This window comes from Euleptes europaea, chromosome 8 (assembly GCF_029931775.1).
Source record: "Euleptes europaea isolate rEulEur1 chromosome 8, rEulEur1.hap1, whole genome shotgun sequence".
NCBI lineage: Eukaryota > Metazoa > Chordata > Lepidosauria > Squamata > Sphaerodactylidae > Euleptes > Euleptes europaea.
In genome coordinates this window covers 58,922,507-59,152,786 of record NC_079319.1, presented here as the reverse complement: position 1 = coordinate 59,152,786, position 230,280 = coordinate 58,922,507, and the positions used below count along the sequence as shown (strand labels likewise).

Below are 230,280 nucleotides of genomic sequence, written 5' to 3'. Positions count from 1 at the left end.
AGGGTCATCTAGTCTAACCCCCTGCACAATGCAGAAAATTCACAACTACCTCCCCCCACACACACCCCAGTGATGCCTACTCCAAGATGCCTCCCTCTCATGATCTGCCTAAGGTCATAGAATCAGCATTGCTGACAGATGGCCATCTAGCCTCTGCTACATGCAACAGAATTGTGATCCTCCAATACCTGATTGCATACTGGCCTAGTCGTTACATGTTTTCCCCTCCTATGACTTTTGCATCAGGCTTCTTTAATGTTTAGGTCTTTTGATTGTGTGTAACCCCTAGGGGGTTTTGGCTTAATAAAAATCAAGCTAAACTCTTCCTCATAAATTGTTTATTGTCCATCATCATAATTACAGAATCTTAATTATCCCAACTAATTATCTGGCTATTCTGATGAGCATATTTCTGCAAGTAGAAAGAACATGTTTTGAGTGTACATGCCTCTGAGACAGCCTATTACATTAAGTTTGTTTTTCACTTTGATTAATGGATCAGGCAATCACGGGAGAGCAAGGGTACATCAATATAAAATGGGATTTTTAAAAAATCAGAAGATTGAGATTTTTGTTGGGGGAACTAGTAGTTTTTTCAAAGACAATTATAGTATATCTTTAGTATGTCTTGAGATGTGATGTGCTAAAGAGGACAAACCAATAGATAATGCAGGATCTGCCCATCACAATACAAGAAGAGAAACATCCAGAGAATGAGAAACCAATAGTTAATTATTTTAATTATTGATGACCACCATTCTCTGGTGACTTGTATATAATTCATTTTAAGACATTGTATAGTACATCCAAACAATAATATAAATGCCTTAGTAACTCCTTCCACTACTATGAAGTAAGGATCAGATTTAGAACAAGAACAAAATAAGGAAGAATGGGTAAAATCAAGAGAACTTATCTTTCAAACTCGCTATATGCTCAAACATGAAAGAAACCAGGAAGAAAGTAACCTGAACTGGACCAAATCCAGCTCAGAGCCAGTGTGCTGCAGTGCTTATTCTAAAGGCCAAACTAGTTTATATTGCATCCCGGAGTTCACCACAGGGGAGTAGGGTGCCATTTTAGAGCTTGTTTTGTATCTTTTGAAAATGCCACAGGGATCTAATTCTGCTGGGGACCATGAAGCAGGCGGATTTGAGGCTCCCCCATGCCATTTTCAAAAACCAGTACTGTTTGTCTAAGTAGTCCCTAGTGGCACTAATGTGCATGTGCAGTTTTGCAAAAAAAAAAAAAAAAACCCAATCTCAATCTGTTGCAGCTGTTTGGTAGCTGAGTGATCAGCTGACCTTTGTACATGGAAAATTTCCACTATTGAACACAGTGATGGCAAAATCGGCAGCGGCCCTAGGGAGACATACTCACATATTGGTGCAGCTCAGGCTTCAGAGATATTATGGAACCCACCTGGAGCTGAATGACAGAGGCAACCGGGGAGCAGGGAGCATGCATCACCTCCCCTGCTGTTCCAAGCTGCCTTGGATCTGATCTGGGAGGCAATGGCGAGTTCAAGTCCCACCTTCTGCCTTTAGCCGGGTAGTTATGAAAAATATACAGCACGAAGGCTCAAATTAAGCACCAGAAAATTTGTTCTAAATTTACTAACGGTCAACTTCCGGTAGGGCTGCTGAGCGAAGCACTGTGTCCCCCCGGAGGCTCCCGGTGGGGGAACCAAGAAACGTCTTAAATAGGGGTGTCAACCCCCCCCCCCGATTCCTAAATAGTGGAACGGGTGTCAGGGAATCTCCTGCTGCCTATGAAGAGCGGTTTGACTCCTGAACTCTCTTAAGACTCCGGAGATTCAGAAGCAGTCCCGCCGGCTTGAGGGGTTTTACTTCGCCGCAGACGTCTTTGGAATTAGGCTTCGCTCTCCCCTATCTACTACCATCTAAGCAACTATACAGAAGTAAGAATACCTACTCTCCTAAAATCTGAGTAAGTTTAAAAGAACTCTTTTGTTTTACCTGGATTTGGAAGTCCCGGGAGATTGCTAAACACATCTGTCAAATCCATATCTCCCCACCCATAGAAAACTGGACACAGCCGGTATGTACAGAACTGCCTTTTTGTTTAGACTATTTGTCAGCTAAGTATATTGTGTGCTAAGGCATGAAGTTAATGCCTTCATTGTTAATTTCCTTTTCCCGTTGGGAATGTATGTGTTTATTTCTTTAATTTACTCTTGACCATTAGTAAATTCAGAACAATTGTTCTGGTGCTTAATTTGAGCCTTCGTGCTGTATATTTTTCATAGCTGTGACTACTTTCAGCACAGGTTTTCGTTTAGGGTTTTGTCAGGTAGTAGCTTCTGATAATTTGGCATACCCAATAACCACTTGGGTCTCTTGTTCAGTGAACCAGTGCTGGTCTGAAAATTCAGGTGATCAGCCAGTGTGGTGCAGCGGTTAGGAGCGGTGGACTTTAATCTGGTGAACCAGGTTGGATTCCCACTCCTACACATGAAGCCTGCTGGGCGACCTTGGGTTAGTCACAGTTCTCTCAGCCCCACCTACTTTACTTTAATGATACTTTTCATATGGCCAGCCCTGAACACTGAGATCAAAAATTAAAGACAAAAGAAAAAGAACTATCTAGATAATCCATAAAAAAATTAGGATTTTTTAATCTTGATTGACTGGGGGAAAAACTTGGCAACTGTCAATGCAGTATTAAAATCCACCCCTGCTAAAAGAACCCTCAAATTATCTAATTCACAGATTCCCAAATAAAAGGCTTTATCCATCTGTCTCTAACTTCACTGAGCAGGTCACAGCTAAACAAGGAATGCTGCAGTGTCTCTATTTGGCCAGAACCACACCGACATACTCTCTCGCAATATAGTACCCTATTTAAACGACCCATTAACTCCCCTGATGGAATGGCATTCAGTCTAGCCAACATAAATAATTGTATTGTGGGATTGTCAGAAAATCAAAATGCATCGGGTGGGATTGTGGCAAGTTTAGACCTAGGTATAGAGGTGAACATACTCTATGTGCTCTTATTGTAGTACTTCTAAAATCCCGTTTTTGCAAGCAGCTCAGGATTGAGGAAAAAGCTGCCGATGACCTGTGACCCTTTAGGTCAGAGAGATTCCTAAACACTGCATACGACATTCAATCAATGTACTCCACGAGTTCTGATAAGAATCAGCTTGGTCAGCCTCACCTACCTCACAATGTGTCTGTTGTGGGGAGAGGAAGGGAAGGAGATTGTAAGCCGGTTTGATTCTCCTTAAAAGGTAGAGAAAGTTGGCATATAAAAACCAACTCGTCATCTTCTTCTATTTATTGAGATATTTACACCCCACTTTTCTGCCCAATTGTGACCCAGAGTGGCTAATGACATCATTCTCATCACCTCCATTTTATTCTCACAACTAGCCTGTAAGGTAGGTGAAGTTGAGGAAGGGTGACTGGCCCACAGCAGAGTAGGGGTTCAAACCTGGGTCTCCCAGATCCTAGTCCGACACTCTAACCACTACACAACACTGGTTCTCAAGCAAGCTTTTTGGCTGATGAAATATCTCTGATCCACTCCAACTTAGACACAGCAGTTCCAATACTTGAGGTGTCAGAAGCATTCTCTTGTCAATATTGTTTCTGATAGTTTCAGATCGTTTTTCCTGACCACTACAGGTCGTGCAGGCCACCGCTTGCAAAACAGAACATTGACCTGTCAAGATAAGATTTTATTAGGGGGAATCCAAGGGTTTATTATTGGTTGATGCTCTAATTATGAACTGTAAGCCACTTTGAGAAGCCCCATGGCGCAAAGTGGTAAGCTGCAGTACTGCAGTCCAAGCTCTGCTCACGACCTGAGTTCAATCCCAATGGAAGTCAGTTTCAGGTAGCCGGCTCAAGGTTGACTTAGCCTTCCATCCTTCCGAGGTTGGTAAAATGAGTACCCAGCTTGCTGGGGGTAAAGGGAAGATGACGGGAAGGCACTGGCAAACCACCCCACAAACAAGGTCTGCCTAGAAAAAGCCAGGATGTGACGTCACCCCATGGGTCAAGAATGACCCGGTGCTTGCACTGGGGACCTGTACCTGTAAGCTATGGGAAAAGGCAGGATATAAATAGTTTAATAAATAAAGGCTCCTCTGATCAGTATTAATCCATCTTTGGGGAGAAGAATTTTCCTACGCCTCTCAAGGGCAGCAGCTATTTCGAAGAGCTTTCCCTGGCAAAGGCTCATTTGATCAACAACAAAACTGTGTCAAACATAAGTGATCTTATGTGGGTGTGTGTGTGGGGGGGGGGTAGCAGAGCAACAACAGGCAAACCCAAATGACACCTGTGCCCTTGATCAATTTCATCCAAGGCTTTATGGGACAGACACAGCATAAGTCATGCTGGTGAAGGATTTCTGATTATCGCTTGGCCAGGATGTTAATTGTGCCAGATCTATCAGGAGGCTTTGACACTTCAGACCACTTCGTTTTATTACTTCATCTAGCAAAGGGATGGGGGTTACAAGCCCTGCAGACCAAATTGCATTATTTTGAATCCGGGAGGCTTTCCGTCTGCTTCTGGGTCATTCCAAGATACTGGATAAACCCCTTCCTGCCCTGGGGGCCATATCTCTGAAGAACCACATCTCCTGGCACAATACTGTACAATCCACTCACCCTTTTTTCTCAGACCCAACATCATGAATAGTCTCAGCTGGCCTCAATCAGAAAGCAAGCTCTTGGCAGCTGCCCATCCCAACCTGATATGGTTTGCCACTCCTCTTTCCTGCTGGCTGTTCAGAACTTCAGTCTTTCCCAGGGTTTTCAGCTGAAATGATTACTGGACTGATACATTTTATATTCTGCTTGATAACTGTTAAGACTGGCAACACAAACAAACTAATGTTGGCAGATAGCTGAAGTTATAGTATGGGTGAATTTTTTGAAGGTGATTTATAGGCGGTTTTAAAATCTAAACACTTATGTTTCCCAAATCGCTTGATCTTTTGTCTCGGTTTTTAATCTCTTCTTGTTAGTCACACAGAGCCCATTGGAAGGAGAGAATATGAATGTTTTAAACAAATTTTTTAGAAACACACGACACATTGGGAGTGACCCCTTGTTAACAACAGCATTAAACAGTTAGTGAGGTTGACACATCAATCGGTAAATAGGTTTGTAACAAGATTTTGACTAAAACCACCCAGCTCAGTCAGCAACCCAGTTAAACGAAAGAGTTTGGATTACAAATTATTCAGTCACACTTAACATCAGTGTGCCAAAATCAGATAATTCTGCTGGACTAATTTTCTTTGTCATCATTGAGGAACGCAATGGAATGATAATTCGTGAGCTCAGTAGAACAGCAGGACCTGTTTATTCAAAGCGCCCGGGCCTTCGGACTCTCACTTCATCCATGCTGAGTCACGGTGGAAGCTGTCCCTGATCCTCGGCCTATGATACATTTCAAGAATGGAAACACTTATTGACCACATATTAAAGCTGCATGTGCGCGCATCCACACACACCATCAGCTCAAGTAACACCCTTTCAGCAACGAGAAGGGGGGTGGAATCAGTTTCTTTTTTTCCGACTAAGAGATTCCTGCTGTGCCAGGTTAAATGTAGGTCAAGCTGTCTGAGCCCATGTCTGTGGCACACTCCACGCTAGATTAAATTGGGATTTTCCACTTACACAACTGTCAATCTCTGTAATATCGGCAAAAGTTAAATTAATCAGGAATGAGCCGAAGCCGGTTCTCAAGGGGGGGGGGGGCTTCTCCAGCTCTGAGGTACTGCTCAGGCATGTAGTGTGTGTGGGGGAAGATATGGTTGCTGTCACTAAGATATTGCTCTGTTGTGGCTCTTTGCCTCCTAGTCTGAATCTCTCTCTTACTGAGGGGAAGAAGGGGGGGGGGGCAATGCAGGGCAATATGACAAAGTAAGGCAGCAAGTACACAGGCTCCGAGGCTGATCTTGTTAAAATTCTAATACTGCCCAGAATGTGAAGGATCGCTCCGCATTTGGTTAGAGAGCCACACTAGAGCTGAGGGGTCCCATGAACCATACTGGGTGACCTTGGCCCAGTCATTCTCTCTCCGTCTAACCTACCATAAAAAACTGTTGGGAATCCTGTATGCTGCCCTCAGCTCCTTGGAGGATGGGCTGGATGAACGTTTACTAGACAGAAGCCGTACCTTGGGTCTTAACCCCGTCTTTCATTTCCGCAGCACCAGCATCTTGCAGTGAGCAGAAAGTACCCAGGACCTCATAATCCATTTGGTTTCTTTTCTTTTTTTTTTGCATGGAGGGCCCCACAAGTGCCCAAGGATGTCCAGACACAACTGGATTCCTCCACAAAAGTACTGGGGGGTGCTGCATTCTTCAAATAGTAATCTGCTGGCTGCCCTGGCCCCTGCCTGGTGAAATAGCCTCTCAAGTGAGACCAGGGCCCTGTGGGCGGGCAGGATACAAGAGCAACAAATAAATAACCAAATAACTAAATAAAAGTTGTGTTTGGACACTGAGGGAGTGACAGAAGTGACACGACCATGATATAGTTAGTTAGACAAATACTTAAACACTACAAGAGGTTTTACCGTCTATCATGGTAGAATTTGGAGGCAGAATTTCACAGCTTTTTGCTATTCAACTATAACCAGAAACCGCTATTTATTTCCAACCCAACGAAAACCTAAGAGTAGCGATGAACCCAGCAGCATGTCAACCACTTTTTATTTCTGCCCAGCAGTCTAGTGCATGCATCAAGGAGTCCACAGTTGGGATGCCCTCAAGGGCAGACTACATTATGAGATTACCAGCAGATGAATGAGCTCTCTGAACACTTACCAAGAACAAATAAATGAGCTCCATGGAGCAGCACTGGTGATTGGAGACATTTCTGAACAGGACATGAATGCTGTGTTCAACACATGACACATAAGTTAAATGAATAAAATATACCATGTTTGGAACTTGAGTATGCACAACCACTGCTGCATCGCTCGGCATGTCAAACTAGTCCCTGAGCCCAAAATTCTTCATGGTTTTTATCCTGTCAAACCATACCTTCCAGTGAGCAGTGCTTGCAACTCACTTGTTCATAGCTGCTACTAGACCTAAGACCGCTGCATATATTAAACCGCCTTACACTGAGTCAAATCATGCCTCTATCAAGGTCAGTATTGTCTACTGGGTGTGGCAGCAGATCTCTGGGGTCTCATGTCTTTCATATCACCTACAACTTGATTGTTTTTAATTGTTATGCCAGGGATTAAATCTGGGACCTTCTGCATCCAAAGCAGATGCTCTACCACTGTGCTACTCCGAATGTGTATTCTGAACTATTGCTGTTATGGTCCCAGGAAGGACTTGCCCAGTGTGGCTACTGCACATGAATCTCTTCACTCTCTGGTCATCAGGAAACACTCTTCTCTGAGTGTTTTGTATTTTTGGTACGTGAGTATTGTGTGGGACAATGAAGACCCTCCAGATAGTCACCCAGGTGAGGGGGCTGCATTAAAAAGTTAGATCAGGTGGGATTGCTTCTCCATCTTCCATAAGTGAGGATACACCAAAGTCAACAAACAACGTCTATGTTAATTACTGCACTACTATCTAGGATCAGGGCTGAGAATGTGTGACTGGCCCAGGGTCACCCAGCAAGCTTCCTTGGCGCAAATGGGGATTTGAACCTGGATTTCCCAGGTCCTAGTCCCGACACCTTAACTTATACACCACGCTGGCTCTCTTAGGCAAGCTAGCATAACTATTTCCCACTGCACAAAATTCATGGTTGTATTATTGAACCTGCTGTATGATGCACCATGGAAATGATGACACTGAGGTGGTGTGGTGTTCTAGAATATGGCTCAGGCCAACTCAGGGCCTCTACTCAGTCACTGCAGTCCTTCCAAGACTTTCAGAACCTACCCCATTTACAGTAAATAGCCCTCTACCAGGTAGAGTGAACTGGAAAACATGCTGAGGTTTGTGGACGGAAGGTGTTAGTAAAATTAATTTAGTAGAAATCTGCTGTTACCATTTAAAAAAGCAGATTTCAACCAGCTAGAGATTATGCTAAGCACATATCTTCTGACAACATGATTTTTGAGCCAGGTGAAGATTGTGCATTAGGGCTATGAAGGAGAAACCCCACCCTTCCAAATCTCTACTACAATTTTATCCCACCTTTCCTGCAAGGCACTCGGGATGTAAGTTTTATCCCTCTTCCACTTTATCCTCACAACCTAGCAGTTAGGTTGATAAACAGTGTCACCCAATGAGCTCATGGCTAAAGATTTTAACATGGGTCCCCTGAATTTTAACATGGGTCCAACCACTGTACCACAATGGTTCTGAAGCGCCATTGATGAGGTCAGCAGAGAAAGGTGGGGTCAGCAGCAAGACACCCTTTCCATCTTGCCTGAAGTCTACTCCAGCTGAGAGCCATTTGCCACCAGATTCCATTTGCCAAAGATGGAACCCATCAAAGGCCCAAGCAGTCATTGTGCTGAATCCATCTCAGCTGAGAATCACCTTCCTAACAAACACTTGTGGTAATTTATGCTATTTTACTGTGTGTGTTGGGGGTATTCCTTGAGCCAATGCAAGAGTTAATTGGGGAGGGGCTATGGCTCAGTGGTAGAGCATCTGCTTGGCATGCAGAAGGTCCCAGGTTCAATCCCCAACATCTCCAGTTAAAAGGACTAGGCAAGTAGGTGATGTGAAAGACCTCTACCTGAGACCCCGGAGAGCCGCTGCCGGACTGAGAAGACAATACTGACTTTAATGGACCAAGGGTCTGATTTAGTATAAGGCAGCTTCATGTGTTCAATTTGGGCTGAAAAACAGGAAAGAGACAAAAAAAATAGCTCTAGGGCCAGTCAGCAGCCATATTTGCATGCCACATTGTAAAGGATAACTTGGCTAATAACCATAATGCTTGAAATTATAATCAGCAGAGCCAGAATCTCTTAGAAGTAGCAGACTGTAAAAAATAAAAATAGGTCCCATTAAGAGATGTGCAAATGGGGTCACTTCAGAAGATTTTTTAACTGCACATTTCAATTAGAGCTCATTCAAAGTACAACAGATCAAAACTGTGATAATGAAAAAGAAGTCTCATTAATATTTTCGTCTAAGCAGCAAAGTCTCATTAGAAACAGAGCTTTAGTTAGAAAAGGCTCCAGAATGTTAAAAATATGACATTTAATGAGAATCCATACGCTTAGGGTGAAACCTGAATATTTTACCTCACAACAGCAGACAGGGGGAATAATCATCCATCTGGAAAGCTCCTGCTGAGATGAGGTACCTTGCCTGTAGTCAGTCCACAGGCAACACCATCAAGCAGATGTCATATAACACAAATAAATATAATTACAATAAAAAGTAGATTACAGAAAAGATCTAAGCATTCTCAGGAAATGAAGTTTTGCATTTGGCTGGCACTTCTGAGATTTGGGACCAGGATTAAACACACATACACACAGAGTGAGAGGGTACACGACTGAGCTGTTACCCTCTTTTAGAAGAATTCACAAAACAAAAGCTGCAAACTAAAAATCTTTTTCAAACCTCTCAAAATTGGTGCTGTGAGATACACCCTGGAGATAAAAACAATTAAGTTTTTGAGTAAAGGGAAGAAACCTCACACACACAGTTTTAACACATAAGATACATTCCCCACTATTTCTCTAACATATTCCTGCAACTCCATTCACCTATTCTTTTGTAAAGGGCATTTGATGATTTCAGCACATTTTCCCCATCTGGACTCAGAGACCTTTCCCCTCATACTGGGGGCTGAACCAACCATAGCACAAACAAGTCCACTGCCTGGCCCTCCACCAATATGCCCGTTAACTTCAGGCACTGCTGCTGATTAGCTAGTCCTTTAGCCCCAGGAGCCCCGTGGGGTAAGCTGCAGTACTGCAGTCCAAGCTCTGCTCATGACCTGAGTTCGATCCTGACGGAGGTCGGTTTCAGGTAGCCAGCTCAAGGTTGACTCAGCCTTCCATCCTTCCAAGGTCGGTAAAATGAGTACCCAGCTTACTGGGGGTAAAGGGAAGATGACTGGGGAAGGCACTGGCAAACCACCCCGCAAACATAGTCTGCCTAGAAAATGTTGGGATGTGACGTCACCCCATGGGTCAGGAATGACCTGGTGCTTGCACAGGGGACCTTTACCTTTACTTAGCCCCAGCACTCCCTAAGGCAGAGTCAAGAAAAAGCTCCATTAGCATTAGATAGTTCATAGAGGTTATTTCCTAGGTTGCAGCACCAAAATTACTTCTGTGGGACAGCTTGTATTGGATCTTGGCACATACCACTCAGGCTTGTGCAGGATGGCAAGTTTAGAACACAGACCAGAGGGAAAAAATCTGAACGAGAGACAAATTTATTTATTGGTTTTTAATAGTTTTGTCCTGTGGTTTGACCACAGCTTCTTAAGAACAAGCATAAAATCTGTAGTTAAAACTAACAACAGCACTTAGAGCAACATTTTCCTTTAAAAGTATTGCAATAACAGACCTTAGGTCTAAAAACTAGAACATCACCATTTGCTCAGTTAAAAGGAGGCAGATACATAACTGTCAAAATCTTGTTCTGCATATAACCAGAAGTTACATTAGAAATAAAGCAGAAAATTGATTAGGTTGAAGGGGGAACAAAAAGTTGCTTAAAGCAAGCTAGGTTCATTGTAGCTTCACATGAACTATCAAGAAGTTCCAATAAAACATGATTCTTTCCTTTTTACTTTCAAATAATAATAAAAATAATAAAATAATACTTAGCATGTATATAGCACTTTCAGTGCTCAAAGCGCTTCACATACATTACCTTGTAACCCTTACAACAGCCCTGTAAGGTAGGCAAGTATTATCCCAATGGCCTGCCTAAGCCCACCTAGTAAATTTGTCTTGGCGGAGGCAAGATTTGAACTGGGGACCTCCCAGATCACAGTTCTTTCTCTCAGCCACTGCATTATATCAACTGCTAGCTTAAAACCAAACAAACAAAAAATAAAATGATTAAATATTGTGGATAGTGCTTTTTTTAATAACTTGAAACAAAATGAACAAAAGAATCAGACACATATACAAGAAGGACATATGACCCAGTGTGGAAAGCAATAGATCATACTCATCTTTTACTGTATAATATGCATCATATGCTGCAAAATTAACACGAAACAAAAAAAATGGTCAATGTAGCAGAAGCAAGGCATGAATCCAATGATAAATTGAATAACTAATAACCAAGTCTGGATACAGACCATCATGGAATTATCTGCAAGTAAGTTCCTTATGAAAATGCATGAAGATCAGTTTCTCTGGCAACGCGCACAGCAAATAAAGCAAGAATTACCTGAATAAAGTAAAACATGTTTAATTTTATTTTTGTGCTAAGAACATGCCTAGAGTGCTGATCATTGCTGATGAAAGGGTTTGGTGTGTGTGTTGTTGTTTTTTAAGTCTGTTCTGAAGTTCAAGATGCATTCTAATAATTGGGGAGGAAACATGAATACAGAGCTCCATATCTACTTTGGAGGTTCTATCATACCTTTCATCACTGCAGCTTCAAAGCCGAATGGTAATTTAAAAAAAAAAAAAAAAAAGGAGGCAGCATCTTGTTTGGTCCACTGGATGTGTAACGTTTATTATTGCAATCAGCCACTCACATTCTAGATCCCCCCCCTCCCCGGCACATGGTTCACTAACATGCTAGATTTCTTCTCCTCAGGAATACATCGTCACTGTACAGTGCAAATAGGGCAGAGGTCAGCACAGCAGAATTCTAAATACTCTAATACGCTGTGTGCCCAAACCAGATTAACAACTATTGGACTACCTATATATCATTGCATGAGTGTGGGGATGGAAGAAGACAAGAATCTGTAAGAATATGCAAAGGCCCAAACAGTGCAATGGGAGGGGGGGGGGTTAGAGGCAGAACAGGATATAAGTAGGCATTTCTTAGAAAGATATTAACATGCCAAACTGCAGGTCAATTGAGAAATTATAAGCTAAGCTATTAAGAGCTGAGCCCAGAATACTCTTGACTACATGTGTAAGCTTTTCCATTAGTGGGCCCGGATTAGCCAGCCATTAATTTGTGTTACACGGTTGCAGGAGTGAGGGAGAAGAGCGGGTGATGAGGACGATTACAATGGCTGTTGCCTGCAGAAGCCCCTCTTACCAACTCAAGGTGGGAGAAATATGGGCCAGTTACAACAAATGTATCATTCAGTCCTGCAAAGGAGTTCCCTGTTCCAGTATTTAAGATTGTTCTGAGTCAGATTGTGAATTCTTGAGTCGCACCAAGGAACGAGCCCTAAAAATAATAGCGTCGCCGTGTTTTATTTGGCTTCCACACTGAAAAATTTGCGCTGTTTTTCTGAGGTATTTGTTTTGCCTAACAAGTCTAAGCTCTAGAAAGAGGGCACAGTGTGGACAGATGGTGAACTCGTTCTGCCAAGACAACCTTGCTGTGGACAGCACCTGTCACACAGAAGGATATTTTCTTTCCTCATCTGTTTTCTGCAAACTAAGCCCCCTTATAAAAATCTGAAAAAACCCCAAAGCAAAATATTACATTGCTGCTCACTAAACCTTTGCAATACTTCAGGTTTTTTCTACCAGCTGTGATGACACCTTCCTGGGCCAGGAAAAAGAACATCTTGGGGAAGGACAGCTTGAAGAACTGTCACCTGCATCCTTCAAAAGTCACTACAGCTTCAAACGGTACCGAGATCAATCTGCTATGGGCACCAAGGGCCCAGTTGCTAACTCAGAAAGGCAACTTTAATCACACAGAAAATAGGAAGGAGGAGTTGGTAAGCCCCATCCAGGTGGCGACGCTTATGAACTAAACCAAAAGTGCATGAAGCTAGTACAAAGATCAGTGCATTGCTCTGAGGCATCGTAGTATTGCTCAAACCTGTCCCACATTTGCTGTTGCCTGCACTGTGACTAGATGGGAAAAAGAGAGTCTACCATATGTGAAGGAAATGCATGCACCCCCTAGACCCACCTAGGACTTCATGCTTTTTAAAAAAAAAAACCTCAACAATCTGTTTTATTTCATACGGGTGGGCTTGGAAGCCAGATCCCACTTCAACCAAATCTTATTTAAGCATTGGCATGTTAAATGTGCCCTGACCTGGATATCCCAGGCTAGCCTGACCTCGTCAGATCTCAGAAGCTAAGCAGGGTCGACCCTGGCAAATATTTGGATGTGAGACCTCCAAGGAATACTAGAGTTGTAACATGGAGGCAGGCAATGGCAAACCACCTCTGTATGCCTCTTGCTTTGAAAACCCCACCAGGGGTCGCCATAAGTCAGATGTGACTTTACAGCCCCCCCAAAATGCAAATATATGTAGGTTATATGTTTGGCCGACCTCTATGTTGACATGAATAATAATGAATAGTTGAAGGGGGAAGTGACCACCACTGGTCCAATTTCATAACAATAAAGCAACAAATAAAAGCAGCAGCTAGCAACAACGTTAAAGCTGATATTTTTTTAATCTTTAAAGGAGACACACACACAAACGCGCGCACACAATATTCCCCACAGTGAAAATGCATCAGACAACCAGTTGCAACCAATGAGCGAATCAAAAGTGGTTTGTTCAAGCTTTCCTGGTTTCGCCTTATAGTATATTGATATTTCATAGGAAAATAAAAATACATCGATGTCGTGCCATTTGTATGCAAATTCCGTTACAAAAGAAGGACAAAGCACGCAAGTAGGCATTCACAAGTTCTATGCCATGTGTGTCAGAACAGTTATCCTCTATACATTATGTTACATTATTAACAATGGTTTTGTATCCGTTCTACCCACTGGGTAGGATATGTGCATAATATATTCAAGTTATATACAGCACCTTACATATCAAAAATCAGAAGAGACAGACCGAAGAGACTGAAAAAAGCACCGTTTTAAGTGAGGCACAATGAAGGTGGGAGCATAAGGCCCGATTCCAAGAGCCATTCCAGTCAGCGGGAGTCTTTCCACTGACTTTAATGGGTTTTGAAGGACCAAGGCCAGCATGCGCAGGGGGCGGAGTTCCTATTTGCACAGGACCTGAACACGAGGCACCTTAGTTGCTTCTAAACTACAGACATGCAGATCTCCTCTAAATTATATCTTACTTAATAGTTCTACAATGAGAGATGAGAGGAACATCAACTAAGGAAAAGAATGAGAAGGCAGAAAGATACAAAAAAATAAGAATATGGTCTCACAAAAACCAAACACATGCAACATTCTTTTTTAAAAAGCAGCAACACAGCCACTAATATCTCACTCCTACATAAACTTAAATGGAAAGATGTCCCCACTGATTTCCAATGGAACTTGTTTCTAAGCAAGAAAGCATAGAATTGCAACCTAAATACAAGTGGTTAAAAACCTACTTGGTGGGACTGGAACAAAGGTCTCTCTCTCCTCCAACCCAACGGACCAGGTTGCAGTGTTACAGGTTTACAGAGATATATCAGCCTTCCCTTTTTGCTTCTCATATACAAGAAACAGAAATAAGAGGATTTATACAAGAAACAGAAATAAGAGGATTTAAACAAAGTCTTAGGGCTTCCTATTTGTAGCTTTAACATTTTGTATTGGTGGTGGATAGCAGGTAAAGAATTGCACAGAGCATCAATATTTTCAGAATTTATGTTAAAGGACAATTGACTGCCCACTTACAGAGGCATAACATCAGCGGTCAATAAATCACTGTTACGGTGACATCACTAGTTAGATCAGTGCCAAGCATATGCATTTCTTCAGATGGCAGATGATCCTTGCCGTGCTTTTAAAAGCATGTCAACGTTGTGTGGGCGGGGGCAGACTGATTCAGTGTACAAACGCACCCCCACTAGACCTTCCTGTGAATACATGAGGCTGCTCTATATCCAAGACCATCTTGTTCAGCATTGTCTGCTTCAACAGGCAACGGCTCTCCAGGTAGAGAAAGGTCTTTCCCAGGATCTGCTACCTGAGATCCTTTAACTGGAGATAGCAGGGACTGAACCAAGGACCTTCTCCACGCAAAGCAGGTGCTCCTCCACCGAGCCGTGGCATCTTCCCTACACGGGCATGTCCTAATGATACAACTGTCATTGTATCTTATTGCTCCTCATGTCTCACTTGAAACTACAGGGACAACCCAAATTATAAGCATCGTCACTGTACAAGTCACACAGGACTAGTTTCCTAGCTTGGTCCCCATGTGGAGAGTATTTGCCTGATACAGTAAAAGGTGGAGATCCATGGCAGCACACAGGCTGTAACCATAACTAGGAGCATGACACACAGAGAGATAACTACGCCTACTACACTAATATATGCATGAACGTGTCCATAATCATTGAAGAAACTCTCTCTTTAGGAACATTTATAGCAAAAGCAATGGTATTAGGAAGAGAGTTCTCCAATGGCATCACTGATTGCTTTCCAAAATCAAGGAAACAAACCCTCATCTCATACTCTGCCTTACCCTGTATCAAGTATCACACAGTATCTTCCAATCTAACTCTAGACACAAGGTAGCACCAGAAAGCTTTCTACTGCCTGCCCCAGGGATTCTACCAATACATAACTGGATAAAGTGTCCTTTGTGAGAGGGGGACCTCAGCCTCCTTTGCTGTATTTAAGACCTGGGCACAAATCAGCTGTCTGTTTTCCAGCTCTACTCAGAGAGGTGCACATGCCAAGTCCCCTTTCCTTAAGGAGCCACACCTCAGATGTTTGAAAATGACGAAGATTTAAAAGGGTATTTTAAAAAACATGCAAATCGCAAGCAGCAAGAGAGGTATGCCAGAACTTAATTAACTAGGAGGCCACGGCTAATCTATTGCAAACATGAGCTAAAGTACATCCACAGACAAAGATGAGCATGTCTGGGTACGTATCAAAACAGTCTGCTTGAGGAAGCTCGCTTCTGAAGGTTCAAAAGCACGCTTCATTACTTGGCCATTTTTGTGCCAACCAAAGGGAACTTTGGAGAGGGTGCACGATTTTAACACCTCCCAAAGAAGAGTTTTTGCATTCTTGTATCCTTAACACAAGGAAGAAGAAATTAAAGAAGCAGTAGATACATTTAAAGAAAAAGTAATTTTAATTTCCCATCTCTCCAATGGTCCAAATACCTGCTATATTCTCTGAGGCAAGCCTTCAGCTATGAAATGCAGAATGACCTCAAATCTAGAAATAAACAAATACTATTAGTTGGCTTCATCAAATAAGTCCTTAAACTATCTCTAGAAGAAAAAAAAGTCATGAAAATTTGAATACATTAGGCAATAAATGTAGCTACACAAGTGCACACCATACTGAAGTACGAGATAAAAATTCCATTGGCTATACTGGATTATCTTGTGGAACAAGTACATTAGAACATACCTCAAAGTATTTGTGTGCACGGCACATAATTTTGAGAGAGAAATGTTGCTGAAAACCAGTTTGGATATTTTAACTTCAATGTTTCAAGTTTTCCCCTTAATTATTCTTCTCCACAATGCCTATATAAAATAGTAGGGTTTGCTTCTACAAGAGTCCCCTGAATAAGACAAAAAACAACAACCCCCAAGCTAGAAACTTTTTGTTCCTTAAGAACTAGGCTACTAAACAGTTCAAAGCAGAACACATGATACATCAGCTCACAAATGGCAAGTTTAGCGCAGTGGCTGGTTCTGGAGTTGTCTTTGTTTTTGCATTTTCATTTCAAAGTGAAAAAAATCTCACTGTTCTTTTTGATTAGAAGTTGGACCACAGAAAATACTACAGCTATGGAAGTTTAAGTAGTAATCAAGAGAGTGGCTCTCTGATTTAGTCTGTAGGTGGAGAAACAACGGAGAGAGATGACTGCAAAAGAATCTGGATTCCCTGGATTACATAGTACACCAAAAAATGGACAAAAGAACAAATGATGGTGTGGCAATAGAGTATGTTCAGGGTGGCAGAGGCCTAGGAGTATGCATGGCCAGGATCATGCTTCTGTGCGGGGTGTGTGTGTGTGTGTGAATGGTATCTCCTATGGAACCCAGGCACAATCTTCTAGCCCTCACAACCATATGAAAGTAGAAGAGGAGATTCTATATAACATTATAAAAACCAGGATGGAGCAATCAAGGACAACTTCACCCAGCAAAAGGTGCAAGTTATCTGTATCCAGACAACTGCTTCCTGCAGTTGATTAAACATTAATGGTATTTATCCAGCTCGCTTTTTCACTTCATCTTACTTAATTCCTCTCCTTACTGCTAGCCATCCCTCAGGGCTTCCGTCCACACTGATCCCATCATTCCCAGCGTATATGTTTTGGTACGTACCCCATCCTCCCTTTTTCACCAGTATAAAAGCTGGTTGCATCCAACTCTGCCTTAAGGCAGAGGTACCAACTAGCTCGGGCGGTTTGCAATAAATATGAAAAGCATCACCTGTGCAGATACTCCAGACCTTCTGGTTGACATTTGGACTAGCAGGGATCAGATAGAGGACAGACCTGCGGTTGTCAATGAGTGATATACCCTTGACAAACATCTCCCCCTCTCCCTGCTCCCACTCTGGAACTACCCTTACACCCTTCACAGTAACTATCCTTCTATTCTAAACATTTTTTTATACACATGGTACACAAAACCTCTTTCTTCTGGAAAAAAAAACACATTTCAAATGCTGCGAAGTAAAAAGTCATGCAGATGAATCCAAGGAGTTATGTAAACATGCTTAGTTTTCATTCCCACCATAGAAATTCAGTGTTCTACGTACAAAGTTTCAGTCCCCTAGGGCATGAATGCCAATTGATTTTTTTCCTATTATGCCAGGCTGTCGCACATTCACAAGCATACTACATGACAAGGGAGAGCAGGATGCAAAATAATCTTCCTCTCTATGCTATTTATTCCATTTAAAAACTTTAAAAGATAAACAAATACAGTATAAATCAGTGATGCTTTTACATCTAAAAGAGCTATTACCGATTAATAACTAATTGGACCTTATCTTAAGAGGTTTTTTGAACCTAGGGCTTGAAAAGATGGATGAAACAGTTTACCTTGTGTGTGTTTTTTAATTCATCAGATTGGATTCTACTAGCTTCTCCACTGGTGCAAGAGAAAGGAAGGGCCAGGAATTGTGAAATCTGCATAAACATAAAGCCATTTGGGAATGGGGGCTACCGTGAGGAGAAAACGCAACTCCTTCTTCCTTCTTGTACCAGTAAAAAAGCTGGTAAGACCCAATACGTTTACAGAGAAATCCTACACAGTTGCACGCTGTTAATAGACTTAGGGCCAAACTAAACATGGCTGTGTTGTATCCGTTTCAGGGATGCAGCCGCCATTTTAAAAAATGCCTTAGGAGGGACCTTAAAAGGCACGGGGGGTGGGTGGACAAGAATGCTTTGTCCTACTGTACTGCAGGCCTGATCAGGATTGGTCCCTCAAGGCATTTTTAAACCACCCTTAGGCTTTAAAAGGGCAGCGGCATCCCCATGGTGGACCTAAGGACATCATCAGATCTAGTTTAGCCCTAGGTTTGCTATGTTAGTCGCTCCCTACGCTGCACACATGCACATACACACAGAGAGAGAAAACAGCTTTTTAAATTGTTTAAAATACTTAGAAAGTCACACTGTGCCTTTGTAAAGATGATTCATGTAGATGGAGATTAGGAAAGATACTCAAATCAATCCCAAAACTTAGGCAAAAAAGTCAATTCTCAAACTTCATAAACTCTGTGCCCTCGGTCAACACTGCACATTCTTCTCCAACTATATGACTCAGAGCTCCCCCAAAATGTGGTATGTAATTGTAGTGTACAAGTAGGGTTGTCAGCCTCCAGGTGGTGGCTGGAGATCTCCCGCTATTACAACTCATCTCCAGGCAACAGAAACAATTCACCTGGAGAAAATGGCTGCTTTGGAAGGTGGACTCTATGGCATTAAGCCCCAGTGAAGTCCCTCCCCTCCCCAAACCCTCCCCTCCTCAGGTACCCCCCCCCTCCAAATCTCCAGGTGTTTTCCAACCCAGAGCTGGCAACCATGTGTACGAGGCATAAGGGAGAAGGGTGGATATCAAACATGCAAATGCACTAAAAGAACATGCGCACAGCTTCATCTCACTCACAGAATTTGAGATACAGGTTTGATGTAACCTTTCAGTATCTAATATATACGTAAGTCTGACAAAGTAAATCACTTTCACTGATACCATCTTGTAAAGCCAAACCATTTTGAAGAGTGGCAGAGTTATCCAAAGCAGAGTTACATCCTTCTAAGGCCACTGACTTTGATGGACTTAGAAGAGTATCTCTCTACTTAAGGTTGCAGTGTAATTGTGTGACTTAACACCATTTAAAGCTAATTTCTTAAATTAGTCTGTAAGTCTCAGCTCTGCATATTGCAAGGAAGAGCTTTGAAGATGGCGCTAGACTTTTTCTACAGTTCTCATCTAGAAACATGGCACAACCTTAACCATATTTACCTTCCTTGAAGAGAAGGCCCTTCATAACAGATAGACAGCCATCTCCCACACCTCACCATTTTAAAATTAATACAAGTGTATTCTCTTTCCGTAAGCAATGAAAAGGAGAGATAGCACTACAACACAGAGATAACTAATTTCCGAGACCAATCATACAAAGAGACACAGTACAACATCAGAACTACTACTATTTTGTGAGAGCTAAGAAGAAAAAAATGTTACTGGGTCCGTAGTGTGTACAAGCCTAATTGAAAGACCAACAGACAAAATGTACCAAATGTTTCCTTTAGATGTTCTGCAACAGAATATTAAAGTTCTGGGGGCTTAAACCCACACACAAATGGAAAGACAATAATGGATCATCTTCAAATCCAACATACTCCTAATATCCGAAATCAGCCGCGCAGGTAACAGCTACCAATCCATAAAATATTTACTAGCCTACTAGTTTGTCAGAGGGTGACTTGTAGAGTCTTCTCCTATAAAACAAATGAGCTCACACTTCAATAACACTGTTAAGTGGAAAGGGTTTATTTACATAATTTGCCCATTTTAGATTACCAGACACAGAAATTCAGATTTTCATAGCACTTCATCTGGATCCTAAAAACTAATTTCATATTGAAACTCACTCACGGTACCCTGTCTGCCTGAAAGCAAGACTGGTGTCCCCCCCTCCCAGATGTGCCATCAAGAAAAAGATGGGTATTTTTAAATCTATGTACAAGTTACAGGTAGGTATGCTTTTTAAAAAATGTGTATAGAACCTTTTAGAGGAGGTTGTTTTATATTCAAGGTCATCTTTCTTTCAGGTAAACATGGTATTTTCTCTGTATAAATTAGAAAAAAGAAAAATAACAGTCACCCCATATCACAGCAGGAATTGTCAAGGAGGAAAAAGAATCTTGTATTAAAGCATCCCATAACGAATCCCTGACCTTTTAAAAAAAAATCTGCCACATTAAATACTTACAGGGGTCCCCACCAATGGTGTATAAAGGAGCACGTGCAAATCAACTCTCTTCCAGTTCAATCCATGCTCATCCTAGCTATTGAGCAACAATTGTTATCAGGCAAAATCTGGGATGATGCTGTAACCATAAAGAGTTTCTGGAAGATGAGAGCAAAGGACAGCAGGAATAATAATTCTCTGAATACTTAGAAGCTAGAAAGACAAACACTGTTCCAGTAAGGCCCAGGGGGGTACTATTTAAGAGTGCTCACAGTTATGCTGGAGATTATGCAAGTATAAATGAAAGGGGGAGGGGGAAATAGAGTGCACAACTGCGGTATTTATAATACTTAGATGCAGAAGACAAATGGCCACTCGTGCAGGTACACAGGAGCTTCATTGCTCGTTCATCAACAGTCCAGAGCCATACAAAATAGAAGAACAAAATGAATAGAACCCTTGAATAAAAAGAGGGCAATCTGGATATCAAGATAGGTATGTCAGTCAGTGGGAAATAGTTATGCAAGGTTTGGCTTAAAGGGAAAGCACACGAGCTTTTGGGAGAGGGAACTTCCATGGGAAAATCTTGGATTTGACATGATAAAAATATCTACAGTTGACCGGGTAGTACCTAGTCTGATAAACAGATCCAATGACTTACTGCTTCACTTCAAAGGCCTTGTAGTTTGAATAGTTAACCAATTAACACAACAGGGCACTCGTCCTACCGACACAAAATGATTCAACATGTTTTAGGCATTATGGCCACTCAACTGAATTCATTCATATATATCCAAGATGCAATTTTTAAGTACATATCCCATCTCTGACCATTTCATTCTGAGATGTTCCTCTCAGAAAGATCAAATGAGGCAGGTGTTGAAGAATACCCAAGAGTTTTCTCTCACTAAACACAGATCTTGTGGGCATTATTAAATGGACACTACCAAATCACCTGAATACTCTGGCTTCCATTGAAAGGTGCAGTGTGCGTGAGACACAAAAAAGTCATGATACTGGAGGTGAGATAGCCAATTCACAGAATTAAAGCTACCATGAGATATTTACAGTTATGTGACAAACAGAAGATATTAAAAGAACACAGGGATACTACGTAAGCCAGGAGAGCAGCTTGTAAATTGGAGCTAGTTCAGAACAATATGCAAGTTAAGTTCTGTCCAGCTACAAACAAGGTCCTTCTGTTTTTAGAATAATTATTTAAGTGTTCCTCCAGCTCACTGTAGAGTTCATGAGCCACTTAAGGCTTATGAAAGCATTTTGACAAAAGGACAACAAAAGCAAAACACACCACACATGTAGTTTTGGCATTAAAACTCTGCATAGATCAGAGATTCAGTTCAGCAATCAGGCTTCAGTCTAAGTTACTTTAATATGTGGAAGTCCTACAGAGCTCCAAGCTTCAGCAAACAGAACAAGCGCTACAGTACAGTACATTTGTATAGTGCAGTTGGTGTACTTGTCACTGTTTTGATTAGCAAAATGCTATGATTAAGACCGTAGAAAAGGGAGACTCCTAAAAGAAACCCCTACTATGCAACTACAATTCTCTGTGGAATATCAAAATTAAGACTCTAGAGATTCTCTGCTGTCTTTTAAAGTCCATTGACTAATTGCATTTTAGGTGCCTGTTGTGCTTTTAGCATGCTCTTGATTTCACAACCACTCTCCTTCAAATTGCCTTCCAAATGTTTGCATTCGCTGCAATACAGATAGCAAGCACTGAAATTAATGGCCAGTGATCCTCAAATGTCATACTACAGAACAAATTCACTGGGATTTTGTAGGACTACAACATGTTGAAATCACAGCCTAAAAGCAAGCCAATATGAAATAAGATAGTGCCCGATTCCAAAACATTTACATGATTGCTTGCTGATTTTGATAACAACCAATTCAGGTCAATGCATAAAGATAGGGCTATGCCAATTCCAACCTGATCAACTGATTTTCCCAGACAATTCACAGTAATATTCTAATAGTACAGGCTCCATAGAGCCCATTAGCAATGTCTACCCAGTTGAAGAAACAACGTAAAATGAAGAGAGGACTTGAAGAGATCCATCCACTTGAGCGATAGATCCTCAGCACTAAGAGACAAGCAATTCTATAAAAGCACAACAGAAGTGTTAATTTAACAGGAAAAACCCACCTTGCATTTTAATACCATTTATTGTAGGATGTAATGTGACTGAATATATTATGGGCTACAGTGGAGATAAAAATCTGCTGACACGGCATTGTTAAAAAAAGAGAAAGGAAACAAGCAGTAGAAGTTTGTTATAATTACAAAAAAAGTAAATGTGTCCAGCATTTCCATTTGCTTCTACTTAAACAAATGGCTTATAGCTAAAACCACCTGAAGGAGGTGAACTTCCATAATATCACATTTCCTTTCTTCCAGCCATAACTCCAATCCATCTTGCTGACGCACTACTAGTTGAATGAAAATTATTGCAAAGGTAACATGTTAAAGTCCTTTGACATTTACTTAATTTTTATGTAAAATAGTAGATATTAGATTAAATTCAATAGTCTCATACTGATGAGTATTAATAGAGGGCTGGGCAAAGTCCTGAAGAGGGTTGCTCAGGAATCGTCATTCCACAGGTGAAAAGACAACATATAGAAGAACTTAATGTTAAACAGCTCCCTCATATATATATTTTTAAAACATTAAAAGATAGTGCAAATTTAACACACTTATATCACAACACAAATTAACTCCTTGAATTCATCTAGTTTTTGTGGGTTTTTAAAACTTTATACCTTGGCACACAAAACAGAAATGCTGAATCATAAAAAATTCCACACTCACGGATGGGGAAGGGAAAGCAAACTGGCCAATTTTGCCCCCATTTAGCTAGTAACGCTTTCTTGCCTTCTTTCAGCCATTTGCGTAATATAAAACAGGCTGTACAAGCCATATTTCTGTGCTAAGTTACCTCTTAGAATTAAATAATTCAAATAGTTTATTAAAAAAAATATATTTTCCCAAAAACACTGTTTGTGGCCAAACTGAATGGAAGGTTGCAATTATTTTAAACCACTTTTCATGCAATTCTCCCGACAGGAATCAGAAACTAAAAACAGTTTTGAACGTTTGGTTTTACTAAACTGTATTACATGAAACTTAACAATATTGTGCACAGGAGCACTGGAAATTCCATCATGCTCCCATTTGATTCTCCCGTCTCTCTTCAAGTGCACATAGAAAAGAAACCTAGACAAGGTTTCCTGGTTTCCTGTCTTTGCCTTTAACAGGGACTATTGTGCTCTCTGAATTGTTCTGCTGAGACTGAAGTCTGCTTCCCCTCTGCGACGAAGGAGGCGCATTGCTTTGCTGGTGATGGAAAAAAGAGGAACCGGGATAATGCCCCATGACCTCACTGTAAGTCGGGGGTGGTCCTTCCATCCTTCCATTACTGCTATAATTGGTTGCACTTATGCCCGAATTGCTGCTTGGTGGGCAGGGGCCCCCATTGTACATTGAAATGTCTATCAAGTCGCTGTCAAATATAGTCCGATTGGGTGGTGCCCTGACAGATTCTCGGTTGAGTTCCATCTGTTGCTCTGGGTCCCGAAGCTGCAGCATGCATGGCCCTTGGTATGGCGGTGGCTCTTCACCATCAGAGAGGGAGATGGTAGGAGGCAGATCAATCTCATGCTGCATGTATGGATAAGTTGGCTGGAAGCGACTGAAATGTTCCCTCTGCATAAAGGATGGAGCAGTAAACCTGTCTCTGGACCGTGGGGCGTACATGATCTGTAATGTGAAGGAGAAACTATTATTTCACCCATAAAGTCTAACCTAAGCAAGTTAATATGTGGAACAAAGGTAATCCACAGAGCAACACAAAAACATGCACCCTGATAATAAATACAGGCAGCAGTGTCTTGGAGTAGTTTTTTTTTTTTTTTAAGGAAAATGTTCTTAAGAGGCACTGCATAACCTAATCCAGTGGTGGGGAACGTCAGGCCCGGGGGCCGTATAAGGCCTGCGAAATCATTTTGTTTGGCCCTTTGTGGGTCCTGGCAGATCTCTAGCTCAGAAGGATCTAAGACTAGTGATCCACCCCCTCCCACGGACAGCAATAGCCTCTGTTCAAGGCGGATGTTTGTTTTGCTGAGAAAAGGAACCTTCTTTCCCCCTTGCAGAAGAGTCATTAGCTATGGAGCTGCTAGGACCGCCCAAGAAACTGTGTTAACCCTTTCCCACCTGGGCAGTGGAGAAACATGGCAGACACTTGGAGCCGTCTCCAGTCGTGCCTCTTGGCTAAATTTTTGACCGAATATAGCAGGCTAATTTTAAAGTTGATAATTTTGTGTGGCCCACGAATGATGTTAAAAATATCCAAATGGCCCTTGGCAGAAAAAAGGTTCCCCACCCCTGACCTAATCATTTAAAGCAAGAGCAGGAGAGTTATAGTGACAGAACAAATTAAGCAGAGGAAGAATCTTAGAAGAACCACTGGCTTTTCTTTCAACAAATGAATTATAATCGAAAACATAAAAAATACCAACCTTGCTTAATCATTAAAGATGCCTTTTACATCCTTATTTTTAAAAAAACCAAATCAAATGAATTTCAGAACAGTAGGAAATTTCTAGCCCCCCAAACATGATCTGTTAAATAATCTTTCTCAGAACCACCCAATAACAAAAACACAAAAAGATCCTGGACTCAGTACACCAGGGAGACTTCTCAATTCCCACTACAATATACTGTCATTTGCACAGCAGGAGTTTTTTTAAAAAAACCATTCCCAAAGATCCCACTGATTATTTTAACATTCAGTTCAGGTAAAGACATATTTGAAGATACTTTCTGTCAATTTCATTTATCGAAGCTACAGCCCCATTTGTCAATGAACAACAGCATGAGAGCCAGCATGGGCCAGTCACACACTCTCAGCTCCACCTACTTCACGAGGTGTCTGTTGTGGGGAGCGGAAGGGAAGGTGACGGTAAGCCGGTTTTAGTCTTCCTTAAGTGGTGGAGAAAGTCGGCATACAAAAACCAACCTTCATGTTCATGAGGGGCACGTTATGCTATATGAACAGGCCACTGGAAATGTGAGTGAAAACTTACCTCTGAAGCTCCTGGACGTGTAGAAGAGCGGTCTGAAGGCCACAAACACCCTTCCTAATACAGGAGATAAAATGAGAAAATGTTTAATTTCTGAACAAGGATTGCGAGAGGTTAGTTTTCTAGATGTATAGCCGGTGTTCATATTCACTATTCCAGTTCATTATTGCTCTAGCATTAATTAACTGATTGATTAATTAAGGTTATTTCTATGCCGCCTCCTAGCATCTATGCACTATTTGTAATCTGGCATTCAGGAGGTATTTTGTACTACTTTAATTGCTACCATGCTAGCTGTACTGATTTGAATCCCATTTAAATCAATGGGCCTCATCTAGTAAGTAAGTGTGTTTAGGACTGGGCCTGCCATATGTTGCTATCATGCCTCCTCTTTATTCATTTTTTTCTTCTCCCACCTTCTCTGCCCCATTTTGATGCCAGAACCAGCTCCTTTCTGCATGCCACACCAGGCCAGTGTACAAGGTTTTTGGCCATTACCAGGACAGAAACAATGGCCTTTCCCATTAATCTGGCCATCAAACTTCCCCACACAACTATATGCAGCAGAAAATGTTTCTTAGAACTGCCATCCTAATAATCTAATCAAAGTTTGAATTGACCTCCAAATTGCCATTCTCCGATCAGGCCAAGGCCTTTTATTCATGGCTGTTTCTCTCGCAGTCACCCTCTGACAACTTCAGGTCTTTGTCTTGATTATGCATTCCGTTTCCTACCATCAGAGGCTGCCTCCCTCTCCCCCTGCATTTCCCTGTGTTTTGACCGCGTTTTCAGATTTGAAAGTGTGGGGGGGGGGAGGTGACCTCTGACAGTCGGAAACTGCATGCATAATCAAAACCAAGTTGACTCAAAGTCGGAGGGGTGACCACGAGGGAAACAGCCATGCATAAAAGGCCGAAGACTACCCCAGTCCATCACCTCCCCAACATAATACTTCCTCTCTTTTAGACTATTTGGAATTACTCTCCCATTACTGTATTATTTTGTCTTCTTGAGTGTGCCAATTCCTCAATCCAGATAGCTTATATTCTAATAGCGAAGTCAGCAAATCTTTGCATACTTAAATCTGGTGACTAGAACTGTAAACGGGCAAGACGGATCTTTTACAAACCTGAAAAGGGCCCCAGGTTTGCAGAAAAATCTGAAATCTAAATTTAAAAATTGGGGAGTTTTAAAAAGCTGAAAATAATAAAAGGAGTGCCTGTAGCTTTAAGCAACAGATTTGCTCAGTGGCCGTTGCTAGGCAACCACAGCATTCCAAGGTTTGGTTCAGTCAGTAAAAACAAGGGGGGGAGCCCTTTCCAGGCTTATGAAGGAGGGCACCTTTGGGTCAGGCCTGGCTAGGGTTGCCAGCTCCAGGTTGGGAAATTCCTGGAGATTCGGTGGTGAAGTCTGAGAAGGGCAGGGTTTGGGGAGGGAAGTGGCCCCAGCAGGATATAATGCCATAGAGCCCACCCTCCAAAGCAGCCATTTTCTCCAGGGAGACAGACCTCTGTCATATGGAGTTCAGTTGTGATTCTGGGAGATCTCCAGGTCCCACCTGGAGGTTGGTAAACCTAGGCCTGCCGGCAACCTCTGGGTGACTTGATGCCACCTAATTAGCATGACTCAACTAGGCTAATGTTCAACAGCAGCCACTCTATGAAAGCCAGCGTGGTGAAGCAGTTAGAGTTTCAGAGCAGTATCTGTGAGAGCCAGGTTCGAATCCCCTTTTTGCTGTGTAAGCCCACTGGGTGGCTATGGACCAGTCACATACTTTTGACCTAACTTACCTCACAGGGTTGTTGTGTGGATAAAGAGGAGGAGAGGAGACTAATGTAAGCTGCTTTGGTCCACACTGTGGAGAAAGACTGTGGTGTTCCATAATAGCAGCTGCAGTGGGGGGGATGAGATGGAAAGCTTAAGACAGAGGGGCAGAAAAGGTAGGTTGGCTGTTGGGTGGGAAGGACATTGTGTTGCCAGCTCCAGGTTGGGCAATTCCTGGAGATTTGAGGGTTGGAGCCTGGGGAGGGTGCAGTTTGAGGAGGGGAGGGACCTCAGAAAGGTATACCATAGACTCTGCCCTCCAAAGCAGCCATTTCATCCAGAGGAACTGGCATTGCCATCCTCCAGGTGATGGCTGGAGATCACCCAGCATTACAACTGTTCTCCAGAGACAGAGATCAGTTCCCCTGGAGAAAATGGCTGTTTTGTAGGGTGGACTCTATAGCATTATACCCTGCTGAGGTTGCTTCACTCTTCAAAGGCTCTATCCCCCCAAATCTCCAGGAATTTTCCAACCTGGAGCTGGCAACACTAAGGGGAAATGATCTCTGTAGTTAGGAGATCTGTTGTGATTTCAGGAGAGCCACTGCTGCTGTGGAGGGTGGGGGGAGGAAGCAGGTGGTAGGCCCGGATGACAATGGGGGGGGTCAGAAAGAGAGAAAAAGAGTGATGGGATGGAAAGAGAGTGATGGGTGTGGGGGGGGCAGAAAGAAAAAGTGATAGGCATGGAAGTGAGTAAGAAAGGGGGTGGCAGGAGGGAGAAGGAATTAAAGATTTAGAGTAGGGGGAGTGGGGAAGCAGCAAATGCGGGGGTGATGTGATAGCTGCTCCTGCACTTGTCTATTAATTCCCCTGAACACTCTATCCTATTTCATTCTATTCAGATTCTCCATGTTCATCCCAAGTTTACAGGGGCGCCTCCCCATTTACTGTCATTGAATTGGTCAGTCCAGATTTGGTTGTTCCTTAAGACAAGTAAAAAAACATAAAACAGAAGCTCTCAGGAAAGACAGATGGTAGAACTAAGCGTTCCCCCTCTTACGCTCAGGCTATTTAGTAGGTCCTATTCATGGTAACATGTATCTAATGTACATGCATCGTCCTTCCCGATAAGACATTATGCAACATATACACTTTATTCCATGGAATTTATTTTCAAGTATGAAGGACATTGCAGTCCAAACCAGTTCAATCCTAAAGCATCAAGTACAAACTGTGGGCTGTGCTGCTAGACTACGTTACACACTCTCAAAAAATGTCCTCACTTATAAGCCAGTCTGTCACTTGTCAAAGAGAACATTTAGGAGTTGTTTCTTTATTCTTACCTACTTCTAAAAGTACTCAAACTAAAAGGCTTTTGAAAGCACTAGAAGATGGTTTGTAAAACTAGCAGTTGCAGGTTTTAATCTGATGGCAAGCATATGAAAACTGCATACAATATACCAGCTGTCAAGCAAAAGGGCTTTTTGATCTAGTTTCCGTGGAAACTCAAAACTGCTTCAATAAAAATCAGCTATGATAAAGATTGTATTGTATTGTAGTCCTTTCTCTCTATAACCCTCTGCCCCCTTGTTTCTCTCTCTCGATCATTATTTCTACTATACTATTCTCTGCTTTATTTTTAACGATCAACCAATCAAGTAATATGAGAATACAAAACCCTTTAACCATTTGAATTTTAAACCATGGAGACTACGTCCCTAAAAGGAAACTACATCTTGAGCATTCTTTATATCACAAAGGATACAGGAGGCGTTCATTTGAGATTATCCCAAATTAACATTTTCACTTTGGGTTGGTTTACATAGGCAGGGAATCCCAGGGCCAGACATATGATTGCTCATTATCCAAGATCTGTCCAAGGTCACGGTCACTGCTTCTACCTAAGATCCTAGAAATGATAAATAATTATCCCTAGGTAAAATGAACTCCTTGCTAGAGATTTTTTTTCCTGGGGGGGGGGTTCCAGGGGGGAGAAACAGAAGAGAGGCAATGGTGTTTCGCCACATGCCCATGGTCCTGGAAAAGGGGAAATCAGGTGATCCATGCTACTGCTGCTAATAGTGACATTTCCTAACAGTTAGTAGATGATCAAAAATGTGTGGTTAATACAGACTAAAACTGAAGAAGTGAGCTGTGGCTCATGAAAGCTCATACCCTGCCAGAAAATATTGTTGTTAGTCTTTAAGGACTCTTGCTCTTTTCTACTAATGTTAATCACACAGTTTTAGTCTGTATAAGTAGTATCTGCTCACAGAGGACAAAAATTCCCTTCCTGCATGGCCTTCATTGAACTTAAAGACCTAATACAAATGTTTTTTAAAACTGACAAGGGGAGGAGCTGTAGCTCAGGGGTAGAACATCTGCTTGGCATGCAGAAGGTCCCAGGTTCAATCCCCAGCATCTCCAGTTAAAGGGACTAGGCAGGTAGGTGATGTATATGTCTCTGCCTGAGACCCTGGAGAGCCCCTGCTGGTCTGAGTAGACAATATTGACCTTGATGGACCCAAGGGTCTGGGGGTTACCACACTTGTATTCCCAGCGATGTATTAAGAGTTTGAAAATGTTATAAAAAATACTGTTTGCACTTTGTTTGGCCCCTGTAGCTGTGAAGACGTCTTCCAACCATTTATAAGCCGTGGTATCCAAAACCCCTTTTAAAGCGATGTTTTTTATAACATTTTCAAACCCTTAATACATCGCTGGGAATACAAAGTGCGGTAACCCCCTCTGATTCAGTATAAGCTAGCTTCATGTTTTCATGTGACTGCATGTTTAACACATGCACATCAGCACAAAGGCAGTTTAAGGGTCACGTATGAAAGCAATCATACCACTTTCTTCAATATCAAAGAAAAGACATTTTTACAGATTCATAACCTGTTCAAAAGACAAGAAGAAGCAATCTTGCAGAAATGCTTCAGGCACAGGAAAGGAAGCAAGAAGCCACAAGGTTGCAAAGTTCTCCTTTATCTCAAAAGATCATGTGGAAAATAACTCCACTGACAGAACACAATTTGGCAATGGTGTGTTATGTTTTCATTACAAAAAACATGTAAAGGAAAAACCCTCCCTTTTTTGCTAAAAGAAAACACCAGCTATCTCTCTCCTCTGTTTTCTTAATAAGTCCCATTCCATTCACAATTAAAGAGGTTTGTCTTTTTTTAAATGTTGTCTCTAGGTGGCAGTAAAAGGTCAGACATATTTGATTCTGGGGAAAGTGATAAGTATTGCCCCTGCATTCCAGTTTTGTGCTTTCCTCCTTGTTATGTTCCAGTTCTCCTTTTCAGGTGGGAAGAGAGAGCAGGACTGACCAATCTATTCTTTAATTATATCAAAAAATCCCCCTTCACAGAGTAATACAAGCAACAATATGGTGCAAACACTGCTAAAAAGAGAACGGCTATTTTTCCAACTGTGCTCATGCACCCCTTAAAGTCATACCTGACAAAATAATGCAGTTGCTCAGAAAGATAAGGAATGCCTAGTACAAAAGATATAGTGTTAAGCCAGTGGAAACAAATAGAAAGCCTTTTTTCTGACAGTTTTTCCGCTTATTTGATGATCACTTGGTTTTAAAGCTTTTACGTGTTTAACCCGCCTGCATTTTATCTTACTGAGTAGACAAAGGACAAATATTCACCTTACACCATAAAAAAAGCAAGAGTAATTATTAAAACAAACACTTTAAGGCACACCTTAAATCCATCTGACATTCCAAATACATACTATCACTGTAAAATGTGTAATTTTATTTGCATTTATAGTTACTAAGCGCAACCGGACAAAGAAAACTTTTCAAAGTCAGCCTTCCTTGCAAACAATTCCACAAAGGTCACTAGCCCACAATATTTTTCCCTCATCTGCCAGCCCACATTCACAGCTTTATAGGTGAAACAGAAACAACTCTCCTCCGGTTTATGAAAGCTTCTATGCTAATCCAGTGAGAGCCAATGAGTTGGAGTGATTAGCACGCTGGAAGGACTTGGGGAGACCTGGGTTTAAATCCCTGCTTGCCATGAAAATTACTGGGTGACCTTTGGCCAGTTGACTTTCCTCACAGAGTTACTGTGAGGACAGAAAGGGAAGCAGGGAAAATCTAGTGTGATCCCTGAGCTCTTCAGAAAAAGAGAAGGACAAACATGCACTGAATAAATAATCACCTGGAATAGTTCTCACTCACTGTGAAGATGACAAAAGATTGCAGATAGCCACAAGAGACTTTCCCATGAGCTACTGTGCAATGCGTCAAGATTTTAGAGAGAACAGTGCTTTTATCAGAACACGAAAATTCCCCAAAATATTTTTTTCTGGAATATTACCGGGGGGGGGGGGGGAGAGAGAATAGAAAACAGAGCTGACAAGCTGGGGGCTGTAAAATGTCTGCCAGTTTTCTTAAATAACTACACTGCTATAAAACAGTGTAAAGTTGTGTTTTAACTGTGGGCTGTGAATCACTACCAGATGGTACTCAAGATTCAGGCTCTGAGCCTTCCCCGCACCCAGCAGTGGGAAAAAGAAAAGTGTGTGTGGGGAAGATGCCACATTCCCGCCTCAGCCAGCCAGCCACCATGGTGTAGTGGTTAAGAGCGGTGGACTCTGATCTGATGAACTGGATTTGTTTCCCCCACTCCTACACATGAAGCCAGCTGGGTGACCTTGGGCTAGTCACACTCTCTCAGCCTCACCTACCTCACAGGGTGTCTGTTATGGGGAGGGGGAAGGGAAGCTGATTGTAAGCAGGTTTGATTCTTCCTTAAGTGGTAGAGAAAGTCAGCATACAAAAACCTCCTCCTCCTCTTCATTCTTTTATTCCCAGAGGCTTAGCTCACTCCCAGTCAGCCAGTGGTGAAAGAGGTATGCCTATACTGTCCTGCTGATGGCCAGCCTCAAGCCATGCCCCCGCTTGAGGTGCTGCCAATCTGCGAGGGCTCACCTTCCTCCAGCAGGCAATGGCATGGAACACAATAAGCTTAGTCTCCTGATATCGCCTCCTGGACCCTTGCCAGTGGAAGCTGGGCACAAGCCAAGCCCCAGGCTGAGGCTCTAAAGTGGAGTGTTCAAAAGGCAGAGTAAGTTCAGAAGAAATAAGAGCCGAACAGTACTTTACAAAGCTATCACAGTTGTCATAGGTACATCGGTGATGACAACAGCAAACCCTTAAACTACACCCAACAGACATACCCACTACGTCACCCATAACGGTTTGAGAAGCACTGGATTAATGTGTGTAGAAAGGAAGCACACTCATGTTACCTCCAAACTCGTCAGGAAATTTCATTATTTGTTATAGCACTTTAAAAAGGAACAGGCAATATAACAATCACCTAAATGTAGTGTTTCACCTAAACTTCAAATTTTGCATCACCAAACTAACCTCTGTAGATCTTATTTTTAAATGGCCATTTCCCTGTTTGGATCTGGTAGGTTATTTGTTATCCTGGATCGGTTGTTTCCATAAACTTTAAAAATAAAGCCGCGCTTCTGCCACTGTTTTCCTGCACTGGGCTGTAGCATTTCTTGCAAAGTCGGGAGCACCAAAAATAAAAGGGAATCCAATACCGATTGTACTGCACTTTAGTTATTTCCTCTTGGGCTAAGACACCGTACTGGCAGTTTCAGGAGATTCAGCATCACATTTATCCACTTCCTTAGATTAGCTATCAGGAAAAAAGCATTTATATTATGCTAATTACACTTTTTGTAATCCGTTAACAGATTTAAACACTGTGCTTCACAAAAAGTATCACCGAAGGCCATGATGGAGAACTGCTTAAACAATACAGGTGCTCTGTTCTCCTACAGCATAACCTCTATTATTCTAAGCCTCTCACATTCCTGTCTACCTAAGCTCATGGCACACTTCCATCCACAGGGCAGACAAAACAGTGATTTAGTTACTTCAGGAATGGTTGGGTTTGGCAGATGCTGAAAGCAGTAACCAAAATTTGCAGCTACAAAGCACAAGACCCGCCCCCCCCCCCAATTTTTTTTACAAGAGGTAACGCTGTACAGAAATCTTTGGAGTAGCTGTACGAAGCCGCTGGCAAAGCAGGCATTTGTGTATCTTTCTGTCTCAGTAATGGAGCATATATGGGGGGCATTTGCAGGCATAGAAGAGGGGATGCAATAATTTCCCTCCCAATGGATTCCCTTGTAGGTAGGTAGAGGCACTGTTCTTCCTGGCCTGTAACATTTCAGACTCCAGATGGGGAATCGCTCATTTGAATCTTTCCTCTTACAGGCAGAGGGACTGGCTATGGTATTTCTTTAAAAAAGGATAGCTTTCGATGTGAAGGGATTTTTTTTTTTTGTATAGAACTCAAACCCCATAGCTGCAGGCTGAAATGGAGCATGCCAACAGAAACTGGACCTGTTTCTTCTATATTCAAATACATTTTAAGTGTTTCCAACCCGACTGTCTGTTTCTTCCACGTGCAAGCTAGCTGTTTTGCACAAGACAAAGCAACCATACTTTGATCTTCATCCACCTCCCACCCCAGGACAAAGAGGATACCACTGAAGCAGAAGGAAATTTCTTTGAGTGCTCCTTTTCATAGATAGATGCAAACCAGGTAAAAGGTATATTCAGGAGTAATTATAAGCAGGTTTGTGTGTGTAAAGTGCCTTCAAGTCGCAGCCGACTTATGGCGACCCCTTTTTTGGGGTTGTCATGGCAAGACTAACAGAGGTGGTTTTCCAGTGCTTCCTCTGCACAGCAACCGTGGTATTCCTTGGTGGTCTCCCATCCAAATACTAACCAGGGCTGACCCTGCTTAGCTTCTGAGATCTGACGAGATCAGGCTAGCCTGGGCCATCCAGGTCACGGCATAAGCAGGTCTACTTCTGAGTTATTCAACTAAGCTTATTCCCAGGAAGGTGTCCTTAGGACTGTGGCCTTTGACAGGCATAACTGAAGGGTAACTAACTTGCTGTCATATAAGAAATAACAGTTGCTTTCACAAAGATATCACTTCCTCTCTTTGTATGGTGACAGGGTTCAAACTGGTTCAAGAGCAGCTTGTGTCTTCCCATTGTAGACAGTGATGTATTTTGCAACTAAACAAACAAGAATTATATTGGTAAACCAGGACTGATGGAGCAACCCAAAGTCATTTGATGGGGAAAATGCAAAGCAGAACATAACAAAGATTCCATTACAGACAAACAAGAATGATAACATAAAACATGCAGAGCAGAGGGGTAGAGAAAGAATGGAGGGAAATTCTGATTTTACTCATTCATACATGTATACTAAAATCATTATCAAGACAGAAGGAGGCCATTGTTTTCTTTCAATTATTTTAAATCACACAAATGTTTCGTTCAACTGCAAGACTCCATTGTCATGAAGCAAAAGTGACAGGCCTTTCCTTTAGGCATTATTAGTCAGCAAACATTCTAATTCTGGTATCAGGATATGCTTACACCATAATTACTCTTCCCAACAACTGAGTACTCGGTCATCAACACCAATTAAAAGAATCCAACAGGCCTTCTCAGTTCTTTCTCTTTTCAAAAAAGGACAAAGCCAAATGAAATTAGATTTTAAATGAAGGTTGTTGTTGTTTTGTTTAAAAAAAGACACCTTATTTTACAGTTTATTTTTGGTGGAACTTGATTTGTCTTATGCTTTCACTTCAAACAATACAAAGCACTAGCCATTTGAAGTTTATGATTCAGTGTCCAGGCCTTAGACCTAAAGCAGGAAACAGACAGCTAGTCAACATGCACTTGATCACTCCCATTGTCACTAATGATGGCCCCATAATTAGCCTACCTGAACTAGAAGAGCCAAAAACATGCCCAAATAAAAGCTGTGACCCACAACATCTCCAGTGTTTACCATGGAGAGTTGTTCAGTACTTTACAAAGCTATCACATTTGTCATAGATACATCAGTGATGACTACAGAAAACCCTTAAAGCACACCCAACAGGCATACCCACTACATCACCCATGTATGTGTGCCCAGGAACCCCTGTTCAAGCAGAAAAACCAGGCATATGTATACAGGTGCTTGTATATTTGCCCCAAGAAAATAATATTTATGGGGGGGGGGGGAGAAGTGAACCTAGGAAGTTTTTAAAACCCATTATTTGATTTCCTTAACTAAGAGGTGAAGCACTTAATATATATTTTTCATTTGGCATTGACAATGGCAAGACGGCCAACAAGAAATAGCAAGACGGTTGTATTTTTCCCTTCCTTCTTATAGTTAGCTTAATATTTGCATAGATGACCTTCATAGGCCAATTCATAGCACCAGACTTAGGTCAGAATTTGTTTCCAACTGGTCTTATTTGTGGGAAATGGATCACAACATTCATTTTTCACCAGCAGAAGCTTTTACACATTACAGCACCAAGCAAAGTTTTAAGAATTCCAACAAAAGCCTAACAATTCTGAGAAACTGCCCAGATTCAGCAACAAACAGAAAGCAACTATTCAGAATCTTTTACAAGAGAAATAGCTATTAAAACTCTTGAAATTAAGAAAGCACTTGCTACCAAAAGAAATGTAAACACATTGTTCATATCTGCCTTTCCAAGTGAGACTCAAGGCAAATTACACTGTGTTAAGTCAATACGATTAAAAGGATGGGGCATCCAATAAAGCAATAGGGTTTAGATTGCAGAAATCTAAAACAAAAACAAAAAACCAGACCTGAAAGTAAGCTGAAACAAAACATAAGCATTTAAACAAGATGCATTAAAAGATACAGAAATTACACAGTAGGAGCACACGTACAATAAATGACAGCACATACTATACACAGTAGTATAATCTACAGCCCCTATCACTTTACTAAAGCATCTTTCTGAATTCATTACAGTACAGCCCTATTACCTGTATAAAAAACTCTCCTGAATAATTCAGTTTTGCATAGCGTGCAGCAAGCCAAGAAGGTGGGAGCCTTCCAAACCTCAACAGGTAGACCATTCCATAGGGTGGGGGGGGGGCACAAGAGAGAACGCACATGTACCAGCAGTTGTTGATGTTGCCCATTTGCAGGAGGGTACCTGCAGAAGAGCCCCATGGCGCAGAGGGGTAAGCTGCAGTTCTGTAGTCCAAGCTCTGCTCATGAGCAGAGTTCGATCCCAATGGAAGTCGGCTTCAGGTAGCCGGCTCAAGGTCGACTCAGCCTTCCATCCTTCCGAGGTCGGTAAAGTGAGTACCCAGCTTGCTGGGGGTAAAGGGAAGATGACTGGGGAAGGCACTGGCAAACCACCCCGTAAAACAAAGTCTGCATAGTAAACGTCGGGATGCGACGTCACCCCATGGGTCAAGAATGACCCGGTGCTTGCACAGGGGACCTTTACCTTTCACCTGCAGAAGGCCCTGCTCAGATGAACAAAGTCATGCTACAGCATAAGGACAGAGGCAGTTCTGCAAATATCAGGAACCAAGGACATGAAGGGCTTTCTATATGATAGCCAATATCTTGAACTGAGCATGGTATATGATGGGAAGCCAAGGGAGTGACAGCAGAATGGAAGTCATATGCCTGCTCCACCTAGCTCCTGATAAAAACTGATCTGGGGCATTTTGCACCAACTGGAGTCCCTGAGTTGACTTTGAGGGTAGGCCTAAGTAAAGTGCACTACAGTAGTCTAGTCTAGATGAAGAAGTGGCTTCGGGTGGCCAGATCAGCCCTGTTGGAAGAAAGCATTTTTACACTATAACCCCTAGACTTTTTACTGAAGGGTCAGCTGAACCCCATCAAAAGCGGGAAGCACAACATCCTTCAAGATCTCTGCCTTTCCAAACAGCATCACTTCTGGATTTAAATATGGGGAGCTCCACTATCATCTGTCTCTGATCAATAAATGGATGCATCCATTACAATAGCCATATAATGGATGCCATGTGGTATAATAGATAACGTTTTGGAATAGGGAAACTGAGGTACTAATCCCCAATTGGCCAAAATGTTTATAGGCTGACCTTGTACATTGTTGCAGTCTGACCTACCTCACAGGGTTATTAAAAGAATGAACCAAAGTGCCCACACTCCTTAGAAAAAAAGCAGGATACAAATACAACTAACACTTTTTTTATTCAGAATTTCAGTCACAGCTGTAAGAGAAGCTCTCTTGTACCTTACATGAGACAACCGGGTCCTTAAAAATAGCCATGCAGATACAGTTTAAAACTGTGCTGCCTTTAAAATAAGAGCAACGCTACAAAAATAAAATGCCTCATATTTCTGGCACAGCTGCCTGGAAGAAAAATGCAAAATAGTGATATGTTTTGCTGGGCCAACTCCATGAGCAAGGAGCAGAGACTCGATTAAAGCGGTCATATTTTGGTCCAACAGAAGTCACGAGCACAGAACTTTAACCCTCTTGCTCTCTGAGACCAACCGTTTACCCATAAGCAATTGTAAGCAGGATCGCCACAACAGACCAACATGCATTAAGACAACGCAGATAAGGTGAACAGGGTTTCAACTCACTGGTTGCAATGATTCCTCTTGCCTCCTATTTTGGCTCTGCCGACTGATGAAGGATTGTGTTGATGCTTTGTAATGGTTCAACAAGCAGATGATCACCACTACCATAACAGTTATCACCACGATTATGATGATGATCTGAACGAACTCTAGTTCCGCTGGGGGAGGGGGGGGAAGAAAGGAAGAAAACGTCACTCAGGAATCAGGTCAAAAGAAAGAAGGGCTGCATCATAGTGGGGGGGGGAAACAGAGAGGAAACCTCGAACCACCACAAATATGATTTTGCATGTAAAATGCTCAATACATTACAAAAACTTGCATCATAAACTAGTAATTACAAATTTCTATGGAACAAAGAATGTTATCCCCCTAATGTAATAGATGAGGATTGCTTTTTAAAAGAAGTTAGAACATACTGGACAGGGGATCAATAAACAACTATTTTTGGACACCCGTTTCAGGTTTTATCCTTTTGTCCAACACCCGCCCCCACAAGCATGAAAAAGACATGAAACTTACAAGCAGTCATCACTACAAACAGAGGAGACCAAATGACGGTGCTCCCCATTTGACCATCCACCCCCTGAATCTATAAAAGGCTGTTCCTCTATTCTCAAGGTTTTAACCAGAACATTATAAAATTCAACCCAGACGTCATTTACCAGACACCATTTTACCAAACCTATACCTTGTATTATGGAGAACGAAACAATCAAACATCTAGCAATAAATCAAGTTGTGCTGTTTTAAAACACTTGAGATATCGTATGTCTACCTTCAGTAAGTCACCTTAGAAAGTATCCAGTTAACACACTGGAAAGGAAGCTAACATTAACACCCTCTGTGGAAACAGTCCTCAAGAGTAATGAAATTGCTAGCCTGACCTGGATGGCCCAGGCTAGCCCAATCTTGTAAGATCTTGGAAGCTAAGCAGGGTCAGCCCTGGTTAGTATTTGGTGGGAGACCACCAAGGAAGTCCGGGGTCACCACAAAGAGGCAGGCAACAGCAAACCACCTCTGAACATCTTTTGCCTTGAAAACTCTGCAGGGTCACTGTAAGTAGTCTGAGACTTGATGGCACTTTCCACCACCAATGAAAGTGATGAAATAGTATCTCTAAGATATCCTCCTATTATTTCAACTGGATCAAACATTTTGTACTACGAAAGGGAGGAAGAAAACTGGGCTAGAATAGATATATGGTGGATGGGTGGCCACTCCTATCTTGTCATGTCAACATGCTGTACGGTGTTGGCTGGAAGCCTTGCATAAGGCAAAGAGATGGGCACTTTCTCCACAGGAGTTCAACCACAGCAGGGGTCATGAATGGTTGCTACCTCCTCTACAGCATATAAAGCATCAACACAACCCTAATCTTACAAGTACAGGAAGCTGCATTATGATGCTTATAACTATGTTAGACTAATTGTTTTAAGCAACAGGATGCAAAAATTATGAAGTAGTCTTTCAAAATACCACCACAGTGGATTTTTTGCTACTACCACCCCCCCACAGTGAAAGTACAACATAACAGAAAAATATATAGGGGGACATAATGACCAGAAGGTTTCCTTTGAGGAAAAGAGAATCCTGACTATGCAAAACTCCCTTAAAGGCAAAGGGGGGGGGGGGAATAAGGACTGCATTTGCAGAAATGATAGTTTCCTTAGGGGTTGTTGTTATTTGCCATAAAACCATGGAGATGAGACTCACTGTGGTTTTACAAAGTCACGATGCCCATAAAGTGTCTTAAAGATTCAAGAAAATGCCCCAGGGTACTGCAAATGTTTTCCTTTTGGAAGACATGATAATTGCTTTACACGCCTCAGATTCAATTAATGCATCAATTAAAATTACGGCACTTTGGGACAAACTTGTCACATCATTAATCTTGAAGGATCACACCTTTAGCCATTCAAATTAGAAGAAAAATACATCAATGACAGAACAAGGCACAAGTATGAGCAAGGAGGAGAAAACACTTTTCCCCCATTCAATTTTTCCTATGTAGCGCATAGAAACCAAACTTGAAATATGTATGGTAACTATTTTGGGTTTTAGTGGCTCACATTTTGGCATTTTTTGAGCAAAGCATGCCTCTGGTTCTTCTTACTGAATACACTTAGATAGTAATGGCAAACAACTACCGTAAATGTAGAATATGTTCATCAAATATCTGACTTTTCAATTAACAAAAAATCTCTCATAAAGTGTACTATAATATACAAAGAATGGCTGGCATATGGGTATCGTCAGCATTACAGCAGCAGGAGGAAAAGGGGAAAATAAGACTGCAACAATTCAGCTAGTTTTAAAAACAGGTAAGTTTAACATATAAAAATATTCTGACTCATTCTCTCAAAATGTCGCCTGAACTGGGGTGCAGAGTTTAAGCAGAATAAAATAAACATATATATTATTCCATAGTATTCTATTTCCAACTAGTTTGCAAACCAACCAACATTTTTTTAAAAAACCAGTTTCCTCCTCACTACAGGTACTGAAAATGTGCTAGTTGGTTAGTGGCAGAATAAAATAGTTTCAGGACAGACATGCGTTACCACACACTGCTACTTCTCTGAATAGACAAGATTGCACAGATGACCATATAATTTTACTGCAGACCACAAAAGTTATTTGCAGAGTGGGAGATTAAAGAGACTCCTCGATATGCATCTGCAGTACATATTGTTTTTTTTCCCTACTTTTGTAGCTGCGTCTTCACTATCACCATCATTGGCCAAGTACAAATGCTATAATGCGGCCAGTCACACACACTTACAGCTCTCACTAGGAACACCAAACTCAAAATCGAAGTGTTAGTATTTCTTCTACTGTCAAGTAGTGACCACAGGGTACAGAGCAAACCCTTTGTATCTGTGCCTTATGATTTTCTTGAGTTTAAAAAGCACAGTTTCTCAACTGCAGGACACCACAATGCCAATTATTTTACACATCAATAACACAACTATATATTTGGTCTGAACGTATTTTATTATTGCATCCGTTAAGCAGCAGTTGTGAAAAAGCAATGTGCAAAATAACTAACACAGATTTAAGCTTTCCTAGAATAGTGGCTAGAAGGGCATGTTGCTTTGGTTCTGCATCTGCCAAAAACATCACCTTCTAAGTTTAATCAAGGACCCCACACATTGGTACCAAAGGATCGTTTTTCTTTTTCAGCAGATAGATAACTCTCTGTTTGCAAAGTATTAAATAGCCTGGAGGGAGGTTAAAAATGTATTGTACACAGTTTCCAAAGTCACAACTTAAGTCACAGTATTGTTTGTCACTCTGTGCTGCCTTCACACATTCTCTTGCACCACCTTGCCTCTACAACAGGTGAGAAATCACTTACGTTCCAAAAACCCAGCACTGGGTACATTTCTATTAGGTATTGGAAGAGGATTTTTACGCAAAGGCATTCACCTGCACTTTACACAATCACATAAATACTTAAGCAGTCCCCTCCTTTGTGACTTTCCCTTAGCGCACACCTTCATAAAGTCTACAATCCTTATAACGGCAAAATAATACTGCAGAAGAATAAGGTTCACAGTACTAATGAAGGCATATTAGTCCACTGATTCATTACAACTGAAATTTAAATTTTTTTTTTAAGTATTTAGTACACAGAGAAAAATTAAAAGCACCAAAGTATTTCATTACTTTGTGGGTTAACCATCTGATGTGGGTTAACCATCACTTGTTATTATAACATACAATCACATATCTCCATCCTTACAACCATGTAAGAAAAGAAAAATATGGGTACTCATGTCTACCACATCCTTTCACCCTATTCAGTCTGGAATAAATATCACCCCCTAGCTCTGACCTCAGCTTTAATAACACAGACATATTCTCCACCCACATTCAGGGACTGAAGAGGAAGGGAAGGAAATCCATCCTTTTATAGCTCTTCCACTGTCCTGAGAGTTAAGTATGATAAGGCAACTGAAGTCACCAAAAGAACTCCCCAGCGTTAAGAGATCTTGACCATGCATCTTACCCTGAACTCTGACCAAAGGGCACTTCATTAAAAATATATATTTCAGAGAAAGAGAACCCTAAAATCTCTGAACAAAGAATTCTTCACTAAAAATAATATATATTGCAGAGAAAGAGAGAGAACCCTACACTCTCTGACCAAACAATATTTCACTAAAAATAATATATACTGCAGAGAGAGAGAACCCTAAACTCTCTGACCAAATAGCACTTCCCTAAAATTAATTTATATTTGAGGTGCGTGGGAGAAAGAGAAAATTAGTCAAAAATAACGGCAACTAAAAAAAAAAAGAAATTTAAAAAGAGGTTATACATGCAAGAAGACGTGGATAAATGAATGGGGGGGGGGCGTAGATACCTCTTTCCAAGACCAGGTCTTTCAACTGAGCATCCTTCAGGGTTGTGGTGCTGTTAAGCCGGTCACTGGACATACTCGTCTCCTGCCCTGGGAAAGGAGGCCCGGAGCGCGCAGGGCATCACCAGGCTGCCCCGCGCAGCCGCCGCCGCCGCCGCCGGGCAACGTCCCCAGGCAGCCTCCGCTCGCCAAGGCGCGTCCGGCGCGGGCTGCCCGGCCTCGGCCTCGCCCAAAGGGGGGCGGGGGGCGACGGGCCCCCGCCGCTACCAGACACAACAGCGTCGCCGCGCCGGCTCGACCTGCCAGCGGAGGCGGCCGGGTCCCGGGCACGGCAGGCAAGCGGCGCCGCGGGAAGGAGCCGGCGGCGGCGGGCGAGGCAGAGACTCCCGGAGGCCTCGCATGTTGCCCCTCCTGGCCGAGGAGGGCCGCAGAGCCTCCCCTCCCCCTCACGCGCGCCTAACTGTGACCCAGGCGGCCTCGCCTAGCCAACCAACGGAAAACCAACGGCCATGTGAGGGGGGGGGGGAGAGGATAAAAAATGAAACGTTACCCAAAACAAAACAAAACACCCCTCACTGTTCCTATTCTTTTAAACATAGATACGTTTAAAAAGAGAGAGAGAGAAATTTGAAGTGGGAAACAAAGCCGGGGGAGGCGCCGCTCTTACCCACTTCCCGCACGCAACTGCCCGGCCGCCGCCGCCGCTCCGCTCTTTAAACCCGGCCCCGTCGACACCTCGGCGGCTTCTGATCCTTCCGCATTTCTGGCTTCCAGCGCGACGTGCGTCACTCCGCGCCCCAAACGCCGCCGCCTCGGTCAGGAGGCGCGGGTCCCGCCCACTCCGCCCCCACGTCCCCGGCGATTGGGTGCTGCCCGCACGTGCTCCTTCCCCCCCCCCGATAGGGCGAAGCTGCGCGCGCGCGGCTCCGTCCCCGCCCCGCCCCCGACGGCCCGCCCTGTGCCACGGAAAGGCCGCCAGGGACCTCCCTCGTCCCTCTCGGCTTCTCCTCCCCCTCCCCGGCGGCCCCGCCCCCCGGCCAGAAGCCGCCTGCGGAGGGTGGAAAAGAGGGTTGCGGGGCGGCGCTCCGGGGACCCCCTGTCCGCCCAGTCAGCTGGAGGGGGAGAAGTGCCATGGTATTGGTAGGGTTGCCAACCTCCAGGTCATAATTCAGTCAATGCATTTACCTGGGTTGAATAAAGACCTTGAATTCATGGCTCATGGCCAACGCTGATTTCTCCACACCCATCTCTCCCCTGGACATCACAGACTCTTCTGCAGACCACACCTCATCCCATCACGCCTGCTATTCACATTGACATAGTGTTAACATTTGCATACTCGTGCTTGTCTGAATTCACTCTCCTCTACTTAAAGACAGATGGATTCACATTCTAGCTGTATCTGAAGAAGTGAGCTGTGGCTCACGAAAGCTCATACCCTGCCAGAAAATATTGTTGTTAGTCTTTAAGGTGCTCCTGGACTCTTGCCCTTTTCTACTACTGCAGACAGACTAACACGGCGACCCACTGTGAATTAAAGGCAGATGGATTCACATTCTAGCTGTATCTGAAGGAAGTGAGCTGTGGCTCACGAAAGCTCATACCCTGCCAGAAAATATTTTTGTTAAGTCTTTAAGGTGCTACTGGACTCTTGCCCTTTTCTACTACTCCAGGTAATAGTAGAAGATCTCCTGCTATTTACAACCGGAGCCGGTGCTGCCATTAGGCGAACTTGCCCTTTTTGATTAGGCGAACTAGGCGGTCGCCTAGGGCGCAGACCTCAGAGGGGCGCAGAACTGGCCTCAGAGGCACCGTTTTAAACAGATTAGTTTCTTGGAAAAAATGCAACTGACAATTTATATATATTTTTTTATTTTAAGACAAGCACCACAACTGTGCTATGGAATATAATCCATTATGACATCCTATAAAAAGTTTTGTGCTTTTATTTTTTCTACATCTGTTTTTGAAAATTGGTTAGCAGTGTGGGGGGGCACAAGTAGTTAGCCTTGCCTAGGGCGCAAAAATGACTGGCACTGGCCCTGATTACAACTGATCTCCAGCCGATACAGATCAGTTCACCTGGAGAAAAATGGTGGCTTTGGCAATTGGACTCTATGGTATTGAAGTCCCTCCCCTCCCCAAACCCCACCCTAATCAGGCTCCGCCCCAAAAGCCTCCCACCGGTGGCGAAGAGGAACCTAGCAACCTGATTAGGTTGGGGTTTGGGGAGGGACCTCAATGCCATAGAGTCCAATTGCCAAAGTGGCCATTTTCGCCAGGTGAACCAATGTCTTATTGGCTGGAGATCAGTTGTAATAGCAGATCTCCAGCTAATACCTGGAGGTTGGCAACCCTATATGGTATATTTATTTGGCAGTGGGATTTACTTCAGTGGGTCTACCCACTGTAGATAGAAAAAGAAAGAACATAAGGATGGCCATGCTGGATCAGAACAAGGCCCATCAAGTACCGCATTCTGTTCAAACAGTGGCCAACCAGGTGCCTCTAGGAAGCCCACACCAAGATGACTCCAGCGGTATTATCCTGCATGAGTTCCCAAGCACCTAATATAATAGGCATGCTCCTCTGATCCTGGAGAGAATAGAATAGATATGCATCATGAAACCAGGTGCATAAACTTTCTCTTCATGTTTCCCTTGTGCTTTTCCCTTCCACCTAGGCAGAACTTCCTCACACAACACTTTATTTTATTAAATTCATTGCTACAAAAAAATGTAGGCCTGTCCACTGGCTTAGACTGCTTTAAAAAGGGACTAGACATTCAAGGAGGCTAACAGTGTGATTCTAAAAACATTTAGCTGGGAGTAAGCTCCACCAGCCCTGACCTGGATGGCCCAGCCTAGCCTGATCTTGTCAGATCTCAGAAGCTAAGCAGGGTCAGCCCTGGTTAGTATTTGGATGGGAGACCACCAAGGAATACCAGGGTTGCTGTGCAGAGGAAGGCACTGGCAAACCACCTGTTAGTCTCTTGCCATGAAAACCCCAAAAGGGGTCACCATAAGTCAGCTGCGACTTGACAGCACTTTACACACATGCAAGCGCCGCCAAATAAACCTGTAGAAAAGAGCAAGAGTCCAGTAGCACCTTAAAGACTAACAAAATTTCTGGCAGGGAGCCACACCTCACTTCTGAAGAAGTGAGCTGTGGCTCAAGAAAGCTCATACCCTGCCAGAAATTTTATTAGTCTTTAAAGTGCAACTGGACTCTTGTTCTTTTCTACTGCTACAGACAAAACCTAAGAAAAAATGTATTTTATTTATTCCATTTTAATCTTGCCCAGCAGCCCTGCCACCAAGGATATTAGGATTCACTCAATTGTTCTCCATTCCCCCTTAATTAACCCTGCAAGGTTGTGTGCTTTGAACCCCAATCCCCCAAATCCAGAGTTACCACTATTTATAAAAATAAGCCCAAACTTATTTTGCGGCACCTGTGGTTTTTATCATTTTGAATTGTACTTTATTTTAGTTTTAATGCAATTAGGTGTGAGAAAGTAAACAGATGGCACCAGCTTGAAGATTAGAAATAGAAGCCAAAAGAAATAAGTTTGGAAGATTAATTCAAAACAGAAGTGGAGTATTGAGACTTTTATATTCACTCACTCTTACAGCCCGTTTCTGAAGGGGGGATGGATGTGCAGCAGCCGGGAGCAATGCAAGTTGAGGGAACGTTCCTGGGGTGAAAGGGGTTAGGATGCTGCCTTAAGGCTGCTGTGCCCCCCAAGATCGCCTCCCAGGACACCTGCGTGGGGACATATGTGCTGGAACGCTGCATGGCATCCCGGGGCCAGCGTGAACGACCCCCAGGATAACTGGGCACTTATGCCAGTGCGGGGTCACAGCGGCTCCTGTGCCGATTCTGGGGGGGGGGGCCTTCAGGATTGCGCTATTTAAGCTTGCTTCGTTTCACATTATTAGTAACTTGTTTGAAAATTAGCCTGAATTATATAATCTTTCAAAGGCTTGATGAAATCTCCCCTAAAATCTCGTTTCATAGATAAACACAGCTGTGCTTCATCCACACAATCCATGTGGTCCACCCACAGTCCATTAAGTGCCTTGTTTGTATGGCGGATTCTGTTTATGCTTTGGAGGGATTAATTATAATGGAACCCAGAACAGAGCCACTTCTATAGCCAGTTGGATTCTGACATGAATGTGTCCAAAAGTGTCTTGTAAAGCAGCAGGCCCTGAATAGTAACTTTGAGGCGGTTTTTAGACTCAGACTGCTACCTTTATGGCACATTCAACACATTGTATACATCAGAAAATCAGCAGGTCAGGTTAAATTTAGATTTGGGAGGAATCTTACTTCAAGCCACTGTCTGGTTGTAAAGCAGTTTAAACACTGGCAGTTCCAACTGTTTAAATTAAGACAGAGGTCTATAAAATTATGCATGGTATGGAGAGAGTGCATAGGGAGAAGCTTTTCTCCCTCTCTCATAATACCAGAACGTGGGATCATCTGCTAAAGGTGGAGGATGAGAGTTTCAAAAAGGATAAAAGGAAGTATTTCGTCACACAACATGTAGTTAAATTGTGGAACGCCCTGCCCCAGGATGTGGTGATGGCTGCCAACTTGGAAAGCTTTAAGAGGGGAGTGGACAGGTTCATGGAGGATAGGGCTATCCATGGCTACTAGTCAAAATGAATACTATTCATGATGCATACCTATTCTTTACAGTCTCAGAGGAGCATGCCTATTATATTAGGTGCTGTGGAGCACAGACAAGATAATGCTGCTGCAGTCGTCTTGTTTGTGGGCTTCCTAGAGGCACCTGGTTGGCCACTGTGTGACCACACTGATGGGCCTTGGTCTGATCCAGCATGGCTTTTATGTTCTTAAGACCATAAGCAGACACTGCCTGTTCCTTGTCAAACTTTCCTTCACAACTATAAGGGATAGTAACTTTTTATTAAAAGGGGGTGGACTAAACATAAAGTGAAAAGTAAAGTTTTGTGCTTTTTTAATTTCATGTCTTCTAGACCTTATATTGTACAGCAGAAGGATACACAGAATGCGTTCTCAGAAATGGATTGAACAAAGAGAGCACTATAAATTCTAAGATTGGGCTTCACTTAACAGTTTGCACCCGTGCTGAGATATAAGCAATTTCCCATTGCAAATGAAAACAGCAATGAGAGAGAGAAGGGACACAAAAGGCTACTATAAATCTTCACTGCACAAATTAGTTGAGGTCTCTTCCAACAAGGAGAATATCCCTAAAGGGATAAAGTGTCTGGGTCATTGAGAATCAAAATTTTGTGCAGGGACTCATAATGTTCAACACTGGTATAGAGTGACTGCCTATTAATTCAATCACTGGCTAATTTGATTCTATTACAACCTCAGGAATCAAATAATTCTTACTGAAAATGGCACAACTTATTTCTGCCTTTTACAGTGATGGTGTTTCTTTGCTTTTGAACAATTTAGTGAGATGTCATATTATTTGGCTATAGGAAAGCTGGCATTGAATTAATAGGAAAAGCCACCCAATTATACAACAAGAAGGATCGAACCAAACCCGTTCTCTTAAATCGGGCAGGCGCCTCTAATATGAAACAAACCTACTCTCGGTTTCCGGCAGACTATAGTCTTTATGATGGCGTTTCAACTGGAGCATGGATGTGCATTAACTTGTAGAGGAGCATGCCTTGGCACAGGGGAGCTGAGCATCCACGTATATCATATCACACTGTGATTCTATGATCTCACAAACTGTAAACATCTAGCTGGGTGGTACTATTTCAGACTGCACATTAAGAGCACCTCCATATGCAAAAAATCCTTAAAAATCTAGTAAATTAGGAAGAGGCTAGGCTTATAACTCTTTCCCATGATTTCTAGTGTTTTTTTGTTTTTTTTGGGGGGGGGGTAGAGGAGCATTCAATTCTAATACCATGTTTCATCTCCCCAATGAGCACCCAAACTGGCTTACAACATTGATCTCCCCTCCTCCATTTTATTCTCAGAACAACCATCCTGTGAAGGTTACGATGAGAGAGAGTGACTGACCAAAGGTCACCCAGAGAACTTCTATACAGAGGAGGGATTTGAACCTGGGTCTCCCAGATCCTAGTCTGACACATTGAATACTACACCAGGCTGGCTACTTCCTCAGTGAGAACCAGACTAATGAAATAATGGTTTGTGAGACTGTCAACAACAGTCTCACACCAGTCCGTTCTGGGTTTTGTTTTTGTTTTTTGCAGTCAATTATACGCTGCTTTTAATTTTGGCCCCTAGTTGATTGCAAAAGAGCCCCGTGGCGCAAAGTGGTAAGCTGCAGTACTGCAGTCCAAACTCTGCTCACTACCTGAGTTCGATCCCAACGGAAGTTGGTTTCAGGTAGCCAGCTCAAGGTTGACTCAGCCTTCCATCCTTCCGAGGTTGGTGAAATGAGTACCCAGTTTGCTGGGGGTAAAGGGAAGATGACTGTTTAAGGGGTGGTTTGCCAGTGCCTTCCCCAAAGTCTGCCTAGTAAACTTTGGGATGTGACGTCACCCCATGGGTCAGGAATGACCAGGTGCTTGCACAGGGGACCTTTACCTTTTTAGTTTATTGCAAATCAAGAACAAGTTCTAATCCTCCAGTTCCATTCACAAAGAGAGGACATTGCTTAGGATTTCTTCAATTACTATCATGATGGCAGATTCAACCTCACGTTTTTCTCCACTCCACTCAAACAGGAGTTTAAAAAGATGCATCAGAGAAATGCATTAAAAACCTGTGAACTCACTTCATCTATTATCCTTACATGGAAATAACACAGCTGAAAGTGAAAGAGCTCATGACAGAATTAGTGGGGGTGCCAGTATCTCTGCATATGCAAATACTTTATGTCTCCTGACAAAAACTAAAAGCCATGTTGTTGAAATACATGTCGCTAAACAAGCCATTAACAGCATTTTACACACAAAAGGAAGAATTCACTAAACTGCGTCCCTTTGGGGCCACAGCTCAACTCATGCCAGGTAGATTATTCACTTGCCTAAACTTGAATTGCCAGCAAGCCATCTGGCAGTCAACTGAAAGAGACAGACAGTGACAGGAAGGAGACTATTAAGGAACTATTGCTGCTATGTGTTTATAAGTTGATCTGGTGTTATCTGCTTGGAGTGTCCTTGGGATCCTACAATGCCAGCCAACATCACATCAGATTTTGTGAATTTACTCTCATAGTACAGTCCATGAAGACACTATGGAAGTCTGATGCTGTATTAATACAATAGCTTTTCAAGAGTTGCAGATAGAAGTTTAGAGAGATAATTGCCTACCAGTGTACATGTTAATTCGGTCTCTCCCCTCCACCCAGGTCAAAATGGGTTTCTGTTACCTTTAAACAGCACTGAGGAGGAGGAAGAGAAGAGTTGGTTTTTATATGCCGACTTTCTCTACCACTTAAGGAAGAATCAAACTGGCTTATAATCACTTTCCCTTCCCTTCCCCACAACAGACACCCTGTGAGGTAGGTCGGGCTGAGAGAGTATGACTACCCCAAGGTCACCAAGCTGGAGCGAGGGAACAAATCCAGTTCACCAGATTAGCCTCTGCTGCTCATGTGTAGGACTGGGGAATCAAACCCAGTTCTCCAAATCAGACTCCACTGCTCCAAACCACCACTCTTAACCACTACACCACACTGGCTCTCCAAATGCTGAAGTAGCTCCCAGTGCAGCAACCATATTATTTTTATACATATTTGCATGTTTGGTGTGACTATCATGGACAGCTACTGGACATAACACAGTTCCCCATACTAGAGCACTTTTGGAACTACTGGGTTTGTTTTTCAAGTACATGAAAAAATATAAGCATTCACCTGAGCATTTAAAAAATGTACACAGGTAACACTGCCAGACAATTCCTATTAATGCCTTTGTCTTTGCTGCTAAAAGTGAAATTCACAAGACCCGAAGATGCCTGTGACCCAGTTGACGTTGGCTTGGCTGAGTCCATTCAGTGTAAGGAGAGGGCAATTGACCTGGACCCTTCTTGTAACACCCCTTCTAATTCAACTCTGAGTTATACAGTTACCATGGAGTCTATTTTCAGTGTCCTAGGCCCTTCGTTGTTGTTTTTTTTTGAAGAAGCTGACTCATTGGTAGCATACCACTTCATACTGCAATTATCCTATCTTGTTAGGAAAGTAGGAAACACCTGCAGTTTTTAAAAACTTCCCTGAACTTTACCACAATTACAGCTCAGACATTTCATCGCTTTGTGTGCCAACTAAAAACCACACCACAACGAACACTTCCTGACTCACTCAGATACACAAAGCAAGTTCAACGATTACAGACAGCATTCAGCCATTCCTCATTTGGTTTGCACCATAAAGAAGAAGTAAGAATGCACTCAAGCTTTGGTTTCTGAGACTGTCTGTGGTCATTTATGTAGGGGAACTTTGTTGCCGTTTACTAGGAGAGGGTGGGTCAGCTCTTAAAGGGACTGCTCACTGTCTGTGCGTGTGCTTTTGCAAAGCTGGGTATTCCTCCCCTCCTTTCTTCAACAGCTCCCTGCAAGGAGCTGCCTTTCAGCCTCTCTTTGGTTGGTGTCTTCCTGCACATTTCATGAAGGTTTCGCTCCCTCTTTTGTGCTTCACTTTGAGAGAAGGGGTTGGATGGGAGGGACAGACATGTGGGAGGGAGAAGCCAGAATGGGCGTGAGGAGAGAAACCCCAAAGTTAAGATTATGCATGGAAATGGCGGGGATTTGCCTCGCTCTTGCCTCGAAGCAGAATTTAAATTTGTTACAAAAAGCATCCTAGAACTGTGGGGAAAGAACGAGGCGGGAGCAAAGTGACTTCCAAAGGTTGGTAAAATCATGAATAATGCAAAAAAAGCCTCGAAGCAGTCCAGCAGGGATCACAAGCTAAAACCCCCCTGCATAAATAGCCTGTGTGTGTGTGACCCAAATAAACATAAGGTTGGATCCTGCCATTTTTTTTAAATCCATGCAGCTCCCAGGATCCCCAACATTACCTTTTGGGTAGTCCAAGGGACCCTTCTGCACCCTCCGAAAAGCTGGTTGGGATCCAACCCATATACTTAACAGATATTTGAAAGAAGACTATTCTTTTAGTCTAATCCCAGACATGTTTCCTCAGAAGTAAGTCATAATATGTTAAACTTACTATTCAGTAAGTGTGTCTAAAATTTCAATAAACAGTATTCTAAGTAAGGTGGGATTAGAATAAATATTAATTCTAAAATAAAATGGCCAGAGAATAAAAAGGGAACTTGAAGGTAGTGCAGGAAAAAAATATTCTGCAAAATACTGAAAATGTGCAGGATGTGAGGTGGAAATGAAGGAGGGGTCTGAATTTGACCCAAAAAGAAAGAAGATTTCAGCAGAGGTGCCAAGTTTAGAAACTCTCCAGATGATTCTGGGACACCTGCAGGAAAAGATGAACACATGAAACTGTCTGATACAGAATCTGCACATCAGTCCATTAAGGTCAGTATTGTCTACTCAGTCTGGCAGCAGCTCTCCAAGATCTCAGGTAAAGGTCTTTTCACATCACCTACAGCCCATTCATTTTAACTGGAGATGCCAAGGGGATTGAACCTGGAACCTTCTGTATGCAAAGCAGATGTTCTACCACTGAGTCACGGCCCTCCCCCAAAGGAGACGAAATGGGAGACTGTAAATAGCCAAGGTGATGGAAACAGTCAGCATACAAAAGACCTGATCTGGATGCCATTTAAGCGAACAGCAAAACTACAGCTGCTTTCTATAAGAGAAAGAAGCGGAGGCCCCAGGGCAGGTACAATAGGAGTGCCATTCTGTTTCAGAAGCAAGAATGTAATTTGGTTTGAAATCACATCAGATATTTGGGATTGAAAGCACATGTTTATTAAAAATGATACTTTCAGATGACAAATTCTATTTCTGGCATTGCGCTGTGTCTTTCAGCTCTATAAGGAATAAATAGTCCAGCAATCTCCTAGAACAATTGCCTTGTTAAACAGATCCCATTATAACCCTGTTCTAACACTTGCAACATTAAAGAATATACTTTCCCAAGGCTGGCTTCTATGTCAAAACAACATTTTGGAAAGCTTTGTGAGAAAGAATTTCCACTGGTTTTACTTAACGGGAGAATGGGGGGAAAAACCCCAACAATCTTTAAAACAATCTACTCTAATCACTTGACAAAAATTAAAAGAATTTAAACTTGGCAAGACCATAATCCTTAGTAAAAAGTACTATTTTTTCCAGGGTTAATAAATCTCCAAGGGGTTCCTCCATTTTTGGCTCCAAAAGGTTGGTATGGGCCCAAGGCGATATACTGCTCAGGAAAGACTGTCAAAAAGTGAGCGCAACGCTAGCAGTCCACTGCTGCTTAACAAACAAAAACTTCTTATAGAAAGAGCCACCACACTGGTGAGTTGTATACTTTAGACGAGCACATTTTCCAGTAGGACATTTTCAAGGGTAGCCCCGAGTAGAGTGCATGTCCTCTTTGGAGGTCCACAGGCAGTCTGATACAGCTTTGGTATAGAAATTCTTGCCTAGGAGAGTTATTTGAAAAAGATAAATTGTCCCCTCACTGATTTATCTGTTATGGCATTTACAGTACAATACTGGACCACCAGGGTCGTGACATGGAGGCAGAATATGGCCAACCACATTGGAAAGTCTCTTGCCTTGAAAACCCCATGGGGTCTCCATAAGTCAGCTGTGGCTTGACGGCACACACACACTATTCTTTTCAGTGGGCTGAGACTGGAGTCACTTAAGAAGAACATAAGAACATAAGAAAAGCCCTGCTGGATCAGACCAAGGCCCATCAAGTCCAGCAGTCTGTTCACACAGTGGCCAACCAGGTGCCTCTAGGAAGCCCCCAAACGACAACTGCAGCAGCATTGTCCTGCCTATGTTCCAAAGCACTTAACATAATAGGCATGCTCCTCTGAGACTGTAAAGAATAGGTATGCATCATGACTAGTATCAATTTTAACTAGTAGCCAAGAATACCCCTTTCCTCCATGAACATGTCCATTCCCCTCTTAAAGCCTTCCAAGTTGGCAGCCATCATCACATTTTGGGGCAGGGAGTTCCACAATTTAACTATATGTTTGAAAAAATACTTCCTTTTATCTGTTTTGAATCTCTCACCCTCCAGCTTCAGCAGATGACTCCGTGTTCTAGTATTATGGGAAAGGGACAAAAGCTTTTCCCTGTCCACTCTCTCCAAACCATGCATAATTTTATAGACCTCTATCATGTCTCCCCTCAGCCACCTTCTTTCCAAGCTAAACAGCTCTAAGCATTTTAACCGCTCCTCATAGGGCAGTTGCTCTAGTCCCCTGATCATTTTGGTTGCTCTTTTCTGCACCTGTAATTCTGCAGTTTTGCACTGCTATGTATAGCTACTTTATGTAATGTATGTTACCAACTATAAGCAGGGATTTAAAACAATGTTGGATAGATAGGTAATCTTCAACATGAAATCCTTCAAGGATTCATTCTTCTACACAAGTAAGCATCTTGCCTTTGCTAAATTTTGGAGGGCTGACAGACTTCCAAAGGCCTTATTTCTGTTCCTCAAGTTTTGAGTTTTGCTGCAGGTCCATGTTCCCTATTGTCTATTTTTAATTTTTTTTATGAATAATGTAATATAAAATAGGCAGTAATCCATCTGCCTTTTCTTCCAATTTTCCAAGCACCTCCCAAGAAATGCACCGCTAATGTCAGAGGCAGAATGAAGCAGAGATGGTAGCAATTTGTCACAAATTACTCTATATCCATCTATCCAGGCATCTATAAAGCATCCAATCACTTTCATGTTGAGGCTCAGCTAAGATAAAATGATGCTATTAGGCATGTAAATAATGGTGTTCTGTCAGAAGGGCCTGACTGACATTAACAAATGATTTCACAAAACACCCTCACAAAAAAACTCTGGGTTTCAAAAAATAGTGCAACTACTTCTGTTTTAAAAATGGGAGGGGTTGGATGTGTTGGATGAGGAGGACCAGTGACAAGGTATGGTACAAGTGTAAAAACAAATTAAAAACAAATATATGGAAGGGGAAGACTGCTTATTTTCCCATGTCCAGAAAGGGAACTTTCAAAAGTTTATGGAACTGACCCATCTTGCAGCATTCCCCATTGTGATGTTACGTAACACAGCAACAAAACAAAAAAAAGGTTCATGGGTGACTCATTCATGTGTTGTTCACTAGACACTGAAACTTCCCAAATCACCTGCACGGTGAGAATGTTTCCCCCCCCCCCTTTTAGGGGTTTCACAGATAAAGGGGCCAAAAGCAAACTGCAATTCTGAACTACTCCAGCTTCATTTCACCTGCTCTATTACCATCAGTCTCTCCTCTTTCTGTCATAAATCACTGTCAACTCCTGGCCTCTCTACACCCCTGCTTTGAAGCAGTCTATAAGCCCTCAAAATAGGGACTAAGTAACTTCTGTATTCTGTACAGCCCCTGGCGTACCACCAATGGTAAGTATGTGTTAAGCAGTAAGAGTAGACCCTCATGTATTTATTGCTGATCACTCCCACCACAACATTTCGACCTTTCCCAGGCCGGAATTAAACCACTAGGCACTGGCACTGCAGAATATTGAGACAAAAATGGTTCATATCACCATGACTGAGAAATCTTTGAGATTCTGAAAACCTTGCACTGTGCAACCAAGCATCCTTTATTATGTGAGAACAAAGGCCTCCTTAAGAACCTACCTCTGGCACTGAAAAGGGGTACAAAAAAACATTATATATTTATTTCTCCATTGTCACTTACCAGTATGCGTAAGTACCATTTGTTGAAAACATTAATGAAGAAAGGAACATAGACTCATAGAATCATAGAGTTGGAAGGGACCACCAGGGTCATCTAGTCCAACCCCCTGCACAATGCAGGAAATTCCAAACTACCCCCCACACCCCCAGTGACCCGTACTCCATGCCCAGAAGATGGCCAAGGTGCCCTCCCTCTCATGTTCGGCCTAAGGTCATAGAATCAGCATTGCTGACACTTGGCCATCTAGCATCTGCTTAAAAACCTCCAGGGAAGGAGAGCTTACCACCTCCCGAGGAAGCCTGTTCCACTGAGGAACCAGTCTAACATATGAGAAGATGTCACGTGTTCTCACCCCCTCATGTCCACCATGCTTTTCCCGCAGCATTTGAAGGAGATACTTGGGTGTGAAAACTTTAGAGAAAAAACACTGGGAAATAGGAGCCAATCCTACAGCACAGGAGCATGTTTCCTGTCCTGTTTGCGTACCCGCATACCACCTGCCAACATCAAAAAGAAAGTAGGTCAGTATACCATGGACATGAGGATGTTTCACAGTGCCATAATGCGTGAAGCCTCCTTCTCCAAAGGTACAGCGTCTCTGCCATCTCCAAAGCTCTGTGCAGATGACTAAACGTAGGGATAGTGGGCGAAGTGGATTTGTGCCTGCTGGCCGCACTCCCAACATCTAAGGGTTCAGAGCCTGCGTGTGCGTAGTCTGAATGCCCACAGGCTCCCCCAATGCAATCCGGACCCCGCTTTTTGAAAGGGTAGAGATCTGTGCATACAGAGCCTGTGTGAGTTTCATTGGTAGGGTTGCCAGCTCCGGGTTGGGAAATACCTGGAGATTTTTGGGGCACAGCCTGAGGAGGGCGGGGTTTCGGGAGGAGAGAGACTTCAATGCCATTGAGTCTAATTGCCAAAGCAGCCATTTTCTCCAGGTGAACTGATCTCTATTGGCTGGAGATCAGTTGTAATAGCAGGAGATCTCCTGCTAGTACCTGGTTGGCAACCCTATTCATTGGTCTCCAGCATTTCGCTGTTTATTTACCTACTTTCAGCTGTTTATTCACCAAGAGCAGCAAAACGAGGAGCGCGAGCCATGTTGCTAAACTAGCATGGTCCAATGCTAAAAAACAGAGCCATCGTCATTCTTTTTATGGAATGCAACAAAAGGAGGGGGGGAACAACCCTAACAAGGCTGTTCGGTCAGAAACAGTAAAAACCCTACCTCTTCAGCATTTGCTTCTCCTTTGTCTGAAGCAATGAAAATTTAATCTTAAAAGCCTTTTCCAGGGCCATCTTATTTAAAAAATTGGTGCAGGGGGGGATGTGACCACTAGTTATTTGTCGCTAAAGGTAAACAAATCTACGCAGCTTACCTGGTATGCTCAGGAATAAAGGAAGCTGGTAAAAGCCTTATTCCTGATGCATTAGAAATTAGTCTCTGCTCAAGGATGGCTGATGCACTGGCTAGACAGGTAGATATGAGGTGCTCAGGCTGTCTGGATGCTATGAAAATCACATTGTATGCATTTGACCATTGTCAGTGGGACAAGACAAGTACCAAGCTCATTGGTATTCCGAGCCCGGAAGAAGACGTTACGTGCATTAGCTTTTTTGTTGTTGTTGTTGTTGAAAGGCTGCCATATTTGTCAGTTCAGACGTATGTTCAGATAAGCTCTTTTCCTGTGATCTAATATTTCACCAGGCAATGGGACCAAAGGATAAGGAGCACCTAATAACCAATGTGGGCAGGAAATCTTCAGTGCTGTCAGGCTCAAAATACCCCCAGACAAGATGAAGTTTGCAGCAGGCAGCCTTTTCATTCAGAAGAGCACGTTCAATTAATCACTTCATTGGGAAGAAACGTTTCTGAAGGAGGGACTGAGCTACCGGGAGTTACGGAGAACCAGGAAATGGTCTGCATAACATTCTGAATAAGACTCTGCCCAAAGTTTTGACCCCAGTGGGTCTCCAGATGGTATGATAGGCAGCACACAGTTGCAAATTAAAAGCCTGGTCAAAGAGGACTAAAAAGAGGCAAATAGATAGACCCTGAGAGCAACAGGAAATCAGAGTAGCAGAGCGAACACAAAGTCCTGTGTCTGGATCCAGTTTAGAAGAAGAAGAGTAGGTTTTGATTAGCCAACTTTGTCTACCACTTAAGGGAGACTCAAACCAGCTTACAATCACCTTCCCTTCCCCTCCCCACAACAGACACTCTGTGAGGTAGGTGAGTCTGAGAGAGCTCTAACAGAGCTGTAACTTGCCCAAGGTCACCCAGCTGGCTTCGTGTGTAGGAATGGGGAAACAAATCCAGGTCACCAGATTAGCCTCTGCTGTTCATGTGGAGGACTGGGGAATCAAACCCGGTTCTCCAGATCAGACTCCACAGCTCCAAACCACCACTCTTAACCACTACACCATGCTGGCTCTTGTGCTTGTTAGCTGCAAAGGAAAACAAAACTTTCCTGTATATTGCCACGGTGGTCCAGTTTGGTTGTAATGCCAAGCCATTGCTTGGTGTAACATCAGCCAGCCTTGGGCTCCCTCCATCACCAGATTTACAGTGCACTGCCAGGGATGCATCTGATTCTGGCAATTGTCAAGCCACAGCCATGGAAAATAAAGCAACCATATTCATTACATGTGATCCAATCCAGCCATTTAGTACATGTTTCTGTGAACAACTAGTTAGTTTGAAAAATACATCTTGCTCTTTTAGGGAGCAACTCTGACAGTGTTTGAGCATCACCAACTCATGTGCATCACAAACACAAGTGCGAGTAATTCCTGTGGTCATACTAATGGAGACTTCTGAGGGGAAGGGCTGTGGCTCAGTGGCAGAGCATCTGCTTGGCATGCAGAAGGTCCCAGGTTCAATCCCTGGCATCTCCAGTTAAAGGGACTAGGCAAGTAGGTGATGCGAAAGACCTCTGCCTGAGACCCCAGAGAGCCACTGCCAGTCTGAGTAGACAATACTGACTTTGATGGACCAAGGGTCTGGTTCAGCATAAGGCAGCTTCATGTGTTCATGTGAATTGCTGTCAGCAGCAGCCACATCAATGCATACCCAATGGCAACTTCCAAGCTGACCAAACTGTCTTGTGTAAGCTAGTCCTAAGAATGCCATACTCTAATCACTGAAGTCAACATGTTTCCTACTGCACATTACCCTGAAGAAGTGTACAATGCACGACTAAGGAGGAGGGGACTAGGGTACAAATGTTCAGGGACTATGGTCACTCTGGAATCCCAGGGAGCCTCAAAGACTGGCAAACTGCAGGAAAATCTGTGTGCAGAATTCTGAACTGCAAGGCAAAAGCCTAGACACATTTGCCTCAACTACTGATTTGTTGCAGCACAGAAACACAAAGCACTGAGAGAATTCAGGAACACTTTAGGTAATTTAGCCCTTCCTAATTTGTTGGCATAAAATGTAAATCCAATAAAAGATAACAATTTATTTCCGTCCACTGCCCTATGTCATAGTTATTCACACATCAATATAGCACAAAAACGAAAGCCTATAATTTTAGGCTTCCCGCTGTGTACAACTTTCCAAGACCCTCTTTACCTTTTACTTTCCAAACAACTTTTTCTCTAAGCAAAGCATTCATTTCCATACCCCTTTGCCCTTTCTTCACATGCAACAATTAATAGAAGAACTATATATTCATATGAAATAATCAACTACTCTGCTAACTTCTTCCCACAGGCAATGGCGTGAACCAATTAGATCATGGAACAAAATACAAAACAAAATCCTTCCAGTATTTTACTTGGCTCTGGAAAATGGAAGAACCCACCCATTTCATTGCATAATGAATCTCCTAAATCCCAAAAGAGCCTGGAGTGCAGTAGAAGAGCAACTCTACAGTAGATTGTTGGACTATAAGCCCTCTTAAATGTTGAAGAATGCAGGCATTCATGCCCATTCCTCACTTATGCATGTTTCTATGCCCTTGAAAAAGCCAAATTAGCACTGTCAGTTCTGGGACTGACTTTAGTCAACATATGAACAGCAAGAAAGAAGGATGGGTTAGTCAATGTTTATACCTAAAACTACTCCAGTCCTATACACGTTCATTGGAATGTATGCCTAGAGCCCGTGTGCATACCGACACACATGCATGTGATTAGGAACCCTGATGTTTTCCAGCGTTTTCAAATCAATAAAATATACATGTCCTCCCTCCCACAATTCCAATGGATAATCTCCTGAAAACATTAATTACAATTGCCCTAACTCTCCCGCCCTGACCTAGCCACAATGATCCATGTGACGGTCACCTCTAGGCTAGACGACTGTAACTCGCTCTACGTAGGGCTGCCCTCGAGACTGATTTGGCGGCTCCAACTGGTACAGAATGCAGCAGCGAGACTCCTTACAGGGGTCTCGCCCCGAGAACATATTAAGCCAGTGCTCTGCCAACTGCACGTTCTCCAGCTGGAGTATCGGATCAGGTTCAAGGTGCTGGTTTTCACCTTTAAAGCCTTACACGGCCTGAGACCTTTGTATCTTTGGGACTGCCTGTCCCCCGAAGATCTCTATGATCATCTGACAACAACTTACTGGTGGTCCCTGGACCTAAGAGTGTGCGGCTGTCCTCGACGAGAGCCAGGGCCTTTTCCAGGGTTGCCAACTGCCAGGTAGTAGCAGGAGATCTCCTGCTAATTCAACTGATCTCCAGCCGATACAGATCAGATCACCTGGAGGAAAATGGCCGCTTTGGCAATTGGACTCGATGGCATTGAAGTCCCTCCCCTCCCCAAATCCCGCCCTCTTCAGGCTCTGCCCCCAAAATCTCTCACCGGTTGCGAAGGAGGACCTGGCAACCCTAGCCTTTTTGGCCCTGACTCCGGCCTGGTGGAATGCTGTGCCTGGTGACATCAGGGCCCTGAGGGACATGTACAAGAATTATACATGTATTCACTATAATTTGTAAACAGGGCTCCTGTCATTCTTTATACGCCACTCAAAGGCACAGAGAATTCCTGCCGAGGGTCACATAACTTTGCTGCTTAGGACTGATCCCCTGAAGAAGACTTTAATTAGGAAAAAAAACCAGTATGACCATATTAGATGACCAACAGGCAAAGGCATCAGGGCATAGGGCTCCATGAAAACACACACGTTTTCACACTCAAGCATAACCTACAGTGGTGCTTTCTAAATCTCTACAGCAGCTGATAATCCAGTGGGTTTGGCAAATTATCATTTTAATGTTATGTAATGCTAAAACCAGAATTGTATGGACTGTGGTCCTGCCCTCCAGCTTGTGCTCGGAATGCATCTCAATCCCTAGCAAGCATAACAACATTTTGTTTAAAACAAGAATAGAATTGCAAGAGTTTGGAAACCAAACAGCCAGCTGTCACTATTCCTGATTTAAAATGTTTATTTTATATATGCAAAGGCCCACCTTTCTCCCAGCACCATGCCATTTCTTTATATTACACGACAAAAAGAAAACAAAGAAGCAATAGTTTCATGGTGTTTGTTAAAACCTCAGCCCCAAGATTTGTGCAATCTCAAGCAAAAGCTTCCATACACATCTATGAAAAGAAGAGAAAATCTGGGAACATCTAAGTGTTTCATGTATGGACTATATAAGACATGACCTTTCATTTGACTATATAATGTATTTACAAGAGCAGTTTGGGAAAAGAAAGCAGACTTACCCTGCTTGAGTTATTGTGTGGGGTGGGGGGGGGTTACTGAAGGGGGCACGATTTGGTTAACCACAGAAATGTCTCCTTGTGAACCGTTTCCAAGCATTCCATTCTCTAATGAAACAACTGGAGCAGAATGCCTCCTTGCTAATGGTATATTTCAGTCATTAAAAATGTGCATTTGTGATTTTGAAACAGCTTGAGGCAAGACACAGAGAAGCATTGCTCTAGCTTCCATTTAAGTTTTCTAGTGCAGACTCTGAGCCATATTCAGTCGAAGCAATGTTATCAGTTGCTGGAAATACTGAAAATGGTTCATGCAACCCAAATGTCAGGGTGCGGCTGTGTGCAAAATTAAGATAGGTTCCTACTTGCTGGTGGTGAGCACCTATGCAAAAATGTGGGAAAAGGTAACGCAATTTAAGGAAAACCAAATTCTGTGACCTGTATAGATGGTGCCAATTAAGCAGTTTTGTATACACAGAGCCCAAACAAGGGGAATACATACACTTTATTAGGTTCTAGGAGGCTCTCTAACCAGTAGGGTTGTCAACCTCCAGGTACTAGCTGGAAATCTCCCACTATTTCAACTGATCTCCAGCCAATAGAGATGGCATTGGACTCTATGGCATTGAACTCTATGGCATTGAAGTCTCTATGGACTCTATGGCATTGAAGCCCCTCCCCTCTCAAACCCCACCCTACTTGGGCTCCGCCCCAAAAACCTCCTGCCGGTGGCGAAGAGGGACCTGGCAACCCTACTGGCCAGAGTTGCAAAGTCATTTGCAGAGTTACACCTTTCTCACCCCACTGGCTTCAAAGGACTTAGAAAGGTGTAATTCTATTTAGGGTGGGCATGGTGTGAATCTAACAGATTGTGGCAGAAACTGTGATGGGTCGGGGCCTGCTTTGTCTGATGCTAGTCCCCAAAGGCTTCTATCTCAATAAATGTAAGTATTTAAGGTACCACCAGACTTTGCTGTAATGGACGGCATTACTATTCCACTCGAATTTGTCAAAACAGAATTACACCCAGTGCATAGGGTTGCCAACCTCCAGGTAGTAGCTGGAGATCTCCTGCTATTACAACTTATCTCCAGCCGATAGAGATCAGTTCCCTTGGAGAAAATGGCTGCTTTGGCAATTGGACTCAATGGCATTGAAGTCCCCCTTCCCCAAACCCCACCCACCTCAGGCTCCGCCCCAAAAACCTCCTGCCAGTGGCAAAGAGGGTCCCTGACAACCCTACCAGTGCACCATGAGACAACACCATCACATAGATTATATATGCATATATAAAGAAAAAATATGTATATAATATATGGGGGGCATCATTTTGTACTTCTGTCCCCCCTTCAAAAAAAATGTAGATCTGACCCTGCCTCAAAAGCAGTCATTTTTCCTAGGAAAACTGATGTTCATCATCTGCAGAGGAATTGTAATAGCTGGAGATCTTCAGGTGCCACCTGGAGGTTGGCAACCCTATCTATAATCCTCAAGATTACAAATACCAGTTTGTTTACTTGCCCAGCACAATGGAAATATCCTGCCAGCATTCCTAAGTTGCTTGTGCATACGTTTTAGTACCACAAAAGCCTATTTGTAAATGTAAATCATTACAACATAATGGGTGATTGATTGGCAGTTGCATTAGCAAAACTACCTTTCCCCCGCCTGTTCAGCAAAAGCAAAAAGTTTAAGAAATAAAACAAGAGTACAGTCACATTTCTTGAATACTTATTGCCAGAAGGGGGATAAAACCAAAGAATTATAATGCTTCGTCTTTGCTTTCATTTTACAAAGTCAATTTGTTGCCAGCAAATGCTTGAAAAAAAGTTATCATACTTTGCTCCTTTTATCTCCTCACTGTTTTTAAAGTTCCACATGTTTCAAACCAATATTGTGCCTTTGAACGTTTTAAATGCTAAAACAGGCTTATCCCTTACCTGTAAAAATCTCCTCCAGATTCCTGTACCCCACCCCCCCTTATCCTTTCCATGGAAAAGGCTTTTATTGAACACCCTAGTCAGCTCCATCATTATTTACATTCTGTCAAATCACCTTTCAAATGAATGTTGAATGCAGCACCAGAGAGACACCTAATATTGTTCACACAGTCAGCTAAAGTCTTTTCTTTTTGTTCTGTTTCTACAATTTAGTAACTTCCAAATGAGTTCCTGCAAAGTTCATTTGGAAGGCGTGATCTAGTTTCACAGCAAAACTGGCCTGAATTGCCAAGAAGATTTCTTAAGGACGTTAAATTCCAAAAAGAAGCGTTTTTTAGCGCTGTAAATCCAACTAATTAAAATAAAACTAAGCAACATTAAATCAACTTAAAAATCAAGATGGAAATCAGCCTGTACCGGACATCTGCCACACCAAAAGACGGCATTCACCTTTTGTTTCCACACAATCTAAACCAAAGTTATAGTAGCATTCATTTTGAATGCTGGTGTGAATTATGCCTATACTCTTATTCTTCCGAGTTGATAGGGTTGCCAACTTCAGGTAGGGAAATTCCTGGAGATTTGGGGGTGGGCCTGCAGAGGGAAGGCAGCTTAGTATGAATATGATACCATAGAGCTCACACTCTAAAGCAGCCATTTTCTCCAGGAGAATGGATTTCTGTGGTCTGGAGATCCGTTGTAATTCCAGGAAATCGCCAGTATCCACCTGGAGGTTAGCAACTTGGGTTGCCAGCTCCAATATGGGAACTGCCTGGAGATTTTGGGGGTGGAGCCTGAGGAGGGTGGGGTTTGGGGAGGGGAGGGATTTCAATGGGGTATAATGTCATAGAATCCACCTTTCAAAGGGGTCATTTTCTCCAGGTGAACTGCACTCAGTCACCTGGAGATCAGTTGTAATCCTCCAGCTACCACCTCGAGGTTGGCAACTCTATTTTATACTCAACTCATCAGTAGTATTTCACTAATTCCCAAAGAGGAAATGTTTTCTGGTTTATTTCCTGGTCTTTACATCTCTGTTCATCAGCAATCTATGTACCAACCATTCTAAAAATGGGACAATTCTGCCTGCAAGCAACATAAACCATTTGGTGCTGCCCCTTTTGTATCATTCTAACTTAGATTTAGTCTCACTCATTTAGGATGACAAGCAACTTCCAAACTGCATGCACAGATATCATCATACAGTATATGATCAGCAAAAGTACAGGTAGGCCAGCAAAAAAAGGAAAGAACTTCACAGTACTTTCCCACCTTCATAACAGATTTGAGTTTCCTTCCTATTTCCCCACAGAGTATTCCCAAGGGTATTTCTCTAGAGTATTGGGAATTCATCTGAACAAACCTGTAACGGGTTAACAGGAATGGCAAGGTCTTTGAAGATATGCTACCTTATTCTCCCTACATTTCATTCTTGTTTGCTTGAACTACATACTGCTTGTAAACGGTGAGAAAGCCACAAGGGACCAGTGAACCGTCTGTCTTACCACGCTTGTTGTGGAAAGACTTCATTATAATTTGCATTGGTAACTTGGGATGAATGTCACTAGTTATAAATACTCAGATTTTTGTGCACGAGCATTCATAAAAACACAGAAAGCAGAATTATAAATGATTTATTAAGTCTATCCCAGTGCCTGTACAAAGCCATTCTCCCCTTTAGATTCCCACACTATGCTTAACGAGGGAGGGGGAGACAAGCAAGGAATGACAAATTATATGTGGGACTCAAATAGAAAGATCAAAACATTTGCAGCACCATATTCTAAAGCAGAATGCAAGACTTGTTATTTCTAGCCCATTCTGAATTATAAAGAATTAGAGCAAGTGCTTTTTTCATTAAACAGTTTCTAGTCCTCACGCATCCCGATATAACACATGCAAAATTGGCTTGCCGTTTGCCTGGCCACAGTACAAAAACCCCTCCCAGCCTTAGCTCCAATCCCCACCCTCAAGAAATTGAGAAAAAAATGGCCTCCATAGAGATGCTGTAAAATTTTCCCTAGGTCTCTGTTGTATCTACCATGGAGATTACAGGAAATCCCTACAGTGTCACCTGGAAATAACATCACATCCTCCCCAATCTCCACCCTGCCCAGGCACAGCCCTCAAAATCTCCTGGCATTTGCTGAAATAGTGCCAGAAACCCGAATGTAGGGTTGAAATATGACTGTTCCCCCACTGCCTTCTGTTTCACCCCTAAGACTCAACATGGTTTCGTATACTGACTAAGTTTGTGGCTAATCACACCTCTCCAAATCACTATATTCACTTCCACCAGGATACCCATAGTTCAGATGATTGTAAGCCAGTTTGATTCTTCCTTAAGTGGTTGAGAAAGTTGGCATATAAAAATCAACTCTTCTTCTTCTTCTTCATAAGCTTCCATGACTTAGAGATCACTACATCAGAATCACAGGGTATACACGACAGAAATATAAGGGTTAGGGGTGTTCCAAAGAAGAAAGATCCAGCCCAAAGAGCAATCAGCTCATTCAGGGTGGGTGTGTGACACTCATTTCATTTTGCATTGAGGTTTAAACATTTTACTTATCTAATAACAGTTGGGAGTGTCTCTCACACACTCCGAATGAATTGATTACTCTTTGGGCTGGATCTCATTTTGAACCAACTTTTCTTTGTAAACACTCCCTCTGCTGTGTGTATATAATTCAGCCTGATGGATGAACACACTATGCACATCTGAGGGAATGAGCTCCGACTCATGAAAGCTTAAACGGCAATAAATTTTGTTAGTCTTTAAGGTGCCACTGGGCTCCTATTCATTCTGCTGCTACAGAACAACATGGCTACCAATCTGGAATGATCATAAAGTGCCAGGGGAATCATTCACTCGAAACATTACTGGAATATAATTTGAAGAATACTATCAGCCCCATTACGGATACCATGGACTGCCAAAAAAACAAATCAGTGGGTTATAGATCAAATCAAGCCTGAACTGACCCTAGAAGCTAAAATGACTAAACTGAGGCTATAGTATTTTCCTTTCCTTTCCTTTTATCCCTTAGAAGCTCGTTGATCCATTGATCTTGAGCAGCATATATCTAGTGTTTGAGGGATATAAAGACAAACAAATCTTGCCACTGGCAAAGTAGCCTTGGGATCCCTATTGCTTAGTAGAAAAGGCATTATGTTAGACACAGAGGCATTAGATTTGTATGTTAAAAGGGGGGAGATATAATGTGATGGAAGTTCCTCGTAAAAGCGGCATTCCAAAAGTGCATGAGCTAGTGAATCGACAGAGCCAGAAGAGCAAGGACAGGTCCTGTCTGGATATGGTATATTCAAAATTCTGACTTGCATAACCATAGAAGGGTTAGCATTCAATCTAGCTAAACAGAAGGCTTTAGAAAGACGAGGAGTTGTCAAATAATACGTATAAGCAGGCAAACCACGTGGTGGTGGTATTCCGAAGAACTGGGATGAACAAACGTGGCGAGCACGAAAAGTAGTGCTGTGCTATCGTATTTTGGTCACATTATGAGAAGGCTTGAGTCACTAGAAAAGACAGTCATGCGAGGAGAAGTTGAGGGCAGCAGGAAAAGAGGAAGACCCAACAGGAGATGGACTGACTCAATAAAGGAAGCCACAGCCCTCAATTTGCAAGACCTGAGCAAGGCTGTCAAAGATAGGACATTTTGGAGGACACTGATTCATAGGGTCGCCATGAGTCGGAAGCGACTTGACGGCACTTACACACACACACACACATCAGCCCCATCCTAAAATGCTGGTGCTGGCACCCTATGCCCGTTCTGCAAAGGGGAAACATGGGGGGGGGGGAGATTCCTCAACCAGGTGCACATAGCATAGAAACTGATCTTAAAGACTGCATTTTGATAAACCGGTATAGCAACCAGAACCGTTTGAAAGCAATCGTCTGATTCATTAGCAAAACAACTTGAATGCACACAGCTTGAATTCCTGATGGCTGGACCTGGGTCACAGTGTGTGAAAACTAACAGAAGGAACAAGTCACGTGTTTCAACACTTGCTTCCAGAAAGTGATGTGCCTTGAAGCTTAGAGAATTTGCTATATGCTACACATTGGGAAGCAAAATGTCCATCTGCTAGAATTCTCTGGACAAGTTGAAGGATGTGATCATTTAATACTCGTCTCTCTTTTTGGTAGCTTACACTGCTGTCATGAAATGCTGCTCTGGATCTTAGCTAAGATTCCACAACGGATGCAAACCATCGCCAGGGCCTTCACAGGAGCCACAATGGTTAGCCTCACACTGGAGAATGTCACAGAATGAAATGCAGTGGGACCACTAGCCCTAAAACCCTGCTCATCTTGTCTGGATAAACTGTAAACTGTACACAATTCTTGTTCAGTGCATTGCATACAAACATGAAATTATAATTAATTGTACCATTCACGCTACATGTAACAGTATTGCTGCATTAAGGTATCATGCACAAACCACAAGATGTTTGTGACAAGAATGAGGCTAAAATCCTCTGCTTCTTATGGTTAAGAGCGGTGATTTGGAGCAGTGGACTCTGATCTGGAGAACCGGGTTTGATCCCCAGCTCCTCTACATGAACAGTTGAGGCTAATCTGGTGAACTGGATTTGTTTCCCCGCTCCTACACGTGAAGCCAACTGGGTGACCTTGGGCTAGTCACACTCTCTCAGCCCCACCTACCTCAGGGTGTCTGTTGTGGGGGGGAGGGAAGGGGATTGTAAGCCGGTTTGATTCTCAAGTGATAAAGTCAGCATATAAAAACCAACTCTTCTTCTTCTTCTCCTCCTCCTCCTCCTCTCACTCCACACCTTGTTGAGACTGAGGGCTTCCCAATTCAAGAAGTCTTCTATTTATCTACAGTTTACCGTGATGCTCACATTTGAGTTCTTTTTTTTCCGTTTTGTGTTTGCCTAAATCCATGGTTTAATCCTGGCTTAGAATTCTAGTCCATCCCATCCCTAAACCAAGGTAGGGGAGACAGCAGGGTTTGCAGACAGCCCCACGGATAGGGAGGTATGCACCTGTCCTGATGCTGGTGCGTGGTGGCATGCTGGCTTTGGATGAGCACCCTGAGGCATCATTTAATAGGGTGAAGGGGAAAACCTCAGAACAGAACCCCAGGCTATGGTGCCTTCAAGGAGCTGGGACAGCAGCCCCATGGCAGGTTCCATTAGCCTTGACCCGAAGACCTTGTAGTTTGGGGGACAGGATACGGCACACCTCCATCGAACACTAGCAAATGCTTGAAATGTTTGGCAAGGAGAAGCCAGGGCTGTGCTCCGTCTGGCAGCCTCGGGCTCAGAGCCCTGGTGGTGTTGCTCAGAAAATCAGGCGTGCGCAGACAGAGAGGGCCTGAATCTTCTGCATCCCATCAAGAGGCCATACTGCAAAACAGGAATGTCCAGTCCAGTCCACAGCAAAAAGAGCACCTGTATGCAAACGAGCATTTAGGCGTAACGGACAGACTCTCTGTTCGACTGGGGTTTTCAAAAATCTGCCAGTTAATTCACTGAAGGGTAAGGCCCCAGGACCTGCTGTCCCCCACTGCTCCAAGAAAAAAAGCAGTTTTGTGTACTTGCAGGAAGTTGATACAGGAAGTGACAAAGGGTAGCTCTAGGAATTGTCAGAAACTCTATGGCTTTAGTCTATGGATTCACCTTGTCACATCCTCTATCATCTTCTGGTAAGTACACACGTAGGGTTGTCAGCTACAGGTTGGGAAATACCTGCAGATTTTGGGGGAGGAGCCTGAAGAGGGCAGGGCTTGAGAAGGAGAGGGACTTCAATGCCATAGAGTCCAATTGCCAAAGCAGCCATTTTCTCCAGGGGAATTGATCGCTGGAGATCAGTTGTAATAGCAGGAGATCTCCAGCTAGTATGTCTGGCCAAGAAGAAAAGTCTTCGAAAAGTTGGAATGGTTAAGAATTCCAGATAATCTGGGAGCACTGGAAAAGTTGGGGTGCTCTGTCCCCAGAAGGACGGTGCGCATTTCCTTCTGGAATCACCACATAGTTCAAGATGGTCCCTTCGTTCTAAGAAGGGAATGTCTCATGTACCCTTGGCAGCCGCAGATACCGACTGGATGCAAATTAATAAATGTTGACCCTTACTAATCCCAACCAATGGTGTTGGCTCCCGATATTACGCATCTGCCTGCAATCCTGGCTTGTATACAAGACAGAAATTTCAATTTGTTTAAGTGCCCGGATCCAGACAGCAGAAGAAACTGTAGTCAGATTGGACACTTCCTAAACCAGGATTTCCTCTTAAACCAGAATTTCTTCCATTTCAGCTTGGAGCACAAGGGGCATGTGACAACTCTTCAGGTCACAAGGAAAACCGAGTCATCTGTTTGTCAAACCATGAAAATTCCTGCGGCTCAATTTGGTAAGCAGTTGGCACAAGAACAAAAGCTGTGAAGATGAATTCCAAGAATGAAATGAAACAATGGTATCAGATAAGAGCGCTGAACTGAAGCTTTCTCCAACATGCGGTTTTATACATAGGGTTGCCAACCTCCAGGTAACAGCTGGGGATCTCTTGGAATTACAACTGATCTCCAGATGACAAAGACCAGTTCCCTAAAGAAAATGACAGGTTTGGAGGGTGAACTATACACCATTATACCCTGCTAGGCTCCCATTCTTGCCCAAACCTCACCATCCACAGGCTCTTCCCCCAAAATCTCCAGGTATTTCCAAGGGGGAGTTGGCAACCTTACTCATACTGCTGATTGTGGAGATATATACCGATTCCCTCCCTTCCCCTCACGTATGAATTTGCCTAGCTATAACGAAGGCAAGGAAATAAATGGTTAGGGTTGCCAGGTCCCTCTTCGCCACTGGTGGGAGATTTTGGGGGGGGAGCCTGAGGAGGGTGGGGTTTGGGGAGGGGAGGGACTTCAATGCCATAGAGTCCAATTGCCAAAGCGGCCATTTTCTCCAGGGGAACTGATCTCTATCAGCTGGAGATCAGTTGTAATAGCAGGAGATCTCCATCTAGTACCTGGAGATTGGCAACCCTACAAATGGTGCAGAGGGAAAAATTAGGAAAAAGAATCTGAAAGATTTCCCCTGACAAAGCTGTACGTGAAATGTGTTGGGGTTATAGCATTCATTAAAGAATTTGTTTCTCTCTGCACCATTTGTTTCCTTGCCTTCGTTTTGCCTTGGTGCAGCCCCTTTCTTTTCTTCTGTCCTTGCTATAAGACAACACATTAAACATTCAATAAACCCCTTCATACCTTTCCTCCTCATCTCCAGAATTTAGGAGGGTCTGCAGCTATATTTATGTGATGGCCTACTTACGGCCTTATATAAAGTTCCTCACATGCAAGAATGCATGCATAAGGAGAGAGAGGAATGAAGCAATAAACACAGCACCCAATATTCATCTAAAAGCCTCTGCTTTCCAAGACTGCTATTTTTTTAGTAGCTTAAAATTTCAGACACAGACCACAGCACACACACACCCCATTTTCAGTCATATGCCACACAAAGGATTGGGTCAGAGCTCCCCCCCCCTTCACTTCTGCCCTCACCTTTCCCCATCATCTCTCGCCTACTGACAGACAAATCTCAGACAAAGCCTGAAAAATTAAAGCTCTCTCAAGACATGTCTAGACTTCAGTTGTGCAAGGCAAGGCATTTTTGAACTCGCCAACCTTTAAAGGGAGGAGAACGGCTCAGACAGACTCTACTGACCCACCAGCGGCTAATGCCTGAACACCTTAAAATGCAAATAGCTTTTAATCTCATTAAATGTGACGCATGTCAGAAGGGGGGGAAGGAGAGATGAAAGCGAAAGAAGACAAAAGATAAAATGCGGGCAGGCTTTCTTAACTAGCCAAAACTAACCTATAATATTTATGCAGTTCTTAGTTACTGCTTTTGGTGTGGGAGAAATCCAGGAAGGTAGATGTGATACCCTATATCAGGGTATCATTAAAAAGCACTATGATGTTGTTAGGCAAATTCACTAAAACCGTGACTAATAAGAAAGCTAATATATGACAGATGACTAATATTGCTCCCCCTCTCCCAAACAGCGAAGCGGTGTATATAAGCACAAAATGTAGGCCAAAATCATTTCGTGACTTCAAATGTTGCTGAAATATTCCACAGCTACTTCTCAAAAGTCCACTTGAAAGAGAAAGTGTTTGTTTGTTCCCATGCACTTCAGTTCCAGGAATACATTCTCACTGCAGCCCTCTTAAAATCTGCATCAGCTGTGTGAATGATAGGGTTGCCATTCTCCAGGTGGGGCCTAGAGATTTCCCAGAATTACAATTGATCTCCAGACTACAGTCCCTCTGGAGAAAATGGTTGCTTTGGAGGGTGGGCTGTATGGCATTATAGCCCCTGAGGCCCTTCTAAACCCTGCCCTACCCAGGCTCCACCCCCACAGTTTCCAGGAATTTCCCAAGCTGGAGTTGTCGACCCAAATTAATGATCCAGAAGTTTCTTAGCAGCAGATGCCATCCTGCTTGTCTAAGGAAAATTCCTACTTCAACTATCCTATGCTATCCACCAGGGAAACTCATCTAGGCTGACTCAACTGCATAAGCTACCGATAGCTCAGATGTCAGTATTTTTAGGGGCACCAATAAAGACACATGTGATCCAATGTACATCCAGAATTCATGTCAATTTCGTAGAGGGGCACAATTTGAGTTGCTGCCCAGCATCCTCTTGTGTGCTGCTTATGGTCCACTTCTTAAGGCACCAATAGGGTTGCCAGGTCCCTCTTCACCACTGGTGGGAGGTTTTTGGGGTGGAGCCTGAGGAAGGCAGGGTTTGGGGAGGGGAGGGGCTTCAATGCCATAAGCGGCCATTTTCTCAGGTGGAACTGATCTCTATCGGCTGGAGATCAGTTGTGATAGCAGGAGATCTCCAGCTAGTATCTGGAGGTTGGCAACCCTAGGCCCCAAAGCACTTCCAGCTAGCCTCAAGTCTTAGAGTTTGGAACTGTTTTGTATAGAGATTCTGTTGCTGAAAACAACTGGTGACACCCAGCCCTGAAAGTCATCTCCTCTCCCTCCATTTGGTTGGCCAAATGAACATACTCGCAAATGCTTCCATCACAAGTCCACAGCATATAAGTTACTTTTCCATTACCATATGCCCAAGGGAACCCAAATTTATAGATTACAACTGGGTGACTTACCTATCCTTTCTCTGGCATCATGAATACATGTACTGTGTGTAACAAAAGTAAACCATCAAAAAGGAAATCAATAATAAACTGATTTATGAGTTTTAAATAAGTCAGTACTTACTGGAGATACCAAGGTAATATATGTCTAAGAAACAGACAAATGGAGAGACTGGTTATGAAAGCTTCTGCTGTATTAATATAAATGCCTTTCAGCTCTACACAAAGGAAAGGGTGTTTTTTTTATGCATTAGTTGTTTCTTATGATGAACTGCTCTTCGTACAAAGCATCATCTCATTGTTTACAATAATGTTAAAGACAGAAACAAGCTATTTTGTCACCGGTTTTGAGCTTTTTCCGTATGGCAACAATTCTCCACAGTGAAAAGGACGACAGACTTGTTTCTATTTAAAAAATGGCCGTGCCCATGAATCACCATGGGCGCCCTTTTCTGGCAACGGGGCAGGCTCCAGAGGAAAGGTGAGCTCCACGGGGGCGTTTCCTCCTTGTCCCCTTTGCATGGCTGGGCGTTCCCTGCCCGCCCTCTCTAACTTGCAGCCTATTGCTGTGTTCAGGGAGGGCAAAATAATGTGCCAGCTTCCAGGGCTGATGATGCCACTTGGAACCACTTGTATGCCACTCCGGTTGGGGTCAATTTATCGATCTGTCAATCTATCGGATGGCAGGGTGGTAAGCTGATGTATGGATCTGCTCCCTATGCCTCACCAATGCTCCATCTGTTGTAATCAATAAAGCTGTGTCCTTTGTTAACCCAATAAATAATTGTCTGTGTATTTATTGACCTCCTTTCTGACGGGGCCGCTTTGCCCATGGGGCCGCAATGAAAGCTAGGATATTTTCAGGTTGGAGCCTCAGGAGGGTGAGGTTCGAGGAGGGGAGGAACTTCAGTGGGGCAAAATGCCATAGAGCCCACCTTCCAAAGCAGCCATTTTCTCCAGGTGATTTGATCTCTGTCGCCTGGAGATCAGTTGCCATCCCAGGAGATCTCCAGCCACCACCTCCAGCCACATGGACTTCCTCCATGCAATGGACACAGTCTAACCCCCCTTCACTCGATATAAGTTATTCATACTCAGAAGCATGAGTAACTTGTATAGAGAAGGAGGGCTGGAAGGGAATATGGGAGGTGTGCACAAAAAATCTGCCAGTGTTTTTACTTGTACATGAGTCTCTGTGCACACATTGACAGAGATGAGGGAACAGGACCCTGCAGTCATCCATGTGCAAACAATGTGCCTATGGTGAACAAGCTCATACTCATATGCTTTTGCAGATGATCCACTCTCTGAATAAAAATACCAGCCATTCCCAGACTATGCAATGAAGATGACACAGTTTTTGTGCTTTTTTACTGCTACTCCAAGTGAATCTTGTGCAACACAGCTCTTGCTTTGACCCACTAGCATATTTTATATTTCTTGCATAAGATGGCTTAAGTTTTTAGTTTTTGTTTGTGTGTTTGCAAAAGAAAAAAAAGGCTATATACTTACTATCCATGGAATTGGAAATAAATTTCCTTGGAAGTAATTTCTGTTGCAGCTTCTGTTTCAGTACTTCTGCCATTAATGACACCAATACCTGGAACAGCCCTTATTAGATGAACATCAGAAATGCTGAAGCCACAACTGGATCTTCAGTGTTGTGAGACAACACTACAAGATGGCAAGAATGCAATTCACAACATCTGCAAATATGTTTGAAATGTGGTCAGAACCAAGAGCTACAGCCTCACCACATATCACTCTGTGAGTCTTCACCACTATAATATTAGCCATCCTTCTGAATTGACCCCATGTGGATGGCAAGATCAGCTAAGCAGAGGTGAAGCAGCAGTAGTGAACTTCTCAAATCACAACAACTGCTCAATAATACACAATTCTGGACTTATCCATTAGGGTTGCCAGCTCCAAGTTGGGAAATACCTGGAGATTTTGGGGGTGGAGCCTGAGGAGGGCAGGGTTTGGAGAGGGAAGGGACTTCAATGCCATAGAGTCCAATTGCCAAAGCGGCCATTTTCTCCAGGGGAACTGATCTCTGCCGCCTGGAGATCAGTTGTAAAAGCGGGAGATCTTCAGCCACCACCTGGAGGTTGGCAACCCTATTAACCATAAAAATACTTATTAATAAGCGAAACTACAGGTTCCAGGGAAAATTCAGGGCGAAAACGCATGGTCGCCTTAGCCTCCTTTATTTCCTGTTTCAGCCAGGATTCAGCCAGGATAGAACGCATGTTCAGCAAAAACGCATGCGTTCGATCCTGGCTGAATACTGGCTGAAACAGGGAATAAAGGAGGCTAAAGCGACCATGCGTTTTCGCACTCAGAGACCAAAGGCACGCTTATCTATGCACGTCATTGCTTCAGGGCTGGCTCCTCCAGAGTACCTCAGCTGAATTGCTGCAAAACTGAAAGCAGACAATACGCTGTGTCACCTTGTTCTAACTGCCAACTACCACAAAGCACCTGCAAATGCTGCAGCAAGACGAAATAGCTATTTCCATTGAACCATGACTGTGTGGCTTACTCATATTTGTTTCATTCTGCATAGAAGGCGAAATACCAACAACTACAAGTGGTATGGAGTTTTTTATCACCCCACCCTTTCCCAATAAGCCAGACAAATGGATTGCAAAATCAGAGGATTTTCCAGTTAAACTGGACTCTGGATAGGAAATAGTCATTTTACCTTGATGGTAATTATGTTTCTTATAGTCTGTCCTGAAATTCAGAATGAATTCCACAGAATTTCACGTATGATTTGCATAAAGGCTGTTAAAATGTTAATGCTCAAAAGGGTAGATAAAGCCTTTCAAATATGTCTACTGTGATTAATGCAATTACTTGTTTTTCCACCCAAAGGCTTTCTGCCTAGGTAACATTTTGGGTTACATTTAGGAGCCTCGTGGCGCAGAGTAGTAAACTGCAGTACTGCGGTCCAAGCTCTGCTCACGACCTGCGTTCGATCCTGATGGAAGTTGGTTTCAGGTAGCTGGCTCAAGGTTGACTCAGCCTTCCATCCTTCTGAGGTCAGTAAAATGAGTACCCAGCTTGCTGGGGGTAAAGGGAAGATGACTGGGGAAGGCACTGGCAAACCACCCCTTAAACATAGTCTACCTAGTAAATGTCAGGATGTGACATCACCCCATGGGTCAGGAATGACCCGGTGCTTGCACAGGGGACCTTTACCTTTACCTTACCTAACATTTTGGGTTAGTTCCTAGTACAGTATATGATGTTGTGTTCTCTGAATGGTGGAAAGAATTTTACAAAATCTACTGTGGTGTGGTGCACTTTGAATCAAATTGGTTTGGCATTGCCATATTTTAGATCCAAAAATCTTTTCTATATAGCTTGTATATACAATATGTTCATAAATCTCGGGCCATCCCAGTGTTTGACTTCTACATCTCTGCAGTCTACACATTCAATATTAATATAACTACTCCTAGAATTTTCTGTCACCTCATACTGCCTTCACACCTATTGTATTTGGCTTCTCAGCAAAGTGACATTCCAGATTCCCTCTCATTTATTGGAACTAAGTCTTGCTTGAGAGTGGCAAAATCCTATTCATTTTTTTTTATTTTTACAAAACGAGGATCAAGCACCAACTTGAAGGTGTGAGCTTATGCGCCAGTATCTCATTCCATCATCTCTTTTTGGCACAGCCGTGCCAGTTTTTTTTTTTAATGCAGCAAACCAGACAGAAATGCCTCATAACCCTCCTATTCCTTTGGGGAATATCTCCATGGTACTTACTTTTCCATTCACGTCAAGCAACCAGTCTCTGCAATCCATACTTAGCTAGAGTTTCATCCCACACTTAGCTTCACTCATTCACACAGCTAGGAGGGAGGACAGTTCTGCAATCTGGTTTGGTGGATTCTGTGTGTCAGGTGTGTCCCAGGGAATAGCGGGGGGGGGGTGTTACTTGCTTTTTTTCTGGGGTCGCTTGTAACTCCAGATGTCCCACACTGTGCTCTTGGTCATTCCTGATATATGCCTAATTTCCTTGCCAAATTTGTGCCACTGACAGACAGAACTCACTTTGGGAACACCTTCCTAAGTTGCAAGTTGTTTTCTCTTTTGCTATTTGTTCACCTAAAACTTGTACCTCCAGAACAATCCTGATTCCTTTTCTCCCGCTACATTTCCTTCCTTTCCTGCTTATGCCGTGTCCGGTTGTCCTCCATCTCCTCATTTAATTGTTCCCATTTTTGAAGGATGTTCTGTACAATTCCTATTAAAAGTTGTTGTTTTTAAAGGGAGGCTTCCACTTGCTCAATGCCCAGGTTTTCTAATGACCAGAAGTATGCAAAGTTGTTATTGACTAAGGACAGGTTTCACGGAAGAGTTCTTTTCAATAGGGGGAAAGGAAAGATTCAAAGCGAGGGCTTGTTCAACGCCACCACTATTTGTGACCAGGGCTAGTGCCTTGGAAGGAGGCAATGGCTACGATTTCCCAGACTACATCTGCCCTGTTTGGAGTGGTCAAACTACCTTGAGCTAGCCTTCTTCAAAATACGATCATCATAATACAGAGTACAAATATCCCAAAAAACCTGCCATCTGGGAGAGTAAACGTTTGGAGCCCAAATGTATCTTCTCAAACAGACTGCACAGTCTGGCAGCAATATCCATTAACATGCTGACAATGTTATATAACTTTTATATGACACGGGCTTTTAATTGATAAATATCTCACAATTATCAAATGACATTAATTTATTTATGAGCAGGGCTAATTGACATCACCACTAAATAATATTAATTTAATCTTTCATCAGAGTGGAATCTGCACCTAATAATACAAACCACAGCAATAGTACTATGCAAAATAAAAAATTTCCAATCCACTTTCTAATCTATCAGCAATAACTATAATTAATTATACTATTACTATACATTTGCCCCATGTGGTCAATGTAATATTATCCAAAGCTGTTTTCCTTGTTTGCCACATGTGAACACATGAACACATGAAGCTGCCTTATACTGAATCAGACCCTTGGTCCATCAAAGTCAGTATTGTCGACTCAGACTGGCAGTGGCTCTCCAGGGTCTCAGGCAGAGAGAGGTCTTTCATATCACCTACGTGCCTAGTCCCTTAGAACATAACATAAGAACATAAGAAAGGCCCTACTGGATCAGACCAAGGCCCATCAAGTCCAGCAGTCTGTTCACACAGTGGCCAACCAGGGGCCTCTAGGAAGCCCACAAGCAAGACGACTGCAGCAGAATTATCCTGCCTGTGTTCCACAGCACCTAATATAATAGCCATGCTCATCTGATCCTGGAGAGAATCGGTATGCATCATGACTAGTAGCCATTTCTACTAGTAGCCATGAATAGCCCTCTCCTCCATGAACACGTCCACTCCCCTCTTAAAGCCTTCCAAGTTGGCAGCCATCACCACATCCTGGGGCAGGGAGTTCCACAATCGTGTTGTGTGAAAAAATACTTCCTTTTATCTGTTTTGAATCTGTCACCCTCCAATTTCAACAGATGACCTCGTGTTCTAGTATTAGAATTGGAGAACTCCTTGAACTGGAGATGCCAGGGATTGAACCTGGGACCTTCTGCATGCCAAGCAGATGCTCTATAAACGGAGTAGTTTTATATGCTACTTCCATAATTCACAGAATCAAAGATTCTCACACTGAACATCATGTCTACACATAAAAATAATAAAATAAAATGAAGAAAAAGAAAGGCCAAATTGGTGAACAGCGGTACCAATCATGAAGCTTATTACTTCCAAAATAAAACCTCTCGCCAGCTGGCAGTTCCAAAACACAGTCACATCATGTACTTCAAAGGACACTTTCCTAGGAGTAAGACCCATTAAATAGACCTGAGTAGGACTCCTGAGTAGACCAGTTTAGGATTGCTCTTTAAAAGTCACTGTATATTTTGAAAAAAACACACACATATTGTGAGAACGCAAGCCACACTCTGAGTGCAAGTTTTAGACTTAAGAGAAAAGTGAACTGCTGACATTTCCATACAGGAATTTCAAATACAAATACGTAATAGCGTTCCAGTTGCTGACCTTTGTAATCTGTACACTTCCAGTGTTTCCAACTAAAACAAAATGATACCCAGTGGAAAAGTCTTCAGCTTTCATGATCTCTATATACAAAATGGTTCTATCCAAGGAGAGGCACCGAAATGGAAAACATACACTTTCTTTCCCCCACCCTTCCCTTGAGAATCACAAAATATGCAATTCAGGCAAGCACAGATGTTTAATAAGAAATCTTTATGATCGTTGCTCCTTGCAGGCTGCTCTCTCTCTCTCTCTCTCTCAAGGGGGCACATAAGCAAGCGTCTGCATGAGCTGGAACTCCCATTTTATTCAGTTAACAAAAACACGGAGAGAAGAATGAGCCTCTCATTGCAGCTAGGTCAGCCTATACCAGGCAACTTTATATCTGGCATAACCCCAAACCCCACCCGATGCCAATATCATGACCGAACTACTACAAGCAAGGGGTTATTGCTCAGTGACAGTAAATTATAGCAACAGGCTGTTGTGACTGCGAATGTGCAATCCTGCTTTGTCCCACACCACCTGGACAAGCGCTGGAATTAGAAGAGGTTCTGCTCTCAAACTGGCACCAGCTGAGTGACTGATGCAGCCTAGAATTTATTGCTACTCAACTTCAGCAGCTTACAATGACCTCTCTCAGAGCTGGGCATCACATGGGTTGAACTGTCTCTGCCTGAGATCATCACAGCTGATGTGTTCCGTTCTCAGAAATGCATCCTTGTTTCATGAACTGTTGTTGTTAGCGGGTATATTCCCTGCTTCCCACTGAAAAACTGACATGCAAAACAGGCAGTATTTATTTTTACATTTTAGGATAAAGGACATTTGAGGGGGGGAATTACACAAATACAATTCATTCTCTGTTATCCAATCTTCAGATTATCTGAAACAGTTTGTAATCCAGATTGACTATGTTCTCCCAAGACCCTTTGTAGTTCATATTCCATAGAACCTTACATGGATAAGGATTATCTAGTTATCTGAGTTTACAACTGGCCAAAGCTACTGATTTCAAAATCTTTTGGTGACCTCTTTAAGTGGTTGAGACCATGCCTCTTAAAGGATTCGTTGCCACTTCCAAAACAGAGGTATACTTGCTCCAGTCCTGTAACACACAAACTCCACACCATCAGTTGGCACACAAACCATATAGTGTTTTCCTAAATCCCAGGATGTGTTCTCCCATGAGGTCTGGTCGCATGCTCAGTACCAGCTATACACAGCTTAATTCCTAAAACAAACATAAGAAAAGCCATGCTGGATCAGGCCAAGGCCCATCAAATCCAGAAGTCTGTTCACACAGTGGCCAACCAGGGGCCTCTAGGAAGCCCCCAAACAAGACGACTGCGGCAGCACCATCCTGCCTGTGTTCCACAGCACCTAATATAATAGGCCTGCTCCTCTGATACTGGAGATTAGGTATGCATCATGACTAGTATCCATTTTGACTAGTAGCCATGATTAGCCCTCTCCTCCATGAGCACCCTGCTCTAACTCATGGGAGAAACAGGCACCATATGGGTATTTTTTTATCCCCACTCAGGCCTTAAAATCACCCCGGGGAGGTATTTATAATTACTGAAATAGCACATGGGAGGGAAATTAACCTCCCCTTCCACAGCATCACTGTCTCACCCCATATCCACATCTGCACTTTGGAGGTCCCCATTGTCATGTGTGGTTTGATCTTTAGTGCTGAAAGGGGCACTGTGCATGCGAAGAGGCACGTATTATTTCTATTAGTATGACTTTCTCCATTTTACCAACCACAACATTCAAAAGAGGCTCCTGGATCGACATTGGCTCATATTAAAAACCAGAGCTGTACTATCTCTGGTTTCCTGACAGGCCTTCAGGAAGAACAACAGCATGTCCAGAGAGACCAGCCTCCATAGTCCCCCTCCCCTCTCCCCAGTCCTTGTTATTCCTTCCGAAGAGCTTTCTCCTTTCCACCGTCATGAGGAGACCAGATCTGTTTTTGTAGAACTCCAATTTCAGATTTGGGATGTCTCCGTGACCTGCTGGCTGACCGGGGGCTTTTATTCCCACTAGTTCTCAGATAAGAGGGACAACTCTCCAAAATTGAGAAGTCAAAACAAAACTCAATTAAAAAAAAAATTGGTTCCCTCAAGAGAAGCGGAAGGGGAATCAGGACTAAGTAGCAACATTTCAGAAGCATGACCACTCCGACAAACTGTTCTGAACGAACTGAAATTAATAATTAATAATCACACTGACTTTTTATAGAGGTTGCCACATCCTGGAGTAACAGCCCTTCAACATCAGTAGGGTTGCCAACCTCCAGGTACTAGCTGGAGATCTCCTGCTATTGCAGCTGATCTGCAGCCGATAGACATCAGTTCACCTGGAGAAAATGGCTGCTTTGGCAATTAGACTCCATGGCATTGAAGTCCCTTCTCTCCCCAAACCCCGCCCTCCTCAGGCTTCGCCCCAAAAACCTCCCACAAGTGGCGAAGAGGGACCTGGCAACCCTAAACACGAGGCAGCCATACAGCAAAGGGAAAAGAAGTGAAATCGGAAGCACTTTTTCAATAGTGAACTAAACAACAGGCTTGCTCAACAAAAGAAAAATGTAACATTTTCTTTCACGGTGGCTCAATGCGATTCAGTACCTCTGGCTTCACTCTCCATCACTATCCAAATAATCGAGATACAAGGAGCAATGTCAGGTTTCAGAAGCCAACCAGCATGCTTTTTGGCTCTCTTTTTGAGCTTCTCTCCCCTTTCCCCACACACAAGCATTTCCCCCATACTCCAGACCATGCATAAGGCAGAAAGCAAGGGGTGGGGAGGTACGAGGAGAATGAGACGTTACAAAAAAGACAGTACTGACAGAACAAGCAATGTATTCGAAATAATAAACCCAGCTAGGATACTGTAAAAGAGAATCTGAACTATGCTAGCCCCCCTGTTGTCTCAGCAGAGTCTTGGAGGGCTGCCACTGTAATGAAAGTAATAAGATGTTCTAGGCAGTGTGCCTCTGCTCGGGAAAGGGAGGGAGAAGGGATTAGATAAAAGAACCAGAAGGACACAGATGTGATGAATGTGCTATCAGGATGGGTTCCAAGCCGCTCCAGCTGCAAAATATTCCCCTGCGCTTAAAACATTTGAACACTAACTTTTGTCTGGGATTGGAAGACCCAGCGAGCAAAGAGAAGAGCTGAGAATCGTTATAATTTTTCTCACGCTGTGTTCTCATATTTTAGAGGAGGGAGGAGGAGTTGGGTTAGAAACTTTAAAAACACAAGGCAGGAGTGCCTGTTTATTCAAGTGTGTGGTTGTCAGGGTTTTTTTAAAATAGAAATCCTTGTGACACAAGCTTTTTGACTTTTATTTAAATCCTGTAATTTATTTGGAGGGGGGTTATATTAAGGAGAATACATAAAAGGGTCAGCTAACATGTTGCATTAAAGATCCATGGTCAGATCTCCTGATATGCACTTTAACGAAAAAAGAAAGCACGAGAAGGGCAGGGAGATTTGGCTTAGGGCCGTGGCACCAGGACGAGGAGGGACGGAATCCTTTCCCCTGTGCTGTCTCTCCAACAGAAATTGCCCCCACCCTCCCATGCACAGTAATAGCAGGAGGGGATTTTTGGCAGGGAAACAACAGTGTTTTCCCTCCTGCGAAGCAGCCCTTATATAAACCAATATACACAGATGCTGCATAAGATCCAATCACTGATCTCCAAAGTAGTGTGTAGTGTGTCCATTAATTAAGACTGGTTCACAGATACACATGTCACTCTAGTTTTCTTAACTTGATTACTCAACCCTTGAGCCCCGTTCAAAAGTTACAGTAAACACATGTACAATCTGTGCAGCATACCCTTTATTCTTTCCATGTGAACTAATTCTCCTATTACATTCAGTGCATGTACAGGAGAACATATGGTTTAAACTCCACGTTGATCCAAGTCCTGGGCCCCAGTTTCATTTTGAACACGTGTTGCCAACTTCTTACAAATAGATGTACATGTGAGGCATACATGCATTCACTGCAACACAGAATCATAGAATCATAGAGTTGGAAGGGGCCATATGGGCCATCTAGTCCCACCCCTGCTCAACGCAGGATCAGCCTAGAGCATCCCTGACAAGTGCTTGTCCAGCCTCTGCTTAAAGACCGCCAGTGAAGGGGAGCTCACCACCTCTCTAGGTAGCTGATTCACTGTTGAACAACTCTTACTGTAGGTCTCACCCTAAATCTGTCAACTTTCAGATTGTTAATAACATCACTTAGCATCTACTGGCTAGATCTTCGGCCGGAGGGGGAAAGGCTCTTGACTAGTACATTGTTAAATCCACACAGATAGCGCTGGCTTTTTAAACCATGTTTTCCTTTTTGCCTTGCATGAAGATAAAAAATATGATTTACCAGAAAGAGATCACAACAGAAAGTACTGCCCTGGATGAGAAAGTACACTTTGAACTTCACAGCAGTCTTAAAATAGACTGAAAAGAGGAAGCAGGCGGGGTGAGTTCCTTTCTACTTACAAAGAACCACACCAGCCAATATAGATCCTGACATGGAGTGCAGCAATTGGCAAAAGCCCTCCCCTCTTTTCCCAGTCTGGTCTATTTTAAGATCACAGCACAGGAAACTTGGCAGCAAATGTTTCCGAAAGTTGCCCCTGTCACTTCCACAAATTCAAATCGTTTTTAATGGCACAGCTCACAGCACAAACCATTTTGAGGGGTCAGGGTTGGAAAGATTACTTAGTTATGCTGTTTGAGAAATATTACACAGTTGCGATGAACCCTCCAAACTAGAAATAGTTACCATCAGTGTAGTGTGTACTGCAAGGGGGGGGAGAACCCCAGAGAACCTTTCAAATAAGTTTCACAACACTTTTTTTAAAGTTCATTTAAGAGCTTGTAAACTTTGAAATGCAAGTTATCTTAAACTTTGAAATGGAAGTTATCTTACGAGCTTCTATGTGGAGACCATGGCTCACAAGTGGGGATTGAAAAATTCCTAAAACCAGCCCAAGGGTATCATTCAACCTTCTGAGAGGTCCAACTGCACTTGAATTGTTGGTACTATTACATCAGTATTAGTCATTCCTTTTCCTTATGAAAACGAAGAGTTGGTTTTTAAAAGCTGACTTTTTCTACCACTTAAGGAAGAATCAAACTGCTTACAATCTCCTTTCCTTCCCCTCCCCACAATGGACACCCTGTGAGGTAGGGGGGACTGAGAGAGCTCTAAGTGACTAGCCCAACGTCACCCAGCTGGCTTCATGTGGAGGAGTGGGGAAACCAACCCGCTTCACCAGATTAGCGTCTGCTGCTCATGTGGAGGAGTGGGGAATCAAACCCACTCCTAACCCCCGCTCTTAACCACTAGAGCACACTGAAAAACAGCTGTGCCACTAAAAGGACCTTACTTAGGGCAAGGCTGAGGGTGGAGCCAGTAATAGCCCCTCAGTAGCATCCAATGGCCCATTTATTGACTGAAGAGGTGAGAGCAATAGTAGTCCCCATGTCACTATTTTTTGGAAACAAGGGTCTTGTGTGGCAAGTAGGTCAAAGTGAAGTGTCTCTGCCTCAGCTGAATAATGCTTTAGGTAACACAATACCTTTACCATTTTTACCTGGTAAAGCTCCCAAATAAAGCCCACAGTGATGGGGATATTTGATTTGGGGGTTCTTTTCCTCCCTGGTTTTGCTTTGTCACCATGGACAATAAATTTTGCTTCACAAATCACAGGTCTGTTCAATAAAGTCATTTTCTTCTTTGAAACAAGGAGCGCATTTCATTCTCAATGTATACTTGCTTGTGTATAACAGGACAGATTTACATAAGGCAGTCATTAGTCAGCAGCGTTGTCAGCTTGAAGTTGTGTGTGAAATTGAGAGAGGCAGTTCCTCCTACACACCTCAAAAAGGTGTGAGGAATCTAGCTTCAGAATTGTTTTTCTTGGTAGCAAAATGTTGCTGTCAGAACAGCTAAAAAAGAATGCATTAAAAAAAAAACCTCCATAAGAGAACAACAAGGTTGCACAGTTCAGCTCTTAAATGTCAGAAGGAAATTAGAGACAAAATTAGGGGGGCAGAAATACAGCCACCGTCACACGGGCCTTCCCTGGATATGCATTTCTCAGAATGTTTAATGGTAGCATTAAATACAATTTCTCAATTATCATCCTTCCACCTAATAGCTTTCATGTGGCACCTCTGAGCACAGCATTCTTACTAAGCAAATCACTTTCACCCTAACTCATTACAAAGGGGGGGGGGATAATCTGTTCATATCATTACCAAAAGATCAACAATGCAACTTCCTGTAACTAAGGAAGAAATGGTACGTCAGTGCTGACGTGGCAGTTTGCATTGTTCAAAGCATATTCTTAGCGAAAAGGTCACACTCAATGACAACACTCCATGACAAAATCATAAGTGTGGAGTGTTGGCAACCCTATTAGTAGGGTTGCCAACTGCCAGGTAGTAGCATGAGATCTCCTGCTAATTCAACTGATCTCCAGCCAATAAAGATCAGATCACCTGGAGAAAAATGGCTGCTTTGGCAATTGAACTCTATGGCATTGAAGTCCCTCCCCTCCCCAAACCCCGCCCTCTTCAGGCTCCACCCCCAAAATCTCCCGCCGGTTGAGAAGAAGGACCTGGCAACCCTACCTATTAGTACGAAAAGTATGAAGAGTGTGGTGGGAAAGATATACAGTCCTGATATGCTTTTGCATGGCCCTCAACCATGAGAATCTTAACAGCTCCAGGGTTTGCTTTGTAAAAGAAAGGCCTCAGGGTTGAAATTTTCAAGGGCTGGCGTTTTAAAAATCTGAAATGGACAGGAAACAAAGACAAGATTATAAGAGCGTAAACACGGAAATACAGGATGAAGTAAATCACATTGGAACACAGTGTTTGATATTCTGAAGGAATTAGGCTGAGAAAAAATTAGGGGAGCACTGCTGGCACTCATGTGCCTTGATTGTGCTGTGTTCAAAAGCTGATAAAGAGTTTTACAAGTGCAATCCTATGCAGGTCTATTCAGAAGTCTATTCAATGGGGCTAACTTCCAGGAATGTGTTCTTAGCATTCCAGTTAGGGTTGGCAGGTTGCTCTTTGCCACCAGTGGGAGGTTTTTGGGGTGGAGCCTGAGGAGGGTGGGGTTTGGGGAGGGGAGGGACTTCAATGCCATAGAGTCCAATTGCCAAAGCAGCCATTTTCTCCAGGGGAACTGATCACTGGAGATCAGTTGAAATAGTAGATCTCCTGCCACCACCTGGAGGTTGGCAACCCTAATTCCAGTGTTACTCTAGTAAAATGTGATGAAAGCTGTGATCCAAAGGCTGTGTGTGATACGTGCACTGCATTACCCCCCAACTATCCTCCTTTCCACAGCATGGCTTCATTACCCCCCAACTATCCTCCTTTCCACAGCATGGCTTCTGAAATTCCCCTCCTGAATGTCAGGGGTGAGAATTAAATGGAAAATTATGGAAAACTCTCCCCCTATATGCAAGCGGACATACAAATTGCACATACCTGGAGCACTGTGGATCGTAGGAGAAAGACTATTTTGCCTTGCAAACCTTCTTTGCAACCAAAAATGTGTGTATAAGTAATAGCGGCTGCAAGACACATAAAATGAAAAGAACAAATGTCCAAACAATCTGGATAACACAAGTGTGTGCATTCGTTTAGTCTCCAGGCAGCCAATTCTAATGCATTCATTGGTTCTCTACTCACTACTAGGGAAGGAATCTCCAAAGCCAGTGGAAAAGCAATTGCAGAAGAGGAAAATAATCTGGGCTAAAATTCCACACAAAGGCTGGAGTCTGCAATCTGCATTAAACAATGCAAATGAAAGCGCTACTGCACATTTTTGTTGCTTTAACATCATTTTGGCCATTCCTGTTCTAGATGTCTTTGTCTATACATGTTGCCCAGGACACAGTGCCTGTCTTCCCAGGGCAGAGCACAATCAGTGCTCCGTGAGGAATTAATCTGCCTACCCCATGCAGTTGTTCAAAAATACCAGGATGGGAGCGATGTTGCACTTGCCAAAGAAGCATTCTGTCCAAACCTAGAGATACCCACAGAACAAACAGATTCTGCACACCAAGGATGGGAAGCAGAGATGAGTGCACACAAGAGAGAAAGGGAAGGCAAGGGACAGCAATATTATTATCCTGTCCTTCCTTCAAGGAGATCAGAGCAGTGGCAACAGTCCCCCATCTTATTTCTTACTGCACCCCTGCGAGGTAAGTTAAGCAGAGAGACAGTCACAGACCCAAAGCCACTCATCAAGTTTAATGGCAGAATGGGGATTCAAACCTCCTGTCCAAATTCACTAATCCCTACACCTCACAGGTAGGGTTGCCAACCTCCCAGGGGTGGCTGGAGATCTCCCGGGATTGCAATTGAACTCCAGGCAACAGAGATCAATTCACCTGGAGAAAATGGTTGCTTTGGAAGGTGGACTCTATAACATTATACCTAGGGTTGCCAGGTCCCTCTTTGCCACCGGCGGGAGGTTTTTGGGGTGGAACTTGATGAGGTTGGGGTTTGGGGAGGGGAGGGACTTCAATGCCATACAGTCCAATTGCCAAAGCGGCCATTTTTCTCCAGGTGATCTGATCTCTATTGGCTGGAGATCAGTTGTTATAGCAGGAGAGCTCCAGCTAGTAGCTGGAGGTCAGCAACTAGGGTTGCCAACTGCCAGGTAGCAGCAGGAGATCTCCTGCTAATTCAACTGATCTCCAGCCGATAGAGATCAGATCACCTGGAGAAAAATGGCCGCTTTGGCAATTGGACTGTATGGCATTGAAGTCCCTCCCCTCCCCAAACCCCAACCTCATCAGGCTCCACCCCAAAAATCTCCCACCGGTGGCGAAGAGGGACCTGGCAACCCTATTGGCAACCCTAATTATACCCCATTGAAATCCCTCCCTTCTTCAAACCCCGCCCTCCTCAGCCTCCACCTCCAAATGCTCCGTGTATTTCCCAACCCGGATCTGGCAACCCTACTCACAGATGCCCTTTAAATGTTTTTTCCAACTGCAAGGGCACCACTGATCCTTAAGAGGATCTCATTCAACTAGAAGATTTGCCTAAGCGATTCAAGCACTTGGCCAGAGTCAACTGTGTGGGTCTTTCCCATAGATCCAGCACCTATGCAGGAAGCCAGTTTCTCGGGAAAGACTCGTGCAATTGGTCCTACACTTGTGGTTGGCTCACTTAAATGAAGCCCCCCTGCTACATGAGGTTCCCTTCATAGTTATGGACCTGGGATAAAGTTTAGGGAGTGGGAAATCTTGTTTCCCAAAAGCAGTTTTCAGGATAAAGGTTGAGCCTGTTTTCAGTGCCACTCTAACCCAATCTTAACATCAAGAGCAAAATGGTTAGAATTCATAAATTTCCAGAAATGCTTAATTTCCAACTAATTTTTTTTCCAGTTGAGACCATTTTAGAGGATAGCCAAAGCCGTCAGGAACGTTTGTGACTTTGATGAAAGTAGAGAAAATTAAACTTCTGACATAGCTTTCCCTCTCCCCGCCCCAATTACTGGTTGGAACCATATAACAGAACACAATTTATCTAGCAAAATCTATGTGTTACCTCCAAAGGTGCCTTTCCACTCCCAGAAGGCATCTTCTTCCACTCACAGAAGGACACCTTTGGATCCAGCCCCCGTACATATATTTATCTACAGCATCTGTTAAGTTGCTGAAATGTCTTCCAACAGAGGAGCAATATTTAATGCACGAGCAATGAAACCAATAATCACTTCTTGTGCTATATATTAAACTAGCACATTTTAACCACAGGACCCAGCCCTCTTAAATCTTTATAATGGCTTAAGGCTTTCAGTTTCCTTCCACCATAACGACACCTACTGGCGACAGAGAGCTAAGGCATTGCAACCCTTGGTCAACACAAGAGGTCTATCTAGATTGCCCTTGGTTCAGCTCCCATTTCTTTTTCTGTAAGCATTACATCTGGCCTGAATAAAGATAGGCACTTCGTGACGCGAAACCAAAACTTGGTGATGGTTGTTAAGGGAGTGACAACAGTCCAGTCAACAGAGCGACTCATGTACAGGGAAGTTTGATTCAGCTGATTTTTTTAGATGCCCTATTATGTCAGCAATCAGTGCTAGCAACAGAATACCGATGTCGCTAGAGCCTTGTAAATACGCAGATGGCCAAGATGTTACAGACTTCTTTGAAACAGTCTGAGCACAATGCCGGAATTCAAAGCCTGGTTCATAATAAACCGGTGGAGTTATGTTGTTTTAAGGCTATTTTTAGTGCCAAAATACAAAGCAAAGGGGTTTCACTCTGAACAAGATGTCCTAACCGCTGAATCCTAAATGAATAGAATAACAGTTACAGATAAAATCCAGTTCAGCAATTTTACACTTTCAGGTCACCCTAAGAGAGTAAAATGTTTTCCTACTGGTTTCTGCCACTTTTGATGACATTTAGGATTTAATCTGGATTAATGTTTTCTTTCTTGCTACAGGTGTTAAATTAGCATAGTAAAGCTAGGAACGTTGTGAATTACTGCTCTACTGAATGGTCAGCTGTGCTCCTCTTGTATATATCTGAGGTTTACACAGAAAGATTACAAACTATATTTTTGTGGCCTTTTGGAGTCACTATTTACTATTTTTTCTCTTCGTCCATATACGTCAGGGGTCACCAACAGGAACCACAACACCCACCCATAACGTTCCCGGTGTCTTTAGAAAGTGGGTGGGGCCAGATGGGGCTATTGCCTTGGTGAACTGATTGGCTGAGCAGATTATTTAAAATGTTGCTTTGGGAGCAGCTGCCACTACAGCACAAGGATTTTCACTGAGGGACTGAAGGTAAGCTTTGTGTATAAGCAAGAAAATATTTTAAAACAGTATGTTCATTTTAAAAGGCATCTTGTACAAAGCTTCTGCCTGAACCTTTGAAGCGTTACTATTAGAGTTATGTATAACTTCACTCCCTGACATTCTGTAGTTGGCCCCATCTCCTAAGGGGGGCATTTTGTGGTTTGCTCCACCTTCTGCAACAGCAATTTTGTGATTGTGCCCATCACCATGCCAGAATTCCAAAGGCTCGAAAGGTTGGGGACCCTACTGTATGTTGTGTATATGTGTAAGTATAATCTGCAAGCTGAGAATATCATATGTGATTAAAGCGGCTAGTCCATGAAAGTTTATGCTACAATAAATCTATTAATCTTTTAGGTGCCACAAAACTTTTGTTTTTGCTGTAATTGGGTAGCATGGCTACCAATCTGTAATCGGACACATATCCATCCAGTTTTCTTTCCTCACCTTTCCCCCTTATATTCCTGCCCCATATGCAACTGCCATAGTAGTAACTCTAGTAGATAACAAGCCATTTTGCTTTGTTTGGAGAAAAGAAGCAACTGAGTAATGGTTACCTATCAGCTGGAATGGTTAAGGACCATGTCTTGTATTCACCTACTGTAGACGATGCAAAATCAGAGTAAAAAAAAAACAACTAAGTAAGAATGTGGTAGAAACAGAACATAGGTAGGGATGTCAGGTCCCCATTCTCCACCGGTGGGAGGTTTTTTTGGGTGAAGCCTAAGGAGGGAAGGGTTTGTGGAGAGGATGGACTACAATGCCATAGAGTCCAACTGCCCAAGTGGCCATTTTCTCCAGGTGAACTGATCTCTATTAGCTGGAGATCAGTTGTAGTAGTGGGAGATCTCCAGCTATTACCTGGAGGTTGGCAACCCTAAAAATAGGCAATAAAGAGGGCAAAAGTAGGAGTGGCTAGCAGATTGTTGCTTAATAACTTTGGGGGGGGGGGGAGGCTGACCATTATATCAAATGTAACATGTAACCATTCGAACAAAATAAAGCTATAGAAGTGCAGCCCAGAAAAACCAAATCAAAGTGAGGCTTTCTCAGACAACTACTGGCAAGCGGAAAGTAATGGATTTCGGCATTCTATACATTCGGTCCATTTGGAACAGGATTATGTGTAGGTGGGAGATGAACAGAAACTGTCCAATGGAGTTGAGCAGGAGGACTTTAGTTGGCATTTATTCTGCTATGTTTGTCACATTGCATTTCATTTTTAGCATCAGTTACTGAGATATGTAAGAGATCCAAAGTCACGGACATCCAAAACATTTAACATTTCTTTCCAACAAATGAAAAGGCAAAACCAGCAGAACAGCTTGAAGTATAAAAGCAGTAACTTTATCAAAGACTCAGAAATGCTGAGGGATTCATCTCACTATGATCGAGAGAGCTCCCTCTCTTTTCAACAGCTTCATATGATAATGTTGTAGATAGGTAGTTGTAGTGACCCCAAAGTGAGATCCAGCTGGATTTAGCAGAGAACCCTCTTCAGGTATTAGATTATGCCCCCTTTCACATCTTCATTTTAACCTGCTTGTTATCTGTTGCTGCTCCGAGTCCATGTAAAGCAATGTGTGGACAGAGGTGTCAAACAGCAGTTACATCCATTTATAAACTGTATCTGAAGTGCTCTGGGCATTTCAAAATGTGCCACCCTCCCCCCCCCCAATTTCCAGTGCACTCCATTCCATTTTTTTAACAGTTCTAACTTTTATAAAATACTGATAAATCAAGCAGGTGAATAGATCTCTATTGGCTGGAGATCAGTTGTAATAACAGGAGATCTCCTGCCACCACCTGGAGGTTGGCAACCCTAATTCCAGTGTTAATCTAGTAAAATGTGAAAATGAAAGCTGTGATCCAAAGGGCCATGTGTGGTACGTGCATTGTATCCCCCCCAGCTATCCTCCTTTCCACAGCATGATGTCTGGAGATCAGTTGTAATAGCAGGAGATCTCCAGCTAGTACCTGGAGGTTGGCAACCCTAGCTCAACCCCACTTTGGAAGCAGGATACAAGCAGCTTTGTGTGAAAAGGTTTAAAAAATCCCTTCACAACGGGGGAGTCAAAATGGTTGTGTCTGAAATGGCCCACTAAAAAAAATCTGTTAGCAGCTGGCAGCAAAAATGGTTTACAAAGGCCATGTGAAAGGGCCCTATGTAAATGGTGTGGGCTGGGTCTACTAGGCGAGTCCAGCTGACCAACAGCAAAGATCAGTTTCAGAGGCACACCCCAAAACAGTATAAAAACAATGGCAACTGGGTACTACTGACTTTCTTCACCAGGCATGTTGCAGAGGGAAGAATGGGCCCTTCCAGTCGTCGCGCAGAACTATGTGAGAAGATGAAGTTGACATAATGCCAGGGCTGTCTTTTTCATTACATCCTGGGGAGGAAAAAGATTCTCTAGTTACAAATCCTTTTTCCCTGCTTTGTCCAATAGGGAATCCGAAATTCTCCCCTCTTTCCTTTTATCCGTGCCAGAATGCTAAACTGCTACTCAAAATGGGAGAAGGATTGCCATTTCCTATATGTACAGAATGGAGAGACATTGCAAAACATATGGAACTAAAAACGTGAATCGTATCAGTTGTCCAGGTCTTTTTTCTATAACAAACTTAATATTATTATCTTATTCAAATCACAATATCACTTATAGAAGAGTGAGAAATTATATTGTTTTCTGAGACAATAAATTTCAGGAGCCGGGCAAAACATCAGGATTTTTTTAAAAAATACGTACATGACTGCTACAAAATATCTGCTTTCAAGGGGTTTTGCATTCTTATCAAATGCCGAACCAAGTCTAGACCAGGCAGAGGATAACCACCCCCTAACCTCCCCATGGACACTTAGAAAGACAAGATGGAAGGAGAATCGTTTCTGACAGAAATCAAATCCTTGTTACTACACTTCTGGGAAAACTAAAGACAAGGAGGAGAAGAAATAAGGCAGAAGGGAAAGGGAATTAAATTGTTCTTTGGAGCTCATTCAATAGAATACCTTATCAAAGGGCTGGAAAAGAAACACATCTTTCAAGACAAATGGAAGAGTGCACATACCCTTAAAAAGTGCTCTCCTATTCATTGTACACATTGCCAGGACGACACAGGAAAACCCAAGTGGTAAAGATGTTATATTTAAAGGGAAACAAGTGAGGATGCAACACATTTTGACAAACAAAATTATTCTGTTTCAAAGACTATATATAGCTATTTCAATGTCCAGCTTCTTTGCAATGATGTTACACTGACAAACATGACACACAATTCAGAAGTATATTTTCACACTCCAGGAAGGTGATACCATTATGCTACTTCTGAGCAACTTCTGAGCAAGGCTGTCAAAGATAGGACATTTTTGAGGACTTTCATTCATAGGGTCGCCATGAGTCGGAAGCGACTTAACAGCACTTAACACACACACTTCTGAAAAATGTATTAATCCATCAATCCAGAAGATATTAAGCATGCCAATACAGAAATGCGGGTGCTAGATCTGGCGACAGTTTAAAAGTGGCAGTATATATCCAGTGCTTAGAATGAAGCACAGATACATGCAAAGGAAAATGCTATGTTAAAAGCATTTGTCCTTAGAGCTCTGTTGGTTTCCTTTCACCATTTAATGATGTGCTTTTTGTGTTGGTTTTAATTGTTTTTAAGATGTTATTTGTGTATGCACTCTGCATCTAGGAGCTGGGGTACAAAAATGAAGTTCTTCTATCTGCTAAAGCTCTTTCATTTAGTTTAATGAAAAAAGGCAATTCTGTAATTCAAGGGGGCAGGACTTTCAATGAAACAGAATGAAAAATCTTTCTTATGGGGAGGCTGTTTGACCCATTAGAGAGCACACAATGCTCTGGGACAGTAGTCAGTAATTCTTTGTAGCGGTTGCAGGATTTTTCAGGATGCTCTTTGCATATCTGAGTCTGCTTTCTGATTTCATCACTGGAATAAATCTTTCAGCAATATTTACAACACTATCTTAAGCTCTTTAACATCACCAGATATATATGAAATATAACTAAGAGGTTAAAATATAATTTCCCACTCTACATGATGGCAAGTAATTGATAAAGCTGAACAAAGCAAATATTAAGATTTTTCCTAGGACAAAAAATTATCCTAGTTGACAGTCCTCACTCACCCTTTCAACTTTTTCAGCTTGGATTTCCTATCCTAGATAGATTCTTGATATTTACACCTCAATCCTAAATATTTGTACTGTATGTGCAGCACTGGGAGAGCATCCATTCAAGCCTGTCATATCGTGTAACATCATGCTCTGTAATACTGCCATGGAATAGCTATGCCAGCGTGGTGTAGTGGTTACCAGCTGTGGTTTGGAGCGGTAGACTCTGATCTGGAGAACTGGGTTTGATTCCCCATTCCTCCATATGAGTGGCGGAGGCTAATCTAGTGGACTGGATCTGTTTCCCCACTCCTCCACACAAAGCCAGCTGGGTGACCTTGACCAAGTTACAGCTCTGTTAGAGCTCTCTCAGCTCCACCTATCTCACAGGATGTCTGTTGTGGGGAGGGGAAGGGAAGGTGATTGTAAGCCAGTTTGAGTCTCCCTTAAGTGGTAGAGAAAGTCGGCATATAAAAACCTCCTCCTCCTCCTCCTCCTTTTTCTTCTACCAGTATTACCATCCTAGGTCTTTCTTTACTGGTATAAGAAATCTTAGGTTCAAGCTAACAATTCAATGCAATCAGATTTAGTTATTTAACAGAAGTTAGATTCCATCACAGGCTGTCAGTAAAACCATTTCAACAAAGTTAATTTACTGAATTTCTCCATGCAACTAAATGCAATCATATTGCTTCCAACCTTGTAATAGGGGTAAAGACAAGTACCAGAGTAAATGAGACACGTATGTAATAGTTAAAGTTCTATTTATTCCTATTCACTGTATGTTAGCAGCCTTGGTAGCCCTGATGAAAGGCAGGATATAAATTTTGTAAATAACATAAATAATAATAAATCACTAAAATTAAAATCTCATTATTCCCAACAATTTAAATATCAAAACACATAACATGTATGGATATTTGTATCAGTCACTTTACCACAAGACAAACCTGCATAAAAATATCACCCTTTTCACTTTGAGAAAGTAAATGATTCTTTCTCACTCCTGCATACATACAAAATGTGTAGTTAGTTGGGTTGCCAACCTCCAGGTACTAGCTGGAGATCTCCTGCTATTACAACTGCTCTCCAACCAATAGAGATCAGTTTACCTGGAGAAAATGGCCGCTTTGGCAATTGGACTCTATGGCATTGAAGTCCCTCTCCTCCCCAAACTTCACCCTCCTCAGGCTCCAACCCCAAAACCTCCCACTGGTGGCGAAAAGGGACCTAGCAACCCTAAAAGTTAGCTGACGGCAGCAATCCTAAAAACACTTTCCTGAGTGTGAACCTCTTTGAATAAAATGGGACTGATGTCTAAGTACACCTGTTTAGGATTGCCCTCCAAGAAGCTATTCCATGTTTTGTGTAATGCCACTCCTTGTGAAACCGTTTCCTTCTAGCGCAGTCCTATACATTTTTACTTGAACTTAAGTCGCTTTGAGTTCAATGGGACTTAACTTTCTAATAAATGTGCACAGGATTGCAGCCTTGCTCAGTCAGCAATATCGTCTTCAACAGAAAACCAGAGCATTCACAGCGTTTATGATACTGGGTCAAAACAGCAATCCCAATGGATATTTTGCTCCTTTATCCCTCAAAAGTCAATAAGTGTTCCAGGTAATAATCATGATATTATGTTTCAAAAGTGATTTATTTGAGAGCTTTAGTTAGGATTTGTGTGGTCCTGATATCCCTTAACATCTCACCTCACGTCTTTAGATGTCTGTCTTTCACTCTCACTGAGTGGCATGTCTAGACATCCAAATCAAGGACTGACCAATAATCAACTGAACAAATCTGATCCCTCTGCTTACAAGGTCAACATCTCTCTGTCTCTCTCTCTCTCTCTCTCTCTCTCTCTCTGTCTCTCTCTCTCTCTCTGTCTCTCTCTCTCTCTCTCTCTCTCACACACACACACACACACACACCACATCCAACCTGCACTAAGCAGGAGACATTTATTTGTGCACAAAAATATTGATGTTGCTAAGTGATACACAGTCAGTAGCTAGCAGACTGTTTGTTCTGTCTCATCTCCTCATCACCCATGCAACAGCGTTGTGGGGCTGTACAGGTTGCTAGGCTGAAAGAGGGCCCAATTTCTGAACATTACAAAGCTACCTGCTTATTTCACAGTTCTTCCAGAATGTTCTGAGTAAGTCTGAACAGAGAGAAAAAAATGCATTAAGGACCCAAGAGCCCTGACCTGAAACATAGAAATCAATAAACGCAACAAAATATCCATTAAAATACAGCTTGTTACATATAATATGATAAACAATACAGCGTTTCAATCCCAGTCATCAAAAATCAACCAGAGTAATCAGAATTCTTCACAGGTTTCCTCGGAGGCAGCACCGATGTTAAAAGTTAAAAAAAAATGGTGTGCTAATGGTATAAAGCAAAACAGGGTTGTTGTTTTTTAAAAAATTGCTAATTGGTGTGTTTACTTTACATTAACAGCTCAGTGCTAAACATTTGCACTATCATATCATTTGCACTATTATGTCATTTTGTAATTCACTAGCTATGCTCTAGTGAATTCTAGTTAGCTGTGGCTATAATTCTGCCAAACTACCGGATAGGTTTAACTCCAGAGTGGCTGCAGAGGAAAGGAATACGGCAAAAAGTATTCACTTAGGCAAACACTGAATACAATGCCAAATCTAATGAAAACTGAATTCCTACAAGCAGACCCCGCATTAAAATATTCCCACCTCATCCCAAGCCTATCATCTATTTATGTATAACTTTGTGCCTCAGAAAGAGTTCTAATTATATTTTAATAGAGCTCCTGCCGTACAGGAAACACATTCTTACTGTGGAATTTTACACCTAGCTTTATGCCATATGGGCATTTTGTAACAGCCTAACTTTTTTTCCCAAACCAAGTCCATTTAAGCAAAGTTGATCAGCCAAAACATTTAGAATACTGGGAGAGCTCCATTTGTGTTACCATTTCTCACCAGAAGAAACCCAAATAATCTATATCAGAACTTGTTCTGCATTTCATTTCCATGACTGTCCTTTTCAGATGTTATATCCATGCATAATGGGAGCCTCCCGCCAGACATAAAAACCTCACGGTACAAGCAATGTCCATGCTTTCTTAACAGGGAAGATGTGCATGCACATACAGCTTTGCTATGTGCAAACTGACCACTGGGAATTTCAGAATTCCAGTGAACACACATAAAAGCTGGACACACATTCCCTCTGCTCAGATAGCATGGTCATCACTCGTGTTGGGAGCACTGTGGATACTTACATTATGCATAGGTGCTGGACTCCTGGGTGCACTTGGATGAAACATCTGAAAAGGACCAAAGGAAAGGACACCAAGGACTGATCCAACACAGGAGCTGCTTTGGAGATGAAAAGCACTAGTCCTAAATATTAAGTTCCAGCAACCACCATCAATTAATTGGAAGATCAGTCTGTTAATGACTATCTGATACCCTATAAAGCACGGGTGGGGAATGTCAGACCCGGGGGCCATTTAAGGCTCTCGAAATCATTTGGTCTGCCCCTTCAAGGGTCCTGGCAGATCTCTAGCTCAGAAGGATCTAAGACTGGTGATCCGCCCCCTCCTGCGGACAAGAATAGCCTCTATTCAAAGCACATGCGAGTTTGATTTGCCAAGAAAAGAGACCTTTCCCCCCGCTTGCAGAAGAGTCATTGAGCTATGGAGCTGCTAGGACCGCCCAAGAAACTGTGTTAACCCTTTCCCACCTGGGCCATGGAGAAACATATTCCCTCTGTACTACAAGCGGGCTGGGGGCGGAAGTGGCGACAATGGAGGGGTTAAAGGGAGCAGGGCCAGAATGCGCGGGGGGGGGGGCGAGTTCTTAGCCAGTGTGTCCTCATTTCATCCTTGCAGGCAGAGGTAGCAGGAGCCGGCTGTAGAATCTGGCCCCGACCATGCGGAGCAGGAGCAACTCCGACGTGTGGCTGGACAGCTACGCCCAGCTGGTGCAACAGACCATCCTGTGCCTCCAGGTGGGTGAGTGCGCCACCAGTTGTATGCCTACCTGCTTGCCCACACAGGGGGGGTCATCTGGGGCAGCTGCATGCTTGGGGCTTGGTCGACTAATTTTTAAGTTGATAATTTTGTATGGCCTGCGAATGATGTTATAAATATCCAAATGGCCCTTGGCGGAAAAAAGGTTCCCCACCCCTGCTATAAAGGATGAGAGAAAAACAGCTGCCCTCCTCATTCTTTGCTTTAATCCACTTTTGTTCCTGCCTTGTTCATATCTTGAACCTGCACTTATCGAATCATCATCTGCTGCCCTTGCCTGAAATTTGTTCTTGCTGCAACCTCTGGATTTGCTGTGTGTAATAAATGGATAAAAACATGCATTCCTGAGCATTGGCTTGAGCTGTCATTTAAGATTCATGTTTACCTTCCTATTCGTCAAGTCTTGCAAATATTCTGACAAAGCATATGGAGCATATAATTCTGTCTCCTTTCCTTCTAGGGTAAGGAATGACAACTTACTGCACACGGCCAAGAGAAATACTGAATGAACCGGCGAGCACTATTTGCACATCAATTTCAGCCATGATGGTTAGAAGAAGATTAGGATTCCAACAAGCACCAGGAGGAGCCTGCAAAAATCTATCCCATGAGATGACTTTCTGCTTCTGGCATACACTTGCAAAAAGCCAGATGCAATACAGGACAGAGTTCTTTTAATAGCTGTGGGATGCAGTCTACTGGATGGAGTGCTTTACACAACAGAGACAATTTCAAATCTTGCACTAGTTCTCTTAATCACTATAATCCCTTATTTCCAGGGAAATGAGTAGGGTTGCCAGGTCCCTCTTCGCCACCGGCAGGAGGTTTTTCGGGCAGAGCCTGAGGAGGGCGGGGTTTGGTGAGGGGAGGGACTTAAGTGGTATAGAGTCCAATTGCCAAAGCCATTTTCTCCTGGTGAACTGATCTCTATCGGCTGGAGATCAGTTGTAGTAGCAGGAGATCTCCAGATAGTACCTGGAAGTTGGCAACCCTACAAATTAATATACTGCACACAAATTGCACTCTTAGTTCTCCAGTGAAAAATATGGATCTGGAATCACGGTTTAGCCATTTATATATACATCTCCTCCTTGGGAGGAAAGGTGGGATACGCATGATTTAAAATATGTAAATATTTTTTTAAAAAAACCACCTGAAGGGGAAAAAATGCTTGCAATTCCAGGTTTGAGTCTATGGAAAGTTTTTCAAGATTGTGAAAAGCTAGCTATAAAACTACTGCAAGATTAGTCATCCCAGATATGATGGCTTCCCAAAAATAACTGAAGGTAAGGAAAGCATGCAATGGAATCTGGCAGCATTCCTTTAGATTCACATTTCCTTAGCAGCTTTAAATAATGAGCTGAAATTGAATAAAGGCAGCATACGAATGACATGTACAGCACCAATCAAATTGTAACTTCCATTGAGGACAGAGAAATACTGAAGAGCCTTAAAGACATTATCAATAAATGTCAGGCAGCATAATGAGATTTGCTGCAGCTATTTTATCTTAACTGATTATATGTTTAAATGATCTGATATGGTTCTTACTGCTAACAGATGCAGTTTTTTTATATTTATGCACTGAAATTTCAATTAAAACAACTACAGACACTTCAAGAGAGATTGTTACATACTTCTAATGCATTACCATGGGGCCGGAACATGCCATCATGAAAAGGGACTGGAATACCAATACACACTTTCAGTATTTAAATTATTTACAGGCCGCTCTTCCTGCACACAAAGCAGCTCACAAAATACTTGGTACAACACGAGAAAATCAAAACAATAAAGCTAAAGTAAGAACTAGAACAGCAATGGGCATTCATTAAATTATCACATCACAGAAGCCACTAAATTAACGTTGCAGCACACAAATAACTGCCAGCCATCCAAAACTGGATAATTTTACAACCCTAATGGATGGCAACGCCCTGACCTGGATGGCCCAGGCTAGCCTGATCTCGTCAGATCTCAGAAGCTAAGCAGGGTCAGCCCTGGATGGAAGACCACCAAGGAATACCAGGGTTGCTGTGCAGAGGAAGGCACTGGCAAACCACCTCCGTTAGTCTCTTGCCATGAAAACCCCAAAAGGGGTCGCCATAAGTTGGGTGCGACTTGACGGCACTTTACACACACACATGGATGGCAAAAGAGAACAGCAATGTCTGATTTTACTTGTGAGATTCTTCACGGCACTGGGGCCACTGCTGTGAAGGCTCTGCTCCCCACCATTGATTATTTCATGGAAGGAAGGCATAAAGAGGAAGACTTGATCACAGATGGAGAAAAAAGATCATGCAGGGAGAGGTGGTCCCTAAATCATACCCATCATCACAAAAACAGTCTCACATAAAATGCAACTACAGAGATCATAAAGGCATGGACAAGAGTAAAAAGACCCATTTTGCTCAGTAAAAAACAGAACCTACACAAGGAGCACACCTGATAAACACCCGATGTCTGTCATTTATTCCTATCTTTCTGACTTAAAACAACAACAGCAGCAGCAATTATTTATCCATAACAGAAGCCTTGGGGGTAGATTTCAGTGAGCACACATGACGCTCTAAACCCAGGTGTGTGTGGGTAACAGTTATAGTAATGGTGGAGTAGAGTAAGTCAGCACGTGGGAGTAGAGTCTGCCAGGTGGCATAGACTCCCAGAGCAATTCTGCCCCATACCTCCTTTCTACAGCACTGCAATGGCAGCTATAATTAGGCCCAATCAGACAAAAAAGGGGGGACTGAGTTCTTTAAAGGAAAGGCACAAACAAGGCTTCTATTGGTGCACTCCAGACATGGTTGAAGGACAATGGAATGGGTCCTGCAAACCACCAGCACAAGCAGTTTGTGAATGGAGATGTCCCTACTTTCCCTTTCCCCCAGCAACTCTCCAAGACCCTGAAATGCCAGTACTGAGGGTTGGTGGAGTCTCATGGAGAAAATCCCAGTGCAATGCGGGGGGTGGGGGTGGGCAGGTGAAGGTGCAAGCACATTTTACAAGCAGACAACAATTTCTCCGTGTCACTGACTGGGAAAGAAAACATTATTCCTTTTGCTTCCTAGCAGGCATGGAGCTTGGGCAAGGAGTGCCTGGGGTTGGGGGGAGGGAGAGAGGGAGGGTTGTGCCACGCGCCCTCCCTCTCCTTGCACCCAGGGCAAGTGCCCCTGCCAGACCCTCCCCTCAAGATTCGGCCCTGCTTCCTAGTGCACCTTCTGAAACCCGCCTGAATAGTGTGTTACAGCCAAAATCTTTTAAAAGAATGCTTATTTATCTTGTTTTTTATTATATTATTATTATCATTACCCTCATTAGTAGAAGGGATAACCTCACTTTTGGAGAAAGTGAGCTCTGAAATGGGCCTGGGGAAAAGTCACAGTGGATTTCTCTATACAGTGACGACAAAATAAAACCTTGGATTGCTTTAAAATACCTCATTCCCTTCCCCAGTCCAAACCAGCTGGGAATGAGAGCTGTTCAAGAACACAGCCCTCATGCTGGCAATCTCTTTGGGCGGAAACACATGGTCGCTTTAGCCTCCTTTATTCCCTGTTTCAGCCAGGATTCAGCCAGGATCGAACACATGTTCGGCAAAACGCATGTGTTCGATCCTGGCTGAATCCTGGCTGAAACAGGGAATAAAGGAGGCTAAAGCGACCATGCGTTTTTGCCCTTTGCTTCCCAAAGGAAAAAGCAAAGCAAAAAAGGGTTACATTTTTATTTGGTATTATTACTATAATAAAAAACAAAAGCCATGCAAAATACCAACAAAATAACACAACACAGGGTACAAGCTTTCAAGTTCTCCACACCTCATCAAGTTGTATGGTATAGTGGTTAGAGAGTCAGACCAGGATCTAGGAGACCAAAGTTTGAATCCGTACTCAGCCATGGGAATATGCTGGGTGACTTAAACTAGTCACCTACACTCTCAGCCTAACTTACCTCACAGTGCTGTTGTGAGGGTAAAATGGAGGCGATAATGTTGTAAATGGCTTTGGGTCCCATTGGGGAGAAAGGGGGCATAAATGAAGTAAATAAATAAATAAAAAACGAAACATTACCCCTAGCTTCCATCTGGGCAGAGCCTTATAATAAAATGAAGGGAAAAGAAATGCCAATGTGAAATGGTACAAGATACAAAACATAAGACAGGAGATTTCCTTTCTTTTCAGGTGTCTAATCTCCTGGGAGCTCACAATTTCCTGCCAGGTCCTCTTGTTAGAAATGCCATCACTGTAGGGTACAAGTTAGGAAGCAACAGTAAGAGGACCATGAATTAGGAGAGTTTAATTTTGTGTTAAGTTTTGTAAAATACACAGTAAATTGTCAAAATAACTATTATTAATGCTCACTGTGGTGATTTTAATGAGAATGTCTTTCTTCTCGTTGTTTGTAGGATATGAGAAGGTAATCGGAGAACCCCATGGTAGAATTATAGGTACTGATACATACTTAGACTGAAAACAGCTGAGAAAGAGCATTCTACTTAAGGCTAGTTGATGCATTCATACCAGAGGCAAGATTCAAATCAGAGATTTCCTGATTCGTACCTCATTCTATTTGCCACTTCACTACACAGCCCTATATTACAATGGCATATGTTTATGTCCATGTGGTAGCCGTCAAAATAAAGTTAGATGAACATCATGGAAAAAGAGACTCAGCTACCTAAATAATCAATGTATATTTGCCTAGCATCTTTATGTATCTCTTTATATCTTACTGAAAACTACAAATGAATGAATTCACAATGTATTCAATAAGCAGCATTTATAATAAACATTAAAAAGTAAACAGGTGCACTGACCTCTTGGGCTAAAGATTCATTTGGGAGAATGTGATTAAACCAAATGTCAGCTATAATTTGCTAAACAGTTTATGCTTTCTCTTATCCAGAGACCTCACATTTGGAAGCAGGGGTTCTATTTCATGTGAGGTGTCATATTTCATGCTTCATTTATTGTTTCTGGATCTACCACAGAAAGCTCAGTTAGAAAAGCCATCTACTATGTTTTTCTTTTTAAATTCCAGAAAGGTTGTGCCCTGCTCCTCCACAGCACAAGTAAGACATCTCCATTTCTTAAACGACGGAGAGGACTCCCGAGACTTTCTCTTTCCAATTAAATTTCTACACTTACCACAGTGCAACTATAGATTCAAGGGTTATGCAAATGTAGGTTGCTAAGGGGAAAGGACGCTAATGCTGCTTCAAAGCAGTCGTCTATACAAATCTTTAACACCAATCCACAGTTGAAGAGGTATCCTGACTAAAATTAAAGTGGTCACTTAACGATACATGGTTTTGTGTGCTCTACCAAAACACAGGCATGGATGTGCCCTTTCCATATGTTACAGTGAATGCATGAACATCCTGTCTGTGCATGTGTACACCTGTCTGAAGGAAACAGCCAACACACGTTCACTTTACAAATAAACAGGGGCCAATACCTGGATCTGTGTGGGGTTTGTATCATATGTTCTGTTGTATATGCATTGAACATTACATGAGAATCACACAACGCACACACAAAGAAAAATCAAGTGTACGCTGTACAAGGATTGTATGTGTGTTCGCTGTAACTTGTCATCAGGCTTCACCCAGTTCAACAAACCAGATTTCCTGTCTTAAATACATAACTGGTAACACCACATGGAGAATATCATGATCTCTAGCTATAGTACACTATGCATTCATAGAGATTATAATTCATAGAAATTATTTTCCCCACTAGGGTTTTATCTCTGAGAATGTCAGGTTGCTGGACTCAAGAGGGTTTTCGTAGGCTCAAAGTCTGACTGATAACTGTGGTTGAGTCATAAAAGACAGGGCCCTTCCTTGAGAATACAGCGTGGTACTCTTCTCTGAGTCAACAAAACTGTTCATTCTGCAAGTGTCATTCGGCAATGAACCTTATTTTTGTCTGCAGCACACTTAGGGATGCCAGGCTGCCAGCTGGCCATCCCCAAGAGTTTTCTGGGTGACGCACAGGCTGGAAACAATGTGAGGTGATGAATGACACATTTGCCTGAAAACACAGATGTGACACAAGTGTATTGGGCGATACTCTGGTTATCCTCAAAAACTCCGTCACCCAATGCACTTACATCACATCCAAGTTTTAGGGCGGATGTGATGTCACATATTGCCAGATGCTATTACCACCCTAAGCCTTTTCTCCTGACGCTCAGAGAAGCAATGTTCCAACCACCAGGAGGCCTCCTGCTATAAGCAGGCAAATGGTCTCCCTAGATACAGTGCACAAACTGGTGGATGGATGGTTTTGTCTTGCAGCCACGGATTAGTTCTTTCTAATTCTACAATTCTGTAAAAATATATGGTTTTCAAATGGTTAAACCAAAACTACTCCCTGTTTCAGGAAGTGCCAAATCAAGCTCCTTTGATTTGTTCTTTCTTTCATTTAATTTTTTCTCATTCCTCCTCAGTCCCATTTGCCATCATTTGACCCTTCTGCCATAGCCAAATCTGATTGGTTGTAACTTTATTTATTGATATCTGATGACATCAAGACATCAACTGTAGTATCATGACATCATTCTTTCCCCTGCGTGATCCCTAATTGAATGGAATTGTCCATGTGACAGATTCTAACCAAAGGAAAAGCAGGAGCCACAAAAGAAATATGGCACCAAAGCAGCAGCAATTAAAGTAACAAGGATGCTGGGAGGAAAAACCTACAAAAATTAATATTCTTCTTTTTTCTGGACTTTTTTTGTTGAATTTACTAAATTTGACCCCCCCCCCCAACACAAAACTACATATATTCAAATCAGTCCTATTTTTTCTGTCCATAGAAGTTTCTTGTTACTTCACAGAATTCAAAAATCACTAAAAGAAATCACTTCTTACATCAAGTCCTCTTCCATTTTAAAAATACCAATCCTCTGAGACTGATTATCTATATTTCACACGAGTCATTAAAACTATATATATATATATTGTAGCTAGCAATGTGTCCTGGGTGTCACTCAAACTGCCTTAACTGCTCTTCATAATTCTCTTCATACAAGAGTATATAACTGTTTCCGCAAACGGCACAGATAGATATACTTTAATTTCAACCAGAAGCCATTTAAGGCAGACTAATAAATAATCACAGACAAGTGTCCTGTTGAACTCTTAAAAAAAGACTGTAAATATATTTAACAACTTGCTGGATTAACATAACCAGCTTTCAACCAGGATTGAATGCCTTTCAAAAAGGGCGTTAGTTATGAGTCTAATTGAAGAGAATATAGGTTTCGGAAGACAGTTTTAAAATGCCTGTTTGTCTCTGGGGGAAAACCAGGTATACCCCTGTGTTTATTACATCTCTCAGATTAATTTAACTTTCTACCAATACAAGTAATTAACTACCTTTGAATCAATAGAGTAATCACTCTGATTCATGTCATATTCATTTAGTTTAAAATTAAACTTCTCCAAATTCTGGGACATGTAAAACTAGCAATAAAGTACTGTCACGAAACAATTGCTTCTGTCTGGACTATACATCTTCTGAAGTACCACCCTAAAATATTGGAATAATGTCTAATATAACGCTTCAGGTGCACAAGGTGGATAGATTTGCAGCTTTCTGTGAATCAAGACAATAAAGTCGGAACACCAAAAAGGATGAGGCCATTTTGAAAACAAATAAATTATCACACTGAAAAATAGGTGGCTTGCCCATGGAACTTCTTCTTCTTCTTCTTCTTCTTCTTCTTCTTCTTCTTCTTCTTCTTCTTCTTCTTCTTCTCCCCATCCCGTCTTGATCGCTCTCTGCACCTCTCCTCCTCCCTTTGCCTCCTGCCTCTATCGCTCTCTGCAGCTTTCCTCCTCTACTTCAGGTAGGGTTGCCAACCTCCAGGTACTAGCTGGAGATCTCCTGCTATTACAACTGATCTCCAGCCGATAGAGATCAGTTAATCTGGAGAAAACAGCCACTTTGGCAATTGGACTCTATGGCATTGAAGTCCCTCCCCTCCCCAAACCCTGCCCTCCTCATGCTCTGCCCCCAAAACCTTCCACCAGTGGCGAAGAGGGACCTGGCAACCCTAAGCATCATGCTGACAATGCTAACAGCACACCTACCGCTAAACTTGAAATTTCAGTCCTACTAGACATTATTCTACCCAGATGTTGTGTGTGTGTGAAGTGCCGTCAAGTCGCAGCCGACTTATGGCAACCCCTTTTGGGGTTTTCATGGCAAGAGACTAACAGAGGTGGTTGGCCAGTGCCTTCCTCTGCACAGCAACCCTAGTATTCCTTGGTGGTCTTCCATCCAAATACTAACCAGAACTGACCCTGCTTAGCTTCTGAGATCTGACAAGTTCAGGCTAGCCTGGGCCACCTAGTATTTATCCTCTTTTGTGCTTTTCCTAGTTGCCATTGCATTGCTTATAAGTCAGAAAACATCGTGACATTTACAAGTGAAATTCTTACAATGCTTCGTTTAATTTTTTTAACAATTTCAATTTCAGGCACATGAACCTTACTTTGCAGATATGGTAAGGCTGCAATCCTATACAAGCTTACCTGAGAATTAGCCCCACTGAACATAGGGTGACTTTTTTTTTGCTAAAACCACGTAGTACTGCACTGTTAATAAAGTCACTCAACCACTCAGCCACTGGGAAAAGTGAGAATAAGACTTGCTTCAGATATAACCATGGTTTTATTAAACTACGGTTAACACAGCTATCTGCATGCAGAATGGTCTATTAACCATGGTAAGTGAGGGTCAGTCCAACCAGGATCTGAAATCATGGTATGCAGGGACTAACTACATGATACATAGACCCCGAGTCAGGCCCAGGACCACTTTTTTTAAAAAAATTTATTAACCTTTTGAAAATTATAAACATTTAACATACACATACTAATTCGCATACAGATTGGGCTTCTTCCAGGGAAATCAATTAACACTTTTAAATAATACCATGATTAGTCATTGCCTAACATACATGCTTAGTAATACTAATTAATACATCGCTTTTCTCTTATTTATACTCGATGTAAGCGTTCTATTCTACTAGTCTTCTAATTATTTCAAATTCCAAATTCCAAAACTTTGATTTCTAACATTATAAACTATATCTAATACTTCTATTTTACTATCATTTCATCTCTTATTTTAACTCTCTATATATTCTCTGCACATTTATTGTCTGTTCCTTTGAATCTTCATTTACTTTTTAGCCCTATAGATCTCTTATCCTATACTTTGCAGTTAGCATACTCAAAATAACATTTCCATTTCTTTTGAAATTCTTCCATTGTTTTTCCTTTCAGCATGCTGGTTAATTTGGCCATCACCACATATTCTTCCATTTTCTGTTACCATGATGTCACCATGATGATACTCAGAGGTGCACTTGTGAGATCCCTGCCGGGAATTAAATTCCCAGGTATGTGGGCCACATTGAGATCGGGTTTGCAACTTGCATACGGAAGGCAACTACGACTCCTGCCCCCATGCTATTTTTCCAACCTGAAATAACAACAGGAGAGCATTTTGCCCTGTTGGGGAAACCATGTACCCCATCAATACTTGCAAAGCTGTAATAGGGCAAACAGTGCCCACTAGGGGTGATTCAAGTCTGGAAAATGGCTCAAGGAGGAAAGCTGAAGCCCTTTCTCCTCACATGCCGTGCTTCCAATCCAAATCGGGTACACACACCTGGGAATTGACTTCCCAAATAGGAACTCACAAGTGCAAATAGAATGTGTGGACTCAGGGAGGACCCAGGGAAATTTGTAAACCATAGTTAGGCCCTTTTGGCCTCTTTGTTTCACATAATGTACAAACATAGGCATCCTGGATTGTTCCCAGCACAGTTTTTGCATGTTCTTGCAAGGAAAGTGGCATATGTCAAGGTAAACAAGGAACTGAATGATAAACCACAGTTTCATGTTATGTTTGAACCAAGGCTGAGTTTCAACACTTTGTTGACATACTGCAATCCTACAAATAATTACTTGGAAGTACCGTATATACTCGTGTATAAGCCGAGTTTTTCAGCCCAAAAAAAGGGCTGAAAAAGCCGGCCTCGGCTTATACACGGGTCAATACGGTAGAAGGGGGAAGGAGGGAGGAGGGAGGAGGGAGGGGGGAACTTACCTCTGCTGCCGAGCCACCGCCATTTTCTCCCGCCGGGAGGGGCCCTGGGCAGCCTCTCTGCAGCCACAGAGACTGCCCTGGCCCCCCCGGCCCCCGCCGCCATTTTCTCCCGCCGGGAGGGGCCCTGGGCAGCCTCTCTGCAGCCGCAGAGACTGCCCTGGCCCCCCCGGCCCCCGCCGCCATTTTCTCCCGCCGGGAGGGGCCCTGGGCAGCCTCTCTGCAGCCGCAGAGAGGCTGCCTTGGCCCCCCCCTCCGGCCCCCGCCACCATTTTCCCCGGCCGGGAGGGGCCCTGGGCAGCCTCTCTGCAGCCGCAGAGAGGCTGCCTTGCCCCCCCCTCCAGCCCCCGCCGCCATTTTCCCCGGCCGGGAGGGGCCCTGGGCAGCCTCTCTGCAGCCGCAGAGAGGCTGCCTTGGCCCCCCCGGCCCCCGCCGCCATTTTCCCCGGCCGGGAGGGGCCCTGGGCAGCCTCTCTGCAGCCGCAGAGAGGCTGCCTTGCCCCCCCCCTCCAGCCCCCGCCGCCATTTTCCCCGGCCGGGAGGGGCCCTGGGCAGCCTCTCTGCAGCTGCAGGGAAGCTGCCCTGCCCCCCCGGCCCCCGCCACCATTTTCTCCCGCCGGGAGGGGCCCTGGGGAGCCTCTCTGCAGTCGCAGAGAGGCTTCCCCGGCCCTCCCGGCCCCCGCCGCATTTTCCCCGCCGGGAGGGGCCATGGGAGGCCCCTGCCCGTCGCGCCGCTACCGCCCACGCGCCTGGGCGCCTTCCTCCGGCCGGCAGCGGCCTGGAGGGGCCTCCTGCCAGCCCAAGAAGGACGCGCCGCTGCCGCTTCGCCGCCTCTCCAGGTAAGGAGTGGGTTCAGGGTCTTTTCCCCCTCCCCCCTTGGATGGGACTGGGGTCGGGGTGGGTCGGGAGGGCCTGGGAGGCGGCGGGAGGGCGACCTGGGGCAGGGACCCTGCGCTCTAAAATGGCGGCCGCCATTTTAGAGCGCAGCATTGGGGTAAAGGAAATTTCTTATTGCCCCTCGGCTTATACGCGGGTCAATAAGAAATTCCCTTTTCTGGCCTCTAATTTGGGGGGTCGGCTTATACTCGGGTCGGCTTATACCCGAGTATATACGGTAAGCTCCGTTGACCTCAATGCCACTTCTGATTAAGCCTCTATATAACCAGGCAGAACATTGGAAAGATGGTTGTAACTTTCAGGATTTTAAATGAGTTTTTAGCGAGTAACATATTAAACTGGGTTAGGAGTCGGCCTAGAGCACCCATTTAGAAAGGACAGCCTCCACCACCAAAATCTGGAAAATAAATTCATATCTATTCATGCACATAATGTGTGTGTTATCACACCCCAGACAATAAGACGGCTTCATTTAAACAATCAAATGGGTTTAAGGAATAAAAACCACGCATAGGAAAATATTGGTCAACAGACGTGAACAGAGTTTGGAAAACTGTAACTCTCTCGACTTGATATATTGAAAGGAAATGGGGGGATTAAAGAAGAAGGCAAACTGAGATCTCTTGAAAAATGTGCTGCAAACTCTGAATAAAGACTTGCCTGAAAAGAGAATCATTGACCAAAAAAAAAAAAAAAATGTTGACAGTGGGCGATGAGGGGGGAAGGGAGAGTACAAGTCACTGAAATATTTTTTAGAAAGTCTTGCTAGACATATTATGAAATTATGAAATTAAATATGAACTGCCTAGAAGTAATGCTTGATTACCAATTGACATCTCAGTATGAATAACAGCAGATAGACATTACATAAAACACAGAACTATCAGGGCTGCCTTTCATGTCTACTGCACATCAGCTCCAACCCTTCATGAACACTGTGAGTCTATAGATCATCCAACCATTCAACAATTCCCACTACCGCTTCAGGAGTGGAGTCTCTGGTTTTAACCTGAGCAGCACAAATTGAGTTTAAGTGGGTATGTTAAAATTAAGCACACATGTTGATTTTGCTGTAGAAGAAGTCAAAGCATTCAGAACTGTTCAATCTCAAATCACTGTAGGGAATCCATTGAGGAATTCATGGTTATTTTATTTAGCATGCTAAATAAAGCTGGTTGGACATCAGAGATGTGCATCAATCCCAAACTGCCTGGCTCTGTATGGATGGGTTATTCTGACCATCATAGTGTTGATTCAGAGGTCCTTATAGTGTTGATTCAGAAGTTAAAACAATACCAAACACACACTACAAATGCAGAAAAAAGAACTGGGACAAAACATTCACTCTCAGTCCACAAGAGCTTAAAGGGTTCCGGACAGGGTTACAACCGCTGCATCTTTGAATGAGCAATATATTATTTTAGGCATACCTATATGAAGCAGTATTTGAGAGTTCCAAAACAAGAGAGGGAGGCCCACAAGACTTGTGGAGGAGGAATATCCCATCTCCCCCCATCATCAAGTTCAGCGTGGCTCCAGGCCCCACCACCCACCTCTGAGGGCAGCAGTGTCTGGGAGCCACTCAAAGCCTGGAGCAGCTCCAGGCAATCACTGCCGGGCCAAATCGGGGGGGGGGGTCCCCCAAGTAAGCAGGAAATCTGTTTAGTGTCAGTTTAGGATTCAGTGGGGGGAAATCTCCACAGGAGATCAACAATTGCCTATACCATTTGTTTTCACACTGCTCTTCCTCCAAGGGAGCTCAAGGGTCCTCCCCTCCATCTTACCATCACAACAATCCTGTGAGGTAGGTTAGGCTAAGAATAAATCACCAGGCCAAGGTTACACAATGAACTTCATGGAAGAGTAGAGAACTGAACGTGGATCACTGCAGACCTGGTCCATCACTCTAACCATGACATTGTATTGTTTCAACTATCAGGGGCAAGAAGAGGAGAAACAATCAGGAGAAGTTCAGACTGTGGTGGATAGCTCAATGATGTCAACTGTGTGTGCAAGGGCATGAGATCATCAGAAAAGGGACTGAACAAATAAAATGGCTGATACCATAATGGCTCTGTATAAACCTAAGGTTTATACCTGATCTCATTTGGTCTAAGCAGGACCAGCCCTAATTAGTACTTGGACAGGAGACCACCAAGGAAGTTTACAGTTGCAATGCCAAACCACTTCTGATCATCTCTTGGCTTGAAAATCCTAGGGGGTCACCATAAATTGGCTGCAACTCGAGGGCAGTTTCAACCACCAAGGTGTGGCCTCATATGTAATAACTGGGGTACAGTTCTGGTTGCTCCATTTCAAAAAAGAGTGCAGAAAAAGACAACTCAAAAAGACAACAGGAACCGAACCTTCTCTCCTAAGTATTTACAAAAGGTTTACACAGTTGTTAAAGGTGGGGAGAAAATTGCACAGGCAATATTTTCTCCCTTTGTTGTAGGGTTTGAACCCCAAACCCCTGGACCCCTGGCGAGCTGGCAGACCACCGCCAGAAGCACAAGGCTTTGCCCTGGCGAGCTGGCAAACCACCGCCATAGCGCAACCAATTCCCACACTTTGTCACAGTACAGAAACTCTGGGTTACGCAGTGATTAACCACGAGCAAATTCAGGACAGCCAAAAGTACTTAACACAACTCTTATGCAATTTACAGAGTTCACTGCTCAAGTTGTGCGCTGACCACCGGCTTAAAGTGTATTGAAATAATATTAGACAAAGTCATAAATTATAGGAATAACCTTGGCTATCAGCAGCCATAGCAAAATGGACCCTCAGTGTTCAGAAGCTATGTATTCGCGACCATTTGCAGGGGGCCAAGCAATGAGATCAGGCTATTGTCTTCATGACCTGAATGTAGGCTTCCCAGAAGTATCCAGCTGGCTACCATGAAATACACAGGATGCTGGGCTAGAGAGATACTACATCTGATCCAACAAGGCTCGTGATATTCTAATGGTCAGCAAAAATTAGGAATGACCCTGGGAAGATAGGACATTCCTGGCACCAACAGATTTATAATTGGGACACATTCTGCCAACAAGCTCATCAGGGTCCAATCGAACCATTAAGAAGAAGAGTTGGTTTTTATATGCTGACTTTCTATGCCACATAAGGAGGAATCAAACCGGCTTACAATCACCTTCCCTTCCCCTCCCCAAACAGGCACCCTGTGAGATGGGCAGAGAGAGTGACTGGCCCAAGGTCACCCAGCTGGCTTCGTGTGTAGGAGTGGGGAACAAATCCAGTTCACCAGATTAGCCTCTGCTGCTCATGTGGAGGAGTGGGGAATAAAGCCCGTTTCTCCAGATCAGAATCCGCCACTCCAAACCACCGCTCTTAAGCTCTACACCACGCTGACTCTAACTAACTAAAGACAGAGCATTCCCATCTGGTACTATATAACTAACAGGTACCACCAACTTTAGCCAACTGGAACAGCCCACTGACTGGGAACTAACATCAAGAAGCTATTGGTGCTCAATACTCCAATAGGAAAACGGCAGCAAGACCCGGACACATTTCTTTTAAAATCTTGTTTCATGTGCTAATTGATTCTAGAGCAGTAGTCACGTTAGTCTTTAAGGTGCTGCTAGATTTGTTTGTTTTTTTAAATGACAGAGGGATTCTAAATCCCTTCCAATCTTCATTCTTGCTTACCCTCCCTTTCCAGAGGACATCTTTCCTTCTAACTTGACTTCAGCACAAGTCACCTCTAAAGAAGTGAATCTATTCACAATAAATCCCTTTTGCGAGGTAAACCCATAGTTTGTAGATGTAAAGTGCAGAAACATACTGCTTGTGACGCATTAATAACTTAAAAACATTCCAAATTAAATTTGATCCTTGTGAAAAGCCAAACTGTATAAAATATTACTAAAAGCAAACAGGTGGTAAACTTATTCATAGCTATGAAGTAAAACAGGAGAAATAGAATCTAAATTTGGTTCGGGGTGGTAGAATCATGTGGCTACTTATTGATATTCAGACACAGATACATATAGCCATGAGAACACTTCTGCACAGCTTCCAAATTTACTATTCTGGGTAATATTCTCTTTCCTCCCTAAAAATTGTTTGCTTGAGAGCCTTCGTGAACGCTCTTACCAGCTGGGTCTTGTCTTTATTGTTCTGTTTTTGTAATTTTGTAAGTGTTAAATTATATTTGCATTGAGCATTTATATAATTGTGTTCAAATTTTATTGTACTTTGCTTGAGCAATGAGAAAGCCAGGCCATTTTATAAAGAAATTACAAATTCATGGGCGTTTAATTTTGTTGTTGTTGCAGCCTGTGTACAAGCTCTGATAGGTACGATACTCACTTTTCATAGTTATAATACTTTGAAGAATCAAAATTATGTCTGTTTTCCTAATATCGTCCTCGGGGATGTGTAGCTTTAAAAAAGGACAGACTTTCCCCCCACACCTCAATGATTAAGATTAAAGAATTAGTAACCAGTAACATCGGCCCCGGCGCTGGAACACCCTAGGAACGCCTCCCGGGGTGCCGTTACACCCGGGAATGCCTCCTGGGTTGTCACCAGCAGGAGGCTCCGGCGGCGGCAGGGGCCTGAACGCCACCATTGGGGCCACCAACGCCAGCGTGTGCCTTCCGGGCGCTGGTGGTATGGGCCCTTGCGCTGGTGTGCGCCGTTGCCACCCTTCTGAGGGCTTTCGGCACGGCCGATGGCGCATTTCAGGAATGCTCTGAAAGTAGTGTATTGATAGACAGCTGAATAGGCATTTGTTTTTCTTTTTATTTCTTGTAAGCTTGAATTGACAAATTTAAAATGAATCTCCTGGAAGTTGGATTATATTGTATGTATGGGAATGATTTAGTTTGTTATGTGTGTTTCTGTCTTTTTTGAAACTTCAATAAAAATTTATACAAAAAAAATTATCTGTTTATTGTATATTGATTTATTGGAAAGATATCTATGGTATATCAGAGGGGGGTTGTTTAAAAATATGTTTTAATCTTTTCTCTAACAGCCAACAAAGAAAAAATGTTTTTTAAAAAGAAAGAAAATGTTTAGGAGCCTGAATGATACTGTATGCCAAAAATTATTCCACAGCATCTGAATTATTCCCTATTTTAGTTGCCAGATAGTTTTCACTGCAGCTCATTTTTTACAGTGGCCTCCGTTGATCTGATTTTCTTTCTTTTTCATTAACAGTTACAAAATACAAAAGGATGTGTTGTTTGCCAATAATATGTATAACTTCCCCCTCTAATGCAAGCGCATTATGCACTGTACCTGTGTTGTCATGCATCATGTCAATATCTGATGGGGGTGGGGAGGATAGTTGGAAATTTCACTCCTCTACAACTTTTCATTCACTCTTTGCTTCTGGCTGTCAGCTCTGCTCCGACTGCTCGGCTCATTAATATTATACTTCACAAGGCAACATAAAAAGATTTCCTCATAAAAGCATGTATTATTTACTTCAGCTTTGTGATCTTGACTATGAAAGAGCCATACTTCCTAGAGGTTTTTTTTGGGGAAGTACTAACTCATCATTTTTGGCTGTCAGTGCCTCAAAACACATGGTGCCATTTTTTTCACGTTTGATTGGACAACCTCCCTGAAAATAAAGCAGAATGCCCAAGCACACTTTCAGTAGTCACATACAAAAAATGCAGCTGTTGCTGTTTCATTGTAGAATTCATCCCGAACTGCACGAAGAATGAACCAGAAAGAATTGGGATCTGTAGGTGATTCTTTCCCAAAGGTCACTGCAGCTGCAGTTCAGGCACCTGGCCAGAACGTCACCGCTACAGGAGACTGCTGAGAAGAGGCAAGAATGTTCTTGGAATCTTTCTTAAGGCTCAAAAACGACTTTTCTTTTCCAAATCAAATCTCCTTCATCTTCATCACTTCAGTATCGTCAAACTTCAGGCTCTCAAAAAGAAATTCCAGTCTTGCTAGTTGACAGCAGACCAGACATTTTGCTGCTGAAAGCTGGAACAGGATTTAAGAGATCACAATAGTTCTACTAGCATCCTTGAGATAGCACATTATCACTTGCCATTTTGGAAGATTAGCAGGGTCGTTCGCCTCTAATACGCCCTGATTCTAGTCTTCATATTACAGACTAAGACCTCACTGTTTAGTACTTTGGCACTGACTAGTTTAATAAATATCCAGACCAAAACTCAGCAAAAAACAAAAACAGAAAACAGCCAACAATATTTAGGAGCATAGAAATTTTTTTTGAGAGACACTTCACTTTCCACCATGTAGCTTCTCCTTTCTGTGGCTTCCATCTCCCATACAGCTAGAACATAACAGTTAGGGAGCACCTGATGCCCCTTCAACATTCTTGATAATATGCATGTGCAGACACAATCCTGGACTGAATAGCAAACCACTTAGAGCCGTATGGATGCCATCCTCACATAGGAAGATCAGGATATGTATGTACAAATACACACACACATACACACATATATATCTCTTGTATCATAGCACGGTACCTCTGTCTTCAACACACAAGATTAGGAACAAAGAACATTCGATAGGAACAGCATTTGGTAGACTGCTATTTCTTTTAACCTTTTGCACTTGATAACTTATCCAAACTGCAAAATATCTTACATCGTAACACCTTTATTCTCTAATATATAAAAAAAGAAGTCCTACCGCCTGCTTACAAAGAAGGCCTCAGAATTCTACTAAAATCTTTAAAGTGGCTAAGTAGCCATTAAGGTAAATGCAGAAATACACTCACAAAGATATTTTACGTATTTCTACCGAGTTCACTTTTTAATACGACTATAAAAAAACCACAGGAAATTAAATCACCAGAATCCTATACTGGAAAAACATTTAGGTCATGACAGAAGCTTGCAAAAGCAAGACGCTTCAAAGTTAATGTTGAAATTCTTTCCTCAACTTACATCACTGTGATTAGTATTTATAATATATATATTGGAGAGGGGGAATCTATTTGCCAAATCATAACACAACCCTAAACACCAAAATCCAGAATTAAATTGAAAGAAATCCAAACATTCAAAAGCTCAGAAACACATAGTGAAGGGAATCAAAATAGTCTTAGTTTTCCATGGAAACCAAGGAACTCTATGAATAAGAAAAAAAATCGACTAAATCAATGTATGTAATTCTCAATGTGGCCAAATATGTGTATACTTAAATCCAGAGAGGAAAGCCATGAACAGACAAGGCAGTTCTTTCTACAAGCCTAAAAACTGCCCCAGGGTTTAAAATAACAACAACCCTGAAATCTAAAAAAGTAAATGCATTGGGGTAAACCACCCAATGAGCCCCGTGGCGCAGAGTGTTAAGCTGCAGTACTGCAGTCAAAAGCTCTGCTCTCACGACCTGAGTTCGATCCCAACGGAAGTTGGTTTCAGGTAGCCAGCTCAAGGATGACTCAGCCTTCCATCCTTCCGAGGTCGGTGAAATTAGTACCCAGCGTGCTGGGGGTAAAGGGAAGATGACTGGGGAAGGCACTGGCAAACCACCCCGTAAACAAAGTCTGCCTTGGAAACGTCGGGATGTGACGTCACCCCATGGGTCAGGAATGACCCGGTGCTTGCACAGGGGACCTTTACCTTTACTATTAACCACCCATAATAGAAGTGGCACCTGTAGCTTTAAGAAACTGTTGCTTTCAATGCCTATTGCTAGGCAACCACAAATGTACTGCCAGCCTTCAAGCCTAAAAACCACCCCAGGGTTTAAAATAACAACAACCCTGAAATCTAAAAAAGTAAATGCATTGGGGTATTAACCACCCATAATAGAAGTGGCACCTGTAGCTTTAAGAAACTGTTGCTTTCAATGCCTATTGCTAGGCAACCACAAACGTACTGCCAGCCTTCAAGCCTCTTAGCAAGAAAAGTTCCATTTTCCAGTTCAGTTCAAGGTTTCCTACTGATGTACCTTTGTGGTTTCAATAAAGGTATCAGCTGGCTTGGCCACCCCGGATCTCCCCCTCTTCAGGATTGTGCTCAAAAGGAGGCAATAAATTAAAATGGTCATCTTTATCCCATTATATTTCTTAATTGGGGGGGGGGTGTCTTCCAGGACCTTTTACTTCCACCAAAGTAATAGTATTAACCCTTCAAAGACAATTAAGTTTGCCCCGTGGAGCAAAGTGGTAAGCTGCAGTACTGCAGTCCAAACTCTGCTCACTACCTGAGTTCGATCCCGACGGAAGTTGGTTTCAGGTAGCCGGCTCAAGGTTGACTCAGCCTTCCATCCTTCCGAGGTTGGTAAAATGAGTACCCAGCTTGCTGGGGATAAAGGGAAGATGACTGGGGAAGGCACTGGCAAACCACCCCATAAACAAAGTCTGCCTTGTAAACATTGGGATGTGGCGTCACCCCATGAGTCAGGAATGACCCGGTGCTTGCACAGGGGACCTTTACCTTTTTACTAACATACTTGCTTGTGCAAAGGATGGAGCACCATCAATGATTGGTCGCTACCATGGGTGTTTTGCTTACTTGAAAAAAGCAGTGCCAAATATCTTTACCATTCACTGTGTCATTCACTGCCACCATCTGGTAGCAAAATACCTCAGTGATCGCCTGCACAAGTCATTACACTGTCATTACTGCAATGAATAAAATTAAAGCCCATGCTCGCAATGATTTTGAACATTTGCTGCTTCATACTGGTGCATTGGCTATCAAAAGGCAACGGTGTGAGAAGCTCTCTGGATGACCTTGGACCAGTCACTGTCTCTCACTCTAACCAACCTCAAAGGGTTGTCGTCAGGACAAAATGGAAAAGGAAAAAATGCAGTTATCAGCTGCTTTGGGTCCCCATTGGGGATAAAATCAGGGTATAAATATCTAAATAAAAATAAGTTATCAGAAAGGTAAAGAGCATATTAAATGTTTTCTTTTAAACCTAATTGCTGATTTCCACCCCTCATCTAAACCAAAGCTTCTTAAACTGTGGGTCGCGACTCCATATGGGGTCACATAACTGAATGTGGGAGTTGTGAAATTTCTTTTAAAAATTAAAATAAAATTCTTTATGATTTCTGTTTGATTTGTATACCTATTTTATATACCTATATACCTGGGGCCGCATAAAAATTTCTCGGGCGAAAAGGGGTCGCGAGTGGAAAAGGTTTAAGAAGCCCTGACCTAAACTACCTTTCCAACACTTTGGTGTTAAATAAAGTTAGAACTATAGGACTTTTTTTACTATTAGAACTTGGGTGACAGCTAGTATAGAGACTCTATATAATCACGTTGATTAAGGGAAGACTTCCCCTGCCTAAACTGCACCTCATTTGGATCAACCCTGAATCACAGTGGCAGTCAGTAGCACCGCTGAAACAATAAAAGGACCCTTTACCCTTTAATGGGTGTTAGAGTCTGAAACCTCATCCAAGATGATTCAGTGCCTTAGTGTCTTTGGTTTACCCTGTGTAATATTATGGCCATCTGACATTCCTTTTAAGGATGTTCATATAAATTTTTAAATCCTAACTTAAAACAAATCTAGTCTGGACTGGAACATCAATAATAAAAGTAACCCTGCATTTTTATTACTCCGGCTGCTTTAAACATCAACTCTTATTATACTTATTTTAGCTTAACTGCTTCACTCTCTGACACCTCAGCACTGGGTGACTGAGAAAGCTTTCCCCCACTCCCCTTTTCAGCTTTGCACATCAAAGTGTAAATTAAACACTGTTAAGTTTCTCCTGCTTCCCTGGTTTTAGATACTTTTAGAAAGAAACCCAAGGAAAATTAGGAAATCCTGCACTACAGTCAAGAAATGCAAGCTATAGGGTTTACTATAATCTACTGTGGTGTTCACACTAGAGCATTTACCTCATGAAAACAGCAGGGAGTGTTGACATGATCTGAAATTCACTGCACAATAGTAGCAGTTTTTGTAATGTGATGATCTAAGTCAAGATGTTTAAAGGGATGCCTTCTCCCATATGAACCTCTCTGAACCTTCAGCGTGCAGCGGCAGTGAGAAAGGCAAACTCAATGTTGGGGGATTATTAGGAACAGGACTGTAATACCCACGTAAAGATATATGGTGTTGCCTCATTTGGAATACTGCTGCATACAGTTCTGATCGCTGTACCTCAAAAATACATTGCAAAGCTGGAAAGAGCAGAAGAAAGCACAAACAAGATAATTAAGGAGTTGAAACACCTTTCCTACGAGGGAAGGATAAAGAGTTGGGGGCTTTACAGAAAAAAAGAAGATTAAGGGGAAGCAAGACAGATGATTATAAAATTATACATGGACTGGAGAAGGCAGATAGAAGACTTTTTGTGCTCTCCCATAATATCAGAACTCAAGGCCACCTAATTATGTTGATGGGCAAAAGATTCAGGATGGACAGATGGAGAAGTGCTTATGAGAGACTCCACTGTCCCTTGGGTAGGCTTCCCACCTACTGTGATTTCTCCAGACAAAAGGGGGAAAAAGAGGAAGCCTCACTCTGGCCTCAACATTGGGACAGAGGATGTTCTGGCACCCTTGTCCTGGTCCTCCCTCCCTTCTGCTTGCTCTGGCCTTCTCTCTCTCCTGGGAGATCAGTCCGTTCCTCCCTCCCTAAGTGTAGTGCCTTCCCTTCTATGGGATTCCCTCGCCCCTCCTTCACCTGGCCTGTATCCAGTCCACTTCCACCTACTCCACCAGGGAAGAAGAAGAAGAAGAGTAAGAAGAAGAGTGGGTTTTTATATGCCGACTTTCTCTACCACTTAAGGAAGAATCAAACCGGCTTACAATAACCTTTCCTTCCCCTCCCCACAACAGACACCCTGTGAGGTAGGTGAGGCTGAGAGAGTGTGACTAGCCCAAAATCACCCAGCTGGCTTTGTGTGTAGCAGTGGGAAATCAAATCCAGTTCACTAGATTAACCTCAGTCATTCATATGGAGGAGTGGGGAATCAAACCCGGTTCTCCAGATCAGAGTCCACTGCTCCAAACCACCGCTCTTAACCACTACACCACACTGGCTATAGGGAGGCTATGAAAGGACAGGGAAGCCTTCCCTGACTCTTCCCCTCCCCTGCTGCCTGTCTTTCTGCCCTGCTCCTTCCCCTGGCTGCTCAGGGCTGCCTTTTAGCCTCTCCCAACCTGACCTTCCCCAAGTCCCACCTTGCCTTCTGACCAGACCCCTCCCCGTTGCTGCCTGGCTTCTGGCCTTGTTGGCTGTGTCAGAGCAATCTGCCTGAGTCCCAGACGCTTCCCTCTCCCAGCCTTCCTTGCATGGCAGAGTCAGGCCCATGGCCATCCTCCGCTCAGGCAGTCGGGGCAGGGTCTATTTGGGACTGGGGGTCAGCTCCCAACATGTTTAATGAACAAGTAAATAAGTTGTGGAATTCACTGCCAGTGGACATACTGATGGCCATGAGCAAAGATGACTTTAAAAGTGGATTAGACAGATTCAGTGAGACTACAAACCCTGGTTAATAAAAGGAACTGTAGCATCCTTATATCAGATGAGGGTATAGAGGATATTTATTAACTATTCAGATGACCCACACAACAAACAGTTTATTAACATCTCCCAAAAGCCTCCTCGAAGAAGGCTACACACAGATTCGGAAAGCAGCCCACAGCTGTCTGCCCAGAAAACACTTGGATGATAAACAGTGCTAGAAAGCAACATCAGGGGAAGGCCTTGGCCTCTGTGTTCTGTTTGTTAGCCCTCCAGGGCAACTGGTTGGCTGCTCTGTGAAACAGGATTCTAGACAAAATGGATGACTGGTCTGATCCAGCAGTTGTCTTCTTATGTTCTTACAATAAAGCTATCTTGGTGTATGTAAACTGCCGTCAAGTCATAGCCAACTGATGGTGACCCCAGCAAGAGGTTTTCAAGGTAAGTGAAAAGCAGCGGTGGTTTGCTGTTGCCTTCCAAGTACCAATCCCGCTTAGCTTCTGAGATCTGACAACATCGGACCATATCACACCGTCTTACCTCACCTGTTTGTCTTTAGGGTGTCAAAAAACTCCTTATTTTTGGTATCACGGACTAACACAGCTGTGTATGTGTTAAGTGCCATCAAGCAGCTTCTGACTTATGGAGACTCTATGAATCAATGGCCTCCAAAATGTCCTATCGTTAACAGCCTTGCTCAGGTCTTGCAAACTGAGGGCCGTGGCTTCCTTTAACGGGTCAATCCATCTCATGTTGGGCCTTCTTCTTTTTCTGCGTTATTGTCTTTTTCAGTTACTCTTGTCTTCTCATAATGTCACCAAAGTTCGATAGCCTCAGTTTGGTTATTTTAGCTTATAGGGAGAATTCAGGCTTGGTTTGATCTAAAGCCCATTTATTTGACTTTTTGGCAGTCCAGAGTGTCCATAAAACTCTCCTCCAGCACCACATTTCAAAGGTCTTGACTTTCTTCCTGTCAACTTTCTTCATTGTCCAACTTTCACACCCATACATAGAAATGGGAAATACTATAGTATATTTATATTTTATTTTATATTTTATTCAATTTATGCCCCACCTTCCCACAACACAAGTCAGGCTCAGGACAGCTTCCAACAACAATCACACACTAATATAATTTTACATCAAGTATCACAGATTCATAATAAAATTCATGATGAGTAGATAAAACAGATTCCCATGAAATCATACAATTACATTCCATTATCTCTTGACCCCCCAATAATTATATTCAGATATGTTTGGAGGAGGGATAAAAGTGAGGGACCCAGGGAGAACGAGGAGGAGAAATGAGGGGAAAAAGGAGGGAGGGCAGCTTAGAAGTATAGAACATCGTTGTCCCCAACCATAGGCCTGGTAGGACATCTCCATCTTACAGGCCCTGCAGAACTGAGCTAGGTCCTTAGGGCCGGGTCTCACTAGACAGAGAGTTCCACCAGGCCAGGACCAGAGCGTTTTATGATTTCGAGTTTACCTTGATTCATATTTCTCACATTCCATGTTCCTGTTATTTGTGTCGAACAGCTTTGGACTTTTCTTTTGCATCCATTCACATCAACTACTCAACATCCTTTTGGCTTTAACCCAGTTGCATAATTAAGAATAGTGCTACTCATACTTGTCCTCTCTCTTCCCCACTGGCTGACTGAGTGCTATCCAACCTGGGGTCTTGTCTTCCAGGTCTATCTCTTTTTTAGTTTTGGATGGACTCATGGGGTTTTCAAGGTATGTGTTGATCAGAAGGGGGTTACCACTCCCTTCTTCTATGCAGTATTAACCAGGGTTAGCTGAAGGGGCACTGATCCTCTGCCAGTGTCATTTTCCACTACTGCTGCTTCCCAGTAGCTTACCCTTCAAGGATTCTTCCACCCCATCACCACTGGAACGGTCTGTTTTCTTCTGCTGATATGGCAGTTGATTCCTGAAGGGGGTGTATGCATCTTAGCCCGATGTCTCAGCTGTGACCATTCCACCTTGATTGACTCTGCTAGGAGCTTAGCCTCATCTGAGAGCCTGGACTCATTATGGCATTGTTCTCAGCTTCTCTGACACACACAAACCCCCTCACCATATTAAGGTGTGCGTCCAGCTACCCTACTGGAAGTAATAGGGAAAATGGGATATAAATATTTTAGATATAGAAATGTAAATGTGCTTTCTTTTCCTCTCTGAACAAAAGAAAAATATACCAGAGACATCCTCAAGCACTGATGAAGAGATTAAAAGGATCTTATGAGGGAGTCCTTTGCTTCCAGAACATTCCAACGTCTGCCATTGTAATATGGATATTCACTTAGCAGTCAGCATATCAAGTACAGCAGCTTCATCTTAATCTGTAAAATGTTACACAATATTTCTCTGATCTCTGGAGATGCTAAGGGGCAGAGCTTTTAACAGTTCTGCTCCACAACGTTAATTCCATTCTTTCTATTCAGAGGCAGAGACGGAGAAGGTACCTATTTGATATTACTTTTAATTATATTTGAATTGGTAAGTCCCCTTAGACATTTGTGAAGATCTACTGTCCATAAATATTTTATCATCCTACCAAGCAGTATTCACAGAAAAAAATTAAGAGCCATGTTTTTCAAACAAGAAATTATTCTCAAGTAAACCCTTTTTATGCATGCACTGGTTAATAGAGTACCTACCCAGCCAATGCAAATGTGAAAGCAATAACTTCCTCAACAATGTAATCTTTGCTGCAAAGCCTGAAGAAGAGCCTCATGTGTTAGGTCCTTAACTCTTGTATACACCGATCAATTAGCATATCCTGCATGGTAAATGCATGTCCCAAGAACCACAGAAGGCATTGGCAGTAATTATAAATACTGTAATGCATGAATGTTTGCATGACCAAAATACTCCCATCATCAATAATAAGATAATGTTTAGATTGGCAATGTAAGGGTCTTTCCAGTAGGCTTCTTCCAAAGGTATAATGATTTAGCACTAGTACTGCTTTATTAATTTAACCAAGTAATTATTATAAAAGTTCCCTTCCACAGGAGTCTTTCCATAAATAGCATCTTTTTCCTAACATGCACTTCTACATAAAATGTATAGTTCTAAATCAGATTTGTGAAACTGTGGATCAATCATCAAAGAAATAAGGAAAGATGGAAAACAAATGTCTTCATTCAACAAACAGTGCAAAATATGTTCTTTTTTGTTCTCATTCTATTGTAACCTCCAAAGTATTGGTGTCTGAATTGGCGGCAACTGAGATGGAAAGAGATCTTGGGGTTGTAGTGAATAACTATTAAAATGTTGACTCAGTGTGTGGTAGAGGTAAAAGGAGGGGGGACTCCATGTTGAGGATTAGTAGGAAAAGGGACTGAGAATAAGACAGCCAGTATTGTAAGACCCTTGTATGGAGCTATGGCGCATCCTTATTTGGAATACTGTGTACAGTTAGGGTTACCAACAACCTAGAGGATACAATCTCCGGTCCCTTTAACAGGGGCTTAATGTATGGAAATGGACATTTGAAGCTTTTCATGGTATGGAGGTGAAAAAGTTTCATGGTATGGAGGTGAAAAAACACCATATGGTAAAAACCTTCCCATTAAGCCTCTATTAAAGGACACTTTTTCTCCAGGTCATTGCCAACCCAGTGTGCAGTTCTGGTCGCCGTGTCTCAAAAAAGAATATTGCAGGGCTGGGGAAAGGGCAACCAATATGGTCAAGTGGTTAGACCATCTTTCACATGAGGAAAGGCTGAGTAGGCTGGACATGATAGAGGTTTATAAAATTATGCATGTGGTAGAGAAAGTGTTTCTCCCTCTCCCATAATATTAGAACTCAGGGGCACACAATGCACTTGATGGGCCCGAGGTCCAGGATAGGGAAAAGGAAATACCTCTTCACTCAACAAGTAATTAATTTATGGAATTCAATGCCAATGGCAATAGTGATGGCCATGAGGACAGACAACTTCGACAGTGGTTAGACAGATTCCTTGAGGATAGGTCCATCAATGGCCATTGTGAGCTAAGGAAACCTCCATGTCCAGAAGTAGCGAACCTCTGAACATCAGGGCTAAGAGGCAGCATCGCAAAATGCCTTGGCCTCTGTGCCATTTGTTGGCCCTCCACAGCAACTGCTTGACTGCTGTATGAAACTTGGGACTGATCAGGGGGCTCCAGCTGGTGCAAAATGCCACGGCGAGGCTCCTTAAAGGGGCCTTGCTGCGAAAACATATAACTCTAGTGCGAATAGTATTTAATCTGTTTTTTATTTATCTTGTTACCAGTTTTTTAAATGTAAGGTTTGAGATTTTGGATTTGTAGCATAGCAATGCAATATTATATTTAGTGGTCTATGACTGCAATAAATTATTATTATTATTATTATTATTATTATTACTCCAGTGCAGAAACAACTGCACTGGCTCCAGCTGAAGTATCGGATCAGGTTCAAAGTGCTGGTTTTGACCTTCAAAGCCTTACACAGTCTGGGACCTTTGTACCTGCGGGACCGCCTCTCCTAGTATGCCCCTCTCCCGGGAGCCCTACGCTCAATTAATAATAACCTACTGGTGATCACTGGACCGAGGAGTGTGCAGCTGTCCTTGATGAGGGCCAGGGCTTTCTTGGCCCTGGCCCCGGCCTGGTGGAACAGCCTCCCTAACAACATCAGGGCCCTGTGGCACCTAAATGAGTCCTGCAGGGCCTGTAAAACAGAGTTGTTCCACCAGGCTTACAAATGAGGGCAGCCACAAGTTTTTTACAATACCATCATTTACTGGCCTCCCCATCCTCCCCCACCAACTCGGTTTTGGGGGTTCACTGCCTAGCCTGGTTTTCCAGCGGCTTCTATCTTTGGGATTCATGATTGCCTTCTTGTTTTATTTTACTGTTAGAGAATGAGGGCGGGCTATAAATATGAAGAAACAAACAAATTAATAAAGAAACAGGCTGCTGGACTAGATGGTGGGATATTCTTATCTCTTGATATCTATCTTGGGCTTGAGATTCTTTGTCCTTGGGTCATGGCTCTGCTCATTCAGTAACTAGGAAGGAAACATGTTATGTATTTGTGTTCAGAGGCACTTTTGTGCTGAAGGGGTCCAAATAACGTTAATGTTGGTGAACTAGAAGTAGGGATGCGTGTACTTACCACTGCATGAAGGAAGGAGGGCATGTCCAAAGGCATGTGCACACCCACCAGAAAAATACACACGGACATTAAGGAAATACACAAATGAAACATACATGCTTCATATGCATGCACCCCTGCTATAGTATCACCAATTGACAATTCACCAGCCATCTATGTGCAATTTAAAATTTTCTTTAGACCACAAATAAAGAAAACACGATTTTCTTAAATCTGTTGCTCTTGTAAACTGACTTCCATTGTGTATCTTTTTTTTTTTTTAATGAAGTCTTTCTGTAGTTGGCACTTAAAAATTCATGGAGCCTGATAGTTTCCGAAACATTTACTCAAAGCACATGCAATACAAATAAAACATATATCCTTGTCACACTGTGAAAATGTAATAGTACTGAAAATGCTTCTATCATATCTAGAGCACACAAGTAAAAAGAGCCAGTGGAAAGGGGTACACGGAAGTTCTGTCAAATCCTGTCAGATTTCTAGAAGATTCCAAGCTGGTGATGGGACTTCTTCCAAGGTAACTCTGGTTTACTGCATATGCTTCCATACAAGCTAACATGGTGAAGACCTTTCTCACAATAAATACCAAGGAATGAAGAACATTGTGAGGATAGTCAGTGTAACGACGTTATTAAAAAAAATTTGTGTGTGTGTTAAGTGCCGTCAAGTCGCTTCCAACTCATGGCAACCCTATGAACGAAAGTCCTCCAAAATGTCATATCTTTGACAGCCTTGCTCAGATCTTGCAAATTAAAGGCTGTGGCTTCCTTTATTGAGTCAATCCATCTCTTGTTGGGTCTTCCTCTTTTCCTGCTGCCCTCACCTTTTCCTAGCATGACTGTATTTTACCAAATGTTATTTAACTGATTCTTCATATGTATCCTGCTTTCCGACAGAACATAGTACAGCACAAATCCAGTGAGCTGGAGTGAAGAACTCATTTAGTGACAGGGAGTCAAGACTCTCGTAATGATCACTGACATTTCCAAAAGTTGTTAACGGAGTGACCTTGGGCACAATTTAGCTACTGGCTTTCTGAGTCACACTAAGGATGAAAGATAATTAGCGGCTGACTAGAGAGGGTTCTGCCATTCTGCCTTTGCATATTATTGGAGGGTGTTTTGGCAGAGCAACATATACAACATTCTTTGCTGCTTTGTGTTTTACATGAAACACATGTGGAGAGCTCGCCTAATCCCACTGAATACGTGAAGTGTTTTGAAATCCACAAATGGAGGGAGCTACAGAAATGCCAGGTGGGAAGAGATCTTCTGTGATTTTACTTCCAATAAGAAAAGATTTGCCACCTGAGAACAAAGCTTGAAAAAGCGATCGCTGTCAGCCAAATAATTCCCTCTGGAGAGGAATTGTCTTCCATACTCAAAACAAAATCTCCTTTTTACAGCACAATCCTCCTTTTTTTTATCTTGCCTTTCTCTCATTAATCCAGTTTCACCTGCCTGGCACAGATATATGCAAGATGAGAGAAAGAGAGAGAGATTCTCAATGCACACACATACAGAGAGAGAGAGAGAGAGAGAGAGGGAGAGAGAGGTTTACTTTTTTTCCCCTTCTGTTCATTTTGACCTTTCTGATTTGGATCAGCATTTACACTTGCCCACCTGTCTGGCAAATCTTCCCTGCAACGTGCCCTTCAAGATTAAAAACATGCTTTGATAATGCACAGTGACAAAGCTTGCAGAGATGGAGTGCAAGCAAAAGAGGGAAAGTACTAAGGGAAATCACTTCCAACCAAGATCTGCCACTGCAGAGCTAATCAGGCAGGTATTCAGTTGTTCACTCCTGCAGACTTGCTTAGCATAGAAATAGGCTGTCTGCCCAGGAAGATGAGGTAATGTCTAGCTTTAATGCCAATCTCTCTAACTGGCAGGACACATCGGGTAAATATTTCTGCTGCGGGAGACCACATTAATTTGATTCTGCTACCAATCTGATTATTGGTATTGCCATCATCAATATTAATACTTGGGGAGGCATACCTCTTAAAGCATGACCCTGTTTAACAGGCATAGCAGTTAAGGGCAAGGAGATGGGAGATAAAAAGGGTACTGTACTGTGTTACAGGAGCAGGTAAGCCATGCCGGACACCGTCTTTCATGAATGACACATCCCTGCATCTCCTTCGTCAGCTTCTTGCACTGAGCACTGTTTCCTTTTCTACTCCACAGTTAACTACAAACTTTATGCAGAGGTTAACGCTTTTCAAAAATTTCGTTACATGTCAACAGCTAGAAGAGAAACCTGGCTATCTTGCGCAGAGTCCAGTTGAGGTTGCGACTCCATACACAACTAGCTCTTTTGTGACGAATTTTCTGCATGGTGAGGATGGTGCAGGCTGGTGCCCTGAACATAGGGTTGCCAGCCTCCAGGTAGTAGCTATTACAACTGATCTCCACCCAATAGAGATCAGTTCACCTGGAGAAAATAGCTGCTTTGGCAATTGGAGTCTATGGCATTGAAGTCCCTCCCCTCCCCAAACCCTGCCCTCCTCAGGCGAAGAGGGACCTGGCAACCCTACCTGAACAGGGAACTCCAAAATTGCCACCAAAAGTCTGATATAAAGTTTTTGATCAATTCCCCCAACGAGTCCGAGTCACTTGCAATCAGCTACCTTCGTTTCCTGTCCACAAAGGTGGCCTATAGCGGCAAGACTGAGCATTTTCACATTTCAAGCAATAGAAAGCTCTAAGTGAAGTGAAGGAAAACAATCCATTTTGCTCATGACAGAAGCAAGCTGGAAAGTCTTCCAAAAGTTAAATTGCTGCTGAGCCATTATTGCATAAAAATACACTAGCTTCTAGTGACAACCAGTTTCTCTCTCCCTCCAAATAAAACCTAACTGCATCCAACTTTGTTCAAAGATTTTTTTTTGTTCATCTGTTATATGGTTATGCAAACTGTTCACCATTAGTATGTTGAAACTGAATGCTTCTTCTGACAACTGGCAACTTCCTGTGGTTAAAAAAGAGGAAATATGCTTTTGTGGAGGAAACAACATAAAAAAGAAGAAAAAGTCCAGAGATCATATGGACAATCACACATATACACTAGAAGCTTAAACTGGTTTAACATCCATTCTGTCTCTGTCCAAACAACCCAAGAAACTGTAGTTGTAGTTAACAGAGGCTTAATGTGTGGAAAGGAGCAGTTGAAGTTTTCCATGGCATGGACATCCCATTAAAGCATTCCCATTAAAAAACAGAAAATTTTTCTCCAGGCTGTTGGCAACCCTAACGGTGGTTCTATGAGACTGTGAGTGAGGATTTTATAGCACAAACCTAAAACACAGCTACTCAAAAATAAGTCCCATTGTGTTCAACGGGGCTTACTTCCAGAGTTTTCGGAGAAAGTCATAATAAACTGGTACGAAATCACTACAGTTTTGTACTGTATACACTCTATAGAACAGAATTGGTAAACAAAACAACACGGTTTCAATCTTAATTCATTTTCTACTTGTAAGAGAGAATTAATATTATTTTACCTGTTCCAAACAGAGTTGCAAGCAACAATTAAACCTGCACAGATGTTCCTTGTGTTCAAACCTGAGGCAGAGAGAATTTTTTTTTATTCTGCATAAGATGGATGTTAGCGTGATAGTTCGGATTTCCTGTTGTCTCACAACAGCATCATGGACCAGAATTCTGGCAAGAAAGGATTGTGCAGAAAGTATCTAACAGTAGACTGGAGATGTACTAACTTCTCTGAGTGAAACTACCAATCATTCTAAAAAGACTCTTCAGCTTCAATCACATTCAGTAGTGCACTTAGGTTTGCCTAAGCGGTTCATCTAGTTGCAGAACAGCCAAGATGAGGATGTGTGATTTTTCAGGAAGATGTAACTGAAATTGCTAACCTGGTTTTTTAAAAAAATCTGCTGGTAGGAAAATGGGGGATGTCTGCAACATGTGGACTCAGTGGGGCTACAAGTGCCTTTTTAAGGTGGTCTTCTGTGACCTTAAACTGCAGCATGACCAACAGAAGTTCATCAAGAAAAGTCTCACCTTGATCCAACAAACCTCTGTCTATTGGACTTTACACAGATCTTACGGGAACAGGAACACTGGCCCGAGCAAAAAAAAAAATAGCAATCCCTGTCCCCAGATACCTGAGATAGTCACAAAGTAAACAGAGTCAATTTTCCCATGGCCTTCAGAAAAGCCTGTTTTCTTCAAACCTCAGCAGAGATTATCTCACACATATAACTTTCCATCCAGATTTTCATTTTACCTTTTAAAACGTACTGTGATAAATATCATGCTAATTAAAAACAAAGTGCTGTTAACATTGTGTTCAGCCAAGAACAGTTTGGTGCAGACATTATAAAATTCTTTCCACCTGGCAATGTTTACTCATGACTTGTAAATACCTCTGTTAATCCTCTTCTTTGTGGTCTCTCACACAAGATCTTGATAATAAACTACATTGCACTTTTGTTCCGGGCAACAAGAGATAACAAAGAGGAAAAGGAATTAGGAAAACATATCCAGTGGGTAAATAATGATTCATGTAGTTTCTTCATGATGAAATGGTCACCACTCAGTGGATAGTAATAAAGAAACCAGATGGCCCCATTTTACCAAACTAATCTTAAAGATGTTGTCGAAGGCTTTCACGGTCAGAATTCATCGGTTCTTGTAGGTTATCCGGGCTGTGTGACCGTGGTCTTGGTATTTTCTTTCCTGACGTTTCACCAGCTGCTGTGGCAGGCATCTTCAGAGGAGTAACACTGAAGAGAGACACTGTCCACGATCACACAGCCTGGATAACCTACAAGAACCGATGAATCTTAAAGATGGTTTATGGGACAAAAATAAATAGACTGCAAGATCTCTTTGATTTCAGCATAAAATAAATCAAAACAAGGTGCGTCCATTTAGCATAGGTTAAATATTTTCACAAAATAGTCATCAGATAATGAACAGTATAAGAAAAGTCCAGCATAAGAAAAGAGGCGGTAACAAAGAATTTCCCCCCAAAAGAATTGGGGGACTCAAAGTCCAGCAATTAAACAAACAAAAAAGGTATATATAAAGACAAAAATTAACAACAGTAGAGGCAGATCTACACATAAGTTTCTATAAAAGGTTTCCAAATATCTAAAAATAAGTCCATACACAATTGTCAACCCTATATTCTGTTAATCCTCTTCTTTGGCAACCCTATATTCAGAGGTTTGCTGCCTCTCTATACAAAAGTTCTTTTAACTCACCATAGTTAGTAGCCATTGATGGAACTTTTCTCCATGAATCTGTCTGACCCCCTTGTAAAGCCATCTTCAGTCACGGCCATCACTACGTCTTCTGGCAGTGAACTCCACAATTTAATTACTCGAGTAAAAAAGACAAAGTCTTTACTGGCACTGCTGTTGCATGATGTTATTAATTCAGCTACATGACTTAATTCCTCAATTGCCAAACTAAAAGTCCACACTTATCCTTTTATACAGAAACGTATCTACATCGCACAGCTGTCCCCCACCCCACCCCCGGAAGACGAGTTATACCTGGCGAATGCAAGATTTTTTTAAAAGGTGTAAGTTAGGGTTGCCAACCTCCAGGTACTACACAAGAAAAGAAGGCTCAGTGCTGTAAGGATAATTGGAGCAACCCAAAACAGCACTATAAAGCAAATAAGTGAATTTTATAAAGTGCAAAGTGAATAAGTGCAAAGTGAATAAATATATACAGCATATACAAAGGGAGTACAAACAGATACAAAATTTACACTAACAATCCAATAAATATGACTTATCAAGAGGATGCCAAAGATCCTAATTCAACAGGTAAGTTCAAGTATTCAACCAATTAAGGTATCATTTGATATTAGTCTTTTTAGGTTGCAATTATTGGAACAAAGCCACAGGAAAAAGATGTCTTTTTCCTGTGGCTTTGTTCCAATAATTGCAACCTAAAAAGACTAATATCAAATGATACCTTAATTGGTTGAATACTTGAACTTACCTGTTGAATTAGGATCTTTGGCATCCTCTTGGTAAGTCATATTTATTGGATTGTTAGTGTAAATTTTGTATCTGTTTGTACTCCCTTTGTATATGCTGTATATATTTATTCACTTTGCACTTTATAAAATTCACTTATTTGCTTTATAGTGTTATAGTGCTGTTTTGGGTTGCTCCAACCTCCAGGTACTAGCTGGAGATCTCCTGCTATTACAGCTGATCACCAGTTGACAGAGATCAGTTCACCTGGAGAAAATGGCCACTATGGCAATTGGATTCTATGGCATTGAAGTCCCTCCCCTCCCCAAACCCCGCCCTCCTCAGGCTCCGCCCCAAAAACCTCCCACCGGTGGCAAAGATGGACCTGGCAACCCTAATGTAAGTACAACCAAACTTCTACAAGGATTTCCCAATTGTTTAAACAGCTTTTTTCCTGCCATGTTGGTAATTTTATAAAACATGTTCCTCTATAGACTGATAAATATCAGTTCTACTCTATTGGAGATGAGGATAGAAAAGTTAAGCAATATAATATAAAAGCAGCCATAAGCTAATGATATAGTATGTTAACATCCTGCTAAGGGAAAGGGTTAACCCCTGAGGATAAACACTGCCTGTAAAGTTCTCAGTTATAGAGTCAGAAAGAGAAATAAGGACAGGGCAAAGATCAAGTTATGCAAGACTCTCATATCCTAGAAATACTGAGGTTGTGCATTGTATAGAGGCTTGAAGGAGAGAGCTCAGAAGTTGTAGCTAGCAGGCTGGATGTACCATCACCTGCCCTTTGGACAAGACTGAAGTCAGGTTACTAGAGGTTCTACAGCAGCTGCTAAGCAGTAAAGGGATGTTTCAGAACTTGGGGCACTGAAGAAACAAGCAAGATCTTGACAGCTAGGAAGTAGACTTCGGGAACGGACTTCACAATGCACAATGGTGACAGAGGCTATGCAACAAGGCCTAAAGGGAATTCCTTATCTCTTTCCACTAATGTGAGCTTCCTTCCTTTAAGTTTTTTTTCCAGCTGCTAGAATTATTCGAGAATGAATTACAAAAACTGTCCTCTTTATTTTGATTTAATTACTCCAGGGAAACTCTGCTTTCTATATTCACAGCTCCTAATAACATTTTGATTCCCATTCCATCTATGAGCAAATAATAGATTAATTTATTTGTAATGGCACACGAATAAAGCCCAAAAAGTATTTTTTTAAAGCAAACGTAAAGCTTCATATTTATAATAGAGCCCCCAAGAAACATAGTCCCTTGCCCCGTAAAGATGCCACCATATATCCTCTTGGGGCACCCAAAAGCTCAATATTACAGTCTCTCTGGAACACAAGCAGCTTAGGAGAACGTTAGAGGTGCCCTGTAGGATCAGACCTGTGGTCCATCTATGACAGCATCCTGTTTCACACAGTAGCCAATCAGATGCCCTGGAGGTCCAACAAATCAGACAGAAAGGCCAAGGCCTTCCCCTGATGCTGCTTCCTAGCACTGGTCTTCAGAGAAACTTAAACCAGGCCTCCGCCATGTTAAGTAATTTGAGCAAATTTCAAGAACAAATTCAGTTTTTCTCAAGTTTTCTCTCCCAGAAATTTCCCCTTTTTGTTTTTCCAGGGGTTGCAACTAAAGTACCTGAAGTAATGAGCTGCTGACTGGAATGGTAGTCTGACTCACGGTAATATGTGAGGACCAAAGACATATGTGGTTTATATATGCCGACTTACAGTGCATTCCTGAGCCGCGCCAGCGGCCAGGACGAAAGGCCTTTGGAGGCCAGTGAACGCCTGTGGCAGCACAAGAGCCCACAGCGCCGGCATTCAGGCGGCGTACACCAGTGTTTGTGGCCCCAGCGCCAGTGTGCAGGCCTGGATACCGGTTGCCGGCTGCTGCTAAGGCAGTGCCGAGTCTGGACGCCGTTGGAGGCTTCCGACAGTGTCCAGACACCGGCAAAGGCCGCGACGGCATCCCGGGAGGCATCCCTGGGGCGGCCCAGCATCCCAGGAGGTGTTCCTGGGCATCAAGACGCTGGCCTAGGGGCAGGGCCACTGTTAGGCAGCCTCCTGAGCCATTACGGATTGGGAACACCCCCTTTTTTAAGGCCAAGATATGCCACCGTTTAGGTCACCCAGCAAGCTTCCATGCCTCGAGTGGAGATCTGAACCCCTAGTCTGACACCTTAACCACTACACCATGCTGGCTCCCATCATTACACTAAATAAAAACAGTTCCTCTTTCTGAGAGGTTACATGGTAGCTAGTGGAAATCAGGAAAAAAGTTAGGAAAGGACAATTAGCAAAGAACCTGTTCGAGGGTTCCACATAGGAAAACTCTTTCCTTTACTGTTTTTAACAAAGTCACATGAACACACATGAAGCTGCCTTATACCGAATCAGACCCCCGGTCCATCAAAGTCAGCACTGTCTACTCAGACCAGCAGCGGCTCTCCAGGATCGCAGGCAGAGGTCTTTCACATCACCTTCTTGCCTAGTCCCTTTAACTGGAGATGCCAGGGATTGAACTTGAGACCTTTGGAATGCCAAACAGATGCTCTACCACTGAGCCACAGTCCCCTCAGAATGCTAAATAGCTTCTGGGATCTGGCTGTGCCTTCCAGGACCAATGAGGATTTTTAGCAGTTAAAAGAGCAAGTCGGGGAGAACAGGACGTCTCAGACCACTTGACTGAGGGCCCAATCAAATATGTGCCAGGCCCCATGGTAAAGGGCAGCTAAAGAAGCAAGGCCAAAGACAGGGGAAGAGCTGTAGCTCAGTGGTAGAGGATCTGCTTGGCATGCAGAAGGTCTCAGGTTCAATCCCCAGCATCTCCAGCTAAAGGGACTAGGCAAGTAGGCAATGTGAAAGACCTCTGCCTGAGACCCTGGAGAGCTACTGCTGGTCTGAGTAGACAATACTGACTTAGATGGACCAAGGGTCTGATTCAGGCAGCTTCATGTGTTCATGTGACAGAGGTCTGCACTGAGGTGGCTAAAGAAGAAGACTATGATAATGCGTCTTTAGAACTCAAACCTCTGTCTTTGGCCTTGAATCTTTACCTGCCCTTTATCATGGGACCTGACACGTGTGTGTTTGGTTGCCCTGAGCTTTCGTAGAGAGAAATTGGGCTAACAAAAAGCCGGTAAGAAAGAATGGGGATATTCACCCTGATTACTGAAAATGTAATGAGAAATACATCACCAAAGCCAAAAGCCAAGCAATTGGCATCTTCTGATACAAGAGTAGAAAACCCAGTGATTTTCAGGAATCATCTCTTATTCATGCTTAAGTATTAAAGCCAAAAAAAACCCAGCTCCATCTCTTCATATCTTTCACCTCATTCCTCTCTGGCACACACCCCGGCTATTTATATTTTCAGTGCTACGCCATGCTATCACGGTCATTATCATCCTCTCTTTCTCACACAACGGAATTCACATTGTGAAAACTTGTTACCAGAAATGTTAAATTTAACAAGGCAAACGAGTCAAATTATAGTCTCTCACTACAGTCTTCTAAACACAAATAAACCTCTTTCACAGCTTTTAGCTGCTGTAAATCACTACAAATGCATGGAAAATACCCGTTAAATGTATATATCTCTTCTTTCCACAGTTCTGGTAACGATATACCAAATTCCCCATCATTCTAAAATGTAGGCAATTATTTAACTAAATTGTGGGACAATTGCTGGCAGAGCTGAATGGCTTTTGGTAGGGAAGCAAAATTTGCTAGGTTATAGTTTTCTCAGTGGCTTCAATCCGCAGTCCTTTTACTCTCATGAAATCTCACAGATCCATCCCATTCATGTTTACTCAGTAGCCTCACTGAATACTTTCCTAGTCAGTGCACTGAATTATGCAGCTTATATGCTAAACAGAGTTATACCCTTCTAAGCCCATTGACTTCAAAAGGCTTGGAGATATGCAGTTCCCCTTAGGATGTCACTGTTACAGCCATTCCTGAGCTGACGGCGTACGGTGTTGGCGCAGCGGCGCCTCTTCCTAAGCCGACTCGTGCACGCCGCAGGAAAGAAAAAAGCCCTTTCAAGGCTTCTTTTGTTTTCAACGGGGCTAAAAGTCCCATTGAAAACAGTGAGACTGCACCTGCTCAAAAGCAGGCACAGCAACGCCATTCCCGCCGACGGCGGCCAGGGCCAAAACGGGATAGGAAGCCGCCTAACCGGCGGCTGCTCCCCCCACCCCGCCCCCAGAATGCCCCCCTGCGCCAGCGCGGCCTCTCTACGCCGTGGCCTGCGCCACAGAGAGGCCGCACCAGCGGAGGGGCGAGGCGCGGTCCCGCAGCACTCAGCCGCTGGCAGGACTGGCCTCCCCACCAGCGTAAGTGCGTGTAATCATGTGATTGCACGCACTTACGCTGGCGGCGTGGTCAGTCCACCTCCTAAGAGGTTTCGCCCCACCCCCTCAGGAATGGGCTGTTAGTCACAGAAACAGGACTACTGAACAGTGTAAGTATGGATTATAGCCTCAGCTGGTTTTGTTTTTTTAGTTTCGACAAAAAGAAAACAAGTTTCACAATATGCAGGTTAAGAAACACATAATTAAAAAGACCTATGGTAAAGCGCTCACTGTTGGCTTCACAATACGGCTCAATATTCAGTTACTTCACAGGGGAAATATAATTTTTAAAATTCCACACGACAAGCAAAGCAAAATGAGTTTAGAATTGTACTGGCGATTTATAATTTAAAAGAAATTACAGACGGAATGGGGAAGTGGAGGAAGAGAACACAATAAGTTCCATACATTTTCATGAGACTTTGTACGCCTCTGAAATTCTAGTTGCAGCAATGGATTCCGAACACCCTGATCAACTTTATGAACAGGTCCCATGGATTTCAGCATTTTTAAACCCCAATAAGTTGCACTGAAGTTTAAAGCAGGGAATCTGTGTGATGCTCCCTAGCCTTTAACAGACTCTTTTCTAGCCTGCAAGAGCTTTTTCTAGGCAAAGGGATGTATGATGCTTCTCACATATTCTTAGGTCAGATGAATCAAAAATACCTGGAATGCTATACAATGTGAAAGGTATTTTACAGTCGCCCCTGTGGAAGTATTGCTGCTGTTACTAGACACACACATACACACACATTTCTGACACTGCAAAAGACCAAGAGTTCTAGAGTGGTCAGGGGAATAGAGTTCCACAGGTGAAAAGGATACTAAAGTAAAAGAAAGAGGAACAGAAAGCAAACCTAAAGAACCGCAAAGAAAGAGGAAGATGGTGGCAGTTAACACATGGCTAGGTTTTCATTTGTTTGTCCCTGGCTGTTACTGCACCAACAATTTACAGCATATTATCACTGTGTTCAGTGAGTTTTGGATGCGTATTCATAATTCCTGTTCGCATCGTGCCTATTTCGCCCGTGTATTGATAGCTCCCAAGAGGTTTTATTTTCAGTTCACACCTCTCAAGTTAGCGCGAAAAGTTTAGGGGAGGAATGCGGGGAAGCGCTGTGTCATGTATATGTTGCGGATGCTCCCCTGCCTCCCCCTTTCTTTTAAAAATTTTTTACGCATGCACACTAGCGTTGGTGCGAAGGAGCTATGTGATTGGCTGGGTTGCTGGTTCCTCAGCTAGTTGCTTGTATTCATACGCCATTTTAAGAATCAAATCCTTTGCATGGCAAATAGAAAGACCCTAACCACAATGTCCATGTAGGCACATTGTTCCCCTCCACACAAACACACAAACAATCACAGAGCCATTCTAATCACAGTGCTAATCACAGAGCTGCTGTCCTCTCGGGGGTTAGTCACATGCTCCATCATTTGTTCGCTAGTAAAAATACAACAAAAATTTAAAAATAGCAGAAAGAACGGGAGGAAGATAGAAATCCTGTGCATGTGGGTGTGTGCTGTGAGACCACAGAACACTGAACTAGTCATTGCCCCAGAGAAATGCCCTAAAAGGCAAGCAGCCATCGGTGCTGCCCTGTGAGGTGGCATTCTGCACAGAATCCATGGCAGCCACTGGGTCGCAGAAGGGGATGCAGTGCTCATGCTGCCAATTAAAAGGGCCCTGCAGCCTCCTCCAACTGTTCTCTCTCTCTCTCACTAGCTCCCCTCTCTCCTTGCCGCTTTCTTTCCAGTTCACACAAGTGGGGAGCTCTCTTTCCCATGCCACCCCTCAAATCCCATGAACAAGTAACAAAATGCACTTCAAGAAAATAAGGTATCAGGGAAAAGTTGAATCAGGACCCCTGCACAAATCAACAGAGCTAGTCCAACACTCCAATGTTCCTTTGGGAGACCAAATGCAGTTTAGAAAAGAAATTTAAAGCAAAGAAAATGATTGGTGGATGGAGAGGGGAGGGGGTGTCAGGAGCGGGCCTGTTCTCGACGATTCTCCGCTCCTCAGCTCAGTTGTTTTGACTTTCTCGCGGCTTCTCGCAGCTGCCTCGCTTTGTTGTTCTAACGGACACTTTATCTCGTACATTCCTCTCCCGTGGGAGACTGAGTTACTATGCCAACCTGCCATATCAGCTATGCTAATATATATTACTGATTTGTGCCAACCAGCCATTCTTGGCTTAGTTAGTTTGCAAGCACTGTTAACCCGTTTGATTTCCAATAAAGTCAACTTGCCTTAGGACCACCTGTCTGGGTTGTTGCTTTTGGGGATTCTTCGGGCCAAGGGCTTACAGGGGGAAGGTGGAATGGGAGGAGAAAGGCTTTGCAGTGGGTGTTTCCAACAGAGCGGCGGAGAAATGGTGTCTCCAACATGTCCACACCCCTTGGATTGTCACCTTTGAAACAAGGTAAGGAAATACATTGCCATATAAGTATTTGTTGAAAACACAGACATATAACACTTCTTTCTGCCCTCCGGACCCCGTGTCTCTCTCTCTCCCCCCCTCTCTCCTCCTGCTCCCATGTCCTCCTCCTCCTCCTCCCAGCACCAGCCAGGGTTTCAGCCCACCTTCCAGAAGCCCAGAGCCTGGAGCCCCACCGTCAGAGGCACAGCAGCGGTGACTCCTGGAAGTGTGCAGCATTGGCACCAGAAGGAGCTGCCGCCCCACCTCTGATGGTGGGGCTCCATGCTCCATGCTGCTGGAAGGTGGGCTGAAACCCTGGGGGGAGAGAGGGAGAGAGAGAGGTGCAGGGTCTGGGGGGTGGAAAAGTGCAGCCGCTGATGCTGTTGCCACCAGGGCCGGGCGTCCCCCGGCTTGGAAGGGTCCCGTAGGTGGGTGGAGAACCAGCCAAGGAGCCGAGGAAGAAAGGGCAACCAAAGGAGCAGCCGCTGCTCTGCCTCCGACAGTGGGGCTCCGTGCACTCCTCCACCCTGCCAGCCCCCAGCTTGGAAGGGTCCCGGAGGTGGGTGGAGAGCCTGCAGAGGGGGCACCGAGGTAGGGGAGCTGGAAGGAAGGAAAAGGAGTTGACCTGTGCAGTGAAATGCACCAGCAAGCACTTGCCATTAAAGCAAGTCTTTATTTTAAGTTGGGACAACACTGGGCTTGTAAAACTGGTAAGGTTTTGCAAGGGAAGTGGGTACTCTAAGTCCAACACTGCATGGAATGGCCCAGAGACCCCCACATTTATAGTTCCATCCTAAGCACAGATACACCCTTCTAAACCTATTGATTTCAGTGGACTTAGGAGGGTGTAACTCTGCTTCGGATGGCACTGTCAGAAGCTAAATGGGCAGGCAAGTTCTCAGGATGCAGGAGGAAGGAAGAAGCCAAAGATAAAAATGAATGCCTTCCTCCCCTCAGTTCTTCTTAGCATTTCCTATTGCAAAGTTTTGGTGATGGATCTTTTCCAAGTAGTCTCTGAATTCTGAAAATCATTTTTTTAAAACTTAAAGAAACACTGTGTGTTTGGAGCTTACTTTGAGGTTTCAACTTGAAGTCATTATGAACTCCCGGATTAAATCCCGCTATCGAATCCAGCAGGTTTCAAAGCAACATTCTTTTTCGTTCTGGAAGAACCACATTGTACTGGAAGCTCTAATAGGATTTTGCAGAGCAATGGTGCACACTGGGAATGAAAGTACACCCCAGTCAAAGGCAATCTCAGAAACAGATACGCGTATAAAAAAAGACAGGACTAATGCACCAGCTTCAATCTGCTAACCCATCACAAAGAAACACTGCGGGCTGGGAGCATGTTTTGAGGTTTCAACTTCAAGTAATTATGAAGCCCATTCCAGGATGCCCTGAGGAGTCATTAACTTGCATTTTATGTATTATTTGTTCCAGGGGGTACGGTGTCTTGCGCAGCCCTTGATTTTGAAGTGCCCTGTAGCCCTTATAGAATGCGCTAAGAGGGGCTTGTGGGAGTTCTGCTTTGAAGAACTGCAGCCAGGGCAACACTTTCGATAATGAAGGCCTACACCTTGACCCTTTGGGGGTTTGCAGGCAATAGCAGACAAAAGGCTGTATTTCCTGAGTTCAATGAATATATCCTCCGGTGTCAAATAAAAGGAAATGCAAGACTGGTGAACTACAGTAAATGTCAATATTTTAATCTGGCCTTTCCTTCCCCATTTTTAACCACAGTGATTAATAACTATTGCCCACTCCCTGTTCCCAACAATTGACTCAAGTTATTTTTTTGTTGTTGCTAAGTAATATTTGCAACTGAGTTCTCCTCTTGAAAGCGGATAAGATTAAGAGATATAAATTGGCAGGAACTACTGATTCCCACTTCAATAATAGCTAATAAACACGTAGGGCCATTCTAGACCAGATGCCTAGCATACATTTGCACAAGATCAATATAGTTTACTTTATTTACTTCATTTATACTCCGCCTTTCTCCCCAATGGGGCCAAAAGTGTCTTATAGCATTTCTTTTTCTACCATTTCATTCAAAGTAGTAGTAGTAGTAGTAGTAGTATAGTACGTTAGTTAGTTAGTTAGTTAGGCTGAGAAGGTATGACTGGCCCAAGACCACCCAGCGAGCTTACATGGGAGTACAGGGATTTGAACCTGAGTCACTTAGATCCTAGTCCGACACTATAACTACTACACCACACTGGCTCTCTTCCTATAATGTAATATCCTATCCACTCCTATGAGTGGAGGGAAGTGTTTTGCTACAGGGCAGGATAGCTTTGTCACATCAGTACAATTTGGTGGGTTTTTCAATTTGCCTTTGGTAAACCCACTCCTGAACACCGTCTCTGACAATTATGAAAGCCTTGAACACAGAAAGCTGCCTTACACGAAGTCATACCAATAGTCCATCTTTCTCAGTGCTGACCTCTCCAAAAACCAGTAGCTCTCTAGGGTTTCAGGCAAATAAAAGTCTTTCTTAAACATATCGGAGATCTTTTTAAGATGCTGGTGTAAAGGAGTGATAGACCCACTGTGGACACCATGCACAACACATCATACTTCCGGTCCTTTACTCCCTGGTAAAAACTGCCATAATCCATTGGGGGGGGGGTCTGTTTGTGATACAGAGAGACTGACCACTCTAGGTCTCTGCCAGGGTGCATCATGAGAGAGAAAGTACTCTGTCCTAGAAGGGAGACCAGGGGAAAGTCTTATCTCCAACAAGGAAACTGCCTTTTCCTTCTCAAGCTCTCCTAAGCATTAAGTAGCATAAACTGCATCTGCTGGCTGTGAGGCAAGAAACCTAGGAAGTCTCAAGATTAAGATCCAATTTTAAAACATTTATTATCACGAAAACGTGATTGCTTGGAAAGGCACTCACCCTTTGTGGGCTAGGTGGAAGATGGGAGCACGGGCTCTGTTGTAGTAAGGAAAATACAACAAGAGAACGACAGCTAGTCAGCGATGTGCAGTTATTTCAGTGTTGGAGTACGTTCTGCCGGATCCAGGTTTAAATACCCAGACAACCATTAAGCTCTTGGGCCAATCATTCTCTCTCAGCCTAACATACCTCAAAGGCCCTTGTGAGGATAAAATGGCTAAGGGAGAAGAGAACCATGTACACTGCTCATCAACCTTAACAGAAAGGAGGGAGCAAGAAAGGAAGTAACAGGAAAGTGGGGTGGAGATAAGCGCTGGAGAACTTCATAAGTAGGGTTGCCAGCTCCAAGTTGCGAAACACCTGGATATTTGGGAGTGGAGCCTGAAGAGGGCGGGGTTTAGGGAGGAACTTCAATAGGGTATAATACCATAGAGTCAACCTTCCAAAACGGCCATTTTCTCCAGGGGGAACTGATCTCTGTCACCTGGAGATCAGTTGTAATCCCAGGAGATCTCCAAGGAATCTTAAAATGAAGGGAGTGGCAGGGTGCCACTATAACGCCTGAATTACAGGGATGGATGCCATGATTCTAATAGCCAAAAGGAAAGAGGAGGTTAGCGGAGGTGTTCTAAAATCAGCTGAAGAGTGAGAAGGCCCTGCACAGAAGCAGTTGTACTCCCTTGTTAGTAATAGGCTATTATTGAACAAATATACATTACAATACTGGAGGACTGTGATGATGCCTCCTATTTGTTATCTGTAGTTTAGCAAGAGTCAATAAATAGTCATTTCACAATATGCTTTTGGAACTGCTAAAGGACATATGAGTAAAATGGATATAGTAATGCAACTAGAGAGAGGAGCTCAAGAAATTTGGGAAAGAAACTTTACAACAGTCAGTGTTGGCAAAGAAAGATTAGGTTGACATTCACTGGTTTTTATTTTTCAAGCTGTCAAGCCAGATACCAACATGGGACTTTCTACTCTTCTACTGATGAAGGAAGGTTACAGCCCACTCACAATAATCGTTACATTAACAGTTGGGAAAAAAACAGGCATTAGTCCCCCAAATGGCTTCATATGTATTCAAGACACTAAAAAGCATATCTATCTATCTATCTATCTATCTATCTATCTATCTATCTATCTATCTATCTATCTATCTATCATTTTTTTAAAGCACGAAGTCACAAAAAAGAAAACATGGCAATATTCAGTAAGTTGCCGAGCAGCAGGTGCCTCTTAAAGCTAGTAGTTGAAAATAATCCCATTTATCACTAGCATATGCTTTTCTAAAAAATCACCCTTATCACTTTGGACTCACTGCCTGAAACAATACCACTACGGGCCTCCAAACTGCTGGCAGAACATTCTGTCGTGCAAAGAGATCGTCCGACGGTTAGTAAATGTTTACCTTTTAAATTAAAAGTCAAACTGGATCATCCTGAGGGATGTCACCCAATAAGCACTGCAAGGGGATGCCAACTTGAAAGTGGTCAGTATGGCAGTTTAAACCAGCTCTCACTGAGCAAAAAGCAGCAACTGAACAATGACCACACTATGTCTCTTCCAAGCTCTCTTTGAAGAGATAGTGCACTCATATGATAATGAAAACAGGGAGCAGACTACTCACTGGAGTAATCCAGGTGACAATACATGTAACACATAGCAAATGACTAGCGCACAAATAAGATGCAAAATTTAATGAAACAAATAAGAAGAAATCACAGGGACCCAAAAGGGGTTTTCTCATCTGAACCATGTGAAAGGCTTCATTTACAGCAGCCTAAAATGGGCTGAAAATATCTTCTTTTGAATAACTGTATTTCCTCCTAGCCCACAGGCCAAAAGAGTTTTCAGTTTCCTGTGATAACATCAACCAGTCCATTTTAATTGCACTTGATGCTCTCAGACATGTAGTGCCATCTTTGTATCCAAGCAGCTTATGGACTGTTGGCATTTGCCACAGCACTTGCTTAGCCTGTCAACTGTGAAAATTACCGGCTGTTGGGTTTTTCAAAGAGTGGGTTTCAGAAAACTGAACGTAAGATTGCGTTAACACCTGAAGATCTAGACATCATATATCTGATGCTTTTCATATATTTGTGCTCTAAAAGGTGAATGAACTTTTTCAGTTTTAAAATTACAGGTCAATAGAAAATAATTGTGTGTAATACTGTTGTATATGGGGCATCACCCAATAATATCTGTGGGCCAACTCTATCTATCCCCAGCACATCATGACTATGTCCCGGACTATTTATGGCTTCTCTGTGGATACCGTAATGTTGATTGTTAGTTGTTGGGGAGGTTTATTAGTAGCATTTGAGAGAGAGATGTACCTGAAACAGGATGTTTCAGGAATGCACCATTTCAGTGCAGATGGGAGCTGGTAGTTATGGGGGTGGGATTTATCCACAATGGCCAGTATTTGGCAAGGATGTGCAATGCCTCGCTAACCTTCTATGGCATCCCAAGAGTTGATGATACCAAGGCTCCTTCCCCCCCACACATACATCTATACTAATATTGTGAAACCCCAGATCAATGAAGCACAAAACTGCCCACCACTATGAGATTTTGCAGGAAGAAGAAAGTGACCTGGCTTGGTTCTCGTAGGTTATCCGGGCTATGTAACCATGGTCTTGGTATTTTCTTTCCTGACGTTTCGCCAGTAGCTGTGGCCGGCATCTTCAGAGGAGTAACACTGAAGGACAGTGTCTCTCAGTGTCAAGCTCAGTGACCTGGCTTGCTTAACAGAAACGTGGCTGGAAGAAAACAGCGTGATGTGTCTGTTCCAACTAATGCCCCCTGGTTATGCTGTCCTCCATCAACCCTATACAACTTGTCAAGGGGGAGGTACAGCTATTATCCTCCGTGAGCCAGGTTTTTGGCTGATAAAATATTGAGGATACGCTTTGACCTGAATGTCATTTGTAACACAGGCACACCAGAAGACAGAACTAATACACTGCCTAGTCTGTTCATGGATCATTTTGTTCCAGTTTCCATGATGGATGTCGACAAGATCTTGGGATTGATGGCTACTATTTGTACTCCGGATCCTTGCCCATCCTGACTGCTAAAATCATGTAAGGACCACATCAACAACCCCTTATCATCTATAATAAATCAGTCACTAAATCAGGGCACCTTCCCTGAACCACTCAAAGAGGCGGTTATCCGTCCGCAATTTTTAAAAAACCATCCCTACAGAAAAATGATGTGGCCAATTATCGCCTGGTTTCTAACCTGCCCTTTCTTGGCAAAGTGATTGAGAGAGCAGTAGCAGACCAACTCCAGGTCTTCTTGGATAATTCACCAGTTATACACTCTTTTCAGTCTGGCTTCAGGCCTGTCTATGGGACAGAGACAGCTCTACTAGGCTTTAGTTGACAACCGTTATCTGAATGTAGATAAAGTCCATGCCTACTTGTTGCTCTTGTTGCACTTATCTGCAGCCTTTGATACAGTAGATCATATCACCTTGTTGACGTGCTTGGAGGCAGAAGCAGGTATTAGGAAATTTGCACTGAACTGGTTCAAGACATTCCTCACAGACTCAAAGGGTTGCTGTGGCAAACCAGCTTGCATCAGTGTTGGACTTGTCCCGTGGAATTCCACAGGGTGCAATTCTATATCCCATGTTTTGCAATCTCTAAGTAAAGCCCGTAGGACAAATCATTCATAGCTTTGGGTTGGTTGTCATCAGTAAGTGGATGATACCCAGCTCTATATATCCTTATCCAAATCCCCTGGTGATGCGGTAGAGGTCCTGAATAACTGCCTGGCTGCTATGGTAAATTGGCTGTGAACAGATTGAAACTAAACCTGGAAAATACAGAGGTAATGCTGGTTGGGAAGGTGGAGATCTTGAAGGACATTGTGCTCCCCACTTTGATGGAGTTCAGCTGACCCTTGCTGACTCAGTTAAGAGCCTTGGGGTTATATTGGACCCAACATTATTACTGGAGAAGCAAGTCAATGAAGTTGCAAAAAGGGCTTTCTTCCAGCTCAGCCTAGCTCGAAAGTTGGTCCCTTACCTCGATAACGGCTGATCTGGCCTCCTGGATCCATGCCACAGTAACATCAAGACTAGACTACTGCAATGCACTGTACATTGGTCTCCCCTCAAAATCTATTTGGAAACTGCAGTTGGTGCAGAATTCCGCGGCTCAGCTATTATCGGGAGCTAGATGGAGCATGCATATTACTCCCATCCTGCAGGTGCTTCACTGACTGCCCATCAGTTACCAGGCTCAATTTAAGGTATTTGCTATCACATACAAAGCACTTCATGGCCTTGAATCCCCATATCTGTGAGACTGTCTCTTCGCTTATCGGAGCAGGGTCTTCTGCAGGTATCGGGGAAATCAACAGCTGCCCATACACATGCCTTCATTGTTGTGCCCCCCACCTTATGGCACAGCCTGACTGAGGTCAGGAAAGCTCCCACTCTCCTGGCTTTCCACAAACTATGCAAAAATGAATTATTTAAGAGGGCTCTTCTACACAGGCAATAGAGCTGTGTTTTACTAAATGATTAGGGACTGTGGACTGTACTACTGTGTATAACTCGCTGAAACTAGGACCCTACTATGAAATTTTGCATCATTTAATGTGTCATGTTAAACACTTATGTTTTGCTTCACTTCTGTTTCTAGACTTCTCGTTGGTTCTACAACCCTACTCCTATTGCCTTGTTTAAGGAATGCCCCTTCCATCGATTGTATTGACTAACTCTGTGTAATCCTCCTGGAGTCCAAGTGAGAAAGGCAAGCTATAATTAATGTAAATAAATACAAATAAAATAAAAAATGTTCAATTAAATTACAGCAGCATTACAAGCACTGCATTATATGTACAGATCAGCTGAGTCCTTTCCATTCAAGAAGCAGAATTTGAGCACTGTGAAACAAGTAACCTGCCTCAAAGACTTCGGCCAAAGAATGTTAACAATTTTATCTATGGTGCTATTTCTTCTAAAGTAAAAGCTATATATTATACCTTTGAATATAAGGAGTCAAGTCAAGTTTATTAATACGGTCTATTTGACCAGCCAGAAGTTAGTATATCATATTGTCCAACTTGATAAAACTGTAAAAACTATTACAAAATGTAAGGTGCAGCCCACCCACTAGCCCAGCCAACCATTTGTCAGTTTCCTATGGCCACTAGGTAAGTCCCCCCTCCCCAACTATCAGCGGTTGGCCAACTAACAGCCCGATGGACAGGTCTACCTGCCATTGGACATAATAGGGCCATTATTTCGTACAGGCTGTAAAGAGGCCAGGTCTATGACTATCAGCTGTTAGATGGGGCTTCTAACCCCTTCAAAATTTAATTATTTAATGAATAATTAATAAATTAAAATTATAACTAACAGCTGGTTGGCATGGCCAGCTTCCTCTCTCTCCCTCCCTGCTCCTGCCTGCCTCTGAAATTGGAATGATGGTCTTAACATTTGAGGACCCAAACAAAGAAGAACATGCCTTCAAGTCGCAACCAGCTCATGGCAACCCAATCCATGGGGCATTCCAGACAAGGTACCCCCAAAATCCCCAAACTGTAGCATGGCTCCAGAAGCCTTTGGCAAATGAAAAACATGTCCTCCCCGAAATCCAGATCCGAAATTAACATGGAAAAAATCCGCAGACCTCTAATGAAGATGTACAGTTGAAAGAGTCATCAGTCCTCTTTGTGGCATTTACATTGTCAGGATATAAGTTATCTAAGCCTCACACTAAGATGAGTTGTTTTCACCTCCCCAGAAGAGAGACATCTATGTGGCCCAAGAATATCTCAACACTAATCCTAGAACAGACTAGCAAAAGGCTGATCATAGGGCCAGCTACATCACTGGTGTCGTATCTAATTCCCGAAAATATTTAGGGCCTCCTTACTAAGAACTAGGTGGCTATGATATTTTGGGATGCAGAGGTCTTCTCCTCCTGGAGACCTCAGTCAAACTTACATGGGCAAGCCCAGTGCTTGTTGCTATGACATAATCGTAAGTTTGTTTATGTTGTGAACACTGTGTAATGGAGGCCACATACAGCCTCATTTATTTTGGGAGCGAAAGTACTTGGACTTATGACAGACATTTTTAGTTGGGATATTTGCTGTCACAGTAGCTGCAGAGGTGGAGGCACAGGAAAAAAAATGTTCAAGGACATGATCTCATGCACACATTCACACACAACACAGGGATAGACCTATCTTGAACACGTGACTGGGATTAACAAGCAATTCAAGAGTGGTATGTGCCTCTTGCCTAATTATCATGGAGATCATAAAACTGCATCTGGACAGTACCACTTTAGACTGTTGACGGATGTTCAGATAACTGAACATTTATCCATCCAAATTTCTTCACTGCGCACAGAAAAAAGTCCCTAAATGTCAGGAAGAAGGGTTCTAGTCTAGCCTTGCATCAGGGACCTGAGCAACCCCCAGGCTTCCTGACTCCGAGGGGACTCGGGGACCCACCCTCAGCGTCCGTGAGCCAAAGCAGCAACACATGCGGTGCCTTTAAGGCAAAGCCTGCTGCTCCACAGCTTGATAGGAACGGCCCTCTAACAGCCCACTGCCAGAGGAGCAGCTGGATGCAGCATTGAGCCAGGGATGGGGAAACAAGTAGATGAGTCACAGGTGGGATGTGGGAGCGGCAACAGCTTCCCACAGGAATTGCTCATATCCCATGGGAGTCCAGAGGGGTGGAGCCTCCAAAGGGGCTTGCCCCGGGACAAGCCAGGCCCTTCATAAACCAAATGGAAATACGTCAGAGAGGACACACTGGCTCTAGCTCCTAAGGTTGAGAGGAGGAAGGTCAGGAGGTCAAGAATCAGGTGATCGGGACCTCCTTCCTTCTCAGTTTGAGGCCCGTGGAAGGGATCTGCCAGATTGAGCAGGTTGTCTTCACCTATTTTGCCTATGTGTATGAATATTTTTTTCCAGCTGGGACAGTGAGTCTGAACCGGCACGGCCCAGACCCAGCTTCAGCTCCTTGGCAAGAACTAAGCCTTAAACTTGCCTATTGTTAATTGAAGCAAAGTCTGCTTTCTTGTTACATCAAGCAAGCAAGCACAATATCAAGGTAATTTGATTACGTTCCTGAAGTGTCTGAATTTGGCCCCATTCACACAAACGCAGGTCCCACACACACACACAGCAGCATGGGAGCCTCTTCGCTAAAGGGAAGAAGAAGAGTTGGTTTTTATATGTCAACTTTCTCTATCTTTTAAGGAGAATCAAACTGGCTTACAATCTCCTTCCTTTCCTCTCCCCACAACAGACACCTTGTGAGATAAGTGGGGCTGAGAGAGTTCAGACAGAACTGTGACTAGCCCAAGGCATTCAAGTAGCCAAATTTTGCCTCCGGTCTAGTGGGATTCGTAAACGGCTAATTGAAAACCCTTCCCCATAGAAGATCTTTCCTCCTCCTCTTCAAACCATCCTTCCCAGAATCATCAACTTTTATTATTTTATTTTATTGTTTTAAACCCAACTTTGATTTTTATTCAGAGCTGATACTGTATCAAAATAAAACTCGATTGATTGACTAGCCCAAGGTCACCCAGCTGGCTTCATGTGGAGGAGTTGGGAAACCAACCCGGTTCACCAGATTAGAGTCCGCCGCTCATGTGGAGGAGTGGGGGATCAAACCCAGTTCTCCAGATTAGAGTCCACTGCTCCTAACCACTACACCATGCTGGCTCTCGCACCAGGACATTGCTGAGTAAAGAATCCAGCCACAAGGCTGAAGCTCATCATATAGGCCTTTGGCACCCTGCTTTGGGAAATGTGCATTGAGTGTATAAATGCTTATTGGGTTAACCACAACATACGTTTGCATCGAAGCAGCCTAAGAGGTCACAAGATTTTAATGACAAACTTGATTCATGCCATTTTAACCTTTATTTCTGAATTATTTTTTAAGACACACCATCTGGACCACCTTCTGTTGCATTTTCTCCATTCTATCAGTTGCCACACCTTAAACCAAGGTATATCGGTGGCAATATCTCTCCAGGGTCTCCGACAGGAGAATCTTTTAAGAAGTTCCTTTCCCTATACTACTACCTGAGAATGTTTAACAGACAAAGCTGGGGTTGGCATTTACATGCATCTCATTGACACTCTAAATATGGAACACATACTTGACTACTGAGCTATGGTCAGTCTCCAAGTCCAACTCACATATTCACAAGTAAGAAACATATAAATGTAACTACTACCAGCTTGCATTAGCTATTGAAGTCTGTAGCAAATCTTTACATGTGGGAAAAGAGGATTCCCCCCACCCAAACAGCCTGAATAGTAGAGAGTATACTATAAAATACCTTTCTGATATGTGACTCTTCTTATTTTGTGAAAAGCAGATGCTCCTAAAATTAAACTATTTACATTTCATTGTATATTTTAAGGACAAGGTATCTGAATGAACATCCTTTCACACAGGAAGAATATCTATTAACAGTACCACTCTTCCTGGAGATGGTTAGGCTCCCGCTAGAATATTGTTTAAAATATTTTGAGGATACAAAGACAATCAAAAACAATTCAGAGGAGACCAGCAAAGATGGCAAATGATATGGAGTACAAACACATCCTTCAACTATGCCTATGAATACAAATGCAGTACTTGTTTTCTCACTAGGTAGACTGGTCGATGGCGTGCAACTTGCAACTGCCTTATAATGAAAATCAGACCAGTGGTCCAACAAGGTCAGAGTGACCGACAGTGGCTCTTCAGGATCTTATGTACAAGTTTTCCATGTCACCTACTATCGAATCCTTTTAACCAGAGATACTGGGGACTGAATCTATGACCTTTCTGCATGCCAAGCATATGCTCTAGCACAGAGCTACAGCTACGGTGCTACAGATTTATTGCCTCATGCTTGGAGTAACTTGAAATCAGCTCCATTTGAAATTGCTCTGCATCTAATATACAATGTACTCCTCATGCTGTAACCTTAAACTATTCAAATGGACAAGCCACAGAGCCTCTACACCAAATGCTGGCATGACCAATTTTAAGAACAGCACCTGGAAAATCTGTTTTTTCCTCCCCTCATTTTTAATTTTTTGTAACATCTGGACTGATGAAGAGTTATGGAGAACTCAAAAGTTCACACACTGTTTTACATCAGTGGGTTGGTCCAAATAAAACGTATTACCTGGACTGTGCTTAGAGTTCCCAGCTCTAGGTTCAGAAATACCTGGGGATTTGGTGGGGTGGAGCCTGGGGAGTGCAGGGTTTGAGGAGAGGAGGGACCTCAGTAGGATACTGTGGGGGCTTGTGGCTCAGTGGTAAAGCATCTACTTGGCATGCAGAAGGTCCCAGGTTCAATCCCCGGCATCTCCAGTTAAAGGGACCAGGCAAGTAGATGATGTGAAAGACCTCTACCTGAGACCCTGGAGAGTTGCTGTCAGTCTGAGTAGACAATACTGACTTTGATGGACCAAGGGTCTGATTCAGTATAAGTCAGCTTCATGTGTACAATGCCATAGAGTCCACCTCCAAAACAGCCATTTTCTCCAGGGGAACTGATCTCAGTTGTCCGGAGATCGTAATAGTGGGAGATCTCCAAGTCCCACCTGGAGGCTGGCAACCCTAATTGCGCTCTTGGATTTTTTGGATTTTGCTTTTGGATGACAGAGCAGTGAAACACTTCTTCCTATAATCCTAAAGACACTTTCTGAGTCAGCCCAACTGAATAAGACAGGGCTTACTTCTGAGTAGACCTGCTTACAGTTGTTCCACACAGCATGGAAAATATACAGACGTATCTAAAAAGTGAAATCTCCTTTTTTAATAATATTGGAATAATATACACTTTGACTGCATGGATCACGAAAAGCTATGGCTGGTTTTAAAGGAAGTGGGTGTGCCACTACATCTGTGCATTTTGATGCGCAACGCGTACTCTGGACAAGAGGCCACAGAACAGAATATGGAGAAACGGAATGGTTTCTAATTGGCAAAGGAGTCAGACAAGGATGTATTTTATCTCCCTATCTCTTCAATCTATATGCAGAACATATAATTAGGAAAGCTGGATTAGATTTAGATGAAGGTGAAGTGAAAATTGGAGGGAGGAACATTAACAATTTGAGATATGTCGATGATACTACATTACTGGCAGAAAATAGCGAAGACTTGAAACGACTACTGCTGAAAGTTAAAAGAGAAAATGCGAAAGCAGGACTACAGCTGAACATCAAGAAGACAAAAAAAATGACTACAGGAGAATTACACAACTTTAAGGTTGACAATGAGGACATTGAAATTGTTGAAGACTTTCTATTCCTTGGTTCCATCATCAACCAAAAGGGAGACTGCAGCCAAGAAATCAGAAGGGGATTGAGACTGGGAAGGGCAGCCATGAAGGAGCTAGGAAAGATTCTGTAGTGTAAGGATGTGTCACTGGCCACCAAGATTAAGTTAATTCATGCCATTGTATTCCCTATTACTATGTATGGGTGTGAAAGCTGGACATTGAAGAAAGCAGATAGGAGGAAAGTAGATTCCTTTGAAATGTGGTGTTGGAGGAGAGTGTTACGGATACCATGGGCTGCCAAAAAAAATAATCAGTGGGTTATAGATCAAATCAAGCCTAAACTGACCCTAGAAGCTAAAATGACTAAATTGAAGCTATCATATTTTGGTCACATTATGAGAAGACAAGAGTCACTGGAAAAGACAGTCATGCTAGGAAAAGTTGAGGGCAGCAGGAAAAGAGGAAGACCCAACAAGATAAGGATTGACTCAATAAAGGAAGACACAGCCCTCAGTTTGCAAGATCTGAGCAAGGCTGTCAAAGACAGGAAGTTTTTAAGGACTTTGATTCATAGGGCGCCATGAGTCAGAAGTGATTTGACGGCACTTAACACACACAATATACATTTTAAAATAAAGATTAATATATTTCATGGGGGGGTGCCTGCTAGTGCCTTGTGGAATTGCACTTGTTTATTCCATCTACTTGCTGTGTCACAGTGATGAGCTAATCACTCCCTTTCTGAAAATGAATTGTGCTTATTTAGTATATGCTGGTGGGCAGGAATGTGTCATATAAGGAACTGTTGGAAGAAATTGGGTGTTCTTAGGACTGCTTTATGTTTAATACTCGGATCTCAATACAAAATCCATCTAAACAGGTCAGGAATGGTTTATACAGGTTTGAGTTTCCACTTTTCTTGGCAAATTACCCAGCAGCAGGGACTGATCCTTTTGTGGTTGGTGCTCTATTGTATTTTGAAAACAGAAAAGCAGTCTAGAAAATGTATGCACAATTCTTAACTCATGCCAGGTTAGGCAAATTTTATATGCAGGTGCTGAATCAGACCACAAAACGTAACAAGAGAGGACTTACATATCTCTAGAGTCTTCAAGCGTTTTTTTTTTTTAATGTTTTAAATCTTCTTTTAATCCCATTCCAGTTCCAGTTTTTTGAATTTTTGCCCAGCAACCACAACTCATAAGCTGGACTACTGTCAAAAACATGTAGGCTCCAACTGGCAGAAGATGGTACAAGTCTTGCATGGTTCAGATTATTCAACCGGTGTACACAACAAATACCAAAGCAACCATATATAACCAGCTTGAAGAAAATCAAATAGTCTCTGAAATTAAACTCAATTGACAAGGAATCCTGCTGAAGACTGCTAAGAACAGCCTGGATGGAAAGGAAGCTGCCGTTTCACAGTGTTTTGAAGGCAGGCGGAACCAGGAAGGCAGAGCGCTTCATTTTCTACATGCTCCTCTGCACTGTCTCTTGTGATTTGTGTACTGCCTGTGCTTTCGCTTAATGTCATCAGCAAACTTTCAGGTTAGCTTTAAATCAAAAGCACACCATTCCATTTCACAATTAGCTGGACAGATATTCATTAAGATCATTGTACAGGAAGTCATTTCATTTTAGTAGAACACACAAGGTATCAAAACAGCACCAAGCGCAACGTGTAGAACAGAAACATCAGAGGAAGTGACAAAGAAAAGTGCCAACATTTAGTGCCCTGGGACAAAATGTAACAGAGAAAGAAAGAAACTCTGGATTCAGGCAAACCAAAGGACTCCATCGAGTACTGCCCAGACTTGTTAGTGGGTTTAGAGACGCCTTCCCTCTCCCAGATAAACCCTGGCTGACAGTCCATTCCCCATTCTCATAGTCAGCAACTGGTGGGCATGCCTTTAGGTCACATCTGGTCTCCTGAAACCTGCCAAATTGTCTCAGTTGCCCCGCTGGACTCTCCTAGTTTTACAGTTTCTTTTATAGAATAAAACCACTAGGTTGGTCAAATGTGCATGTAGGGCTGCTTTGTACATGACAGGGGAAATTAAATCTTATTTATCTACCTCACGTCTTTGTGCTGCCTGCTGTAAATGTGTGGTGGGGAAAACACAGAACAGGGCTCATGTCTTACTAGATACGTGTTGCCCCTCTGCATGCTATGGTGAGTCACAGAGTGAACAAGGAAGGAACTTATCTTTCCCAGAAAGTGTGCGAGAGCCTGCCATTTCTTTTTCTACCAAAAAAAAGCAAACACGTTAGTTCTGAAGCTGTGATTAAGCTAAAGGGTCACAGAGAGTACAAGGATAATGCATAGGGTTGCCAGGCCAGGGTTGAGAAATACCTGAAGATTTTGGGGGTGGAGCTTGAGGAGTGGGGTTTGGGGAGGGAAGGGACTTCAATGGGACATAATGCCATAGGGTTCACCTTCCAAAGCGGCCATTTTCTCCAGGGGAACTGATATCTGTTGCATGGAGATCAGTTGTAATAGCGGGAGATCTCCAGCCACCACCTGTAATAGCGGGAGATCTCCAGCCACCACTAATAATGCACTATCATGGTATTCCCTTCTTCTCTCACTCTCAAGAGAAACAGGTGGGCAGGAACCCAGGGCCTGTTCCACCCCCTCTTGCTCCCCTCCACGCACAAGTGCTGGCATAGTGTCCAAATGAGCCCACTAGGATCACCAACCTCCAGGTAGCACCTGGAGATCTACCACTCTTACAACTGATCTCCAGATGACCGTGATCAATTCCCCTGGAGAAAATGGCTAAGGGTAGCATGCTGTTCCCTCTTACAACTGTGTGTTCCTAATAAAATCTCCTCTTATTTGTATCCTGTTATACTAGTGTTAAGTAGTGTTGGCTACCTCAGAGTACGGTACAGAAGCCCTGGTTGGCAAATGAACACTGTTTCTTTGGCCTAGCCCTGTGGTTGAAGAGTTAATGACGTAAGAGAAACAGGGGATGGGTAATAGCTGGAGTTGCCAACTCCAGCTTGGGAAATTCCTGGAGGTTTGGGAGAATATCCAGGGGAGAGTGCAGTATGTGGAGGGAAGGGAATTCAAAAGAGATAAAATGTAATAGATTCTACCCTCTGAAGCTGTATTTTCTCCAGTAGAACTGATTTCTGTAGTCTGGAGACCAGTTGTAATTCTGGGAGATCCCCAGGCCCCACCTGGAGGCTGGCAACCCTCGTAGTTTAAGTATGTATGTTCTGGAGAAAGAATGACAATGTTAGCATATGAAGAAGAATTAAGCAAAGCAACATTTTTAAAAATGAGGCATCCTTTCTCTCTAATAAAAAATAAAATCTATTACTTTCTTACCATATTCTACATTGAAAATTAGCTCTGGAAAGTTATTAATGAATTGTCACAATTTTACACTAGCCTGCCATGCTGGATGCACAGATAGAGAGCAAGTGGGAACACGTTGCCCTGTATTTAAACAAAATGTCTTTCATGTTATTTAAATCAAGAAGAAGAAGAAGAAGAAGAAGAAGAAGAAGAAGAAGAAGAAGAAGAAGAAGAAGAAGAAGAAGAAGAAGAAGAAGACATATTAGTTCATATTAGACAAATTTGATATGTGTATCTAGGCTCTCATTAATTTCAGTAATATAAATTAAGGCCAGCATACACTTAGCATCTCCTGCAGGTGGTTATGCCACATTTTAAATTCCATCATCTTCATTGGGCTAGAAGAAATGCACACAAGAAGAATCCTGAAAAAACATCTAGGTCAGGAAGGTACATTAGTATGAAGGTATGTTATGTGTGTCTTTGCTTTCACAAACAACAATATATCTTTTGCAGTGAGAATGAACTACATAAGCACTTGGTTTATTTATTTTTTACATTAAATCTCCATTGCACCCCTTGTTCTACACCAGGACTAACATTTATTTTTAGTGTAAGCCACAGACAAAACCCAACTGAACATCGCTCACTACACAGAAAAAATGAAGGCTGCCATCCCACACACGTTGACTTGAGAATGAACTCCATTTAACACAATGGGACTTACTTCTAAAGAGACATGTTTAGGATTGTGGTGTAAGGATTGTGCAGGAAACACCAGATCAAAGCCACATGTTCTGTATTCGGCTGTTCATCGGCTCCTTCCTTTTGCTTCCCTGTGCAATGAACTCAGAGGCAAGCCTATTTCTCTCTGCAGATACAACCTCCTTGTCAGGAGGACGACCCATTTTGCCAGCTCCTCCACTCCACCCCGCAACATGCACAGTTACTTTTTTGTAAACACAGCTTTAAAAACATGTTAAATAACAAATGGTATTTGACACCGAAAAAAATAGCTAAAATGTACAGTACAATGTCACCAAACTGTTGGAAATGCAAGGAAGAAGTTGGCTCTTTTCATCATATATAGTGGCTTTGAGACAAAGCTAAACACTTTTGGGATATGATTTACAATGAACTAAGACTAATTTTACAGCGAAATATCCCCAAAACACCGGAGATGATGCTGTTAAGTATGATACCAGAACATATCTTGACACAAAGAACTTTCTTGATATATGCCATCTCTGCTGCAAGATTGGTCTATGCAGCTAAATGGAAAATATCTGAGATACCAGACAAGAATGACTGGATAAACAAAATGTTTGAACTAGCAGAAATGGCGAAACTTATTGCTTTAGTAAATCAAAAAGACAATGAAGAATATGTGAGAGAATGGGAGGCATGGATAACATATTGTGAAAACGAATTAAATATGGGAAATGTTAAAGCAGGGGTGGGGAACCTTTTTTCCGCAAAGGGCCATTTGGATATTTATAACATCATTCGCGGGCCATACAAAATTATCAACTTAAAAATTAGCCGACTAAGCCTCAAGCAGGCAGTTGCCCCAGATGACCCCCCCCCAGTGCAGGCAAGCAGGCAGGCATCCAACCGGTGGCGCACTCGCCCACCTGGTGGCACAGAATGGTCTGTTGCACCAGCCGGGCACAGCCGTCCAGCCGCACGCTGGAGTTGCTCCTGCTTCACATGGTCGGGGCCGGATTCTACAGCCGGCTCCTGCTACCTCTACCTGCAGGGATGAAATGAGGACACACTAGCTAAGAACCCCCCCCCCACGCACGCATTCTGGCCCTGCCCCATTTAACTCCTCCATTGTCGCCACTTCCGCCCCCAGCCCTCTTGTAGTACAGATGGAATACGTTTCTGCATGGCCCGGGTGGGAAAAGGTTAACACAGTTTCTTGGGCAGTCCTAGCAGCTCCATAGCTAACGACTGTTCTGCAAGGGGAAAGAAGGTTCCTTTTCTCGGCAAAACAAACTCAAATCCACCTTGAATAGAGGCTATTCCTGTCTGCGGGAGGGGGCGGATCGCCAGTCTTAGATCCTCCTGGACTAGAGATCTGCCAGGACCCACGAAGGGCCAGACCAAATGATTTCGCGGGCCTTATATGGCCCCCGGGCTTGATGTTCCCCACCCCTGCGTTAAAGGCTATGACTTAATCTAATTCAATTGATCAATGCTGAAAGGATGAAGTATTTAATAATTAATATATAAGATGATAATATGTAGTTTATTGAAATTATATAATGAATTATAATGAATTAGAAAGTGAACACAGAGGGGACTATATAGATATTAATTTGATAGAGGAGGGGAGAGGGGAAATCAGAAAAAGTCAATACTGATTAGGCTGATTAGTTTGAAATTATTTTATTTTATGTAACTTTGAAGATGACAATATTGAAATTGTATGTGACTTAATAAGAAAATTATATATATATATATATATATATATATATATATATATATATATATATATATATATATATATATATATATATATAAAAACATGTTAAATACACCAAGTTAAAAAGCTGAGCATGTTACACACTGCCAGTGCCAATTCACACATCACAGAGTACACAGGTTGGGTCCAGTGTCATCACTCTGTCTTTGTGTAACTAGGGTTGCCAACCTCCAGGTACTAGCTGGAGATCTCCTGCTATTACCATTAACCTCACCCGATAGAGATCAGTTCACCTGGAGAAAATGGCCGCTTTGGCAATTGGACTCCATGGCATTGAACTGCTGGACAGAACTATCCGTTCATATCACTTCAACAGTCACATTCCTTTCAACGAAGGCTTCCTTGTTTTTTCGTTATGTCAATACTCTTATGCAAATATTGAATGGGCTATTGAAAAAAATAAGAATAGAAGCTTTGCCTGATCTCCAGCCGATAGAGACCAATTCACCAATGGCTGCTTTGGCAATTGGATTCTATGGCACTGAAGTCCCTCCCCTCCCCAAACTCCGCCCTCCTCAGGCTCCACCCCAAAAACCTCCCGCCAGTGGCAAAGAGGGACCTGGCAACCCCACGTGTAACAGTCACATGTGGGATGTGGGTTCTCCTCAGTTTCTCCCTGAACAGTGCTTGATTAGGACTGTGACTGAGGTACATGTGAGAAGGGGCTTTAGCCTCTCCCCACGCTGTTTTCCCACCTGCAACATTCCTGTGGGTGCACTATTAGGCCTATTGGGGGAAACCCACGTGTACACTTGTGGGTTTCACCAACTGGCCAAGTAGAGCCTCCCCAGGGCAGTTCCAGGGCAGTAAAGTTCTGTGGGGGAGACAAAAGTCCCTTCTCCATGTGGGCCAAAGTTAAGATTTGAATTGGATATCATGTGCACAGGAATTGAGGAAAACGCACAGGGCATGTGTGACAGTCACACAGGACACAGAGTGTGAATTGGTAGTCATGCCATCTCCAACTGATCTGGGATACCTGGAACATTTTGTGTTTGAATGCTTGGTGTGCTGGGGATGTGTCGTGCCATGGCACACAGTAAAGAAAAACTATCCTCTTTGATATACCAAGAATCACACCATTTAAGGATAATTTTGAAAGCATATAGCACCATTAATTAACATAAATTCTGGAATATTTGATCAATGCCTATTCTTGTCCTTTATTAGACTTCCCACCGGCATTCAAAAATAGAAGCAATCGGGTTGGAACTGAAGAAAAATAATTTTTAGCTCTGTTCATTCTTAAAATATACACAAGAGGTTTGTGTATTTTAAGAAGGAACTTAACATGCCTGTACTCGTCACTTGCAGCACCTGCATTTTGTACTTGAATCGTTTTATAGTATTAAAAATTCTGCAAACTGTGCCCATTTCTCACGAAAAAACCCAGGAGCGGAGGTCCATTTGGGGTGGTCACGCTTACATGCACAGTAAACAAAGAACTGGGTTACTAATAAACACTTGCCCTTCATATTTATTTATTTCTAGTTCTTGAACCACTACTTCCCACTGAATGAAGTAAACAAGACAGTTAACAAAGCATAAAAAAACATTTTCGTAAAAAAAATAGCATTAAAATGACAAAAGTAGCAGTATCAAATATTAATGTAAACCAGGGGTGGGGAACCTCCGGCCGGCCCGTGGGATCATTTTATCCAGCCCGCAGCCCACCTGCTGAGGGCCCCTTTCCAGCCCTCCCCCACCTCGATTCCCCAGCCTGCGCACTGGCCCCAGCCCCGGTGGAGGGCCCCTTTCCAGCCCTCCCCCCTGCTCGATCCCCGGGCCTGCGAGCTGGATGCGCCTCTGCTGGAGGGCCCCTTTTCGTATTGCTGGGGCACCCAAAACTTGCGCTTAGCTTTTGAGATCTGATGAGATCAGGCTGGGCTGGGCCATCCAAGTCAAGATCCAGGCAGCATATAAAATTTCTCAATAAATAAAGTGTACTTCATAGTTTCTCTGGGCCAAAATGGGTAGGCCACCAATAGGTTAAGATCCTAGACATCTGCAGGACAAACTTACTGACACTTTCCAATGAGTAAGCCCACTGACTGCACTTGAGTAGGATTTAGTGTACACCTGCATAAGATGCACAAATATCTAATAATCATTATATTTATTTATTTATTGTATTGCCCCCCGCCTCCAATGATGTTAAAGATATCCAAATGGCAATTGGCAAAAAAAAGGTTCCCCACCCCGATCTAAACGTTGCTACACTGAAGTAATGAAACTATTACCTAACACCCCTGATCAGATCCCAATCCAGCAACATTTAATTCACTTCTTATTCCCCCCGCACACACCCTTGTTATACCTAGGCTTTCAGAAATCAAAGAAATAATTAAGTAACAGATCCAGGACGGTTTTTTCCTCTCAGTCTGTCCTGCCTACTCCCAAGCCTTTTAGGGCTTTATCACCAGCACTCTGAATGGGCCCCAAACCAAACTGGCAACCAGTGAAGCTAATACATCACTGACATTATTTGACACTCAGCAACTTTGTTTTGCTTTTATAATTTCTACAATTTGGACCTGTGTGTTACTAGCCTACTGGGTTTTATAAGTGGCCAAGTAAAAAAGAAGCCTGTAAAACTGGCCTGCAGAATCTCCAGCTGCAGCCTTCAATAGGTAAACCATCCCTGAAAGTAACAGTGAACTACAAACTACACAAATGCTTTCTGAGAAACACATGTCAATAGTCAATTAAGATCAGGGAACAAAATCAATATATACTGCAGAGGGACATCTAGAAAACAAGTCCACAGTGGATTGTACGCACATTCTCACACATTCTCATTCTCACACATGTGAAAGAGGCTAGTACTAAATGGCAAGATTTAAGAAAGAGTAATGAACAACTTATATTAAGTAACTTATTTTCAAGAAACTAAAGGCCACTTCGCAAGACAGTGCAATGCTATACACAGTAACTCAATTCTAAACCCTGAGTTTAGTTCGGAGTAACTCTGCATAAGATTGCACTTTTAGAATTCTAAGGGCAAGTCTGGATGTTATATTTCCCTACTCAAGTTTTAAACTGAAAAAGAGAAAGAGAAAAATCCTCAGACAAATTATGACTGAACAAAGGCTTCCCAATTGCCTGCTGATGGCAGGCAAACTCCTGCCCATATTCTGCAAACCCCCACATTCCCTCAGTGGAGAGACGGGGGGGGGGAGGGAATGGGAGGATCATAGTGTGCAATGCAGCAACATCCCTTCCTGGTGAATACCCAGAAGTGACCTCACTGTATAAAGTGACTGCCTAGGGATTTCCCCAAACTCTATGGTCTTTACCATAGAGATTGGAGGAATTCCTAGAGTGTTGCTCAACACACTAACATCACTTCCAGGTCTTCACCTGGAAGAGATGTTGTTGTGTTGCACCCCCTTCCCATGACCTGCCTCTGTTGCACAGTCCTGGCGACCCTAGCTGAACAGAAAAACTGAAACATGGAGCCTACACCTGCCTCATAAGACAGATAAGTTTTGTATGTTACATTTTCCTCTAAGTATTCAGACACCACAAAGAAGCACACTTGCAGTGATTCTTTTGCTTGTTTGTCTGTTACCTTTGCATAGTATGGGGAAGTGGTGCTGTTCGTAGCATATATTACGGAACTCTCCACCCTGAGATATCCTAGCTGAAATAGGAGAGTCTCCCGTTGTGGTGCCCTAGTTTATGCACTGCTAACATTTAAATAAGGTCGCTACAAGGTGGCATCTCAGCAAAATTGGAGTTCTTTCTTTCTTTCTTTTTAGCCAAAAGAAAAATGTTCAGCAGCCAAACAAACTTCCCCTTTGCACAAAATGAGCATCCACCCTAATTCTGCCATGTTTTAAGCTGCCTGACCAGCCAGCTTTCAATACTAGGAAATGGGAAGTTTAAACTTTGCATGCACGTACTTGAAAGTGTTTGAATGAATGGTATCCGGGGGGAGGGGGAGGGGGCTGTTGGAAGGAGATGGTAACCCTAACCCACTCCTATTAAAATACCATTTCATCTCTCAAACTTTTCTGGGCAAGAAACTTTCTAACGTGAGGGAAATTTTAAAAAGGAAGAACACATTAATCCTCGCAATCTGGCTCACAAGTGAGTTATTTATAACACACTTCAGTATACAGTTCCAGTGGTATTGTCTATTGTTTCACGACCAGGTGCAGGATATTCAAACAGAGCCAATATGCTTACTTAAAAAGTCCTTCATGACTGCAGAATTAACTGTTGGCATATTTTCAGAATTTTCTCCCTCCACAGCCCTGCATGCATAAAAATTTCTCACACAGTCACTTGTAAACCATTCTGCTCCCAGCATCAAGGCTAAACTTCCTGACTTCATTATGAATCCCTTATAATAGTAAGAGGAAGACCCAACAAGAGATGGATGGACTCAATAAAGGAAGCCACAGCCCTCAATTTGCAAGACCTGAGCAAGGCTGTTAAAAATAGGACATTTTGGAGGACATTGATTCATAGGGTCGCCATGAGTTGGAAGCGACTTGACGGCACTTAACACACACACATAGTAGTTTACTGGGAAGGTCAATAAATAGGTTTGCATTTTATGTGTTAAAATAAGGCTTTAGAACACTTCTGTTTCTTGGGAAGAGATCTCTGTCCTAATTCGTTCCTGTGTAACCACCGTAGGACCTTCCACTACATGAGCTGAGCAATGTTTGCAGTATGTACGTGTGGTGATTCCACACAAACACCTCCCAGCATCACCGCATGGGACCTTTTCCACTGCAGAAATGTATGCTATGAACCGGCCCTAAAATAAGACATGAAAAGCTCTGCCAGCGATTAACAATAAAGATAGGGTTTCTCCCACGCAAGGAGCACTTCCCACTATTACGTCTCCTCCTTAAAAAGAGAAACCACCAAGACAAGGTGAGAGAAGTAACTAGAGAGGGAGCTGATCAATAGCCCCTCTACTTTGCTTTGCACTTTCCACAATGGAACACACAATGCACTTTATTTTGTCTGCCACCCCTTCCTTCTCGAGTGGAAATAGGAAGGGAAAGAGCTTGGAGCCATATTCCGCTGGCGCAGATTTTCTACACATGTGGTGGAGCTGCAGTAGAGCCCAAACATAATGGATGAAAGTGATTGAAATCATATCCAGCAGCCCTGAAATTGCTATTCCAGTAAGACCAGAAACAATTTTATTAAATTGTTTTCCAGATAAACCAAAGATTATTCAAGTTATGTTTTCCCCATATACTAACAGTTGCAAGAACAAATCCTGCGAGATACTGGAAAAGCAAAAAACTCCCTGAATTAAATAATTGGCTTGATAAGGTTAAAGAAACCTATGCTTTAATTAAGTTGACGTATTATAATAATGAAAAAACACAGAAGAACTGGACGCTCGCTGGAATCTAACAATTTCAAAGATGGAAAAAACACTCCAATGTGTAAATTGCAGTGAGGGAGGGAAGTGACAACCATGCGGATTTTAGATAAATAGATAGAGTAGTGCTTGGTTTACTATTATAGTTGTGTGTGTGTGTTAAGTGCCGTCAAGTCGCTTCTGACTCATTGTGACCCTATGAATGAAAGTCCTCCAAAATGTCCTATCTTTGACAGCCTTGCTCAGGTCTTGCAAATTGAGGGCTGTGGCTTCCTTTATTGAGTCAATCCATCTTTTGTTGGGTCTTCCTCTTTTCCTGCTGCCCTCAACTTTTCCTAGCATGACTGTCTTTTCTAGTGACTCTTACCTTCTCATAATGTGACCAAAATACAATAGCCTCAGTTTAGTCATTTTAGCTTCTAGGGTCAGTTCAGGCTTGATTTGATCAAGAACCCACTGATTTGTTTTTTTTGTGGCAGTCCACTATTATAGATATTTTAGTTATATTAGCAGTTTCCTCTCAAGAATTTGTATTATAAGTATTTTAGTAACGTTATATTTATATTTTCTTTTGTTGTATTTCCATTTTCCCTTTGTTGTTGTATTCTCATTTTCTCTTAATATTTTTTTTAAAAAAGGAAAGAGGTTGGAGCCATGTCTGTATGAGATCACATGTAGTAGTAGTGAGCACAGCCACTGTGACACACACAGCTTTTATATGCCACTGCAAACTAGCCTAAATTTTCTGAGGAGAGCAAAAAACGTTGAGGTTGGCAGGGGCTGCGAACACAACACCTGGCTTTGGGCAAGAGGCTGACATATACAAGGTAAGTAGGCCACAGGGGCCTGATTGTCATGTGAGTCATATTTGTGTCTCCTTGCTCCTTGCACAGTTTTTGTGCTCCTTGCGCAGTTTAGTGGTTAGGAGCGGTGGACTCTAATCTGGAGAACCGGGTTAGATTCCCCACTCCTCCGCATGAGCAGCGGACTCTAATCTGGAGAACTGGGTTGGCTTCCCCACTCCTACACATGAAGCTAGCTGGGTGACCTTGGGCTAGTCTCCAAACTCTCTCAGCCCCACCTACCTCACAAGGTGTCTGTTGTGGGGAGAGGAAGGGAAGGAGATTGTAAACCGGTTTGATTCTCCTTAAAAGGTAGAAAAAGTCAGCATATAAAAACCAACTCTTCTTCTTCTTCTCCTCCTCCTTGAAACAGCCCTCCGGCTTGCCTTGCCAACTATCTTTGTGACTGACTGCATCAACCCCCTTTGAAGACTCATCCTTGTTTTCCACTCAGCTTCCCATATAGCCCTTTTGCAGCAGGCCTCCTTCAGTCTGAATGACCCACTGATGCCTGCATCTTGATATAGACAGTTGTTACGGACTGCAGCACATGGCACTCACCTTGGGAAACATTATGGTGGATGCCCCTCCCTCCCACGCTGCACTCCTGAGCTGAATCAGACTCTAGAGTGTTTGGGAACTTTAGTTCCCTGTTGTTACATGCAACTGCAAGTCCGGTCACAGCTAAGCTGCCCACTGGGGGGGTGGGAAACCTCCCACCTCGAGCTCCTGCCCGAAGATTTTTTTTGTAAAAAATCATCATCAGGCGATGGTGTCATGTCATTTCCGGGGAATACCCAGAAGTAGTGCCCAATGTAGGTTTGCCAGGTCCCTCTTCGTCGTCGTCGGGAGGTTTTTGAGGCGGAGCCTGATGAAGGCGGGGTTTGGGGAGGGACTTCAATGCCATAGAGTCCAATTGCCAAAGCAGCCATTTTCTCCAGGTAATCTGATCTCTATTGGCTGGAGATCAGTTGTAATAGCAGGAGATCTCCAGCCGATACCTGGAGGTTAGAAGTATAACAAAGTGCAAAAGCTTGTATTAATTGCTACATAAATCTATAATAGCTAACATTGTACAAAGACTAACCTATAATATACATTAAGGATTGGAAGTGGGACTGAGGAAGAACTCGTGTGAAGAATTCGAAACGGCCGTATCCCCTTCTGTCTCCGGCTTTGCTTCTGGTTGACATCTTTGTTGAACCACTCTACATATGAAGCTTGAAGATTTATATCCAATATATAGAGACTTTTCCAACAGTGTGATTGTATATATTTATTAGGATAGTTTGATGTGTATATTATAGGTCAGTCTTTGTACAATGTTAGATATTATAGATTTATGTAGCAATTAATACAAGCTTTTGCACATTGTTAAACTTCTTCGCTCCTGTGCTAATTGCCAAACCTATGCGGTACAAGTACAGTGGTGTCTTCTTTCTGGTACCTGGAGGTTGGCAACCCTACCCCAAGGGCGCCCACTGGCTAGCAACTCTGGGGGAGCCCTAACCCAAATCATGTCACATGTACCATCTAGTTTAGCCCTAAGCCACTCATGCCTCACATCAGACAGGACAGGGTGCTTGGAGCATTTCTTCGATTTGTTTCTGGTCTTTCCTTGCTGTCTTACAGCAGCAGGTCTTTGGCACATAGTCTATGGCTATGAATGTCAATGTCCTATGTGTGCACACCGTGAAGTCCACCATTAATAACCAGTGTGTCTCTGTGTGTATCAATTTCTGCTTTCAGAGTCCAAATTTCTGGGAATTATAATGTAGAAGCTTTAAAAAAAAAAGTCTGCTAGTGCAGCTTTGAGCAATTACTTTATTAATCTAGCAAATGTGATGCTCTCTGCCCTGAAGGAATTTTGTTTTCTGCGTATTTTAAATATCTGCTCTTTTTTGATGGAGCAGCTTAATTAATATACAATATCTGCGAAAAAGTAGTGATGCTGAAAAGGCTGCTGAATTTCCAAGCAACTAACCCAGCTTCTCAGAAAAGACAGCACATCAACATCCTATCCCGGAATGTTCATTTGAGACAGAGCACAGGCTGTCTTTGCCTTTCCGATTGGGGTAATTTCGTCTAGAAAGAAAACGTAATAAACCCCCCTATGCTTTATTACTTCCTACAAGGCCAACCGCAATATATTACTTTTCACTGATTAAAAAAAACCCTACAGAAATCAAACAGGCTGCAGAATCTCACACATACACATGTGTTCTTTATCACAGTTTGATTTTGTTTCAAGAAATCTTCTACTATCTTCTACAAAGTTTTACTGCACATATGGCTTTCAAGAAAATATTCTTATGGGTCTTAACCTCATTTTATGAAGCCAGACAGGTCAGTGTGGGGCAAGGCAAATAAACACCGAGTAAATACAAATGACTATTTTACCACACCTTCACATCTTATATGTGATAAAATTCTCCTTTCTACTTGGCACTAACCCTTTTCAGGCTTCACTGTGGGTTAGGGTTGCCAACACCAGCTTGGGAAATTCCTGGACATTTTGGGGCGGTGCCCAAGGAAGGCAGAGTTTGAGGAGGAGGAGGAGGAAGAGGAGGAGGAGGAGGAGGAGAAGAGTTGGTTTTTACATGCTGACTTTCTCTACCACTTAAGGGAGACTCAAACTGGCTTACAATCTCCTTCCCTTCCCCTCCCCACAACAGATACCCTGTGAGGTAGGTGGGGCTGAGAGAGCTCTAACAAAGCTGTAACTTGCCCAAGGTCACCCAGCTGGCTTCGTGTGTAGGAGTGGGGAAACAAATCCAGTTCACCAGATTAGCCTCTGCCACTCATGTGGAGGAGTGGGGAATCAAACCCGGTTCTCCAGATCAGAGTCTACCACTCCAAACCACCGCTCTTAACCACTACACCATGCTGGCATGAGAGATGCTTAGTGGGGATGTGATGCCACAGACCCACCCCCTCCAAAGCTGCCATTTCCTCCAGGGGACTCAGGCTCTATAGTGTGGAGATCAGAGGTAATTCCAGGAGAAATCCAGGCTGTGCCTTGAGGCTGGCAGTCCATGTAGATAGAGTGAACACCCATAGGAGAGAGAGGGACTGCAGCAGTGTGCCCCAATCTATGCACATTCACCTGAAAATACTATAGAGCAATGATTCTTAATGGGGTCTGTATTTCTATAAATCTTCAGAACTTGCAGGAGGGGTAAATAAGAGCATTCAGGAATTGGGGAATCCCCTTCTCAGCAACTGCAACAGCATTCTATGGAAAGCACGAGGGTTGCTTTATACAGTCCAGAAAATAAAATCCCACCAGTTTATGCCTGATAGGATTTTTTATGCAGGGACATTTCCCCGTGGTCACCCTCGCCAACTGCTTCAGGACTTCATTTTGATTATGCATGCCTTTTCCACCAGTCAGAGGTCACCTCGCTCTCCCCACAAGTTTTGCCCGTGTTTTCCAGATGCTGTTTTAGCCAGAATCTGGAAAATGTGGGCAAAACGCGAGGGGAGAGCAAGGCGACCTCTGATGGGCAGAAAAGGCATGCATAATCAAAAGGAAGCCCTGAAGCAGTATTTGATAGTTTTTTGTATGGCCTTTTATGGAACGCTGACTTGTGCCTTAAGTTTTCACTTGGGGCTTGGGGGCGGTCCATGGTAATGCGTGCTTAGCAGATGACAGTGGATTAAAGGGTGAGAGCCACAGCAATGAAGCCCATGCCTGTATATGTGCATGGCTTTTGCCACATGATCAAGAACTATTAAAAAAGCAACTTGGTCAGCAGTACTTGAATGAGTATAGGCTCTCTGGACATATTCCCATACAGTCAACTAGGCTGGGGAGACAGAGGCAATCCCATTCTTTCCATGTGTAGTCATGTGCCTGAAAAGGACTACCGATGATCAAGCTATCTCAAGGTTAGAGCACTCAGCAAGAGATGGTGGGACATTTATATGGGCTACCAGTCCAATTTATTGAGTGTTCTTCTCAAACTCAAATCTGTTACCCAGAATCTCTCCAGTACTCTTCATACTGGAGAAATCCAACAAATAACAACAGGAAAGTCCCAGATGAGTTTTTTAATATTTTTCTGTACAAAGTCACATCCTTGTATTTGGTTTTCCAATGCATGTAATGGGTCAGAGATTAAACAGTATGAATGCTGAGTAATTTCTTTGTTCATATTTTAATGCATTCTACAGATATTGCTGGAACGTATCAAAAACCTCAACTCTTTTACCTGAAACCTAAGCCTAAATGACTTCTTTTTATCCTTGCTGTTCTCCCCCCCCCCCTCATCAAAGTCCAAAGCTGTCAAAGCTCCAGGTTTCAATGGAGTTTGCCACATCATTCCTTCATGCAGAAGGAAGTGAATTGATCTGTGAGAGATCCAGAGCTGAGGGGGAAAGAAGGCTGCCATGATTTGCTGTGGTTTTGGTACTGTTTTCAATGCACAGAGATCACTCCTGATCTAACAAGGGCCTTTAATTTCTTTCTCCCACATACACAGAGCTACCAGCATTTCCTTTCCAGGCACAGAAAATCAATTTGCTGAAGCTGGGCCTTTCTATCAAGAAACCCTGAATTTATCTTCTGTGAATAGACACATCCATGCTCAATTTATTTCCAAAACACACAGATTATTTTTACATGACAGTTGGAGCTCCACGTGCCCACGTATCGATGAACAGAAAACCCAGTGCGTTATACAGCAATCTGCCCCTCAGTCTACAATCAAGAGCGATGAATATTACAAAGACAAGATCAAATGTCAAGTAGAGTGTAATGTCTTGCACCATCTATCACCCAAATGGCATCTGAGTATGCATTTGGCTTGTGTTTGGTGAATACGCACAGCCTGAAAAGAAGCTTGTGCTTCTTCGGTTCTGCTGCCTGTTCCAACTGTGTCATATTAGCTCGCAACAATCTGGAAAGGTTCATAGCCCTCTGTTCCAATCACAGAAGTGTTCTTTGGAGGAACAGGCTAAAGAATACTTCTTGCTCTCATGTGATTCTGTGGGGGTTTCCCGAAGACATTAAAATTAATAGCTCTAGACAGATGGAATTTCCACAAACAATTGCCTGGGGTATTTGGTATATCCGTCAACGCCATGAACTCTGAATCTGAAAAATGGAATCTGAAACCAGTGGAGAGTACAGAATTAGGACCCTCGGACAGGTTCTCTATGGGCATTAACGCATGGGCAGAATGTTCCTGGTTCGCTCCTCTGTTATCTCACAATAATCCCACAATATTTAATCCCACAATATTTAAGTTTGGATAATCAAACGCATGACGCCAGCCTATCCCACATTAAGTCTGAAACAAGTAGCTGCTGGAGGCTCCCCGTGCGTTTGAACCAACCATATAATGTGGGATAGTTCACAATGCGGGATAGCAGGGGAGTGACATCGCCCAAGGATTGGCTGAGGAGTTATCCAATCAAAGGGCGATTCTCCCCCTTTTTTTTTTCTTGGAACGCCAGCGTTCCGGTATACCATCGTCTCAACCTGTCAATTAAAAAAAGGTGGGACGGGAGACCGGAAGCAGCAATTGCTCGCACAGGAAAGGGGGCGGGACGGGGGACGGGAAGCGGCAATTGCTCGCGCAGGGAAGGGGGCGGGACGGAGGAGACCGGTAAGGAGCATTAGTAGCGAGCTAGCCGAGTAATTACACGCACGTCGGCGTTCCGGTAATGTAGCGAAATTAAAAAAAAGTAGCGGATTAGCACCAAAAAGATCGCTATAAACCAGGGATTGATTAACCCGGGTTTTTTTGCCTTAATTCGCGACTAAGGTGGGTCCGATGCGCAGCCCTTGGACGGTCGTGCGTGTGGACCACGGAGATTCGCTACTATTAAGGCACAAAAGCGAGACAAATTGGCCGTGTGTTAAGCCCCTAAGATTCCAAATACAGAAGATGAGTATCTGACTATCAGTGATGGGGAAAGCTATGGTCTTGTCTCTCCGAATATTAAAAGCCAGACACCCAGACACATCCACTCAATACCAGGAACAGAGAAGGCAGAAGGCTCTGGTCAACTTCCTTTGCTTCCAAAAATTCTCCAAGAAGCATCAGCCTACAGAAGTGAGCCAACTGTGACTATTTATAAATTCCACATAAAGAATAGCATGAGACGTAATCAAAAGTCAAAACAATGTCCTAATAGCTATATAACCTCTCGTGGCTATTTTGTTCTGAAACTTTGACTAACTGGAGATTTGGGGGATTCGTTTCTCTATTGGATTTGGAAGTAGTCTAAAGAGAAGAACTGTCAGTACTCATTACTATGCTCTCCATGTATACTTACAAAAGGGTGTAAATCTGGCTCTAGCAAGCCAGGCCCTGTTTTCTAGATGGAATTAAATTTGTTTGACGGTGCTTTGAATTTAATTTGGTATAAAACTGCAAGCACAAAAAACAGTACCTTGGCTAACACTTACAGCGTACTGTGGGACAAGGATGTTGCTACCATCTGAGTTCTTATCCCCTTTTTTGCATTATAACACCTCCTGTAATCAATCTGAATGTAACACATTTTTCCTCCATCTTACCTCATTTCCTGAGAGTTGGCTTTTTGGGTTCAAAGGCAAATAAAAGACAGCAGCCCAAGTATCTTTTCCTTCATATCGACTCTCAAAAACAAAACAAAAAACGATATTTCCCAGAGCTATATGAAAAGCTCCTTATAAGGCTTCTCTTTGCAATGAAGACCAGAACATGGTCGGAGACTGCAGTACTAACTCTGCAATGGGTTTTTCTTCATTCCTGTCTCACTGACAAGTATTATTATCATGTATTATTTGTCTCACAGAGCTACAGTTGTTGTTTTTGCCATCAAGTCGCAGCCAATTTATGACGGCCCATAGGGTTTTCAAGGCAAGAGAAGTTCAGAGGTGGTTTGCCATTGCCTGCCTCTGCGTCATGACCCTGGTATTGCTTGGTGGTCTCCCATCCAAATACTTACCCGGGCCAACCCTATTTAACTTCTGAGATCTGACAAGATTAGGCTAGCCTAGGCTATCCAGGTCAAGGAAGTATTTTATATAACATATACAGTATTTTAAATAATTTCTATAACTTTAATATAACTTATATGAAATACCACTTAATTAAGGGAAAATCTTCAGAAACCTTCATTGCAAAGAGTAAGGGGGAGCTTTTGTTCTCTCCCCACCCCCACCCCCACACACACACATACAAACACATGGACACATAGAAAGAGAAACTGACAAATTTGGGAAAGCCTGGAGGATGGAAACTAGCTACCAGGAGGGCTGATGACTACGGACAACCTCTATGGAGAGTTTTCTTAACTCTTGGGAAGGACCCCACCCTCAAAACTCTCAGAAAGACTGAAGTCATGACAAATCAAAGAAAGAAGAAGAGTTGGTTTTCATATGCCGACTTTCTCTACCACTTAAGGAAGAATCAAACCGGCTTACAACCACCTTCTCTTCCCCTCCCTACAGCAGGCACCTTGTGAGGTAGGTGATGCTGAGAAAGTTCTGAGAGAACTGTGACTAGCCCAAGGTCACCCAGCTGGCTTCATGCATAGAAGTGGGGAAACCATCCCGGTTCACCAGATTAGCATCCGCAACTCATGTGGAGGAGTGGAGAATCAAATCCGGTTCTCCAGAGTCCATCGCTCCAAACCACCGCTCTTAACCACTACACCACGCTGGCATTTCTCCCATCATGTGCACACATGCAGATACACACATATGCAATGAATGATAGAGAACACAGAGCATTACAGAAAAGTACTTGTAGACCAATCAAGCTCTACATGACTTAAGTAAGCCACAAAATGAAAGGGAAGGCAAAATAGACACACACACACACGCACGCACAAACCAAGTCTGGGCAAAATTACATTAAAAATCAACTCAGAACAAACTGTCAATCAGAGCTCAAATCGCTGATTTGTTTTTTGTTGGGGTTTTTTGTTCTCTCTTTTATGTCATAAAAGAATATCTTCCAAACTGTAGCAAAAACACAAAAAAAGAAAAAAGAGTGTTTCGGAGACTGGTGCTGCCAAGAACACAATCATCCCAACAGCCGCCCCACACATTTGTTACTGCATTCTCAGCACAAGTGCCGGAATGAACATCTGCAGTGTAAAAATTCAGCCCATTAGTTCCTGCAGCTTGTTAGCATATTTTAATACTGAGTTCACAGCTTTCTATTTCTATCAAGGTGTTACTAGGTGCCAGACTCTGTATTCACAAACTGTGCTAATACACTACCCTGTGTCCTTCCATTCTAGATTCGATAGGAAGAAAGGATAGCCCAAAAGGCTGAAAGGAACATGCAGCCAACGCTCAGGGGACCTTTGGAGCTGATGCAGAAAAGTGGGGGGGGGATGGAAAGAGCAAGTGTCTCACACCTTCTGTCTCTACTCTTCTCTGTCATGTCCAAAGTGGCATTTTAACATCTTCTCCCAGGAGGAGACAGGCAAACTGCCCTAAATTAACTGCTAGTGCATCCCACTAAGGGAGCAAAACGTGGAAGTTCTATTTTGGACGTGACCAAAAAGCAGAGAAATAAAAATGCAAGGCCCTTGGGGGCGGGGGGAGGTAAACGACAGTATTCACTGGCAGATGGTGCCTGTCTTTTTTAAAGCTCCAAACATCAAGTGAATATTCAGCCACTGTGCCTGCTGCCCCACTGATTCACCAGTTCCTTCACTCACCCTCTTCTCCTGCCTTCTCAAGCAAGCAGGACTTCTGATATGCACAGAGGAGGAGGGAAAGGAAGGCTGGGGAACAGGCTGGTGGAGCAGCATGTAGTCGCTGCACACGCTGTCAGCAACGTGGAGCTTTTAAAGGGGTAGGTTTCATCTTCCAGAGAAAACCTCACAACCTTACTTGGTCTCCTCAGGATTACTAGAGAATGATCCTTAATACCTCCCTAATTAAGAAATTCTGGGGTATTTTGGTCTATGCTCACCATTTCTCTTCTTCACAGGTCGCTGAGCTCTTCTGTGGAACTCTATCCACTGCCAAAAGTAACAACCAAGCTACAATTTATATGATCTCACATGAAAAAGAAGGCAAGAAGAATCTATATACTTAACAGTCTCTGGTTTACTTGATTTATCTCAAATCTTCAATGTACAAATAAGTCTAAGGTTGATAGGAGATCAGGATTGGCTCTACCTCAAAAAGTGATCCTTTGCTCATCCCATTCTGCCCCCATGCTTCCCTGTCTGTTCTTTGTTCAATAGGTATTGGTTTGATGAAAAAAGGAACTGGAAAAATCTTCTGGGCGTGGAGGGAGTGAATAGCAGAAGGGGGGGCAGAATGGGGCCTGGAGTTCTCTCAGAATTACAACTGATCTCCAGACTAGAGTGATCAGTTCCCCTGAAGAAAATGGCAGTTTTGGAGGATGAACTCTATGGCCATTTATGCAGGGATATTTAGCTTGCGATCCCTGCTGGTCTGTTTCTAGGCTTCCTTTGCATTATTCATAATTTTACCAACCTTTAGAAGTCATTTCACTCCCACCTCGTTCTTTCTCCACAGTTCTAGGATGCTGTTTTATAACAAATTTAAATTCTGCTTCGTGGCAAGAGAGAGGCAAATCCCCACCATTTCCATGCATAGTCCTAACTTCAGGTTTCTCTTCCCACACCCATTCTGGCTTCTCTTTCCCACATGTCTGTGTCCCTCCCATCCAACCCCTTCCCTCATAGCCAAGCACAAAAGAAGGAGTGAAACCTTCATGAAACGTGCAGGAAGACACCAACCAAAGAGAGGCTGGAAGGCATGTCCTGGCAGGGAGCTGTTGAAGAAAAGAGGGGAGGAATACCCAGCTTTGCAAAAGCACTCATACAGGCAGGGAGCAGTCCCTTTAAGAGCTGACCCACCCCCTCCAAGTAAACTCCAAGTAAACTGCAGGGGGAGGGACTCAGAAGTTCCATGATTCACTGGGAGTGCATAATTGATCACAAGGTACTCCTGGAATTTCTTCTGGGGGGGAGCCCTCATGTATATGATGTTTGAGAATTCGGATCAGAAAACTGTGCAGCAAACCACACACAAACCTCCACTGCATAAATGACCTATTGCATGATATCCCTACTGATCTCCCTCCCCTCCCTAAACTCTGACCTTCCCATGACCTGCCCAAAAATCTGCAGGTGGGAGATAGAGGCACGACATTGCACACACCATCATTTCGACATTCTGTGTTAAAACAGATTTTAAAAATCCAAAATAAATGTTTATATATTTTTACAGTCCTGTGAAGCACTCCGTTTTCTCCCATAAGTAGATTCTACAGTGCTTTACATTTTGTCCAAGATATTAACTATCATTAACAAAGGGATGTAATTAATATATATAGGCACACAAATGTAATGTAGACACTTGGGGGCTACTGCAGGGGTTCAGCTGAAAATAGGAGGCCAAGGGTCAATTGCAGGATAAAAAATAAGGACAAAATAACCATCAGATAATTACACTGACTTCAGATTTATGCAGAATAAATTCAAGTTCTAACTACCGGCCACATCAATAGATAATTATGTTGGTCCTAGAACCCCTATTTTAGGCTACCATAAACGCTTTCATGTCGTGTATAAACAGAGTGTAAACAGTTCAAAGAATTTCAGCATACGTGGATATTAAAATTAATTTTTCCCCATCACCACCAGGGATGACATTGGCCACATTATTGAAATATGTTTGCACAACCCAATTAGAGGAGCAGATATCTGGATGAAAGGATTTCATATTCGGTGGTTTTTTTATTCGGATTTTGTATGTATACTTCTGCATGTATAATAATAGATTTTGTATGTATGTGGCCTAGCTTTTCATGACTGGTAACAGCTCCAAAGAAGTAAAATGAAAAAATGTACTCCAGCCTGCTTTGTTCCTTGAACTGAATGAAGGGTATGAAGCAGTCTCGCTTGTTGAGTTACAATAACTTTGCTCGTTCCTAGTTTCTGTGTGTCCCACTTTCAAAATGTCATTTTAAAAAAAGATGCGTAACAAAAGAACACAGTATGCTCTAGCATCTGCTATGGAATTTTTAAAAAGTGAACTAACTGCTTTCTTAAGTGGATTGCAGGGAGAAAGAACCATCATTTCTGGATTTTAGGTCCACAAACTTAAGAAGAGAGAGGCAGTTTTTCTTGGTCAGAGGAAGACCATTAGAACATAAGAAAGGCCATGCTGGATCAGACCAAGGTCCATCAAGTCCAGCAGTCTGTTCACACAGTGGCCAACCAGGTACCTCTAGGAAGCCCACAAACAAGACGACTGCTTGATGGGTCTATGAGAGATTCATAATACAAGATCAACTCAACAGGCACTAACAGCTCTGTTTTGGTTCTATTTTCAAGTGCCCCACTCAAGGTTCCACTCCTTTTGTCATCCAAGTTCTGAAGATCAATTACAGCTGATTTTATGGTTTTTAGGGAACCGGGCTGTCCCTCAACTAGCACACAGGGTTACAACTCAAGGTTACAACTCAAGCTCCTGAGCCTTGAGGCATCCACCTTGTCTATCAAAGTTCATTCAGTCCAATGAGCAAAGGATTGGGCAAGGTCTCATTTATTTAAGAACATAAGAAAGGCCATGCTGGATCAGACCAAGGCCCATCAAGTCCAGCAGTCTGTTCACACAGTGGCAAACTGGGTGCCTCTAGGAAGCCCATAAACAAGACGACTGCAGCAGCAGTTCCAAAGCACCTAATATAATAGGCATGCTCATCTGATCCTGGAGAGAACAGGTATGCATCATGACTAGTATCTATTTTTACTAGTAGCCATGAACATGTCCTCCTCCATGAACATGACCACTCCTCTCTTAAAGCCTTCCAAGTTGGCAGCCATCACCACATCCTGGGGCAGGAAGTTCCACAATCTAACTATGCTTTGTGTGAAGAAATACTTCCTTTTACCTGTTTTGAATCTCTCACCTTCCAGCTTCAGCAGATGACCCCACGTTCTAGTATTATGAGAAAGGGAGAAAAGCTTCTCCCTGTCCACTCTCTCCATACCATGCATAATTTTATTTAATAATTTAACTGCAATAAGAATACACATAGTCCAGTGTCTGGTAACAATGGGAGGGCATACAGAGACTCAGATTACAATTTAGTTCAGTTGGGTAAAAGAAATTCCCCAAGCTTGGTCAGACAACCTCAGGCATTGTACAGCTCTTAAAAACTTAGAATCTTAGCTGAGTTGGGCTTCTTCAGGGCCTCCCCTAAAGCCTTAAATATCTACCTTGGAAGGATTATGAACCTCTCTTGCTCTCTCTCAGCTTTGGACAAACAACAAATACTTCCAGTCTTCAAGCTGTTGAGTTATCGAGCAAAGGTTCTTCTTTATGAAATGTGCAAATTTTTGCACAAAAGCCAAAGCTCATAAAAATGTGCCAATGCTCCTCCAGCCAACTGAACTCTTCCAGGGCATCATTCATCTAGGTGAGGCACCCCCAAATAAAGGTATCAGGTGAAAAACAAAATATTTCAATGTACAATTTATATAAGCAGACAGAAGCCCAATACAGACATTAAACTGTGTGTACACCTCATGCGGGTGGAGATCATACCTGCTGGCCCCATCCCCTCTGTTTGAATATTTAGTCAAATGTCTGAAGCAAACCCTGCTTTTTACAACTTTCCCAATCTTATGCGTGATCCTACAGACATACAACTGACCACAGGTGTTTGGCTGAATACGTAGATGTTGGGGGCGGAGCAGCACATGCCAAATTGCATCCCCTTCACCAGCTAACAGGAGTGTGCACTTTAAAACATCTTTAATCTTATACCCCGCCCTTCTCCTGGCTGGAGCTGGTCTACATAGGTCTACAAGCACGTCCACAAAGCTTTACCCTATTAACCTTAAAACCTCACCCAGTTATGATCCCGATATATTTATTTCCTAACTGTGACCTGTATCAATACACATTCCAAAAACCTAAGGGCATTCAAGTTTTCTTACGAAAAGACAGCAATTCCTACCTATTCCCCCTCCCACCGCAGTCCCATAGGAACAATATTTTTGGGGCTAAGAAAGACAGAGTGGGAAATCTGCAGAACGCATTGTCCACACTTGAAAAACGTTAAGCCGCCCCGTGTGGCTGGATACAGGCCTGTGTTTAATTTTCCAAATTCAGATGTACTAGAATGGGAACTAATTCAAACATCGGGGGGGGGGGGGTGTTTAGATACACCCGAACCAAAAATATGTCAAAAAATACCTTATCTGCATTTTTTTAATATATTCAGCACCCCAAATATATCCAGGGGTTTTTTGGGATACAAAAAAAAATAGTTCTGAAAAATCCCAGAAATATTTAGAATTTGCTGGGAAGATCAGGTGCTGGCATTTGCAGGCTCCCGCAAACTGGGTTTTTTTTTTAATTCCTCCCTTTGTTTTTTACATGGAGGGTGCTATGGGCTATGGGTTGTGTCAATTTCAAATGTGTTTGTCAGTTTCAAGAGATTTATTTCCTTCTTTGCCAGAGTTGCTTTGTGTCCCCTTCCTGGATTTTAGAATGTTGCCCAGTGCTTGGATTTGTTCTGCAGTAGTTTAACTTTGGTTCGGTTGAGCTCGCAGTGCCACAGTTGCTCTGGGTTCTGCTGGGCATTGCGTACATTGCCATTTGTTCTGTTGGGCTTGCAAAATCCTCCCTCCTTGCTTGGATTTGTTCTGCTGTCTGTGAATCTCTGGATTCACATTAGTCCTGTTGATCTTGTACTGCGACAGCGGCCCTGGGTTCTGCTGGGCTTCTGCACATTGCAGTTGGTTCTGCTGGGCTTGCAAAAGTGGCCTCCTGTGCTTAAGATTGTTCTGCTGGGCTTCTGTGTATTGCTCTTGGTTCTGCTGGGCTTGCAAAAGTGCCCTCTCCCAACTGGAGTTATCTGGTTTTATATTGTTTCTGTTGGGCTTGCACTGCTAAATTGGCCCTGGGCTCTTTTGGGATTCTCTGTTGGGCTCTGTTGGGCTTGCAAAAGTCCCCCCCCCCAATTTTGTCCTGCTGGGATTCTTTGGTTTGATGTTGGTTCTGTTGGGCTTGCCACATTGACTTGTGGTTCTGCTGGGAGTCCTGGGCTCTGCATTGGTTCTGTTGGGCTTGTGTCGACTCTTGGCTTGGGAGACAATGACCAGTGGTTGCTGCAGGCATGCCTCTTTGTTTTATGCCATGGAGAAAAAAAAAGGCTTTCTCTCTCCCCCCCCCCCACATTGGAAACAATTGGAAACATCCTCCATTGTTCTTCTTTGGGAGCACACAGAATTGGATGCCCAGACCCAATCTTCTTGAAACTTGGGGGTTCTTCTGTGGATAGGTACCAGCAGCTCTGCTGCAAATTGGGTGCATCTAGCTTAAATAAACAAACCCCCAGATAACTTCCCCATATGATATAATGGAGCCAAATATATTTGGATTCCTGAATAAAACCCAAATCTGAATACCATACCAGTATTGGAATTCAGGGTACCAATATTTTTCGGCTCCTATATACCCAAATCCCAAAAATAACGATATTTGTAATGCACATCCCTGTTCAAAGGTTCAGTAAGTAAGCATTAATTCCGGAAAGCTTCCATGTTTAGGGATGTTGGAGTCCTTATTCAGGCATTCAGGATGAATGCTTTATAATCAGGGTGTTTTCACAAATGTTACTAAATAACTCCTTTTAGTCTCGAATGTGTCATTTGTAGAGGACAGAAAGCAGAACAGAGTCATTTTTAAAACAAATCTACATTACAGTCATTGCTGTTTTTCATTTGCATTACAGATGTAGGAGAAACAAAAAACTGATTTAAATATTTCTTGTGAAAACGGTCTTCATCCTTAACGCGGCACATGTTTAAATTTAAATGCTTTCTTAATCTAAAGACTTTAGATTAAGAAAGCATTTAAATAAAGGGCTATTCCAAGCCCATAACAGGCTCAAGTTTCCTAATTTAATTAGTTATAACTTCTCAGCGAAGCATGGCTCTACACAGCCACACACAGAGAGAGACAAGTGTAGGCCCTCTATCACTTTATAGTTACCATGGAAGCAAAAGTGTTCAGCCAGACAATGGGAGTATATAAACATATAAAGCAACCTAAATACCAAATCCGACAGGATGTTGGGAGTTCCATGAATGGCGCTCCCAGCACGGTTTTTCTTCTAATATCAGGCATGCAGGAAATCAATTCAGATCAGGACCATGGCTTGAGGGAGGAATAAGCCTCCCCCCCCATGTCATTTTCTCAACTGATAACAACCTGTATAAGAAGACAGTACTTGCTGCTGCCCCCCTCCCCAAGTCAACCGTACAGGTCCTCACAGCAGTATCTGTATGTTTCGCAGTCCCGGATATACCAATAGGCTTGGCAGGCGGAAGCCTAGGGCCTCAAAATCTAGGGGGCCTCCGGCAAAGGTGTATAGTATTTTTGATACTGTCATAGGCCTTTCTTACACATGCTGTCATAATGCACTGTGGGACCCTTTCAGGTTGGATAGATGATGAGGGACAGACATAATTTCCTCTTTCTCATGCCATCATGCCCATCAGAAATGGGCCCCTACACGCTTGATATCTGATTGGAAAACCCCACTGGTAGTCCCATTCACAGAGCTCCAGTGGCACATCTGGTTTGACCACCAAAGTCACGCCACTGTTCCACTTTGCTCAGCACTGTCGACTGTGACTGGCACCAGCTTTCCAGGGTCTCATGTAGAGGTCTTTTAATTGCCAGGCAGTGAACCTGGATCCTTATTCATGGAAAGTCGGCCCCTCCCTGCATTCCTTGAAGGATTAACTCCTTGAGGGGCACATCTGGGAAAGAGAACTGGGCGTGAGTCCAAAACAAGGTACAGGATTTCACTAATCTGGACAGTCGGTAGGTTGGCAAATCTGTCATCATCATTCAGTGAGAAGAAAAAGTGACACAATGCATTTTGATTGCAAAGAGTACATTTCTCTACATAATTCCACACGTACCACAAAAGACTGCTTTGCCCATCACATCCTGTGATTTCCGCCCCTCCTGTTCAGAAAAGGCAGCGCTCTCAATCTCATTTTCTAATCAAAACTTCATTCCTTAAAATGTAGTTTCTGAACGACAGGTCTTGTAATCCGGCAAAGACAAATGTACTGTATACATCCACATAAGGGAAGCACATACTGATTTATTAGCATCCTGTACTTGTAAATTTCACCAAAGAGGGGCTTCTTTGACCTGCACAGAACTTTAATGAATCTATGAGTTGTCATGCGTTTCATAATATAAAAGCAATACAGGACAGGAGATACTAATGATTATAACAGAAGTACAGCATATGTGACGCGACAGTCAAAGCACACAATGATTTCTCATGCTTTTGTGGGGAATCATTCACCATCAAATTTCTCCATTAACAAGTTATAGCACAAACATTTATATTACGCATGCCCATGAAGAAAAAATGTTGGAGGATTGATGGAAGATTTCCAAGCACATAGGTGGAAGGAGAAAAGTGGGGAGGGGGATCTTCAGTTTTAATCCAGAGATCTCCGCAAAGTTTCCTTGACCCTCCCCCATAAACGCCAAAATCCTACCAGGGGTCAAGGGTTGTGCATGCATGCTACCCTCATGCCACCAAGGGAATTTCCGGAAGCAGAGTACCTTTCACAGTGGCTAGTCTTTGGCAATGTGGGGCTGCATGTCTGAGTGCCTAAAGGGAAGCAAAGAGTCTTCCCAGCCAAGCCCCTACAATGGGTTTAGTTGTGAACTTTGCTCACTCTTCTTGGGAGGGGCTGTGGCTCAGTGGTAGAGCCTCTGCTTGGCATGCAGCAGGTCCCAGGTTCAGTCTCCAGCATCTCCACTTAAAGGGACTAGGCAAGTAGGTGATGTGAAAGACCTCTCTACCTGAGACCCTGGAGAGCCGCTGCTGGTCTGAGCAAACAATACTGACATTGATGGACCTTGATGGCCTAATTCAGTGTAAAGCAGCTTAATGTCTTCAGGTGACACTTTGACACACACCCCAAATACACCAACTGTTCTCCTCCTATGTAAGGCTTAATTAATTCTTTTCCCTCTACCACCTACTTTTGTATAGAAATATGATACCGGCTTTATTTGAAAGAGAACTTCCACTATATTAAAGTGAATAGCATAGATGCAAAGTACCACCAGCCTCTTTACATGTGTATAAGAGAGGAGTGGGCTACTCTGTGAACCTCTAATAGTCCTTTTCCTTCCTTCCTTCCTTCCTTCCTTCCTTCCTTCCTTCCTTCCTTCCTTCCTTCCTTCCTTCCTTCCTTCCTTCCTTCCTTCCTTCCCTCCCTCCCTCCTTCCTTCCTTCCTTCCTTCCTTCCTTCCTTCCTTCCTTCCTTCCTTCCTTCCTTCCTTCCTTCCTTCCTTCCTTCCTTCAGTGGTACAGCTCCTAGCCAATAGGCTGTGAGCTAACTACACTGAACCGCTGGGCAGAATTTTTAAAATTATTTTATTTCATATACGTTATTTAATTGTATATATGTTCTTTAAATTATCCTTGTGTCTCTTAAATTCAAACAAACCCAAAATAAATTTCACTTCTGGAACTGTGATAGATGGATCACAACTACCCAGCAGAAATTGTAGCTTATTAGCTACTGGCATGTCTATATCAGGAATTAATAGATTGATCAGCTGTGTTCTTAAGTGCTTATATCTTCTACAGTAAAATAAGACATGCTCCGTGGTTTCAATAGAACCAGTTCCACATCCACATAGATGCGCAGGGTAGGGTGAACCTCGCATGAACACATGAAGCTGTGTTATACTGAATCAGATCCTTGGTTTATCAAAGGCAGTATTGTCTACTCAGACCGGCAGCTGCTCTCCAGGGTCTTAGGCACAGGTCTTTAACATCACCTACTTGCCTAGTCCCTTTAACTGGAGATGTCGGGGATTGAACCTGGGACCTGCTGCATGCCAAGCAGATGCTCTACCACCGAGCCACAGCCCCTCCCCACATCCACACAGATGCTCGGAGTAGAGTGAACCTCTAATAGTAATTCCTTCCATGATGCTGAATTCTGCCCTCACTCCAAAAAAAAATGAAAGCACACATGTTCCTTCCACTTATGCTGTGTCTGAACTGAACACATATATGCCTCCCCAACCATTCAGGTGACAGTGCTTCCAAGCTGTAAGACTCAGGCATATCTGTCCTGATTTTCAGCATGATTTCCCCAGATCCATCGATTACTCTTTGTTGCCATCATTCATTATACCTGTTTGCTGCATGATTAGCAAATCCATATGGCATGGAATGAGTGGCAGAGTGCCACACAGCTGAGCAAGTACTTAGCGATGTCAAAGTCGTCAAAAAGACAATGATAACTCAACAGAATCACATACCGTTTGAGTTAACATGTCTTTGTTGGTTATAGCATCCCTACACAAGCCATAAATATAGGGGGCTAAAGCCTTATACCCCCGGGAACCATCCCACAAAATAAATAAACGTTAGAAAGGTAAAGAAAAAAGAATAACCGGAGGTAGTCAAGACAGAGCATAGAAGCATTTGCAAGACTCCAAAACTATCTACTTTGCCACACATAAAAACAGCTAACTGTTAATATCATGAAAAGCAGTAACTGAACTAAGTAAGTTGTTTTACTTATTGGCACTAATTAGTTTTGTGAACTGCTTATTGCTGATGTTTTAATGATTATAGATTATTATTTATAGTTTTATTGCTAATACATCAAACCTTTCCACCCTGCAGACTACCTTGGATTCCTGGAAGTATCCAAATATCGAAGGGCCTTTACTCTTGTGCATTTCAGTGCCTTACCTTCAGCTCTCCTGGAAGGCAGGTATCTCCATAATCCCTTTCACCAATGACTATGCCCATGCAAAACAGAGACAGTGGAAACGATAGAACATGTTCTGCTGCAATGTTCCTTCTACAATGACATAAGATCGTAGTACAGTCTCCCCATATTGTCATCCTTTCCTGGGAGATCGGAAGAAGCTAAAGTTTCCCTCCTCTTAGCAGACTCCTCTCGGGAGATAACCACTCAAGTAGCCAAATTTTGCCTCCGGTCTAGTGGGATTCGTAAACGGCTAATTGAAAACCTTTCCCCATAGAAGATCTTTCCTCCTCTTCTTCAAATCATTCTTCCCAGAATCATCAACTTTTATTATTTTATTTTATTATTGTAACCTAACTTTGATTTTTACTGAGAGCTGATATTGTATCGAAATAAAACTTGACTTGACGTTATTGCTAATGAAATTGTTATGTTTTATGTTGTTAGCCACCCTGAGCCTGGCTTCGGCTGGGGATAGAGGGCGGGGTAGAAATTTATAAATAAATAAATAAAAAGTAAATAAAGAGGTCTGAGTACAGATTGGGGGGGAGGCAAATTATCTCTATAATCACCACCCTTGAACCCCAAGAGCAATAATTCCAAATCCTTTAGACATGCATCACCTGAAATCAAGGGATGTAACAGCATACAGTGCATGCAAGTTAAGTCCTCTCTTTTGCTTTTTGCCTCTCTCCCTAAAGCCTAGTAAATAGACAAGTTTCAATTGAAATCACTATTGACCTGTTACCAGCAACAGAGGGCCTTTTCTCTGGCCTGGTGAAGTATAATCTGCATTGATTGTTATCTGATTAGAGGCGAATGCAGCCCGGCTTCCCCCAGTCACTTAAACCAGCATCTTACTGTTCGTCCTTAGAGACCACAGCTTCACTCAGGCAGAGAGTGTCTAGACAGTATTCATGATCCATCTGTCTGGCACAGCCAGGCTGATGGCAAACTCTATTAGAACTGAAATAATTTTTTCTCTCTCCTCCTCCTCCTCCATCTCCTTTCCCTCTGTGAAGCAGTAATCTGACACTGAAAATTACTATCATTGTTGCAATTCTCAAAATAGCGGTGCCAGACTTTCATTAACATCTATTCTAGACTACTAAATATTTAAAAGAAAATGGAAGAGTCACCCCTGTTGTAGGATAGCCCCAGAACACCTGGAAGAAACCTCCCCCCCCAAAAAAAAAATCAAAATGGAAATGGGAGACGGATGTTGCTGATACCATTCCAGTAAACCTGAGAGCCACTTCAAATTCTACCTTTTTTGCTTCATAGAGATAATCTTGAGTTTACTGTAAATATGTAACAAGTTTACTATAACGTGGTACAGGCGCACACACAAAATCAGCTAGCCAGCTGGAGCATGAAGCAGCTGCGCAATCCATGTACTTGTGGCACAATACACATGTGCTATAACAAAGAGCTGATTGTTCCAAATATTGAAGAATGCACCTCATATTTTTAGCCATTCCCTTACATCAGCTCTTCACGTACACAATATATATAGTGACTCAACCAACCTGGACACTTCACAGATGCTTTCAATACTTGAAGATGTGAAATAAATAGGCTTTGCTGAGATTTTAAAAGTGAACTTTTTCAATGCAGTGTAGAATTTCTAATCCTATTGAAATGCATGAAGAAACACTTATGGTCAGGGAACAGGTTACTTACCATGAGGGTCCCTTCTGTTTGAAAGCATAATTTTGTCCCACCCTATGGGGGGGGCATATTTACACCTTTATTGGTGCACACTGAAACTGCAAAATGATTTTTGTAGTGTTTGTTTCATAGTGTGTAGTACTTAAGAGTGTCAGACTGGGATCTGGGAGACCCAGTTCAAATCCCCATTCTGCCATGGAAGCTTGCTGGGGGACCTTGGTCCAGTCACATGCTGCCAGCCTAACCTATCTCACAGGGTTGTTGTGAGGGCAAAATGGAGGAGAGGAGAATGATGTAAGCTGTTTTGGGTTCCCATTGGAGGAAAAGGTGTTTACATGAATAAATTAATATTCGGGTGTTTTAACTATTATTTAACATGCTCTGTTACAATTTTCAAGTTCAACAAATCTGTTCTTCTATTGTTTTATGTATAGTTGTTGTTTTTCTTTCATGTTTGGCTACAGAAGATTCTGAACTGTGGTTGGGGGTTTTATCCTGGGAGGTGACCGTGTATTTATTTTATTTAGATATTTATAGCCTGTTTTTCTCTCCAATTGGAGACTTATAACACTGTTCTCTCCCCCTCCAGTTTTCCTTCAAAACAACAACCTTGTAAGGTTAGGCTGAAAGTGAGCGATGGGCCCATGGTCACTGTGACTTGCATGGCAGAGTGGGGACTCGAACTGGTAGTCCGAAGCTCTAACCACTATACCACACTGGCTCTCATTATCACTGCAACCAGCTTCCTGCCCTCAGATCCATATTAGAAGGTAAGAGATTCAAAACAGATAAAAGGAAGTATTTTTTTCACACAACGCATAGTTAAATTGTGGAACTCCCTGCCCCCAAATGGGGTGATGGCCGCCAAATTGGAAGGCTTTAAGAGGGGAGTGGACATGTTCATGGAGGAAAGGGGTATTCATGGCTACTAGTTAAAATGGATACCAGTCATGATGCAGACCTATTCTCTCCAGGAACAGAGGAGCATGCCTATTATCTTAGGAGCTGTGGAACACAGGCAGGATGGTGCTGCTGCAGTCATCTTGTTTGGGGGCTTCCTAGAGGCAGCACAAGGCCTACAAAACTTCTTGTATACAGTTACACATATGTATGCCCCACTGATTTCTATGGACCATAAAGGGAAAAAATAAGGGCTGTAAACCTCCTTAAAGTGTTGGCAACTTCATGTGTAAGAATATCATATGCTCCAACCGTCCCTATTTCCCAGGCTAGTGCTGCCCTTATTTTGTCCATTATTTTTCCTGTTGGTCATACCTTCTAAAGTTTTTAATGTGAGATACTAGAGTACCTATTCATCAGAATTCAGCTCCTTCTCTGAATACTGTAGAAATTAAATCTCAGAGAATAAACTCATCTAAACTCTACTGCAAGTGCATGTAAATGAAGGCGCATGAACACTAAATTGCCATACAGTGTACAGCCTGCCATTTTATGCACTGCAGATGCCTGCTGAAACATATTTTGAACTGAATCTTAGGACGTTTCAAAATATGTCTACAATAAGACCAACACCTTTCTGGCTTTCAAATCAATAAAACTCAGGCTGTTGCAGAGTACAGGAATACAACATGCAATAGAGGAAGTACAGCCTTCAGTAACATGAAACGGACGAGTTTCAACAGTGATCCTTGGTACAAGAATCAGGGCATTACAAATGTGTGCTGATTTTCATCTGTGAATTGTCAGAGGATAGGGAAGCAGTGTTCCAAATCACTAAGTTAATGCTAGCACTCCAGGTTGATAACCAACTCCAACTATTTTTTGCAGGGGTGTTGTTATTAACTGTGTTCTTTCGCATAGCAATTAAGTAAAACAAAGGCTGATTTTGTACTGGTCAGGCTGGTAGTTTTCTCTCTCACTCCAGATTTCCGCTAGTCAATAAGCTATTTTAAGTTTGCATAAATTTAAATTAGTTAACATTTTACATGAAGACTGTCCCTTTCTCCCTCATTAAAGGTGGCAACCCTTCCTAACAAATATCCATTTATCTATAAATCGGTGGTCTTAATAAGCAGTTGGCCTATTCAACTAATTCTAATAAAATTTTCTGTGTGCAGCCTCCGATGGATGCAAAATATTCCACAGGGGCTATTTCAGTATAAAAGTCACATGACACTATATGGCCAAATTTCGTGGTTATAGAAGAGCAAATCCCTTATTCATCAAAGCATTCCTACTGTAAATCAGCAGAGGATCCAATCAGGTCCCAGTACTTCAAGCACACAAATTAACTTTGCACACCTGAGCAGTCCCATAGCAGCAAAGATGCAAAGATCTTTTGTAGGATTGTAGCCTGGGGCCGGAACAGCACAGAAGAAAAAGCTTGCAGTCTGTCAACAGAACAATCTTTTTTCTTGGGATGGGAGAAATCAAACAACAGAGAGTTCCACAATACTTTTATTGAATTAATTCTTTCTCCCCCCAACCATAACCTAGTTCTTTAAAGTTACTTGCAGAGCGGTTTCAAACCTCACCAATAATAAGCAAATTTTATTTTTCCTCTCACTCAGACTACATTTGCATAATCGAGAACGGCATGCCATGACCTAAAAAGAAAGTGAATTTATGTTCCCGACAGTGGACGATTATGAAAAGGAGCTATAAAACTATATTGACATATTTGTTTTCCTTGCATTCAAGCTGTGAGGAATATTGACTGTGTCTCTTTGCCCCTCATTTTGTGTGGTATTGTGGATGGGTCTGAGCAATTATTTTGAAATGCCGAGCTTTACCACTATGAAAGCATAACGCAGCAAAAGTAATAAGGAGGGATGATGAAAAATCTTTACCGCTCCTGCTATCGCTGGACTTTGGCATTAAGTACCCCCCACATACAACAAAGCGATCTAATGGAACAGTACAGAATGCTGCAATTAAAGTAACTAACTCAATGCATCAATTAATGATACACTTTATTGTCCAGTACTTAGCTATTCTAGTAAGTAAAAGATGCTGAACAAGCTGTTGTATCCCCCACCGCACCTGGCCTGATGCTATCAACATGGAAAGTGCTTAAAAAACATCTGGAGCATAACGGAAGGGGAGTCCACGTCTGCACAAAATCAAGCATTCTATGCAGATCAGCTCCAATCCAATAGAACACACATGGAGCAGGCTTTAAAGGAAACTGGAGTCCCGCATTCAGGTGTTTGGCAGGGAAAGTGGAGCAGGAAAAAAGCCCTCTGTCTAGCTCCCTGCTGAACAGCTGATCAGAAAATTATAGCCGATAGCAAAAATACACTTTTTGTAAAGAGCTCCATATGCAACAGCCAAAGCTGTTGAGTCAGGAAGGAGAACACATAAACACATGAAGCTGCCTTATACTGAATCAGACCCTTGGTCCATCAAAGTGGGTACTGTCTACTCAGACCGGCAGCGCCTCACCAGGGTCTCAGGCAGGGGCCTTTCACAACACCTACCTGTCTCCAACTGGAGATGTTGGGGATTGAACCTGGGACCTTCTGAATGCCAAGTAGATGCTCTACCACTGAGCCACATCCCTCCCCCAGAGAAGCATACATGCATTCTCATATGGGTCTGTAACTCCCCACCTAGCTGGCCTGCTTTTACACATGAACAATCACAAGCAGTACAGAGAAATAATAAATATAGTATCTTCGACAAAAGAAATGTATTAAATAAAATAATCATAATAGGAAAGGTTTCATTCGAATAAGAACATCATCAATATATCTAATTATCAACGTTACCCTGTCTGTGGATACTTAAATCGAGAGGCTGGGGCCAGAAACAGAATACAGACCTTTCTACAAACCTGGAAAAAGCTCTAGGTATGCAAAAAAATCTAAAATAACAAAACACCAACCCTGAGGGGTGTTAAATCCTCTCAAAATAGCAGAAGCAGTTTTAAGAAATGAATGCCACCTCAGTGTCCATTGTGGCTGTTACTATGCAGCCACAAAAGTACGGCAAAGCCTTGGTTTCTGTCAGTAAAAAGGAAGAGGGCAAGGCCCTTACCAGGGCTGTTTTGGCCTTTGAGGGAAGACTCATGGGGGCCAGGCCTATCAGCAACTACTGGGCAACTTGCTACCACCTGACTTGCATGACTCACCGACCCTGGCTGCTTGATACTGTTCAAGAACAGCCATCCCATGAAAGCCAGTGGGGTGTAGTGATCGAAGTGTCAGACCAAGAGCTGAGAGACTCGGGTTCAAATCCTCACACTGAGTGACCTTGGGTCACACATTCTCAGCCCAACTTACCTCACAGAGTTGTTGTGAGGATAAAATGGAGGAGAGAAGAATAATGTAAGCTGCTTTGGGTCCCCATTGGGGAGAAAGGTAGTGTATAAATGAAGTAAATATTAAATATAGCTGAAGATGGGGGGCTGATAAAAGGTTGGTGGCAAGGAGGAAAGGAAACAGTAACGTTGCCAGGTCCCTCTTTGCCACCGACAGGTGATTTTTGGGGTGGAGGCTGAGAAAGGCGGGATCTGGGGAGGGACTTCAATGTCATAGTGTCCATTTGCCAAAGTGGTCATTTTCTCCAGGTGAACTGATCTCTATCAGCTGGAGATCAGTTGTAATAGCAAGAGATCTCCAGCTAGTACCTGGAGGTTGACAATCCTAGAAACAGGGGAAAGGATACATGAGCTGCCAAAAGGAGGGAAAAGAATAAATAATATGGAGAGGGGGTTACAGGGAAACCTATGCCCCCCCCCAAACAAGTGATTACGGATTTCCTACTGTGCCACTGGGCTCAGCATCCATAGGGTTCCCAGCTCTGGGTTGAGAAACATCTGGAGATTTCAGGGAGCCTGAGGAGGGTGGGGCTTGGAGAAGGAAGGGAGCTCAATGCCATACAGTCCAACTGCCAAAGCAGCCATTTTCTCCAGGGGGACTGATCTCTGTTGCCTGGAGATCAGTCATAATAGCAGGAGATCTCCAGCCACCACCTGGAGGTTGGCAACCCTAGGCATTCAGCGATGCAAAACTAGGCCAGCAGCCAGAACCACACAGAGTTTTCCCAGGGAGAGGATGCTGAGGGAGAAAAGGGGGTAAAGCTGAAGACCTAGGTAGGCGGATAAAGATAGGAGAGCTGGAGAAGGAACCAGGAAAAAGGAGGGGCTTACAGGGGCGAGAAAGAGGAAATCGTGGGGGAGGAAAAAATGAGACGCCCCGTACAAGTTATTGCAGGTCCCCTGCTTGTTAGGGCTTTAAAAGGAAGAAGTCTGCACAATCTCATCTAATCTTAAACAAACATTTAAATATTATAGGCACACTTACAACTTGTTTAGGTAATGATGATAGGACAACGTTCATTTTCTAAAATAATTTTTCTGACAAAAGAATTTTCTAACAGATTGCATTACTAAAGGCAAAACCACACACCTATAGGGCAGCTGTGACTTGAAGCACTTTTTGCCAACCTGGGCTGTCTCCTCTACCAGAAGACAGAAATGGCCACTCCGTTGTCATTCATGCCCTAGTGACCTCTAGACTATTGTTCTGCATGGAGTTGTCAAAAAAGATGGCTCAGAAACTGCAGCTTGAGCAAAACACTGCAACCAGGCTGATAACAGGCAAAAGTAGGCAAAATAGCATGACCCCTACTCTTTTACTGAGTCCAGGATGCTGGCTTTATCATATAGAATCCTGAATTTCTAGGTTCTAGGTCCAGGTATTCTCATGGAGCACCTGCTCATGAACTGTCCTGAAACCTGACATTGGCAGGTGAAGGGCCTGTCCCAGCTACCAAATTATCTGAAGCAAGGCTGGTCTCTATAGAGCGCTGGGTTTTTTTCCCCCAATAGCTGACCAAGAACCACAAAGTTTCTCCTCAAATCTCTGTTAGCCTTCTACAAATCAGATTTTTTCCCCGTGTGGCTTTTGGGAATTGACACTCCAACCAGTTGATTCTTCTGTCCATATCACACTGGGTGGTTTGTACCTATTTTAATGTGTTTTCTGAATACAGAATTTATATGATATTTTAACTTTTTTTAAAAAAAATATGTAACAGTTTTAACTACATGCCACTTTGAAAACATTTGATGAAAAGTACAGGCATCCGGACTCAGTCAGAAGGTCCATGGACAAGGATCCCATTTTCCTTCTATCCAGGTATCAGCATCACCTTCAGTACTTCTGGATCCCTCAGACAAGGCATCATCACAGCTGACCCCACCCCCCAACCTGGAAGAGGTAGGGTGAACCACCTGAGGATACTTTGACGTTGCCACTGACTTTCTTGGATGCTCAACAGCAAGTAGGAGAGGCATTCTTTGTCAGTCTTGGAACCTAGCAAATGTAACCTCGCCATGTTCTGGGAACCTGCCAGAATATGTTCTGAAAGCTGCCATAGCAAATGTTGGCAGCTTTCAAATAAAAGGTAATGCCATCTAAACCATTCCTCTAGCCTCAGGCCCATGTCAATGCCCCCAGTCTTTTCTCTGCCATGTAACCACATACCTTCTAAGAGGCAGCTAGGCTCAATTCTAATACAGAATGTCTATCATATAAGTTGCTTTTACATACATAGGTTTATCAGCAAATTGGGGGGGGGCACAAGACGCATCCTTGAAACATTTTCCTTCAGATCAATTACTCAGCACAGAGAATTCATACTCTACCTCGCAAGGATTTTATTTCACGCATTATAACAACGAAAACTCGGTGAAGAACGCAAAAAAAAGGCTTGATTTTATACTACGTACAGTGTCATGTTGTTACGGCATAGTGTATATCCTATATTCCTTTGGGTTTTAGAAGCTTGGTTCTGATCACTATATTGCAACTAGATAATTCTCAACTCTTCTTCAGACAAATCTGCTTTATGAAAAGTATTCACCAGTTACCGAGGGGGGTTCAGCACCACAGACTCTCTTTTTTTTTTTTGGTGCAATGCTCAGTCATCCTTTTTCTATATTCAGCAGATTGATGAATCACAACACTTAAGTGGATGTTGTGCCATTAAAATAATTCACCTTGGCCAAACTGGCTACTTTATTATCTTAGAGGGCTAGCTTTCCCTTCCTACAGCATAAAGGGTGATCCACTACTAACTTTCCACTCTTCTACACATTAACATCGACAGTGAAAAGAGTTGCATTGTGGATGTTTCCTGTCACAGGATAAGACACCACTGCTGACCTATATACAAATTAATTTACGAAGCTCTAATGCACTGAGGAAAAACATAAATCTGAGACAACGAATACCATCTGAAAATCATTTTTTCCCCCTCCACATTCAAGGAAACAAGGAAAATCTGCAAGCCTGTTATTTATACGATTTCCTCATTCAGTCCCTAGAAGACATGTACATTGGGGATTCTGTCTTCCCTTCTGCTTTGAAACAGTTCTCTGCCCTTTTATGAAATGAGGAGTAGTAGTTATGGGGCTACAGGACAAGAGGCATAGAGTTCACAACCCAGTGTCTGGTGTACATTTCCCATACTAAAGGCACAAAAATACATGAGTAAATTAGGAGATAAACCAAAGCAGTATAGGGCTAGAACCAATGAAAAAAATCCATGCTGAAAAGCCTTACTTTTTTATCTTCCATCAATGGTGAAAGAAATAATGGGGGGGGGGGGAGGGAACCAACATCTTGCAAACTTCATTAAAAGCTTTTCCAAAAGCATATGAAGTAGAACAAAATCCAAAGGAAATGTCTGAATTGGCAGGCAAGGGGCAAGTACTTACAGCTGAAGATGCTTGGAGGCGGATGCTCTGTTACAAGCAGACAGTTCTCTTCATCACTGTTGTCCCCACAATCATTTTGTTGGTTACAGACCAGTGAGCCAAGATACAAGCACTTGCCACTGGTGCAGGTGAATTTGCACTCTGAAAAGCACAACAAAAGAAAAGGTCGTGTGAGTAGATAACTATTTTCTGTCTCATTGAATATCAGTGTGGCAGGAGCAGGTGTCAAAAACAAATACACTTGAATTCAGTTGCATTTGTTGATCATGATGGTAAAGGTTTCTTTAATATTATTTGAATCTTGAATCACACAGTACAATGTTGTTTAATAAATCACAACAAAGGAACACTGAAACTGCACAAGAAATTTAAAAATGGAAAAATACAGCAGAACTAGATTAGTCGTTTATCCTTTGAACTGCCCCCATTTCCAACAAATGTTTTCTGCACATTTAGTGGCAGAGATGATACAATCCCCCTCAGACAACTTCAGGCAAGGAAGGAATCAATGCAGGTAAGGAAGAAATAACAGCCGCCTGGTAGCACAGCCAATGAGGTGACTGAGAAGGGGATGCTACTAAAAGCCATCCTGTGAGGTCAGTGTAGGGTTGCCAACCTCCAGGTACTAGCTGGACATCTCCTGCTATTACAACTGATCACCTGGAGAAAATGGCCACTTTGGCAATTGGACTCTATGGCTTTGAAGTCCCTCCCCTCCCCAAACCCTGCCCTCCTCAGGCTGGAGATCAGTTGTAATAGCAAGAGATCTCCAGCTAGTACCTGGAGGTTGGTAATCCTAGCAGCTCCCCACGAGGTCATTCCTGAGCGTCCAGTCTCTCTTTCTCTGGTTAAGTGGGGTGGGCTAGCAAATGAGAATCAAGACGTGGGACCACTCCCAAAATGATGCCAGTATTCAGTACTGGTGAGTACCATTTCCCTCTCCAAAGCCCTGGATAAGAATGATAACATTTGTCACATATGCAAATAAAGATGCAGTACTTTGCTGTGGAGCAAATGTATAAAACATAATGGCTTAACCAGGAGGAAAATTATGCTATGACATTAGTGGAATGTTAATTACAACTAACTTAAGCATAACTTTCTTTCCATGAAGTTCAGAAGCAATAGGCAAATTATGATTTAACTATCAGGACCAAGCAAAGGTTTGACATTGATTTACAATTCTTATTTAAAAGCGAGAGTAAACCATAGTTTGTCAATTCGGAAACAGCAACACATGAACACATGAGGCTGCCTTATACTGAATCAGACCCTTAGTCCATCAAAGTCAGTATTGTCTGCTCAGACCAGCAGCAGCTCTCCAGGGTCTCAGGCAGAGAAAGGTATTTCACATCACCTACCTGCCTAGTCCCTTTAACTGGAGATATCGGGGATTGAACCTGGGATCTTCTGCAAGGCTCATGATTACTAAGCTTGCATTTTAAGAACTTCTTAATTTTGAATTTTTAAAGTATGTCTGAGGGGGTCAATTTGAGAGTATTTTATTTATTTAAAATATGTATATCCTGCTTTTCTCCCAATCCACATCACTCTTATGGGAGTAAGACTATTGCAATGGCTACATTAAATGGATGCAAATAAAACAGGCAAAAACAGTTATGATTTTTCTTCTGTATTTAAATGTAAGAATACACTGACTGTACCTACAAAAATAAAACTTAACAGTATTTTTAAACTCATTGGTTTTAAACTGAACTAATTGTTTATTTTGCTTGATGCCAGAAATTCTCTAATGTGAATTTTACTTGAAGCTCACCCTGGGCAACAGCTGTCTGTTTCTACGTCTGCTTGGACAGTTGCCAGCTCTGGACAAGACGTAATAACCACCAGCTAGTGTCCCTGCATTTCAAAAGGCTTTAAAGCTGGAAAATGTCTCAGCTTTGATACTGTAATCTGCAAGAATCTATCCAGACCCATAAAATCATTCCTCTGCCCACCTTTCTTAACTGCCAGATGGAGATTAACAAACTGGAGGGCTGCCACAGCTGAACACTCACTGTTTCACCCAATGTGCTCAATTCCCAAATGTCAGTATTTGCCAAGCTGCTTGAATACATTTCCAGAGCTTTCTTAGCTTGCTTGGCATGAAAGCCTTGCCCAACTGGTTCTAGATTTTTGTTGTTGTTTCCTATGATTACAACAGATTAAAGGGAATGTTTTCTTGAACACAGGCTTACTTTCCCTGGAAGAGTTTGCTCTTCATTTGCAAAGGCTCTGATGCCTTTGCTGAGGGTTCCAATGAGCAATGCGGAGCTCCTGGGTCATAATCCTGCACGTGGCTATGTGGGATACTTCACCATGGGCACTCTTTCAGCTGTGGTGTATAATAAAGCTTTCCAAAACTCAGCATCTTATGAGGCCCACTAGATGAGATGCCAACGTACTAATCCCAGTTTTTGTTTATCTTTCACAATTAATCCAGACAATTTTCTATTACAACCAGAAAAAGTCAAGAATAAAGGAGATATGTGATTTGATCTAATTCAGACTAGCTTCATTAAGTTAATTATTCATAGCACCCATAGAATAGAGGCAAGATTGTGTGTATACATGATAGATGGTTTAGGAGAAGGAGAAGAAGAAGAAGAAGAATTCCCCACTTTTCTCTACCTTAAGGAGTCTCAAAGAGGCTACAATCACAATCCCTTCCTCTCCCCAAAACAGGCACCATGTGAGGTAGGTGGGGCTGAGAGAGTTCTGAGACAACTATGACTGTTCCAAGGTCACCCAGAAAGTTTCATATGAAGGAGTGGGGAATTGAACCTGGTTCTCCAGATTAGAGTCTGCTGCTCTTAAACCACTACACCACACTTGCTCACAGAGCCTTGCAATGTGGCCAGAGGTTAATCTAGATCCATCGTGATGTCCATCCAATGCCTCAGCCTCATCAGGAAGCAAGCGGCTCTATTCTGCAGAAGGTGAAGCCTCCAAACAGAAATACAGTTTATTTATTTTTAAAGAAAGAGTTAAACCGCAAACATTTCGAAAACAGGGCTTGGAAAATAAGCACCAAGGAAACTGGCCAAACAATTTGATGCATATATAACTTGGTTGCTAAACATAGTTGTAATCACTGGATGATGAGCTGTGAAATGTAATGTTGTCATCATTTCAATGCTTATTTTACACATGCTGTGTCTACTCACCCATATACAATCCCATTCCATTCCATTATGCTTAATGCTTTCAGACTTCCTTTGCACTTGATTTCATAACATGAATATCCTACCATTGCTTTCCCATCTCAATCGACACAAAGTACTCTTAACTACAGGTAAATGCTGACAGTTTTTTTTAAAAAAAATAAGACCAATCACAATCACAACCCCCCCCCCCCCTCAATAATGGTGTTCCAGGCCTATATACTGAAATATTTAACAGGCTGAAATTCTTGACTGGCTGTCATTTCACGTGTTGGTTCCATTTTAATCTCATCCTTTCCTTCAAAGAGCTGAGGATGGCAGACATGCCCCCTCACTGACAAATTAACATAATCGTCCCTTGAAGTTAGGGTTGCTAACCTCCAGTTGGAGGCTGGAGATCTCCTGTTATTGCAACTGATCTCCAGCCGATAGACATCAGTTCACTTCGAGAGAATGGCCACTTTGGCAATTGGACTCTATGGCATTGAAGTCCCTCCCCAAACCCTGCCCTCCTCAGGCTCCGCCCCCAAAATCTCCAGGTATTTCCCAACCAGGAGCTGGCAATCCTACTTGAACTAGAATAGGCTGAAAATGACTAGCCCAGTAAGTCTTGTGGTTGTGGCTGCTGCAGTTGGATCTAAACCCAGGTCACTTTACTCTAGTGACTATCTGATGCAACATATAAAATCATGGTCCCATGCTTTCTTAACAGCTCTTTGTGTCAGAATCCAAAGAATGCTAGGCATTAAATTCAGAAAGAATGTTTCTAATCTTGAAAATTTGAGAGGAAACCGAAACTGTGACAGCAAAGAACAAAATATTTTCTTATTAGAGAGTTCTTCTAGAGAGGGGAATTTGTGACTCTTGCAGTACCAAGGACAATAATGGAAACTTGCTACATCTACTTGGGTTTTTTATTTGCATGTAATTAGCATAATTTTTACCAACCTGGCAGTTAACCAAATACTGTTAAGCTGCAACTTTTGTCTTTTTAAATTGCTACTATGAAATGTAAAGAAGTGACTCTGCCGTTGAATAATTTGCAGTATTCCTTTAACATTCAAGATGGAATTGTAATTAATATAGTCTTCTGCCACATTCTTTCCAATCAGATATAATTTCTTAGCCTGCAAGGTAGCTTCTATGATTCTTTGTAGTCCAACCCCCCTACTCAGTTCAGGAAATTGAAAGCTAGTACATCCTTGACATGTGGCTGTTTATTTACCAAATTTACACACCTCCTTTCTGCTCTCTTGAGGGCCACTGAGGGGCCGCTAACAGATTAAAAACATAAATAATAAAACACATTTTAAACATATCACACAAAAAAATACACATACAAAAACATAAAAACAACAATTAAAATGGCAGGAAGGAGCCCCTGTTGAATCCCTGAATGAAGATCCCCAGTGAAGGGAGTGAAGGGATCTCCAGTGAAGGGAACCTCCCCCTGATAATTTGTTCCACTATCAAACTGCACAACCTGGTAATTTTAATTTCATATTTCAAAACATAGTGTTATTCTTCCTTTGCCAGTTATCTATGCCTTCCATATATTCCTCTAACTTTTCCATCCCCTCATCCAGTTTCCCCTAAATATTTCTCCTGTAATCGAAAAGATTCATCCGGATTACCAGTTTTCATCTTAGATCCAGACTGGAGGTTAACCCAAGCAGGAGGACTTCTGCTTTTGGAGCTCAATTTTATCACCACCCTCCTCCCTCAACAGCACCAAATTCCCTCCCCTGTCCTGTTATTGGAGGAGAAGAGACCTCCCAGGAACAATGTTGGAGAGGGTGTATTTTGTGCAATCACAGAAGTGATGTGGAAAAATCAACATTCTGTGAGCAGAAATCCTTGCACTTGCAGAAACATTGGTCTAGATGCAACCTTCTGATCTCATTGTGTGTGAGTCTGTGTGTATGTGCTTGTACCAGGGTTGCTAACCTCCGGGTACTAGCTGGAGATCTGGGAGGGGATGTGGCTCAGTGGTAGAGCATCTGCTTGGCATGCAGGTCCCAGGTTCAATCCCCAGCATCCCCAGTTAAAGGGACTAGGCAGGTAGGTGATGTGAAAGACCTCTGCCTGAGACCCTGGAGAGCCACTGCTGGTCAGAGTAGACAATACTGACTTTGATGGACCAAGGGTCTGATTCAGTATAAGGCAGCTTCATGTGTTCATGTGATATTACAACTGATCTCCAGCCAATAGAGATCAGTTCACCTGGAGAAAATGGCTGCTTTGGCAATTGGACTCTAAGGCATTGAAGTCCCTCCCCTCTCCAAACCCAGCCCTCCTCAGGCTCCACCCCAAAAACCTCCCACCAGTTGTGAAGAGGGACCTGGCAACCCTAGCTTGTACTTCTGTTTCCATAATGTAATTACTAATATCCCTCTTTTTTTTGCCATCAAGTTACAGGTGACTTATGGTGACCCCATAGGGTTTTCAAGGCAAGAGACATTCAGAGGTGGTTTGCCTTTGCCTGCCTCCACATCACAACACTGGTATTCCTTGGAGGTCTCCCTTCCAAATATTAGCCAGGGCCAACTCTGCTTGGATTCCGAGATCTGACAAGATCTGGCTAGCCTGGGGCTACCCAGGTCAAGGAGATTTGTTCACTAAACTAGAATTTCAGGAATTTCTATCTTTGTCCTCAAGAAAAAAATCAAGCTATTAGAGGAGTAAGTGCAGTGTGAACAGAGATACTGCTCCGGATTCCAGTAATACTCTTAAACTTGACTGATTCACAGTCACCAGAAGATATTTTAATGACAGTCTGCACCATTCCAGGGGAAATTAATTCAGACCTAAATATCTTTCTTCACTTTGCCAATACATATGTCTGTTTTTTTCCTTCAAAATTAATGTCCAAAGAGAAGATGTAAGAAATGTCAATTAACCAAAGACAATAGACGTCTGACCCCTCTCTGCGACCCTGTTGAATAGTCCCACTGATGGGGGGGATAAAGTGCTGCTACTAGCAGCAATGACAAGGCAGCAGCAGTGTGAGGGGAGAGTAGCTGGAAGCAATAATGCTTTTCTTCCTTGTTCTGCCTCGCTTGGGAACTGAACCATATAACAGCACTGAATAAACTTTGTTTAATTTGTCAATTGCTGTTTTCTTTTTCCACATGCTACTGTATGATTGCAGTTATCTGTATTCCCTTCTCTTTCTCCTTGCTCTGAGATATTCAGTTCTTGGAAAAAGAAAATAACACCTGTGAAGGTGTTCAATATATATTTTTCTCTATGCATGGATGAGGGTGTGGGGGTTGTGATGGCAGTAACCTGGATTTTTAATCCATGTGAACCATTTAAAAAAATTGTTCAAGGGCATGTGTGAATAATTTCCTGTACAATGTTCTACTGTATTTATGGAGAGTACATATACAAAGAAGGGGGGGATGTTAGGGTATGCCCCCGTAATCTCTATTGCCCCCCCAAGAATGGATGATAAACATTTAATGTTTGCACAGGATTTATGAGTGTTGGCTCAATAAAGTATCATAAATAGATCAGAAGCAATTACTTCACATCTAAGTTCAATACAAAGCATTTACTTAAACCACTCTGGATCTCACATCTAACAGTTGTTACATCAAGATCCATCCTGCTTCTATCTGCACAGACCGCTTCTCGCCTCTGTTTCTCGATCACTCTAGTAATAAATATTTTATATATCTAGATCACAGTCTCATTACATTTGCTGACATGTTGGAGGTGGGGGAAACCCTGTGGTTTGCCATAAGCGATACAAAATATGGTCTCGTTTAGATCTGTGGCTTGATAAAGATAATTAAAGATAGTTGCAAAGATGAGCTCTTGCGAACTACAAACACTTTCTCTCACCAAACTCATTCAGGGATGTAACTCTGACAGTATGGAAGCAAAGCAGTTTCAACAAACTTTTCACTGAATGATAAATACCATCAACCACATAAAACACCCATATGGACATCAGAGGGACGCTGGAGACACAAATTACCCCTAAAATCATATTATCCTTTTTCTTCCTACATTCACACATTCTAGTTAAAAAGAAACTCTGACGATCAGGAAGAGAAGGTGCTTAGCAAGGAAGCCTTCAAAGTATACCTGTTATTTATTTTTTCTCGAACATGTCATTAGACAAAGATAAATTTAGGGGGGTTTAGGAGAAGCCCCTAGCTTGACTTAAACAGCTACTAATAAATGAACAGTCACTAGAGTGTATTGCCAATTCCTTTTGTAGCATCAAAAGGTCAAAGGTTCAAATCCACTTTCTCTACGCTTCCGGCCCTCCCTAACACTCCAACAACATTATTTCTCTTCGGGGTCAGTTCACATTCACAATGGGAGCTGACATGCCATAATTTCAAGAGCTGCCTGTGTCTGCCGCCCAGTCCGCCCACATCGAATATTCCCAACATTCCAATTAAGTAGTAAGTACAGGATGCTGATGGAATGGATTGGCTCTCCAACAGCCACAATAAATTGCTGAAATATCTGCAGAGCGTGAAGGATCCAGGTGCCTCTCTTCATTTCTCTATTCCAGAGCATGAGTACGATCATTAAGCCTGCCAGGGATTTACTGAGCTTGCAAATTCGGCGCTAAAAGGGACCATCTCCCACAGTAAGCAATTACCCTTGATGGCGGTGTGTTGTCACGGTAAGTGCAAAAAAGGGATACGTTCTTAATTTCTCAGCGTCCTCACTTTTTCCATCATGGTAACAATTACATTTAGCATTGAACACATAAAGAAAGGGCCCTTTGAAAGATTTCAGTTTTTAAGTAAGAAGTTATAGGTTTGCTTGATTTTTACAAGGGAGTGTATTCTTGATTGGGGCTTTGAGAGAACACTGTGACCCTCCAAAGCTGCTGTTTTTCAGCCTTCCTTACATTGCACCTCACAAGACTGTTTCACACTGTTGCTCATAACATTTAATTCTACCTGTATTAACCATTATTCTGTACTTATTACAATATCACAATAACTTATTTTGGAGCAGAAAGGTCTCTTGGTCACATTAAATAGGGGACCTCTAGAGGGTGACTATCCCCCTCTTAAATGACCTACTAAAACGGAAATGCCAATTTTTCTAGAAGGTTGGGGGAGGAAGGGAGTTTTTATCTTCAACTACCACTTTACAAAATATAAAAAAGAGGTATTGCATCCCTTCATAATGAGGATATGTTATGTCAACAGCTGGTTCACCATGGATGAGATCATCAACACAAATTTATATCTCCAGAATCAGCAGAAGATACTGGGGCAAATGTAACTTCTAAAAATACCTGTTTAACTTAACTTTCAAAAAATGAAAGACAAACAAACCTAGGGAAATGTGCTGTATTATAGCTTTTATATATATATTCGATGTGCTGTAATTAGTTTAATATAATGATCTGAAATTAATCACCCAAGTTACTCTAGCACTTCCAATTAGTTTTACTCTAGGTGTCAGTTTCTCGGGATTGGAACAATGTCATAGTACAAAGGCTCGGTGTTCATGTATGTGTTGCAAGCCAAAACAATTTCAGGGTGTGCTACACAGCCATGCACCTGTTAATGTCAATTTCTGTGCTTTAATCTTGTGAATTTTATTACTTCCAGCATCTCCAGCTGTTGATCCTGAGCAGATGTGGAGGAGCCAGGAGGGAAATCTCTCTGAATTTCAGCATCACTGATCAAAAAGTGGCAGTGAAGAACCCTCCTGGTCCCAGAGGAAACAAACACTTGGAATACAGCAAAATAGTAATGTTTACTAAATAGAAAATGGAATGGCAATGTCACTGTTTTCTTTTGGTATTGATTACTTCTCCCTGCAGATAGCTCATTTGTCTCGCTATTATTGTTTGTGGTTTTCTTGAACAATTCCTTTAATTTTTTTATGTCAACATATACTTTGCCCATATTGGATTGTCAGATATTCAGCATAACTGAATACAAATGATAAATAAGACTCAGTTTCCTCCAAGGGACCGTCTAACTGCAATAATGCGTTTAAGTGAGCAACAGAAACATCAGAAGAGGTTCACAACCCCTTCAGACAGAGGTAAGATCTTCTGATTTTTCTTTCACACAAACCTGTTTGTCACTTACTATCTCCTCCCTCAGTTCCTTGACACTTTATACAACTGAAAGTGTGGACTTACCGCATTCAACAATGTCGTGTTTGACATGTCACCTGACACAAAATCTCTGCCTGAAGTGTTTGATCTATGATTGCTGTTTCCCACATTCAAGTCTTCATACTGCCTACCAGACATTAAGGGACATATAAGAACTAAAAGTACAAACCTAAGGGTTAGGGGTAAGTCTGGGGCGGCCGGGGATGGTGCAGTTGCACCACCTCCTGAGCGGTTTGCTGCGCCAAGTTCATAAGCCGAAAATGAAAACCCCAAGCCCAGTGAAACTGCAAAATGGGCATTGCCAGGACAAAAGGGCAAAAGGGCTTAGGAAACTGACTAAAGGCAGCTTCAGCTCTGGGAATGCCTCCCTTTGGTGGCAGTGTAAGTTTTTACACCGGAGAAACTCTGTCGCCGAGGTCTGTGCCACATGCTGCCATGCAGTTCCCCCACACTGGCATAAGTGGCCCTGTGGCAGCATAAGTGCCCATGTGGATGGTGCAAGTGGCCTGCCATCCCCAGGGGTCAAACCACCTCCAAACCCCTTTCGCCCCCCCTTCAGGATTGCACTATAAATCACCTTTAGATTCACAAGCCTGGTACCACCACCAATGTCACATTTCCTTCATGAAACAGAGCTTGCATGCAACCATACCTAGCCCTGCAATCATGTGCAGAAAAGTAACATGAACTGAAAACGTATGTGCATGGCAGATCATGGGGCCACAGTGATTACTATGACATCACTGAGAAAAAGAGCAATCTGACAATTCAAATAAAGGGATTCCTCTATACTCTGAATACATTTCTTTGCACATCTCTGTTCTGTTTACGTTTTACTTCTTTTTCAACTATCCAAGTGCCTCTTCAAACTGTCTTTATCATCTGTTTGAGCAGTAGGTTGCTAGTGGATTTTTTGTGTCAGTTCAGACATAAGCGGTTTGACTCCTGGCTGCTAATGGATTTTTTTTTTACCTGTTCAGACAAAGCTGTCTGTGTCCCATTCACAAAGTGAGGCTGAGCTGGTTTTTATGAAAACTGCTTTCAACTGTTTTCCGTTCTTCCTTGTGCCTCTGAATCGCTCCAATGTGCTGTTTGAACTGCCTGGAGCACTTTGGGAAGGACCGCGGTTGTTTTCCCGCCTTTTGTGCTGGTGTGTTCTTTCCTGGCTTTAAAAAAAGTTCTGAAATTTGCATTATAGCTCTATAGCACTATAACACAAATCTCTGAATGTTAAAAAAAAAAAGCCGGAACAGAACGCGCTGGCAAAAAAAAGGCAGGAAAACAATTACAGGGCTGTTTGAACTAGCCAGAGCGCTTTAGAGAAGGCTCATAGACATATTGAAATGAGCTGTATGGACACCCATCTTTGTATCGCCTTATTCCAAAATGGCCAACAACAGATGACATCGGGTTTAGAATGGTAATCTGAATAGAGCCTAACAGACTACTAGAACTCCATCTTAATGTCTGTAGCAACATGCAACCAGGACATGTAAAGCCATCAGAGTTAAAGTGGGTTGTTCAATAATATTATGGATATTTCCATATTGATATGATTCATAGGAAGATGCTTCGACAACCCAGACAGACAAAAGGCACTGAGACTGCTGTGCGGCACATGTTGATTGATGGTGACATACTTCTATGGGCCACACAGGTGTAAACATAAAGCTGTCTTGTGAAGATAGTTATAACCTCCTTTGCAGCCGTCGAGTTTTATAAATGCCTTCAAAGGATTGCAGACTCTTCCAATGTATTTGTTTGCTTATTTTGCATTCAATGCTTTCCCACCTCTCTATCTGAATTATTTCACCCTGCTAGAGCAGCCAATCAATTAAAATTTGTAATCAACTAACTGTCTGTCTTCTAAGTGGTTTATCAATAAGCCACTTACATAGAAAGAATGTTATATATTGCAAAATCCCAAGGATGATGTCTTGATGAGACATTTGAAGGAAGGGGGTCAGTCAGTCAGTTTATTGTAACGGTCCAAGACCAGTCAAAATATTTGTCACATGTACAGAAAATAGAAATATTAAGTTTAGGAGGAATCTAAAGTAATCCAAAACATGTAAGCATCAAGAATTAATTATAAACATTATGTAGGTCTTATACATGATTAACCAATTAAAATCAGTGCATAATAATTTACACTATGATAAAAAGTCTCAATGTTTATCAGACTGTGGGGAACCTGGTTTATTTGTGAGTGCCTTACGTTTGGTAATTGCAATGCATAAATATTTTGCGACTGAACGTGAAACCCCCATATTCTTGTCTTCCAAGAGATATCTCAGAAAAAGGCTCTCAGACTGGTGTAAGGAATTTCCAGCTAAGGTAAAACGCTGTAATAGAGGTTCGATTAACCATTTTCTCTCATCAACATATAAAGCACTGTAAAATAAAACATGAGGGACTGTCTCTACAGAATCGTTCGAGCAGGGACAAAGTCTCATAGACCGGGGAGTTTGTTGGAATCTACCGTAAAGTAACGAGGAGAGAAAGGCATCAAATCTTGCCCTTGAAAAGGCCCATTTATGGTTTGGATTGGTAATATTGTCCAGGTATGGAGCTAGGGCCAAGTCCGATCTAGGTTTCAAATGCTTATAGAAAGGGGGTAAGGTGGCATGCTCTGTTTGTAACTCGATATCAGTAAGACGTTTAATTTTTGCTTTTTTAAATCCTTCTTCTAAAAGTTGTTCTGGATCTAACCCTATAGCTCTTAATTTGTCTGTGGCTCTCGAAACCCATTGAGAAATTGGATTGGCAGCGAGCAGACTAGGAGTTAAGCCAGAGGGATGAAGGTGGATTTTCAGCCAATAGAAAAGTGTATGGCGCCATATTTCCGTTCTTACAGTGCCAAGACCCGCCTCCTGTCTCAAGACCGCATTTGGTGTACCTCTTGGGGTGTTAAATAATGGTCTTAGAAATTTTGACTGCACTAATTCTAGGGGTTTAAAATTATCAGTTTGGATAGTTTTTGACCCATACCTCATGATAGCAAGCACTTTTGATGAGTATAGTTTTAGAGCAGCAGGAACAAATCGAACTCCCTCTCTCCTAAAGAAGTTCAGAATTGCGGTGGCACTTCTTTCTGCAGAGCAAGCCAGAGACTTAATATGGCCAGATGGATTGCCATTAAAGGAAAAAGTTAGCCCCAAATACTTAAAAATTTTAACTTGCTCGATGGTATTTCCGTTAATTTGCCAGTTCAATTTTTTAGACCTATTGTGAAAGCGCATTATTTTAGTTTTTGTAAAATTGATGGAGAGTATTTCTTCCTGGCATTTGTCTGAGAAGAAATTGAGCGCCCTTTTTAAGCCCACTTTGGTTAGTGATAACAACACAGCATCGTTTGCATACATTAGAATTGGCAGTTTTTTCTCTATTGTAATCTTAGGGGCATGTACATCTATGTTATGGAGACTGGTTATTAAATCATTTACATAAAAATTGAAAAGGAAAGGGGCAAGGATACAACCTTGTCTAACCCCTTTTTGGGATTGGATTGGTTTAGAAAGTCTGCCGTCAGATGAGTATTTTATCTGTAAATAAGTGTTGTCATGTAGACTGATTATTAGATGTAAAAGTCTTTTGTCTATGGGTGTAGATCCCAATTTGGCCCACAGCCTTGTACTATCAACAGAATCAAAAGCCGCCTTCAAATCCACAAAGGCAGTATATAGAGTTCCCTTTTGTTGTTTGAAATATTTTTGAATTAAATAATCCAGCACCAAACAGTGATCAAGGGTTAAGCGACCCCTTGCAAAAAACCCTTGCTCAACAGCGATAATTTTCTCTTGGTTCAACCAACTGAGGAGTTTGACACATAAGTGCTTGGTATAAAGCTTACAGATGATATTTAGGAGGCTGTTTGGTCTATAGTTGTTTGGGTCCACTCTATTATGCTTGTTATATATTGGTATTATTATAGCAAGACCCCATTCCTCCGGTATTGAGCCAGATTGGTCGATATACATGAAAAGATTTGCCAGAATCTGGGCCCACCATTCTACATTTGATTTCAGTACCTCTGCTGTAACATAATCGCTCCCAGGAGCTTCCCATTTCTCAGATTTTTAATTAAATGTTCAACCTCATCTGGTGAGACCGGGTCCCATGATGGTATATTATTTAGAGGTGGCTTGAGACCGGGTTTAGGGGGAACTCCCTTGAATAGCGAGGAATAGTGATTTTCCCATGTTTTAGCAGGTATCACATTTACCCTTAACTTATTGCTCCTATTATTGGCGCTGGCAATTACTTTCCAAAATTCTCTGCTATCCTTTTCCTTGGCAGCCTTTAATCAAGGACTGCCACTTTGATTGAACATTCAATAGCTTTTTGGATCTTATATGTGCTTTATAGTCCTTTTTTTTAACCGAAATTTCTGCTTCTAGGATCGGATTTGGGGAGGTTTGGAAATCTTTAAAATTTTTGATGAGCTTCTGTTTGGTCTGTGTGCAATCAATGTCAAACCAAGAGCATTGGGTTTGATAGGCCAGACACACAGAGGCATTAAGGTTGCCATGCCACGTCATGCTGATTCATCATGACATTTTTCTGTTTGCAAAAGAGGTGTAAACATAAAGACAAGTTTGAGCTGGACATTGCTCCTTCTGCTCCGCACAGTGAAGGGCACTTTTACAATCTCATTTACACAGCTTTTTGCATGTCGTCAAGCCCCACCAGGTAATCAGAGGACATCGAGAAATTTGCAGTGAGAGATTGTAATTATATTTGCCAGGATCACATAGAAAACAGGAGGGGAGGTGGGCTCCTTCAAAGACAGACAGTCTGGTCACAATAATATTATCAGAAATAGGTAGGGTTGCGAGGCCCCTCTTTACAACTGGTGGGAGGCTTTTGGGGCAGAGCCTGAGTAGGGCAGGGTTCGGGGAGGTGAGGGACTTCAATGCCATCGAGCACAATTGCCAAAGTGGCCATTTTCTCCCAGTGAACTGCTTTCTATTGGCTGGAGAGCAGTTGTAATAGCAGGAGATCTCCAGCTAGTATCAGGAGGTTGGCAAGCCTAGAAATAGGGTTTCTGAATTTTGAAAAACAAAAACAAAAAACAAATTTTGCTAACTTTTTAAAGAAGAGCAACTTGGCTTGCCAAGCTGAATTCCGAATCTGAAAACTGGGGGAGAGGGCATGAAGGGAGGGATAAATCCTCCAAAACAAATGAGTGTTGTCTATGCATGTGCTCTGTTGGAGCTGCTGGTAGAGTGGTGAGGGGGAGATGGGGGGGGAGGAAAACTACTCTAGAGTCCCGTAAAGCTAGGGATTGGGGAGTGCAGCCGCAAGACTGGGAGAAGCCGCTGCTGCTGTCCATCCCATCCTTTTGTCTTGCTCTGTTGGATCAGAGGTGACAGGATAAATTGTGGCCAGCTTTCAACTCTCTCCAAGGCCGTCTCCAGACCCAATTATATCCTTTCCCTTTTCAACCATACAGATCTCTGCCCAGTTGTTTCATTCTTCTGACGTTGCCCTTCTGCTAGATCTTTTCCGTCCTTCTCTCTCCAGGATTGCTGCTTTTTCTGTTGTCCCCCGCCCCCCCAAAAAAGCACACACACACACACAAAAGAAGGCTCAGGCTAATGTTTAGGAAGTTGGGAGGGCTGCAGGAGAGCCGCCATTGAGGAAGCGAGGCTGGGATAGGATGAGATGGGGGGAGCCATTATCACCACAGCTGCGGTTGGGGGGATGGGGAGGAGTCACTGTAGCAAAGCTGAGGTCGGGTGGGTTGGGGGGCAGCCTCCCTCCAAGATTCTTGTGGGTCGCCACTTGCAATTTATAAAAGGAAAAAAGCAACAGAAGTGAAAGCCTCTCTTGATCCCACTGTTATCCACCAGCGCCAGAAAAATACAATTCTGGTAGCTTAAACCACATACAGATTGAGTACCCCTTATCTGGATTGCTTGGGACCAGAAGTGGTCCGTATTTCAGATCTTTCCGAATTTTGGAATATTTGCATATACAAAATGAAATACCTTGGGGACGGGACCCAAGTCTGAACGCAAAATTCATTTATGTTTTATGTATGTTTTCATATACACATAGCCCAAACGTAATTTTAAACAACATTTTAAATAATTTTGTGTACATTGAACAATCAGAAAGCACCTGGTTGGCCACTGTGAGAACAGACTGCTGGACTTGATGGGCCTTGGTCTGATCCAGCATGGCTTTTCTTAGGTTCAAATTGCTGAGGGCCTCTGAGTAATGCCTGCATGCCGGCTCAAAAAGTCTGGTTTTCAGGACAGTCTGTATATCGGATGTCCGGCTAAGGGATACTCAACCTGTACTTTTTGTCATTTATTATAGGCTGTAAACTAGAGTGTTTTTAAGACAGATATTTTAGCTATCCCATAATTATTACCAACAAAGTAACCTACAACAAGACATTTCATAGCAGGCAATTATTTTTATCACTGGCCTGTACTTCTACAGACTGTTTCTCAGTGATGAGTGTCGGAACACCCAAATATTATATGCCGAGAACCTCTGGAATGAACAAAACAAATTTGATTTATTTCTAATTTATCTCAGATCCTGTTGTATATTTTTTTATTACTAGCCCAATGAAAAATATGCAAAGTTAATATTCTGAACACGAGACAAACTGCATCAGGAGTTATTTGTGCAAATGATCTGCTTCCTTTAAAGAAAAAATGAAAACTGGGGAGATTTATTATGAAAATCTGTACTGTGCAACAGACTCAGGATCAAATTTACTAACTACATAAATACATTTAAGGTTTGCAGAAGGAAACAACAGCATCCAATTTAAGAGAGAGATTACCCGTGTTTGCCATGCTCTGTCTAGCATTTCAGTGCTGCTGATTGACACTCTCAAGATTTCCATGTTATGATCAGATAACATAGAAAACCATTTATGAGATAAGAAGCAACCTGGTAAGTTTAATTCTATGTCCTCATTGAGAATGCGCTATGATAGCTAATCAGAAGCTTTTTTCACATGACCATGTACATGGAATGTGTGGAGAAGAAGCAGGATTGCACCCACTTTTCCCTCCCAGACCTCTATACTTTCACTGGATCTGTGTGCATAAGAACAACCTGCATACATCATAGTATGAATCTTCTAGGTCATCTAAAAGGGGTTATTATAGAAACCATATGTGAGGAGGAGAAGGAGAAGAAGCAGCAGCAGCAGCAGCAGCAGCTCCCATAGTTAATGAGCCAGAGTCAAGGCCACTATAAAAAACAAGGCAAGTTCCTTTAAAAAGTGGAAGTCTTGCCCAAATAAGGAGAACAAGGAGGTGTACAAACTCTGGAAAAACAAATGTGAGTTGACAAAGTGCAAAATAAATTTGACAACACGTAAAGAAATCAATTAATCTGAGCTGACAAGAAATTAAATTTTGGGAAATAGTAAAAAAAAAAAAAACTCACCAGATCCAGAAAGTATACACCTGAGAGTTCTTTAAGACAAAACAGATGTAAACTGTTGCTACAATCAGCCTCTTAGCAGAGGACTGGAAAGTAGCATACATCATGCTGATTGTTAAAAAGGGATTGTTGCATGGCTGTGAGAGTTACAGGCCAGTTAGTCTAAAGTCTCTTCAAGATAAATTGGTGTAAAGCATTATTATAGGAAGAATTATCCACTATTTAGAAGAACAAGCCTTGCTGACAAAAAGAATGGCATGGCTACTGCAGAAAGCTTTATTCATTTTGGGTATTTTTTGAAAGTGTAAACAAGCATATTGGATTGGTGTAATTCAGTCAACATTGGCTTGGATCCTGCCTAGAATATTTGTGGGTACAAGGAGGAAAGTTAATTTTTGCCACACACAAAAACCCTCCCATGAGAAGCCTCAAATGCATCCTGAAATGCTGCTCCTGAGAGATGGGGGGCTCCAGGAACAACGGGGGGGGGGGTTCTCCTGCTATGAAGTGGCAAAAACCCACAAAGATGCCCACAGAAATTCTGGGCAGGATCTAATCCAGTATATATGTAGACATACAAAAAGTTTTGGAAAATTCTCACACCAAAGGCTTCGAGCCAAACCAGAAGAGATAATGTCAGATTCATGGTCAGAACTCCCAAGAAGCTGTTTTGTTTAATGGGAGATGTGTGGGACCCAACTCGGAATGAAACCATGCTTTTGACCTACATGTTTGCCTCACAGGAACAAATAGCAGTTCTATAAATCTAGTGTGAGTCAGGAAAATTGTGTGGAGGTGAAGGCTTAAGCTTCCTTCCCCCGTGGACTGAATATGGATTCCAAGTAGCTTCTATTTTAAAAAGCTCTATAAAGGGAAATCCTAGCATCTTTGGTTTGACCTTCAGCAGCACGGGAGATCAGCCCTCTGTCGCTAACTGGTTGAAGAACAGACAGCAGAAGACAGAAAGATCTAGCCATAGGGGAAACAAACAGTAGGTTCCCAGGGGTTCGTAATGGTTTTTCATAGCTTGTTCATAAACGGTCCAGAGCCAAAACGGAACACTGCAGTAGACAGCTCTGCAGATGACACTAAATTATTCAGGATGGGGTGAACCCAAGCGGACTGCTAAGAGCTCTGAAAGGATATCTCCAAGCTGAACTAATAAAATGCCAAATGAGGTTCAACATGAATGGAAAGAGATGCACAATGAACAGGGGGGGAAATCCTAACTTTACACAAAGTCTCAACTGGCAGTGATTAAGCAGAAAGGAGATCATAGAATCACAGAGTTGGAAGGGACCGCCAGGGTCACCTCGTCCAACCCCCCTGCACAATGCAGGAAATTCACAACTACTTTGCCCCACACACACACCCAGTGACCTCTACTCCATGCCCAGAAGATGGCCAAGGTGCCCTCCCTCTCAGCATCTGCTTAAGGTCATAGAAAGCATTGCTGACAGATGGCCATCTAACCTCTTCTGAAAAACCTCCAAGGAAGGAGAGCTTACCACCTCCAGAGGAAACCTGTTCCACTGAGGAACAGATCTTGGGGTAATGGTGTAAAAATCAAGGAAATGGTGAAAAGGGCTTCTTAATTCTGCCGATGTGTCATGGCGGAGTAAGAACAGGCCAGTCACTCCGCCACAGCCTCACCCACTCAACTCCTTCCCTTCCCTCAATTATTTTTATTGAGCATGTGACCATGAGCCCCAGCTCCTGGGATAGTGCTTTGACGTCAGCTCATATGTCTGGGGAGCCATGAAGGACACCAATTCCAATCTCATGCCCAACAGTTTTGAAAAGGCTAGAAGAGAAGCTCATGCCTTGCCTGGGTTATCCCTTCACAATATTTTATCAGAGAATAAAACTGCTGAAAACATACTGCCCTTGTACAAATCTATGGTGAGAACACGCTTGGAATACTGTGTACAGTTCTGGTTACCACACCTAAAAAAGCATATTGCACAGCTTGAGAAGGTGAAGAAAAGAGCAACCAAAATGATCAGGGGACTAGAGCAACTGCCCTATGAGGAGCGGTTAAAACGCTTAGGGCTGTTTAGCCTGAAAAGAAGGCATTTAAGGGGAGACATGATAGAGGTCTATAAATTTATGCACAGTTTGGAGAGACTGGACATGGAGAAGCTTTTCTCCCTCTATCATAGTACTAGAACTATGCTGAAGCAACAGGGTCATCTGCTGAAACTGGAGAGGGAGAGATTCAAAACGGATAAAAGGAAATATTTCTTTATACAACGCATAGTTAAATTGTGGAACTCCCTGCCTCAGGATGTGGTGATGGCTGGCAACATGGAAGGCTTTAAGAGGTAAGTGGACATGTTCATGGAGGCCTATTCATGGCTACTAGTAAAATGAATACTAGTCATGATGCATACCTATTCTCTCCAGTATCAGAGGAGCATGCCCATTATGTTAGGAGCCGTGGAACACAGGCAGGATGGTGCTGCTGCAGTTGTCTTGTTTGTGGGCTTCCTAGAGGCACCTGGTTGTCCACTGTGTGAACAGACTGCTGGACTTGATGGGCCTTGGTCTGATCCAGCATGGCTTTTCTTATGTTCTTAATACATAGGGCTATCTCCACAATCTATGAGTGTGGGCACATTCATATAAACATCCAAACAGAATATAACATCTGATGAGTATAAGCCCATCTCCTTTTCAAATACAGAGCCACAGATCTGAGAGGACCAGGCCGACAAAGTCATAAACCTGGATACGAGACTACTTCACATGGTAGGATTGCCAGTTGTCCTGCCCCACAAAGAACGTGCTGCCTCTTACTTAAGCTTCACAGCCACCGCAACAGTGGAATGGTGGAGGAAATGTTACTGAACAATTTGCTATCTTTTTGAAATGTTATCTGTCAACCCCACTGCATAACCACCTACTCACACTCATGTATGTTAATTCAAATAATCCAGATTACAATGAGCTACAAGAGAAGAACAAGAGAGAACAAGCAGTGCCACTCCAAGATTTGTGTGCATAGCATGCAATTTGCCTGCATAGCAAATTTCTCCAGATGACTCAGTGTAGAGTAGCAAGCCAAAGAGAAAAGAGCAAACTTGAACGGGGTAAAAAAAATTCTTCCTAACCTCAAATATGTATTTGGTAAATTCCTTTTTCTTCAGTTCATTGTGGCTCTGAACAGGAGATGTGTATCCAGACACTGAATTATCAGAGCGTTGTATGTCTCCGTAGCAAGAAAGAAGGCTGCAGCGCACATGGGGAGGGGTTGTGTCTCAGTGGTAGAGAATCTGCTTGGCATGCAGAGGGTCCCAGGTTCAATCCCCGGCATCTCCAGTTAAAGGGATTAGGCAAGTAGGTGATGTGAAAGACCTCTGCCTGAGACCCTGGAGAGCCGATGCCGGTCTGAGTAGACAATACTGACTTTGATGGACCTTGATGGTCTGATTCAGTGTAAGGCAGCTTCATGTGTTCATCACCACAAAACATAAAATGAGTTATCTTTTGACCAAATAGCCTTAGGAAGCAAAGGCACTGAGAAGCACTTCATGTTTTAAAAGGGGGGGAAATAACTTTCACAGATCACAAAATTGTGAGCTATACAAGTTCTTGAAACCACATTTTCTGTATTTGTTACAGCCCGCTGCAGCTTCGCTCCAGTATCATATGGAACATATAAAACAGTTTCTAAGACTACAGCATCATTATTTTGGCAAGTGAGTGACATTCCTCCAACAAGTAAAATATGCATTCCGTCACAGGTAGAACTCAGAAACCTTTAAATAAGCTGCAGGGAGGTTTTGCTGAACCAAGCCTTTTCTCACTTTACTGCAAGGTCAGATGTCTGTCCAGTATCTAGCTTGGAACAACTGAAAGACAATATTTGTAACTGAGTACCCACAGCATTTCTTTCAAGATAAACACATCAAGAATAATAAGACTTGGGGGGGAGGGGAGAAGAATGTGTCATCTGCAATCTCCAGTTTTTCCATTTACATTGGGAACTGATTGAATACACACCCAGGCGGCATATTCATCTTCCACCAGTATAAATTACGGGTTTGTATAGTCTAAGCTTCCAGGATAAACATACAATTTTTGAATCATTCCTATCCCAAACAACTATTTCATGCTTTTCTGAGCCACTACCTTGCCCTGTTCACAAAGCTCCCCCCTATTGCAGCCTATACACAAGTTACCAGTTCTCAGAAGAACTGATTGTGCACAGATGTTCCCTGGAAAGGCAGATCCTTTGTGACTCCACTCATCCTTTATAAGGTCAAATTCCTTTTCCTTCATTAAGCTCCCTCTATGACTGCCCTTAAATCGAAAGGGAATAACTTGAGTGAGAACACACCAGTGTCAAAGCAGTCAAAAACATGTTGGCCACCTTCCTCCAAATAAAGCATCATCATCCCAATCCAAAATTAGATAACCGAGCATTAGGAAATAAAGTCAGAACAGGAACAGAATGAAAGGCTCGGTGGACAGCTCACACTTCCCTGGAGTTTCTCTGTTCTTTCCTGTACGCCATCTGCTCGCATAGAAGCCCCGCTCTGCCAATTATTTTTGCCATCTTTGTTTTATTGAAGCAAACGGATACCTGTTGTAATAATATTAGAGTGGATTCAGAAACTTTTTTTTCCCCCTCCAGAGTGAAGTGATATTGCTTCCAGGCTGATTCAATGCATGTTTACTTAGAGGTAAAATTCCACTGAGGTGAACGGAACTTACCCGCAAGTTAGCAGGTAAGACTTGGGAGCAAATGGCTACATGGAAAGTCTCACTTTTTGACCATACTTGTCAGCGGTGTAGTGTGCCTGCTCAGGTTGTGATCCAAAAGACACTTTACACATGTACATAGGATAGGGCTGCCAGAAAGATTTTGGGATGGAGCCTGAGGAGGGCGGGGTTTGGGGAGGGGAGGGACTTCAATGCCATCGAGTCCAATTGCCCAAGCGACCATTTTCTCCAGGGGAACTGATCTCTATCGGCTGCAGATCAGTTATAATAGCAGGAGATCTCCAGCTAGTACCTGGAGGTTGGCAACCCTAATGTAGGAGCTTTCTTGCATTATTACTTTTAATATTTCTGGCCCCAAAACCTAGTTCTAGCAATAAATTTCACAATGAGCCCCAGCTCAGATTCAGGCCAGATCACCTTTTGTGATTGAAGCCTATCAAGCGAACATAGTTGCAGCAATACATTGGTTACCCACTCCTACCCTAAACATGTGCGTTTTAAAAACCTTTTGGGTGCACAGAGTGTGGGAGTACCACAACATGGATGTTGAACCACTCACAAGATGGATTGCAATAGGAACAGCAACTTTTCCATTAGCTGACGGATTAATGTCAAGAAAAGGAGCCCTACCCATTTCATTTCTGCAAATCAACATAACCTTATTATCTGAACACTGACTTGATGTCGCTCCTGGCTGCTTCTAGAAGCTCACTACTCAGCAGTACAGCACATGCCCATCCCAATCCAATCCTCCGGACTTCCAGCTAAAAGGATCTTACATCTCAAAGCTGAGAAAGTCCTCCACCTGAGATTCTGGAAAACTATTGCCCAAACACAATATTGACCTTGATGGACCCATGGTCCATCATATAAGGCAGATTCATATACACAACACTCGCAACAGCAAAAATAGACGAAAGCCAAACCTGTGTTCACAGTTTCACATTTGTGGGACTAAGCTCTCAGCACTAAGTCATTTTTTTTATTCCTTGTGTGTGTGTTAAGTGCCGTCAAGTCGCTTCCGACTCATGGCGACCCTATGAATGAAAGTCCTCCAAAATGTCCTATCTTTGACAGCCTTGCTCAGATTTTGCAAATTGAAGGCTGTGGCTTCCTTTATTGAGTCAATCCATCTCTTGTTGGGTCTTCCTCTTTTCCTGCTGCCCTCAACTTTTCCTAGCATGACTGTCTTTTCCAGTGACTCTTGTCGTCTCATGACGTGACCAAAATACGACAGCCTCAGTTTAGTCATTTTAGCTTCTAGGGTCAATTCAGGCTTGATTTGATCAAGAACCCACTGATTTATTTTTTTGGCAGTCCACGGAATCCGTAACACTCTCCTCCAACACCATATTTCAAAGGAATGTTTTCTTCCTATCAGCTTTCCTCACTGTCCAGCTTTCACACCCATACATAATAATAGGGAATATGACGGCATGAATTAATCTAGTCTTGGTGGCCAGTGACACATCCTTACACTTCAAAATATTTTCTAGCTCCTTCATGGCTGCCCTTCCTAGTCTCAATCTCCTTCTGATTTCTTGGCTGCAGTCTCCCTTTTGGTTGATGGTGGAGCCAAGGATTAGAAAGGACAGTTTTTATTCCTTTGGACGTGAAAACAACATTGACAACATAAACACAGCATAACCCTTCATAGTTAGGAGTGCTAGCATTCCAGAAGATCCATTCTACCAGATTTGAAAATGCCTCAATTAATGCTGCTATGGATAACTTTTGTTTTAAAATAACGATTTACAATTGCTACTTATGGTACTGGATATTAACCAAAACCAATAAAAGAGTGGCTAACAATAGATATTTAAAAAAACATCGACAGTCTTAAATAATATTAACTAATCCACCTATTAAAGTATCACCTCCATAACCCCCTCGTAATATACAGGATTTACCAATCAACAGCACTCAGAAATTATTGAGGGTTTTGTCAAACAAAGCTCAGTTTAGAGCCCCCGTTGCTTTGCCCTAGGCAATGATCAAAGACGGTTCCATCATGAAATCATTTAAACACCTTGGAAGATTTAAAAACAACAACAAACTTATACATTTTATAAGCAGAAATTAGCTCCAACTGCAATTTAGGTGGATGTCACACGTCAACCTTTAATTTATGTTTCAGCTGTCACCTAAATCCTATATTCTGAAGTCTATTATCCTGAAGTTCACCAGGAACCCTAATCAATCTAGCTTTTATAACAACTGTTTATTCATATGAACCAAGTTAACATAGAGAATTGTAATCTGAATTTGAAAACTATAACCTACCTAGGCTGTATCCACAAGTGGGTGGATATTACATTATCAGTGCACTACAGCATTCATTCACAGTGAGGTTGCCTTGTCCACACAGGAAAATCCAGTTGCAAATAATTTGCAGCAATGCACCAATAGCCCTAGAATCATAGAATGAAGGGACCACCAGGTTCATCTAGTCCAACCCCCTGCACAATGCAGGAAATTCAAAACCACCTTCTCCCCACAACTCCATTGACCCCTGCTCCATGCCCAGAAGATGGGGAAACACCCTCCAGGATCCCTGGCCGATCTGACCTGGAGAGAAATTGCTTCCTGACCCCAAAGTGGCGATCAGCATTACCATGGGCATGTAAGAAAGGGCCACAAGAACCAAACACTGATGCAATAATTCTTGCCCTCCCTCTCATGATCTGCCTAAATTCCCTAGTTAAGGAATTAACCATACAATTTACACAACAACCAGGATTTACTAACTAGCAACCAAAATGTCAGTCAAGTGTTAGACAAAAGGGACTTTTTGCACCCTTTTGCTCAGTGTTCACAAAGGAGCTGACATTGAACTGTCATGTCTGCAACTCCCATCAGAATCAGAAAGTCTTCAGGCCTGTTGAAGTCAATTAGAGAAGACAGCCTTAAACAATCATACTATTCACTTACCACCAGTTGGAACATTACCAAAGAACTGATCTTTCAAGTCCCATGTCAGAATGCATCATACCAGATTAGTCTGCCAGAAACCACAAGTTCACAAGTTTGATTCCCAACAAACTTGCAGAATATGTATGGGTAGCACAATTACTGTTGCAATGGAAGCTCTAACCCTTTGTAACAGGAAGCAAGTACCTTTGAGATACTTCTTCTTGTGTTTTCAGGTTCAGCATAGGTTCCAGGAAGAAGTAACATGTGGAAGCCCCCAAGTGTCAAAACACTTGCATGGTTAAGAACAACAAAGATCACAATCTTCTCCATTGCTCTCTTAACCTCTCCATGAACTATAGCTACATTCCTTCCTCATCAAGATTGGCCTAGAATCTTCAGATTTAGGGACCTGGAGACTGTGCAACTGTGGTTGTTACAATCACCTCCGTGTCACTGCTTCCCTGCCCTTGTGGTCTCCTCAAAAGCATCTCCGGGCATTTCAAAGCACTGATGGCTGGATATGCTCCCACTTGCACATTAATCTAGCAGCACTTCTTTGAAATACGCAAAATGGGCCATAGCCATGCACAAGTTGTAAATATCTCCATATGACTGACAAAAAAAGAAAGTATGCTGTTCTAGAAAATAATAAGTTTCTACTGATCTTCCATTATGTATGCACTATACACGTTTCTTCTGTCTTTGGGAGCCTGGTCTGAATCACTCAAAATCAGTTTAGCCATTCCTGCTCTGCACCTAAAAACTAGTAATACTTGATCACCTACGGGTTAAGCTTGCATCCTGCTCACTCGTTGCAGTCAAAGGGACCAACTGCTTGCTAAACAGTTTGGCTATGTCCAAACAAATTCACCTGTATTCAACTGCATGATTAAACTGCTTTTCCATAGCTGTACCCCCCACCACATCTTGTCACCACCGTTACAAGAAAAGGGAGGGTCCATTTGAGATTTTTTAGTTGTGACTTGGCACTTAGATGTCTCTGTGTGTCTCTGGTGCCTGCCAATGAACATAGCTAATCATGTGATCAATTTTTGTGATCACAAATAGATGATGCTGACTATGCAGGCACAAAAATCAGGGAACGTATTCACTGCTGACCGTTTCAAATATGAGTTTGACTGCATCAGCATGAAGAAGGGATCAAGTGAGAGTGACTCCATTCTAGACAAAGGGATATGCACCTCCAGTAATAAAGAAGAGCCAATTTGTGGATTGCGCAAGTGCAAAAAAAAAAAAGGTCAAGATCCCCTGTGCAAGCACCAGGTCATTCCTGACCCATGGGGTGACGTCACATCCCAACGTTTTCTAGGCAGACTTTGTTTACAGAGTGGTTTGCCAGTGCCTTCCCCAGTCATCTTCCCTTTACCCCCAGCAAGCTGGGTACTCATTTTACCGACCTCGGAAGGATGGAAGGCTGATGCAGCCTTGAGCCGGCTACCTGAAACTGACTTCTATCGGGATCGCTCAGGTTGTGAGCAGAGCTTTTGACTGCAGTACTGCAGCTTACCACTCTGCGCCACGGGGCAAGTGTAAAAGCAGCCACAAACTGCAACTTATTAGTTACTTATTACCAAGCCATGCCATAGTCCTGCAACACTAGCAGCTACTGTGCAGGTACTTGAGATGAATTTTGACAAAAAATAATCAAGGTGATCCAAGCGCGAGATTTCCCCAAATGGAAGCAAGGAAGTTCAATCAAGGTCAGCTCATCCGCCATTTGCATTCAAGCCGGAGTTCTCAGCACGCCTATTAAAACGTACCTAGAGGTGCATCTCAAAGTTTTCTTGGAGACATCCATCATAATCATGTGCTGGAGCAGAAAATCTTGATATAAAAATGGATTAAGATGGATCTCTGTTTTACACATAAACTTCAGTTTGAAAATTGTGGTTGTACCCTTGCTACAAACGGAGAATAATCTGGAATGTGAGTATATTCAGAGTCAAACCCCTCTGTATGCTGCTTGAAGAAAGCTAAAACTGTCACCTGAATGTTCTGCCACATTTTAAAAGTATTTCAGTTGATGGGAACCAATTAAGCAAAATTCATCTGACACCTTACAACACGTTCTATCCAGCTAAGCAACCTTTTTTCTGGATTTTAAGTGAGAAACTAAGTCATTAAACCGGAACTAACTTTGGGGCTGTGTGATATGCTTGTTTGGACAGACATTCAGCAGCGCCTTCTATTACAACTACTGTCATGCAGCACTGAGGTGCCATTTTGTTCCTTTTTGGAATCTGAATCTGAGCTCCCTTCCTAAACTCTGCCCTTCCCATGCACCACCCCCAAATCTTCTGGAATTTTCCAAGCTAGAGTTGACAACCCTATAAAATGGATTAGACACAATCCAATCAAATGTAACAATTTTTGGATCCCTCTAATTTCAACAGAAGCATCTATATATGTTAGTAAATCTCTGTAGCTAAAGAACAGATCACAGTGTACCCATAAAAGTAGAATTGTAGTATGATTGTGCGAGCACACCTCAAATGTTACAGTACTACACAGTACTACAGTAAACATTTTTTAAGTTATGAATGCACTCCTTCATATGTCTATAAACCCTATGGAATCATTGCCATGTAGAAGACTTCTAACACTTACTTTTTTTGCCATAGTAAAAAAAATGCATCAAGATTTGTATTGCCTTGGAAAAAATGATGTCTTCTAGAATTTTACCAGAGCAAGCTATGAAGAAAAGAATGTAACCCTGAATGATACTAATTTCCTTTTATTGTAGGGTTCGTAAAAGCCCTGAACCATACAAACAGAAAAGCAAACCACATAGAGTTTCTCTTGTGTATTTTTTAAAAAGCCAAAATCGAAAGAAGTGAAACCTTTCTGCCATGTTCAGCCCACATAAGAAGAATTTTTGTCTGAGCCTACAAGTCATGTTGTATAACAACCCATGTTTTTCCAAGTAGTCCCCACTGGCCTCCGGAGGGTCACCGCATGCTATTGCTCATAGTTTCCCAGGCTCTTCTGGACAACCAAAGAAAACAAAGGCTGCAGGGTACAACAGACAACATTTGGACACCTCTTCAGAAGACACCCCCCCTCAATCTACATCTTCTGTAGCACTCAAATGGATTTAAACAAAATTACTGATAGCGAAAAGCAATGCGTTACAATCTTCAATGCCAACACTTTAAAACACACACATTCAAGTCTTCCACTGAGTTGCGAAGGCCAGTTTTCAAGGGATATTCTGAAGATACAGATATACGTTCCCTCTGAACGAAAACAGTTAGGGAACTGATCATAACGTTAGCCTTTCTTCCCGCTCTCCCATTTTCTTCCACAGCCTTCAAAGAACTACTAACAAAGAACAAAGAACCTTTGCCATCTGAACCTGCCCTCCTTGATACTGCTGTATCATTTAAAGGGTAACAAGGTTGAAAATTCACAATGCAGCCTTCTCATCTGATGGTCATTGTTCTGGAGTACAAAACCGTTTCATAAGAGTTTGTTAATTTGGAAAGTGAGGCCCAACTTGGAACATGTTGCTGGCAAGCAAAATGAATTTACCCATGTGACTTTGCACATTTGCAGCATCTCATTTAAACTGGGACACTACACATGCAGTCCTTCCATGTGTGCCACATTAGCATGCCTGGAAAACGTCTGCCCAGGATACAGACTTCTGGCATGCTAACGCTACATGCCTAGTGGCTGAGGGACTGCTTTAAATGAGACACTGGGTGCCCACCCATGTCACATGGATAAGTTCCTCTTCCCTAGAAGTGCCACATTTAAATCAGCCTTGTATTCTTTTTGTTTAAAAATTCTCGATTTGGCTTACAACAAAAGCAAGTAAAAGATACATTATATAACAACAGGAATAAATACAAGGCTTCAATCCATGGGGTTGCCAGCTCCGGGCTGGGAAATACCTGGAGATTGGAGGAGGGGGGCAGAGTCTGAGGAGGGCAGAGTTTGGGGCATAATGCCATATAGTCCACACTCTGTCGACTGAAGATCAGTTGTAATCCTTGGAGATCTCCAGCCATCATCTGGAGGTCGTCAACCCTATCAGTCCACCAGCCCATCAACTCCATCCATAAAAACAGCAGAAGACAGCAACAAAGGCCCTCCAGGGAGCCTGAGGGATGGTTCCAACAAGGGAGGGAATCCCTCAGCCTCTAGAACTGAGAGCCAAACTACAAGTGACCGGGGCTGGGGGTCCATCCTGTTGCCGCTGGTGCCATTTTAAAAGCATCTGTAGTTCTTTAAAAATCACTGTGAGGCCCTGTTCTGGATCAGGCACATGGTGTGGCATCCTCAGAAACTCTTGTGTGTCCCCCTCCCCTGCGCACCTTTTCAGGAGCAGAAACATGGCCGTTTGCATGACATGCAAATGTACGCTAGCACAGGGAGAAGGACTCTCTTCTGAGTTGGTGAGACACAGGCAGATTTCAGGTTCCAAGGGGCTGTGCCAGCAGAAGAGAAATGGCTGCAAAGTAGGCAAGTATCATGCCCTCCACTAGGTGTGTCCATAGGATTGTCAGGCCCCACTTCATCATCGGCAGGTTTTGGGGGCGGAGTCTGAGGAGGGGAGGGTTTGGGGAGGGACTTCAACGCCATAGAGTCCAATAGCCAAGGCGGCCATTTTCCCCAGGTGAACTGATCTCTATAGGCTGGAGATCAGTTGTAACAGCAGGAGATCTCCAGCTAGTACCTGGAGGTTGGCAATCCTATGTGTCCATGCCACCATTTTTGAAGGAATGTGCTCATAGCTCTTGCCTCCAAACATTGTACATTGATCAAGATTAAACAGTAAGCTGCTCTCGTAGAGAGTTCTGTGATGAGGCAGCTTTGACATGTGGCTGAGGATTGCCTGGAGATTTAACTGAAATTAGTTTACTATTGGTTGGTGGTATTAACTTGATGTCGATGTCTGTTTCCTGTGATTTTATTGTATATATTACCACATATGACATTTGTTAACAGCCATGAATTTTTGAGAAACACAGGGTATAAATATGTATTTATGCATGTATGTATACACATACATTTTTATAAATGGTTTACTAGCACAATATTGGCAACAATGGCCATTTGTTTGAGACTAATACTATGCAGCCAAGAACCACCACCACTGACAGGAAGAGAACTTGACATTTTAAGCTATAAATAAATCATAGGCTTTACTTTTGTGTAGAGTTCCTGTCCCCTTTGTCTATGTAGGTGACAGCTTGTTGCTGAGTCCTTGGGACAACCCATGTTGCCTTGTGCCAAGGTGCTGGATTAAGTGGGGTTTCGCCCCCTGTGATTTTATAACAATGTGAATGCCTAGCTCAGTAGTAGGAGACAAGTAAGACTAATGTGGATCCACCTTGTGATGTCTCCCCTTTACAAACGTATGACTTTTATTATGCTTTTTTAAATTGTACCTAGATTGATGGAAATTGATTTAGTTTGCAATGTTAATTTAAAAAAATTAAAAAGACCCCCCAAAAAAGATTAAACAGTAAGCTAGGCCCCTCTTAGATTACTCAATTTCTCCATGCAAGAGGGAACTATATTTATTTCCAAGTTTTTTTTAATTAAAAAAAAGAAATCATAGCAAAATCCTTACCTGTGAAAGCATTTGTGGCCTGAAAACCAGCTTCCTGCATACTGCTCTCCCAGGAAAGCTTGTGATCCAGCCTTAACTGTCCTTTCCAGATGAAAATTCTAGGCTTGATGCTGTCAAGTTACTTCCATCTTAGCTTGTTAATGTCCATTTCTTCCCCACAACCCAGCATTTGGCATCTACCAAGTCCCACCTGTCACCACGTTCTTCGAGTCCCAGGTAAAAAGGATTTGCGTTGAGCTCGAATGCCAAGTCCAGATCTGTTGCCTCAGCCGTCCTGCCTGAGAACTATCGCCATACTGTCCACATAAAGAAAAGAAGTCATTCCACACACGTTATTTTCCCTTCAAAATCTAGTTCTAATCCCGTGTTCCGACAGCATCATTGGCTTTTGCTTGGCTGGCCATTTCAAATTTGGCCAGTGGTGGTCTTCCCTTGTGTTCTGTGTTCTTTGAGCTCTCGGGCAAACTGAGAAATTAAAAAAAGAGAGAGATTATGTTTCCTGATGATTTATTCCCAGATTTACAAAATTCATGGAATAACACAGCATGCCCACAGACACATTTAGAAGGGATCAGCATGCACATTAAAAGAAGGTCTTCAGAGGGAAGATGCTGCAGTTTTGCTGAGATGCAAAGTGTGACCACACAACTCTTTGAAGTGCAAAGAGAGATAGTGCTGAAGATGTCAATATGAATCTCTGAACATGGTATGATTTACATTTCAAAAGCCATCTTTAGTAAAGTTGGGGGCAGCAATACAACAACAAGATTGCAGTTAAAAGGGAAAAAGGAAAACACTCAAAGCCTCAAATATAATCTATAATTATCATTTTATCAGGTCTCACCATTACCATTTTAAAAGGCTCTCCAGGAAGCTAACTACCAGATATACTTTGTGCTTCCAAGCGGCTGCAGAGACAAGGGCAGGGAAAATGGCTGCCATGCGGGCAGGGCCAGAAAATTCCAAACTTCCCCACCCACACAGCAGCCATCTTCAAACTTCACAGCAAAGCTGGTTTGGGAAAGACTGAAGAAAGGTCAGGGGAAACCTGGGAGGTGACCTCAGGGCTGTGGGGAAGCAAGAAAAAAGCACACACTTCCCAATAGCACCCAACACATGTGAAATCAGTCCATATTAACAATATTAATCTATGGGAAAAGCCATGTGGGACCAAAGAGGAATTACTGTTCTTGTTTGGAACAACTATGAGAATGTTGTTGGGCATTACAACACTACATGTGTGCACCTGGTCGGTGGCATTCTTTGGAACTATTGCTCCTTTGAACAGGACTAGTAAAAAAAAAACTGAAGTTAGAATATGATCCTTGAATGGGAGTTTGCAGATTTTTCTGAACTATTGTCATGTGACAAATATGAGTGTTTCCCATTTGTTGTACAAAGTCGGCATGTCTTTCCGCAAGGTAGCACTTCTGCTGTTATCTCATTTTCTCAGTGATCCTATAATAGAATCTTAAAAATGAGATGCTTCCTTTACATAGCAAATTAATTAGCTCCTTCAATTAATTTGTAGAATGTATTGATCCAGAGTACTTCCAAAAAAGGCTTTAGAACACTCTAGGAATCAGAACTTTGGTTTCAGAAACAAAGACAGAAAAATAAATAACACTTAGTAACACCCAGGAATGCCATTTATTCTAAAACAGCCAAATCTGAATGGGCCATAAAAGCCTCTAGATTAGTGATTCCCAACATGGCATATATGAGCGTCGTGGTGCTTACCATGCTTACTGGTGTCCATTTGTTTCTTCCACAAACAACTCATCCTCAAAGTAAAGAGTTAATCTTGGTTTTCCTTTGAGTTACCAAACTCCAGGTGGGACTCAGAGTTCTCCCAAATTACAGATGATCTCCAGGACTACAGAAATCTGTTCCCCTGGAGGAAATGGCAACTGTAGAGGGTGCACTCTATGAACACATGAACACCTGAAGCTGCCTTATACTGAATCAGACCCTCGGTCCATCAAAGTCAGTATTGTCTGCTCAGACCGGGAGCAGCTCTCCAGGGTCTCAGGCAGAGGTCTTCCACATCACCTACTTGCCTAGTCGCTTTAACTGGAGATGCAGGGGATTGAACATGGGACCTTTTGCAAGCCAAGCAGATGCTCTACCACTGAGCCACGGCCCTTCCTCATGGTGCCGTATCCCCACTGAGCTCCTTCCCCAAACTCTTCTTTCCTCAGGCACTGCCCCCGAGTCTCCAAGAACTTCCCAAGGCAGAGAAATTCCCAGTCCTAGCTTGTACCGGACTACAACTGGGACCAATTTCTTAGCACCGTTTGGGAACAGATTAAAGAGAAACATGCCACTTCTACATGCTTTAGGGAATTTTGCTTCTCTCTTGAGAACAAAAAAACTCCATACAAGAGTCCTCTAATTTGCCAAAGTTTGAAAGCTGGAAGAAATATTATTTCAGACTTTTTTAGCACAACTAAAATCAAAGATTATAAAGTGCAAAGTGAGAAACACAACAAAAGGTTCTGAGAAACCTGCTACAGCCTAGGTAAAGTGTACTTAGCAGAGGTCATTCAACTGAATTGCTTTTTATTTTGGAATTCTGCACACTGTGTTCTTGTGTAGATTTTTTCGCCTGTATTTTGTTCTGCCCTTTTCCCACCCCTTTTTAAATCCAACCACCCTTTCCCTTTTTTTCCTCTCTGTTATAACAAACTTTTTTAAAAAACAAAGACTTTTTTTGGCTTTATTTAGAACAATCTATTTTCCTGGATTATTTCTCTGAATCTCTTTCCAGCGTGCTAGACTGCACAGATGCTACATAGTTGGTTATAAGGTATTTTCTGGTGGTTCTGCCCTGTCACTTCATTATTGCTCTAGTATTATGCTAGAATAATATATTTTCAGAGGGTCAGTCTAGATGTTCTCAGGAAGTCCCTAGGTGGTGGCAGCTGGTTACCAGGGAGCTTTCCAAGGAACCCTTGATCTAAAGGAGTTTTCCAGCAAGGAAAGACACTGTTCCATCCATCCTGCCGTAACAATTGAGAAACAGTGTGGTATAGTGGTTAGAATGTCGGACTAGGATCTGGGAGAGCCAGGTTCGAATCCCCACTCTGCCATGGAAGCTAGCTGAGTGACCTTGGCCAGTCACAAACTCTCAGCCTAACCTACCTTACACGGTTGTTGTGAGGATAAAATGAAGGAGAGGAGAAAGGAGGGGGGTGGAAATGCCTTGGGTCCACATTGGGGAGAAAGGAGGGGTATAAATGAAATAAATACATAAAAGCAGGCATCATCCCAGCCCTTCAGTAGTCAAAATGGAGGGGGGGGGAGCACAGATATTTTAGGCCCACTAGCTGTTTTCAAAAGTATTTGATGGAAGGAGATAAATTGGTTCTTGTAGGTTATTAGGGCTGTGTGACCGTGGTCTTGGTTTTTTCTTTCCTGACGTTTCGCCAGCAGCTGTGGCAGGCATCTTCAGAGGAGTAACACTGAAGGATAGTTTACTTCTGAAGGAGATAGTTTACACTGAAGGAGATAACGTTTACTAAAATATTAACAAAAGGACAATCTATCAGCCCCTAGCATTGCCAAATGGAAGTAAGGAACCTTCCCAAAAGCTACCCTCTGTTACACTGACCTGAACAGTGATGTAGAAACAAGAGGTCCGTTCACACTGCCATAGTCTCTGGCTCATGACCACCCCCATGTGCTTTTCAGATGTGTTTAAGCCTGGGGCTATGAGACATCTGTCAGCAGATGCTCACATCTTCTTGGGATGACCTTTGTCTTACTGTGGCTCTAAAATGCCCTGCTTCTTCCATGGTTGCTCATTCCATTCTAATAAAAGTTATAACAGCTATTTTTGTCTTTTTATAGAAGAGAGAGAGTAATGAATGCCACCTTTCCCACTGCAGATTATACTCCTGCTCTCTCTTCTATATGTATATTCTGTTTTGTAGATAATAACTAACATAAAGTAAAATGCCTATTGGTTAGATGATAGGGAAAGCGAGTGCACAGCTGGAAGAAACCCCTCCAGAGAATCACAGACTAAGCAACACTCCACAGTCCTTGGTAGACTCAAAGATATTCTCCACCAGGCATTTTCCAAAATACATTTGGAATCCAAAAATGTTTAAGTCAGCATGTCCTAAAGAAAAATTCAGTTCAGGTCCAACAGTGTTGTTACAATATCACACTGCCGCTGTTACTTAGAACCGCATGGTTCCTAAGACTATATAACTGTAGTAACTCACACCTAGGAATCTCCACAACTCCCTCATCTTCCAGTTGAGATCATGATAATTCCGGGATTATTCGAAGGGAGTCAAACCAATGAAAAAGTGTTGCCAGGATGTCCTGACTTGACTAAACAGGCAGAAACAAATGCACGTTTTAGAACGTACCTCCAAAACTCAGGGGTCTTCAACATGGCAATGATTATCTAATATTACCACATTGCCACCGTGGTTGTTAAGTGCAGCAGCATCAGGACCTCCACATGGTGACAGCACTTTCCCTCCCCCAGCACCCTACAGTTGCCACACACACACCCTACACACCGCTTTAATTTTGTTCAGGGTAATTAAAAAGGTAAAGGTCCCCTGTGCAAGCACCAGGTCATTCCTGACCCATGGGGTGATGTCACATCCCGACGTTTACTAGGCAGACTTTGTTTACAGGGTAGTTTGCCAGTGCCTTCCCCAGTCATCTTCTCTTTACCCCCAGCAAGCTGGGTCCTTATTTTACCGACCTCAGAAGGATGGAAGGCTGAGTCAACTTTGAGCCGACTACCTGAAACCAACTTCCGTTTGGATCGAACTCAGGTCGTGGGCAGAGCTTGGACTGCAGTACTGCAGCTTACCACTCTGCGCCACGGGGATCTTATCAGACATATTATTATAGCGTTATGATGCTATGGCGATATGACTATTGATTTTAAAAAACCCTGGAAAAGCCCTCCAATTGGTAATGGGGGGAAATAGCTGCCAAGAGGGACTGGGTGCCAGTATGTGGCATACACATAGGGTTGCCAGGTCCTTCTTTGCCGTGGGAGGTTTTTGGGGCGGAGCTAGAGGACGGCAGGGTTTGGGGAGGGCAGGGTTTGGGGTCTTCAATTGCCAAAGCGGCCATTTTCTCCAGGTGAACTGATCTCTAGTGGCTGGAGATCAGTGGTAATAGCAGGAGATCTCCAGCTAGTACCTGGAGGTTGGCAACTCTACATACACATGGAATCCACCTGGACTTTGCTGCAACCTTTCCACAAACATCATCAGAAAGCAGGTTTGGGAAAGATCCCAGAAAAGTCAGAAGGTGCAACATAGTGCTGTGTGGAAGCATGAAAAAAAAAGCCAGTTCACATTAGCGCCACCAGACCATAACACCGGTGCAGAAGTCACCTAGGAGTTCATCCAGCAGGGAATGCAGATTAACATACATGAATTTGTGCTTGGAAGGTGGGTAGAAACTGGATATGACTGGAAGCAGAAGCCTGAAATGCAAAGTGCAAAGCCAGGCTCTTAGTTTTAAGACCAGGTCCAGCCTTCCAAATCAAAGAGGCAAATACTGTCCATTTTTACTGTGCTTACAGGAGGCTTGAGAACTCAAAGATCAAGACAGCTCACCAATAGGGTTGCCAGGTCCTTCTTCACTATCAGAGGGAGGTTTTGGGGGCGGAGCTTGAGGAGGATGGGGTTTGGGGAGGGGAGGGACTTCAATGCCATATAGTCCAATTGCCAAAGCAGCCATTTTCTCCAGGGGAACTGATCTCTTTCGGCTGGAAATCAGTTGTAATAGCAGATCTCCAGTTAGTACCTGGAGGTTGGCAACCCTACTCACCAAGCCACATTCCAGTCTCAGACCACTAAGTTCCTGGTCCAGGCTTCGATGTACCTGACACTGTGGACGAATACTGTATTCATATCCACTCCAACATAAATTCGCTACAGCTGAACAAGTCCAGGACCGATGAAATCAACAGAGAAACCGTGAATGTTGTATATTTGCTAAAAGGCCAAATCCTGACGCTCAGATTTTACACTCTCAGCACAACTGAGCTCTTAGACATGAAAAAGACGCTCATCTTTAAAAGGTTTAATCATGCACAGAACAGTTTAATGATCAGTCTATGGCACCACGTGTGTTGAGGAAATGCTCGTAGAATTTAAAATCTTCCTGGAAGGTTAGATCAGTCAGTTCGGCCACCGTGCATCTGTTGTGACCAGCAGCTGTTCAGGAGCCAAAAGAATCTAGGGGAAAGGGCCCCGGCCCCTCATATACACTACCGGGCAGAACGAGTTCTGGTTTGTTCCTGCAAACCAAACCGTACTGCAAGGATTAATCTGATTTATTTACCCTGTCCCGCTAGTCAACATCTTCCGTCTGGGCGCTAAATAAAGAAGAGCAAACAGAACATTATCCAGACAAGCAAACAGCGTCTAAAGGACTGCAGACGCTATCGGCTGCAAGGGTGTTCCTGGCACTGAGGCAGACAATGACTTTTTACAGCCTAGTATTGGCAATCTGCAAAACAAGACAGATATGAGCAACCATCTGGAACAGAGAGGAAGCTAAAATGGATTCAACCGTAGCTAGTTACCTGGTGCAATAACTTCCTGTTATGCAGTAGAAATTACACATATGTTTAATCTCTGAAATCTATCTATTTAAACTCTAACTGCACAATCTCTGCATGCTTGCTTAAAGATTATGGCACTTTCACTGAGATTTTAACTGGGGTTGCCAACCTCCAGGTACTAGCTGGAGATCTCCTGCTATTACCACTGATCTCCAGCCAACAGAGATCTGTTCACCTGGAGAAAATGGCAACTTTGCAATTGGTCTCTATGGCTTTGAAGTCCCTCCCCTCCCCAAACCCCGCCCTCCTCAGGCTCTGCCCCCAAAATCTCCAGGTATTTCCCAACCTGGAGCTGGCAACCCTAATTTTAACCCATCAGTTAAGTCCACATTTATGGCCTACCTCCAGGGGTGGTCTGAGCCACAGGGCATCAATGGAATTGCCCCGGGTCCCAGACCACCCATACACCCACTCGACAAAGATGATGAAGAAGAAGGGTTGGTTTTTATATGCCGACTTTCTCTACCACTTAAGGAAGAATCAAACCGGCTTACAACCACCTTGCCTTCCCCTCCCCACAACAGATACCCTGTGAGGTGGGTGGGGCTGAGAGAGTGTGACTAGCCCAAAGTCATCCAGCTGGCTTCATGGGTAGGAGTGGGGAAATTGATCTAGTTCACCAGATTAGCGTCCACCACTCATGTGGAGGAGTGGGGAATCAAACCCGATTCTCCAGATTAGAGTCCACTGCTCTTAGCAACTACACCACGCTGGCTCCAGGTTCAGAGGAACATGCCTATTATATTGCTTTTGAACACAAACAGGACAGTACTGCTGCAGTCGTCTTGTTTGTGGGCTTCCCAGAGGCACCTGGTTGGCCACTGTGTGAACAGACTGCTGGACTTGATGGGCCTTGGTCTGATGCAGCAGGGCCTTTCTTATGTTCTTATTCTGGGGCCCCATCCTGGACTTTTGCCCATGGCCCACAAATCACCAAAACCACCCCTGCCTACCTCTGTCGAAATTATATTGTGATGCTAGGAATGAGCCCTGCCAGAAATTCAGCGCCAGTACTGTCGCATCCCTACTCATGACATGGTCACAGACCCAACAACACCAGCCGTCCCATCAAGAACTCATTCACATGCACATCCTCTCACATGGTGAATGCTATCATGTGCCAGAAATACCCTTCTGACATTTGCTGTGGCCAAACTGGACAGTCTCTGTGCAACATAATCAACATAATTAATGGATAAACATAATAAGCAGAGAATAAACATAACAAACGGATACAAATTAAACGCTAAACATGGTACCAACAGGGTTGCCAACCTCCAGGTACTAGCTGGAGATCACCTGCTATTACAACTAATTTCTAGCCGATAGAGATCAGTTCACCTGGAGAAAATGGCTGCTTTGGCACTTGGCCTCTATGGCATTGAAGTCCCTCCCCTCCACAAACCCCGCCCTCCTCAGGCTCCACCACAAAAACCTCCTGCAGGTAGAGAAGAGGGACCTGGCAACCCTAGGTACCACCCAGAAATCGGTACAAGTTTATGCACACTATTCATACTCCTCTTTTGGGGGAAGGAATTGTCCAAATGCACTCAGATTTATTCTTTTGACTATATCTTGTTTTCCTTTCTGCTCTGCAAATTAATGCTACGCACCTGGAATAGTGGACTTCTCTTTCCCTGTACCATTTATCTTTCCCTGTACCATTTCTGACTCCCCTTTCCCTGTACCATCCTTCTTTTCCTAGCTTTATAAATCTCTGCCAACTGAATGTAACATTTCATGCATTTAAGGAATTGGTTTCCAATTCACAAAAGCATACACTACATAAATTTCTTACTCTTTAAGGTGCCACAAGAAACTTTTGTTGTTTTGGCTGCAAATATTGACCTGGCTGGAATTTGCTAAAAGAAGTTACCCTTGAAAAGTGCCTGCAAGCAGTCATTTTTCCCCTTGATTGATAATGAAGTTTTAAGAAAGAAAACTCTATACCAAGAGTGAGCAAAACGAGTTCTGTTTATAACCAGGAGCTTTGGGCTCCTTCCATTTTGACTCAGCTGTAGAATATAAACCACAAAAATGCACTAAATACATCTCAATGCCAAAAAGTTACCATGGTTTAGGGCTGAAGGAAACTTTCAGTCAGAGGAGAAAAATAATAAGGCCTTGATATGAAAGCAAACAAGTTTAACAGTGAAAGTAATCAATCTGGTACAGATTTTTATTATATTTTAGCCCTCAAATGTTTCCCAACTCCACCTCTTTGTTTAGTTAGCATATCTGTAAAGATAACAAGGGACCTTTCACAGTCTCCTAATTGCAGGGGCCTAAAGATTTGTTTTCATCTGGTACATAGCTGTATCCCACAACTAATAACATTATTAATAGTAACAAATATACCCCTCAGTGTATATAAGGACAGCACTGCTAGATGAGACCTCTAGTCATCATTCTCAAGGCAACAGTTCCCCCCCCCCCGAGCAACTGGTATTCAGAGACACACGAACACAAGAAGCTGCCTTATACTGAATCAGACCCTTGATCCATCAAAGTCAGTATTGTCTACTCAGACCGGCAGTGGCTCTCCAGGGTCTCAGGCAGGGGTCTTTCACACCACCTACTTGCCTAATCCCTTCAACTGGAGATGCTGGGAACTGAACCTGGGACCTTCTGCGTGCCAAGCAGATGCTCTGCCACAGAGCGACGGCCTCTCCCAGACACAAGCCAGGGACCTGCCAGAAATGGAAGGGAAGAAGATAAAAGCTGGGAAATCCATCCAACAGCACATTTTAGTCAGCCTGCTGCAATGTGAAGTAAGAAGCAGCTTCCTGCTCACTCAGCCCTGAATCACAGCACTCGAGCGCCGTTTCACAATTGATCTAATGCAGTCGGTTCAACCCTGTGAAGCCAATTAGGCTGAACAGCAACTTGCTCAAAGTTGCCTTCCTGGTTTTCAACAACTAAAATCGCCATGTTTCTGCTACAATTTGCTGCTCCAGCATTTCCTACTGGACCCAAAAGAATAGGTTTGGTGCTCTGTACAAGATTCTTGGAACTGTCTAGAAAGTCCCCCTCCCCCATGAAATAAAATATTGGTTGCAGAAAATACCGATTTCTTTCCTCAAAGAATCACTTCTGTGGTAGGGATTTCATATTTTTCCAGTACTTATTCAAAATGTTGTATTTCCCCCCACTGTTCTGTATCCACTGCAAATATGATTGAAGTGCAGTGAGAACAAAATGGGATGAGCGACATGGGGCCTCACTCAACAGAGCTTGTGACCGATCATTAGCA

At 42.8% G+C, this 230,280-nt stretch overlaps 1 protein-coding gene across 3 annotated transcripts; it reads right to left on the bottom strand.

Annotated features, from left to right (window-relative positions):
* Positions 1-22,311: 22,311 nt before the first annotated feature.
* Positions 22,312-190,620, bottom strand: LDLRAD4 (low density lipoprotein receptor class A domain containing 4). Of its 3 annotated transcripts, none has more exons than XM_056854690.1 (4): positions 190,480-190,620; positions 37,769-37,923; positions 25,531-25,584; positions 22,312-24,205 (listed from the first exon to the last, which is right to left on the bottom strand). In XM_056854690.1, exons 2-4 carry the CDS (start codon positions 37,871-37,873, stop codon positions 23,663-23,665), a joined length of 702 nt encoding a protein of 233 aa, XP_056710668.1. In that variant the 5' UTR covers positions 37,874-37,923; positions 190,480-190,620; the 3' UTR covers positions 22,312-23,662. The 3 variants fall into 3 exon arrangements, with proteins under 3 accessions (XP_056710668.1, XP_056710671.1, XP_056710670.1); XM_056854693.1 differs by lacking the exon at positions 190,480-190,620 and adding an exon at positions 42,799-42,805; XM_056854692.1 differs by lacking the exon at positions 190,480-190,620 and adding an exon at positions 42,135-42,215.
* Between the last annotated feature and the right edge of the window lie 39,660 nt (positions 190,621-230,280).

Bases quoted from the DNA above. Each gene is read 5' to 3' on its own strand.
- LDLRAD4 (XM_056854692.1), bottom strand. From the start codon at position 42,207: ATGTCCAGTGACCGGCTTAACAGCACCACAACCCTGAAGGATGCTCAG. The intron at 37,924-42,134 runs GTATCTACGCCC...CCCCTCCCCCAG, and splicing joins AGACCTGGTCTTGGAAAGAG to CGGAACTAGAGTTCGTTCAG. The intron at 25,585-37,768 runs GTGAGTTGAAAC...CTCCTGTATTAG, and splicing joins AAGAGGAATCATTGCAACCA to GAAGGGTGTTTGTGGCCTTC.